A 264,182-nucleotide genomic window follows, 5' to 3' on the forward strand; every position below is an offset into this window, starting at 1 on the left:
TTTGCATAATGTAAACTGCTCAAAAATATTAAAGGAACACTTTTGAAAACATATCAAATCTCAATGGGAAAAAAATCCTGCTGGATATCTATACTGATATAGACTGGGTAATGTGTTAGGAACGAAAGGATGCCACATCGTTTGATGGAAATGAAAATGATCAAAATACAGAGGGCTGAATTCAAAGACACCCCGAAAACCAAACTGAAAAAATGATATTGCAGGCAAGTCCATTTTGCCGAAATTTCATTGCAGCAACTCAGAACCATACTCAGTAGTTTGTATGGCCCCCACATGCTTGTTTGCAAGCTCCTAATGAGAAGATGGATGGTGTCCTGGGGGATCTCCTTCTAGATCTGGACCAGGGCATCACTGAGCTCCTGGACAGTCTGAGGTGCAACCTGGTGGCATTGGATGGACCAAAACATAATGTCCCAGAGGTGTTCTATTGGATTTAGGTCAGGAAAGTGTGGTGGCCAGTCAATGGTATCAATTCCTTCATCCTCCAGGAACTGCCTGCATACTCTCACCATATGAGGCCAGGAATTGTCGTGCATCAGGAGTAACCCAGGACCCACTGCACCAGCATAGGTTCTGACAATGGGTCCAAGGATTTCATCCTGATACCTAATAGCAGTCAAGTTGCCAGTGTCTAGCCTGCAGAGGTCTGTGTGTCCCTCCATGGATATGCCTCCCCAAACCATCTCTGACCCACCACCAAACTGGTCATGCTGAAAGATGTTACAAGCAGCATAACATTCTCCACAGCTTCTCCAGACGTCTGTCACATGTGCTCAGGGTGAACCTGCTCTCATCTGTGAAAAGCACAGTGTGCCAGTGGTGGACCTGCCAATTCTGGTATTCTACGGCAAATGCCAATCTTGCTCCACAGTGCCGGGCATTGAGCACAGGGCCCACTAGAGGACATCAAGCCGTCAGGCCACCCTCATGAAGTCTGTTTCTGATTGTTTGGTCAGAGACATTCACAGCAGTGGCCTTCTGGAGGTCAATTTGTAAGGGTCTAACAGTGCTCATCCTGTTCCTCCTTGCCCAAAGGAACAGATACCGGTCCTGCTCTCCTAGAGTAACTGCCTGTCTCCTGGTATCTCCTCCATGCCCTTGAGACTGTGCAGGGAGACACAGCAAACCTTCTGGCAATGACACATATTGATGTGCCATCCTGGAGAAGTTGGACTACCCGTGCAACTCTGTAGGGTCCAGGTATCGCCTCATGCTACCAGTAGTGAGTGACACTGACTGTAGCCAAATGCAAAACTAGTGAAGAAACAGTCAGAAAAGATGAGGAGGGAAAAATGTCAGTGGCCTCCACCTGTTAAACAATTCCTGTTTTGGGGGTCATCTCATTGTTGCCCCTCTAGTGCATCTGTTGTTAATTTCATTAACACCACAGCAGCTGAAACTGATTAACAACCCCCTCTGCTACTTAACTGACCAGATTACTATCCCATAAGTTTCATTGACTTTATGCTATACTCTGATTAAAAAGTGTTCCTTTAATTCTTTTGAGCAGTATATACGTATATATATTTTTTTATTTTGATAAAATTCTCAATAATATGAAACGTCCCGTTCCTCCCATCATATTACTTTATGCAAATGTTTTTTTTTGCTTAATTGTATTTGGATAACATTGGTGTTCGCTTCCCATCTTCTTTAGATATTTTAGCACCATCACAACATCTTCTGAAGGGTGGGGTGGGCAGTATGGACAAAAATATATTTCACCACATAATTACAAATGCTCCCAGTTAATTTATGTATCTTTATATATAATATGCTACCGGGGCTGTTTGTCTGTCGAGGATTTTAAATCACCTGTAGCTCGCAAACCGTTTGACTTATTTACCTGAAATGTGGTACACATAGACTACGTGACGCCTACTATCTGCTTTTGTGGTGATGATTGACCTTCAAGGTTATTCCTCTTTTTATTTTTATTTTATTTTATTGTAGAATCAACTCTCGGCAGCGGCCAGCAGGGTGGCCGTGTGGCGCATGCTTAAGGGCGCTGTTCTCATCCCTACCACCTTCACCGTCACTTCCCCTACCTCTTCATAACTTAAATCATTCTTGAGGCAGATTGAAGACTTAAGTGGCAGCTTAAGTGAAAAATGAAAGAAAACGTACTTAGTAATTGCAACGCAAAGACTGACTTAATCAGTTTTAACGCGGAAAGATGTCGACGAAAGAAGAGAAGCAGTGGGCCACTAGGGTGGAGAAAAGAAGAGCTGCTCAGTAAGCAGCAAGCGCATCAGCCTCTGAGCAAACGAATGCTAAACGTACAGAGAAAGAGGATGAAAACTAGGAATGCTCACGTCAAGTGTATTCACGGCACGTAATTGTGCAGTACGCCGTTACTGGTCATGGTATAATCTATGTGCATATTGTTTTCAGGCTGAATCCAGTTTAGGTGCTTCTGTTGGCCCAGTTTCATAGGTTAACAGTGGGTAGTGCTGTGATGTTTCTTTTCATAAGGATCATTTTAATTGACTGAAGTATGTGACGATGCGGGTTTGGCTCCACACTCCCATCTACTGTTTGGGAGCCCTTGAACCCAACACCGTCGGTAATGTCACCGAGTGAGCTAAACAGTGAGACAACATTTGAGCAAGGGGATGGTTACAAAAAAAGTGCATAGTGCTTTTATTTAAAATCAGTCAACAAAAACAAAGTGTTCATAAAGGGCAGTGCTTCAAAAATCTTCATTAAATAAATAATCCATTAAAGGAAAACGTGGTGGTTAAAATCAATAAATAGAAAAATCCTCTAAAAACGACGAGGTAAAATAGTACAGGAAGTAATATGTTAAAACCAAAAGCCCGGTTTCTTCTGCTTCCATGGCGGCTCCCCTGCTACGCTCATCTGGTCTGCTCTACAGGAGAGTCGCCTACGTGCAGGATCAGCTGCCCTTCAATCAGTTCCGGTAGCCCTTCGACCCTTGGCTTCGTCAGGCTCCCAAGGCGCTCACGCCGGGACTACACCAGCCCAAAGCCTTCTCGACTCCCGCTCCTTCTACAGTCAAGTCGATTCCTCCGCTCGTCACTCCAGCTACTTAGTCGCTCAGCTGGAGCAACCGCTTTCTCAGCCCCACTGAATGTCGGCCAAACACTCTCCTCGTGGGCTCGCCTCCCAGCTGCCTGCTTTCTCCCTCGCTCGCTCTTCCGTACCGGCGCTCTCTCTCTTACTTCCTGCTTCCTGCTTTCTTCTCTGCAACCTCCGTCTTTCTTTTTCTTTTTTTTCGTCTTTTTCTTCTGATCTTTCTTTTTTCCATCCGACTCGCGCTTCTTTTTATATAGCAAGGGGCCATAGCAGCTGCAGCACATTAGCCACGGGAACAATCACGGATGTGAGCAGTTCCTCACCTGTGCACTCTGTGAGAAACGCCCACACCGCAGATCGCCCCGCGGCTTGCTACAACTACTATGCCCCCTCACGAAGCCGCCTCGAGTGCGGTGATTATTTATTTAAAAACTGGCCCTTACTGAGAGCGCTGTGGACCCGCTATACCATAAAGTAACTCCAAGTATCTGTATCGTGCAAAATAATAAAGAACTGAACAAGAAGTACACATGTATTGCACATGCATAGGCACTGTGCAGGAGGAACTGTAATCTGCTGACTTCTGTTAACCAGGTGTATGCTCATGTAAACCTCTTTTCTTTGGTTTCTTCTCTTTGTGTCCATTTCCCTTTTAAATAATTTCTATTACTTTTTCCATGCGTTTCTGCATTACCATGTGGCAGATCTCTGTGGGCACCATCTATCTCCTGGTTTGGCCTTTACTAGGCTTCAGCTTGAAATGCAACAAACAACCACCGGTCATCTTACTGCAGCACCAACAATGGCCTGGTGCTGTAATCTGGCCTCTGCCTCCTTGACTGCTGCGGCAGCTGCCCATTTCAGACATCGATCCCAGCTCTTCTCACTTTGTTATACTTGTAGGCATGCAGTAAACACACTTGTCTCTTCTTGGACGGTTCTGTAATACTATGAAGGATATATTCAACTCGCTTTTAAATACTGCATTCACTCCCATATACAAACCGGTGGAAGGTGCCCAAAGCACAGTACGGTCTTCGGGGGAATGGGAGGGGCGTTGGTGGCATTTTCCCGGGCATGTCAACAGGGGATATCTTTGATCAGCCTATAGGTAAGGCTTGAAATTCAGTGGGCTATTTCACTTTTTAAAACTCACGTGTCACTGACCCTTACACATTTCACATTCTTCCATAACCTTTCTCCTGAACACCATTCCACAATACACCCATTAGCCCTCATTAACCTTTCTGCATGTGTTACTAAAACCTTTCATTTGTCTTTTGAAGCTTCTTCATTTGCATTGCTTATGTTTATCTGCTTGTGGCCTCACTTAGCAAATCTAGACGTGAGCCAATGGACATGAGCTGTCAAAAATGAATTGCTGAATCTTAATGTCACTTGGCATGCCTAGCAACATTATAACATGCTAAAAGCATATTGTTTGTTCCAGTAGAGTTTTCTCCATAGATACAGTGGTTTGCTTGCTGGGATCGGCTCGATCTCCCCTGCAGCCCTGCCCTGGATAAGTGGGTTAGGGGATTGATAGATGTATGCCTCTAAAGTCTGTTCGGTTCTTGTCACGTGATTACATGCTTACGTATGTGCTCAATATTCTGTCTCAAAGAAGCACATGTGTGTATTGTCAATCCAGCGGCAGCAGGCAGTATGTTTGCACAAAAATTCAATCATTTCTGCATACTGAAAGAATATAAGAGATTGTAAATGTAACTTTTTCAGTTATCATTGTATAGTTGTCTAGAGGGTCCACATGGACCTGGCAGAAATGTTTTGTCAGAAAGGGCAGAAGGCGTTTGTGTGACTCTGTACACGTGTGAGCGAGAAAAAAAACGATGATCAAGCACTTAGGAGACCAGAAAAAACAAATCCTCTCATATAAAACAGCAATTCCCTCTTGCTCACCTCAAAAATGCTGTGCTAGAGAAGCAATAAACTTGTCCCAGCACTTCTTCCATTCCTGCACTCAGATTTTGTTTCTATGTCTGTAGCCTCCTGTGCTTTTTGGTTGTTTTCTTCCACAGTAGCACATTTTCTTCACTTCAGTATCAAGTTTAATTTCGGAAACAAGAGGAATCACACAGAGAGACATCTGGCGAATATGGAGGGGGTGTCGAGCAACAACCATATTATTTTTGGCCAAAACTCTGTGTGCAGGTGCCTTTTCATGGGGTAAAATGCAGTTTTACTGTACGTGTACCACTTGCAAGGAGATTTTATTTTTCCCTGATGCTTTCCCATAGACGCCTCAGCACTTCAGTGTAATGTCACCGATTAACAGTCTGTTCGCAGGGAACAAACACTTTATGAACAAGCCTGTCAGTATCGAAAAGCATGATCATCATTGTTGAAAATATGTCTGGTGGCTTGGAGAAAAATAATCACCCAAGTCACCTGCATGATTGTAGAATAAACAGCAGAAATTGACACTCGGTCAACTCGTCAGACTGATTACCAGATGTAGGCATAGGATACCCAGCAGCATCTTCAGTAGCTACACCCTCCTGCCATACTGTGCACCAACTCTGGGAATTTTTGGGTGTCCTCTCATATATATACCACAAACTTTAGGATTATGTTTAGGGCATGATTTGATGCGTTTATTTTAGTAAAAAAGAAAAAAAAACACTTTGAGGTGTGTTATTGGCTCATAGAACAGACCCATTTTTTACACTTGAAGACTCTCAGACTCCATAACCCATAAGAGTAACACATCGCCGAATTCTCATCACCATCTGCAGTGACACCCAAGCCATTCTAAAGTAGCCATGCTGGTTTTCTGGAACATGAGCGACTTTTTCACATGAAGGGCTGTAGAAAGGCTCTTCCTCCGTGTCATCCTCCGGGGCTGCAAACCCAGTGAAGCAGAGGACAGCCGAGATGGCCACAGTGGCCTGTGTAATGGTAACTGCAGTCCATTAAGGGCAGAAGGAGATGCCTTTGTGGAGTCTTCTAGTGGTGGTAAGCTGGGATGAAATAAAGGTTTGTAAGTAAGGACAGCCCCAGTCAGTGACAACCTGCTATAGAAGTCCCAAGGGTGTAACAGTTGCATAGCTGGTTTTCAAATTTCTTCCTATCCACCATCTATTTAAAACCAAAGAGTTTAATTGGTGCTTTTCAGAGGAGGTGTAAGCCATAGGTGATCTGATAACACGATTAAACATTACCTTGATACAATTTTAATAATACTCGGCCAAACATACATTTTATTAAGCAAGTCACTTGTGCCCCATTCTGCTGGGACAAGCTCTCTGAGATCCTTTATGGCAACAAGTGGGGTTAGCTGACTAAAAAACTGTAGCTAAGTAGGCTAAAGGCTGAATGACTGAACGTCTTACCTTTGAAGCAACAGACGAGTTAAACATTGGTAGAGGACGCACCTCGGACTCTCACCAGGATAGTTAAGAAGGTCAGACTGGACACAACTGCAATGCCGATGACACTTGAAAACTACAAATAACAAAGAAGTGTAGTGGGGTCAATCAGACAACACCATCATCGCTGTTATATTTTGTATTTGCACATCTAAAGTGTGTCCTACTGGATTATTCAGTGACAGGACATACAGTCTCACATCATGAATGAACATAAACCATTTGTAGGCCATTCAGTCCATCAGGCTTGTGAGGTTACAGGACGGTACTCCATTAAGATTATCTGATTATTGTAAAATGATAATTTAGTGATATGACTACCACAAACAGCGAGCATACACTTCTGTGCTCCGTCCAAAGAATCCGTCTGCCATCAGCCACTATTTCAGACACAGCCATACAGAATACGTAAAGTGTTAACGAGAAAAAGAGCAGTGATGGGGGGACTGGATGGATACACTGTTGACCAGTTGTTGACACCACGGAGAAACGAAATAAGAAGAATGGCTTAGCGGGGTTGTGGGCTGGTGGTGGATTGAGTAGGACTTCTCTTCAGCATTCTTATTCTGGTTTAACTTTGAGCTTGACTGTCATGTGTCTTCTTGTAGGCCACACATCATTCTGGTTGGGAAGCGGGGTTGTCTTTGAGATAAAAATGAGATGGATTCTAAATTATACTGCATTAGCACCTATCTTCAAGGAACACTTGAACCTTTAAAATCCTTCATTGACTCCACCACTGGATGGATGGAAAAAGTGACAGATGATATAGTGCCTTTAACAAATGTTAAATGTTAGTCCCTTGACCATTTCTCTGCATTTACTGAACAACAAATGTTGTACTGAAATGTCATATTTTTATTTCAAAACATTGACTCAGTTTCTTCAGTGCCTTAGATGGAACCTATTATATTGTGATAATTTTTATGTGATTATTTTTATGTGTTACTTGACATTACTTTTGTCTGACATGACAGCCTTCTCTATGAGATAATGAGATCCTGTTTGAGAAAAGATCTTTAAGTCTATGTTCTCCGTCACTGCCAGATCTCAGTAAAGACTGACTGGTTGTGCTGAGTCATGGACTATTAATTTGCCTCCACACTTCTATCAGTGTTCTTACAGCCAGTCACCACAGTATATGTCATTAGTCCCAGGATGAACTTTGGTTTGCTATTATGTCTTTTTACGTGCGTTTACACAAAATGCCAAAGCACCCAATGTTGTTGTCATGCCTGTCTGTCTGTCCATCCCCATGAAACAACTTGGCTCCCAGTGGACTCACCCCTACTCTTCAAGGAAATTTGTCAGGAAAGGTGCTTTTACTTAGAGGTGTCTGAAGACTAGTGATGGGAAGTTCGGATCATTTTACCGACTCGAACCTTTGAGTCTCGTTCAGCAAAATGAACAAATCTTTTTTTGAGTCATTTCGTTCATTTTAGCAAAATATAATTAAAATGTTACCTGTTACCTCCCTAACACATCTACCGCTTACACAAATGTTGATCACAATAATTAATCTATAATTTATTTGTAACAGGATTATTTATTTATAAAATAACACACCACAGATCCTGAAGAAACAGTAAGAAAATCACAGTGACAGAAATTGACAGACCTTTTTTATCTATAAGAAAATGCGTTTTAGATATTTTTGATAAGTTTGTGATAATTTCTAAATATGATCCAACATACAACAAATGGAATTTTAAGTTAGTATTTGACTGAGGTACTGAACAGGTAAGTGGTCACGTGACAAAAGAACGAATGAGTCGAAAGACTCGAGGAATGAACTAATCAATTCTCTTTCCGGCTCAGACTGCATAGGTTAAGCTTATGGGGCTGTCACGTGATGAACGAACGGCTCGAACCCGAAGACTCGAGAGATGAACTAATCAATTCTGTTTCCGGCTCAGACTGAGTTGGTTAAGCTTATTCCAATACAGAATCTATAGGAAGTTGCATAAATGCGCATGCGCAACTAAACGAATCACTCCCACAAGACGACTCGTTCTTCCCGAGTCACATTAAAGATTCGTTCAAAATGAATGAATCATTCAAGAACGACCCATCACTACTGAAGACAAGTGTGCTGCACAATTTTTAGATGTTTCAGAAACGCGTATTTATTTATTTATTGGAAATTAAGGTTAAAGCTGTCTCACTTCCAGTTAAGACTACAAAATAACATCAAAAATTCAGAATCAATGTCTCCATGATGGGACAGTTAACTTTGTGAGCTGGAATATTAAAGGCCTGAATCACAAATTAAAGACAAAGAAAGTATTCTCTCACCTAACAAGTCTAAACGCTAAGATAGTATTTTTATAGGAGACCAACTTACTAAGCAAGGATCAGTTCCAGCTGCAAAAAGACTGGACTGGCCAAATGTTCAATTCTAGTTTTACAAAGAAAACTAGAGGTGTGGGAATTCTCATACATTCTCATTTGTAGCATCAGATGTAGTATCTGATCCTGAAGGGGGATATGTGCTTGTCATGGGCAATTTATTTAACTGTAAAGTGATTTTGATAAATGTTTATGCATCCAATTTCGATGATAGGGAATTCATGCAAAATGTATTTGCATCTATTTCCAATGTGAACACTCAAAATTATAATGGCTGGGGACTTTAATTATGTTTTAAATCCACTCTTAGATAGGTCTCCTATCACAGGGGTGATGACAACTAACACTGCAAAGACAATTACACAGTTTTTAACTGACCACAACTTATCAGACTCCTGGAGGTTTCTAAACCCAAACTCAAGAACATATTCATTCTACTCATCAGTGTATCATTGTTGCTGTAGAATTGATTATTTCTTTATAGATAATAATTTCTTGCCTATGATTAAATCTTGCAAGTATGACGCTATTGTTATTTCTGACCATGCCCTTCTGATCTTGGAGCTAAAATCATTAGGCTCCACATACTCTTCTTGCAGATGGAGTCTTAACCCACTTCTATTAGCAGATAAGAACTTTACAGAATTTATATCAAAACAAATCAGTTTCTTCCTAGAGACAAATACATCCTCAGAGGTCTCTGCAGGAATACTCTGGGAAGCTCTAAAGGCCTTCTTAAGAGCACAGATTATTTTATATCTTTCCCACAGAAATAAATTATAAACCAAGAAGGTATCAGAGCTAACCAGCAAAATTACTAGAATTGATCAAGAGCATGCCAGGTGTCCAAGTGAGGCTCTCCATAGGAAAAGGCAGGCTCTGCATTCAGAACTCAACCTCTTAACAACCAAAGAATCTGAACAACTCATTTTTAAATTAAGACATCATTACTATGAACACAGAGAAAAAGCAAATAATCTCTTAGCTCAGCAAGTCCAGAAGCAAGAAGTTTGCAATGCAATCTCAGCAATCACCAACACGAACGGAGATAAAATCATTGACCATAAAAATATAATGCATACATTGAGAGACTACTATAAATCCTTATATTCTATTGAGTTTAAAGAAGACAAAACACAATCTAATGCATTTCTGGATACATTACAGATACCACAAATAGATATTTAGTGCAGAAAAAGCATTTGATATGATTGAATGGAACTACCTTTTCACTACATTAGAGAAATTTGGGTTTGGCCTGAATATTTGTGAATGGATCAAACTACTGTATACCAATCCAGAAGCTTCAGTTTGTATAAATAACATTTGCTGAGACTACTTTAAACTAGAACATGGTACCAGACAAGGATGCCCCCGTCACCACTACTTTTTGCAATCGCCATTGAACCACTGGCAGTCCACTGTCAAAATGCTTATCAGATAAAGGGAATTATCAGAGAAGAACATGAACAGAAACTTTCTCTATGTGCAGAAGGTACGGTACTGTATATATCAGATCCACAAAATACTGTGCCTGCAGTCCTAACAGCACTAACAGAATTCCAAAAGATCTCTGATCTCAGAATTAATTTGAATAAAAGTGTGCTCTTTCCAGTGAATTCTCAAGCATACAATATTAGATTGTACACCTTCCCTTTTATCATTGCAGGTCAGTTTAAATACCTAGGAGTAAACATAAAGCTCTTTATCAAAAAAAATTCACCATCTGTATGGAAAAAATTAAGCAAGACTTGCATAGATGGTCAACCCTTCATCTCACTCTAACTGGAAGAATTAACATTGCTAAGATGTATATCCTTCCTAAGCTTCTGTTTTTATTTCATAACATTCCAATATACATCAGTAAATTATTTTTTAAGCAATTAGATTCAACCATAACCTCATTTATTTGGAACTTAAAACATCCACGTATCCAAAGAGTGACCCTACGAAGACCTAAGGCAGAAGGTGGCATGGCTCTACCTAACTTTCAGTTTTATTACTGGGCAGCAAACATACAAGCTATAAAAACCTGGACACAAACAGGTGAACATACACAGGCTTGGTGGACAATACAAATAAAATCCTGCAGTACTTCTTTATTATTCCCTGCTTTGTGCCCCAATAAATGCAAGTTATCACCAATATACTAATAACCCAGTGGTGCTTCACTCACTTAGAATATGGAACCAATGTAGGAAGCATTTTAAGATGGAGAATATTTTATCTGTGGCACCTCTGCATGAGAACCACATTTTTTCAACCCTCGCAAACATATGCAGTTTTTAATATCTGGAAAACATTTGGGATTAAATTGCTTAGAGATCTTTATATAGACAACATCTTTGCATCCTATGAACAATTACATTCCAAATGTAACTTTCCAGCAACACATTTCTTTCACTATCTTCAAATCAGAAACTTTGTCAAACAGAACCTGCCCAATTTTCCTCATCTCGCACATTCCTCTATGTTGGAAAAAAATATTGCTCAGTCTCGAGAACTCAGACAGCATTTCTGCAATATATAAAAATATTTTACAGTCCCTCCCTTTCAAAGATCCAAGAGGACAGTGGGAAAAGGATCCCACTCAACATATCAGAAAAGTAGTGGAAGGTAGCAATGCAGAGAATTCACTCGAGCTCGATATGCGCAAAGCATACAATTATACAACTCAAAATTATATATCGAGCACATCTGTCTCGCTTAAAATTATCCAAAATGTTTCCAGGTCAAGATCCAACCTGCGAACACTGCAATCAAGTTCCAGCCTCACTGGGTCACATGTTTTGGGCCTGCACCAAATTAACATTATTCTGGACAAACATTTTTAAGTGCCTTTCAGACAGCCTTGGAGTCACAATCCCTCCTGTGTTTGGTGTTCTTCCAGAACTTAAGCGGAGAAGGACAAACAAACTGTGATTGCATTCACTACACTATTGGCACACAGACTTATTTTGCTAAACTGGAAGAATCCTAACTCTCCTCTTTTAAGTCAGTGGGTAACTGATGTTTTATATTATTTGAAATTGGAAAAAATCAAATTCTCACTTAAAGGATCTGTGCAGAACTTTTTCAAAACCTGGCAGGATCTAATCTATACTAATAAAAGGCAAAGCTGCCTTGCTGAACACTTACCGCGTTAATCAAGTCTAGCTTATGATGCTGCAAGTTATTGCGAAGCTAGCCCACACGATACCGAAAAGAAAAGTTGATTCTGAAAATAGAGCCTTTAAAAACCGATGGGAGGCTGAGTATATGTTTACTGAACCCGTGTGTCTCATTTGTGGAGCTAATGTGGCTGTAATTACAGAATTTAATCTAAGACGGCACTATGAGACAAAACATCACGATAACTTGAAAGACCTGAATGCAATGCAGAAGATATAGAAAGCAGAAGAGTTAAAGAAGAATCCAGCTAGGGTTACCACTTTTAATACAAAAAAATAAGGGACGCACACTTTGCAGACTCTACTTAAAAGACCCGCCCTCCTCACTGGACAGTTAAAAAGACCAATCAAACTAACAATGACATCAAGTATTACCCAATCAAAAGTAGGAAAGGAGGCATCTTCATAAAATGCGTGTGGGATGATTTGCATGAGACGCTGCTTTAAAAAAAATGATAAAAAAATACGGAACAAAACCCGTCCCGTATTGATTCAAAACGGACGCGCAATTTCATTCTCAAATACGGGACGATTCCGTATTTTAAAGGACGGGTGGCAACCCTAAATCCAGGAGACGTTTTTACCCGTGCAAAATCACAAAGTGATTTCAAGTGAAGCTGCTTTTATGGGAGACACAAATGCACCAGTGCAACTTGCCCCACTTTCCCTGTTGCCAAGTAATCTTGAACCAAGTCGGCACTACGGTGTTCTCAAATACACACTTTGCTGATAAACTGAGCGCACTGCGCACTGAGCTCGCACGGCGCTTTGGTGACTTTGAAGAACAAAAAAAGAATTTTGAGTTGTTTTCGCAACCCATTTGCCGTCGATGTGGAAACTGCACCTGTGCAGATTCAGATGGAGGTGATTGAGCTGCAGTGTAATGGCACACTGAAGGCAAAGTATGATACTGCAGGGCCCGCACAGTTTATTCACTCCATTCCCGCAGAAACGCTCCAGCTCCGTCTACATGCGGCTCGAACCTTGTGCATGTTTGGTAGCACATATCTGTGTGAGAAGCTCTTCTCAGTGATAAAGAATAACAAAACAGCACACAGGAGTCGCCTCACTGATGAGCACCTGCAATCCATCCTGAGAATCTCCACAACACAGAACCTCACACCAAACATAAACGAACTTCTTGCCAAAAAAAAATGCCAGGCGTCCAGCTCTAAAATGACATATGAGCAAAGACAACTGAATGATTTGATTTGTTATTGCTGAAAAGAACACATTTTATTTATATTTCTAGGTTTTGTTATGCAGCATGTTCATATTTGAATTTGTATAATTTTGACAGGATATATTTTTATGGAGAGCAAAATCTTTTGGGATATTTAAAAATTTAAGTTTATTTTTTATATAAAATTACATAAGAATAAAGAAATTTGAATGTTTGTTCGTTTAACATTTACTTTATTTCTAACTTGTATAATTTAGACAGGATATATTTTTATGGAGAGCAAAATATTATAAGTTATTTAAGGTTTGAGTTGATTTATTCCGGAATAATATTCTGTCAACTAAATAAAAATTCCTTCTATTTAAAATTTAAATAGAACTTGAACAAATACGATAGTTCATAATATCCACGCAGACTTGCACGTAAGAGCGGGAGTCATCCGTTTTAACAAGCAGCGTATTGCACTGATACGAAATAGCCTGCCCATTTAATTATTTAGGAATGGATAAATAAATTAAGATTTTGTTATATATGTTTGTATGTATATATATATGTATTTGTGTGTATATATGTGTGTGTATGTATATGTATGTGTGTATATGTAGATATGTATATATATACTCAGCAAAAAAAGAAACGTCCCTTTTTCAGGACTGTGTATTTCAACAATAATGTTTTAAAAATCCAAATAACTTTACAGATCTTCATTGTAAAGGGTTTAAACAACGTTTTCCGTGCATGTTCAATTAACCATAATCAATTAATTAACATGCACCTGTGGAATGGTCGTTATGTTCTCCACTCGGTTTTGTAAACTGGCGGCACCCAGCGTCAAAGCAGTGCTTTTGTTCCAGTGTGGTTTCCCTTTCTTTTTTAGATTCACATCCCTGACGCGGCTTTATCAAATACACTGACATTAACCGCATATCGTTTATTAGTTCAAGGCATCTGATTGTAATCAACCTGTAACAATATAATGGTCCACGTAATGGCCAAACTATTACAAATACCATCGCTGCTTTAGCGTTGTTACTCTCAGTGCACCACTGAATATTTTTAATCCACTGCATCTGAGTGAGGAATCACAGCTGTACAGCAGCTGATTGGATTACCGGCGTACAGCATCCAGCACACGCTGTCTCAGCCATGCACATGGTCTATTTGAACGTCTCCCATACAGTGCGGTAAATGCTTCAGAGTTTTTCCTGCGCAGACCTCGCTCTTCAGAAACAATTTTGCCCCAAGTGCTCTAAACGCACTCAATCAGTCCATCAAGTGTTCCTAGTAGAACTATTTGTACTTATAAGAACAATCACTTCACTGTAAACTTGCACTACATTTATATTATTGCCTGAGCCACTTTATAAAGCATGTATTTACATATGATGACGACTGGCTATCTTATTGGAGCTCTTGATATCATTTTTAAGACGAAATGTAGTAAAGCATGTTTATTACAATATACAGATAAGTTTTAAATTTCATTAAAATAATGTATATTGTTAACAATTAAACATGTGAAGACACAGTGGACAGCAGTATCGACAAGCTGGCGCCCCCTTCAGGGACTGTTCCTGCCTTGTGCTGTATTCTTGCTGAGACTGACGCGACCCTGGATGGATAGATGGATGGAATAATTAAACATGTGCTATGAAGCTATTTCAATGTTCCATAAACGTTTTGAAGAATCAGCATTCTAAGCTTACACATGGCTTTACATCTACTACAGAGCTGATTGTATGGCGATTAAAGTTACTTGAAGAAAGAAAAGTAAGGACAGGAATTGGGTGTTAGTATGTTTGAGAAAGACAGTACTGTTGCAATAAATTATTTCATCGAAGGTTGTGCAGCAAGCATCTTGCGGGAGGCAGGAACAATCTCTGGACGGGACGCCAGTTCCTCACTATCACTGCACCACTAATTCCCCATGTTTAATGCATGCTTTAATTCCTATCATCATGAAAATCAAATCACGTATACTTCTCAGTATTTAAATTATTCAGAGAGCTGTAATATCATGAATGTAATGGATTCTATGTCCTGTCGGAGGAAGAGAAACCCTTTTAAGAAGCACGTAGTAATTCACACACATAGAGCACATAGAAGAACACATACAATACAAAGCATTTAATGTGCTACTTTAGTTACGATGGTATTTGAAAAAATAGTAAATTAAACGATTTTAAGATGAATTTTATGATGTTCTACTTGAATGACAAAAACTACGTGATTAAAGTGGAAATTTCAAGATTAAAGTTGACATTTGGGCATTTTTTTTAACTGTGTTCCTATTTTTTTTTTTCTCGGTACCCTAATCCACTTCTATATGACACCCAGATTGTGGGCTACGACTCGCCTTTTCATGGCGACTTTGATATCTGTCCACTTCTTATTTATTCTGGGCACTTTGCGATTTTCTAAAATTTGTTACTCAATCAACTTCCTTTTGTTGTTTATATCACTGCTTAAACCAACAAATACTAGATTTATCCTTGTCTCTACTTGGTATTCGCTGAAATTCTTCTTTTACCCCAGTGCTTTCGCCATTGTCTTTTCACACAACGCAAAACATAAGGGGCTATTTATATTGATTTGCATATTCAAAGAGGTGTAATTCTGGGAGGACTTTGGGGAGTGGCAGCAGGCGCATGCACGTGCATTACTTTTCATGCTGACTGCGTGGAAAATTGGCGTATGCAAAGATTTATGCATCTGGAGTTTTTTTGTCCGTACACCATATTTTAGTGTGAATTCTACGCACGACGTTATGCATGAGGCCCCTGGTGTTCAACCAGCCAAGGTCAGCACTGCTTTTTTCAGATCACTATATTGGCTCCTTGTAGCAGCACATTTTAAGTTCATATCCTTGTTTCTTGCCTACAGAGTAGTAAATGTGTCAGCACTTATATAGATGGAGTAAGTCCCTATTCACACTCTTTTGTTATACTATATGTATATGTTGAAACTTGTTCAGTTATGTTGTGACCAGCATTCTCTCAAGTATCTTTTACAGTGTGAGTATATTGTCCTTTGAATTATATTCAGAACCATAACTAACATTTGATTTTGTTTTTACTTCAGCGCACTGCCTGGATGATGAGAACGTTGTATCAATGTAAACCCCAAATCCTTTTCTGAGGCTGCAGGAGTTACCTTGAGTGCAGTGCTGTGTTGACTCCAGAGAAGCTTCACCTGGTACTGTAGAAGAGCCAGGCTGCAGGGCAGATAGGACTCCTCACTCTCGTGGTCTCTACATCTAGGAGAAGATTGGTAAGAGGTGGGTGTCAAACAAAAATTAATCACAAATTCATCTCATTATCAGTCTGTGCCCACCGTCTTCTCAGTTATCAGATGATGATCCACTGCATTGTCTCTTTGAGTAGATCGGTGGATATGATACTGGGTTTCTGGAACCTCAACAGAGTTGTACTGTAGTTCTAGAAAAGTCATTCATTTTCTGTCAGACAGATTTAAAGTCAGCCAGTGACATCATTAAGTAGGAACTGCATGAAACAGGAAACAATATCCCTCATTTGAAAATAAAGAAAAAAATTCATTGGCCATCCATGAAAACTCCTACAGTGCCTCTGAACTTGAAAGAGAAAAATATATCATCGTTTGACCCTTTTAACTCAGCCTCATTTTTTCCAGTTTTCTGCTACTTTGATTTAACTGGCCATAACTTCATCGTCCTTCACTCAATATTCATGTCCTACCCTCAAAATAAAGGTCAGACATTTCTGTTTTAGATTTTTTTTTTACAGCCAGCACATTATCAGTAACTTTTGCCCAGTCCGTATGCAAACCTAATCAGCTGTCGTTCACTGACCACATTGCAGTTGTCTCTCAGTTTTGCACATTTACTCTATACAACATCTGCATGATCAGACTGTGTCATACAGGCATACAGCACAACTCCTGGTACAGAATTAGTCTTGTCACATCTGAACTACAGCTGCTCTTTGCTTTCAGGAGTACTAGCACCCTGCGGATGATTGAAAATGTTGCGTACTTCCGTTTCCATACTCATATCGCGATGTATAAAAACTAAACTTGGTGTAAAGCCACTCAGATTTTCACGCCAGCTTAATCCCTCACACACGCATGTTCTCCACTCGGTTTTTTAAACTGGCCGCATCCAGCGTCAAAGCAGTGCTTTTGTTCCAGTGTGGTTTCCCTTTCTTTTTTAGATTCACATCCCTGACGCGGCTTTATCAAATGCACTGACATTAACCGCATATCGTTTATTAGTTCAAGGCATCTGATTGTAACAATATAATGGTCCACGGAATGGCCAAACTATTCCAAATACCATCGCTGCTTTAGCATTGTTACTCTCAGTGCACCACTGAATATTTTAATCCACAACATCTGAGTGAGGAATCACAGCTGTACAGCAGCTGATTGGATTATTGGCGTACAGCATCAAGCACACGCTGTCTCAGCCATGCACACGGTCTATTTGAATGTCCTCTATACAGTGCGGCAAATGCTTTAGAGTTTCATTTTAAAATAAAGAAAAAAATTCATTGGCCATCCATGAAAACTCCTACAGTGCCTCTGAACTTGAAAGAGAAAAATATATCATCGTTTGACCCTTTTAACTCAGCCTCATTTTTTCCAGTTTTCTGCTACTTTGATTTAACTGGCCATAACTTAATCGTCCTTCACTCAATATTCATGTCCTACCCTTAAAATAAAGGTCAGACATTTCTGTTTCAGATTTCTTTTACAGCTGGAGAATTAATTATGCTGTACACATATTACAGCAGAATGCGTTACATAATTCAGTGACATTTTTACAAAAAAGCATTGCACTTTGAATGTTATTCTTTTTTTCTTATTTTGATACTTCACTCCCATTCAGCATTGGTAGCATCGGTGGGTAGGAAGTTCCCCACATTACAACAACAATATACAAATCATGCAACACAATACAAAGTACAAGAATTCTCAGTATACCCATCCAGACTGTGATGCCAGTCTATCACACCTGTGAAATAGGACTAGATGGAGAATGTGCAAATGCCACAGATGGTGCCCGGGCAAGAACTGAATCCAGGCCTGTGCCGGTGTAAGGCAGCATTGCTCACCCCACTGCCATTAGGTTCTTAAGCATCATATAATAAAGCCTGCTGCAATAATGTATTTATTAAGTGAACAACACAAAAAAGATGTACTCACCTCTGGTAGAGCTCAGTGAGAAGAGTGTGTCGGTCGTCTCTCAGGTGCTCTGCTAAACCCAGCTCGGTCAGGACAGTCTCAGAGAGAGAAACCCCCTCCTGGATCAGTAGGCCCAGACTGTACCAGCCCTTCAGATTTAATAAACACACAAACTTATAATATAGAGCATTCATTATAAGCATAATGTTAAAATCAAACATAACATTCTCCGACTCAGCTCATCTGAGGAACTCAAGCCTATTGCAACAGTACTGGGTAAGAGGCAGGAACCAATCCTGGACAAGATGGCAGTCTATCACAGGGCACACTCACACACGCAGCAACTTTACAGTCACCACTGTGAGAGGAAAACCCGCACAACATGGAGAGTGTGAGCAACGTCCACAGCTCCAACCAATGTGTCACCATGCTGGCCCAAACTCAAGCACAGAGATCCAATTTATTCTTTAGCCTTATTTAGTCATTCTAGTCATCGTTGTTTTGCTTTTTATTTTCAGGACTGGCTTTTCTTTTCTTGGTTGTCACGCCAGACTGCTCTAATATAACCAGATGAGACAACAAAATCTCTGACCTTCTTAGAGTTTCCAGACCTACCCTGAAAAATAAAGATCTGGAGCTACCTGACAGGGAGCGAGTGGTGGGTTTGGTGAGTACAATTTATTAGTGTTTAACAAAATGTCTGAGAGGTCGCTGTGGTTGTTATTTCTTTCAAGCAGAATTCTAATTCTCTGCAATTAACTATAAAACTTTATAGCCTAACATGTGCGGCGATTAAGGTGCAAATTAATCTATGATGTAATGAGCGTAAATTTATAATTTCACATTACGCATCAAACAACAGAGTCTTTCATCCACTTTCTGAAATGACTGTGAGGCAGGATCAAGCCGTGGATTTTGCCAGTCCATTGCAGAGCACATTCAGATTTACACCCACACTCACTTATGCAAAGCCAGTTAACCCAAACCTACTGACCTTTGGGAGAGAAAAAGAAGCACCAGGAATGAAGTCCAAGTAGGCGCTGGTAGATCATGCAAACTGTATACAGGCAGTGGTGGGTCTGGTGTTCAAACCTTGGAGCTTTGAGGTGCCAGTGCCAACCACTGTACTACCATAACTTTATCTAAGAAAATATATCATGTTAAGCACATATAGTGGTCCAGTGGCTAAGAAGCTTTATTATATATTTTTTTCACACGTAAGAAGTGCTTAAGGTCATCCAAGAAATTCATAGTTATTACCAGCAACTTCATCAACACGCCTCTACATAGAAAGGAACTTGCTGTTCCTGGAGAAATAAGAAGTCATCTGGACTTCACTCTTCATATGTCAGTATATTCAATATTCCAAATGTGAAGGTGGCTGGTGAAACTTTGTGACTAAGGTGTTGGGCTCTAAAGGTTTCCAGTTCAATCCCTAACTAGGGTGTTTATCCAGACAATTCTTATATGGTTGTATACTTTTCAAGAGTCTTGAGAGTGTTTTTTCATCAGAATATCATTTATCTTTTATTATATGTAAGAAATTAAAGTAAGGATATATGCTGTCTAATCCACATCTGTCGCAAATGTAATATAATTTCTCTTTCCTAAGTTTTTTTTTAACACTTTCTTGGCTATTTCATGCCGACTTACTCACGACTAGAAGAAGAGATCTCAGTGACATTTTCCAGTGGCTCGTTTGTTAGGAGCTTCAGTGATGAAGACTACAGTCATGCTCGGTTGTCTAATAAACTTGATTAATGTTGGCATGGTGGCATGGATGAAAAAGGCAAAGACAACATGTGCCAAGGGTCACACAAATAATGTTTTTTAGGAACTTGTTGAGTACTGTGATTTTATAAAAGATGTTTAAGTTAGATGAGTCTAAATTGGCCCAATGTGTGTGAGTGTGCCCTGTGACAGACTGGTGCTCCGTCCAGGATTTATGCCTTGTGTCCAAAGGTCCAGAGACAGGCATCAGATTCCCCAAGAACAAGAATTGGATAAGCAGGAACGAAACTGAATGGGTGCATTGATGGTTGTCTTGGTTTGGGTATTTACTCCGCTTTGCAGGGTCTTGAGATTTGCACCATAATGTCGTCAGCTTCCTTTGGTTCATAAGTAGGATCTCAATAAAACACATAAAGAATCTCACCTGAGGATCGTTCCTTAAAGCAGCCTCTTTATACATCTCTGCTGCAGCTCTTAAATCCTTCTTGAATGCACCATGACCAGCATATAACAAATCCCCCATTTTTATTAGTGCTGTAAAACATAGAAAATAACTATTGTGCCAGACAGAATGCATTTCATGGTATATTTTTGTCTGGCTCACCCTACTAAAGCTAACACAACAGACATCAGTCGAGCTCCTCCCCAGCCATATACACATACCCTGGATGCACACCAGTGCCTGAGCCACACAGAATGTCCACCTCCTTCATATTTATGCTCCTTATTCATGTACTTCAGTTCAGTATGGGTGGTCATTTATTTTTCCCAACATGAGAAAGGGATATTTTATTGTTGCAGTGGTGGGAACTGGCAGTCAGGAGCAGGCTAAAAATCAATTCCGTAAAGCCCTCTACCATGAGATTACTAATATCAAAGCCAGAGTACACATCAGTGCAGCCCTTTATGCAGAAGAATAATAAATTAAATAGAAAATGGAAACAATACATTGACTTTCTTACCATAAGGAACTGGATTCTCATTACTGATGGACAGGTTATAGTACCTCCAGATACACTCCGCATTGACGTCTGGATTCAGAAGGCCACCCTTATAAGACAAGGACACAACAGTAAGGAAGATATTTATTTATGACTAACTTTCCACATCTCAAAGACAGAAAGGGAGGTTTGTGTGTTTCTCAGGGTCGGTCCAATGCTGACTCAATAGGCTCAAGCCTACGGAGGGTCTGGAGTTGACTAGGAGGCCACTGGATGGATGGATGGATGGAGTGTTTAGATACAGTAGAATATGCAGATGGATTAATCCCATTTAACGAGTGCAGGAGAAGAGTACATGGATTTGGGGGTTAAGTGGATTCGGTGTAATTGCTTGGCCAAGCATAGTGTGACCTTAAGGACGTTTACTTTGAGCCAAGGTTTAGAGGTGGTTAAACATGATTTTCTCATCCTTTTTTTTGTATATTTTACTAACTCACTAATTTTGTTGACCAAAATTGTTATGCCATTGTCTGAGTTTGCCAGCAGTCTACATCAGTTTGATGTCACTAAAGTGTCCATCCAGTTTGCAGACACTGCGTGACACTAGCATGCTCAGCCTGCGTGTGCTGGTGGGTGAAGTTAAGGTGGTCTTTTTTAAAATGTTTCAGGTAAGCTGTCAACTTTTTCTGAGTTTAACTGAATAGGTGGATTGGTCTCATCCTTGCAGTGCTCTTCCAGTGATTCCCTAGGGATCTGCTTTATTTTCTTCTTGCCTATCGTGCTGATCTTGAGTTCTCCACTGCTATTCATTTTTTATCAAATTGATTTTTGTTCTGTTTTTTCAGCGTTGTAGTGTGTCTGTGGTGCCCACTTCAATCAACATGAATAGCTGACTGCTACAGTGTATGGGACTTGAAATAACTCCTCATCTTTGGGATGCCAGTTCATTTGTTTAAGTTGGTACCAGAGCTGTCAGGAACTTTAATATCACATGCTGTCAGGGTTCATTAATTTGTATCCCTGTCACATCTACATTAGGTGACCCAGTGGTACTGTTTGCTATAGCTTCATGCCTGCTGCAACATGACACCTTGATAAGCGACTTTTAATAAAATAAAAAGGAGTTGAGGTCCTGTGTTTGAATTCTGGGTCAAGGTACTGCCTTATTCGTTTTTTTGCATGAGTTTTCCTTCAAATGTGTGTGTGTGTGTGTTTGTGGATGTGTCAGATTAACTGATAATATTCAATCGACTCAGTTTTGGTTAACTCTGTGTGTGTCTGAGTGTGTCCTAAGATACACTGGCACTTTATCCAGGGTTGATACTTATGCCCAGTGCTGCTGGGATAAGACTCTCTAATGGATTCTGAATTGGATTAATAGCAGTAGAGTGTTGTACCGTGTTGGCCATAGATTGATACAGGAGAAAGTAGGGTGAAATGACACCTTTTATTGGCTAACTAAATAGATTACAAATGCAAGGCACGAGGCAGCAATGTGTAACAAAGAAATGTTGCTGTCCCAATATAAGCAAGAGTATTTTTCAGTTTCTTTGTTACACCTTGCCTGATGAAGGGGCCTTAGCTGCCTCAAAAGCTTGCATTTGTAATCTATTTAGTTAGCCAATAAAAGGTGTCATTTCACCCTACTTTCTCCTGAATTGGATTAAGTAAGTTAACACATCGTTCATCGCACGGTTCACTCGCACACAAATCCAGTCGCACAGGGTTAAGTTAGATTTGCTAGTTAAGCTAAAGGACCTGAGAGACCCACACATACTGTATTTATTTGTACTGCATGTATGTATGTATGTATGTCTGTCTATGTTGTCCTTTCACACCACTTTGTCGCACATGGTGTGTTCCAGTTTGAAGAGTAAAGCCTCAAGCTCAGTTTCTGGACAGCTTTTTATTTTCTTCATTAGTGTGCTATTGTAGCTTGCCTCTCATGTCAGGTTGAATCTGTATCTTTGTGTTTACCATAATCCAAAAGCCAGCTAAGAGTTATACTCATTTATAAAAATCCAGCTCTGTTAAAAGTGTCTCCACTTCTCTTTTTCATTTCTCTACTATGTTTCACTATTTTTTTTCTCAAATGATTCTATACCTCTGGCATTTGGATTCCTTTGTCCTGAGTATCTCTGTGCACAAATTATTTGGCATTGTGAACACTGTGGTGGACGGCTGAGGATCCTGCCTAGCTAGGACTCCTGGAAGGACCAGGAGAGGGACAATACCTCCCCGGGACCACAAGAGGGAGCCGCCCTGGTCTGCATCGGAGCCTCGGGATCAGAGCTTAGAAGCTCAGCCCTGTTGGGGCCGCCCGGAGGATTACAGAGCCTTGGACCCAGAAGTGCTGCCGGAAGATCATTAGGGAGCACCTGGAGCACATCCAGGGCAATATAAAAGAGGCCACCTCACTCCATTAGAAGAGCTGGAGTTGGGAGGAAGAGGACAGAGCCTGTGAGGAGAGGAGTAGAGGCGGCAGAAGAATCAGGAGAAGAGAGAAAAGAAGGGACTGTGAACGAATTGTGGCTGTCAGAGCATTGTGTGGTGTTGTAAATACGAAGAAGAATATTAAACGTGTCTGATTTTTGGACATCTGGTGTCTGTCTGTCTGTGTTTGGGGGCTGAACTTCCACAGCACCTTTATGAGCTTTACAAGAAGAGTCTTGGAGATGCCAATAGTACTGAAGTTCCTAAATCAGCTTCTCATCTAAAGGTGTGGCCTAGTGGTCCAGGTTTTGGACTTCACACCCAGAGATTGTGGGTTCAAATCCCATTACTGACACATGTTAGTGTGCATGTGTGTCATCTTCAGCACAATTACAATCGATACAGACATAAGACACACAAATCTGGAGGTGTGCAGACAGCAGCAGTCTGGACAAGTACAGATGAATAGATTTACATCAAAATAATAGACTTTTGTCTACATGAATAAGATGCAGGGGTAAACCAGAGAACACACCACATGGACATGTTAAATTGTTAAAAATGCTGATCTTGCTCACCAGATTCTGCTCACAGATGAAGGCCATGTTGAACTGGGCTGTTGCATAGCCTGTCTCAGCTGCCATTAAGTAAAAAATCAGTGCAGCTGACCTGAAATTACACCACTGACATTAGAAATTATTCAGTATTGTGTCTCAGTAAATGAAGCATAAAGATAATTAGGAGAAAACAGTATTGTGACATTGTGACAGTGAATGATGCTGTCATTATGAACTGAAAAGCAGAAATGCGTTAATCATCTAGGAACTATTTAATATACGTATTTGTACACTTTGAGGATCATTAGGCCCTATGAACTGGGGAGAAGTAGAGCCATGTGGCCCATGCTTCACCTCATCCAGGGATGCATGGCTCAAAAAAGTATTAGGAGTACAATTATGAGGAGATTCTTATATGAATCTATGACACAAATTCCAGAAATTGTTACACTAATACAAATAATACTTTGATACAAATTTTCAAGTTGGGATTAGTCCAAGTGTTTCCTGACATGACAACTGAGATACTAATGCCGATTGTTTGCCCACTTCTGCAGCATCAGGAAGGCACTCCTTAAGTGTAGCAAATCAAGTTACAAACTGTCATCAATCTACAATGGCTTAGCCATTCTCAGAATTAACTGCAGCATAGCAATGCCCAAATTGAAAACGATGTGGGGAAAAAAATCATAAAGTAATGATTTTAATAAACACTTTAGTATGAATTCTGCATGGCTTTACAGTATTATCCATCCATCCATTATCCAACCCGCTATTTCCTAACTACAGGGTCACGGGGGTCTGCTGGAGCCAATCCCAGCCAACACAGGGCGCAAGGCAGGAATAAACCCCAGGCAGGGTGCCAGCCCACCACAGTTTACAGTATTATATGTACTATAATTATATAAGTGAATTGAGACAGAATATATGGAGCTAAAATTAAATAAAATTATACTGTAATCCATTCTACAGATGTTTTGTAAATGCCATTTTAAATACCCTTTTCCACAAACAATAAGAGCACCTCACAATGTGAAATGGCACAGGCCTCCTCTTAGAATCACCTTATTATATTTTTTTTTAGTTTGCAAATCAGAACTCCCTCCTATAAATTATGTTTATATCTGAAAATGTTATTTTAATGGAAAAAAATAAAGTACTGTACACTTGTATATCGAGTCTGCAGTGGGCTGGCGCCCTGCCCGGGGTTTGTTTCCTGCCTAGCGCCCTGTGTTGACTGGGATTGGCTCCAGCAGACCCCCGTGACCCTGTAGTTAGAATATAGCGGTTTAGATGATGGATGGATGGATGGATATCTAGTATAAAATCAATTCATTACTTTGTGTTTGCACTGTTTTCATGTAAACTCACACTGAAATAGTGCAAACACAAAGAATGAAATCAGAGAAATATGGAAAGATAGGGCAGTTCTGGAATTTTGAATTGCTTTCCCATCAATTATGTTTGGTAATATATGAAATTATTGTAAACAACATTTTGAGATTGTTTTCTTCTTCTCTTCCTGTATTATTTACTTTATTGTCATGTTTTTCCTTCTTGTTATCAATTTCTACTTAAATTTTTTTTATATGCTAGTATGCTGTTTTTATTATGGGTGCCACCATTCTGTAGCTCTTTCTCATGCCAATAGCTAAGTTGATAGGTGACTTGTTTAGGCATCGCCATAATGTTTGATGTTATTGTGCTGAGCCTATTTAAGACGGCACCATGCAGTACTTGACATGCAAGATTTTAGATAAAATATAAGTAAAAAGAAAATTCTTTATGGTTAGCCGTTAGCTAAGTAAAGGATTTCTAGGGACAGTAAAGACTTTCAGCATTGATTTATCGACTTTGTGATTTGTTTTTCATCTGAATTTTAGTCAACAGGCAATTCCATTTCCTGTCTTGTTTTTGACCATTGTAACATGCCTCCATATCCCTTTTGTTTACTACCTGAATGTCTCTTTATCTTCAATCAGTGACACTAGCCATTTTTCTGTCTCAGCTGCAATAAAAGAATTAGGAACAAAAGACAAAATGCCAAGGCTGAATTCAGTGTCTTTCATCAATCAAGTTTAGTCTCCCATTTGAAAAGCTGGCTAACAGCAGCTGATATTGACATTACTCTATCCCTATAAACACTGCAGTTCTTTAGTTATCAAAATCATAAGTTTATATGGAGATACCTTTCATCTCAGTAATAATGCATTGCCTTATTTACTTAAAAATAATCACTCCATTACATCTCCAGTCATCTTAGATGTTCATTAAAGAAAGTCTCAGTTATTTTCAAAATTCAGTGAAGCAATGCGATATGGAAAAGCGAGGCCTAATTACCATTCCTGCCGAAGATAAGCATCAAGGGATTGACGTAGGAGAGCTCCCAGGTAACCATTCTGCTCCGACACCCACTTAGTCCACCTGAGAAATCCAGGAGATAAACAGTCTGAACAGGAGAGCACTCAACTGAAGACACAGTGTTGGTGATTTGTCCACAGGGTGCTGACTTAGCGCTGATGCTAATTAATTTGGAAAGTGTGACATTTTCAGAGAAATACAGTATCGTGTAACAGCCTGAGTACTCCAGCAGAAACCCACGGTTTAGGATATGCAGAATATGAAAACAATTACAGGCACTGCACAGTAAAGTGTACACTGCAGTAAATGTCCAGCACACTGAAGCACCACACTGAATTCAGACTTCAGCTCCATCTGACACGCTAAATCTGGGGGCTGTCAAGTTCAGTCCTGGGACCCCACAAGCAGCAAGTTTGCATAACAACCAGTTTCACAGTTGCGGAGACAATTTTACCTTTAATTAACCTATTTTTCTCTTTTTTTCTACATTTAGGTAAGTGTAGTATTATGAGATTTTTTTTTCCATAGCTTTAAATATTTGAACTTTGTTTTCTCATTTTCTTTGCATTAAAGTTTCCATCTGTGGAATTTGCTCTCCTAACTAACTATATCCAAAAACTGACAAGTAATAATCAGCGGAGCAGACTCAGAGGCAAATGACATGAATGTAAAAGGGCAGCAGCTACTTCAGTGTTATCCACTGGTGTTCTTGCTAGCAAATAATGGCTGAAATAACTTGAACATGAACAAAGAAGAAAACATAAAACAGCAAGATAAAAAAGTATGAATTCATCCCTATCTGACACACCTTAAATGTTTGCTTCATCCCAAAAATCTTTAAGGATGACCAGTTTGTAACTTTTGTAATAATACAAGAAATGACAGCTTGCTTAATTAACAAAGGAGTGCATTTAAAAGAAGAAATTGGTTTATGAAGAAAACCTGCAGCCACAGGGGCCACCAGGACAAAACCTGAAAATCCTTTTTTGAAAGATCTGCTGTAAACACACACTATTCCACTGTGTAGTAGTAGTAATATTATCATACTCTCTTATTTACTTATTTTACTTTTGCAGCACAAACCCATTAAATGAATACTCCACCCTAAAAGGATATTTTATTACTTACTCCATGTAGTTTGTAGTGATGGTTGAGCGAAAAATCTTTATCTCATGTTTTCTAGCAGAACAGAGAGATGACAAATTATCTGTAGTGAGCAACAAAAGTGAATAAAATTGGAACGCGCTCAGATGTGGTCAAGCATTTGAATTGAAGACCCACCTCCCCTCACATTCAATAGTCAGGAGTCTAGCTCAATATTTACTGGCCAACATTGCACTTCACATGATATCAACAAATAACATGAGCACATTGCATTTTCATTCACAAGAACATTTTCCGGAGTTGGTTTATTTAACTTTATTTTAGTAAAAGTACATGTGTTGGAGACTTTATGAGCAAACAACTGGACAACTTGACATGCATTATGCCTCATGAATAGCTCGAGGTTTCTTTGATGGAAAGTTTTGGTATTTCTTTTTGTTGTCCAGCACTGGTCACCATAGACAGCTATTATATCACAAACTTAGTTGTCTCTGTTTTGCATAAAAACTTGACAAATGTTTTTCTCAGCCATCACTACAAATTATGTAGGGTAAGTAATATTTAAAACTAATATAACTTTTGGGTTGAGTATTCCCATAATACTGTGCAGGTTGAATTAAAGACAGGACTCTTGACCAAAGAATAAGAGTGAGAGGTAGATCTCCATTTCAAATTCAGTCTTTCCCATTTATCTTGTACTAGCGACTGGTAGCCTGATCGAATCGGGCTACAAATTCTACGTTTGTGAAGTCCATACTTTCTCTGCAAAGAATTATTTGTTCTGTTAAGTCCTTGAAATGATTTTGTTATCATGGCACTGATTTGTGCTTAAAATAGACCTTTTCGGCCAATGTAATGAAGAGCTTCCTGTTTAAACGGGGTTGCGAGATGTGAACTCAGCCTTTCGGCGCACCTCATTTGACTTTTTCTGGCAAACAAATTTTCAAAACAAACTGTATTTTACGACTCTAATCAGAGTCAGAGTAATAATTATGTTGGCGTGGTCATTTTAGATCTGAGATCGGCTAAAATTTAAACAATGACCGTTGTCAATACCCAGCCGTCATTACTCAGTTTGCCAATAGATGTCAGAAGGACGGATGCCAAAACTGAACTGCCCAAAGATAGATTTCGATGTACCAAGCAAATGGTGATACGTTCTAAATTACTTATGGTTCCGGAGCTTTCGAAGGGTTTAAGTCAGTCGACAATGTTAGTCCTGGAAAGTACGCTCCACCAAACCAACGTTCCAACACTCAACCGAACTTACTGTTATCTGCTCAAACCAACACCGACTTACTATACTCGGCCGTCCAGCAGCATCACTGAAGCATTCGAACATTCTTAGCCAATCATGCAATACTGCGTCCGCGTTTGTCACATTATGTTCTAACTACAGAGACAGAGTCCCATTGCATGGTTCTAACTTTTATTGAGTCGAGGTATTGACGCGAACACCACACATACTGGGTATTGACGCGAACACCATACTTACAGATAGTATCTATACTAATAAAAGGCAAAGCCCTCACTGACTGACTGACTCACTCACTGACCCACTCATCACTAATTCTCCAACTTCCCGTGTAGGTGGAAGGCTGAAATTTGGCAGGCTCATTCCTTACAGCTTACTTACAAAAGTTAGGCAGGTTTCATTTTGAAATTCTACGTGTAACGGTCATAACTGGAACCTACTTTCGACCATATATACGGCCATAGCCTGCAACTCGGTCACGTGTGAGGTGGAGTCGCGTCCCGCATCATCACGCCTCCCACATAATTGAGTGCCTGCCCATATAAGGTAAATATTCGCGGGTGAAGGACTGTGCTTATGCAAATGAAGATGAGATGGTCTAGTGTTTGGCACAAACTCAGCGAAAGTGCGAAAGAAACTTTTAAGTGCCGGGTCTTAGCTTACATTAAATAAAGCCATGGACATCGCCAGATCACACAAGAGAGCGGCTCACGTGAACTGACTGTGAATGCAGTACATAGAGAACAAAGAATAGCTCCAAAGAGTGCTGAAAAAAACGCATTACACAATTGAGAAGGCAGCAAAAGAATATGAAGCAAGTGACGCATACAAGCATATTCATAAGTGCAGCTACTGTGGAAACAAAGCACAGTGTAAAACGTAAGTTTAAATTAAGTTCATAGACAGGCCGCCGCTGGTGTTTGTTATGCCTACGACGAATGCGAATACGATATTCGCGAGATACAAGTTTAATGAGAAGACACGAGGTATAAACGAGACTGTTATTTTTAAAATGTTACCTTTTCTTTTTCATAACTTCTTTAACACACTCCTCCGCTGTGGAGCGCGGGTATTTTGCTAGTCAAATTATGTTTTTCTGGAAGTAACTTTTAATAATATTTTAGCAGATTCATTTTGAGCAAACAAACAGAAAGCTGACATGTGGTTTATATAACACAAGTAAGATGAGAATGTATTCATTTTTTCCCACAGATGTCTTTAACATGGTTTGTCATTGGACAGAACAGGCCACCATTCTCTTCCATTATATCATAAACTGTTTTCTCCCGTTCTACATGAAAACAGGAGATTACAAATTTTTCTCAGCCACCACTACAAATTAAATGTGGTAAATAACATATAAAATGAGTATCATTTTTGGATGGAGTATTCCTTTAAGTGAGATCTTACTCAAAGTAACTCTATGAGTTGGAGTCAGGGGTTGAACTGGCAGCCTTGTGGGCTGTAGTCCAGTTCTTCTGTTACTAGGACCCACTATCTGCCTCTGCAGAATTAACAATGCAAATGCATAAATAAATTTAAAAAATGGAATCATTTTATAAGAAATAGTTAATAAAACATGCATATATACTGTATATAAAAAATGAAATAATGTACAATACTGCATCTTGAGGCGCTGTGGGCACCAGTCCTTGAATGCCCTGCATCCACAGGTCAGCAACTTTGATGGCTCCATCTATATGACCCCTTCTAGCAGACTTTAGGTAGTAAATGTAAGCCAAAAACTGAAAAAAAGAATAATACATAAACTGTTTATAATCTATCTGAGTATAACCAATACAGTTTTATTATTACATCACTTGATCTACAATATATAGATTATAAGGTTATTTTAAGGGCAATAAATAAAACAATCTGCCCATCCTCTGATTTTCAGGACTCACTTTTATAGCTTCACAAGGTGCCAGAGTCTATTCTGACAGGTCACCAGTCCATCGCAGATCAGACTCACTAACACTAGGACAGTTGAGCATCAGCTATCAGCCTAACCCTCATGTAGCTGGGAGGCAGACTCTCAGAGGAATCCCTTATGGACATGGAGAGAACTTACAACGGTTCACTGTCAATGACCTGGTGTTTGTAGCCAGTACTCCGGAACTATGAGGCAGTACTGCTACCCAGTATGTCACTATAAATTAATTATTAGATTATACACATCTTCGTTTGGGAATGTAGTCCTAATCGGAGCCAGCAGGAAGCAATAGCACCTGGGTGACGTGGGTGAGCAGTTGGTGATGACACCATGAGAGAAAAGTAAGTCAGGAGACATAAATTGGTGCGTATGTTTAGTAAACACTAACAGATCTTGTAACAGAGGCTTACTGGTGAGAGGAGCTGAACTAGAAGGGAAGGAATCTTGTAGGAGCACAAACAGAAAATTGAATCTGGAAATTGCTTGGAGGAGCAAAGCAGATGAGGTTCCGCCACCGACTGAAACATTGAAACCAGTTTTTGGTTTAGTTTGACACAGAATGGCAAGGTAGAGCTATTATTTAACTTAGATGGTGTATTTGTTGTTGACCATAGGGAGTGACAGATCATTTTTAACAGATTTGTTATACCGGTGTTTCCTTTTAAAACCAGAAGAATCAGAAGTATATACCCTTTACAAGGTAAAGACCTAAATAAAGACCAACAGATACACCCCACTACACACTAGTGCAGAAGCCATTTCTTATTCTTGCACCCTTCTAAGACGTACTCACCTGATCTGGGGGTTGGCCAGGGTACAATCCAAGTGAATACATAACTCCCAGGTTGAAAGGCGCCTCAGAGCATCCCATGGAGTCGGCTCGCTCCCAGAACTGCACGGCCTTTTCATAATTGTGCTCGTATCTCTCATAGTACCAGCCGAGGGCGTTGATTGCAGGGACAAATTCCTTGGTTTCAAGTTTGGAGAGAAACTCATGTAAACAGATAACTTGCTCAAGTGACATGCAACAAGAAATAACAGAGGTCGCTGAAAACTGATGTACATTATCGTGTACTTTTTTTTATTTTAGGCTACTTGACTTTATATTTTTTCATGTATATTACAGCTTCTAGCAATTCAATGACAAACTAGAGTCACATGAGTAAGAAGCAGACAGACCCTGCTGGTCAGACACCCTGAATAAATAGAGAATTGAACGTTCCTTTCTTGCGTATTCTTATTCTTCACATTAGTTTAATTGAATTCCAAAAATATGGCAGTTTAAACAGCCTTACTAAATAAAGTAATAGAAAGCAAAATCAAAATATTAATTTACAGACAATTACCAGATTTGCAGCTTTATTCAGGAAATGTACAGCTTTTGGTATGTCCTGTGTGACTCCTTGGCCCTAAGAAAAGAAGAAAAGGTGAGCAGCTGGCTTAAAACTGTAAGGAGTCTCTCTATTTAGGAGCGTCTTTATCCTATGATACTTGCACAGAGTTAAAGACCTACAAAAGATGGCTCTCAAATGAATTATTTTAGTGGATTAGACTACAACCAGATGCCATCCGGGATGAGACTTAAAAACTGAAAGCTTTGATTAAAGAGAAGGTTGACAGATGAATAAACCCCCAAAATGGAACACGACACCCTAGTTTGAGTTTTCCACCTTAATAAAAGGATTAGTGTCTGTGTGTCTCTGTCATTCCAAAGATGGCGCATCACAAATGTTTTCAGTAATCAAATGCATTGCATTTGTTATTCCAATATATGCTGACTCTGCTTGTACAAATTCCATACCAAATGGCATATAACAGAGACACGTGCATTGCATGGTGTGCTGAAAACATTAACACTGAGGTGAATGTTGATTGCTTAGATTTCAACCCTCTTAGACACATAGAACAGCAAATAAAATAAAAAATGTATTTAAGAAGATGGTCTGCTTGCCTGTTTTCAATTTCTGACCACCTTTCCTTAGTGTCTCTCTCACATCAACAATGAATTTTAACATCTCTCATTTCACAGCTTTTGATTGCTTTAACATTCACATGCAACACTGAATCCAAAATGCTAACAGCAGTTCAGAAATTCGGTCGCCAGTGGCCCAGTGATGCACTGCTTCTCTAATCCCTCTCACTAGGGTTAACCTTTCTCTTTTATATCCAGCGTATGTGGGGAGGATGGAATTAGAGGGATAATAACTTCATGTTGCGAAGCATCAAGTAAAGTAAGCAATGAGAGCCTTTAATCAGACCTCACTTACAGTAGTGGTAACAGATGTATTCAGAATACTATACACTTTCTAAAGTAAAAAAGCAAGAAAGGAAGGTACAAAAAAGTCTACATAGGCAAAACACAACCAAGTGAATCCCTGGACACAACAAAAAGGTGCAGGCAGGAGGGACTGGTCCCTGGGCAGGCACCGGATGGCCATGCAGCACTGGGTGCTGTCCAGTACCACCCATGTCTGCACCCACCGAGTCAAAGTTCCCTAATTATTGTTCAAAAAAAGGCAAATAAAATTGAGCTAAATTAAAGAATGAAACTAGCTCAGATACCACTATGTCACAATACACTAATTTAAAAAATAAAGGACCTGTGTACATTAACAACATTAAGACATACTTTTTTCAGTGGTCATGTGAACCGTGAACCATCACTGATGGTCACTGAACCATCCATCCATGTTCTACACCCACTCTGTCTAATTCATTGATACTAGGCACAAGGCAGACGCAACTATGGAAGGGGAGGGTTGGGGGGCACCAGAGCCATCAACAAAACACATGCCTCCAGGTGAGGAACACCAGATTCCCCTGAGAAAAAACACCATGCACTGTGCCTGAGTCTAAACAAGGCTGCAGACACTTTATCAGGTTGCAGGGAGTTGAAGCCTATCATAGTAGCAGGAGGAGCACGACTGGAATGAACCGTGATAGGTGTATCAGTCCACTGGAAGACACACTCGCCCACATGCACTTATTCACACAGGAACGATACACAGCCGGTGAAGGTGGTCTACAGATCCTCTCCACAACCCTGTACTGGAATAATCAGGGTAACAAAATCAATGAATGTAATGGTTTCTACACTGGTTTAACAATATTATATTACTTATGGTTCTTACCTGAACTAGGCATGGATAGATAGATAGATAGATAGATAGATAGATAGATAGATAGATAGATAGATAGATAGATAGATAGATAGACTTCACACTGAATGGGATGTGCACCAACTGTACATCACAGGATTATACAACAGTGCCCCCTTCAGGCCAGTTTCAGAGGTTCAGTCTTGCCTGACTAAGAGGTAGTTTATAATTGAGAGCTCCTTTAAAATGTTCCTCCATTCACCAGGCTGGTCACTGAGGACCTTCCTTCCCTGGAATGGCATTAATATCAAACTTAGTCACTTGCTCTATCACTCTGTTTTGACTGTCAGCTTTCTAGGCAGAGGTCCTTTATCCCATATTGGCAGGGAAGCTGTTGACAAATATAAAGTAAATAAATAATTCTACAGTAAATATTGAAGATTTAAAGGATGAACTAAAAATGTAATTTCTAACTTTTTATTAGTGTAAGTACACAAGTTTTACAGTTAACAGCAGATGTTTTGGACTTTAAATATCAGCCCTTCCACTATCAAGTAAAACTTTCTTCAGCCCTTCACTTTCCAGATGTCTCCATAATATACTATCTATCTATCTATCTATCTATCTATCTATCTATCTATCTATCTGAAATTAATTCTAAGTCTGTATTAATTAGTACTTTTATAGTACCTTTCATATATGTTTATTTATATATAAGTCAAATTATCTCTGAATCTACTGCATCATGTATGGTGCCTTTTCTATATACAGTGGAACCTCGGCTCACGAACGTCTCAGACCACAGACCACGTACAAATCGGGTTACGACCAAAACGTTTGCCAAACTTTTGCAACTGTTCACGACCTCACACTCGGGTGACAAACAAGCCAGTTTCAATTCCAGTTCAAATGCGCTGATGATTTCTGCACGTGCTCAGTCTCACCCTGTGCAGAGAGCGAGAGAGAGAGAGCGAGAGAGAGAGAGAGCGAGAGAGAAGACAGTTAAAGAATGCACCGGGCTTGTTTTTAAAGAGACTGCAAGGTTAGTTTTCTCTGTTCAAGGTTTTCTCATTGTTATTCAATGTTTTTACATTTAGTTTACTATTACACTGTGCATTCTATGGTATAATTAACTATTTCTGTGCTTAAAAATCTTTAAAAAAATATATTTGCATACAGCTCGTACGGTCCAGAACGGATTAATTGTATTTACATACAATCCTATGGGGGAAATTACTTTGGGTCACGACCAAATCGGGTTGCGAGCAGAGTTTTGGAACGAATTACGGTCGTGACTTGAGGTTCCACTGTATGCCTATTTACAGTATATAGTGACTTTTCTAACTCTATTCACCTATTATTTAACATTGTTCACTTATATCTGTCTAATGCATTTTCATGTCTATAATACATAGTATGCCCTGTGGTGGGCTGGCGCCTTGCCAGGGGTTTGTTTCCTGCCTTGCCCCCTCTGTTGGCTGGGATTGGCTCCAGCAGACCCCCATGACCCTGTAGTTAGGATATAGCAGGTTGGATAATGGATGGGATAATACATAGTATATTTATCTGTAGCATTCTTTTTCTATTAACTGTATCTAGCGCATTATAACACACCTTTCCCATAAATCTATCTACAGTATCTAACATTGAGGCTTTCCTTTTTATATACCTAATATAATTCTCAGTTTGGAAAAAAAAACCATAATTAAAGATATCCACCAAATACAAAATAGTAAAGGCAGCCACCTTTAGAAGGATGATGCCGTAGTCATACATGGACACTGGGTTTTCCAGCTTTGTTGCTCCACTTTCATAATACTTGGCAGCTGCTTGAAGATTTGTTGAAATTCCCTGCTGGCCCCAAAACAACATCCTTCCTAGTGTTTGCTAAAAAAAAAAAAAATTAAAAACAAGATCACAAACATTGATTTTTTTAAAATAAAAAACTCCATATGAGCTATGCATTAACATTCAGACTCAAAGTCAAAGTCTTGTTGACATTTGTGTTTCATAAACTCCTTCAGTTTCTGTGGTGGACCAGCTACTGTCACCAAATGGTGCTCTGGTGTGGATGACGTGTTGATCAGCTTCTTTACCACGTATGAAATTTGCCTTGAGTTCATTTTGGTCCATATTTTATTATGCCCCAATGGATTTCCTTTAGGTAGCTGCTATCCTTAGAAGGACAACTCATTTACCTCATGTGACTGAGGCTGCCCCATCTTTTCATGGACACCTAAGGTACTCATTTGAGTAATGGAATACCAATCCATTACTGCTGCTGATTCAGAACTGATGTCATCTCTGACTTCCATTAATATTTAATATTTTTTACTTTGCCTGCTGTCTGACTCTTCGGCACTGTTGTTAGATTAAGACGAGTTACATATACACTACACTTTGATACCAAAATCTAAACATACTTCATTTCCCCATTTTGTTTCTTTCAGGGCAGCGTGTTGGTTCAGGGCATAGCACTGCTGCCTCAGAAAATCCAAATCATTGGTTCACATTCCAGGCACTTCTGGTGTAGGACGTCAAGTTCTCCCCGTGGGTTTCCCTCGCGTAACCCTAAAGTGTGTGTGACTGTATAGCAGAAAAATATAATAAGTCAGTCTGTAAGCATAGAGTAAGTAAAGCACACTGTTGTTCCACAACATGACCAGCATGTTAAACAATGCCATCCATCTACTTGTAGAAATCAGGAAAATGAGCACCAGTACCATGTAGTGTGCATGTGCCACTTTGATTCTCAGATGCTCACAGTGCAGCAAGGCCTTGCAAGTTGCGTTGTATGAAATTTGAAACTCTTAAAAGGAAATTTTTTCTCACAATTGTATCTAGTTTGTTATAGAAAAACAAGTTACCTTCAGAGTCCCGAGCGTCGATCATATTATAACAGGCACCTTCTGAGCAACGGCAAGTTAATGTTTCTATCTGTTTTCAGATACCAGCAGAAACTTTTTTTTTTATTTTATTATCGGAGCAGCACAAACCATCTATACTCAGTAGCAACTCTTTGAGAGCTAATATTTTTTCCAAAAAAAGCACACAAAGCAATGGTTTCACATACAGATCAACATAAGACATCTGTTGCTGCCTGCTGTGTCTGCTGTCGGCACCTGTTTGCAGTTTGTGGCAGCAGCAGCTGTACAGGGGGCGGCACGACAGCCAGCAGGAATGCACGGTGGGCTGGCTGTCTTTGTGACACAGGTGAGCGGGGGTGACAGATGCAGTGAGACGTAATATGGTTTGTACCTCCTGTCATCGTAAGTGTCTGTCCTCCCAGGCGAACGTTGCCATAGGTGCATCAGCTACATGAACTGGTTCAGCACTACAATCAGCTGGGGACCAATCAGCTGATCCTGGTTACCTCACTTTTGTTTTCGATATACATCTTCAGATAATAATAATAATAATAATACATTTTCTTTATAATGCACTTTATATTTGAAAGAAATCTCAAAGTGCTACAAAATGAATTCGACCAGAAAGCTCTGATAAAAAGATAAGTTTTAAGACCAGATTTAAAAGCATCAAGCTAACTTTCCTTCTAGCAAAAGCGTATCAAAGAGGTGTAACAAGAAGATCACTGATCTCTATTGATCGCTAGCGAGACTGAGGCTTTTAAAATAATAAGAATAATAACAAGAACTATGTTAACGCACGATAAAATAATTGTTGCCGTTATAACGCATTAACTTGCCCAGCCCTAATATATATATATATATATTGTGATGGATGGCCGGCAGCTCATCCCAGCCGACACATCCAGGCCGCTAGAAGGCGTCATTCCCTGCAGCATGGAGGTGCCCCGGATTCCCGCAGGGCACAATGGGAGATGGAGTTCGGCTTCACAGCCCTGCTGGGTATCATGGGACACTGCAGGGAGACGCGGGGATTTTTATTTTTCCTGTAGCCCGAAGTACAGAAGTACTTCCGGTCTGAAGAAAAAATATGTCTTCATCTGACCCAGAAGTGCCATTGAATGACATGGACAGAAGGAGAAGAGCACTTCCGGGTCAAGGACTATTTAAAGGACTATGGGAAACCTAGCAAGCTGATCCAGAGTTGGGAGGTAGAGTGACAGAGCTGCTGGAAGGAGAGGATTATTGTTAATATTATTGATTTGTGTATTGTGGTGGTGGAGGTGCTTGAAAAGTACATTATATTCAAAAAGAAGAAATTCTAAATATTTTTAGTGCTTTTACTTGGCGTCTGGACGTTTTGTCTGTGGGGGTTTGAGGAGCGACAGCACCCTCTAGTCACTATATCTATATCTAGTCACTATATATATATATATATATATATATATATATATATATATATATATATATATATATATATATATATATATATATATACAGTGGTACCTTGGTATACATCCTTAATCCATTCCAGATCCTTGGACTTATACCAAACAGGACTTATACCAAACAAATTTTCCCAAAAGAAATAATGGGAAAATGATTAATTCGTTCCCATGAAAAAAAATCCTATTGTTATTGGCATATTATACATTGATGGGGTTGTATAAAATAATTTAAACACTGCTTAATACTAAAATACATAAATACAAAAGTAATTAGATGAAATAAATGAAAATGACTTGTCCGATAACAATGAGTTTAATTTTACTGCACAACAAAGGAGAGCGTTACAGCTCTTCCAAAGGAGCCACTTCAGGCAATTGTGTAGCACTGCCGTTGTTCTTCTTCTGGCAGACTTCAATCCAAATCCCTAAAGCGGATTCCATCCAGACTACTGCCTTATTACATCCACTTACAACTCATTTTGCACCCTGGTTAAAAGAACACTGCGGCTGTAGATCTTATATTCCTTTCCTACTTTTTAAATAAAAAGAATCGTAGCCTTCAACAAATCCAAAACGTTTACCTTTTCGCAATCGTTAACATCTTCCGTTTGAGCTTGGGCACGGCTCCGTTTTGGAGCCATAATGAAGGGCTTGACTATGCACAAAGATAAACACAAAAGAGCACAACTCTTTACACAGCGAAACACGTTGATGCTGAATGAGCAAAACGAGACTTCCTGGTTAACACTGAATTCAGCACGCAGGAACTTAACTGCGTGCTCTGATTGGTTAGCTTCTCAGTCATCCGCCAATAGCGTTCCTTGTATGAAATCAACTGGGCAAACCAACTGAGGAAGCATGTACAGGAAGTAAAACGACACATTGTCCGCAGAACCCGCAAAGCAGCGAAAAATCCGTGTTATATATTTAGTTATGCTTACATATAAAATCCACGATAGAGTGAAGCTGCGAAAGTCAAAGCGCGATATAGCGAGGGATTACTGTACAGGTTAAAACTTGGCCCTTTTTTTTTGAAGGCGTGCGCCCGGTATACCACACGTGTTGTTCTAGCACACGAGTCGTATTCCAAACAAAGGTTGTATACCAAGCAAAATATTTCGCCTCTAAGCAGGACGTATACCAAGCTGGACTTATTCTAAAGCAGACGTATACCGAGGTACCACTGTATATATATATATATATATATATATTTTTTTTTTTTTCTTTCTTTCTTAATATGTCAGTCTTACAAAGTGCTGCCTGGGGTGATCACCTCATCACGTCACCCATACACCAGCCCAGCTCTATGACATTAAGACTAATCCTCATCAAATAAAGTGTTTCTAATACAAAACCCATGAAGCACTTTTGCAGCTGAAGAGTTGTGGGAATTTGAAACCCACTACTGAGATACGTACTCTAGATACTTAGGACTGGATAAGACCTTGAGACCACCAAGTTTTTAGCTGACCAAATGAAGTGTATAGGCCTAATGGTCTCCCCTTGTTTGTCAACTTTGCCATGTTTGTATGTGGAAAACTGCTGGACATTGCCAGGCATACCTGAGCATCTGCAACACCCCTCTGAGCTTGGTATTTAAGCCACAGAAAAAGGTCATCATCTTCATGAGTCTGCTGTTTCAACACTTCCTCATCGTTGAGGTGAATGGACTCCACATAGACCTGCACATAAAGGCACAGGCAGAGAAAAAATGTCAGCATGTTCATATTTTTAACATCTGGTCACAGTTGTAAATAGCAGAGAAAGCATTATAGGAAGACTGACGGTGGAATTAAGTCAACCACACAACTGTGTGTAAAGCACTGATGAGCAAAACTGGCAAGTTTCAGTTTGTATGCAGTTTCATGAAAATTAAACTCATTTTACAGGCAATTTTGCACATGCAAAATGCAAAACTTACTAAAAAGTTTTTTGGGAACTTAAAGTTTCTTTCAGTGGAAAACAATGAATATTGTTCCCTTAAGTCTTGTTCACACTTATGTGTTTACTAAACATTAACATTAAAGGCAGAAGATTTTGGAAAATATGGCATACTGCATATTTTTCATGCAAAGCCACACTAACATGCTCATTGTGCACATTACTCTGTTTTCTGCACAGGAAAATTCAGGAAGGCGGAAAATATTTGCTGCCAAACACGCTCCCATCCCTGCTGTTGCCTAGCAACTGACTTCTTCTAGTTGAGGATATGCACACTTCTGGTGATTTTATTTTTCACTAGAGATCTTTATTTAAATACTCAATAACATTCAGATGGATGCAGAATTAATGTGTGTAAATGCTTTCAAGCAGGACTAAACACCTTTCTTCATATGTGAATGGCACAAATTTTGTTGGAAGTGAAATTCAGATTATTTTTGTGGAGTGAAACGCTGAGTTTTACTACAAATTCATGTGAGGATGTGACATGAAGAAGGATGGGGCTCTGATCATTTTCTCGCCAGTGACATTTGTAAAAACTGTTGGATATAACTTGATGGGTATTATTCTCATACTGGGTAATATGTTAGTTAGACCACTAAGTCCTGTGTACATTTCTGGTCACCACTCTACAAAAGATAGAAGCTGGTAGAGGATAGCACCAGAGAATAGTTTGTGATGACCTAATCCAGGCCTCCAAAATGATCAAACACCTCAATAAACTTGACCCACCTAAATACTTTTAGTTAACTAATGTACTGAAGAACACTGGCGCAACTTAAGGGGAAGTGAATATAAGAAGGAACAGGGGAAGCACTTCCAGGTCATGGTGCTTCCAAAACTACCAAAGTCATGGTGTTTAAGTGGAAACCTTGGCAACCTCTCAAAAGTATCTGGATGAGATGGTGGGACAACTTCACTAATTAAATAAGCTTGATAGACTGGATGGCCTTTTTCTGTTCATTAAAATTCCAGCTTTCTTAAGTCTGTGGGATATCATGGTTTAATTTACATCGTAAGAACCAAATGTAAGGAAAACCAGATTAAGTAGCAAAAAGAGCACACAGACTATGGGGAAAATGCCAACTGCACAGACGATGACTGGACCTTCATTTGAATTCCTTCTCCTAAGGATGTAAAGTTACTGTAATACCACCATAAATGAACTCATTATTAGCAGTCATGAAGGATTTGTTTTTTATGTACTGCTGAATGGCTATTAGCTTTGATAATACTGCCTTGCTGCTCAGGTTATTAATTTTTAATACATACAGTTGAAATACAGCTCAAGTTAGTAAATATCGCTATGAGAAACTCTAATTAAAAGAAAGCGCTAATGTCTCTTGTTAGATTAGCCGTGCACTGACACAGCCTCTAGAAATTGCAGGTTAGTTAGCCTCTTTGTCAGTTCTGTTCATGACGGTCAAAGAAACCAATCAGGCCAAAACTGACCACATTTGAAGTAAATTCAATATTCAGAAAAATCACAAATTGTATGAAGTACTAGGGGGCTCTTCCCCTGCTCGCTGCACTCACCAACCCCTGTGTGGGCCATACACGCTAGTCGTGATTTGATTTTGGATAAACATGAATATCGACTCTGTCTTTGATATCTCTATCTTTTGAAACTATTATCGCTTGTAATTCGTCACATGTTGGTTTATTATAAATGCGAACGTGATTGTTCGGATTCATATAGAAATCCAAGAAAACTTTTTTGTCCTCGTTTTTCAGATAAATCTTGTGTAAAGTGTGATACTTTTGGAAGTATGGATTTGTATCCATTATTGGCTGTAGAATATGTACAATTGTTTAACTCTTTTGATTCTATGTTGCATCGCTTCTCCGTGATCATAAATATAAATCTAACCGAATTGTGGTTTCTTTGAAATTAAACTTGTAGTAGCTTTAATTGTTGTGGGACCACAGATTCTCATAGCATATGGTCCTGAATCATGTAAATCTACGTTTTGAGCATTGAATCGCGCGAACACAAACAGATTATTGTAGATTTGGATATTTTGCTTGTAGTGTTTATGGATTTCACTTTCACCAAATAACAATTTTTTAAATTCTCGCAGAAACACCTCTTCTTTGGGAAGAAACACTGCTTTTGCCTGATGGCAACACGAATTAGATGATCTACAAGTTTCCGACTTGAACTTTAAAGCTGAACAGTATCTACATGCTTCTGTCATTTCACCTGTGTCCATATATTCAATCTCTTTTTGCTCTTCCGTTATTTCACCGAGTAATAATTTCTGTTTGTTTGCGCTAATGCAATCTTTACTATCAGTTTTTTGAGACTTTCAAATTTCAGTACTTTCATGATCTCTAACCTGTTCTGCATGTGTATCGCGCCAACGTTTTTGAACCTCTTTACGACATTCCACTTTGTTTTCTACTCTTTGTCTTTTATTTCCTGACTCGGGTGTGGTTAAATTTCTTGGCACAAAGTCTCACAGGACTTGAAATTATCTCTCTGAAAAAATCTCATCTCGTCCCAGGATTAAAGTCTCATCTCGTCCCAGGATAAAAAGTCTCATCTCGTCCCAGGATAAAAATTCTCATCTCGTCCCAGGATTAAAGTCTCATCTCGTCCCAGGATAAAAAGTCTCATTTCGTCCCAGGATTAAAGTCTCATCTCGTCCCAGGATTTTTTTTATATAATAGAAAGAAAATGGTTTGAGTGGATCACACCAAGTGCCATATTTTTCTGTTAAATGTTCATATGCTTCTCTGAAATACTCACTAGCGAGCAAACTGCATTCATGAACTTAAACTTTGTGTGTGTTGGTCAACTCTGCTATAGAGATGGTTTCTTCCTTTAACACAAATTCCTTAGTTTCAGGCACCATGAAAGACAAGCTTAAACATTGCTGTGACAAAAAATGTCATTGGACTGAAAATAAGTCTCCTAAAGGTGACTTGGTCATATTTAACTAACAAACCCTAGAATGGTGTTTCATTGCATCTGGACTTTTTATTATTAAATGACACTGTTTCAACTGTTTTGCAATGACATTCTCATTTTTGACTTTTTAAGATTTGCTTCATATAGGAAATGATATCGCTGATTTCTTTCATTATCTGAAATTTCTGTTTTTTTCTCAGATGGGGTGAGGAAACAGTTTGGCACCAATATGGTGTCCTCCACCTGCTCAGATAAAAGGAAGAATTAGGAATAGCCTCAAAGCTGTCCATCCACCTTACATCCATCCATTCCATACTGTGTAACTCTTAGTTCCAAGCTTCATAATTTCAGATGGCAAGAACCTAACATTGTCCCAACTTGGGTATCACTCATTTACAATGAGGTTTCCAATGTCTTGTTCGTAGCAAATCCCTCAATCCATGCCACCATGTCCCTGTTTAAAGAAGTAAGGCTGCATAACATTCCTGGTGTTAACAGTTGGATAAAAAACAGTTATTAATAACGAAATGACTAATCAACAGCCTCTCAATGCAGCTCCCTAGGTTCAAGTCGGGCTTTTCCTCCAGGTACTCTGGTTTTTCCACCCATCTCCACAAAGTCTTGCCAGTTATGTTAACTGGTGATTTGAAACTGGCTTTAGTATGGGGGTGAGTGGACCCTACAATAGACTGGTGCCCCATCCACTGCTGGTCCTTGTGCAACCTTGAACTAAATTAAGCAACTTTGAGAATGAGATATTAGAATTTGATCTTGGGACTTCGGTGCTGTGAGGCTCTATCCCTAACCAATGTGCTGTCTATTGCTTTACTGCTCACACTAATTATGATGGAAGAGATATGCAGTCTCCAATATAAAACTGTCCATCCATTGTTTTATATCCTAAATATGAGATCATTTTAATTTGCATTGAAAATTAGATGCAATAGGTTTGTTAACACAGACACTTAAATCTTTATTTTGCAGTGTAAGCTAACATGGCTGATTCTCAGTTTTATAGACATCTCATGTTCTGTCTTTTTGTCCTTAGCTGGACTTGCTCACCTGTGATGGACTTGGGTTCTGCCTGTCCAGTGATGTTTGTGCGGCTACATTGGAGTAGTAGGCATAGGCGAGTGCCTGGTCCAGAGGAACTCCAGAAACCCCCTGGTGGTGCCGATGTCCTTGGTGCAACAGAGCTAGTCGAGAGTCCATCTGAGCAGCCAAAAGAGACAGCAACGTAGCCTGGGTAATCAAAAAGGGTAACAGTGAAAAATTTGAAAAGGGTGAGAAGGGAATTAGAACACAAAATGTGAGAAACGTGGAAACTCAAAATGGTAAATGCCATAAATAAAGCCTTGTGTGTGTGTGTGTCCATTAAACAAATTCAACAACAACAACATTTATTTATATAGCACATTTTCATACAAAAAGTAGCTCAAAGTGCTTTACATAATGAAGAATAGAAAAATAAAAGACAGGGTAAGAAAATAAAATAAGTCAACATTAATTAACATAGAATAAGAGTAGGGTCCGATGGCCAGGGTGGACAAAAAAAAACAAAGAAAAACTCCAGACGGCTGCAGAAAAAAATAAAATCTGCAGGGATTCCAGACCATGAGACCGCCTAGCCCCCTCTGGGCAAATTCACACTGTCAAAGCTTTCTCCACCAGATGTTGTACAAACTCCCCATTTGTAAAAGGGAGGACCAAAGACTATGTTTTGTTCTGAAATTTAGTGGAACCTTATTTAGTGACCACAGCATCGGTTTACTGAAGAAGTATCCCATGGAGGAATTTTGGGACTTGGCACGGGTATGCAAAGTGGGTTTAGTCAGTGATATTTTGATTTGGAGCCAAGATTTTTCTACCCAGGAAATTTACTTAGTAACTGCACCTACAATTTATTCCAAAGTGGGTATTGTTAGGTACTCCTGCTAGAATGTCGTAAAAAAGCTTTGGTATATGATATGTTGTCAATGCTTAAATAGTCACAGGACAGAGAACTGTCCTGTAGAAAAGAGAGACAACCTTTCTGTCAATGAACGTTCACCTCCGCTTACAAATATGGGGAGAAGTGGAAAAATGAAGGGCAGTAGACTCAAACCGACAAAAAGAGAATGGCACCTGTGAGTGAAACCAGCAGAGATTTCATCAAGAAGCTTAAAGACTTACTGCCAAACCCTCTAACTACTGAAACAAGTAGACAGGAGTCAACACATTGGGTAAGGTGTGTCAAAGCTGTCACTTTAAGGGAGTAACCAGCTCTTTTCTTTCAAACCATTGGAAAACCAACGTTTAAAGGCTAGTCTGGGCTCAGGACAGCAAGAACTCCAGGGGGGAATTGGGATTCACTCTAACATGGTGTCAGTCTACTCTACAATGGACTGGTAGCCCCTACAAGTCTTATTCTCATATAGTGGTTCTATACAAATAATGGATGAATGGCTGTAAATATAAATATACTAGTAAAACACGCAGGACTGTGATCCTACAACAAAATACTGCAAAAGGTTCGATATAAACAACAGTAAACTCTACAAACAAATCAGTTTGCCTTTACTTTTGCAGTTATGCGCCATAAAAGTCTCAAGGAAACAAATTACCTTAAGTGGCCGCTTAGTGACCACCAGGCCTGTTTGGTAAAGAACAGATGAAAGATACAGGGCATTATGGTCACCCAGGCATCCAGCCTGTAAAAGCATGGGCATTAAGCCATTGGCCTTTGTCAAGTCTCCTTTTATCACTCGTTTAAGGTATTTTGAGTAGAGGATCTTTCCTACAATCTCAAAGTTAGCAGGAGAAGCACCTGTGTGGAAACAAAAACATGAATTAAAATAAGACCTTAAAATGAATTTGTATTATAAACGCATACATTTATTTTTATTAAAACTCTTACTAGTAAGCAGGTGGGTAGTAACGAGTTACATTTACTCCGTTACATTTACTTGAGTAACTTTTTTAAAAAATTGTACTTCTAAGAGTAGTTTTACTGCTCCATATTTTTTTACTTTTACTTGAATACATTTGTGAAGAAGAAACGCTACTCTTACACTTGGGCAACACTCGAATCTTTACTTTTTTTTATTTACGCTTTTATATACGCTATATTTTAGTTAAGCGGATCTACTGAATGACTGTTTCACCAATCAGATGTAGCAACAATAATCACAAGACTCCATTTCACTAATCACACGTAGCCATGCAGTCACATGACCACAGACAAACATCTTGCGTCTGCAGCCTGTGAGAGACTTTTTAGTCATACAGGGCTCCTGATCACTGCTAAACGGTCACAGCTTCACTGCAGGAACCTTGAGAGCCAACTCCTGCTGGAGCTTAAACATGACTTCACTGAATGAAGAACAAGCACGTTTTAACCAAACATGCACAGACACAGACAGTCAAGGTCAAGTAAGACTTCTTATACGTGCACAAGCTGCCATCTTCTAATGTTATTTTCGATCAGCTGTGCTATTTGGAGGGCAAGTGAATATGCAGTATTATACTGTCAGTGTACAGGATATCTCGTCACTGTAAGTAGTTTGCACTTTTCAAACATACGTCTTACCTACTGTAGGTATCGGCTTCAAAAGCTTTGTTGTGAAAAACTGAGATTTGGAACTTTGTGTTATTTGTGCATCTTTATTTTGTAAAGATGTCATTTATTTTTACTCATTTTTTATTTTGTTATTTGGAAATAGCAGAATTTGCACATTATTTTATATTTTTGTCTGTCTTATTACATTTCTAAAAAAATAAATCATTTATTGTGATCAAACAGTTACTGAGTACTTGTGTAGTCTTTTCACCAAATACTTTTTTACTCTTACTTGAGTAAAATTTTTGGCTGCTCTACCCTCCTCTGCTAGTAAGTAAAGCATAATTTATTTATATTTTTATATATATGTCAATATATATATATATATATATATTGTAAGATATGGCCGCCATGTACCCCGCCAATACCCCAAGCGCCAGGTGGAGCCCTCCTTGCAGCATGGAGGTCCCAGAAGACCAGCAGGGCATTATGGACCATGTAGTTTTATGCACCTCCTGCTGGATGCCATGGGGCCACGAGAGGGAGCTGCAGGGAGGACCAAGAGTTCTTCATGCCTATGACCCGGAAGTTCGTCACAGGAAGAGCGACGGGCTTCCGGGTGAGAAAAACATTATTTACCCTGACCCGAAGGAATAAGGACTTGTGGACTGTTGGGAAGGAACACCTCGGTCAGGGAATATAAAAGGACTGTGGGAGCTCCCAGACGATGAGCTGAGTTGGGAGGCAGGGTGGCTAAGCGTCTGGGAGTGGAGGATTGTTTATTATTGTGGTTTATTGTTATTGTGAATTGTGGAGAGGAGCGTGCTTTGTGCACTTATTATTATAATAAATATCATCTTTGGACTTTTACCTGGTGTCTGACGATATAGTCTGAGGGTACAAGGTGCGAGAAGCATCATATTCTGTTACATCTGGCGAAGTCGGCAGGATGCTCCGCCTGTTTCAAGGCGGAGACCTAATCAACAAAATATTGTTGTGGACGGCCCGTGCAGCAGGGGACCCCACCCGTACGCTGGTGCTGCGTGCACACAGCCCCGCTGGTAAGGAACCCCACGGACCGCCAGGGGTCCGCAGGAGGGCCGTTATTCCCTGATGCGGGAGGGCGGCATGCCTACAATGAGTGCAGCGGTCTCCAACGAGCGCGCCGTTGCTGGAGGCGCCCGGGACGGCATGGCGTCAAGAAAGGCCACGCCGAGGAGGTGTCCTCGGTTTGACGAGTCCGGGGAGGTGAGTTCCCTGCCTAGCGGCAGCCGCCCCATGGGGGCCGGGGGGGGTTTTCTTTGTTGCAGACAGGGGCTTCCCGGATCCACGCCAGTGGCAGGCGATGCCGGTCTGCGGGCTCCGCAGCACAGCGGCAGCCGCGAGGGCTGCGGAGGAGGAGACGCTGCAGCTCAAAAGGTGCCGGCAACAACAAGGCTGCCGGCAAGCACGCCGCCGCAGAAGGGGAGCCAAGATGGCCGCGGACCAGAAGTCCCTCCCCCTGACAGGCACGCGATTGGGCGGTGTGTCTTGTGTACCCGCCGATGACTGCAGAGAGGCGGACCAACGAATGTCCATCACGGGCAGGGGAAGACCCGATTGGGCGGAGGAAAGGCCCACAGGAAGTGGCGGCGCCGGAGGCTGACAGACAGGTAGGCTCCGCGTCGGTTAACTTCCTGTCTTTGCCGGCTGCTTTGGCGGAGCTGGGGTTGTCCCTTCAGCCCACAGAGCAGCGTGTGTTACAGATGCTATGTGCCCTCCGGGCTGAGGTGCTGGAACTGGAGAGGAAGGCGCTCGCGGCGCTGAGAACGTTTCAATCAACAACGGGACGGCGCGACGCTGGAATCTCCAGCCGGAGAGGTACAGCGGAGACGGTGAGTACAGCCGACTCCGTACAGCATGCAGGAGGGTCTGTTGAAAAAGGCTGTGATGTTAACGATCAGTTCCGAGTAAGCAGCCCTCCGACAGGAGGTGCGGCGCCGCTGCTGTATGCGCGGCGAGGGGGGAGTCCGAGAGGACGCTGAATGGACACGGGCTGCTAAGTGCCCCGGGTCCTAGCGCCCTCCGCCCGAGTCGACTGCGGTCTTGCGCCGCACTATAGGGACGCAGACGGGACAGAGGCGCTTTTATTCCATAAGGAGTCTCAAACCGTCATGGCGTCCCAGAGTGAAGGGAGGAATAAGAGGCTGGGTGCCGATTCCTCCGATATGTTACGGACGCAGACGGGAAAGGGGCTCGTGTTGATTAATACGGAGCCCCATATCGTCAAGGCGTCCGAAAGTAAAGGGAGGATTAAGAGGCTGGGTGCCGATTCCTCCAATAAGGTGAGACGCTTGCTGGGTGCAGCGGCGGCTGGCTGCCCTCTGGGAGAGCAGAGGGAATCCCTGAGGCCGGCGGAGAGAGAGCGGGCGGTGCCGACGATTCCATCATCGAGAGGGACACGGAAGCGCGGAGAGGGTGCCGATCAGGCAAGTGCCGGGTGCCGTTGGAGGAACGCTGCCCGTGCGGGCACGAGCTGGGTGCTTTGGCAGCGGTTCTGCCCCTGTGTTCTCTTTGTAGGGACGGACCCCGGGCGAGTTGAAGGAGCCCTTGGCGGAACAGCCCTCTGATGTCGGGCCGTCTGCAGAAGGATCTTTCTGTCGGTGCGCAGGTGCGCCCACAGCTGGAGGAGCCAACGGGGGAACGAGTGGCTCAGAACAAAGGGGCGTGGAGGTCCCGGAGGGGGTGCCTACCGAGGAGGCCCGGGGTGCCGGTAAAAGGGGGGAGCACAACCTGTGCGAGGCACAGGGATGCACCATGGGTTGGTGCGCAGATTGTGTCTCCGCCCTGTCCCTGCTAGGAGTGCGGGCCGGACCCGGCTATCCTCGAGTGGGACCCGCTTGGGCTCTGCTGCCCTCGCGGTCGCTCTTACCCACGAGTGGTCTTCGCTGGCTGTGGGGCACTGTCAGGGATGCCAGGGGCTATGACCCGCCGGGGCGCCAGGAGGGACCGGAAGAGGGTCAGAGCCCGCCTGGACCACGGGGGTTCGCCTTCCGGGTTGCTTTGGGAGCCACGGGTCAAGGGCTTGGAAGCTCTTCCCTGTAGGGGCCCGTGGCCACCGCCAGGAGGCGCCCCAATGCCTTGGGGATTTGTTTCCCCAGCACTCCTGCCACACCAGGAAGTGCTGGGGAAGACTTTGACGGTGCCCGGGAGCAGCGGGAGGACAGCCGACACTTCCGCCACGCTGGGCGTGGCCAGAAGATTGCCGGAACACCTGGGGCTCATCCGGGTCCTCCATAAAGGGCCGCCTCCGTCATTCAGGGCTGGAGTCGGGTGGAGGTAGGACAAGCATTGGAGGAGTGTGGAGGCGTCCAAGAAAGGCATTGTGGCCAGGACTTTTGAGTGTTTGGGGTTTTGTGCACGTGACTGGGTCTTTGTGACCAATGGACTGGGGTCTTGGTGACCATAATAATTGTAAATATTTTGTAAATAAACGTGTGGTGGTGTGATAACAACATGTCCGCCTGTCTGTGCCCGGTGCCGTTCACAATATATACAGTGGGATGCAAAAGTTTGGGCAACCTTGTTAATAGTCATTATTTTCCTGTATAAATCGTTGGTTGTTACGATAAAAATGTCAGTTAAATATATCATATAGGAGACACACACAGTGATATTTGAGAAGTGAAATGAAGTTTATTGGATTTACAGAAAGTGTGCAATAATTGTTCAAACAAAATCAGGCAGGTGCATAAATTTGGGCACCGTTGTCATTTTATTGATTCCAAAACTTTTAGAACTAATTATTGGAACTCAAATTGGCTTGGTAAGCTCAGTGACCCCTGACCTACATACACAGGTGAATCCTATAATGAGAAAGAGTATTTAAGGGGTCAATTGTAAGTTTCCCTCCTCCTTTAATTTTCTCTGAAGAGTAGCAACATGGGGTCACAAAACAACTCTCAAATGACCTGAAGACAAAGATTGTTCACCATCATGGTTTAGGGAAGGATACAGAAAGCTGTCCCAGAGATTTAAGCTGTCTGTTTCCACAGTTAGGAACATATTGAGGAAATGGAAGACCACAGGCTCAGTTCAAGTTAAGGCTCAAGTGGCAGACCAAGAAAGATTTCGGATAGACAGAAGCGGCGAATGGTGAGAACAGTCAGAGTCAACCCACAGACCAGCACCAAAGACCTACAACATCATCTTGCAGCAGATGGAGTCACTGTGCATCGTTCAACCATTCGCACTTTACACAAGGAGATGCTGTATGCGAGAGTGATGCAGAGGAAGCCTTTTCTCCCCCACAGCACAAACAGAGCCGCTTGAGGTATGCTCAAGCACATTTGGACAAGCCAGCTTCATTTTGGAATAAGGTGCTGTGGACTGATGAAACTAAAATTGAGTTATTTGGGCATAACAAGGGCGTTATGCATGGAGGAAAAAGAACACAGCATTCCAAGAAAAACACCTGCTACCTACAATAAAATATGGTGGTGGTTCCATCATGCTGTGGGGCTGTGTGGCTAGTGCAGGGACTGGGAATCTTGTCAAAGTTGAGGGACGCATGGATTCCACTCAGTATCAGCAGATTCTGGAGACCAATGTCCAGGAATCAGTGACAAAGCTGAAGCTGCGCGGGCTGGATCTTTCAACAAGACAACGACCCAAACACTGCTCAAAATCCACTAAGGCATTCATGCAGAGGAACAAGTACAACGTTCTGGAATGGCCATCTCAGTCCCCAGACCTGAATATAATTGAAAAACTGTGGTGTGAGTTAAAGAGAGCTGTCCATGCTCGGAAGCCATCAAACCTGAATGAACTAGAGATGTTTTGTAAAGAGGAATGGTCCAAAATACCTTCAACCACAATCCAGACTCTCATTGGAACCTACAGGAAGCGTTTGGAGGCTGTAATTTCTGCAAAAGGCGGATCTACTAAATATTGATTTCATTTCTTTTTTGTGGTGCCCAAACTTATGCACCTGCCTGATTTTGTTTGAACAATTATTACACAATTTTTTGTAAATCCAATAAACTTCATTTCACTTCTCAAATATCACTGTGTGTGTCTCCTATATGATATATTTAACTGACATTTTTTATCGTAACAACCAACGATTTATACAGGAAAATAATGACTATTAACAAGGTTGCCCAAACTTTTGCATCCCACTGTATATAGTCAAACAGGTCTGATTGGGAAACAGCTTGAGGGCTCAGCTAGTTGTAATTCCACTCTGAGCAGAGGGTTGGCACTGTTGCTCCTTCTCTTGTTTCTACAGACCAGACCACCGCCAGTCCCTGTGACTCCATTTCTAGGCTGTCGCTCCTTATTTATAGTCTGGCATCCTCTTAAGGGGCAGCGCTACCTTCTTCCAGTCAGTGTCTTGACTACCATCTGAAAAGACCTGCAATACCTTTTGCCTTTTTTCTATTTTTCTTTTGGACACCAAATATAAGGGGTTTGCCTCCAAGGTGAGACTCTTTCTGGGAGTGTCCTGCTTTTATAACCTGTCAACCAGAAGGGGCAGAGTCTGCTACCCTCAATGGCTCTCTTCTTGGAGCTGTGGGTAAAACAAGAGACAGAAGAGATAGCAATCACACCCATGCTGTCCTGGGGTGGTATTGCTTACCCCTGACAAGCCCAGAAGTTGACCCTATATATGAAGAAAAAAAAATTCCACAGGAGCTTACAATGACAGTCAATGTTGTAAGTTGGAAGTAAAATGTTGGAAGTCCATCCATCTATCTCCCAAGCCCACTTTATCCTGAGCAGGGTCACAGGAAAGTTGGAGCCTATCGCAGCAAGCACAGGGCACAAGGCAGGAACAATCCCTGGATAGGGTGCCATATGCACACACTAGGGACAAAGTTCTGTCTGCCTATTTAGTTTTTATAACAAATTCTGTCCACTATCCCTCTTGAAAAATTCAAGAACAATCAAAAAACTATTTGGTCCTGACTGCTTTCATCCCTTCCTCCAGTTTAATTTTGCAAAGAAGAAAAAAAAAACACATCAAGAACTCCCTGAATGATAATGATGGGTAAATCTTCCTCATCAGTAACATAAAAGGCAACCTCATGTGTCAAAGTGGGCTTGCTGCCATTTATCCAGCAGTCAGTCCACATTTTGATTTCCCACATGTGCACAACCAACCTCCTGAGCCCCTCTGTCTCTCTGATGTTGTTTCTCTCTTTTGTTTTTTGATTTTAATCTGTTGAAGCTCCTCGGTGAAATATTCTAGCCCATACATATAAGGTTCGGAAACAAAAACTATTTATTCAACTTATTATTAAAATTTGAGCTTCTTTGTCTAAATCATTCAAATCTTTAAAATTAACATTTTACCAGAAGGAAAAAAAAATCTAGAATGTTCCAATCACAATGAACCTACGTCTGTATCCGCAGCAAGTACCAACTCTCTGGGGTGAAAGGTGTATGTACAGTATGTACAGTTTATGGGAAAGTAGTGAAGTGAATTAGGCAGCTGGGTTTCTGTAAAAATGGCACAATCTCTCTATTATAAAAAAAAAATAATCTTGGGAAGAGAGACAAGACGTGATTTCATTAGAGAGATGTCCTGCAAGACGAGACTTTGTGCCAAGAGATTTAACCACTCCTGGGGCCGGAAATAAAAGACAAAGAGTAGATGACCAAGTAGAACGTCGTAAAGAATTCAAAAACGTTGCCGCAGTACACACGCAGAGCAGGTTAGAGATAATGGAAGTACGAAAATTCAAAAGTCTCAAAAAAATGATAGTAAAGATCGCAATATTGGAAATAAACGGAAATTATTACTCGGTGAATAACAGAACATTGAAAAGAGATCAAATATTTTGTTTGGATTTAAACTTTAAGTCGGAGACTTGTAGATCATCTAAGTAATGTTGCAATCAGGGAAAAATAGTGGTTCTTCCCAATGAAGAGACGTATCCGTGAGAATTAAAAGATTTGTTGTTTGGTGAAAGTGAAATCCTGTGAGAGAAAACTTCAAGCCCCGCAAGGCAAGAGCTTATGAAAGAGATTTGGAAAAGTCCTGCCCACATAACCACGCACACGGTTCAATCATTTCTCATTTGTGTGAATGCTATCGTCAGACACATTTCTTGTAGAGAGTAAGAAATGATATTCATTCACAGGCAGTTATACGTTGTGTTGTCACAACATAATTCCAAACACGGAATCAAAATTCAATACGGTGGTATGACAGAAGTATGTAGATATTGTCTGGCTTTAAACTTTAAGTCGGAGACTTGTAGATCGTCTAATTCGTGTTTCCATCAGGGAAAAGTAATGTATCTTCCCAACGAAGAGGCCTATCCGTGAGAATTAAAGGCTTTGTTGTTTGGTGAAAGTGAAATCCACATACGTGAGTGGCAGAGACGCGAAGTTGCTGGCGCGTAGTGAAGCCGGGGGGGTTGGCAAGCAAAGCGAGCAGGGGGTGAAGCCCCCTAGTTTTACAAAAATAAAATCAATTATTGACAAAACAACATGGATACACGCTTCTCAGATATGTATGCACACTTAGTAATCAGGAACCTTTTCCACTTCACAATAATGTGCTCTGTAAGACTTCCATTTATCATTTCTCCTGGTGACTAATTTTCTGCCACATGGTGAAGTAGGCAGAATTTATAAATAATGATTCATTTAACAAAGCAAGCTTCCTGGCCAAATTAATCATGACACAATGGTAAAAAATATCTGCCTTATTCTGTAATACGATTATAAATGTTGCAGTAGTTCACATAAGCTTCAAGTCCCAGCCCAGTCTCCATTTGTGTGTTAGGTGGAGTACTGACAAGTTACAGGCTGTGCACACATCGTTCATAAGCAGTGCTGAAGTGGACAGGGTTTGTGTACGTGTACATGTGCGACTGTGTGTGTTAGTTTAGGGTGCAAGAGTAGGTCAACCCATAATGAATTTGGGAAGCAGCACTAGGTTAGGATAGCACACCTAGGCACCCCTGCAAGAGAACCACCTCTTTCAACCTTCACAAACATATGCAGTTTTTAATATCTGAAAAAAATTTGCAATTAACTTGCTTAGAGATCTTTATATAGGCAATGTCTTTGCATCCTATGAACAATTATATTTCAAATTTAACATTCCAGCTACACATTTCTTTCACTATCTTCAAATCAGGAACTTTGTTAAACAGAACCTTCCAGATTTTCCTCATCTTGCACCCTCATCCATGCTGGAAAAAATATTGCTCAATCTCAAGGACTTAGACTCCATCTCTACAATATATAAAATCATTTTACAATCCCTCCCTTTCAAAGATCCAAGAGGAGACTGGGAAAAAGATCTCTCAATTAAAATATCAGAAAAGGAGTGGAAAGTAGCAATGCAGAGAATTCACTCGAGCTCCATATGCGCAAAGCATACAATTATACAACTCAAAATTATGTATCGAGCACATCTGTCTCGACTAAAACTCTCCAAAATGTTTCCAGGACATGATCCAACGTTGCAACCAAGTCCCAGCCTCACTGGGTCACATGTTCTGGGCCTGCTCCAAATTAACATTATTCTGGACAAAAATTTTTAATTACCTCTCAGACAGCCTTGGACTCACAATCCCTCCTAACCCATTAACAGCTGTGTTTGGGGTTCTTCCAGAGGGGCTTAAAGTGGAGAAGGACAAACAAATTGTGATTGCATTCACTACACTGTTGGCACGCAGACTTATTCTGATAAACTGAAGGAACCCAAACTCTCCTCTTTTAAGTCAGTGGGAAACTGATGTGTTATACTGTTTGAAATTGGAAAAAATCAAATACTCAGTTAGAGGATCCGTACAGACTTTTTTCAAAACATGGCAGGATCTAATCAGTAATATTTTAAAATAAGTTTATAAAGCACAGAGAATTTATTAATTTAGGTATGTTTACAAGCCTTAAATTTTACACCGTTTGGCTTGCTCTCTCTCTCAGGGGTGGGGATCGCTCTGTTCTTTAACTCAATTTTTCTTTTTGTAAAAACTTGATTGCTTTGTATGGATTGTAATAAAATTAATGAAAAAAAAAAGGATAGCACACCCAGGAATGTCTAACTACTGTACATATACAGTAAAAGTCAGCCATCTTCCTACAGAGTGGCAGGTGCAAGCAGGTTAAAGCCTGGGAAGTTTTTTTCTCCTGCCTGATGTGGTACTCAATGTCTTGTTGCCTGAGATCATAGATATTAACTGTAGTGTAACATACTGTAAGATGGCTATATAATATGATATTTGGAGGCATTTTAGTCAGATCTACATAATAAAGAGTATAAAGGGGAATAAGGTCACCCTAGGACCCTACCATGGCAAAACATATGTTACAGTCAGAGAGACATACAAGGTAAAATAATAAAAAGTGAAAAATGAAAAGATAGATAAAAAACATTCATTTTTGTCTTAATCGACTCATAAAACCACATATTGGAGCAGTTCATCTTTGAATCTTTGCCTGACTTCTTGATCTCTCATCAATTCCAAATATCTCCTTCTCTCCTGCCTGAACATAAATAGGTGGCGTGCAGAATCCATGACTTCAATGTACAGGGGATGCTGATATTCATTTAGGTTCGCCCCTCAAAAGAACAGAAGGACCGAGAAAAAAACAAAAAACAAAAAAACGATATTACCATTTCTGGCAATCAGCTTCTGGAATATTCTAGCAGCAGTGCCTCTTCGGGAATGAACAGGTGCCTCCCATGGCTGACACAAAGGCTGCAATGAGGGTGAGACCCTTCTAGAAAGCCAGCTACTGTACACATCAGAGCAGCTATCTGAAATCAAAAACAATTTTCAATTTCATTTTCAACAATCACCATCTACTCAAGGGCGTTTGTGTGAATCTGAATAGATGGCCATTGGTAACTCAAGTGAATGTTTAGGTCAGGTGTGCCACCTCGTACCAGCTTGAGCTTTATTCTTCAGCTTCTTTGCAATTCTTTCCATCACTGTAGATAGCTGGTTTCTGAATCCATGGCAGGAGGAAAACCAGGCAGTAAAATTCAAATCCTGGATGGTTTGGGGCAAAGTGGAATTCTGGAGAGAAAAGAACAAAGTTTCAAGAAATATTATATGGGACAACATAAAATAACATTCTCAGATTCACTTAATAAAATTCATGGTCATATGGTGACAAAGTCTATTTAAGTAGCAAATGGCAGAAACCAGCATTGGGCATGGTGCCAGTCCTTTGAAGGGTCTACTCATGGACACATCCGCACTTGGGTCAGTTTAGAAGTCACCAATTAACCAAACCTAAACATCTTTTGGGGATGGGGACGAAGACCAGAGCACCTGGTGGAAAACCTACGTAGATGGGAGATGTGCAAACTCCAAACTGAAAAGAACCAGGCACAGGATTCAAACCTGTACACCGTCATGTTACTATGAAATGTTTGTTACGTTTAGAATTTTTTTATACAAAACCAAGAAGTAAAGTCTACATACTGTAACTGGTGCTTACTGCTGCTTTGAATATGCTGGTAAATCCTGCACAATGTCCACTTGATACAATTTGTGGCTTGGCTTTCATTCACTCAGTCGTCAGAGAAGAGATTTGACAAGCAGATGTGGATAAGAATAATTTCATATTTCATGTCTTAGCATATTGTCATACCAATTTTTCCTACCCATAGCGTTGCATAATAAAACAGCACTGTGGCAAAGTAGTTAGCAGTGCTGAGTAGTTAGCAGTGCTGCCTTATAGCACTAGAGACATGGAGTCTGCATATTCAGTCATATTCTGTTATGTTGACCGAATTTGAGTGAGTGTGAAAAGGTTGGTGAGTGTGCCTGAGTGGACACTGTAAAGAACTGCTGACCTTCAGACTGATGCTCTTTGGCCTTAATATAGTATACAGCCATTTGAAATTATGAAGTGGACTCCAGTTCAACTGTTTTTTTTATATCTGGACATAACTAGCTGTACATTTTGTTTGTTTTTTTTTTTTTGGTGATCAAATACTATAATCTTAACACCAGCAAGACCAAGGAGCTGGTGGTGGATTTTAGGAGGCCCAGGCCCCTCATGGACCCTGTGATCATCAGAGGTGACTGTGTGCAGAGAGTGCAGGCCTATAAATACCTGGGAGTTCAGCTGGATGATAAATTGGACTGGACTGACAATACTGATGCTCTATGTAAGAAAGGTCAGAGCAGACTATACTTTCTGAGAAGGTTGGCATCCTTCAACATCTGCAGTAAGATGCTGCAGATGTTCTACCAGACGGTTGTGGCGAGTGCCCTCTTCTACGCAGTGGTGTGCTGGGGTGGCAGCATAAAGAAGAGGGACGTCTCACGCCTGGAAAAACTTGTTAAGAAGGCAGGCTCTATTGTTGGAGTTGGACAGTTTAACATCTGTGGCAGAGCGACAGGCACTAAGCAAACTCCTGTCAGTCATGAAGAATCAACTACATCCACTGAACAGGATCATCTCCAGACAGAGGAGCAGCTTCAGCGACACACTTTTGTCACCGTCCTGCTCCACTGACAGACTGAGGAGACCCCACACTATGCGACTTTTCAATTCCACCCAGGGGAGTAAATGCTAACATTAATTTTATTTAAATTTTTTTCATTTTTATTACTATTTAATTTAATATTGTTTCTTTGTATCAGTATACTGCTGCTGGATTATGTGAATTTCCCCTTGGGATTAATAAAGTATCTATCTCTCTATCTATCTATTAGAATCAAGAGGATTCCAGAACTCCCAAAAGGCTAAAAAGAAAATTTGAAAAGATTAATAGATGTTAATGTCAATTTTCACAAGTTTATAGGGATAGTCTAACCTGTCCAGCTGATAGATCTCAGGGGGAAAGGCCTTAAGGATGAAATCTTAGGTCAAGCCGAACTGTAATGCACTGTGCCCTCAGTCACGTGGAAGGCAAAGCAGGACTTTTTTGTTCAGTTAGAAGTACAGCTTTTGAATTCCAAGGGAAAATATCCCTGAACTTGAATGATAGTGATGTCTGTGTGTTTTAAGAAGCTGTAAAAATATTGGCATGCTGTGTTAACAAAGATGGAAACAACTTAGCCAGGCGTTTCCTGCATGTGCAAGAAGAGAAGAGGAGAGATGCTGCCTTTTATGACACATTTTTCTGTTCTCCCTCTCAGCTGCTGCTTGAAAATGGACTCATGTAGTACAGTTGCTGCTTTCCTGAAACATTTCTAAAGAGCTCAGCTGGGTTGTAACAATGGACATTTGCAAGAAGCCTTTCTCTCTTTCTCTGCTTTATAAAAACTGAAACAGACACTTAAACAGAGCCCTGTCTTCACTACTGGAACTTGAAAAAGAGCTCTGACTTGAGGGAGAAATCTTTTTCTTTTCATACAATTTGCAGCTAAAGTGCAGAAGCCATCTGGGAATTGTCATTTGAGACAGAATAAAGACTGCACGAATACTCCCAGGTCATATGATTCTTGGTATTGCTTTTTGCTGATTTGTTTTATGTAAATACACATAATTAGTAAGTGAAATGTAAAAATGTATTACTAGAAACAAGTAGCTAAGTCTGTCCAAACTGTTAGAGTCTGAGCCTTGTTAGGTAGGCTTATTTTTGGTTAAAAAAATGTCAAAGTAAATTTTTTTTTTTTTTTGTCATTTCAGCTTAGATTTATCACATTTTATGCCAGGGTAGGACTAGATGACTGTAAACCTATAGAACTTTATTTATTTATTTTATCACAGGGCTGCCCTTTGTCACCGATTCTGTTCATAACTTTTATGGACAGAATTTCTAGGCGCATCCAGGGTGTTGAGGGGGTCTGATTTGGTGGACTCAGGATTGGGTCACTGCTTTTTGCAGATGATGTTGTCGTGTTTGCTTCATCAGGCCGTGATCTTCAGCTCTCTCTGGATTGGTTCGCAGCTGAGTGTGAAGCGGCTGGGATGAGAATCAGCACCTCCAAATCCGAGACCATGGTCCTCAGCCGGGTGGAGTGCCCTCTCAGGGTTAGGAGTGAGATCCTGCCCCAAATGGAGGAGTTCATGTATCTCGGGGTCTCCTGGCTGGCCTGGGAACGCCTTGGGATTCCCCCGGAAGAGCTAGAAGAAGTGGCTGGGGAGAGGGAAGTCTGGGCATCTCTGCTCAAGCTGCTGCCCCCATGACCCGACCTCGGGTAAGTGGAAGAGGATGGATGGATGGACATCTGTAAATAATACTATTACTAGTTATAGTACTTAAATATTTTGTTATGGAAAGCTTTAATGATTATTTTTTAGTTGATTTTAGGATTTTTGACACAAAAACATATATTTGTAGGGAAAATTCCTCAGAGACATGCTGAAATCAAGTAGACTCCACGCAGACAGTTGCTGTCATGGTATTTGACCCATAAATTCGTAACTGTGAGATCACAGAACCACCATTAAGACCCTATTTACAGATGGTTAACCGTACAGAATGCCACTCTGTAGATGTAAAAAATCTCACCTGTGCGACGTGAGAAATTCTGTTCCTGAAGTACACCGTGGGGCCATAAAAACCTTCGATTCCTTGGACAAACTTCCCTCCTCCAAGTACAAAGTATCCATGCGTGTCATCCATGAAGATCATGTGGTGGAACCTGTTGAACAGACAGCACTACTGAAACAGGCAGCTGTGGGAAGATAAAAGCTGAGAAGAATAAACCCTTCAGACTCCTTGTTTACAAGCAATCTGACATCTGTAAATAACTAGCAATTCTGATCATTTCTGAAGCTGTAAAGTGGCTCTAAATAAGAACTGCAGGCTTCAGCGAGTGTTCAAAACTTAAAAATACTACCTGCTCGCTTCACTCGCCCGCCCTCGGGTTTGGTTTACCAGACATACAAAAAGCCTGTACAGGAACTGTGCTTTTGCCACTTCACGTCTCTGCTGCTCACTTTGTGAAGGGTGTGGGTGTGTGTGTGTGGGGGGATTGGTGAACGCACGCTAAGGAGAAGCGGTCAGATCATCTGCTGGCTTGCTGCTGCTGGCGAGCTGTGTGTTCTGCTTGTCGCTTGTAGTTGTTTTAAGAGCTGGGAGCACACGAAGCGTGTCCGCCAACAGCAATCCAACAACTGCTAGGTTAGATGTCCGTGAACTTGTTTTAAATGTCTCACTGCCTTGTCTCGTGTGACGTTAAAGTCTTTTTTGCGGAACGTTAAATTGTCTTCCGAGAAGATCACGTCTCATTTCCGTAGTCTCCCTCCCAAGATTTTTTTTTAACTCTTTCAGGGCTGAGGCAGAGGAAGGTAATCTGCCATAAACTACGACAAAACACACCATTATGTTTAAGTTAAACTCTCTTTGCTAGAAGGAAAGTTAGCTTCATCGATTTAACCTCGATTCCCTGTGCATGCATGAGTAGCGAAGAGCAAACCACCTCTAAAATGGCATTGACTTCTAACGAGAGACCAAAGCAAATGCACAAAGCAAAATAGTCCGTGGATGACGTTTTGCATATTATCACCAAATTGGACTCTGACTTGCCAGACTCCAGTTTTGATGCAAGTGATCTGAAGATGAAGATTGAAAACAAAAGTGAGGTAGTGGCCTCAGCTGATCGGTCCCCAGCTGATCGTGGTGCTGAACACGCTTATATAGCTGATGTGCCAATGGCAGCGTTCACCTGGGAGGACCGCCACTTATGGTGGCAAGAGGTACAAAACAGACTGCATAGCACTGCCATATGAAGACTGACCAGGCACCGGCCCGCCACACTTTCCTGCCGGCCATCATGCTGCCCCTACATAACCAGCTGAGACGCTGTACAGGAGCCGACAGCAGCCACAGCAACAGACGTTTTACGTTGATTTACATGCGAATACTTTGCTTTGTGTGCTTTTCAGAAAATGCAGTTGCCTGCAAAAAATATTTAGCCCTCAAAGAGTTAATAGAGAGATGAACACTGATATCAAACTATTGCTAGCCTGCACAGCCCATGCCTGTCTTCAAAGTCAAACTGTGGCCTTAACTTAGAGCATTTGTCAAAAGGATAGAAGCTGCCCTGTTTATTTATATGTGTGGAAGAGGCACATGACAGAGAGGCATGAGATTTGGTGATGTTAGCTTTGAAAAACTTATGTGTGGACAGATATCTGCGGTGATGTCATTATAAGAGGATGGATGCTGCTCAGAACAGTAGAGGGGAAAGTGAAAGTTTCAAGATAAAGGTGGAGCTGCACCAGAGATCCATCCTAAGGCCATTAGTTGTCATGACAGATGGAGGTTTTGACCAAAGAAGTGTGTGAAGGATTATGATTTCATCAAACTGGTGGTAATGAGCAGGGCCCAGCACAAGTAACTAGTCAGTGATCTGTAGAAACAAACACAGCAGGAAAGAGCATGCAAGGTTGTAAGCAGGAAGAATGAAGGGGGTCTATAGCATAATTAAGAATATATGATCATTTGACCAAGTCCACGGGAAATGACAGTAAAACATTTATTGAAGGAGATAATAGTGACAAGGAAATTGCTGAATTGGGTCATTTTCCCTTACAAAGTTGTGCATTTACTCTTCTCATCAGATGCAGGTGTGCCAGAGTCTGCCATTTCTTTGTCTTATAGAAATGTGCATCATCTGAAATCCATAAATCCACCCATTTTCTAAAACCACTTATCCTCAGCAAGGTCTCATAGAAGCTGTAGCTCCTTTCCAGAAAACATCAGATGCAAAGCCGGAATAATCCCTGGATGGGGTGCCAGTGGATCATAGGGTGAACAAACACCCACATGGGCCGATTTAGCACTGACAATCCAATTAACCTGCATAACTTTGGGCTGTGGGAGGAAACCCAGTTGGACTTGTGGAGAACATGCAAACTCCATTCTGGGAGGACCTGGGATTTGAACCCCGGAGTCCTTGTTGTGAGGAGACCATATAACATAAAATGGGGGCATCATTCATACAGGCACTAAGCAGCTACTTTTGGACACTGTCTCCCTGAAAACGCTAGATGGCAGCTCCCCTGGAGTGTAGTGCTGCTCTGGATTCCTGCAGGGTATCCTGGGACTTGGAGTTTGGTTTCTTAGCCCTTTTGGGTGCCGTGGGTGATGCCAGGAGGAGCTGTAAGAGGATTGAAAGAGCCATGCCTCTTCCATAGCCCGGACTTACTCCCAAGTCGCAAGGACGGAAACTCCAAAATACTTCATTAGACCCGGAAGTAATAGCAAGTCACGTGGTCGGAAGGACAGAAACACTTTTGGGTCAAGGACTATATAAAGGACTGCTGTGATCCTAGCAAGGGACAAAGAGTCAGGAGGAGGTGGACAATGCTTGCTGGGAGGTGTGAAGGAGAGATTTGTATTGTGTTTGTGCTTGACTTATTATTATTTACCTGTACTATTGTGGCTGTGGTGCTTTAAGAAGAAAAGGATATTAAAATACTTCTTGGGACTTTTACTTGGTGTCCAGAGTGTCTGTCTGTTGGGCTTAACATGGCAACAGCGACCTCTAGCGTCCACAGTATGATGCCGTCAGTAACTGAACTTTCTGGTACATTGGGAAGAGCAGATGAACGTAAAATGTGGTCTTATGTGTGCATATATTGAAGATGCTCTTAGAAAATATTACACACGAGGTGCTTCACTTCAGTACTTACACATGAACCATTCTATGTATCACTGTGTGCTCCAAGTTACATTTCATAGTAAGGTTCACCTGAAGGAGACAAAATGAAAAATGAAACAGTAATCCAAATCATCACTGGGAAGAGTCATCAGCTTTCACTCTGAAAAACACGAGACACAGAATGAGACACTAAAAGCTAAAATGTATGTTAATTTCTTCTTCGCCACGAATAAAGTTCTATCTATCTATCTATATATCTAAGTAGTACTGTGTTGTACTTTATTAGCCATTAGTTTCATTTTGCTTGACGTCTCATTCTATCTATCTAAAAAAACATATGAAAGCTTCCACCAGCCTGTTAGTGTGAGATGAATTGTGATCATTATTTACAGTAATTTTCCAAGAACTCACAGCCAATATAAGCATTGCTTCTGAGTCATGACCTCGGCATTGTATCTATTATATTGCACCAAGAAGCAACAGAGAAAGAGTTTTGTGGACAGAAGATGTAAAAGGAGCTTAAATTCACACCCATTTATTTAATCAATGCTGAAATATAGAGATAATATATAGAAGGGGGCAGAGATGTTCAAAAATGGTTGAACAAGAGTGACAGATTCAGAGCATTTGGGACAGCCATCAATATCTACAACTGATGTGATTCAGGGAGAAGTGTTGGGCTTAAAACCGGTGACACATAACATGACATTTACTCAGAGGGGAGGTCAAACTTGATGATTGCAGTTGCTGCTGTCATCCCCTGAATATTTTACGTAATACAAGTAGATATCACAGGCCATGACAAATTACACAACTCCACAATAACTCCACATTTCCAAAGAATATGAAGCTTGATCCTTTTCCTTTAAGCCAATAGAGTGCTGACTGATGAAGCTAATGACATACAAATGCAGTTTTACAGTTAGGGAGAGTTCAGTCGCAATTTCAGCCATTTGTTTTTTTCTATTTGCCAATCTGTCATGGTATAAAACAGATTGGTGAGCCTCACCTCTGTTTGCCAGGTCCAAGACACCCACATTCCTTTTCCTCAGAGCTGCATTTCCAGCTTTGTACGTCTGGCTGAGCACTCATTTTTCACAACTCTTGCACACAGAGAGTTTGCACCTGTGACTTTAGGCAAAATCAAACCTGCCACTACTACCTGTGAATCACCAAGTCTGCAAGTGCAAATCACTGGAGAAGTTGTGAAATGTGACCTGGCTCTAAGTTCTCCCCAACAGAAGAGTAATGTTACAGGAAATTGCATCACGACTGTGATGAAGAAGTGGTGCAGAACTTGCTTTGCACTCAGTTAAAAAGCTTTATTTCTGAAGTCATCCAAAAGTATGTAATACTTTGTTGTACATACTGTACAAATTATTTAGATCATTCTTTCACATTGGGTGGCACGGTGGCGCAGTGGGTAGCGCTGCTGCCTCGCAGTTAGGAGACACAGGTTTGCTTCCCGGGTTCTCCCTGCAAGGAGTTTGCATGTTCTCCCCGTGTCTGCGTGGGTTTCCTCCGAATGTTCCGGTTACCTCCTGTAGTCCAAAGACATGCCGGTTAGGTGGATTGGTGATCCTAAATTGTCCTTGGTGTGTGGGTGTGTATGTGTGTGTGTTTGTGCCCTCTGTTGGCTGGGATTGGCCCCAGCATACCCCCGTGACCCTGTGGTTAGGATATAGCAGGTTGGACAATGACTGACTGACTGGTTCTTTCACATTGGTTTCAGGCTAACAGTCTTCTAATGAATGTCAGCAAGGCAAAGGAGCTGCTTGAGGACTTTTGGAGGAAACAGCAGAGCTACTAGAACCTACTCAGTATTAACAGCACTCAGGTAGGAGGGTGGGCAGTTTCTGGGCAAGTACATCCGGGTGGGGATAAAAAGGAGCCTCCATTCGATGGCTGGAGTCGGGTGGAAAGGACGAAGTCTTGGAGGAGAGGAGCGGAGGCGGCCTGAAAAGAAGAGAAGGCCTGGACTTTGGGGGAGTTTTGGGGTTGTGTGCACCTTGTAAATAGAGTATATTGTAAAGAAAGCGTGTGTTGGGCAATTATAATGATGTCTGCCTGTCTGTGTCCAGGCCGCTTACCACAACCTATTCTGGTTAATTTCTAGTGCCATCTAGCAGATTAGCAGAATAAGCTTCATTATCTGCTAGGCCTAGCTTTGATCCCCAATTCAACAGAAGAAGACATTTTTGCTTAATTCTTAATCCATATGTAATTTCAAGCCCAGTAGACACTTTTTGTAATGATATAAGAATTCCTTAAACCAGATGGTTTTTGGCTTTTTTTTTTGTCCTTTTCAAATCATGAATGGCAATCTGGAGCTTTGCCAGGGGAATCTCCAATGTTAGCTAATAACCTTCAGAGTTGACTTTGTGCCTAACATAAACTCTGCCAAAGAAATGGCAGGAGTCTCACAGGTGCTTTTCTCTTCATGGTAGTTCAAGAAATATTAAAAACACAAGAGCAGCTCAGTGGAATACTTGAAACATACCTGCCTGCCTTGGACCTCCATGTTCAGGTGGCACCACTGCAGGAGGGGAAGATGAAATTCACTTAGAACAGCAGTGGATTCTCCAGCCTGACCGTGGACTTGGATGTGCAGAAGACCTGGTAACAAATTGACATTCAGATGTGTAAACCCTCTTTATAGTACTACTAAGCCAATCAGGAGCACTCTTTTGTTTTCTTCTATTTGCCCAACTCTTATTTGTTCTCAATTCCCAACACCCTCTCTAGATGGGTGACAAAAATCGAACAACCAGAGCCAAAGCATTCATCTGAAATCATAGTTAAAAATCAAAGGTGAAATTTGCAAACCTCCAGTTGGTCGCTATATCTTTGTACGGGTGATTCTAACAGGCGAGGCCTGAGTTATGATGTATTACTGTCTTAATAATGAAACGATCCAAATGAAATAATTAGTACCATGATATGACCATAGGGCGGCACGGTGGTGCAGTGGTAGCGCTGCTGCCTCGCAGTTAGGAGACCCGGGTTCGCTTCCCGGGTCCTCCCTGCGTGGAGTTTGCATGTTCTCCCGTGTCTGCGTGGGTTTCCTCCGGGCGCTCCGGTTTTCTCCCACAGTCCAAAGACATGCAGGTTAGGTGGATTTGCGATTCTAAATTGGCCCGTGGGTGTGTTTGTGTGTGTCCTGCGGTGGGTTGGCACCCTGCCCAGGATTGGTTCCTGCCTTGTGCCCTGTGTTGGCTGGGATTGGCTCCTGCAGACCCCCGTGACCCTGTATTCGGATTCAGCGGGTTAGAAAATGGATGGATGTATGGATATGACCATAAAGTGGTATAAACAAAAATTTCATGCTCATGACAAGTATTCCAGAATCCTTTGCGGTTGAAGGATCCACCTGTCTATTTATAAGTAGTTTTTGCCCTGTACTGAGCTCTTGACATACAGTCGGCAGCACTGAGACTACAACCTCTTGACACCTTCAAAGACTTAAATGTTTGAACCTTGAAACAACATCTTCAAGTGGAAATCAGAAAGGAGAGCCGATTATCATATATATGTGTTCGGAGAGGAATTATTATGAATAACTCCACTATTCCTTGACTGCTTTCCACCAGATCAATAGTTGGATATTATATGACATTTTTATGTTTTGTTGCAACCTATGTGTTCTTAATGAAAGTGTGGTATATTATAGTGAGCTGAACTGAATTAAAAGCTTGCTTGTGTGTCTTTATAGGATTACATATTACTGCGGGCAGCACGGTGGCGCAGTGGGTAGCACTGCTGCCTCGCTTTAAGGGTCCTCCCTGCATGGAGTTTGCATGTTCTCCCTGTGTCTGTGTGGGTTTCCTCCCACAGTCCAAAGACATGCAGGTTAGGTGGAATGGCCATCCTAAATTGTCCCTAGTGTGTGCTTGGAGTGTGGGTGTGTGTCCTGGGGTGGGCTGGCGCCCTGCCCAGGGTTCATTTCCTGCCTTGCGCCCTGTGCTGGCTGGAATTGGCTCCAGCAGACCCCCGTGACACTGTAGTTAGGATATAGTGGATTGGATAATGACTGACTGACATATTACTGCATGTTTTAAATATTTAATATTGTTTGTTCAGGGTATCAAAAGCAAATAATATGGAATTCATTGAACCACCGATATGTACCACTGTGTATCCATTGGCATTTACAGTATAAACATTATGCTCAACAATTTACATGGGCAGTCTAAACTGTAATAGGTTGCCATCTAATATAAACTACTAGAGAGATTTAGTTGACATCTGTGAATTGGAAGTCTATTGATTAATTGCCTATTTTTCAATACAAACCTCTATTGTTAAGGAAGAGGACAGGACTGGCATAATTCATTTTCCAGTCAATGTGATGAAGAATTGCACAGAGTCTCTCCTTGCAGGGCTTAATCAAAAATACCCAGGTGGAGAAGGTACACCTGCAAGAAATGAAGACAGATACTGACACAGAGATGGCTAGGATACTCCACAAGGATTTAGGCGTTCTGTCTTAGCAGGAGAGGACACTGGCTAAGGAGCTACAAGGCAACCTATTCAATTCCCCTTTTCTGACACTATAGATAGATAGATAGATAGATTGATAGATAGATAGATAGATAGATAGATAGATAGATAGATAGATAGATTAGATATTAATCCCAAGGGATAGTTTATTAATCCCAAGGGGAAATTCAAATAATGCAGCAGCAGTATATAGATACAAAAAAAATATATATTAAATTAAAGAGTACTAAAAATGCATGTAAAAAACAGACAATAACTGAATAATTTTAAAGTGCATATAATAGTGCATAGAAAAATGATTTACCATTTTGGAAAATTTCCTGTTTGTTATTATGCAACATTGAATCACAGTGAATTTAATTTGACGTTCTTGTCAAAAGTCAAAGGGGAAACAGATCTCTGCAAAGTGGTCTAAATTTATTACAAACATGAAAATTATTTAACCGGTCCGTACTCCATCTTTAAAATTACAGTATATTCAAACAGCTCTAGCCATCCATCAAATCTATGACATCATATCTTTCTTATCTGCAGAATATATTTCATATACTGCCCTACATATTGTATATAAAGTGCATCAACTATTAGGCGTTCTCAGTGACGACTTGCTGCAAGGGTCCCGTTTAAGTAGGACCACAAATCGTCCTCAAATGAGCTTCAGTGAGGCCGCACTTTACAAGCAAGGAAATTCTTGCAGATAAGTTAGTGCCTTTTCATCCATTCTAAATTCAGAAATGTAGCTGAATCTGCTTAGAATCTAAGATGTTTTTATGATAGCTAGTCTTCATGCAGTAAATACTTTATAGTTATGATGTTTCATAGAATTTAATGTGCTGAAGCTTGTACAAATACAACATCAGTACAACACAAAACAACAATAAATATCACTCCCAGTTCCATACAAACACACTAGACATTAAATTAAAGTTGAAGACTCTTAAGGTCTGCCTTGTGCCCTGTGTTGGCTGGGATTTGCTCCAGCAGACCCCCGTGACCCTGTAGTTAGGATATAGCGGGTTGAATAATGGATGGATGGACTCTTAAGGTAAAGATTTTAAACATGTGGAAGAGTGCTGTGATGGACGGCCGGCAGCTAAACCCGGGTGACACATCCAGGACACTAGACGGCGATTTCCCTGCAGCATAGCGGTGCATGCATGTCCTGAATAAAAACCAAGATCCAGGCCTTTAATGACCTCTTGGGCACAGCCGTCAGCAGTGTGTCTGTTTGCAGAGAGAGTGTCGACCTTGTTAAGAGGTTTACTTACCTTGAGAGTGACATTCATGTCTCTGGTGACTCTTCCTATGAAGTCAGTAGACGGATTGGGAGAGCATGGGGTGTGTGGCGCTCCCGATATCTATGCAAATGGACGAAGGTCCAAGTCTTTAGAGTCCTGGTGTTTCCTGTCTTGCTATATGGTTGCGAGACATGGACATTATCCAGCGACCTGAGACGAAGACTGGACTCCTTTGGTACAGTGTCTCTCTGGAAAATCCTTGGGTACCGTTGGTTTGACTTTGTGTCGAATGAGCAGTTGCTCATGGAGTCCCGAGTGAGGCACATTCATTGCAATGTGAGGGAGTGTCTGTTATGGCACTAAAACCATGTGTCGCATTTCCCCGAGGGTGATCCGGCTCGTAAGATCCTCATTGTTGGGGACCCGAGTGGTTGGACCAGGCCAAGGGGTCACCCACATAACACATGGCTGCAGCTGATGGAGGGTCATTTCCGGAGGGCGGGACTGGACTGTGTGTCTGCCTGGGGGGTTGCAATCTGGAATCCTGAGTTGTTTCATCGTGTAGTGGGTGCGCACTGTACATGCTCCCCAACCTGACTTGACTTGACTTGATAGCGGTGCCCCGGATTCCCTCAGGGCACCATGGGATATGGAGTTCGGCTTTGCAGCCCTGCTGGGTACTGTGGGTGCCACCAGGAGACATTACAGGGAGACACGGGCACGGACATTTCTGTTTCCCATATAGCCGGGAAGTACTCACAAGTCATGAGGATGGAAGCCCCGAAGTACTTCCGGGCTGAAGAAAAGCTAATTCCCCATCTGATCCGGAGTGCAAGCAAGTCACGTGGACAGAAGGACAGAAGCACTTCCAGGTCAAAGACTGTATAAAGGACTGATGGAAACCAAGCAAGCAAGCCGGAGTTGGGAGGGAGTGTGACAGAGCTTGCTGGGAGGAGTGGAGGAGAGAATTATTATATTGATTCATTGTGTTTATTGTAGATGTGGTGCTTTGAAGGAAAACATTAAAAAGTCTTCTTAGTGCTTTTAAACCTGCGTCCAGAGCATCTGCCTGTTGGGTCTGACGGGGCAACAAGTGCCCACAGTGCTTAAGTGGAATGAAGTTGGCCTGGCCTTGACAAACTGAAATTGTTAACCAGACTGAGGGAGAGTATTTGGAAATAAACGTGGATTGTGACTTTTTGGATAAGATCTTAATGACTTTACATTTCAGAGGCAAAGTGGCAGGCAACTATTTCCGAAGTGGTGTACGTCACTCTCTCCTGCTGATTCCTGTCCTGCCATTCTAAGTTATAATGGAGTAGGTCAGATCTGTGTGACATCTGCACATGTCGCAAAAAGAACAGCTTTTGCTGAGCCTTCTTAACTATAACTAAACTAGAAATCAAAAGTAATCAATGTCACAGCAGGTCAAAGACGAATGGTTCACTATTTTATTTTCATAGAGGTTTACTGTATGTGATGAAGTTCATAGCTAAAGAGGCAGAAATCCTAAAGGCTGTCATCCAGTTTAAGATGGATATCCCCGTGATGAGCCCTCACGGTGTGAAGCAAAACACAATTGGTTTGTCAGACTAACATGAGGGCTGATGAAGGCTTTCTTGCTATTTTGTCTTCATTGTACCTAAGTGTGCAGCTTGACCTCACCTGCTTTATTTATATTTTCCTCTCTTTTTCTACACCGACATAATAACTTGGAGTATATGATGTGTGTGTGATTATTGACATTGAATGACTGTCGATTAGTTTTTAGATTGGCTGGAAATTGTTTGCACAAAAAGGTTCACAGCTAATCAGATCCTACTTACTGTATACAGTAGTTAAGATTTAGTCACAAGAGAGAGTCACATTATGGATGAAATCTACCTTAATAATATTATTTCGTTTATTTTAAAGGGTATTTGAACTAATGGGTTGTCAAGCTCATAACACCACAGAAACATTCACACGACATTTGAGGGCTGATTGAGGTCATTTATGTTAGGTAGAATGCCTAGAGGGTTCTGGGTGGTCTCGTGGCCTCGGACCCCTGCAGATTTTATTTTTTCTCCAGCCGTCTGGAGTTTTTTTTTTTTGTTTTTTCTGCCCTCCCTGGCCATCGGACCTTACTTTTATTCTATGTTAATTAGTGTTCTCTGATTTTAATTCTTACTTTGTCTTTTATTTCTCTTTTCTTCATCATGTAAAGCACTTTGAGCTGCATTATTTATATGAAAATGTGTTATAGAAATAAATGTTGTTGTTGTATTTGTAGTGTAGCCTCTGGCAGATATTCTTCTTCAAGTACGCTTGCTGTGTTTCAATGATGATTTTGATTACAGTGGCACAGTGGCTCAGTGGTTAGGGCTGCTGCCTAACTGTGCCAGTGTCCAAAGTTCAGATGTCAGCCTGGTTCCTCTATGTGTGGGCTTTTCTGTTGTATGCATAGGTTTATTACTAGTTTCCTGGCATGTACGTAAAGATATGTATGTTAGGCTAATTGTCATTTTTAAATTGGCCCTGTGTGACTTTGAGAATAGGTACAGTATGTGCATCAATGGGCCTTGAGATGGTATGGCATCCTGAGATGACCTAAATTAAAACGGTAACTTATGTGCTTGACTGAAGAGAGAGGCAAAGCTGGTATTTTGACTAAAAGCCTCTGTCAGGAACCACAATATGAACGGAGACTCAAACTGATGCCAGGCTGTCTTTGAGCACATTTTTTACATCAGGGCTGTGAGGCACAACAAAGGCATCAAGTAGCATATCTGGGCTCATATGTGAACATGAGGAGGACATGCAAACTCAACATACACAGTAATGAGACCGGAATTTGAGCACAGGGTCATAAACAAGCAAGCCAGCAGTGCTAACTACTGTTCCACCCTTTTCTCAGTATACTTACTATATTTTACCTAAATATCAGATATTTGCTATGTATGACCTCCACATGGTATGTCGAATGTGTGTTGATGGATGGTAAGGCCAATATTTTTCTGACTCCCATTAACTTTTTACTGCCTAAAGTAAAGTCTGAAAGTAGATGGATAGACAGCTGGAATATTACCAGGTTTATTAGCTAGGCTGACCGGATGTCCATGGTTCCAAAACTCGTCAATGCAGTAATTGTCCTAGATGAAAGTTAAATCAAAAGCATGGATGGAACCGTGGATTTTCCCGTGCTTTGTGAAAATGCACATCAACTCGAAGGTGTGCATGAGGGAATTCCCCTTTGAATTTCAGGACATTTCAGGATGCTAAGAATTAAAAGAAACACACAATGTTAAAAAAAAAAAAACAGGACTGTCCAGGAAAAGATGGAACATCTGGTCAGCCTACTACCAGCAGTAGCTCTACGTATTATTGAAATATATGGGCTGGTTGTTCAATGACAACTCTACATTTTTCAGGTGTGAGGGATAATTTTAGAAATTTTACACTCAAAAACACATTACTACAATCAATGGCAGTCTGACAGCATATCTCTTAAATGTTCTCACTCCCTCCGTAGGATATATTTTTTATTTTGATTTTTGATTTGATATACTGTATTAATAATCCCCAAGGGGAAATTATATAGAGGAGAATGCACATTTCCAGCCAAATCCATCATACCAATTTAAATTAAACATTTGAGCCATGCAGAAACCACCAGAAAATTACTCATCTTCCATATACAGTAACTATTCTAGGTTTGAAATAAGATATTCTTAAAGTTGAGTATTTTTTCATAACAATATCATAGTTGGGCAGCACGGTGGCGCAGTGGTAGCGCTGCTGCCTCGCAGTTAGGAGACCCGGGTTCGCTTCCATGCATGTTTGCATGTTCTCCCCGTGTCTGCGTGGGTTTCCTCCCAGAGTCCAAAGACATGTTTATTAGGTGGATTGGCGATTCTAAATTGTCCCTAGTGTGTGCTTGGTGTGTTTGTGTGTGTCCTGTGGTGGGTTGGCACCCTGCCCAGGATTGGTTCCTGCCTTGTGCCCTGTGTTGGCTGGGATTGGCTCCAGCGGACCCCCGTGACGCTGTGTTAGGATTCAGCAGGTTAGCAGATGGATGGATGGAATATCATAGTTGCAGATTGTAAATTCATTTAAGAATAAACCAATTGGGGCAGCACAGTGGCACAGTGGGTAGCGCTGCTGCCTCGCAGTTAGGAGAACTTGGTTCGGTTCCCGAGTCCTCCCTGCGTGGAGTTTGCATGTTCTCCCAGTGTCTGCGTGGGTTTCCTCCTGGTGCTCCGGTTTCCTTCCACGGTCCAAAGACATGCAGGTTAGGTGCATTGGCGATCCTAAATAGTGCCAGTGTGTGCTTGGTGTGTGGGTGGGTGTGTGTGTGCCCTGCAGTGGGCTGGCGCCCTGTCCGGGGTTTGTTTCCTGCCTTGCGCCCTGTGTTGGCTGGGATTGGCTCCAGCAGACCCCCATGACCCTGTAGTTAGGATATAGTGGGTTGGATAAACCAATTGACATACAGGCAGTAGAGCTGTCCTGAGATCAACTCCAGGTTGACTCAATTATTGGCTTATCATTTTCAAAAGAAAAGCGTTGAAAAAGATATTAGTCAGTGTTTTACTTTTTGAACTAATGTACTCATGAAAATAAACTTGAACCCTTAATATAATAGTTATGCCATTAAAAATAGATTTACCTTGGTAGTATCAGTAACCTAGGACTCCTGGGTTGAATGCCAGAAAACTCTAAATATCTTTGAATAGAAATGGTGACATTTTCTGATTTACTTGATTCTCGTTGATATTGTTTAGGAAAAAAAATAACAGGGTGGCGCAGTGGTAGCGCCACTGCCTCGCAGTTAGAAGACCCGGGTTCGCTTCCTGGGTCCTCCCTGCGTGGAGTTTGCATGTTCTCCCCGTGTGTGCTCCGGTTTCCTCCCACAGTCCAAAGACATGCAGGTTTGGTGCATTGGCGATCCTAAATTGGCCCGCTTGGGGTGTGTGTGTGCGTGTGTGTTCTGCGGTGGGCTGGTGCCCTGCCCGGGGTTTGTTTCCTGCCTTGCACCCTGTGTTGACTGGGATTGGCTCCAGCAGACCCCCGTGACCCTGTAGTTAGGATATAGCAGGTTGGATAATGGATGGATGGATGGATGGACGGATGGAAAAAAATAACAGAATTCAGATAATAATAAAGAGCTTGTTCAGCTTCAAAAATGACATATTTCAGGGTTGTTATAGTTTCTAAGAAACACATTGTTAAAGGTTTCAGACACTGTATTTGGAAAACCTTTACCGGTCCATCCATCCATTTATTTTCTAAATCTGCTCATCCAGAGCAGCACCATCAGGCAGGATAGGCAGACAGCGTGGCATGGTGTTTAAGACTATGAACTTGAGACGTCAGACCCTGAGGATGTTGGTTTAAATCCTGCTACAGATAGTGTGTGACCAGGAGCAACTCACTTCAACTGTCTGTACAGCAATTTCAAAAACAAAAAAAGGTAACCAATCAAATGTCAAATGTTGTAAGTCACCTTTGGTGAAGGTATCAGCCAGATAACAATAATGAGGTGCAAAGCAGGAACAATCTCTGGCCAGGGTGCCAATCCTTTTGCAGGATGAAACACACACATCAGGGCTAGTTTAGCATTTCCACTCCATGTAACTGATATGTCTTTGATATCAAAGCAAAGTACTGAAAAACTGGAGGTATGAAGTTTATAAGTATTCTGACATTGCAGAAAATTCAAAATAGGCCCTGTTATGAGATTTTATGGAATATTAAAAAAACAGATTAAATAAGAAACCAAAAAAGGTAAATGCTTCTGAAATCCTATTTACTGTACTAATGGATACTTTTTAAGGGAAAGCATAATATATGAGGCAGAAGATCTCCATTCAACTTATAAGAGACGGCTGGCAGTTCAACCCGGCCAGGACACCCCTGCGATGGAAGGATGGAGGAAGGCAGCTTTTCAAGGACACTGTCTCCCCCAAAACGCTAGATGGCAGCTCCCCTGAACTGCAGTGGTGTCCCAGATTTACGCACGGCCCTATGGGACATGTAGTTTAATACTACAACCCTGCTGGGTACCGAGAGTGCCGCCAGGGGACGATGCAAGAGAACCGAAGGAGCCATGTCTCATCCATAGCCTGGAAGTATTCCCAAGTTACAATGACAGAAGCTCCAAAGTACTTCCGGGCTGAAGAAAAGTCAAGTTCTCCATCTGATCTGGAAGTGCTGGCAAGTCACGTGGACGGAAGGACAGAAGCACTTCGGGGTCAAGGACTATACAAAGGACTACTGTAAACCCTACAAGGTAGCCAGAGTCAGGTGGTTGATGGATGGAGCTTCCTGGGAGGTGTGGAGGAGAAGAGAATTGTGATCATTGTATTTACTTGATTGTGTTATTGTGGCTGTGGTGCTTAGAGGGCACTGTGCAAGAAGCAAACAATTTATAACAACTTCTTGGTGCTTTTAACCTGTGTCCTGCGTGTCTGTCTGTTGGGTTTAAGGGGCAACAGTGCCACCTAGCGTCCACAAACTCCAGGTAAGGTTGATTTCTGACATTAGAACCTAGCAATTATGTAGGCCTACTGTATATGCCAGGTATAGTAGCTGTGTATTTGTTCACATTATTTTGATGCTAGAAAATCCATAACATAGCTCCTTGTGGAAAGCATGAAAGAAATATGAAAATGAGAACATCACAATTACGATCTCAATATCAGTGTTCAAGCCGGTCTCAACATTTGCAGAATGCAACCATCAATAACTACAGAATAAGAAAATATTACAAATGATGCTCCACATTACCAAGGATATGCTGTAGACCTCTCTCTCATTTCCTCCAGAGACTCGTGGGTGAATGGATGAAACGTCCTGACAATCCCAAACTTTTCTCCAGTTGAGGCATACACAGTGCTCAGGAAATGTGATGTCTCTGTCAAAAAAGAATGCAATTCATACAAAGGACAGTGCTGTGCTCCCATAGTCTTGTCTTCAATGCCTAATAATTTGTGTTAAATGGACAGAAGGAAGTAATCGCTTTTGTCAATGCCAAGCCATGAAACCTAATGCTGCCTTCCTCACCTCAAATCAATTGTGGAAGCCGACCCGGACACAGATAGGCGGACATGTTAATGTCACCCAACACACGTTTATTTACATACTCCATTATGTACAAGTGCAGCACACAAACCCCCAAAGTCCCCAAAAGTCCTGGCCACAACACAGTGCCTTCTCCTCCAAGACCTTGTCTCCTTCTCTCCCGACTCCAGCCATTGTACGAAGGGAGGCGGCCCCTTTTATACAACCCCGGATGTGTTCCAGGTGCCTCCCGGCAATCTTCCGCCGGCACTCCTCAGTGTGGCGGAAGTGTCGACTGCGTACCTGGAAGCACCCTAGGTGTTCCCAGTCCTCTTCCCCCAAGCACTTCCAGGTGTGGCGGAAGTGCTGAGGTCCAGGGCTCCAAAGGCACAGGGGCACCCCCTGGCAGTGACCACGGGCCCCTACAGGGTAGAGCTTCAAAGCTCTGTACCCGTGGACCCTAAAGGAACCAGGGCAGTCGCCCCCACATGGTCTGGGGAATGCATAAGCCCTCCTCCAGTCCTCCAGGGCGTCCCGGCTGGGTCGCCACCCCAGCCATCTCTGACACAATAATCAAGTGTCATGAAGAATGGCTTAACTTTTCCTGTTTTATTCAAGATTAATAAAAAGGGGGACGAGGATATCATAAAAATATCAGCCTTGAATGGTGAAACAGAATCAGTGTATTACACATTACTGTACTCCATTCACCTCTTCATCTGTTTTCATAATCACCTGTAGGGCTGCAGGACATTATTCTACTATATACTATATATTTCATACACATAGTTTGTCAAGGTTGTGGCACAGTTTGAAGGGAAGTTATGGAGGAAAGGGTGAACTCTCAGTATCTTCCTTTCATCTCCAGAGAGAAAACGCCATTCCCTGACGACATACTCAGACTTCTAAACTCAGCATTATGTTTTGCCCTTAAGTCCAACCATAAAAGCTTTTTGTATGACGACTATAGCAGTCTGATGACCCAGGAGGCATTTGGGGTTGACACCCCATGAGACAGCTTGACAGAGAGTGGAAGCTATGTGGTGATTGTCCTTAATTAAATATTTTGAGATTTATATTCATGTTTTTGATCAGTTTGATAATAGATGGTGACACAGCTGGCATCACAGTTGTTTGGCTCTTACCAAGGATGTCATTAGGATTTGCAGAGATCAGGGTCTTCGCCCTCTCCTTGGCATATGGTCTTACTCTGATTATTAGTTACTCTCTCTGACACACTAACGCTGACTACTTTCAACCAATCAATCATTTAACAGAAGTGTGTGTGGAGCTGCTACTGGAGCTCCTGTACGCTCCATCTTTCTGTCCATCCATCTATCTGTCTGTCTGTGAGGTCTGTCCAGAAAAAATCCAGCCATTGTTAATATAACAAGAACAGTTTGGGTGGCATCAATGTAACCTGGCAGCCAAGGAGAGTGTGCTGGAATGCGCATGCGTGAACAATGATGACTTCACTGGGCTAGTCAGAGGGAGCGCTAGACGCCATTGAGTGAGCATTTGTGCTGTGTGGCCGTCGCATTCAAAATGACTGAGCGAATCGAGCAGCGAAGCGGCATCAGATTTTGCATTAAGCTTGAACTATTTGGATGATTCAGAAGGCTTTCGGGGGCAATGCAATGAGTGGCAAAACATCAAATCACTCCGGTGACTCAGCCCCCCTACAGCCCAGATTTGGTGCCCTGTGACTTCTGGCTTTTCCCAAAACTAAAATCACCTTTGAAAGGGAAGACATTTTAGACTGTCAGTGAGATTCAGGAAAATATGATGAGGCAGATGATTACGATTCCAGCAAAGGATTTTGCAAAGTGTTTTGAACAGTGGAAGAGACGCTGGGAAAACCGTGAGAGGTCCAAAGGTGCCTACTATGAAGGTGTCATTGCCCTATGTATAATGTATCTTCTTCAATAAATGTAACTATTTTTCATATTACATGGCTAGATACTTTCCAGACATATGTATGTATGTATTTAATAAGCTTCTGTATAAAGTCAAATTTCCCTCTGGACCCACCTATTACTTGGACGAAAGGTCAAGGGTTCCCCCTTGAAGTTGCACTATTGTCTATCACAGTGGTTCTCAAACTGTGGGGCGGGCCCCCCTAGGGTGGTGCAAAGTAACAAAAAGGGGGGCTCGAAGATGTGAAAAAAAGAAAACAAGAATCAAAAATATGAAAAATACATCTATTGAAAGCAAAACAAATTAACTTAAACTACATTCTGATACTAGAACAATAAATATAGAGTTAGATAAATGTTGATAAAAGTTAAGTAGGTATAATAAAATATGCATCTAAGATATATTATTAATTAAAAAAGAACAAATTGGTATTAGTGGGCTCCTTTCAAAAAAACGTTAGGGGGGTGCGATTAACACTGTTATGAAAACTCGGGCTGCAAATACTTAAAGGTTGAGAAACGCTGGTCTATCAAATATTTCATTACAAAGAAGTGTCGGTCAGGCACTAAAGTGGGGTGTCGAACTCCAGGCCTGGAGGGCTGTAGTGGCTGCAGGTTTTCATTCTAACCCTAATTTCCTAATCCGTTTTCACTGCTAATTAACTCCTTTTCCCTTTATTTTAATAGCTCTGTTTTTAAGGGTTCAGCCCTCTGAATTTATTCTTTTCTTCATTAAATGGCAGCCAAACAGAAATAAGATGTGAAACGAGCCAACAGATGACCAGCTAAACTGGGGCTTCAAACTCCAACCAGTCTCTTCATGAGAAGCTGATCCTTGCTGTTAATTAAACCCGTTATTTAATTCCATGGCTTGTTGCTGCTCTCATTTGGCCACAGCAGACATTCCCCAAACTGTTGGTTTTCTGTTTTTTTCTAAATGTTTTGGTGACCTGAGAGATCAACCTTACTGAAACCTCTCTCTATTCTCACATATTGTGTGGTGGCACAGGTGAGCTGGTCATGTGGCGGATCGTTTTTTGTGTCTTGTTATTGTTTGGCTACTAATTCAGGAAAACAAGGGGCCTGAGTCGAGTGAATTAACACTAAAGAAAAAAGAAGTGAATTGGCAGCAGAAACTGGTCACGTCTATGGTCAGAATGAAAACCTGCAGCCACTGCGGCCTTCCAGGACCAGAGTTCGACACCCGTGCTGTAGACAATCTAAAATCCAGTGCACCATGAGCGCCTCATCTAACAAACAGAAAGCGAGAAGGGAGAGGCAGACAGGCAGTCGGTCATACAGAGAAAGCACTCTGCACCACGGCAGCTTTATTCTTAACTGCCCATTTTCAATGATTTAGACCAGGGGTCCTCAGTCACAGTCCTGGAGGGCCGCAGTGGCTGCAGGTTTTTGTTCTAGCCCGGTTGCTTAATTAGAAAGTAATCCTTGCCAATAATTTAATTGCATGGCTTGTTAGTGCTTTAACTCTGCTATGTCAGGTCATTCTCATATCCTAGATTGTTTTTCCCCTTACTAATTATATCATCCAAATGATTTGAAGGCTGAAATGGACGAGTTATTCTCAGTCCTTCACTTTCCTTCCAAGTATTTAATTAAACCCAACAGTACATGATAAATGCACACAAGTGTAAATGGTAACAAGCTAAATGGAGAAATGCTGGTCTCTTTTGTCATTTGCATGTTATTGCTAGGGCGGCACAGTGGCGCAGTGGTAGCGCTGCTGCTTAGCAGTTAGGTGGCCCGGGTTTGCTTCCCGGGTCCTCCCTGCGTGGAGTTTGCATGTTCTCCCCGTGTCTGCGTGGGTTTCCTCCAACAGTCCAAAGACATGCTGGTTAGGTGGATTGGCGATCCTAAATTGGCCCGCGTGTGTGCTTGGTGTGTTTGTGTGTGTCCTGCGGTGGATTGGCGCACTGCCCCGGATTGGTTCCTGTGTTGGCTGGGATTGGCTCCAGCAGACCCCCGTGACCCTGTGTTCGGATTCAGCGGGTTGGAAAATGGATTGCTAATAAGGTGCAATTAAAACTAAGAATACAGCAGTAAGGGTTCAAAATCTTAACGAGCGAGACAACTAAAGTGAAGCAGAAGTGTTATTTGAGCAATAACTACTTCTTATTAAGCAAGTGGGTTGGAGCAAAAAACCTGCAGCCATTGTGGCCCTCCAGGACCGGAGTTTGACACCCCTGCACTATCCATCCATCCATCCATTATCCAACCCGCTCTATCCTAACTACAGGGTCATGGCACTAGACAATCAAATCCAGTGCACCATGAGCATCTCATCTAACAAACAGAAAGCGAGAAGGAGAGGCAGACAGACAGCCGGTCATACAGAGAAAGCATTCTGCACCACGGCAGCTGGATTCTTAACTGCCCATTTTCAATGATTTAAACCAAATGATTCTTTAACTCAAGGCTGTGTATCTGTTGTTGTGGTTACTTTGTTACTGTTGTGTCTTTGAGAAATGACCCATTTCAGTGTCACATCTCTGCATTGAACCTGGTCAATTTCTGGATATAACGCTCTCTTCTGTACACTCTAATAACAATGCTGTGCTCAAGTTCCTGGCAACACTGTCCATAAATACAAGTTCATGAATTAACAACTCTTTATGAGTGTCATATGTCTAGATTTCTAAATTAGAAATTAGTCTACCATACTAGCTTGGTATGTGACCTTTAGACAATACCTCACCTACTTGCCCTCCAGTTTAAAATGAAGAAACCTAGAAATCTAGAAGTTATTCTACTACTCTTATAAATTGCATTTTTAGGGGTGTTTACCGCAAAAGTGCATGAAAGTTGCATATTACCTTCTTCCACACTGCATTGAGGAATGGTGTCTTTCTTAAATTGCCACAGCAGATAAACATCCCAGCGGGGGCACAGGTTGTGTTGTTTGAAAGGTCGACTGAGTGGGGGAAGTGGCTGAAGCTCAACAGCCATTTTAGCACTGCCATTTTGATAGGGTCCAGGAGAAGTGCCTTTCGTGAGCCAGACTCGAAGCATGACGTTCAGTATTATCAAAGACTTGCGAATCAACCAGTCTTCTCGGAAGACAATGCTATCTGGAAGATCCAAGTGAATCCTCTTGATCTGTGGAGTGTCGGTGATGCAACTCCAATGTTTTACGAAAGTGCGGAGACCAATTTTGTTTTCTGAAGAAGCCAGTACTTCCAAGGAGGCAACAGAAGGGTGGATACAGGAGTACTGGACTTGAAGGAAGTATCTAAAGATGGGTTTCGAGGGTGGATTCAAAATTTTGATGGAATTTTTCATCTTGCTGAAGTTACAGCTTGAAGGCACAACCTACAAAAGCATTAAAGGAACAAAAGCTCAGGTCAATAGGTTGGTTTAGCTTGGACCGACAGAGAACTCATGCATCCATGGTGATAAAGTGAATACAGAATAATGGAAGAATAATAACAGAAACAAAGAAGCCATGGCATATGCGAGAAAAAATGCTTAATAAACCTGAAAGTCTAAGTTTTCCAGAAGAACCCAAACTTCCATTATAAGGCTTAACAAAGCTGTCAAAAGTCCTGATTGGTTAATATGAGGAGGACTCGATCACAGCAGATGTCTAATAAATCACTTTCAGGAGATCGCACAGTTGATGTGTTACCAAGCTGCAAAAATGAAAAAATCCACAACGAGAGCATAAAGTGAAATGGCGGTAAGGATAATTATAAAAGAGAAGTAAAAGACGCAGTTTTGTCGAAACAATATCCATCCATCCATCCATTCATTATCCAACCCGCTATATCCTAATTACAGGGTCACGGGGGTCTGCTGGAGCCAATCCCAGCCAACACGGGGCACAAGGCAGGAAACAAACCCCGGGCAGGGTGCCAGCCCACCACAGGGCACACACTAGGGACAATTTAGAATCACCAATGCATCTAACATGCATGTCTTTGGACTGTGGGAGGAAACCGGAGTACTCGGAGGAAACAACAATATCCAGCATTTTCAAAAAACATAAAAGTCTGAATTCGTTTAAGACGTCCTAATTCAAGGTGTTCATAAGAAATGTATTGATTAACTTCACGAGGTAGAAGTACACAATAAAGAAGAGATGTGTCAGATATTTGAAATATTAAATTATGTTCATCAATTTAAATGTTTAAATTCTATATTCTCGATTGTAATAGAAACTGGACATTTTCCAGTCTGATATGGGTCCGTTGAGGGCTAGATTTCTAGTGAATGATCTAATATCAAAAATAACCTCACATTCATAATAACTGACCTTGAAATAGTCGAAAATGAAACCCCACATGCTTATGTTTGAAATGTGTCATTTAACCTTTTGGGAGTGGCTCTTAGAGAGCTGAGACTACCGGTAAAGAATCAAACATCAAAAAGATTATATTAATGATCATCAACCTCCAAAAAGCATGAACTGACACCCCACGTGTCTACATTACGGGCACCTCGTGTCTCATTAGGGGTCTAAATCGCTGGGGTTGGCTGACTTGGAATGCACAGCTTCAACTCCATCAGATCAATTCTGCTGAAGACACCTAATGGTTTACGCTTTATAATAAGGTTGTCAAACATGCATGGTCTAGAAATTAGAGTTTTGTTTTTTGGGTAGTGTGGTCTGTCAAAAATGGGGCTACCTGAAAAAAGCTTGACGTCTTGCGTAACTTCACACCAAAACAAGTCGGACGATATCATAGTCAGTGACTCAGGAGGCGACACACAGAAATTTAAAAACTTAGATAGATAGATAGATACTTTATTAATCCCAAGGGGAAATTCACATAATCCAGCAGCAGTATACTAATAAAAACAATATTAAATTAAAGAGTGATAAAAATGCAGGCATAACAGACAATAACTTTGTATAATGTTAACGCTGATTCTCCGTGATTGACAGGAGCCTGCTCAGTGCCCATCGCTCTGCCACAGATGTTAAACTGTCCAGCTCCATTCCTACAATAGAGCCTGCCTTCCTCACCAGTTTGTCCAGGCGTGAGGTGTCCTTCACCTTTATGCTGCCTCCCCAGCACACCACCGCGTACAAGAGGACGCTCGCCACAACCGTCTTATAGAACATCTGCAGCATCTTATTGCAGATGTTGAAGGACGCCAGCCTTCTAAGGAAGTATAGTCGGCTCTGTCCTCTCTTACACAGAGCATCAGTATTGTCAGTCCAGTCCAATTTATCATCCTGCTGCACTCCCAGGTATTTATAGGTCTGTACCCTCAGCACAGTCACCTCTGATGATCACGGGGTCCATGAGGGGCCTGGTCCTCCTAAAATCCACCACCAGCTCCTTGGCTTTACTGGTGTTCAGTTGTAGGTGGTTTGAGTCACACGTAAGTGATTTCTAAACTTGACTAAGCTATTCTTACGAACATAACAATGATTTGAACAAGCACTTTGAGCAACCAGTAAATGCTGCACTTGAGCCAAATGAGAGCGGCCTTACAGATGGTCAGGAAAGGGCTGATATCGCCGCTTCTCTCCGCTTTAATGTGCCGGCAGTTCTGCGGAGTTCCCAAACACCGACATATATAGACGTGAACAGCAAGGTGGACTCCGAAGCCAGTGCCTCAGGTAAGACGCACCAAACCGAAACAAAAACTTCTCTTCCGGTCTTTACTTTTGTTTGGTGCAAATAAGAGACCCCAACACGCCCCGTTACGTGTTATCTTTTTGTTACAAAAGTGGTGCAGTCCTTTTAAAAATATTTAATTTTTGTTCGAAACCTGCGCTATTAGAATCAAGCTTGATTTCCCGCAGATGTGATGCTGCACTCGTTTGTCAAAATACATTAGATAAACGTTATTAATTCCAACGGGAAATTAGTATTAGTTTATTACATTCATCGTAATACACAAATGAATAAATAAAATAAAGTTTTCTTTTACTTTTTCCATGCACTTTAGTCCCAGTAGGCCTTTATTATTGACACATCAGTAATGTTCATAATGGATGGCGTAGTGGTTAAGGCTTTGGACTTTAAACCGTAAGGCTATGGATTTAACCCCCACTACTGACACGTGTGACCTTGAACAAGTCACTTCACCAGTTATTTAAAATGTTAATTGATTACAACATCCACACAATAAGTAAGTAATAATAATAGTCATGTGCCTGATGGAAGTAGTGAGGTGAGGAAGAGCATTCTGAGCTTGGCGGGACTCTTACACCGGTTTTGACGCACACACCAGAATGGCACCCGCGAGTGTTTCTAACGTGGCAGGAATTCTTGCTGTCATGGAGGCGATCAGGTTTCGACTCCTGCTTTGCTATTCAGCCTTTTCTCTCCAGTGCTCTTCCTAGTACTTCTGTCTTTTAGTGAGATAGATCTTCTTCTTCTTTCGGCTGCTCCCGTTAGGGGTCGCCACAGCGGATCACCTTCTTCCATATCTTTCTGCCCTCTGCATCTTGTTTTGTTACACCCATCACCTGCATGTCCTCTCTCACCACATCCATAAACCTTCTCTTAGGCCTTCCTCTTTTTCTCTTCCCTGGCAGCTCTATCCTTAACATCCTTCTCCCAATATACTCAGCATCTCTCCTCTGCGCATGTCCAAACCAACACAATCTCGCCTCTCTGACTTTGTCTCCCAACCGTCCAACTTGAGCACAGTAAGAAAAGTAAGAATCTAAACAACAAGGCCGACCGTTCAATTATTGCCTCTCACCGACCTTGTGAGCCTGAGTATGACACTTAACGTGCTTGTTCTAAAAATGCATGTAAATAGTTAGGTACCTACAGTATAAAGTGCCTTGTAACTGTGTTTGCTACAGAAGGATGCTATATAAAGTAAAAGTTGGTTATTTAAATTTAGTAAGGTGGAGACGGTCATTTACCCAGAAGGTGACAGCGAAGACAGAAAGTGTCACAAAGGTCTCAAAACTTCTGTGCAAGAGCATCTTCATCCTCGTACAGGCTGCAACAAAACAAAGAAAAAAAAAATACAAGAGAAAAAAAAAATACGAATCAATGTAAAGTCAGGGGGAACAAACAAAGACTGGATAAAAAGATCCAATATAACATAAGGAAACAACTACGCTATTGCTCCAAACAATACTATTTCCAAGGACCAAGGTCCTAATGAAAATGAAGCCAGTTTAATAGCGTTACAAGGATCAAGTATTTTGGAATAGTTCACGTTTCTAGAAAATGACTCAAAAAACGTTTTAAAAATTTGGAGGATCTGATCCCTTATAATAAGGTTACGTTTAAAGAAAGTCGTGGTAAGAAATACTCGTTCATAATAATGCAGCACTGCAATACACTGGAATTGAAGGTGCAGAGTTAACCCCTTGCTCCAGATATGGCCGAGATATTCTACAAGAGCATGTTTGGATTAAGTCACTTCTGAAAGTATAATCAGTGAAATGGAGATTTGTGCTGGTATCTCTCTCGCTGTTATAGAGAACTGGATTGAAGTCTCGGATGGTTACTATCGGTGTGGAGTTTGCATGTCCTACCTGTGTTTATAAGGGCTTCACTCTCACACCTCAAACACCTGCGAGGTAAGTCAGCTCTAAATTGTTGCCGGTTTGGATCTGTGAGTAGACCACGTGACTTACTATTACCCGGTCGAGGACGGCAGGTTATGATAAACCGCAAGATCCGTCACTTACCTAACATCGGATGATTAACCAGTAGTAAGTCATTACTAATTTGGAAATGTGCATATACCAGTTTGTAAAGTGTAGCGCACTGGATTGACTGGGTAGATGAATTAATGAATGAATGAAATAGGACCTGGTTGCGGTGTCGTCCATGACAGACATCAAACACGATTAAGGCTTATGTTTGATGAATAACATGCCCATCTGTAGAAATGCTACCTTCTGTTTGCGGATCCTGGATGATTATCGTATACAGAATGGTGACTGAAATGCGGCAAGTTTTTCTTTAGCTTGTGTATTCATTTACTAGGTTACGGTAAATCCGGGACTGGACGCTAGCCTACCACGGTTTACACTCACACATGCAGGTCGAGTTTATATTTTCCTTTCTTCCTAATTGCTCTTATTTGGAGGAATCCCACGCCTCCCGCTGCAGGGCTGATTGAACGTATAAAGCCATAAACCCGTGTCATCGCGGTGTCGCTCAATAAAGCTCCGAACTGCGTTCGTGCTGCTATGCGATCTCCTACCTTCTGATCGGTGTGCATCACTCCCGCTAAACTCTCCGATTCAATTTGAGCATTAAACAGGTTCTGCTGATAAAGCACCTCAAGATGTGAGCAACGGAGCCAGATTCAAAATTCTACGTGAAACCGATAAAGAAAAATGAATAGGAGAATTTGGTGACTCGCAAAGGTGTTTCTCAGATTAGTCCACTCGGTCCCTTTAAACGTCATGAGCACCCAGCCCGGGACAGGAGATCCGGGATTGAATAAAATCCCAACCCTTAGCAAACACATTGCGCTAACAGTCGACTTCAGCGCTGTAAACAGAGGGCAGTTTGGCTTTAGCGTTTGAAAGGGGGTCTCCGGATGATGCCATTTTGAGATGCGCGTTGAAGGTGGCAGTCGTCAGGTCCAGACCACCGATTGCTTTCATTTTTAAGATGCAGTGTTTATCCAATACCAGGTATGAAAATTGGGAAGGCTATTGTGTCCTGTCAAGCAGGAAGAATTTCCGCATGGGGAGGCACTGTGATGCAGTTATGGTTAGAGATGCTGCCTTGTAGATCCTGATATCGAAATCTGCACCTGAAAGCTTCACTTCTCCGCGTGTCCAATCAAACCGCAACAAAAATAATAGTGTTTGAAAAAAAAAATGTGGCCCACTACACAGTATAACTAGTGTTAGTAATGATTTGTTAAGAAAACACGAGCAATTGGGCTACATATCGGTTCAGAACGGCGTACAAGTCAGATTGATGGAATCACACCAAACCTTACTGATTGATGATGGAATTGGCTGTGTGACAACATGGAGTCATGACGAGGGGCAAACCAAGTCTTCACACTGCTTCTCAGGAATCGAGATACAGCGGGTTTGCCAAAATCACAAAACATTCCCAAGCCCTGTCAGCAGTGTGTGTGTGTAGGAATTAACACTTTGGGAGATGGGAGCAGGTAGGCAGTCGCAGCAGAAAAATCCTACAGGCAGGCCATATAACATGCTTTATATAAATATATATTGCTCATTGTTTTTTCACCAATCTGGCTCATTATAATTACAAGGCCTGTCTTGTTCCTATTTGTTCTGGTGGTGCACACCTTAAAAATGCAGTGCATGCGTTGCCCTGTCGTCTGTTTTATTTTCACACTAAAGCTCACCAGCACTGCATTGGAACAACTCACAAAATACCGGCATCCAGTGGTGGGATTCTTCTGGCCTGCCCAAAATGTTCAGACAGTCATAAAAAGGTTACTGCAATAATCTTTACCAGTTTTACAAACATACATACATACATACAGTTCAGTCTGTCAAAAAGCTGGTTCATTTTCCTAATAAAAAAAAAAAAAATTGTGACGTTGGCCACTAAAGAGATAGCAGATACTAAGGACGCAAAAAAACTTTCTGGAAGATCTGGCAAATCTTCAAAATGAACAATAATGTTGAATATTAAAAAGTGTGAAGTGTTGCATTTAGAATTTACATTTGTTTTACTGGTTTGTAAATGTTATGAAGCCAGAAGCTTTCAGACCTTATAATTTATATCATTGGGAGGTCCAGATTTCACACGGGAAGCACCAAAAAGAGACACATGCTTTTGACCATTAAACAAGAATTAAACAATTGGCAAAAGTGATTCCAAACACACGTTAATAGATCTGCTGCTGAGAGAGGACTTCAGCCGAGAGAAAACAAAACCAAAACCCCCTTCACGTGGACCAGCCAAAGGCCTGATTTCTCCTCCACAAAGCATAAAGAGAACTTCAGTAAAACTGCCAAGAAAAATGAAATGAAAAAATGAGCCACCATTTTGATTGATCTTTAACTTCTAGAGTCTTGCTTGGGAGAACCTGTCCAGGTGACCGTTAAGATGGACACGTTTAGGGTAGTAAGAAAGAGGATACCAGTCCAGAAAGGCAAAGTCAAACATGGGCGAAGTAAGAACTGCACGATGCCCAAGGTCATCTACTAAAATTAGAGAAGTCCAAACATTTTGTGGACCTTAGAGGATCGGAAAGTACAAGTTCTGTGTTCTACTGTTTTCATGCAGCACTTTCCCCAGATATAGTAATGGTTGAATTAATTACCCAAGCAATAAAAGCCCGATGCAAACCTTGACTAAAGGCACACTTTGAACGTGATGAGCTGTGTTGACAGTCTTCAACACTCACTTTCTTACTAGCAGTAGCACAGTATTCTCACACAGACCTTCGATTTTTAGGTCTTTTCTCAAGATCGGTCCTTTTCACATAAAATTCACCCTTTTCTATAAAATACACTTAGAATTACATTGATTCAAATAAATAGATGGTAGCTGTAATGAAATGCTATGCTACATATATTATTATACAAAAATGGGTTAAGGGAAGAACTTTCGTCCTTATCGCTAATTTAAACACAATACAATGGCTTCTTCTCTGTAGTCTAGGAAGTTTAACAAGCTCTTTTACTGCTGGTCACCGCACATAAATGTTTATGCCTAGGCTGTTCTGTACTCTCGGCCTCCAAACCCCCACACTAAACGGTACCCGACTGGCCTACTAGCACAGCTCCCCTTTATATCAGAGCCCCTCGATTTCAAATGCATTCCAGCGCAGTAGCTCAAAAAAAATACCTGAACGTCAAATAAACTTGTTTCCCTTTATCTTACAGTAAGATTTTAGGCATGTCAAAAGTGAATCTTCTCTGGCTATGTACAGTACACAGGTAGAACTAACAAGATGGTGTTCTCTTAAGTTTTGTAATTTCTAAGTAGGCTGAGCTTTTTCAAATTTTTCTTTTGGTGTCGGTGACCCATCCTTACTGCTGTCACTTATTCAGATGACAACTGGCTCCACCGCAGGATTGGTCAGGAGCCACGCTCTACACCACCTCTGTATTTACTGTATGGGACTCCTTGTTGCAGCAAACCAGAATTTCATTACCTAATAATCAACCCCAAACTAGAATGTCTTCACTTATTCTGAGTGCCTGTAAACGATTGGGACTCTACCTCTCAGTCCACTTGGAAGAAGAGACACAATTCATAAATTATAGTGACATCATACCAAATGGTTAACTGCAATGAAACTAATGTGATTACCATAACTAATTTGCATTAAAAAATAATATATAAAAAAAAAAGTGATCAGGTTTGAATGATGTGGTAATAACTGCAGTTCTTATTTAGGGCTACAATAAAAATCAATTTAAACAAAACTCTAAGGCAGGTTCATGAAGCTACTTGGCCACTGAAAACCTCGACTAGTCTGATAAACCGCCATTTTGACTACAATAATGCAGCACTAAAAGCTAAACTTTACATAAAAGATTTCACCAATGGATTTTAAATTTCTTTTTTTATAATACAGAATAAACCAATTCATAATGCAGTGTTTACAGAAATATTTAATCTGTTTATGAAACAGCCTTCTAGTTGCACCTTAAACTGGTATATAATTGCCAGATTATATACATTTTAATGACTGCTTAGTTACATATTTATAGAAAACTTATGTACACATAAAAGTGATCTTGTAATCAGTCAGGCAGACAGGAGTCCATGCTGGTGGCACTGCGTAGTCCTAACCTGTCGTCTATTAGCGATGGCAGGAAAAGCCTGACAACACAAACGCGACTGTCTGTAGCTCTGGGATGATGCACACTCAAGATGAAATGGCTGGATTGAGTGGCAAGTAAAGAGCAAGGATACTTAAACTCTCAAAATGTAAACTCTGTTGGTATGCAACTGCAAAAAGGCAGCGCGTTTACACTTTGACTAGGGTTTGGAATTAAGCAATTGCCTCATCTTGAACTGGGACATACAGTAAAATAGTTTTTCCTCTTAGAGGCTGCTTCTTGAGTTGGGCCTTTTGAACTTCTGCAAGGAGCTTAACACAGCGGGTATAATTAATTACGCACAGACATTTCAGTACCAAAAATGTAACACTGTAGTCACCCCAAAAATTCTGCATTTTGAAAACAAACATGTTAAGTGCATGAACATAAAGACACAAGTCCCCCTTCCAATATCAGTCCTGCAAAAGTGTGAATTTGTAGCACTCTCTTCAAACTTTGTGCTGAAAATTAAGAGCCACACATCATGCATTCCTCCCTGTTCTCAAGGGAACACACCATAGCAGCTTTGTTTCTTTCCACAATCTCATCTTTCTTGGTGGATTCATTTTCTTTCAGCTTCTCTTTGTTAAGTGTGAACTGGATTGGGTTAGCAGCGGGCTTCGTTCGAAGATAATACATCCCAGTCTTTAAGCCCTGTAAAACAGGAGATTGAGAGGTAAATAAGTAAACTGCCAAATATATTACACACATTCTCACTTGCAGAAGTGAAAATCACCGCCTCAGTAAAAACCCTTTGCTCTTGAATAAAAGTATACTTGGCATATATATATACACACACACACACACACACACACACACACACACACACACACACACACACATATATAATGTTTTGTGTTAGCTAAGTCTGAACCAAGCCCCTTAATTTACTTGGGGAAAACAAAAAATCATGGTGTTTGGGCGGGAAGACAGACGACACATGGATTTCAAAGACAACACAAGAGGTCATGCACTGTTGTGTTCATGACAAGTGACTGGAGAAAAAGAAAAATAAAACAAACAGAGAAATGACACAAGTTAGGAATTTAAACTAATAGCAAATTTACAAATTTTGCTAAATTTTTTGTGAATTTAAAAAACAGACCAGCAAATTAAACAATTAAATCAACTGTAGGAAAAAAGGAGTGAGACTGTTTGAGACAAACCATAGGATTGAATAAGAGAATCACTGATGTAACCGTCCTAATTTCTAAATTGTGTGCTCATCGTATTTGGTTGAATAAAATATTTTTGGAGAGGAAGAAAAAAAAAAAAAAAAAAAAAAAAAGCTCCATTTAACAAATCATTTTCAAACTCCTAATATCTAAAAGCACAACACAAGAACAATTTGATGTAGACAGAATGGAAATATGTACTTGCCATATTTATCCTGAATTTAACCTATGGGTTATGCATTTTTTAACGGTAAATGTCGGAATATTTATTTGCCTTTACGTCTGAAGGACTGTAGGAGTGTTCCCGGAGCATTGCGTCCCCCGAACCTCTAGAAGGCAGCCCCCCAGGAGAGCGGAGGTAGCATGGAAGCTCAACTCTGTTAGGGCCTATGGCCACAGCAAGGGGGTGCCTTATGAAATGATGAGCCCTTTGATGCAGTGCTGCCGCTACACCCAGAGGTGCTGCCAGAAATGGGTCAAGTCGAGTTGAGAGAAAAGAGGGTTTTGCGTTGGCCTGTGCTTTGTGCACGTGACTTTGCTGTACCGGTGGGAAACAGGTGAATGTATTTCCCACAGGTAAGAAAAACAAAAATAAAAGTTTACACTTGTGTCATGCCTGTATGTGTTTTGGTTAGGGTGGCTGTACGCGCTTGGGTATTCTACAACTCAGTTTAAATTTTAAAAATAAACTTTAGTACAGGACACAAGGCGGTGACTGGTGTTGGCCATAAAATACCTGATTGGAGCTTTCCCTACTTTTTAGCCAAGTAAGTTAAAGTGTCTGTACAGCTTTAGCATTTTGTAATAATCAGGATAGAATTGAAGGTGTTGAGGTGATTGAACTGCTAGGGTCAAGTTTTTGTAACAGTGCAAATGCAAATACCAAAAATGTTAACTTTGGTAGGGAAAATTTTGACCAGATGTGGCAAAGTCTAAAGAGGATAGACTGAGATAAGCTTTTAAGTGTGGAAAGCTGAAAAAGAAGCTGCAAAAACAGGTTATACGGCTTAGAAGACAAATAATTCCAATGTGAATCATACGGCATGCGAGAGCATGAAGGCAAATACTAACTTAAAAATACTGAATTCATTAATAAACTATTGAGAAGGTTTACAGGAGACTTCACTGGTGTTCTTTTAAATGTGCGACAGTCTTGACAACAGCACTCCCTCAAGAAGAATGTAATCCTATTAAAACTATAAAGAATTTTAAAAAATAAAAAGAAATTATCTTCAATTTTGTGAGCTTCCTTTATTCTCCTTGTATCAAATATCAATATTATTCAAGGAATTTTACTTAAGTTGGGAATTTCAGCACTGTGACAAACCTTCTATATAATAAAAGAAAAAGTCAGACAATAGTTTAACAAATAACACATTTTCCCAGTGCTGCTCAAATCAAAGGCTTTACTCAAAAAAAAAAAAAAAGAGAGCAAGAGTCTCATGAAGCAGACATTTAGATAGTCATCATGGAGGGGGATAAATGGAACCAAGAACAACAATACACTGCTTCATCATGGGTTGCACATTTTTATAAAACTAGTGATGTACAGCTTGTTAATCAAAAATTGCCCTTTGATCAAAATGTTCCTACCAACTGTATAGCATTATAGTTTGTAAGAAGCAATGGCCTTTCCAAAACTGTTCAAGACTTAAATCTATATCCCATTCAAACACTACGGAGCTGAGCACTCAAGCCAAACTGAACACGACAAATTCCTCACCGGGCTGCTTTAATGTTGTAAAGATTTAAGGGCAAGATTGGTCCTACACAGTGTAATGAACAGACAATTACAAGAAATACGTTTCTGGTACCAAATGTAGTGTCATCCTTACTGGGAAGCTGCAGTTCTGTAGATTTTTTCCAAATTAAGTAATTGTAAAGTAGTATCTCTGAAGCTTTACTTAACAAATGACACTAGTTAACATAATGTGTTCTGTTCCACAATATACAGCTTTGTAAAAGTAATGTATAAATATAATTTCAATGACCAGCTAAATACCATACAGTTTCACCACACCTTTAGATCTTCACAGTTCTGATACAGGTAACAAGTAGTACAAATTAAAAATTCTTTAGTAGAAAGAATCTCCACAAAAGAGTGCTACAGAATAGATAATTATCCATGTCATGTTTTGCGTAAGCAATTGAAAAAGGACTTTAGGGTCTCACCTGTTTCCAGCCATAGAAATGCATACTGGTGAGCTTGCCATAGTTAGGTTCTGCAATGTGGATATTTAAAGACTGACTTTGGTCAATAAATGCACCTCTGTCTGCTGCCATCTTGAGAACCGTTTTCTGAGAGATCTCCCATACAGTTTTATAAAGTTGCTTCAGATCATCAGGGATTTCATCAATGTTCTGTAGGAAAACGTAAACACACTTATCTATAGTTTTTCATATGACAATAGAGCAAAGACATGGCATATTCAATATCTATACTACTTTGAAAATTTAAAGTTTTCCATTTTCTTTTCACCGGTACAAGATGCAAGCTAACCAAATAAACTGCAATTGATTTAACATTACATTTCTATTAGAATTGTATTACAGCCTAACCAGTTTAAGAAGAAACCAGTTACTATTTCTGTAGAATCCCACCTGGATAGAACCATTGTTGGCAATGATCTGATTTTTCATCGTTTCATTCCATAAGCCTCTTTCTGTGAGGTCCTTCAGCAAATGAGGGTTTACAATCTATAAAAAACAAAATAAGCACTTAAATCTTCATTTTTTATCTCTCTCTCTCTAATATATATATATATATATATATATATATATATATATATATATATATATATATATATATATATATATATATATAAACACAACACCTGACCAACTGTATAATTTGTGTTTTTAAAACACATTGCTTTGAGTCCATTGTTACTTTGTCATGTTAGTCACAGCTTATGGAACACCACAGAACTTGCATGACATCTGCACATGTTTTATAAAACAGGTTCAAGTGCACAGATAACACTACTATGGGGGGGGAAAAAAAACCAAAAAAAAAACACATTTATAGCAAACCCGTTGAAAAACAGGTAACTTACCTTTAACATTACTACTTCAAAATCATTTATGGTGACTATTTGGCCATAACGCACAACAGCAAAAATGAAAAAATAGTAAAGGATGGATAAAAATATTTAACATCTTCTTCACTGTCAATTAGAAAAACAGAATGACTAACAAATGCTAAAAATGCACCCTGAATATCAGATGCTACTTGAAATATTAGCAGGTAACAGCAAAAGAAAACATTTTTTTTGTTTTGTTTACAAGTTATCAAAGATTAACTTAAAGCAAAAGTCATACCTGGAATTCCCCAGAGAGAACTCGTCGAGTGTATATATTACTGGTGTAGGGCTCAATGGACTCGTTATTACCCAAGATCTGAGCTGTTGAAGCAGTAGGCATGGGGGCTAGAAGCAAACTGTTCCTTATACCATATCTAAAAGCAAAATAGCACATTAGTGATTCATAAAAGAGATGAAAACTACAACTACATTGAGGAAAAATTACAATTTCATTGGCACTTAGTTTTTAGTGTTTATGGATAAACAGCCAAGAGATTATTCGCTTAGAAAGCCTCAAAAGGTTTGTGTGTCTGAACTATATCTTAAGTACACAAACAAAAGAGGAAAAACATCTTGACCTACTTTGCAATCTTCTCCTTTAATGACTTCCAATCCCAGAGGTCAGTAGGCGTTTTCTGCCACATGTCATACTGCAAAATCTGTAATCATATCCAATGGAAATAAATAGAACTGGTTTAAGTCAAGTAGATCTTTCTCAACAAGAGAATTTTTAGCAAGATTTACAAATAAGTATCTGGAAAGGTTTGCTTTATATGAAAAGTAGTAAACTTGATGAGCATTTACCTTACAGTTATGATATAAAATATATAGTGCATATTTTTTTTTTTTTTTTTTTTTAAAAAAAAGGTCCAAAAATAAATGTTAAAGGGCATTAACATAACACCACTGAAAAAGTATAGACAAAGATGGCATCTGCATGCAGCAACAGTCAATGGAAAGGCATGTAGCTATTTGCTGTATATACAATTAAACAATACAAAGGGAGTATTTTAATACCATAGCATGTGGTGTTTGGGGACAAGTAGATAGAGGAGATTGGGACAAGATGCACCAGCTAACTGACTTACACCCTTGCTAACTGGGGATCCTTCATAGGTGTCGTAAGGTCCAATCTCTTGGGCCAAATCACAACTTGCTTCTAGTGCTGCATAATATATAGTCTCAAAGATCTGAGTGTTCAGTAATTGTGCTTCTTCACTCTCAAAGGGAAAGCGCATTAAAATGAATGCATCAGCCAGTCCTTGAACTCCAATCCCAATGGGTCGATGACGTTTGTTGGAATAGCTGGCCTGTCCCCAAATAAAAAAAAACAAAACACACACTTTGATCAGTTGTAGAAGATTAAAAGAATGAAATATGGCTCAACAAAACTAGACTTTAGTATATTATATATATATATATATATATATATATATATATATATATATATATATATATATATATATATATATATATATATATATATATATATATATATATATATATATATATATATATATATATATATATATATATAGCTAGCCTTCAAATGGCTTCCATCTTATTTTTTTTTTTTTATTAATGTTAAAAAAAAAAAAATCATCTCACCTCAGGAACTGGGTAAAAATTGATGTCAATAATTTTGTTCAGGTTTCTCACAATGACCTTTGTAACAGCAGCAAGCTTTTGGAAATCATAAGTGCGCTCACTTGTAACATACATGTTAAGGGCAATTGAGGCGAGATTGCAAACAGCAACCTAAAAATGAAGGAATATATAATCAATAGGATAATGACCAATGAGAGCCGTGTAATTATTTAAGAAAAAGAAAAAAAAAAAAAAAAAGGTTAAATTGCTGGTGAAAGCATACTTCATCTTTGCTTGTGTACTCCACAACTTCTGTGCACAGGTTACTGCATTTTATAGTGCCAAGATTCTGTTGGTTGCTTTTCCTATTACAAGCATCTTTGTACAACATATACGGTGTGCCAGTTTCTGTCTGAGACTCAATTATGGCGTACCAGAGCTGCTGAGCCTTCACAATCTTCCGTGCTCTGCCTTCTGATTCATACCTAGATCACACATATACAAAAATACCACCACTTAAGTTTTTTTTTTTTTTTTTTTATAGCAAATTGAACATATTTTGAAAGCAAAGCATATCTTCAACTTACTTTGTATAAAGTTTCTCAAACTCTTCACCCCAGCACTCATCTAAGCCTGGGCAATCACTGGGGCACATTAGAGACCAGTCCTAAATTGAAAGGGTAAACAAGAGCATATAAATTTGAAAACAATCTTGATTACAATCAATATGTGTGACCATTAATCAGATAACAGTAATGAAGTTAATTTGGGGGGATTGCCAAATTTTACTTCAAGTTGTTACACATGTAGCCTAACCCATCTAAAAAACAAAACTACCAGTCAATCCCCGAGGATGGTAATCTGCAACTCCTTCAATATGAGGAGTAACAGTCTTTTTGTCAAACACAAACCACACCAAAACAAAACTTTCCTGTCATCATCAAACTATAGATAAATAGCAAAAAGCAGACTGTTTATTATTTGGAACACTCATCCATTAACTATTCTGCAAAGCCTGGTGTGCAAAAATACTAAAAACCAAAAGGCAACTTTCATTAAGCCAGTTCCAAGATACCAACTAACCTAAGCAAGCCTTTATCCTACACAGAAAAAGTGAAACCACTCTTAAAAATAAATAAATCAATTCCATCAGGTCTCTATTGACAAACTGGAAAACAAACCAAAAAAATTGGGACATTATATAAATAGCTCTTACTTAAAATAAAGCAAACAGCAATTCACCTCATTATTTTCCACCCGCTTCATAAAAAGATCTGGGATCCACAATGCAAAGAAGAGATCCCGGGCACGTTGCTCTTCTTTACCAGTGTTCTTCTTTAACTCCAAAAAGTCAAAGATGTCAAAGTGCCAAGGTTCAAGATACATGGCAAATGCTCCAGGTCTCTAAGAAATGGGGGGGAAAAAAAAAAAAAAAAAAGTTAAAATGAAATACAATAAGGTTTAATAAATTTGTCTTCCTACCGTAAGGGTTCATACCTTGTTCCCACCCTGATCCACGTAGCGAGCAGTATTGTTATAAACTCTCAGCATTGGAACCAAGCCATTGGAGTTACCATTTGTCTGAAATTGAAAAGCACAAGATCACCAACACATGCAAATAATGCATGCCAAAACAAAAATATATAGCATGCAATAAAATGTTATACAGTATGCAACCTATTTAGAAAATTAACTTAATACAAGATAACTAAGTCATCTAATTTAAGGTTTTCAGCCTAACTTTTAGAATGTTTAACAGTTATCTTTATAGTCATTGCTAGCAGGAAAGGCCTTTAAACAAAAACTGTGAACTGTACTGGCCAATTTAAAAAACACACACCTCACACACTAATTTGAGAGAATGTTAAAATTTAACAGTCCTATGGATTTGTTTAAATGATGCTGCTTCATGTACTGCTGAGCTGCAGCTGTCAAACTAGGCTGTGTACAAACTAATTGGTGCATTCAGGAAGATTATCCTTCTAACATAAAAAGGTTTACAGTTTTAATTAATTTAAAAAAAACAATATAAATAAAATGTTACATTTTTCCTCCCCATGGCCCTACTCTGAACAAAATGTTTGATCTGATACTTACCCCAGCAATATAGCTTCCAGTGGCTCGAATGCAGCTTACAGCAACACCAATGCCCCCAGCAGATTTAGAGATTAAAGCACACTGCTTCAGTGTATCATAGATGCCCTCAATGCTGTCATCTCTCATAGCTAACAGAAAACAGCTGTCAAGAAACAGCAAAAAGAAAAACAATGATCAAATATAATGCACTTCTATTATTCCACCTCATTCTTTGCTTGGGCAAGCAGAAAGAGGTATGTGGCACTTTAAAAGCAGACTATGACTCCTCAGATAAAGATCTATTAGAGTTTTCATTTACATACCTAGAAAGCTGAGGTCTATTAGTGCCAGCATTGAAGAGAGTAGGAGAAGCATGTGTAAACCACTTCTCAGACAGAAGATTATAGGTTTCAATTGCTGCCTCTATGTCATCTTTGTGGATACCAACTGACACCCTCATTAACATGTGCTGGGGCCGCTCAGCAACTGCAAGGAGGCAATAATATCACGTAAGCAGCAAGTTGTATCAAAAGTAAAACACATAAAAAGCAGATTTTTACATTTATGCAAATTAACACTCAATTTTTATAAGATACTGCTGAACAAGGTTTTTTTTTTTTTTTAAATAAATAACTACTAAGCCAAGAAACGCACAGACAAATATTAGCTTACCCTTTCCGTTAATCTTCAAAAGATATGACCGTTCCAGTGTCTGGATAGAGGGAAAAAGGGAAAAAAAAAAAACTTTTGTTTTGCCTCAAAACAAATTGTATGCTACATTACACACAAATTGTTATCACATAAATCACCAAAAAAAAGAAAATTCTCAGGTCCAAAATTGGAAGAATGTACTAACCAATCTATGAGTCGGTTAAGAATTAAGTTAAGAACTTAAGTTTGTTGCACATGTAAGGGTTTTTAACAAACAAAACAAAATCAGCAATAGCTTTTTTCCATCCTACTATTTTTGACTATATATTTAAAAACCACTGCTAAGGTGAGCTAAAATGTTTTGGACAAAAATGCACTAGTGTCTAATATACCAATTAAAATCTGCCACCACAAGCAAAGTTGTTTACTCTGTATGTCAAAAAACAATGTGGTGACAATTTACAGTATCTTGGAATAAGGCTCACTACAGGAAATTTCCTACACAAGGTGGCTAATTTAAAAAAATAAAAATAAAAGCTTTGCTCTTTTGGATACTGAGCAATATCTTCTATCTTGCACATCCATAATGCTCCAAAGCAAAATAAATACTGTAACACTTACCTTAAACCCAAAGAAGTTGTATGAAAAGTCCCTGTCGTAAATGATAGCAGAGTTCAAGCGCTACAAAATAAAGTTATTTAGGTTAAGCAAGACAGACAAAGACAAAAAAAAAAAAAGAAAAAAAAAGAAAGAAAAGAAACTTGAAATCCACCGATTATTTCATTACATACATCCTTATTTGCCAAAACAATGTCAAGGGTTTCCTTTGAAACCATGGGAGAATGACGTTGATTCAGTGGGTTAATGTAGTTGTACAAATCCTCCATCACATCTGTAAGGACACATTAAAATAAATGAATGGGTTTGATTTTACTTTGAATACAACCAACAAAATTAAAGTAATTTCACTCTTCTAGCACTATCTATGCACAACAAACAGTACAAACATATTAGCAGCCAATTAAGTAATGGATAGCACAAGTTACATTACTCACCACTAAAAACCTTCTTTGTTTCCTTGTGAAGATTGGACACTGCAATCCTAGCGGCTAAAATAGCATAATCTGGATGTTTAGTGGTGAGTGTAGCTGCAGTTTCTGCTGCCAGAGTATCCAGCTCCACTGTTGTGACCCCACTGTACAATCCTTGAATTACCTTCATGGTAATCTGGGTCTTCCAAAAAAGAAAAGAAGGCAACATCATAAGTGATTATTAAAAATAAAAGAAATAAACCACCACAGTGCTCCACAAAAGCCAAGTAGACGGAGCCACCACTACTTACTGGGTCCACAAAATCGGCATTGAGCCCATAGCAAAGCTTCTGAATCCGAGACGTGATTTTATCAAACATAACCCGTTCTTGGCGTCTATCTAACGATTGAGGAATAAAGCAGAAAAGGAAAACGTGATCGTCAATACAACGAAAATAATTTAGTTTGCCATTATAAAACAGTACATTTAAACCATCAGAATTGTTCTTGTCTGTGCGGTTGTTACAGGTAACACCACAACATATAAAACAACGAAAATACTAAGAACCGTTGAATACGTGTCAAGTTTGCTTACAAGAGGAGGTGATGATTTAACAAGCCCATGTAAACATTAACAAAAAACGTAGTAATCAAGGGACAAACATAACGTTGTTCTCTTACTTAATTCTCCTTAACTGCTATCACGCCCTCAACCCCCCCACACCCCTGGCATCGACCGGCACACTGACTTGGCGCCATTTGACAACAAAAGGAAAAGATCGGCTTTTAGGGATTCTCTCATTATTACCAAATGCAACTCTTGAAGTAAATCGAAATACACAATAAAATACATAAAAACCCGTGCCATTCGCACTGAGTCACATGCTTAAAACAGTCACGCATTTCATCAGAGGTACGGGTTATATTACATTTACGTGGATCACAGACATACTTATAATATATTTTGAACATATTTTCGCTAACAATGTTAGAAAGAAAATGCGGTCTATTCCTATACGTTATGAGGAACCGAACGAGTGTAATTATATATAGGAAATATTTAAAATTGGTTTTAATTAGCGACATGCTCTAGTACAAGCTTTAGATATCACGTATATTAATAAAAAAAACTCTACTCACCTCTTTTAATTACGTACATCTTTAAACAACTAACGTAGAAACTCAAACAACAGAAATATCCCCAAAGTTTATAAAAACTACTATAGAAAAATATATGACTAAGAATAAGTTAAAATTAATTTATATGCAACTGCCCCACAACAGATGCACCCAGTAGAATTACACCACACTCTCCCGCGATCTCAAAAGGCGCCATCCGCTGAAGTACGAGGCGCTCAGCCAATGAGACGAGGACTGTCGCTTTCTGGCCAATAGGAGAAGTCAGCACAGGAAGGACTAGGTTAGTGCAACCTCGAGGTTTCTGTAACAACAGTTGCTGCTTAAAACAAAGTACCGGGGCGTCTTCGTCACCCAGTGCGCAAAACTTCAAGTTGACGAATGACCGAGCCAACATGAAGACGGTCACGTGAGGGCAGACCAATAAGAGCAGGCTTAGGATTCATGACGTAAGTGGCATCTGGCGGGAGATTTAAAATCTTCTTTTGTCAAAACAAAGAAAAGTGAAAAAAAAGTTTTGTCTGGATGGTAATTTTTGAAGTTCTTTTTATGCTCCTAGTTTTACGACAACTCACTTCAAATGTCTTTGTAGCAGTTGCGAGATTACTTCTCCGTAAACGTTTTGGCTGCTCAAAGAAAAACAAATTAGTACGTAGTCAGTTTATCACGTTCATATATTTTTACAGATATTATTATTATTATTATTATTACAGCTGTTCATACGCACTTTTTTTTAATTCATCTGTTCATAGCGTCGGTATTGTCGAATGTAAATAGTGTATACCAAAAGCGATTATTAAGTGCAGTGTAATCTGGGTTATAATTAAGATTGGACTATAAAATTATTTATCTTTAACTATCGCCTTATGCTGTATGTAAAGTTATTTCTCCTTGTCTATTGCTTGGGGCAATATCCCTTAAAATTTCCTTATATATTCTTTATGTAAAAATAAAACACATCTTTCAGAAGCAGTCATTTGTTTACCCGAGACTTGTTTAGTTTATAAAGTGGACTTATCATTTTCATAATTAGTTTTTTTCCGTCCTTGGGATGGCATAGAGGCCCAGTGGTACTACTGCTGCCTTGCAACAGAAAGACTGGGGTTCAAATCCCAAGTGCTTTGCTTTGCTTTGCATGTTGTCCCTGTGTCTGCTTGGGTTTTCTCAGGTTGCTCCAGTTTCCACCCACAACATTTATTTCTATAGCACGTTTTCACACTCAGGATGTTTGTGTTCATCTGGCAATGAGCTGGCACACTGTCCAGTGATGGCTCCTTACCCCTGATGCACGCTGACATAGGCTTAGATAGGCTTTAGCTTTCCAGTGACTCTGCTCCAGATAAGCAGATTTAGAAGATGGATTGGTGAATTTCTATTCTCTCTCTCCTTTTTTTTTAATGCACTGGCCATACTGGGTTCCAGGAAGGTGTCAGCTGTGGACAGGGTTGCAGTAGATCACTAGGTAGATTCATATTCTAACTTTAACAAATCAATGTACCTGTCGTTCTTGTCTGGAATTTACAGACAAAGGGTTTATGGTTGGAAGAATTTGGGTTAGTGGTTCTCAAGATACAGGCTGCATAAGATGGTTATGCATTGTACTGTCATGCCACTCTTCTTTCACTTCACAGAACTAACAAAAACTAGCAAGTCAGAGAGTATACTATGCCATATTATGTAGATTAACTACTGTAGTTCTTGTGTTCTGGTTATTTAGCTTGAATTCTGAAGCAGAATTGCCCAGTGGTACAGGAAACTGGAACTGATAATGTGTCATAGCTTATCTGGGAAAATACCATATGACTTTGCTATTTCAGGACTTTGGATGTTTTTACCAGCAATGAAAACAGCCCACTTGTTGGTGGATAAAAACAATTTATTTTCAGTCCTGATATATATATATATTTTTTTTCTAATAATCCTTTACTGAGTTTTTGGGAAGCAGTACATACAGCACACTTCAATAGTTAGACATGTCAACTGGACATATTTACACAATTAAAGGACAGATGCTATTAGTTTCTGTTTAATAAACAACTCTGCATTTTCATGTGCAGTATTTCTCTGTTTTTGTAATGTGTAAAATTTATACTTGCAGTTTACATCAGGGGTGTCAAACTCCAGGCCTGGAGGGCCGCAGTGGCTGCAGGTTTTCATTTTAACCCTTTTCCTAATCAGTGGCCAGTTTTCACTGCTAGTTAATTTCTTTTCTCTTCATTTTAGTAGCCCTCTTTCTAAGAATTCAGTCCTTTGAATTCTTTTCTTCATTAAATGACAGCCAAACAGAAATGAAATGTGAAATGAGCCAACAGATGACAAACTAAATTGGGGCTTCAAACTCCAACCAATTTCACTCTGACCAGTTTCTTAATGAGAAGCGTTTATTCTTGCTGTTAATTAAACCTATTATTTAATTCAGTGGCCTGTTGCTGCTCTCATTCTGCCACAGCAGACATTTCCAAAACTGTTAATTTTTCTGTTTTTTTTTTTGTTTTTTTTTAATAAAACCGTCAAAATGTTTTGGTGACCTGAGAGATCAGCTTTACCGACACCATCACCTTTCTTTATTTTCAGATATTGTGGGATGGGCACAGGTGAGCTGGTCACATGGTGGCTTGTTTGATGTGTCATTATTGTTTGACTGCTAATTAAGGAAGAAGAAACAACTAAGGGGCCTGAGGAAGTTTATTAAAACTAAAGATAAAGAAGTTAATTAGCAGCAAAAACTGGTCACTAATAAAGAAGATGGTTAGAACGAAAACCTGCTGCCACTGCGGCCCTCCAGGACTGGAGTTTGACATCCCTGGTGTACATAGAAACTTGTCACAGCATTGTGCACCAGAACGCTATACATAAATCAATCTGTTTTAACGGAACAGAGAGAAACCTGGGTAGATAGTACTTTATTTGTTCCAACAGGGACATTTTGTTTTTTCACAGAAGTTATATGATATATTATTTATGTTGAACAACAGCCCCTCCCCAAATACACACTAGAATTACTAAAAAGAAATAAAACTTCTGCGTTCGCTTACGATCAAAGGAGCAGCCACTTTCACAGCAAGTTATTATAAGGAGATATTGCTGTAAATATAAAGGAAGCCCAGCAGATTTTCTTGACACACATCTGCTGAATAATATGTTGGCTAAAAGTACTTAAAGCTTAATGATAATAATTATACAATATTTCCCTTTTACATATTATTCCTTCTCAGTTATTATATATCTTCCCTTTGAAGTTGAAAGCAAAAGAGAAAACTTTTGTTATTCTTGAGGCTGAAAGGCAACACCATCTCAGTGTTCTGAAAAATAAATGTAACGAGATATCAATATATGATGGAAGGGGCAGAAGTTAACAATTGGCCTGTTTTTTTGTTTTTATGTAATGTCTTTAATTAGTTGTACTGCCATCTAGGGGCTTTATGAATCGAATGACAAATCAATGCAAGATATCAATAAATGATCATTTAAATGCAGAATAAAACACAAGGAAAGAAAGAGCCTGAAAATATTCTGACTTAAAAGTTACTTCAGATAAAAAAAGATCCACTAAATAAATGTAAGTCAAAATACTATAATGAACTGTACTGCTGGTAAAGGAGGCATTTCACATCTGATAGATTGCTGATTAGCTGTCAGCCTGGCCGATTCTAAAAGGTCAGCTTTTAAAAAATAGATTTAAAACTGAAGATAGGCAAGCTTTTAGTTGATATCTGAACTCGATGATCAATGAAGCCTCAGGGTAAAAGAGTTCAAAGATTAAAAATCTCAAAGCTAAATGAGCATATCAGAATTGTGGTGTTGTTTTTTGGGTTAGTGAGTCAACTGACATCAAATGATCTTGGGTACTAACAGGGTCATATGGGTATGAAGCAACAATATACTGCATATTGCAGAGTGTTTCTAAGTTAATAATTGTGTTTTGAAGCAAAACGTTTCACCGTAGAAGTATTGCATGATGCATATCATCATAAATGTCTCCTACATAAAGTAGAATACAACTAAATTAGACATTTTTAAGTTATTTGATAGGCATTTCTATTTTGGCAGTTGCATATACTGTCAGATATGAAAGCTTAACATTAGTGGAGATTAATTAAACACTGAACACAAAGGATTTAATTCTAACAATATAATAATCCTTTTCATGTATATAGTGATTTTCTCACTATTCAAAGCGCTCAGCAATTGCAGGTTAAGGACCTTGCTCAAGGGGCCAACAGAGCAAAGTCCCTTTTGGCATTTACAGGATTCGAACCGGCAACCTTCTGATTGCCAGTGCAGATCCCTAGCCTCCGAGCCACCACTCCGCCTGGTTGATTAGATATGACACATTGAAAGCCTCGAAGTGTGTGCTAAACCATGCGCTGCAAAGAACTATCAGCATGCCCAGTGTGCATTCCTAACTTGTACCATGGCACTTGTACACTGTTTTCTGTTTTGATTTGCATTTTCCATGCCATCCCAGAGTTTTCTAAGTTGGGCTTGCATGTTCCTAAATGGCAAAAGCAAATAACAATACTATTTAGTAGTTAATAATTTTCTTGTTTTATGCACATTGTGCCATTTCTTTAGGTTAATGTATGAAGAATAAGTCAATAAAGGTGATTTATTTTCAGTACTTTATGCTTATTTATAAAATACACCTCCTTTAATAATGTAATGATGGGAAAGGCATCCTTCAATTAGCAGCTTAGAAAATGAGTGGAACTCCATCATATATCAAATACACTCTAGTTTTATATGTGGCATGCATTCAATAACTCAACTAAAAATCTTTCATTGATCACATTTATCTTGTCTAAAATGTTCCCAGGGCAAGATATCACATGTGAGCGCTACCATCTAGCTCCACCATCATTTTATTTTGGGAATGTACTAAATTAAAATAATTTTAAACAAAAACCTGTACATACTTCTCAAACAGCCTTGGTGTCACATTCACTCCTAATCCGTTAATGGTGATCCTTACTACTCCTGGATGGGATTAAAGTCCATTGGGATAAATCGATTGTTATATCTTATGCCACACTACTAGTACACAAACTTATTTTGCTTAAGTGGAAGAATCCCAATCCACCTTCTATAACTCGGTGGGTAAGCAACATTCCGTATTATCTTGAATTACAAAAAAAATCTCTTTAAGAGGATATGCTAAAAACATTTTTTTAAAAACGTAAGTTTAGAATAAGCATGCCAGGCTCATGCTTGACTCACTTCAGTTCAATGCTTTTAATTGTATCATATTTAAGAAATTATTTGGGGTTTCTCCGCTTGTATCTTCTTTTCTCTTGATGTAGGGAGGGGTTTGCATCTTGTTTTTTTTTTCCTTTTATATTTCTGTTCATTTTCTCTGGATAGATTTTGAAGTAAATTGTTGTATCTGTTATGTTTTTATTATTTTGAGTGGTATGCCATAGTATTTAATTTAATATTGTTTTTTTTTTTCTATCAGTATACTGCTGCTGGATTATGTGAATTTCCCCTTGGGATTAATAAAGTATCTATCTATCTAGTAATGGTCTGCTTTTTGAAAATACAATAAAAATTAAAAAGAACAAAAAACAACCAATGTAATCAAAGTAAAGTATTAAGACACATCAAATGGATGCTGTATTTTTTTTATTAAGAAACACACAGTTCTTAATAATAAAGTGTAAGAGCTCTCACTCTGGTATTTCTATGTTGAGAGAGGAAGGAAAAATGCAAATCGAGATACTAAGCATATGGTCTCAACGTAGGTCAATATATTCAACAGGCACAGACAAAATGGTAATCTTGTGCTTTCATTCATTCTTTTATGAATGTTGTCATTTTCATGTATATACAGTACCTCTCAGCATTTCTTTTATGAAATATCCAATCAATTTTAATTATTTCAGGCAAGCCTAACTGTTACAACCCTCCTAAATTCTGCAAGAGTTAGTCCCATTTAAAAAACATGTAAACTCATTCTTTAAGTTCAATTTGCTTTATGCCATAATGAAAATATACTTGTTTTGTGTAATAAGTTAAAACACACTGTTATGCCAGATAAAAACATCCATAAGTAGACTGGATACCCTTGGAGTACAATAGGCATAGTCATCCTGTCAAGAGAAGGAATAAAGTTAAGGAGACTTTACAGGATATCAATACATCTTGTTATCCATAGAGGGCAGTATGGGTCTTGACTTGAGTAGAAGCATGTTGCCCTTTAAAAGTTTAAATCTGTGAGGCTGGCTGTTTTGCTTCAGCATATTAAGCGACAGTACATGGTGAGTCTGAATATATGGGACTGTGTGGCTGCCATGAGACATTCCAGAAATGACATAAGAGATCTAGCCATTCATAGTTTGCAGAACCACATGGCACTGTTGGTTTAGTTGCCTCAAGGATTTATAGACGTACTTCTGAAGAAGCCATTCCAGGCTTAGCAGTAAATGGCCACAGAAGGAGGTTTAAAGCCGCCTCAGGCCAGAAGTAGGCTTAGTCCTTTGGGTTGGTGGTATTGGGTTTGCTGTGTTGAGCCAAAGGATTAACTGTGGGAGGAAGAGAGGCCTGGCTCTTATGTGTGGTGCTATAGTGGAAACACTTACTTGCCTAGCAGACACGTTTACTGTTTGATTATTTACCTTTATATTTTGCTTATTCTATTACCCATTCTTCTTTGTGTGTTATTTTGTAATAAACATGCCATTTTGGATACTTTGGTGTCTTTGGCATCATTTTAGGTTGGCAGGGCTTCCACAAAAGTGCCTTCTTCTGTTAGACATTACAATATCTATGCTAGAACATATAGAAACTAATACTCTATGATCTGTTTGTTAAGGTGATTGATGTTAAATGACTGATGAAGTATATCTTATGAATACAGTCTTGGCATATGACCCACAGGTTGGAAAAAGTGTTGCAAAGAAAGATGAGGTTTGGAACAATTTGATGGAGGTGATGTCCAGGGCGTCTCAGTAGAGGGTGATTGTAATGGTGTCTAGATGGCCACTTTAGAGCCATTGCTGATGGTTGAGGGAAGTCCATAGGGGCTTTAGCTTTGGTACCCAAGAATATTGAGGGTTCAGAGTTTAGTGAAACGTGGAACCCTCATTTTGACTTCTGAAAGAGTCCTTGGATAAAGTTTATAAAAGCCATGTGAGGTGGAGTAGTGGGAGTGAGACATGTCTGATGAAAGGAAAACACAGGGCAAAGCTGGAAAGAACACAAAAGAGAACGAGAAGGTGGGTGAATGGAGTGTCACAGAGTGAGAGAAAGATGATTATTGACTTAAGATAACAACTTGATTAGGTGTTGGTTTGGGCACATGGAGCAAAAAAACAAGAATGATTGTGTGAAGAGGTGCATCAAGATGAAAGTGGAGAGGAAAAAGCCGAAAGGGAGGCCAACAAAGACTTGTTTGGAGGTGACGTCAGGTGATATAAAAGGAATGGGTCTCACCTCAAATGATGCCTGGAACCACAGAGACTGAAGAGAAGATTTTCAGTGGTGGCTTGACTAGGTAACATTTGTAAATCCAGAAAATGGCAGATAAAGTGGTAATGATGATGACTCCTTGATGCACTCCTAATATTAATGGTGCCATTCATTTTAATGGTGTCTGAAAGCAGTTTAATATGTTCTTTCTTCTCTGATGTCTGCCACACAATACTTCATTTTCAATCCTGTTAACTTCCAGCGTGAATATTCTTCTAATACTGCCATTTTTTTGTTTGTTTTTTTAAATCCCGTTTGATAGGTTAATTGTAGGCAATACTGTCAAAAGTGTCTTCATCCACTTTATGTACTATCAAATTATTGGAGATACAGAATTGTATGTGAATGTTCATTTAATATTTCAGGAACCCTATTCTTATTAACAAAACAAACCTTTATTTATCTCCTGGACTCGCCAACATTCTCAGCTGAATCCACCCCTGATAATATTGTTAAATTACCTAAATCAATATTACCTTGGGGCTATGTTCCAAAATGTTTTTTTTCCTTGAGTATTTTTTTTTATCATTTTAATAATGGTGCAAAATAAATGCACCTACTGCTGAATAGTTTTCTTTGTGAATGATTTCATTTCCTGTGGTCGGCTAGCGTCCTGCCCAGGGTTTGTTCCTGCCTTGCGCCCTGTACTGGCTGGGATTGGCTACAGCAGACCCCCGTGACCCTGTGTTAGGATATTGCGGGTTGGAAAATGACTGACTGACTGATTTAATTTCTTACAGCCTAATCAAGAGAGGTGTTTCATTAGATTACTAAGTTTAAATAATGTTATGGCAGAGGGGTGGAATTTAATGAAAAGGCAGAGGTAAAGCACCAGGCTTATGCTGTGAAGTTGCACTAATAAAATATATATTTCCTTCTGGATTATATTTATACTTGTGAGTATTTTGTATTGGTTTGAGGAAGCAGTCACAAGAATTCAAAAGCAGGCTTGCAGGTAGTTGATTAAATCTGTAGGCCGTGGATGAGTAATCTGCTGTACACTTGTACACCATGAGCTGCTTCTTCAGCTTGTCAGGAGGTCCTTTAGCTTAGCATTCTGATATGTCATTGAGGTGTCAGTGAGGAATACATGAGTTCAAGAGCAGGCTACAAGACATAGTTCAGGAAATTCTCTGTATTTGTCCAAATAAGAATGTGACTCCTGTCTGGATCTCTTAGAACATTAGAACAATCGGCAACATTTTAAAGCAACATTTAATGGAGAATGAGTTACATTACATTTTTTTATTAATCACATGTTGGATTTTAACACTGGTGAGTAACACCCATTCATGTCTTTACAGGGCAACTCCCTTCCTTGCGGTTGAGAATATTAAATGTAATGATGAATGGAAAACCGCAATCCTTTCCAAATTTACAGGAACTGCTTTTACTTCATACACTGGCAGAGAACAAAGCATAAATTCACATAATCCATTTAGATGTTTTAATGTCTGCTTCCTTTTTTTTTGTTTGCATTGCCAGAGTCTTTGTTTCCAAATGTATCAAAAATAATATGGATTATAAATGCAATAGGAAAGCCAGCCCTTGTTAGAATTTCCTGTGGTTCAAAACCTTCTCAAGAGTCAATAAGATATTTCCTTCTAATTTTCGGCCTCCTGCAAGCTTAGGTTTTCTAAAAAAACAGCTTGATGCAGCAGCAGCCTGAAGTAGAGACCAGAAAGCACACACAGCACATACAAATCCTACCTCAATGAGAAATTTCTATATTCATAACACTGAAAAAAATCATTTTCTGGATCTTGTTTGATAGTGAGACATATTTTAAGTTGCTAATATGTCATGTTTGTTCATAAGGTTTTTGAACAAACATTTTTATTGAAAGTAGCTGAAGCCAATCCTGTCATCACTGTGCACCATGCAGAGAGTAACCTGGATAGGATGCCAGTCTCTTGCTGGGTTTCAGTCTCTTTAACGTGTTTCTGTTAAATCAATGGATCCTTGAATTCTTTGGTGCATTTCATGGCAACTCCATCCCAAACCACTTTGCTTAGTTTGGAAATGCAGTATTACACACGCCAAATGATAAAGGGTTATGTGTTCAGTATTACTTTCAAGCCGTCACACTGATTTTCCATTGCTTTTAATTTGATGCTCCCCTGAGAACTGAATTTATTCCATCGTAGCCTAGAAGAACACACACACACACACACAAATAAACACGTTTAAAATCATAGTTAGAAGGAGGAATAGGTCAAAAAACAGTGATGCTACTTACTCTATTGTGCAATGATGTGGACATCTTGCAGCAGCCTCCTGTAGGTCAGCAATGGAGAGGTCATTTAAGTAATTTTTAGACAGGTCCAGCAAGGTCAGATGGGAGTGATCACTGAGTGATTCCTTCAGATCTTTACAGCAGCTTCCTGTCAGACCATTATTCTGTAATCTGAAGAAGGAAGTGGACGTGTGAGATATTGGAGGAGGTTTTGAGAGAGATTTTTCAGAAAGGTCTGCCATAAAAGGTATTAATTTTTCTTTACTTTGGAATGTGAAATTTTTATTGACATCATTTTGAAATGCTATAGCTTAGAACTTTTAATTTTTTTTTACCTTTAAAACTATACTACTGAAAACTCTACAAAAATGTAATCTGGTGACTGATTGTAATGATTCAACATTGTAATGCTGAAAGCAGCTTACTCTACAACTAGAAGACAAGCTTTGAAGCACAGGCCTTCATATGTGGGTCTTTATTGCATTTGTTTCAACTGGAAACAAGCTCTCTAGAAACTTGGGAAGTTGTATGTGCTACAGAAGAATGTTGCAAAATAGATCGTGCTTCTATTGTGTGTGTATGGGGGTGTGCAGCTTTGATTTTTTAAGTCTGATCTTCACTGCAAGAGATAATATGCTCTGCAGTGTTTTACCTTTTACATAATATGTCTACTTACATCAGACGCTGCAATTGGCAGTTTGGATGTTTTAGGCCAGCACACAGAAGTGCCACTCCGTTGTCTTCCAGTTCATTCTCACTCAGGTTTAGTGACAGAAGTGATTTGTTCGATGACAGGGCCAATGCTAAATCATGGCAGCACTCTTCAGTTAGTCCACAACCTTCCAACCTGCAGTCAGATAAACTCAGTTATATTCTTAGTCTTACTGAAATGGGGAAAAAAGCTTAACTGTGAAACTAATGAGGAATGGAATATGTGGTAAGAAATGAAAAACATTCACAAACTTGTTGAAATACTATGACAAAATAAATTCATATTTGTTCACTGGGAGATCTAGTGTATATACAGTTGAATATGGGTGGTATACTGCACAGGCTAAATATATCAATGTCCGTAATTAACTTTTCAGGTAGCTTTTTTATTAAACTGTGTTATGCTGATGGAGTAGCAGGTCACGTTTCACTGTACCTAGAAACTCTTTGGGGAAAATGTTGCAGATAAAAGACAAGCTTTAGGAAGTACTGAATCAAACAATCTTTCATTTCATATTATGTAACAGCTCTTGAGAACTGGTTTAAAACAAAACCTAAAGAAACAGCAGAGAAATGACAAATATGTATATTCAATTGGCCCAGTCTGACTGAGTGAGGTTGTGTGCATTCATTTTTCTTCTGATCCCAGGTTTAGTTCCTGCCTTAACACCCAGTGCTACCAGGATGATATCTGGACCATCACTGGCCTGCAATTGAAATAATTTAGTTAAGAGCATGGATGGAATCTGGAAATAAGAACAGTTAATTAATAATTTGAAATATCTGTTCATTTCATTTGCACAAGACTTTACAGGTAAGCTTTACAATGCTTTATACACATGCACATTTATCACTGCATATCTGTTAACCCTTTGGACATATTTGAATTAAATAAATTGATGATTAGTTTCAGCAACCAATGCTGACATGCCAATTAAGTAAACTGAATGTTTCAGCCATTAAAGTCAATGACTATCTCTTCAAGCCATTTCTAACATGTCTGCACAGTACCTGTTATGAAACAGACTCTCTACAATAATATAAACAGTATATGTATTTAGCACTTAGAAATATAATTTCTTTTTTACTTTTGTTTCACCCATTCAATGATGTGCATTGCCTGTTGGTTTACATATTTATGACAGATTTTTAATTTACAGGGTTATTTTTGAGAAACATCAGCACTAAAAATTTTAACCTTGTTTTCTATATTCTCTTCAGCAACTCAGTCTCTACCTCTCACTTTTTGTCATCTTCTAAAGTTTGCCCATATTATGGCATAGAAATATGCAGGACTGCCTTTGCCACTTATGCTTTCTTGGCATGTTTTTATTAATATAACTCCATCCCAGACAAAAGGGCTTGAGGATATAGCATAATTACTGCTAGCCTGTCATTGACCAGATAGATAGATAGATAGATACTTTATTAATCCCAAGGGGAAATTCACATAATCCAGCAGCAGTATACTGATGCAAAGAAACAATATTAAATTAAATAGTAATAAAAATGAAAAAAATTAAAATAAAATTAATGTTAGCATTTACTCCCCCGGGTGGAATTGAAGAGTCGCATAGTGTGGGGGAGGAACGATCTCTTTAGTCTGTCAGTGAAGCTACTCCTCTGTCTGGAGATGACACTGTTAAGTGGATGCAGTGGATTATTCATGATTGACAGGAGTTTGCTTAATGCCCGTCGCTCTGCCACAGATGTTAAACTGTCCAACTTTAATCCTACAATAGAGCCTGCCTTCTTAACAAGTTTGTCCAGGCGTGAGGCGTCTTTCATCTTTATGCTGCCACCCCAGCACACCACCGCGTAGAAGAGGGCACTCACCACAACCGTCTGGTAGAACATCAGCTGGTGTTAAGGTGTAAGTGGTTTGAGTCGCACCATTTAACAAAGTCTTTGATTAACTTTCTGTACTCCTCCTCCTGCCCACTCCTGATGCAGCCCACAATAGCAGTGTCATCAGCGAACTTTTGCACGTGGCAGGACTCCGAGTCATATTGGAAGTCTGATGTATATAGATTGAACAGGACCGGAGAAAGTACAGTCCCCTGCGGTGCCCCTGTATTGCTGAACACAATGTCAGACCTGCAGTTCCCAAGATGCACATATTGAGGTCTGTCTGTAAGATAGTCCATGATCCATGCAACCAGGTGTGAGTCTACTCCCATCTCAGTCAGCTTGTCTCTAAGGAGCAGAGGTTGGATGGTGTTGAAGGTGCTAGAGAAGTCCAAAAACATAATTCTTACAGCACCACTGCCTCTGTCCAGGTGGGAGAGGGATCGGTGTAGCATATAGATGATGGCATCCTCCGCTCCCACCTTCTCCTGGTATGCAAACTGCAGAGGGTCGAGGGCGTGGCGGACCTGTGGCCTCAGGTGGTGAAGCAGCAGCCGCTCCATGGTCTTCATCAGATGTGACGTCAGAGCAACAGGCCGGAAGTCATTTAGCTCACTAGGGCGTGATACCTTTGGGACAGGGGTGATACAAGATGTTTTCCAAAGCCTTGGGACTCTCCCCTGTTCCAGGCTCAGGTTGAAGATGCGCTGTAGAGGACTCCCCAGTTCCAACGCACATGCCTTCATGCCATTGATATGCTTATAATTTAAAATGAATATAGAGTGTCTATTTTGTTACGCTTAATAGTTGTAGTTGCATCGTCTTTTTTGGAATTCACACCCTTGTTGGATGGGACAGAGCTATCATTCAACAGACAGAGTTTAACGGCTTAATGAGGAAAAAATAAAAAATCTGGTCATGATTGATTTTTTTATGATATTGAAGTTACTGATAAACTCAATAAAATGAAATTACCAGATAGATATGGCATCCTGGGTTCAAATCACATACTTCAGCCATTCTAGTTGTGGAGTCACCATGTTCTCCATCTGTCTAAGGGCATAACCTCCAATACCCTGCAACCATGTATTGCATTAAGCAGGCTTGTGAATGTTATTTTACATCTGAATCTAGAGAAATTATAACATAGTATTTAGCATTGTTGACTCAGAGTTGAGTTCCTTGGACCTGGTTCAGTTTATGGCCTTTTTATGTTCCCTCTGAGTCTGAATTGGTTTTGTAGCACAACTCAAAGGTTGAATTAAAGGGACTTCCCATAAAGGCAAAAGTGGGTTCATAATATAAATGAAAGTGTGACTTCTCTCACAAATTAAAAAAAAAATTGTTTTGAAAGTAATGTCTTTAAGTAAAAAGGTTGTAAATTATTACCCAAGTGGCTGTTAATCTTTATGTTATACAATATGTGTTACTTTTAAACACATAAATAGATAGATAGATATAATTTATTTCTCTTCAAGAGGCACACACTAAGGGAAAGTTTACAGATACAGAAATATTACCCAAATATTAATCAATCTTTTTTCTGTAACCTCCTTTTTCATGACTGCACTCATCAGAAGACTTGGGCTTAAATTAGAGACTACTTTTTATTCAATGTTACTACATTTACTGAGAGAAAAAGCATAAATAATTACACCAATGTACTTGTTGCTACATAATGTAAAAATCAAGTTTGACTATTCATGAGGAATCTTGTGCTCAAATACTCATAGTTTAAGTATAGACAAGGTAAAACATCTAACATTTTTGGACATTCAAGTTGTTAGTTTATGCTCTTGTTTCATGCCAATGCATACATTTTATGACCTCATGATTTAGAATCTTCACAAAGATGTTACTTAACTAATTGCTATAGTTACATCTGAACATTTTCAAGAAGTTTCTTTTATCTGCTTAATCTTTGCATGAATGCTTTGTTTGGCCAGGGACAAAGAAAAATAAAAGTGGGGACTCACTCTAGACTTTGTAATATGCAAGTGGGTGACAACAGCCCTCGACACAGAAGCCTTCCCCCAGTATCGCCCAGTTCATTCCAGTCCAAGCTCAGATTTTTCAAGGATTTGCTCATTTCCAAGACAGTAGCAAGATCTTCACAGCATTCATAGAACAGCCCACAGCCTTCTAGTCTAAATTAGATATAAAAAATAAGTAGAACCATAATGAGGGATAGGATATTGACATTTCTAATAATAGATGCCATCTTGTAAAAAAAGCAAATTGATGCTTTTGTGGAGATTAAAATCATTTTTTTTTAATCCAATGCATCTTTTATGAGACAGAATTAAGGGTATTAGTGTTCATCGTGCAAATCAAAAACCAAATTTACACACTGGTTAAGCATATAAAATTCAGTAACTAACAGAGTCACTTGCAGGAAATTCTCACTCACATCACTAAAATTTACATTTTTCCAGTTCAGCAGCCTTTGGTCTTTGAAGCCCCTTCAATCCTGGGGAGAACTTTTGAACTCCACACCAAAGGCTGACCAAGGTAAATTGAAACAGAGTACTGCAAGGGGTCAGTGCTGCAGTACCATTTTGCTCTTTTGTTCTTGATGTTATTCCATACTAACCCAATTTTAATTAAGTAAATTTAACACTTTTTTATATCCACAAAAATGCTACAAACATATTAAAGTGGTTATGTAAGCTCTGTGTCTTCTATAAAAGACAAACACTCAAGATGTTTCATGAGCAATTTTTTCATGTGATGGTATAGCTTTAGGCATTAGTTCAGCAAAAATAAATAAATAACCAACTAAAACTAAGATCATGTAAATAATGGGTTTTATTGTGCTTTTTGTCTGGTAGTGTACTATATTTGCTTGACTTGAACAAAACTAAAGAATACTTTAGAGTGCAACTTTTTTTCATAGATGTATCAGAACTGTCTATTGCCACAGAGTAGCCAGCAAGAAGGGAAGATCAATTCAGTGATGTAAAGGGGAAATAATCTTAGTTAAAATTGCTAATATTCTGTTTTTAGCGTTTGAAATCTGCACTTACTCCAGGTGCTGTATGGTGCAGTCCGGTCTCTGGAGTGGACCACACAGTTGCCTTACTCCATTATTTTGCAGTTTATTCCCACGAAGTGCCAGCTTCCTTAGATTGCGCATTGTGTACAAGGTTTCAGCAAGGTCAGCACAACAGTTGGAGGTCAGTCCACATTGGAAGAGACTGCAATTTTAAATCAAACCAACAAATTCACTTCCTGTTCTTACAGTGATTTTGTGATCATCTCTAAAATATCTCGAACTCTAGAACTATGTAAAGCAAAGGATTTTTGTCGTTTTTTAAGTAAGAAGGAACCTTTTTATGAAAAGTATATTACTTAGCATGCTTACATTGCAGTGCTTACTGAGATGTACAGTATAGATTTTTAGAACATTTGGATTAGCTCCACCTGTGGTGGTTCTGTTTTAAATGACCTGAACTGCAACTTGATACCACAATATAGTATATTTTCATTTTTTACCATTTCAGTATCTAACTTATGAAAATATTAATACTACAATCACTACTAACTTTTTAAAATGTAGTGTTCATAGGTAAGCCTACCTAAGTTTTTCTAATTGGCATTTGTCATTTCGTAGTCCAGTGCAGAGCAGTTTTATCCCAGAATCTCCCAGTTTGTTACCATGAAGATATAACTCTGCCAATGACTGACTGCTGTAAACAATTACTGCAAGATCTTGACAGCACTGATCAGTAAGACTATTTCTGTTGAACCTGTAAAACAAGAAGTGTTTATGTTCTTCTTTTCTTAGTAGTGAAAGCAATGCAAACATATATATTTGTCTTATTATCTTAGCAACTTAAAATTTAATGAACTACAGTGGTGTGAAAAACTATTTGCCCCCTTCCTGATTTCTTATTCTTTTGCATGTTTGTCACACAAAATGTTTCTGATCATCAAACACATTTAACCATTAGTCAAATATAACACAAGTAAACACAAAATGCAGTTTTAAATGATTATTTTTATTATTTAGGGAGAAAAAAATCCAAACCTACATGGCCCTGTGTGAAAACGTAATTGCCCCCTGAACCTAATAACTGTTGGGCCACCCTTAGCAGCAATAACTGCAATCAAGCGTTTGCAATAACTTGCAATGAGTCTTTTACAGCACTCTGGAGGAATTTTGGCCCACTCATCTTTGCAGAATTGTTGTAATTCAGCTTTATTTGAGGGTTTTCTAGCATGAACCGCCTTTTTAAGGTCATGCCATGGCATCTCAGTTGGATTCAGGTCAGGACTTTGACTAGGCCAATCCAAAGTCTTCATTTTGTTTTTCTTCAGCAATTTAGAGGTGGATTTGCTGGTGTGTTTTGGGTCATTGTCCTGTTGCAGCACCCAAGATCGCTTCAGCTTGAGTTGACGAACAGATGGCCGGACATTCTCCTTCAGGATTTTTTGGTAGACAGTAGAATTCATGGTTCCATCTATCACAGCAAGCCTTCCAGGTCCTGAAGCAGCAAAACAACCCCAGACCATCACACTACCACCACCATATTTTACTGTTGGTATGATGTTCTTTTTCTGAAATGCTGTGTTCCTTTTACGCCAGATGTAACGGGACATTTGCCTTCCAAAAAGTTCAACTTTTGCCTCATCAGTCCACAAGGTATTTTCCCAAAAGTCTTGGCAATCATTGAGATGTTTCTTAGCAAAATTGAGACGAGCCCTAATGTTCTTTTTGCTTAACAGTGGTTTGCGTCTTGGAAATCTGCCATGAAGGCCGTTTTTGCCCAGTCTCTTTCTTATGGTGGAGTCGTGAACACTGACCTTAATTGAGGCAAGTGAGGCCTGCAGTTCTTTAGACGTTGTCTTGGGGTCTTTTGTGACCTCTCGGATGAGTCGTCTCTGCGCTCTTGGGGTAATTTTGGTCGGCCGGCCACTCCTGGGAAGGTTCACCACTTTTCCATATTTTTGCCATTTGTGGATAATGGCTCTCCCTGTGGTTCGCTGGAGTCCCAAAGCTTTAGAAATGGCTTTATAACCTTTACCAGACTGATAGATCTCAATTACTTCTGTTCTCATTTGTTCCTGAATTTCTTTGGATCTTGGCATGATGTCTAGCTTTTGAGGTGCTTTTGGTCTACTTCTCTGTGTCAGGCAGCTCCTATTTAAGTGATTTCTTGATTGAAACAGGTGTGGCAGTAATCAGGCCTGGGGGTGGCTACAGAAATTGAACTCGGGTGTGATACACCACAGTTAGGTGATTTTTGAACAAGGGGGCAATTACTTTTTCACACAGGGCCATGTAGGTTTGGATTTTTTTTCTCCCTAAATAATAAAAACCATCATTTACAAACTGCATTTTGTGTTTACTTGTGTTATATTTGACTAATGGTTAAATGTGTTTGATGATCAGAAACATTTTGTGTGACAAACATGCAAAAGAATAAGAAATCTGGAAGGGGGCAAATAGTTTTTCACACCACTGTATATTGGAAATTTGGAGACGTATTTGCCAGGGGGTCCTTCATGAATTCAATCCACATTCACATAAGTCAATAGTCTAAATGGAAACTACTTGTAGGAAATGCTTAGGAATTTCATGCCTGAAAGCAAAGACATTTTATAATTTATCAAATACTAGGACCTTACCTACAAGTCTTGAGTATGACCTGACAAACCTATAAACAAAATGACCATTTGATCAGATGTCCTGAAAGATTTAATGATTCAACTGGAGAATACTAGAGAACTTTGGAAGGAAGCAGAAACTGTTAGAGGGTGGGGTTGCAAATAAAAACACATACCAAGCAATATGGTAGAACTCTGATATCTAAGGCTTCAACGACTCAAACACTAGAAATGTCTTGGTTATCTGACTAAGAACTCTGGATTCTTCATGTACAAATCCTTATATAAATACTTGGGTTTTGATATATCACCATTCAGCAAATTAAGAAATGACTATACTTGTGATATTTACTAGACAAGTTAGACATTTGGCTTAGTGAGCAAAAAAATCAAAAATGAATTCCTGGCAGTCAGTTTATTAATGCCAGTCCCCAAACAGAGCGAGTAGAAATCAGCTTGATTGCATGGGACCAAAGTCCATGAGGTGTAATTTGTACTCCTCATTTTCATTTGTGCTGCACTTGCAATCATTCTGACATTCTTCTATCACCTATCCATCCCAAAAGTTTTGGATCAAAAACAAGTGTTTTTCCCATTAGTTGTAATTTTAATAGCCAGAAGTACAGTATATACATTTTTAGAAGTTTCAACTGCGGAGTTACAGATTTTTATTTGAATTAGCCAAACATGAAAATGAATATATACTCTTTTGATTTAGCTCTGCAATCTGCTGCATAGTAGCCTAGTATTGCTTTTTAAAGCACTAAGCGCATTTGTCCCACTTAATATATCATTTACCAGTAAGATACTGTACAAGGGCCTATTTTGAATTAAATTTTGCTGTAGCAGCTAAGGATTAAATGTGTGATAGCCAGAACATGGCTCAGCTAGAAGAATAGTATAATAATTTGTGAGCATACTCCAATGTTTTAAATTTGGTTGTATTTCATTCAGTTCCAAAATAACAGGTGAGCATGAGGCACTGCATGCCAATATTATCTGTGAAAATGTACAAAGTTTGTTTGATTTATAGAATAATATTGATTAGAAATAGAAATGTGTGAATCATTCTGTATTCTGTTCCTGCTATGCATTGTCTTGAAAGCTTGACGTATAGCTTAACAAGGGAGTCGAGCATTGAAGCTAAATTAACAAATTTGACTTGAAATTCTGACTCTGTCCTTCATCATCCATATTGTGACACTGTACAAACATATAAAACAAAGAGTTTAAAATAAAATTAAAATGATCATGCTTCTTTAACCATTTGCATCATTTAGTGACATATGACATAAGTCACAATTTCTCTGTTCTATATTATTACAAAACCATGTAAAAAGACCTATGCACTGTATGTATATGTATCTATCCACTTTCACTCTTATATCTCAAGGAAGAGCGAGACTAACAGTAACCAGACTGGGATTCAAACTCATAACTTTGCAGCATGAGCTTGTAGGACTAATCCCTTTGTCACCATGTCACTCTAGTTATAACACAAAATAGTCTTATTTGGTTCAATGTAAACTTGTTTGTGAGTATCTACTGGTAATATTTTAAAGTTTTACAAAGTGACAGATGCTTAGGCACAACATATGTAACTTTCTAAAACCAACTTCATCCAGTTTTGGGTTGAAGGGGTCAGAGCCTATCGTGGTATTTTTAGATGTAAAACAGGAAATAACCCAGGTCAGGGCACCAGTTCTTTGTAAGGCCCGCACTTGCACACCCATGTGTGTTGATTTAGAGTCATCAGTTAACCTAAACTGCACACGTTTAAGTATTTCACAGGAAAACCCATGCAGGCACAAGCAAAATGTGGGAGATGAATCCATGCACATATGAGGCAACAGTTCTACCCTCTGTACCATCATGCTACCTGGTAAAATATATTTTATATTTCATTTCATTTTTGCATGCTAAGATTTACACCAGAATCACAGAGCTATTCATCATACTGTACCTCAATGTTCTGATGTTACAACTGTTACCAAGCAGCCCAATGGACAACAGTTTTACTCCTTCATCACCTCCGTCGTTGTAACACAAATCCAGTTCTGTTATATGATGGTTTTGAACAAGGATCTTGCCAAGTTCTTCATAGTGATGAGCCTTAAGACGACAGTTCCTTATCCTATGAGAAAAATGTTGTAATATAAAGTAGATTGACTGTTACCAGACAGCAGCATCATAGGATAAGCCTAAACCTTCATCCCTTGAGTAATTGTAGTATTGTAGTTTTAAGTCCTAAAACATAAAATGTTTTTTAAATGCACATTCTCATATAAAGAAAAACATTTGTATTTTTTCTCTTCCACAGTCCAAGCAACACTGTTGCATCTTTTTTTTCCTTCCTTAATGGATAATGCAATCGGCACAATAATACCAAACATTCATCTGTTTGGTAAGGCATTTAAACTTAAAATTTGCTAGGGGGTTTTGGACATAACCTGCTGACATATCAGCTTTATTATACCCTGTAAGCCAAAAGTACAATTTATGAAAACTGACCTTGGTTTATCCCCTAAAAGAACTGATTCTAAAGGAAAACAGAATCTGACTTTATATAAAGGAAGAGCCCATAAACCATCAGCAGTAGCCATATACCACCTGCACTTCAAAATAGGTAGTCTTGTATTTGGATGCCAGACTACCTACACTAACATTTTACATTTATTTGCTTTGATTACAAAGGAGTTCAACATAATCGAGTAACATTAGTCTGTTGTGAACAAGTGTTGCTTGACAGGTTACACAAATTGATTACTTAATTTAACAATAAGACCTATCCACAAAACAAAAAAAAAACATTCATTATCAATTTGACAGATAGTCACAAAACAATAGGGATTTGAATTGCTACATAAACACTTTGAGGGAGTCAACAGTTCAGATGGAGGTAGGCAGATCGTTTCACATACTAGGAGCTACAAAGAAAAAGAGGTTGGATTGAGATTTAACACCAAACAGAGGTGGTATTACTAAACTGTGTTCACAGGCAGACCTGAGCGGATGAGAAGGAGCATAGCACTTCATCAGTGTCTCCATATACATAGGGGTACTGACTCATAAACTAAACTATAGGCAAACACCAAGAACTTAAACTTATCCATAAGGAAGTGCTTATCTATAAGGAACCAATGTAGTGGCCTGAAGAGATGAGTGACATATGCTGTCTTGGGTAAAGCTTGGGTTGCTGCTGGACGTGGTATTGGTAAGGCCAAACAGGGGTGCTTACCCTGTGCTCTTTTTGTGGATCCTTATTACCCAGTGCAGTGACAGGGACAATGTGTTGTAAAAACTGGTGCCATCCCTGGATGAGACAAAAAAAAAAATAAGGTCCTGACTCTCTCGTCATATAGAGTGTTTCCTAACATCCTTGCTAAATTGCCCACCACACTCTGGTCATTCTGGCCCGATGATCATCCCCTTTCCCTTACTGGCTAACTATCTCTCTTACCCCTTCACCACCTAATAACTAATGTATGGTGATCATACTAGCACAAAAATGGCTGCCATTGCACCATCCAACTGGATGCTACACATTGGTGATGTACCATAAGTTACATATCCCCAATGGTCTTACCAACACTTTTTCAAGCAGCGACCCAAGGTTTTCTAGTGGACTGTGCCTTACACAATTCCCTTGGGAGTTACAAGGCGAGCATTCAATCTGCATGGCCAAGCTGTCTCAACTGCTTTCTCTTGATGCAGGAAAAGTAGTGGTTCTACTCCATGGTCTTCCTGTATTGCTGAACACCCAACTCTATCATAGACACTGAGCTTAACAACTCTGCCAGGAACCTCATTTTGGCTTCTTGTATTTACAGTCCCATTCTATTAGGCATTACCCACAGCTTTTGACCATAAGTAATGAGAGGGATATAGAGTGAACTAACTGTGCTACCTGTCTAAGATGGATTGAAGTCTAAGTAATTAATGCAGACCTCCATGTTAACATTTGCAGTGCACCATCTATTTCCCCTTGGGATCTATTGGAATGTATTTTGTAATGTGTATAGTAATAAAATCTATTGTATTTGTCATTCCAACAGATGGTACATCTCAAAGATTTTTGGTAATAAAATGCATTATTATAATTGTTTGTGATACACCATCTGTAGGTGTGTCAATTGCAAAGCATATGTCTATGTTATATTCCATTTGGTATGGAATCTGTAAAAACCGTGTTAATACTTATGATGCACTGTCTATTGGAATGACGGAGACACAGATAACTGTACACAAACACACAGACACTTGTCCTTAATTAAGGTGGGTGTGTGCGCTCTGAGGTGGGCTAGTACAGTTGGCAGTTGGCTGGGATTGGCTCCAGCAGACTCCTGTGACCCTGCAGTTAGGATATAGCGGGTTGGATGATGGATGGATGGATAAAACAAAAGCCTTATTTTAGGGCATAAATTCTGCTTTGCCACCAGTTAATGGTCACAAAACTGCTGCTGCCTCACCAGTTTGTCGGGCAATGTAATGATCATGTCTTGCACAACTCGTGAACAAAACTACAAGGTATTTTTAGCTCCTCCACTTGTGGACCAAGGCAGCACGGTGGCGCAGTGGTAGCGCAGCTGCCTCGTATTGACCTGGGTTTGCTTCCCGGGTCCTTCCTGCATAGAGTTTGCATGTTCTCCCCGTGTCTGTGTGGGTTTCCTCCGGGTGCTCCGGTTTCCTCCCACAGTCCAAAGACATGCAGGTTAGGTGCATTTGAAATCCTAAATTGTCCCTAGAGTGTGCTTGGTGTGTGTATGTGCCCTGCCCAAGGTTTGTTCCTGCCTTGTGCTCTGTGTTGGCTGGGATTGGCTCCAACAGACCCCCGTGACCCTGTGTTAGGATATAGCGGGTTGGACAATGAATGACTGACTGACTGCCATCCAGACCATCAGTGCAATCTGCATGTCATGAGGCACTGTTTCTATATTCCATGGTGTACTGAAGAGGTGTTTTAGCAAAAACTTGTGTATAATATTCAATACTCTCTGTATTTCTAGTCCATTTTCATGAAATGAGCAGAGTAACTAGGATTTAGATCACACATTACCATTTTAGCTTAAATACATATGAATTTCTCAGAATCAAACAAAACAAAAAGAACTGTAAAGCCTAACATGAAAATTCATACATGACAGTTTCCACTTTACAGTGAGGACTTGCCAGTGCTTCACACAACTTCATCCACCCTGAGTCTTTCACGTTCAGGATTCTGAACCTAAGGAAGAAAGACAGTGTAGCAGTGAATGAAATCTGATGGCAGCATACAGATATACTGTAGTCTCTCCTTAACTGTTAACAAAGACATGCACTATCTATTTCATACTCTTTTTTCACTGAATTTCCTTCATAGCTACAGTAAGCAGGAGTATAGGTCTTGAGATTGTAGGGTTTTCATCTTGTAAAGACTGACCACAGGTAAAGACTATATAAAATTGCCTGTTTTCAGTGCTCCCAGTATACCGAGTGTATGAAAAACTTAAAGAATAGTGTATGCTTGGTGTAATGACAAGGATAAAAATTATCATGGTTTTTAGAAGATTTTGAAAAGTGAATTGCTGACAGAGCCCAAATGGTAGGTACACTGGAAAATAGTGTTGTCTCCACCTTGTGAACAAATTCAGAACAGATTTATGATAGGTCTTAGAGTTTTTTGAATAGGTAAAGTAGGTTGTTGACAAATGCAAAGAATGCAACATAATTTATTCAGACATCAAATTGTCTTTTGTTGTGTTAATCATTATGGCTGTTATCTTAAAATGTCTTTATCAAGATCACAGGAACACTTGTTAAGGGTAAATTTCACACAAACATTAGGAAGTTTTTCTTTACACAGAGAACACGTGGAGTAAGCTACCAAGTAGTGTGGTGGACAGTAGGACTTTCAAAACTAGACGTGGTGTTATTTTGGAAGAATTAAGTGAATAGGAGTGGAAACCTTTGTTGGGCTGAATGGCCTGTTCTCGTCTAGATTGTTCTGATGTTCTAATGATGAATCCTGAATCTATAAAAAAATTAATGTGAAAACTGGCTGCAAGCTAGGTACTGGAAGGAAAAAAGACAAGGGGTAAAGTCATCCTCTGTAGCACATCAGTGACCTCCATTCGCCCTATGAGTTTTAAAAGTCTATATAAATGATACAGGCACGGAGCTGGACAGTTTGACATCTGTGGCAGAGCGACGGACGCTGAGCAGGCTCCTGTCAATCATGGAGAATTCACTGCATCCACTAAACAGTATCATCTCCAGACAGAGGAGCAGCTTCAGTGACAGCAGTCTGTCACTGTCCTGCTCGACTGACCGACTGAGGAGATCATTCCTCCCCCACACTATGCGACTCTTCAATTCCACCCAGGGGGGTAAACATTAACATTATACAAATTCATTGTCTGTTAAAACAGCATTTTTTTTTTTTTATCACTCTTTAATATTATTTTTTTTATCAGTATGCTTCTGCTGGAGTATGTGAATTTACCCTTGGGATTAATAAAGTATCTATCGATCGATCGATTCAGAAGGCAAAATTTAGCATAGCACCTAAAGAGGAGGAGTAACAAATACTGAGGGTACATTATATACAGTATGGTTAAAAAAGGATAATTAAACTTCAGTAAAGCAATTCAGAGTAAACAGGTGGAAAGTGACAGCTGTCAACAACACTACCAGCATAATGTTGGTGATCCTGCTAAAGTACACCTCAGAGTTATTAGATACTGAAGAGATTTCTTTATTAACTAATAGAAAAGGCCAGATTGCATGAACAACATTTTCCTCTCTGGAAATTCTAAGTGTTTTTACATGTTGCAGCCTAAAGATCAATATTTTGATTATAGCAGTTCTAAATCTGAGAGATTTGTTATAAAGTGCCATGCTTTTAAAAAAAAAATACCTTATTCAAACTACTTCTAGATACACCTTGTTTTGCTAAATGAATTTCTCAGCACTCTCTTTTCTAAACATACCACATTGATTTCAGAACAGGTAATCACCCTGAAGCTAAACATGTTTGGGCCGGCCAATAATTGAATGGCTGACCATCTAGGAAAAGCTTGGGTTGCTGCTGGAAGAAGTGTTGGAAAGGTCAACAGGGGATGCTTATATTACTGTCTATGAGTGGATCCCATTATCCAAGTGCAGTGACAGGAACTCTGTACTGTAAAAATGGTGCAATCCTTCTGAAGACATGTAAACCTGAGGTTCTGACTCTTGGTGCTCATTAAAGATTCCTGGAGATTTTTTGTAAAGTGTAGTTAGTGTGTATTTTGCTGTCCAGGTTAAATTGCTCTCCATGGCCCCTAATCACCCCCTTTTTCTAATTAGCTACTGTATCTCTCTCACCCTTTAACCACCTAATAGCTAAGGTGCAGTGAGCTTACTGGCACAAAATAACTGTCGTCACATCAACTAGGTTTGATACTGTAGATTGGTGGTGGTTGAAGTGGCTCCGTGCTATCGGTGCAAAGTGCTTTGAGTAGTGAGAAAAGCACTATATAAATGTAAAGTATTATTATTATTATTAAACAATGTGTAAACATTTCTAACACACTTTCTTTCTATAACATTCTCAATCTGCCTAATCTAGTTCAGACCAGTGGAGAGCCATTGACATCAGATGCTAGGCAAAAACCAGCCTGGAAAAGATGCCAGTTTATTATGGGGCCCACTCACACTCTCATTTATTTTTGAACTTCCAACTAACTTAACATGCATGCGTTTGGAATATAGTACAAAAACCTAAACAAATGTCCACACACACAGATGAGAATGACATGCCATTTCACATCCATAGGGACTTGGCACAGGATTTGAACTCCAGACATCCTGTAAAGTATCTTTTAGATATGTTTTTGTCTGAGTTTTTGATGCAAAGCTCAGGGTGACGGCATTGACTACTGCTTTTGCACTGTGTTAGGGTGAAAACTGCAAGGCAGACAACCTTTGTGTAGGGAATTAGAACATCTAAAAGCCAAGCGATAACACAAAGATAGCTACACTTTTTACATTGGAAAATCTCAGAATAGAATTATATGTGTGTAGACTGAGAATAAAAATGTAAACCATGTGAAATTATACATTGTGATTTATGAAGTGCAGATTCTAGTATGAACATGTTGTGGTACCCATCATTGATGGGTTAAAATCTAAGTAATCAACATAGAACGTAGCATTAATGTTTTCAGTGCACCATGTAATGCATATGTCTATGTTATATGCCATTTGGTATGGTATGTGTAAAAACAGTCTTTGTGATATACCATATAACTAAATTATTATTATTATAATCAGTTAGAATGACAAATGCAATACATTTTATTACTAAAAGTGTTTGTGCTGCACTATCTTGACAGAGACATAACAACTGAATAAGTGCACAGAGACTTATCCTTTTATTAAGGTGGATTAATTTAAAATAGATCTGCTTATGTTTTCATTCCACTATTACAAATGGATTTTGATTTCAGCACAACTGGATTTTATTTGATGTGATCAGCATTGTGGCTGAAGACAACCTAATTGGTTTGATGCATCTTTTCCCAATCAACAATCTTTGCAATATCAAAACCAAACGTTTTATTTTGAGACAAATAAAGTGTGGCAAAATCATTTGAACTTGTTTACATTAGCCACATATCTTCTTTTGCCTCTTTTGAATTTGTGATGATGGATTTTAGTTTTTATAGTTTTTTTTTGCTATTATTTGTACATGGAGAGGCTGTATATAGATACCATACACTGCGAAAATCGAATTGATTATTAGTAGTGTAATTCATGAATTTAATTTAGCCCTTTTATTTTATGAGAGCGTAATGGAGTTCATGATTACCATGAGTTTTTTCTAAAATATACCTTTGTTCATGGCACAATAACTACCTGCTTCAATAATTCAACATTATTATAACTTCATTAATTAAAAATAATGTAAGGCAAGGATCAAGATTCAGTTATTCATTTGAATCACTTTTTAAATAATATTTCTAAAATTACCTTATTTCTTTAACTTGACTTTTGTAAGAGCTCAGAATATACTTCACACAATTGCCCGTTTCTTCATTTAGGATGCTTTTTTCAAACCTGCTAAAACATGGACACTTTAGTCTTAAACAACATTAAATCATTCATTCTAGTCCATTTTTTTTTGTATGATGTTTTTTCTCTATTCCCATATAGCTTTGGGAAATCCGCTCTGAGCACTTTGTGCTATTCCTTCTGTGGAAAAAAAAGCAAGCATACAAAACGTCATGCAAATGGGAGCAGAAACACTTAAAAGCAATATGTAAGGACTTGTGTTTTGCCATTGTGCATTCATTTTGATATAATTTATTATAATAATAATCAAAGCAAATACATAATGATGATAATAATAATAATAACAGAAAGAACAGTACTTTTTAAATGACTCTCTTAGATGTAATCAAGTTAAAAAATTGGTACAGTATACCAAGATTAAGTAAAAGGTTTGTTTTTTTTCAATAAACTAAAACCGTTGAAAACGTATTGTAAAACATAATGCATATTGATTGAAAGCAGACATTAATGCAACCTAGCATATGGCAATAATAGGATACATGCAGTGTACTGTATAACTACTGTAAATCAAGCTGTTAAATGGAAAAAAATCTAAACAGTGAAAACTCTAAACCCATGTCAACTTGCTTATGCAGTTTTTTCTGAACAGTTGTTTTGACCTGTAATATTTATGCATAAATATAACATATTCTTTAAATGACACCATTTAAAATAAATGATAATGGTTCATTTTTACTGGAAAAGGTTTATTCAAATCAAATGAAAATTACTTATCTAAAATGACCAGAAATGTATTCAGCTTCTTAAATATACTCCATATGTTTCTTTGTATTTTTTCTGCTCACACAAGCATAATTCCATGAATCCATATGTCTTAAGCAAATGTTTAGAAATATAATCTACTATATAATAAAACACTAAGGTCTGTGTGTGTGTCCAGTTCTTTGGAGCAATCTGATTGGTCAGTTTGGTTTTACTGTGATTGCTCAGTTTGGCTTTGGTAACATGATTGAAAGAGGAAGTGCTGGTAATGAGATGCCTTAGCTGAAGAAATGTCATAGCAGGCCTGCTGTAAGAGTCTCCTTCAGAGGCCCAAAGTATAACGCTGGACACAAGGTGAAAAAACTGCCTCTAAAATAATGACAGAGTCGGAGAAGCAGCTGTTACAGAAACATACACGAGAGAAGGAGCACCAGTTAAGGGAGGCACCAGTTAATATTATAATTGGTTAATTAAGTAACCTAACATTGTTATATTTTCATTTTGTCATATTCTTTTATAATGCAGGCATGTTGAGTGAGAGTTCTCAGGGTCCCTTGCTGAGTCATGGACAGGACAAATCTGTTAGCCTAATATTTAAGTTCCACTGTATAAACATTAAGGCCATATTGCTTAGTGAATGGTGTTGTTCTTTTTCAGCCAGGGTTCCAAAGGCTGGGGTTGAGATGCCCAATTTTTATCTATTTTGTTTAATGTTTCTGTTAGCAGTGTGGATCATTGCTTACTCTATAACTGTATATTCCCTGTGTTTTGTGAGTGGCTTCCCAAGAGGGTTGAGTGGGGTTTGGCACCTGTACGTCACTGCAGGGGATTGCCCAGAGCTCTGTTAAGGTTAAGGAAAACCCAAAATCCCTTGCAGATTAATGAACTGATGGGAGTTGGGTCTCCTTTTTGTTTACTCTGATTTTCTGTCTTTTTGTGACCCTTTTGCTGTATTTTTTTTACTTTGCCTCGGGAAATGTATATTGGGATCGTGATTGCTTTGGACTGCCTATTCTAACGGCGTTGATTCTCTGTTTTTTGTGCTCTTCTGAGCTTTTTGTTTAACAGAGCCTTTTTTAAACAATAAAACATTTTCTTTACAAAGATTATTTGTTGCATTTTGTGTGACTAGACAGGTTTTGATGGTTTTAATGCCTCTAGTGTGCATATTTGGTATTTTCAAGACCCTAGTTCATGAGAGGTGTGTGATAGTGATGATGGAAATGTGATTGCCTGTTATGTAGAGAATAGACAATATTATGATATTTAGTCATATGCTTAACTTACCATAATTTTCTGTGAAGCTTAGCAACTGGAGAAAGTCTTTTAACACCATCAGGTGCAGAGATGTATTGATTAAGTACAAACTTATCCAGACTACCTCCGGATGTCTGTAGAACAAAAGCAAGAGCCGAATACTCAGCCAAGGATAGTGTGCCAAAGGACAAAGCACCAGTGCCCATGGAATTCTTGATCTCTTCTGCTAGAGAGTTAGCCTTCAGTTCACTCAGACAATGCAGCAGATTTAGACATCGCTCAGGAGACACATTTTTCTTCAGGAGTTTTCCAATGTAGTCTGCCATCAAATAAGCAACTTCAGAGTTGTCTTCTGGGGTTTCTATAAGCCCTTGAACCAAATCATAATTGATTTCTCTTCCAAGGCCACAGAGAAAGCGAAGGAAAAAATCAAGATGGCCATTAGGACTTTTGATTGCCTCTTGACAGAACTCTTTAAAAGCTACAAATAAACTTGGGGAATTAGAATTACCGAAACAATAATTTGGCTGGAGAACCAATGTAATAGCCTGCTTGGGACTAGAACAAGAGATAATGACAAATAAGGCAGCCAAATATTCTTGAATAGTCAAGTGAACAAATGCATAGGCTTTTTTACAGAAAGGGCCATAGTCTTCAACTACGAACTCCCTGATCAGTCCTTCATAAATTTCTGGGATGTTTAAGTGGTAGTTTTTCAAGTCCTGTTCAAAAAATACCAACTTTTGAGACTTCAACCCATAGTATGCCATCCTGGCCAGATTTGTGATGACTCCCTTGTTGACTCGTAACAAAGCATTTGCATCATTCATTGAACGTCTTTTTCCATTACTACGATGATGCTGGTAGGCCACAGCAACTAAGAGAAAGTTTGTGTAAATTTCAGTTAGGCTTTGAGGCATATATTTTTCTTGCATAAGCAATGGTGAACGCTCATAAATGGTGGCCAGAAGCCAGCAGAAAGCAGGAATATAACACATGGCATAAAGTACTGTATATTTTTTCAGATGGGAAATAACTTGAAGCCCATTTTTCCCAAGTCTTTTACAGAAATACGTTTCTTTGTGACAGTCTAGAAACCCCTGGATTTCAGTGACAATATCCACATGAGACAGCGGAATACAGTTTACAGCCACTGGCCTACTGGTTATCCATACGGAAGCAGTTGGCAGGAGATTTCCTCGAACAAGATTGATAATGTGACTAGTGGGTGTTATTGGTTCTGAAACTGATCTGCATTCGGAGCAAGATGAGAAATTCAACATCAGCTGACATTCATCTAGCCCATCAAAAATTAAGAGAAGTTTGGGTGAAGAAGATAAAAGCTTTTCAAAATTCAGGTGGGGGTAATAGTGGTTAAGCAGATCTATCAAGGTATATTTCTGACCATCTGGTAACAAGCTGAGCTCCCGGAAGGGAAGAGGAAATACAAAGTCATACTGGGATAAGCAGTTGCCTGTGGCCCAGTTGTAAAGTAACCACTGGATGCATGCAGTTTTCCCAATTCCTGCAATGCCTTTGGTAACAATTACCCGTGGAGCATAGCTCTCCTGAGGAAAAGTCTGGAAAATGCTTGTCAGCTGAACTGTCTTACATTTATACACCTCATCCCATTGTCGAGCTGCTGACTCTGCCTCTATCATATCATGTTCATGTACAGCTGGCCCCATTTCTCCTTTTGTCATCCATGGTTCTGTAAAGTGGGTACTGGTAGAAGGCTTAATAGCCTCAGGGTGAGATCCATAGTCATGTAAATGAGAACATGATTTCAGTAGCATTTTTTGATGAAGAGACTTCAGCTGGTAAATGGATTCCTCTAAGGGAAAAAAAGACAAAAACAAATAAATAGCAGTATTTTGTGCAGTCACATATCTCATTATAACATTGCAAGGATCTGAGACTGCAGTGGCAACATTTGGTGCAAACCATGAGTCAAGAGTCACTGGCCTCACCAGATCAATTCAAAATTGCCAAATGCACTATTAAAGATTAGTGGCTGGAGATATGGGAGAAAGTCATGCGGAGACCAAGAGGGAACTGGGAGAAGAGAATCGCACAATGAACAATGAATGCATTGATCCAGAAAGTAACCAATATTCACAGATAGTAAATGGAATAACAGTAATTTAGAATGGCTAACTAGGAATCTGAAAAATTTACATAGGCAGGGGTCAATATGATTGGTTGAAATTGACATACATAGAACAAACCAAAACTCAAAGTCATCAAGAACTTGTAGAGTCAAAAGCCTGAAATTCTTTATTTGAATTAAACATTTATTTTAGGAAATGGGAAGAGTCTTTTCTCTATTGGTCTTAAAAATCAAACAAATTCTAATGGAGGCCATGTGTTCTTAAATAACCTTGCATCTGACTACAGTAAAAATTGACTCATATGCACTGGCAACACTGCAAAGGAAAGCACCCCTAGAATGCGCTAACAACGTTGTTAATGACACAATGAAAAGGAAATAGATTAATATAAATTAAATCCACAGAAACAAGCAAGGAGCAGATATTCAAAACAAATGAAAATAAACAGCTGTAAATCCTGACTCAAACACTGCTTATTGGATCTGTACAGCAAAAACTCTAACCAGCATTCTCACCATGCTTCCCAAAAGAACAGTCAGATTGAAAAATATGCATACTTTACAGGGTATGCAGTTTCATATGGCTGCTTTTACTTCTTTTAGTCCAGGAATGAGAGCTTGATAGCTTGCATTGACTAACTATATGTGTATTGGCCATTCATCTATCACAAGCTTTAGTGCAAGTCTGCTTAGGGGGGGACTTGGCTAATAAAGGTTATGGTGCACTTTTCAGACTAATTAGCACTACCTGTGTGTTTCTTTTTTAATCATCTCCATCTTCACTAATCAGTTTTTTTTTTCTTTTTCTTTAGTCATGTATTGATCTATTTTTGCACCTATCAAATCCTCTTAAGCAATCTTTAGTTTCAGTTCTTATTTGAACTAATATATTTTTTGTATGTTTTTTTATTATGACTCATTGGCTTGTGTGTTATTGTTTAGTGATTTTGTAAGATATGCATTTTGTTCTCAAATTTTTGCAATAAAAATCTGAAACTGATTAGCAAATGCAGCAATATTGAATAACACAATTTAAATCGACAAACACAGAGGACAAGATTTTGTTCTATCTCTTTCTAATTGTTACTTCTAATCTTGCATATCCTCTCAAATATTTGTCACAAATCTTCACAAAGATATGGAAACTATTTTGGTTACAATTTAAACAACTGATGTTAATTTTTAACTGAAAGCTAGATAAATAGCTAAATAAATGGTACTTTTTATGGGAGACAAGAAACTGGTTAGCTGAACCATCTTACATTTTGATCTGGCTCTGTCTGTAACTTTTCCTATTGTTGACACAGTTGTTCTTTATTTAAGTCAGATACTTCTAGTATATAAACTGCATATTATAACTAGGGATGGGATGTGTAACACAAAGGCACCAAAGCTCATGTCAGCTTGTATCGTTGTTCCATTACAACAAGACATATAATGTCTAAAGCTTTCTGACTGTTTTGAAGTTTTTTACTAACCCAAATGCTGTGAAAGGAGATGTTAACTACCCATCTTATTTTATATAGAAACAATATCGAATTAAATATGGAGGCCCAAAGTAGAAAAAAAGCAAACAAATGTTGTGGAGCCATCTCAAACTGTTATCTGACAATAAGGTAAATGCTAAACAATGGAATTCTGTTGTGGAACTTATAATATGTCATTAATAAAGTAGGCTACTGCAGGCTCATTCCCAAACCCATTTATATGTGCCCTGTTCCACAAGCACACTCCTCTTTGATTCTCATTTTTGACCCTTAGTACTATCTATTATTTCCCAAACACTGTTTGCAAAATTATTAATCTTTCAATGGCCTCACAAAAAAAAATCATCTGATATAAAAAAAGTTGTTCAATAATTACAAATCAATGGTGGCTTATAATGTATTGATAATGGTTGATACTACTGTATGGCAATATGTTTCATCTTTAGAACAAGAAATTTAAGCAATCGTCATACATGATAACATATAGATCCAGTGCAGTATTTTAATGACAACATTGTTATAAGATAAAAATGACACGCAGCCTTCTTAGCTCCTTACAGCACTTGTCGGATTGAAAGTCTGCAATCAACAAGGGCTTGTTATATGTGCGCCGTCCGCGGTCTCGCACGCGGCTACTATGCCCTCTACAAACCACCAGATGTCACTCTTCTCAAAGGTCTGAAACTATTTTTTTGTTGTTGTTTTTAAAGACACAGTTTTAAGCCTGAAAAGCTTAACGGGGATCTGTCCGCCCATCACTATCAATCTATATTCTATACCAATATGTAATCACAGGTGAGGTTGTAAAAGCCTTTCTTCCAGGATTTGGCCAGAGTTTCCGAGGGGGTGGATTTGAGAGAGGCACAACAAACTAAAAATTATCTACTTCCGACTTCAGCAAAGAAGATGCAAATTAAACCGGGGAGCCATGGCAACCATACCCCACCCCCCTTTCGTGACTCATTACTAGAATAAGGATTCTTTTCTTGAGATGGATGGAATCCTTTTTAGGAACAAATAGAACTGGAGACAGATTTCTGTTTCGCAAAAAATAAAAAAATGCTGTATTCTCTGCAGCTGCAAAACAAAAACAATGTTGCTTCCTCTCACATAGCCTCCAGATCTTGAATGCTTAGCTTTATAAACACTACTTTCTAACATATTACAGCTTAACAGGGAAATAAATATTAAAAGTCTAAATGTAAGTATATTCCTATCCCCATTTTAATATAATGAACATTTACCCCTCTAATTTACTCCTTAAGTGACATATCTTTACACTACCGCTGCTGCCTAATAAACAGAGAGAATCAGACACTCGGACCAGCAGGGAATCGGGACCCACTCGGGTCAGTGGGAGACTAATAAACTTTATGAACAGGACGGTTTTATCCATTTACATTTTAATGCAATAAAACGAGTACCCCCCACTCTCCTTTACGTTACGTTATGACGTCAAACGCGTTTTGTTTTACGTCCACCAACTAACCACTAAAATGTAGATTAATAGCTGTATCAATTTAATAACGATTGAATACAAATGCTTAACATAGCTTAATTTTAAAATTAGTAGCAAACAACCTGAAACTACCGCCTCTCTACTTCGGGTTCAATTCTTAGTCATGTCAGTACGTAGTATTGAGAGTAACCATCTGCACGTGTGCAAAGTTAACAGGCAACATATCCGCATCCCTAGGGTTGCCAGACGTCCGTTATATACGGGACATGTCCCATATGTCATAATTTTGTCCCCTGTCCCGTACTGACCTTTCAGGGACACCCAAATGTTCCGTGTTTTAGTTCATTTTTAAATTTCATAGTAAAATTATAGTTTTACTACCTTCTTACGGTACTTAGTTGTAACTTTATAAGTAATTATACTTTCTTTTCTCAGATTCTCTAGATGAAAATAACCCAAATGTAACGAGGAAACTAGTGTTTGCTGCCTGTTCGTAATTTGTTCAGTTTCCAGGGCTACACTCTTACAGTTTTGCTCTCCAGCCGCTCTGCTGTGCAGTTCTGGATCAGCATTGCAACACACAGTGACTGTCTACAAAGTGTGGTGTTACTACTTGCCATGGCCCACTTTTTTCTAATTGGCTGTATTAAATAATAATATTTCTGCGTTGTCTGTATTAAATATTTTCAAATGATTTCACTTTTACAGATTTTTTTTAGCTTGTATTAAATCATTTTCAAATGATTTTACTTTTGTTTTCCTCATAACCCATTAAAATCCTTGCTTTATGTTTTTAACCTCTGTCTCTACTTTTGTATAATACTGTATATTGGTCTGGGTGTGTAGGGGGCATGTATAAATTTATATAGATAGATACTTTATTAATTCCAAGGGGAAATTCATATAATCCAGCAGCATCATACTGAGATATATATATATATATATATATAATATATACATGCATACAGTAATATTTAGAGAGGTTTTAAGAGTGTCCCATATTTCTAATTTTCTAATCTGGCAACACTACATATCCCTGATAATAGTGGGTGTGTACTACGTGTGTGTGTCCTGTGATGGACTGGCTTGTTGTCCAGACTTTTTCAAGCTTTGTGCCCAGTGCTTTATTTGGCCATTTAATTGATAAAGCAGGTTTGCGAAACGGTTGGATGAATTGATTAAATTTACAGTAAAGCTTAAGAAACATGACACTTTTTAATTTTCAAATCATGTTTGATGCACTGAAAATTGGAAGATTGTAATCCTTCCAACCATTCTCTGAACTGTCTTCATCACAGATAAGATGGAGCCTGTGTATGGGTGCAAGGTAGCAATCAGCCCTGCGTGGAAAGCCAGTCTGTTGCACGGTTTACTTTCACCCACACCAGGCTAGTTTGTTGTCTCCAGTCAATCTAACACCATATCTTTGGACTGTGGGCAAAAACTAGAGAGCAACACTCATTACAACCCTCTGCTAAAAATAAGCAGAGATGGAAAATGAATGACTAATACAACCATACAAAAGTTATTCAAACATATTTATTATATTACTACAATATACAATGAATTCAGAAGGCAGTCCGACCATTTCACTTCCTGCACAGTTCATTGTGTTGTACATTTAATTTTTAATGGAAACATTTGCCATTTTTTCCCCTCAATCTACACTCAATAACCCATAATGACAAAGTGAAAGCATGTTTTTGTAGAACGTTTTTCACATTTATTAAAAGTCAAAACTGAAATCTCATATAAATGATCAGACCCTTAATTCAATACATTGTAGAAGCCCCTTTAGGGGTAGTTATAGTTTCTAACCTGCCTTTCTTAAGTAAAATTCTAGAAAAAGCAGTAAATAAGCAGATAAATGATTACTTGATTCAACGTTCTTTTCTTGACGAGTTTCAGTCAGTCAAATCATAGTACCAAAACTGCACTGGTTAAAGTAGTTAAGTTTTGGGTTAATGTGGACAGAAACTGTATATCTGTTCTTTTTCTCTTAGACTTGAGTGCAGCATTTGACACAATAGACTAAAGTACTCATAAATCGCCTTAGACAATGGGTGGGACTCACTGGAAACGTCTTAAATTGGTTTCAGTCTTACTTAACAGGTAGAAAATTATTTGTTAGTTGTGTTGATTGTACTTTGGAGACCCATGATGTTGTATATGGTATACCACAAGGATCTATTCTGGGTCTGCTGCTGTTTTCAATCTACATGCTTCCATTAGATCAGATTTTCTTAAAGAATGAGGTGAACTACCACAGTTATGCACATGACACACAGCTTTATTTGTCAATAGTACTTGATGACCTTGATGCTCGTGACTGTCTGATCCAATGTCTTACTTGTATTTCTGACTTGAGTACTAACTTTGTCAAACTAAATAAGGAGAAAACAGAAATCTTAGTGATTGGCAAACACGGATATAGTGAGGGTATTAGAAATAGGTTTAGGCTTAAATGTCAAGATAGGGGTAATTATTGATTCTGACCTAAACTTTAAATCACATGTTAACCAGATTACTTGGTCTTAAGGAATATAGTAAAAGTTAGACCTCTTATAACTTTACAAGACACCTAGAAATTGGTGCATGCTTTTGTTTTTAATTGACTAGATTTCTGTAATGCACTCCTAACAGGACTACCTAAGAAAGACGTCAATTAGCTGCAATTAGTGCAGTATGCAGCAGCCAGACTCTTAATTAGGAAAAGAACATTTGAGCACACCACATCATTTTTTAGCGTCATTACATTGGTTACCTGTGTCACTCATAATTGACTTTAAAATAGTACTAATGGTTTATGGTTTACTAAGCCTTAAGCAATTTTGCTCCATCTTATATTTTGGGAATCCTGTCCTCCTACACACCCAGATGCTCCAAGAAATCTTTAAAAAAGCAAAATGGGTTATGTTTTCAAAGTTGTAGGTGGAATCGGAAGACCTCTGGAATAATGTACTCTGGGCAAACAAAATAAAAGTGGAGCTGTTTTGTTGTTATGCATTAAGCTACCCAACATACCACCATAAGAGCATCATTCTAAATGTCAAGAAAGGTGGGGGTGAGTTGATTATTTGGGTCGTGTTGCTGCCACATCTCATAATCATGGAAGTCAACATTGTGCCATCTTTATAATTTAGAGGACAATGTGAGGCTGTCTAACCGACTGCTAAAGTGTAGTCAACAATCATAAATACAATTTTTCTTTGTTCCCCCAAGAATAGATTTATCTAATTTTAGACTTAACAACAATCATCAAATTTCTATTATGTCTTGGTATTTACATTTAAAATGACAGTGAAAAAGAATTTATTAAACCTTCACACAACTGTAAATTAATAACAAAACACAAATAAATAAAGTGGATAATGTACTAAAAAAAATTCTTTTCCCAGTTGTTTTGCTTTTGTACCTAACTCTTATATAAATGTACTTTTATTTATTATTATTATTATCAATAACTAGAACTAAATATTTAATAACACCTTTCCCATGCTAAAACATATGCAAGCATCTCTCTATATCTTTACAGCTTTTAACTTACATTTTTGTCAGTGGTCATTTCTTTCCATTCAGTGGATATATAGTTTATTATATTTGTAAAAGAAGCAGGCTTTACTTGTTCTTTATTGGAGAAAATCCCAAGCCTTTTTATTTAAAAAAATGCAAGATGATTCAAACAGTATAAAAGAGTGAATTCCAGCCCAGCGTTTGCACAGGAGAGAATGTAGGAATAGCTTGGACTGCTACTGGAAAAGGTTTAGTTGAAGCCATTAAGGGCATTAACCCTGTGGTCTATGTGTACATTTCAGTACCCCAGTGCAGTGACGAGGACACTGTGCTACAAAAATGGCGCTGTCCTTCAGATGAGATGTAAAGCCAAAGTCCTGACTCTGTTTGGCCATAAAAGATCACTGGGCATCTTTCAAAAGCAGTAGGGTGTACCTCAATGTCCTGACTAAACTCCCCATCATAGACTCGTCCATTCTGTCCCCCTAATCATCTCCTATCCCTAACTGTCTGATTTATCTCTCTGTCTCCTGAACCCCCATATAGCTAATGTATGGTGAATGTTCTGGTGCAAAAATGACTGCCATTGCATCACTCATGTGGTTGCTCCACATTGGTGGTGGTTGAAGTGGTTCCCCACTGTTAATGGAAAGCCTTTTGAGTAGGTTAGAAAGCACTGTATCATTAATTTATGAATTCTTCTGATTATCATCATTATTATTATGATGATGATGATGATGAGATAATAACATTACTGGGGCTCTTTTATACTGCAACCTAATTTGGCCCACGATAGGTCATGCATGTATAGCCCTTTAGTCAAAATGGCAGTATTACAATTTGATCCTTTTAATTTCATAACATGTACCACATCTGGAAAAAGGAGATTTTGTTAACAAGCTTACAAGATGTGTCTTGAAAAATAGAGAGCAATAAAAGATGATGACCTCAAAGTTTGCCTTGGTGAGTAGAACAAAGAGGAGGGTTATTCAAGTAAAAGTAGTCCTCTGTGAACAGGCTATCTGCCTGGAGTTTGATAAGGTTTTATTTCATCTTCCACATATTGCAAAGCACTGCTTCCATCAGTGATCAGCACATTATTAAAATTATCAAAATAATCTGACCCACTAATTCTTGCTTATTTTTAAACTGCAATGAAAAGGTAATTAAAATTCAAAACCTCTTTGTAAAGTCACATCCGTCTGGGATACATTAATGGTGACTGGGATTTGGATGGTGTTGCCAGATCCCACAATTACTGGGAGGACTTGGTTGGATGCAGATTCCGCATTGGCTGAGACCTGAACTGGAGCAGTCAGGCTTCTCATTCTGTGTTCTCCTGGTTAAAGTAAAAAATAAAAAAAGATTACAACAATGCAAAAATGATTAAAAGAAATTCTGTCTTACCTCCACGTGTCAAGCCAGAAACAGACTAATTTCTTTAACAAATTTATTTTATAAAATGGGAAACAAATGAGGGTAACAGAAGACTGAGGACAAAGGACATATGCAGCAATTAACCCACATAAAAATTCTGTATGGGCTGCCATAAATAGAAAATGAGTTTTAGTTTAAATTTTAGGTTATAGGTAATGCAAAAATACATGTATTAGTCATTTAGTATTATGTAAACCTTAACATAGACTTCTTTGGGTCTTTGTAACACTTATAAATCATCAGTAAAGTGTTCATTCATCTCTGCAAAACTTCACTTTGGAGTGATCTGAGGTGGCTTAAGTGAGACACATTTCTCTTGATATTACATATTTAGTATAAGCCCTGTGAATTATTTAACAAGTAATTTTATCATCATATCAATATGCCGCACTGCACAAAGATGAAATACCAATCTACTGATGTTTTGTGTTATGAAGACCAAAAGAAGCCTTTGTTAAGGTCTTGTTACGTAAGCGTAAATGAGTAATAGAAGTGTTTTTACAGTACTTAATTACCTATGAACTGATTGAATCGACAGTTTACATAGGCCAATATATAGATTTTTTTTTTTAAACTTATGGATGCATTTGAAACCGAAGCATTCCAGATACCAAAAAAGCTGTTGGAAAGAGCCAGTAAATCTATAGCAACAATGTAGGAAGTTAATAAAAGTAAAGTAAAGCTAATATTGGGACCTCTTAGCTAGTAGCTAAATTAACAAGCCCTATGGACTCGATGGCCTCCACTCATTTGTCAGATTTATTAGCATCTTTTCTTTAAATCCAAGCAGAAAGCTGTTGAATTATACAAGAAAGAGAGGTATGTAAATCCTGCCATTGAGGATTTGCAACAAGTTTGTATATTTCATTTGAAAATTAGTGATTGTTGTTCATCAGAGCTATGTCCTTTGCTTAACGAGACTGGAGTTATGCCTCATCAGCAAAGCTCTGTAGAGTAATAATGACATTGATAGACCAGAGCAAGTGATTACAGTATTGGCTAAGTATGTTTTAACGTTCAGAGAACACTCTCGATCACAAAGTAAGATAATGTCTGTGGATGGTTTGCTTACTATTTGAACAAGCACCATAGGATGTTATTGCTGCCTTTTTTTTCGACTTTGTCATCACCGACATCAGCTACAGACACTATGTGACCATGAGCAAGTCATTCATCTGCCAGTTCTCCAATTGGAAAAACAAAAGAAATGTAACCAATTGTATTTGAAATACTTTAAGTCACTTTGGATATAGGGCGGCACGGTGGCGCAGTGGTAGCGCTGCTGCCTCGCAGTTAGGAGACCCGGGTTCGCTTCCCGGGTCCTCCCTGCGTGGAGTTTGCATGTTCTCCCGTGTCTGCGTGGGTTTCCTCCGGGCGCTCCGGTTTCCTCCCACAATCCATAGACATGCAGGTTAGGTGGATTGGCGATTCTAAATTGGCCCTAGTGTGTGGGTATGTTTGTGTGTGTCCTGTGGTGGGTTGGCACCCTGCCCAGGATTGGTTCCTGCCTTGTGCCCTGTGTTGGCTGGGATTGGCTCCAGCAGACCCCCGTGACCCTGTTTTCGGATTCAGCGGGTTAGGAAATGGATGGATGGATGGACTTTGGATATACACGTCCACCTAATAAGTAAATGTAAATGCATGCAAGTTCTGGATCAGGATATTACAACAGCAATGTTAATAAAGTGTACTTGAAACTTTACATTGAAGTACATGCATTTTTTTTCTTAGTATGACCTTTCTTTACACATGGAATGAATATATTAACATGAGAGAAATATAACTCAAACAATTAAAAATAAGTACATCGATTTAGGAAATTGTAGAAATTCTGCAGAACATTTACAGATTGAGTGCCTGTAAAATTGATATGATGTTTGGTGTGCTATGGGAAAACTTAGAAAAGTAAAAGACACTAATTACAGAACTTCCTTAATGAAAATCCAGGGATGTGAAAAGCTTAAAACTTTGCCAGCAGCACTGAGTGCAAGACAAGTTCCATCCTTGATTAGAAGGGGCCAAACCATTACTGCACACAATCACATTTACAGAGCAAATCTATTGTTGCATGTTAAGTATGTCTTTTGGATGTCAAAGAAAAATGTCATGTACAAAGATTGCACAGTACACACATACAGGGTCTCGATTCAAACCCATCTTCTGGAACTGTGTGACAGTACCCCTGCATCCTTTTATTAGAAAAATGAAATAGACCCTCCATGCACAATCTTTTTTTTTTTAACAGTATTTAGGGATAGAGTGTGAGTAAGAATAAATCATAGTAGATGAAGGAGACATGTCAAGCAGAAAAGTTCAAAAGATATCAAGAATAGGATCACTCTACCTAATGAAACTGGAGATAAAAGGTAGTGTATTATGCTAATAGCCTGATGTTATCAGGCCTAAAAGGGCTTTAATTAACAGTAATACTGTAGAATTCATCACTGACTGATAGTGCTGTAAATGCTCTGGGTTTGTGTGAACAGATGGGACACAGCTGCATATTGAAATAAAACTTGCTTTGAAAGAAGAAAAGTTTACTCCGACAGAAAGATAAATACACAATGCTTTGTTTGTTAAGGATTTGAGATTTGCAGTAGTATGATCTATTTATTTTTAAATCATGTGATGACAGGCATTATCCCATAAAACTGCCCCACATCTGAGACGGAATGATACCCTAACCAGGGCTGCTTTCCACTCTGCACCCGATGCTGCCAAGATAGGCACAACGAATGGTATAAAGTGGGTACTTGAACATGGATATACAAAGAAATACAACCAGTCAGCTGTCTTTTGTTTATCAGCAGTCCTTATTATCGATGCATTAGGGCAGAACACTGGTTGCTTTTCTTTGTTTTTTTTTTTGTTTGCAAGAAGTAAAATTAGGTTTCTCTAAAATGTTGCATCACTTAATGTTTAAATTAGATTCTTGTTTGCTTAAAAACAGCTGAAACTATGCTGATAACAGAAACATGATGGCTAAATCCTAAATTTATGTAATGTATGTTTTGGTGTTTCAGCACCTGCAAAGCATACATATAACAATATAGCAAATTCTTACTTACCTAATTCCATCTTGAATTATCTGGCTTTAGTACCAAAAAAGCTGCTTTCCTCCTCCTACTGTTGTGAATTTTTGGCAGTTAATAAACGCCACAGGAAAGGCAGCCTACTGAATTAGAAGGTAAAAGAAACAACACTTGAAGTAATAAAATTAATAAAAAATTGCCTTTTTTTAATGCAGCATTATCCATCCATCTGGTTATTTTCCAAACAAACTTTTTACATTTTAGTATTCTGAAGAGCTCCCAGGCAGCCTTAAGCACAACATCTACAGCAGTCCAGGGTAGGAAGGACATGCCATGATAGATGCACACACTCATACAGGAACATTTTAAGCCAGCAGTTAATTAAATCTGCACATCATCAGGGACATGAGAGCAAACAATACGCATGGGAGAACATGCAAGCATACAGACACTGACTCAAGATTGTGGAGCTGTGAGACAGCAGTATTAACTACTATGTTGCCCAATAATAGCATGATTTCAGTAAATTAGATTCCAGAAATATATGTACTTCAGATATCCTAAAACCCTTTAATAAATGTAACTTTTATAAATATGAGATAAATGAATGTGAAGAGTTGTTTACAATGTCTTAGTATTGTTTAAAACGTAGCAGAGCTAAAACTATTCATATTTCAATTAGCAAAATGTAGGCGAAAAGTAATACCTGGTTTGCCACTCAAACATATACTGTAAATCTGCATTACTAATACATATATATCTGCATTACCAAGGAGCTGGTGGTGGATTTTAGGAGGCCCAGGCCCCTCATGGACCCCGTGATCATCAGAGGTGACTGTACTGAGGGTACAGATCTATAAATACCTGGGAGTGCAGCTGGATGATGAATTGGACTGGACTGCCAATACTGATGCTCTGTGCAAGAGAGGACAGAGCTGACTATACTTCCTTAGAAGGCTGGCGTCCTTCAACATCTGCAATAAGATGCTGCAGATGTTCTATCAGACAGTTGTGGCGAGCGCCCTCTTCTATGCGGCGGTGTGCTGGGGAGGCAGCATAAAAACGAAGGACACTTCACGCCTGGACAAACTGGTGAGGAAGGCAGGCTGTATTGTAGGCATAGAGCTGGACAGTTTGACATCCGTGGCAGAGCGATGGGCGCTGAACAGGCTCCTGTCAGTCATGGAGAATCCATTGCATCCACTGAACAGGATCATCTCCAGACAGAGGAGCAGCTTCAGCAACAAACTGCTGTCCCTGTCCTCCTCCACTGACAGACTGAGGAGATTGTTCCTCCCCCACACTATGCGACTCTTCAATTCCACGTTAGGGGTAAACGTTAATATTTTGCAAAATTATTGTCTGTCTGTTATACCTTCATTGTTATCACTCTTTAATATTGTTCTTTATCAGTATGCTGCTGTTGGAGAATGTGAATTTCCTCTTGGTATTAATAAAGTATCTATCTATCTATCTATCTATCTATCTATCTATCTATCTATCTATCTATCTATCTATCTATCTATCTATCTATCTATCTATCTATCCATCTATCTCTATGACTTGTTTCGTGTTAACACTTGCAAGTAAGAAATTGTCCGATCTCTCTACATATCACAATAATCCATCCATCCATCCATCCATTGACCTATCTTCCAGACTAGGGTGGCAGGAAAGCTGGAGGCTACCCCAGCAAATAAGTGGCTCAAGTAAGGAACAATCCAAGGACGTGGCACCAGCCTATTGCTGAGTGAACACACAAATGCACAGACTCATGTGCACACACACACGTGCAGATACCTCAGAGGGTGGTATAACATTTTTAATCCACTTAACCTGCATACTTTTTGACTGGGAAAGAAAACTCGAGCACCCACAACACATGACAAGAATGATCTTTTAAATCCATAATGGCCCTATAAAATCACTTAATTTAAACAGTTGCTCCTTGAGGAACATTATATCTGTGACCCAGAATACCAAATATTTGGAAATTAGCGGGTTTATGTATTATAAAACTTTATATATGTTAGAGAAAGTTTACTCTTAGTTTTTGACTGCACATTTAAAATGAACGCAGCAGTGTACTGTATAATAAATAGCAAGCTTCACACTAACATCAGGTATTTTAAGCTGTATTGTTCCTGGGTCCTCCCTGCGTGGAGTTTGCATGTTCTCCCCGTGACTGCGTGGGTTTCCTCCTGGTGCTCCGGTTTCCTCCCACAGTTCAAAAACATGCAGGTTAGGTGTATTGGCGATCCTAAATTGTTCCTAGTGTTTGCTTGGTGTGTGGGTGTGTGTGCAGCCTGCCATGGGCTGGCACCCTGCCCAGGGTTTGTTTCCTGCCTTGCACCCTGTGTTGGCTGGGACTGGCTCCAGCCGACCCCCGTGACCCTGTAGTTAGGATATAGCGGGTTGGATAATGGATGGATGGATGTTCCTGGCATTAGGCAAGTTTCTACATAATCTGTTACGATTTGTATTTATTATATGCAATAATGACTGGACACATTCATTTGTGTGACAGCACAATACTATAAGAGCATGATATGACCCTTTATGCTTATTTTTCTAATCTTATTCAGACTAACAAGCGTAATCGCAAAGTGCTATTTGATACTATTCACAATATTATTTCTCCATCTCAATCTATTACTCAGGTTTTTTCTGTGATTTATGATAGTGATTTATTGGCAAGGTAAATGTTGTTTGGGCTAATATTGTTCCAGCTGTCTTACCTAGTGCTCTCATTCACTCATTTTCTGAGTCTTTAGTGTTCTCAGAAGTTTCACTTTCAGGTCTTTCTGACTTGCTCAGGAAGATGAAACCTTCATCATGTCCTACTGACCTGTTGCCAACATCATTAATGTTAAAATCTTCGAGTTTTATAGGTCCGTGCCTTTTGAATATCATAAATTGCTCCTTGAGATCTGGTGTGGTTCCATCGTGTTTTAAACATTTCAACCATTGTTGAAAAAATCTAATTCTGATCCCTCTATTTTGAGTAATTACAGGCCCATTTCAAAACTGCCTTTTATTGCCAAAGTTTTGGAAAAGGTGATTGAACAGCAACTTTGTGCCTTCTTAGAAAAGCAGGGGTTCTTTGATTCTTTTCAATCTGGTTTTCGGAGGCAACATTCTACAGAAACAGCTCTTCTAAAAGTTTTTAATGATCTTTTAATTGCTGCCGATGCAGGCAGGTGCTCTGTGCTTATACTGTTAGATCTTCATGCAGCTTTTGATACGGTTGACCATCGGATCTTAATTAATAGATCAGAGCTGTTAGGTGTCTCTGGCTCTGTTTTGGACTGGTTTTCCTCTTATTTATCAAATAGGAGTTTCTCAGTCAGTGTGGCTGTCTTTTCATCTGACTCTGCTCCTTTGACACGTGGAGTGCCACAGGGCTCGGTTCTTGGACCTGTACTCTTCTCTTTATATATTCTTCCCCTATCACAGATTCTTAACTCTTTCAAGGACATCTTGTATCATCTACATAGATAGATAGATAGATAGATAGATAGATAGATAGATAGATAGATAGATAGATAGATAGATAGATAGATAGATAGATAGATACTTTATTAATCCCAAGGGGAAATTCACATAATCCAGCAGCAGTATACTGATACAAAGAAACAATATTAAATTAAATAGTAATAAAAATGAAAAAAATTAAAATAAAATTAATGTTCGCATTTACTCCCCCGGGTGGAATTGAAGAGTCGCATAGTGTGGGGGAGGAATGATCTCCTCAGTCTGTCAGTGAAACAGGACAGTGACAAAAGTCTGTCACCGAAGCTACTCCTCTGTTTGGAGATGACACTGTTCAGTGGATGCAGTGGATTCTTCATGATTGACAGGAGTTTGCTTAGTGCCCATCGCTCTGCCACAGATGTTAAACTGTCCAACTTTAATCCTACAATACAGCCTGCCTTCTTAACAAGTTTGTCCAGGCGTGAGGTGTCTTTCATCTTTATGCTGCCACCCCAGCACACCACCGCGTAGAAGAGGGCACTCGCCACAACCGTCTGGTAGAACATCTGCAGCATCTTACTGCAGATGTTGAAGGATGCCAACCTTCTCAGGAAGTATAGTCTGCTCTGACCTTTCTTACATAGAGCATCAGTATTGGCAGTCCAGTCCAATTTGTCATCCAGCTGCACTCCCAGATATTTATAGGTATGCACCCTCTGCACAGTCACCTCTGATGATCACAGGGTCCATGAGGGGCCTGGGCCTCCTAAAATCCACCACCAGCTCCTTGGTCTTGCTGGTGTTAAGGTGTAAGTGGTTTGAGTCGCACCATTTATGCAGATGATATACAGCTTTATTTTTCATTTAAGCCTAACCAAATTAATACTTTGGTTGATTGTCTGTCTCAGGTTAACGACTGGCTCAGTATTAATTGCCTGCAGTTGAATTCAGGAAAAACTGAGGTACTAATTGTTGCTCATCCTTTTCTTCATTCTGAGATCAGTTTAAAATTATCTTCTGTCTCTCCTGTTATTATGTTGAGTCTACGTAACCTTAGGGTTATTTTTGACCAGTCCCTGACACTTGATGAATATGTAAGGTCAGTCAGCCGCTCATGTTTCTTTCATTTAAGAAATCTTTCAGAACTAAGAAACGTTGTTTCAAAATCGGAATTGGAGATGCTTGTTCATTCTGTTATTTCCTCATGGCTTGATTACTGTAATGCTCTCAGGTTTGAGCAAGTTTTCTCTCTCACGCCTTCAGGTAATTCAAAATGCAGCTGCCAGGCTCCTAACTCGTGCTAGCTGGAATGATCATATTACTCCCAATTTGTACACACTGCACTGGTTCCCAGTGTTTTATAGAATTCATTTGAAAGTTTTGGTACTTACTTTCAGAGCTTTGCATGGACAAGCTCCTGCGTACCTAACCAGCCTGCTCCAACGCCATACAGCTTGCCGGACTCTAAGATCTGGGCAACAGGGCCTTCTTGTTGTCCCACGCACTCTGCTAAAAACCCGTGGGGATCATGCCTTTCAGTCTGTGGCACCAAGACTATGGAACAGCCTGCCTTGTGGTCTGCGTGGAGTCGAGTCTGTTGATTCTTTTAAAAAACAACTAAAAACATTTCTTTTTACGCAAGATTTTAATCAGTGCTGAATAGATCCAGTTTGTTTATTTATTGTTTTTATTCGTTTTGTTTGTGTATTGTTTTTAACTGTTTGTATTTGTTCTGTATTTGCTGTTCAGCGCTCTGTGACCTTTTGTCTGTGAAGGGCGCTATATAAATAAACTACTACTACTAGTCCACGGGTGTCAAACTCCGGACCTGGAGGGCCGCAGTGGCTGTAGGTTTTCATTCTAACCATCTTCATTAGTGACCAGTTTTTTCTGCTAATTAACTTCTTTTGCTTTAATTTTAATTAACTCGACTCAGGCCCCTTGTTTGTCTCTTTTTCCTTAATTAGCAGCCAAACAATAATGAAACACAAAACAAGCCGCCACATGAAAAGCTCACCTGTGCCCATCACACAATATCTGAAAATAAGGAAAGGTGATGGTCTTGGTAAGTGTGATCTCTCAGGTCACCAAAACATCTTGACGGTGTTCTTAGAAAAAACAAAAAAAAATCAACAGTTTGGGAAATGTCTGCTGTGGCAGAATGAGAGCAGGAACAAGCCACGGAATTAAATAACGAGTTTAATTAACAGCAAGAATCAGCTTCTCATTAAGAGATTGGTTGGAGTTTGAAATTCCAGTTTAGCTGCTCAACTGTTGGCTCATTTTACATCTCATTTCTGTTTGGCTGACATTTAATGAAGACAGGAATAAATTCAGGGGACTTAATCCTTAAAAACAGGGCTATTAAAATGAATGGAAAAGAAGTTAATTAGCAGTGAATACTGGTCACTGATTAGGAAAAGGGTTAGAATGGAAACCTGCAGCCACTGCGGCCCTCCAGGCCCGGAGTTCGACACCCCTGCTTTAGTCTATCTAGCTTGTTTGGTTGGTCAATAGCCTATTCTAGGTCTTTCTTATAAAATACAGAATATCTTTTAAAAATACAAAACAGAACAAAAAAAATGCCATTTTGCTTTTTACTTCCAATATCTACCTGTTTTCTGTTTTCAAAGACGTTCATATAAACCTTTTGGATGTTCTTTATCATGGTAGAAGAAATCCAGTGGTTTCTCTATATTGTTGCTTTTTAATTTTTTAGACACACTTGGATAATGTCCTGTGAAGTTTGCAGATTATTATCCATCCATCTATTTTCTATCCCGCTGAATCCGAATACAGGGTCACGGGGGTCTGCTGGAGCCAATCCCAGCCAACACAGGGCACAAGGCAGGAACCAATCCTGGGCAGGGTGCCAACCCACCGCAGGACACACACAAACACACCCACACACCAAGCACACACTAGGGCCAATTTAGAATCACCAATCCACCTAACCAGCATGTCTTTGGATTGTGGGAGGAAACCGAGCGCCCGGAGGGAAACCCACGCAGACACGGGAGAACATGCAAACTCCACGCAGGGAGGACCCGGGAAGCGAACCCTGGTCTCCTAACTGCGAGGCAGCAGCGCTACCACTGCGCCACCGTGCCGCCGCAGATTATTATGTCCAAAAGAAAATGATAGTGATTATCAGCATAAATGAATGCCTTCTGAAGAACCAAAATGAATGTGACGCACGTAGCCAAACAAGTGACTACACAAAGCTAAGTAGTACTAGATTTCCTAACAGCCAACATACCCACATCCTTATTATTGAAGTAAAAAGATTGTGCCATCATGGCTTAGAAACTTGACAGTCAGTTTCATAATAGAGTAAAGGCACTCAGCAGTTGTTAAGTGTTGCTATGATATTATAATACTTCCTGCTTGACTCTCACTAAACAGACAGAACTTTTCTTAGCTTGTGGGATGTTTCTTTAGCTGAATGTTACACCTCACATTTGTCAAGTATCTGTTCCAAGCCTCTTGTTACTATTGCTAGTTATCTGCCTGTCTGATTAGACCACTTGTAGTCTGCTTATATTGATAAACAAGCTCCTAGTATTCTTTAGGCACTCCATACCTAAGTGAACCTGATGGCCTCTTACTTTTTGCTCTTCAGAAGTCTCAAAATAAATGTATTTTTTTTTATGTTTGCTTTGATTGTTTTTTCCTTTTCGTTTTGCCTATCTGAATTGTTTTCTCTAGTTTTATGGTGCATACTTTTGATTTCTGTTTATGTCTTACTGGTTTGCTTACCTTTGTTTATCAGAATACTACTTTATTAATAACTGAAACCCATCCCTACCTAAAACATTAGGGTGGGCACTTGCAATATGTGGCTACAAGTATAGTTTGCCATGATTGATCAGCAGCAGTTCTGTCTCTTTAGGTACTATCACCTGTCAGGTACCCCCACTAAGTCAGAAATAGCTTTGGGGAAGTGAAGATCCAAAGGGGAAAGTGAAAATGAGAAATTTATTCAAATGGACACATGGAGGTAACAAAGCCTTGAAAGAGCTATCCAGAAATGTTATGTTTTTGATACATATCTGAAAAGACTCAGTGCAATTGAGAAGAGTGCTGTAAGCAAAATAAGCAGGACATGGGAATGTAGAAATGACAGACGTACACCTGGGCATTGGTATGAGATGGAATTTGTGTAGGCCATTCATACTTGCCATTGTTACTAGATCTCAACACTGGATTTTTAAAAATTAGACCATGTCCTATTTTTCTCATCCAATTACATAATCTTTTTGTACCACGTTAACACATTTGGCATCCCATCAAATGTCTATATGGCTCTTAATGAAACATTTTGAACATTTTCCTTGCGAACAGTGACTAAAATGTTACATATAAGTATACTCTTCTGCTATAACTAGAAAAGGCACATTTTGAATAGTATCTACAGTATTGAACTGCACCTGTGTAACTCACAATTCTTGTCTGTCTGTTTTCTAGTATTCCCAAATTCACCAAAGCAATCCATTTATTACAGAGTTGCCTTTTGTACAAAAGCAAAAAATAAAAATGTGCTGGCTCAGAACAGGAAACCCCCAATGTTAACCACAAGCTGCTGACAAAAAGCAAGACGGAAGTGGCCTGGTTGTCCCACACAAACAGGAACAGAGTTCAAAAGTACTAAAATAAGCCGAGACGATTGAAAGCACACTTATACTTTTAACTTTCTATTAAGATTAAATAGTGAAGAGCAATCATGTTACAGTACCCTCAATTTTCTAACATTTGCTTAAAAGGTTGTGACATATTCAGTTCAATATGCTTATAGTTTCTGTTTCCTACAGGTTAAGTGTGGTATTTTTTTTTTCTTCACAAACTTTGACTTGTGTTGTTATATAAATGAAAAAAAGGGTCTCCCAAAAGGCTTTTAATATTGGTCTAAGGGTTTACCTGTGTCTGGATAATCACAACCCATTTGCATATTGTATTTACTACTTTAGGTCTACTACTATTTTATTGCACAAACACAAAGCTTAAAGACCTATTATATAACTAGGATTAAAGCCAAATACAAACTCTGCAGTTACAGTACAAACTTTCTGTAACCAGATAAATACAATAGCTTTAGTTCGAGCTATAGCACTAAAATTGAAGGAATGACAGACACTGAGGAGCAGCAAAAACAATTCGAAAGACTTGAAAAAGCTTCCAAACTGGGCAAAGACTTAGAAAGTGCAGTTCAATGTAGAAAAATTCAAAGGGCTACACATGGGCAAAAGGAATGGCAGTTATAAATACTAGATGAGAAACACTGCTCTACTTTAGAGGGTTATGTTGACACAATATTTTCATCATCTAAGCAAGGTGCAGAAGCCATTAAAACAGAAATTTTAGCTTTTATCGTAAAAACTATTCTACAGTATATAAATCTAGGGATCTTGGGAGGTGAGTGACGCGGCTTGAAATGAGAGAGTGAGAAGCAGACTTCAATCAAGACAATAAGTGTGGCCAGGACAGGTTGAGATGCACAAGAATTACAAATAAAGCCTTAGGACAAACACTGATGGTACACATAAGAAATACGAAATATTTTAAAATGTATTCTATTCCCTGCCTTTGGCATGTGATATAAATAGTAATATATAATGCACAAAAAGAAATCTATAAAAAAAAAAAAAAGTCCAAGAATGGATCAAGGAAGCTGAAGGATGTGAACAACAATATGCAACTACCTTAACAAAAAGATAAGTGTTTGTGTATCTGTGTGACGATCCAGGGCTATGTCTCTGGTATATGCCATTTGGTAACCTATTTGTAAAAGCAGTGCTAATGTTTATGATGCTCCATCTGTTGGAATTAAAAATGCCACGTATTTTATTATTACATACATTTCAAAATACATTGCAATAGATGGTACTCTATAAAAATTAACTCTAACATGCTGAGGTCCACTTTGATTACTTAGATTTCAACCCATCACAGACAGTTAGCACAACTAGTATGTAATAAGCTGTCATGCAATCCTATAAAAATCTGTGGCAGTTGCAATCCTCCATGAGTCTCATTTGGCCTCTACTGTTTTCTAAATGGTGTTGTGTTTTTTCTACTTGTTGTGCAAGCTCTCTTATAAACCAATATCATCTGTCATATCTTTATTAAAAAGCAAATGGACAGAAGTAAGTTATCTATGATAAAATAGCCATTCAGGTCCTCACCAACTCAGTTAATTTTCAATAGGCTTTCTTCTTCATTGCCTGGCATAAAATAAGGCTCCATAAACACTAATAACACGTGCCTATTTTTGAAGAATCTGGATGCTGCAAACTTCACAATAGGAGAAAGTCATTTACTTTCAGAGGCAGTGAAATAAATTCAAATTTAGGTGTATCCAACTCTGATAAAATGCTAGATCCTATACCCCGACACCCCAGCACAAGCAAAATGGCAGAAGGTGTGGAACTGGATTGGTGACCCAGAAAGTGACTCAGTCCTAACAAATGAAAGTACTTGGCTCATGTCTGGCAGCTGTGACATGCTTCACACATTGTATCAAACTGATGAAACTACTCTGAAATACGTTAAGCATTATAGGGTAGCATAGTGTCATAATGGTTTGTGCATTTGCTTCACAATTCCAGGAGCTTCAGTTGAATTCTCCATCCTGCTAGTATCTTTTTTACACTGTATTCTGTTATCACTGATATTTTTGGATATGGCTTATTGTTGCAAAATTAATCTCTGTCTCTTAGGTAAGTAAAGAAACACAAACTGAAATTGCTCCAACTTTCAAAACTAAAAACTAAATAAGTCCCTGAGCACACCTTACTGTTAAACTATGTTGTTATCTCATGTTTATGTAATAAGCTTTCTCGTAGTGTATAGAGGATTAATAACTCCTCTCTTCTCAAGAAGGAAAAGTTTAAAATACATGCAGGAATCTACTTCTGCTTTTGAAAACAAAACCATTCTAAATGGAAATGATCAAAAAGCACACGTTTTGACAAATATTAAGAATTTTACATAAAATTAATTTCAATCCTCTTCCTTTAGATGACAGCATGTTATAATAATTTTTCGATTTTGTCTATTGTCTTCCATTACAATGATCTCAAAGCCATTCACTCATTACTCAGATTAAGAGAATATAAAATACTGACACACCCAGCAGTGATGAATTTGTGATACAGAATTTTATTAGCAAATAAAAATCAAGCAGTAATTATTTAGGGAACCTCTGATTTTGAGCATTTGACAGGATAATGAACACTATTACTACTGAGGTAGTGTAAAAGAATTGTGATTGTATTAGTAAATACGTTATAGCATTTGACATTCCATTGTAAGTTTACACATTTAGTTAGCTACATCTTATTGAGCAAATACAATTTACCATTTAATAATCTTAAATTGTATGCCTCAGAAATTATTTGTAGATAAGGTTTTAATACAATGCAATTTGAGGAACAAATTTATTCACATGACACATACCTGTTACCATTATCACAGTGCTTTTGAAATGGAGGGTGCATGCCAAAGTATTTCCATGTTCATTACTTCATTAAATGCTTCTGTCTTTGTTGTGCTGCTGCTTGCGTCGTAAAGTTTTTATCAGAATATAGTGATATATCTCAGCTTTGGGGAACATCTGACTTCCTCTTTCCTATAGCCAATCCGTTTTTGGGAAATCCTTTCTTTTCTTTTCTAAACAACATTCAGATAGTGGTGATCAATGAAAATCCCCCTGTTTGAGTACTGTATATGCACTAGTCCTGTCTAGGGCTTGTCCTTCCCTTGCACCTCACTTTACCAGGATCTCCAAAACCTTGAATTTTATTAAGCTGGTTTGAGATTCTTGTTTTATTTAAAATATAAAGGTGGTTTTTCACATTTGTTGTCTTACAGTTCCAAGGACTTTGGGTTGTAGTGTGCACATTTTCCTTAATTGTATCTGGCTTTTCACCGGGTACTTTGGCTTTCACTCACTTCCCAAAGATGTACTTGTTACCCAGATTATCATCATGTGAGTGAGTGAATGTGTGTGTATTTGTGAGTTTGCCCTGCAATGTACAGTATTTGCCATACTTGAGTCCACTCTGGCTCTCAGTGACAATATCATGAAAAAAGTGGGAAACACAATGATCTTACGTGAATGTGAGCCTAAATAGAATTCTTGTTCTTATTTATTTCCTTCTGCACTGGATATTCAGAATTAACACATCTTCTGTTAGAGATGGTTTAAAGTCCCCAAAATCTCCTACGAGATTCACAGGCCATCACTAGATATCATTTCAAAAGCTTTCAAGCTAGTAAAAATACAAACTTTGAAGCTAACAGTTTAAGTTGGGAGCCATAAAATAAGCTATCTCCTAACTCACTGTTCACCCGAACAGCCTGCTATTCCACTTATGAGTCCGAGTTCCAACTTCAGAAGTGTTCGGTACATGCACTAAATATAATGAATATTATCTTAATGATGTGCTGTTGTGGCAGGGATCAATATTAACAAACTTTAATCCTATTTAAAAAATACTTACCCATCAATTTCTAAGCTGTTTACACAGTTAAGGGAGCACAGGGAGCAGTGGGTTCAAAGGAAGTCAATCCTGTATGAGGCGCCGGTTGATAGCAGTATTTTCTCATAAACATGGCCAAATTCAGTAATGTGAGGCCAATTTAGAGTCACCAGTTAACCTAATAACACATCTTTTTGATGTGTGAGAAAATTCCGAGTGCCAAGAAAAATTCCATTCAGAGAATGTGCATATTCCATAAGCAGCACTTTGGTCCAACATCTAAACCAGGATCTTGGAAGCGTGAGGCTGTAGTGCTGACCAATATGTCACCCCTGTATTAAAAGTATGTTAATTATAAAAAGAATAATATACTTATTATTGTGTAATGAAACTTGGGGACAAATTAATGTCTATCTGTCTATCTAATTGGTGAACAAGTAAAAAGGCTTTAAGCTCTTATATGCATACATGACTCTGAGCATCAGTTTTTGTTGTTTTGCATATATGCAAATTACAAAAGGCTCTACATAAAGGATGGCAAGTATAGTAGGATAGCAGGTCAAATCCAGAGGAATCAGCAATGGGGCATATTGCAGGGCAGGGCAGGGTCAGGGTCTCACAACACCCTGGCCAGACACAGGAAAATAAATCTTCATTTGGGTATAATTTGGCCTCCTTGGCATTACAGTATTCTAGGCTTTGCAAGTGCCACCTATCTTCAACACAAGATAAATTAACGTATGCCAGTTTAGAGGAGAGAAATATTATTATGACTATGGAATTGAATAAGCCTCCCACTTTCATCAGGTAGACATCGTCCATTGTTTTGATAACACAAACTGGCATTTAGGTTTTGCTTATACATTCTTATGATTTCTATATAGGAGTACCGGAATCAGGTGGAGAACTTTGTTTCTTGGTGCAAAGAGAATTATCTACACCTTATATCAGCAAAACCAAGAAACGGCTTATTGATTTTCACTCTACCAAATGGCAACTATGTCCGGTCAGTATTCAGTGGGTGGCTGTAGTGGCAGTGCACTATTACAAGTACTTGGGGCGGTCCACATTAATAAAAGGTTGGACTGGTCTCAGTACACAGAGAAACTATATAAGAAAGGGCAGAGCAGATTCTTCTTCCTTAGGAGACTGTGTTCCTTGAATGTGAGTAGTGACATCCTTCACAACTTCTATAATTCTGTGATGTCATGGGCAGTTTTCTACTCTGTGGGGGTGCTGAGCTGATAACATCATTTCAAGAGAGGCTAACTGAATTAACAAGCAATTAAAAGGACAAGCTCAGTTATAGGATTCACCCTGGACCCCCTGGAGGCAGTAGCAAAGGATAGAATTAAACCATTATGAACAGTACTGCACATCCTCTCTCTGACACAATAACACAGAGGGTTTTCAGCCAACAAATTATTCAGGAGACTTGTGTCAAGAAACCTTTCAAGAGCTTCTTTATATCAACAGTGAAATGTCCGTATAATGCCTCACTGTAATTGTGACAGTCAAGATGGAAGTTTTCTTTCTTTTTAATTTTCTTCCTTTTTAGTCATTCTGGTGTGTGTTCAAACTATTGTGTCTGTGTGTGTGTGTGTGTATGTATTTATTTATCTATTTATGTATTTTTTTTATTTAAAGAGCTTCTATTATAAGCCAAATTTCCCCCTTTGGACAAATAAAGATCTATCTAATCTACACTCACCTAAAGGATTATTAGGTACACCTGTTCAATTTCTCATTAATGCAATTATCTAATCAACCAATCACATGGCAGTTGCTTCAATGCATTTAGGGGTGTGGTCCTGGTCAAGACAATCTCCTGAACTCCAAACTGAATGTCAGAATGGGAAAGAAAGGTGATTTAAGCAATTTTGAGCGTGGCATGGTTGTTGGTGCCAGACGGGCCGGTCTGAGTATTTCACAATCTGCTCAGTTACTGGGATTTTCACGCACAACCATTTCTAGGGTTTACAAAGAATGGTGTGAAAAGGGAAAAACATCCAGTATGCGGCAGTCCTGTGGGCGAAAATGCCTTGTTGATGCTGGAGGTCAGAGGAGAATGGGCCGACTGATTCAAGCTGATAGAAGAGCAACTTTGACTGAAATAACCACTCGTTACAACCGAGGTATGCAGCAAAGCATTTGTGAAGCCACAACACGCACAACCTTGAGGCGGATGGGCTACAACAGCAGAAGACCCCACCGGGTACCACTCATCTCCACTACAAATAGGAAAAAGAGGCTACAATTTGCACAAGCTCACCAAAATTGGACAGTTGAAGACTGGAAAAATGTTGCCTGGTTTGATGAGTCTCGATTTCTGTTGAGACATTCAAATGGTAGAGTCAGAATTTGGCGTAAACAGAATGAGAACATGGATCCATCATGCCTTGTTACCACTGTGGAGGCTGGTGGTGGTGGTGTAATGGTGTGGGGGATGTTTTCTTGGCACACTTTAGGCCCCTTAGTGCCAATTGGGCATCGTTTAAATGCCACAGGCTACCTGAGCATTGTTTCTGACCATGTCCATCCCTTCATGACCATCGTGTACCCATCCTCTGATGGCTACTTCCAGCAGTATAATGCACCATGTCACAAAGCTCGAATCATTTCAAATTGGTTTCTTCAACATGACAATGAGTTCACTGTACTAAAATGGCCCCCACAGTCACCAGATCTCAACCCAATAGAGCATCTTTGGGATGTGGTGGAACGGGAGCTTCGTGCCCTGGATGTGCATCCCACAAATCTCCATCAACTGCAAGATGCTATCCTATCAATATGAGCCAACATTTCTAAAGAATGCTTTCAGCACCTTGTTGAATCAATGCCACGTAGAATTAAGGCAGTTCTGAAGGCAAAAGGGGGTCAAACACCGTATTAGTATGGCGTCCCTAATAATCCTTTAGGTGAGTGTATCTATCTCTTCATGTATTGATGCATGCATGCATGCTGTGTCCTAAACACATCTCATTGGGTTATACATGCTAACAGTGTAAATTTGCACTTTTTTGTTTGGATTGTTTTTATGGAGGTGTGCCATGACTGCTCAGGAATCGATCCACTGCAGTTTGGCTAAGGCATCTTCAGTTGAGGTCTTTTGCGTTATAGTGTAGCTCATTTTATAATGTCCTTTAAGGCACTGTATATACTACACGCCACAAAACTTATGTACAATTGCAGAAAAGAAATGTAGGTAAATGCGGATGTGCATTGATACAGAAAGCAGAAATGAAATAAAAGGACAGAAACACAAATCAAGAACATGAAATAATTAAATTCTGTAAAGCAGCTGCCCACAGATATGGGAGCAACATTCAGACAGTGTAGCAAATTAGAATCCACTTATGCAGGGTAGAAATTTCACTTCTGACAAGAATCAATTTCACACTAGGAGTAATGGAATTTATTGTAGAGATGAAAACTATTTAGCTGGTGACAGTAATGTTCCTTTGGTGCTGCCGAGCCCTCCACAGCATTGCTCAGTTACATTGCCTTCTACTGTTAATACAATCAATGTAACTGAAAATTTGGCAGTAGAAGGTATCTGCAAGTTCATGAGAAGTTGAGAGCTTATCAACCATCGACATGTAAGTGCCAGAGCTTTTTAATTTGTTTAGCGTAAGTGGGAAGGTTGAAAGTACGGCTTTCTTGCTAAACTATTTATTGATAAGTGTTGATTTTTATTTGAAACTAAGGGTATAGCTACTGCCTGCTGATGAAGGAATGTAACTATGTAAAGACCAGAAAAAAGTTCTTGGCTAAGCCCAGTGCAGATTGTGCTTTATGGTAAAACTCAGAATAAGAGAGATGGCTTCTGCTACCAAATTTAAGCATTGCATTGGGGTGTAAAATGTTTTACCAGTGTCGGCAGACTGTAGCACGGCCTAACATTTGACACTTTATTTCTAAATCAAAGGTGCTTCAGTCATTCTTCCAGGATATTACAGTATTTTTTTTTTTAATGATTTTTCCATTCCTCACACTCGAACTTTCATTAACTAGCTCTAGGACTTTCAGACTTGTCTGCTATCTTTTTCCATTTGTGTTCTGGAAATACTGTTGTGAGAACCGTATTTAATGATACTCTGTGCCCAATGCAGTTTTAACTGCACTGTAATTTATTTAGGTCTTCCTATCATTATTCAAATGCAATGCAGTTCTTATTTAGCATTTATCTATTATCCGTAAAAGATTCCATGAAGTCACGAGGAATCCTAGAACAATTTGTAGAAATTCGGAGGCCCCTCTTCCTATGACAACTGTTAATCACTCTGCTGGACAAAAATTCCACACCCACAGAAACTAACATGATGGCAAATAAAGACATGAAATAATGACACACTCAGAAGAATTTTAAAAAGACCAGGTAATAAAGGAAATAGATTCTTACCATTCAAAACCCCAAATTTGAAGAAACATCTACAGAAATATGCCCAGTTGAACCATAGAGAAATTTAAAAAGGCGAAACATCATAACAGTCTTTTCATGATAAAAAGAGCAAATTGCTAACAAAATGTTTCTCTTGTGGCAGAGAATGAAATTCTTTAAAAACGTGTAAAAGAGACAAATGGTTGAAGAGTATATTACATGCAAAATGTAGGGAAAGTTTATCTCAATAATTAGAGGCATTAGGATAATCTGCAATGGATGAATAAGGAGATAAGAAAGGAATTGCAAAAGAAAAAGCAGACGTATAAAGCATTTAAGACAGTTATCACCAGGATTAACCAGAAAGTTTCTGAGCACATGAAGGCAACATGTAATTAAAATAATGAATCAATAATATTAATTATAATTAAATAACTAATAATTAAAAAATACTAAAATGAAGTTCAAGAGAAATATTGCAGAAAATACAGAATTTGATCCAGAAAGGTCCTTCAGTGTTTTAGAAGTAAAAAGAACAAGGAGAGGATGATGTGTATTAAGAACAGTAAATAGGAAATGAAATACAAAGAAACAGCACATATTCTTCTAAATGAATGTTTTTTTGTTTTTTTTTTTTACATTTCCACATGTGAAGAACCCAGTAGCTACACAGAATATTAAAGAGTGCTCAAGATAATGAGTGACTGCATATAAACCCGGGTTACAGTACAAACCCGAAGCTACTGAATGCTGATCCATTGATTGGGCTGATAGTACAAACTATAGGCCATTAAGCTTAACATGTATCACAAGTAAATTATTGAATGCATAGTAATAAAAAGAAGAAAAAACAACATCATGATGAATCATCATTTTTACAGTTCTGGATTCTATTTATTCAATTTTTGTAAATTTATTTCAACTAGTTGGTTAATCTAATCATTATGGCATTGATGCCATTGTGTATTCTGCTTTTTCTGTAATCACTGCCATTTCATGAGTGGCAGTGGCCGTATTGTTTATGATTGCTATTCCCACTGCCAGTAATGTGATATGGAGATTATGTGACATAATTGTCATCATGCTCCTCCTATTTAAAATGATGCCATATCTGTTTTGGTCTTGTCATGATCTGGCTCTTTTTTGATAGTTTTCATAAATTCTTGACCTCTAAAAATTATTTAGATCTAGTTTTAGGGGTTTTAGATGTTAAGGATTCTATAGTCATGTCTGTTTTTGTTCTTGATACATTTATAAAAATGTTGAAAACAGGTATCATGCTCCCTCGACACCATTGTGTTTTTGTTATGGCTGTTGCCAGTTTGAGGAGTATTTATGGGTGGTCGCTGTGTCGTTCCTCAGCAAGGTCAACCAGAGGTGTTTGGGTCAAAAGTACATAGAGATAAAGGTTGGACCATGCACTTCCTGGTTATTCTTGATTAGTTTCATCTCAAACCTTAAAATTATAATTCCTGTTATTTCTGCTTTTTGACTCGATTTATGTTTTGGCTTTGGTTATATGTGTGTGTTTATTGGTTTTCTAATTCCTGCCCTCTCTATTTGACTGTAATTTTTGCGGCATGTATTGAGTCTTGATTTGTTGTTTTTTGACTCCCCATCAGTTAATTATGATTCCTCTCTAATTTCTTTTCTAAATAAATTCTGCATGCTGTCCTGTGCAGTCCGCACAGGTATCTCCTCGAAAACAACCTACATACACTACCGCTAGATAATGGAAATAAACAGTGTTGATGTGTGAAGACCTGTTTGCAGTGGACTTTTGACTCTGAGTTTGTTCTGCATTGTGTTTTTAACAGTAGTTTACATTTTTTGCCCCAAGTGTTTCCCCGATCCCAGGCTTAGACGGTTTTTGTCTGTCCCTTTTGATCTCACCAATTCTTGGTTGCTCTTTTGTAAAAATGTCTTCTTTGATCATTTTTCTTATCCTAGTGATAACAACACAACACATGTCAAGGATAGATATATTGGGCAATATGCGTTAAGAGTTGACATGGGTTTGGACAGGGAGATCATGTTTAACTAATATTCTAGAATTCTATGAGGAAGCAACAAAAGCATTTGAATAGAGAGATGTATGCAATATTATTAATTTTCAGAAATTTTTGATAAGGTATTGCATACGAGACTAATGATCAAACTAAGCAAAGTGAGAGTTCAAAGTTTATTGCATGTGAATAATTAAGATGGATAATGGGGTGTTAGTGTACATAGCACAATGTGTCAAATGCAAATTAAGACAGACTGATAATTGTTATAATCTGTTATTTTTAGTAATATTTTGGCTTCCCCAGAACTTTTTTAAGTAAAGAATATGCCTACTTGGGAGTTGGAACCTAAGTATTACGAAAATAACATTTATCTCTTCCTACAAGACATTTTCAGAAGGTAATCATTTACTGTATAGACATTTACCACAATACAGTTTTGCTTTTATATGAGGCTACTATTTTGTGAGTCCTGTTGCCGAGATTCAGCTCTCAGTTGTCAGGGGCATAGTAGGCACTGGCAGTCACTGACCTATCTGAGTTTGTGGATAGTCCCTGTGTTAGTCTGCGATTCCTTTGGTGAAAATGATCTTATTGGCTTTAGGACTCTGCTCTTGATTTTGGTACCTCCTGTTTTTGGCTAACGATTTAAACTTGATGACTGATCAGCTTGACGTTTGGTTTTGAGTTCATCTTGCTCCATGATTGTGTTTCATTTCCTTATCGTTATCATTAAAAACCTTTACAGTCTCACTCCGAGTCCATTTAAACCATAAGCTGTATAATGACTAGTGAATATTGTGTGTGCTTCTGGCATTTGTATTAAAAAAGATGTAACAGCACTAGAGAAGGTCCAGAGAAGAGCACAAAACTAATTCCAGGACTGAAGTGTACTATAAGAGTTTTGTGAATATGTTGTGTGCAGGGTTGGCTTCTGCATTGCCTTGCTGGGATAAGCTCTGGATTTCTGGTTTATCAAATAAATAAATGAATGGTAGTATTGCAGTTAAATATTATTGCAATGACAACCACATCTTAGAAATGTCAAGCACTAAAGTTTTAGAAGCCTGCTAAAAGTACATGTATTTGTGGTTATGCCTTAGCATTTTTATATATCATACCAGTAAGACGATTACACATAATAGGAATAAATGACTCCACATAATGCCTCAAAGCTTCATATTGTGTCTCTGGATTTTCTTCCTCCTCAAGATGTACAGCATTGCTCAAAAAAGTTATGAATATGGAAATCTTCTGCTTACTCACTTACTAAAATCAGCCTACACTGATTCTAGGGAGGCTGAACTTCTTATGAGCTTATGCCTATGTACTTGATTTTCCTTATTGTTAATTCTTTTCCTTTGAAGTTCAGGAGGGTTAAGTGATGATATAAAATGATTTGATACAAACCCACACTAAATAAGCAAAAACTGGAAATATAGTGTTTCAAGGAGACAAGCAAACTGAAGAACAGGAAACAAAATCCTGCCCCAGCAACTAGAGACCTAAAGTAGAAACTGGCCCTGGTGGTAATGTCAGTCTGTGATTGGGCACGCTAATCATTTACAGTCAGGTTCACAAGTATTTGGACAGTGACACAACTTTCAGAATTTAGCCTCTATATACCACCACAATGGATCTGAAATCAAATCAATCACGATGTGATTGAAGTGTAGACTTTTGGCATTAATTCAAGGAGTTTAACAAAAATATTGTTTGAGCTGTTTAGAAACGACAGACATTTTTATACATGGTCTCCCCATATTTTCAGGGGATCAAATGAATTTGGACAAACTAACATAATCATAAATATAATGATAATATTCAATATTTGGCTGAAAATCCTTTACAGTCTGTGACTGCCTGAAGTCTGGACCCCATGGCCATCTCCAAGTGGTGGGTTTCCACTCTAGTGATATTTGCCCGGCCTTTACTGTAGTTGTCTTCAGTTGCTGCTTGTTCGTTGGACTTTCTGCCATCAGTTTTGTCTTGAGCAAGTGAATTGCATGTCCAATTGGGTTGAGGTCATTTGTTTGACTTGGCCATTGAAGAAAATTCCACCACTATGTATTAAAAGGCATGTGGTTTGCTTTCCCAGTATGTTTTGGCTCATTGTCCATCCGTACTGTGAAGTGTTGTTGTTTCAGTTTTGCAGCATTTGGCTGATTCTGAGCAGACAGTATAGCCCTATAAACTTCAGAATTCATCCTGCTACTTCTCTTAGCAATCATATCATCAATAAACACCAGTGACTGACTTCCATTCACAGTCATGCATGATCAGGCCATAACACTGCCTGCACCATGTTTCACAGATGATGTGGTATTCATCGGATCATAGACATTTCTTCTCTTCTCCATACTCTTCTCTTTCCATCATTCTGATACATATTGAGCTTTGTTTCCTTTGTCCAAAGAAGATTGTTTCAAATCTGGACATGCTTTTAAAAATGTCTAATCTGTACCTCCTATGTTTGACATTTACCAGTGGTTTGCGTCTTGTAGTAAACCCTCTGTATTTACTTTCTTCAAGTCTTCTTTTGATTGTAGACCTTGGCAATGACAGTGTTCTTGGTTTAGCTAAATGTTGTGAGGTGGTTTGTCTTAACCATTCTGCAGTCATTCAGCACAGTTGTCTTCTGTGGTTTTCCAGACCTGCTGGTGTTGCTGAGTTCAGCAGTGTGCTCCTTCTTTTTAAGAATGTACCAAATGGTTGATTTCACTACCCCTGGTGTTTCTGCTATCCCTCTAAAAGGTTTGTTTTGTTTTCTCAGTCAGCCTAAAGATGGACTGTTTTTACTTGCATGGCCAACTCTTTGGACCTCATATTGAGATTTCACAGTGACAATTTCCAAATGCAAATTCCACTCTTGGACTCAATTCCAGACCTTTTACTTGCTTAATAGTTAACGAAATAATGAGGGACCTGCTCCCACATGGCTATGGAACAGCTTGTCAGTCAAATGTCCACATAGTTTTGAGCCCCTGGAAATGGGGTATGGGGTCAATCGAGAAAATGGCTGTCATTCCTAACTGCCTCATATGATGTTTCTAGTAAATCCCTTAAATTAAAGCTGAAAGTCTAAATTTTAATCACATAGTAATTACTTTATTTCAAATCCATTGTAGTGGTGTACAGAGCCAAAATTATGAAAATTGTGTTGCTGTCTAAATACTTATGGACCTGACTGTATGCTCATAAAAGAGTTAAAATCATTCTAAACGCATGCCATTAGACTAGGGGGTGAAGCTAAGGTCCATGAGGATACTGATGTGATTGAGGGATGAACATACCCTTTCTACACAGAGAGCTCACAAGCTGGAAATCAGAATGCATAAATGAGACAGCAGTATTTAAAGACTGCACCACTACTAGGAGACTATCATAACAAAAATGACAGATGCTACAAGGTTTAAGTGAAAGGATGGAGACTAAAAGATACTTGATTGTCAATTTAACAATGCTGATATACAGTGCACAGATCTGGCTATTTTTAAATAACCATTGAAAAATAAGATGCACTCAGGGGCAAATGATTAGAGCATCATTCTAGAATACCTGGGTATGGGGTAGGCTTGGGGCAGAGTTGCTTATATAAACTGATTTGCTCATAGCAACCAGGATGTGTCACTATAACATGTCAAGATCAAAAGAGGTCTCTGGGGCCGTTAGAAGAGTCTATGGAAGAGTCTATTTAAAGTTAATTACAAGCAATTTGTAGTCATTCACTATCCATCTAAATTTGGAGAAACAATTAAGCCATTGGTAATCCATTTAGGCCAGGAGACCTTAACAATTTCAACCTAAGAGATGATCAAAACATGGGGGAAGTCTTCATGAACCCCAGGATAGCATCAATGTATTTGCCATTAAATGCATGAGCATTCACAAAATACTGCACAGCTTTTCTCTATATTCACGAATAGATAGATAGATAGATAGATAGATAGATAGATAGATAGATAGATAGATAGGAAGTTAAAAAGAACATAGATGCACTAGTGACATTTGTCAAACAATACCAAGATGATTAATGTGACTATAAGAACAAAGTGCTCTGGACAGATGGGGCACGAGCTGTTTAGCAGCAATGTCAGACATTATGTTTGTTGAAAACCAGAAGCTGCCTTTGAACCTCATTCTTGCTATAAAGCATGGCAGTGGATTCACTATTCTGCCTTGCAGGAACAACCAGCTTGCTATCATAGAGCAAATAATTAATTGCATATTGTGCCAGAGAGTACTTGATGAGAATATAGTCTTCATAGAGCAAATAATTAATTGCATATTGTGCCAGAGAGTACTTGATGAGAATATAGTCTATCTGTCAAAAAGATGTAGCTGAACCAAAGCCTGACCCTGAAACAAAATAATGACCCAAAATACTCAAGAAAATCCATAGAAGACGCTCAGTAAGAATAGATGAAGGGTTATGTCATTCCTAAGTCCAAGCCTTGATCTCAACCTCATAGAAATAATGTTGTGCTCCTTGAAGTGAGCAGTGTATATACAGGAAAACCCTAAAACATCATGCGGTTGGAGTTCTGTGAGGAGGAGAGAGCCAAAATGTCTCCAAATCAATGTAGGAGGCTGATAGATTACTTCAGGAAACACCTACAATAAGTTATTTCTGATAAAGAGGCAACACCATCCACTGACGCTAAGGATGTGCTTTTTATTCCCTCAGTAGCCAATTGTATTTTTGAATTTTTTGGCGAAGAAGTCATTGCAGATAATAATTTTTCTTGTTATTTGCTAAATTAGAAGTTTGCACTTAAGCTCCGGAATGAAGATCAAGTATCCACACATGCAATGATGTGGAAGAATACAGACAGCTTCCATGTAGTGTACTTACTTCTTCACTGGACACTCCGTCTGTCTAACTATAATGAAATGCATTTATTTTTTAATTCATTCAGCTACACTGAAGTGCTTGCAGTAAAAGCACAATAGAATGTGATAATAAAGTTATTTTGTTCTTGTGGTTTTTCTAAGTGTGTTGCTACTACAGTAGTTGCACAAGGCTGTGGTGCTGCTGTAATGTGAAAGGCAGCAGTTAGTGACAGCATTGGAAATGGCCTTATAGCAGCCTGAACAGGAAGAGCCTGTCAGCAGGTTGAATCATTCTGTTATTTGCTATGTGAGAGAGAGAGAGAGAGAGAGACACCAACTGCCATACCCTGAGGGTCTGCGGAGGAGTAGGTAGTGTTAAATGAAACAATTGAAATAAGCAATGAGCGATAGTATATGTATGAACATTTGTACAGAGTTAAGCTTGCATCTTTTTGGGGTAAGGTTTTGACTTCTTTTACAACTGTGTATTCATTAGCAGGCATCCTGAAAAAAGAATTAAGCAATACAGAGTGGTGTTGCAGAGGCAGAGGAGGGGGAAGGAGAGGGCGGTTCAGCAGTGCGTCAGGTACCTTTCTGAAGAGGGTGTGGCCAGCCGGCTTCCAGGTGAGTCGCATTCCCTCTTTAGAAGCCACAGAAGCATGCCCTCCCTCTCCTTCTCTCTTTCTCGGTCTCTCTTCTGGTGTCAGTTCCTGTTTGCCGGCAGACGGTCTCTGGTTACCTGTTGTGTTGTTTTTTTTTCTTCTGCTTCTTCCGTTTAGCCTGTTCATATTTATTTTTCGAGGTCACATCAGCAAAAGACCTCTGTCTACCTGTCATATCCTTATCCTTTTTTACTCCATTTTATTCCTGAAATGTTTAATTAAACAATGGAGTGATTATTTAAACAGAGGAAGAAGACACACTTCCAAACTGCTGAGCTGAAGAAATGACAAACACCCCTGGACCTAATTTCAATGGAGTGACAACAACAACAGCACAGCCAGAGAGCCAGGTAACCAGTGAAGGCCTTTCCACTCTCTTGTTTGACTACCTCTTCTTGTGAAAGGAAAGATATTAAACTTAAAGTAATGCAAATAAGTGCCAAACTACAATATGGTTTCATTATTTATTTTCCTAATTACAGTTTCTTACTTGCGTTTGGCTTTTTTCTGACCTACTTTTCTTTCATTTCGGTGTAATAGCAATGAATATGTCACTAAGGCTGTTAACTAATGACTCTAAACCTGCAAAGTGATCTTATGATTAAGCCGCTCTCATTTTGTTATAAAGCTCAAAATATTCTTGTTACAAGCTGTAATTTGGTCAAGATTTTTGGACAACACACATATAGGATAAAACACTATGAGCACTGATAGGTCACACAGCAAGACAGCACTCTATTAACCTTTTGTTAATCTGTTCACAGTTTCTATGTCTGTAGGATCTTGCAGACAATACTGTGGTTTTTAAAGTTAAATGTAAAAGTTTTTTTTTGTTTGTTTTTTATATAAATCTGCCATCTGTTCTATTGTGTTGGCATAAAGAATGGCAGATATGCTATGTCCCTGATTTGGCAATCTCTGTCTGAACTTCTTAAACTTTCAGTCTGACAGTTTGGGTATTCAGTGGAATACTGCAGATTGCTTTTCTGCTCAGAAAATGCAGCTGGATTAAAACTGAAATCAACATTAAGCCTATTTACATTTTGGTTGAATTCGGGTATAATAGTACAATAAAGCAAGGTGGTCTCAATTTAAGACAGATACAGCAAGTAGATTATTTCTAGATCAGTGTTTCCCAAACTCGGTCCTGGGGACCCCTGTGGCTGCAGGTTTTTGATCCAACCAGCTTCTTTTTTTAATTGAACTCCTGGGCTAATTAAGTGAACTGATATTTCCCAAGTTCTGTGTTTAGGGAACTAATATAGAAATTAGAAAACTAAGTTTGCGAAAAAAAAATATTAATGTACCAAGTAGTTATATAGGAATGTTTTTTGTTTTCTTTTTAACAGTATTTTCATCTTGATTTTCATTCTACTTTTCTAGGTGTTCTAATTGTTTAATTAATCCATTATTTACTAATTAGTGGGTCTGACTCTAAAGTAGTTGTAGCCTTTGATTATTCAGTGTTGTTTGCCTGGGTGTCTGATCTGCTTGTTTTAAATTGTCATTATTAAGATACAACGAATGGAGAAAAACTGCACAGAGAAAGGGCAAAGTATAATGAAATCAACAAAAGAGAGTTAAGCATTTAAATCTATAGCAAAAGCACAAATATTTATAAATGTCTTATAAATGTAAATATCATGCTGCTGTGCTTTTCTCAATGTCGAATAAAAGAAAAAAATACCAGCTAATTAAATGAAATCAGTGTTATCAGGTGTTGTCACTGATTAAGAATCCGGTTGGAACAAAAACCTGCAGCCACAGGGGGTCCCCAGGACCGAGTTTGGGAAACACTGTTCTAGATATAAAAAGTGAAGAGGGAGGTGACAGTCTTTACTATGAATATAATTGATGGAGATTCTCAAGACAAATATGAGGAGAGAGTTACACTGAACCAAGTGAATGTTCACAAACATTTCTATAACAAGGCAATGGGATAACACGAAAAGTGCATTGGAATACTTTAGTTGCTCAACACATTTAGTATATATGGGGTGCTGTAGTTGTGCAGACAAGCACTTTTGGGTATTGGTGTTGACACAACAATACTCATTTAAGTCTGAACAGAACTGGATTAACTGCTGTCTTAACTTTTTTTCTGATCAGGATCATTGAGGCCAAACATAACCCAGCAGCAACAGGCACAAGGCAGATACATGGCCCTGGAAAAGCTAATCATTCACAGACCATTAACTTCAAAAAGTAAAAATAAGTCTGCTTCGACTCAAATAAGATTGAGTGTACAACAGTCCATCTTCAGCTACATAATATAACATTCTCGGACCTTATTCCAATTCAGGTCTCAGGGTTCTCTGTTACAGAAAAGAGAAAATCAAAACATCTTTAAAAAGCATATTTATGTGCAGCATTAATTGTGAAACATTTAAGTAGAGGCTTGCCCCATATTTTTAATTTTGTCTATTATACTTTTTTTCTTAGAGCAATATATAGTATTTTTATAACTTTTGTTACTCTCGCTATGTCTTTTCACTTAAAAAATCTGCAAAGTTTAGTGACAGTTTGTGGTCAATTTGGACATTTCCACCATTAGCTGAGTTTTATTAGTTGTGTGAGGGAGAAAAGCATTGTGGTGTCTGTCATTGATGAGTTTAGGCATAAGCCATTACCAAGGGTGATAAAACACACTTGTGTGAATGTTGTGTGTGGCTGCACTATGAGCTATGCAGTGGGGCTGGACACGAATACCAGTTCAATCTCTAAATCCATCTCTGTATGTGACCTTGTGTGAGTTATAATGTTGTACTAAAGGTAAATAGTGTAATTGTTTACTTGTACCATGCTTTGAAATTTAGATTTTTATAGAAAACATTATATAAATAAAGATTAACTTTTGTTAGGATTCCTGATTAGATTTACTGTATTTGCATTCTGTGTTTCTTTAGCTCGCCATACACATACACATTTGGTTACATTATGTACTCTGTGCCTGTGTGTATATAGATAGTGTGTTTTATTTATTTCTCTTTCTCTCTCTGTGTGTGTGTGTGTGTGTGTGTATATATATATATATGCCTTGCTGGAATGGAATAAGATTTGGATTTCCACAACTCTTGTTAAGTAAATGAAATAACAAATGGTAGTATTGTAGCTAAGCACTTCACTTCTAAGATCTAGTTGTCATAATTTACAAAAAAATATTTTGAGAACCCTGCTCAAAGTGCATGTATCTGTGCTTATGGCGTAGCATTTTGATACATCATACCAGTAAGACAATTACACACAATAGGAATAAATGACTGACTCCAGACAATGCCTCAAAGTTTCGTATTGTGTCTCTAGATTTTCATGCACCTCCGAGATGTACAGCTCTACTCAAAAATATATGGATATGGAACTCACTGGAATCCGCCTACACTGATTCTGGCTATTATGAGCTTATGCCTGTGTTCTCTGTTTTCCTTATTGTTTATTATTTATTTCCCTTTTGAAGTTTAGGAGGGTTAAGTGATGTTATAAAATGATGTGACACAAATCCACACCCCCCAATAAGCAAAAATCATAAATCATTTTTCGCAGAAAGAAGGAAGCATGACCACAAGGAGAAGAGAGAAAAAGTTGTTAAACTATGCAAGTTAAAATCACAGCTGTAATTGAGCAATGAGTCAGAGATTCCTTCTTTGAGCACAGCAGCAATCGAGTTGCACAGAATTATGGCAGACAGACTGCAAATGAGATGTTTAACTTTCCATATCCTTTTCTGTTTCTATCCTTTTTCTTTATTTTTATTCCTCGTCCTCCTTCATGTCCGTTTGTGGTCTAACTTCCATCATGGTTCTTCCAGCCAAAAATGGAGTTGTGGGCTTCTGTTATAATTATTCAAGGAAAAAATATGCAGAGAAGTTCCAGTCAATTTACCTTTCAGACAGTCAGAATTTCCAGTTCCTTGCCAGAAAAAATTTTGGCTACCCAAAACCCTCTCCCAAAAATGTATGGAAAGATACAGTATGTAATTTAGATTCATGGATGAAAGGTATAAACCAACCCTGTTGTAGTTGCCAGGTTGTTCCTATGTAAAATTGACATATTAAATTGTAGCAATGTAAAATCCAGACTGCCTTTCTCACATTTTAAAATGAAGCTATTGAAATTTAAAATGTAAAGTCCATTCATTCATTCTCTAAGCCTACTTTTTACTGCTGTAAAGGTTTCCCAAAAGGAATGGAACCAAGGCAGAAGCCACTTCCAAATGAAATGCTTGTCATCAATTTTCCGAAAACTAGTTTATCCTGTCCAAGGTGACATGGGCTTGGGCACTAGGCCAGTGTAGCTTGGGCACTAGGCCAGTGTAGGACACATTTACCGAACCAAAGAGATCTTGCCTGAAGAAGGGGCCTGAGTTACTTTGAAAGCTTGCATATTGTAATCTTTTTAGTTAACCAATAAAAGGTATCATTTTGCTTGACTTCTCACTGCAATAAGAGAAAAATACATAGAGAAGAGACAAACACCATGGCCCTTCCCATCTGAGAATAGAACTGAGGTCTAAGTGCTGTGAAGTAGCAATAATATCCACTACATCACTGTGCCACCAAAATATGTTTAAACATATAAAAAAAATAATTCTAATATGTGAGAGTCTTTGCACTTTACAGTAAAAAATTATTCTAATATAGCATTGGTGTCAGAACACTAACACAGATTTACAAACATGACACAGAAAAAGAGCCAGGGCTCTGCATCGGTCTGTCGTGGTGAAAAAGGAGCTGAGCCGTAAGGCAAAGCTCTCAATTTACCAGTCGATCTACGCTCCTACCCTCACCTATGGTCAAGAGCTATGGGTAGTGACCGAAAGAACGAGATCGCGAATACAAGCGGCTGAAATGAGTTTCCTCCGCAGGGTGTCTGGGCTTTCCCTTAAAGATAGGGTGAGAAGGTCAGAGTAGAGTCGCTGCTCCTCCGAATCGAGAGGAGTCAGATGAGGTGGCTCGGACATCTGATCAGGATGCCTCCTGGACGCCTCCCTGGTGAGGTGTTCCGGGCACGTCCAACCGGGAGGAGGCCCCGGGGAAGACCCAGGACACGCTGGAGGGACTATGTCTCCCGGCTGGCCTGGGAAGCATGGGATTCTCCCGGAAGAGCTGGAAGAAGTGGCCGGGGAGAGGGAAGTCTGGGCCTCTCTGCTCAAGCTTCTGCCCCCGCGACCCAACCTCGGATAAGCGGAAGAGGATGGATGGATGGATGGATGTGACACAGAAAAAGAAAAGTTCCTAAGCACACATTTAAATTTATTGGACAACATAGTATATTGACTTAAATAACCAGTGATGCATAGATCTCCTGCTTTATAGGTGTGTTATTACATAAAACTGAATATCTCTAAATCACAGCTATGCAAACGCCAATATCGTTTTTCTGCATTTCACATGTGGCCAGGACTAAAAAGGTGAAACACAGATACCAGAGAAGTCCGTTATAATCACCCTGACATATCATTGATTTTTAGCTTGTGGCATTTCAGATATAACATTGAATATCATATCTGCCTAATAAAGATAATGACATATTGGCCTGATGGACATGTGCCTTCAGTTTCCTGCAAAAATTACAAGAATAATCCAAATATGTCTACTAAATGTCCTGGATGGATATAATCCCGGAAGTATGTGCCCCAAACCTGAGTCTGTAGATTGCCTTGTCATTTATGCGATGAGCATTAACAAAGTGGACGCTTCATGAGGTCATCTGGAGCTCCAGTGGTACCTAACTAAGCCCTGGTTTTAATGTGGACAGTAATGCTTCTTGATCTGTTCAAAGCTTCGTTAATAAAGCCAGTTGCATAACAGTGTCATGTAAACAGTACACCCTGTCATTTGGCAATACTGCCATAAAAATTCTTGGAACATTGTATGTGACACACAACACATGGTTGGCATCTGCAGGATGCTTTTTGGTGTTAGAATTAACTGCATTTTTTACACTACCATGAATTGGATGAGCAGGTCAGAAAATAGACAAATGGATGTTTGAATAGATGAATGAATGGGTGAGGGCATAAATGTATGAACTGGGCAAACAGGTAAATGGATGGGTAGTTCAATAAAAAGATGAATGAGAATATGGGTAATTGCTTTCTTCATTCTTAGTACTACGTTTTCGATTAAAGGTTTTTTTGCTAACTGCGTTTAAATGTTTTCATAATTACTTGATCAACATTTTTCTTTTGTTTCTTTGCTGTGTAATGGCCAACTACCTTTGAAAAATGGAAATTGCAGAATTCATTCTTGAACTATCTTTGTCTTTTCTTAAACACACAGAATCCAGTTCAATTGAATGGAGTCATACAGCAATATAATGCCTTCAATCCATCTGCCCAGCACCAGTCACCAGTTCAGCATCCCAATAGCAGCTGCACTCCCAGTCCTCCAGCCTCCCAACCTGCACGGGAAAAGTGGGCAGGGAAATATGAGTTTTTGCTTTCCTGTATTGGATATTGTGTTGGACTTGGAAATGTATGGAGGTTCCCTTATCTCTGCTACCGTAATGGTGGAGGTAAGTTCTCACTTTCATTGTCATGAAATGCATCTCCCAGAAGTTCTCGGCTGATGTTGGAATAGTCAAGGAAAAGACACACTTGATAATTCTGATTCTGTTTGTAAACTAGGAAAACGGTGCATACTGTAGTTGACTGTATAATAATTAATGGTGGCTTTCATAAAAATGCATTGTACAATCAGAGTTCCAAGTATCAGGGAAGATGGCAGGAATGAAGAGTGGGGAAATACAGTAATATATTCTTTTAATCTTTAAACATTTTATGTTTGCTGGTCACTATACAAACACGTTACCTCAGAGCTCATATTCAGTACTTCCTCCATGTTATGCTGTAGTCCCGTGAAGTAAAGATGATACAGGTAGCTTAGAAACCTTTCATAAAGAAAATTTATGTCCCCAGTGTTTTAGATCACAAAAGATAAACATTGAAATCTAATGTTAGAAATTGCTGTTTTACTTTGAACGTTTTGGCATTAGCTTTTCCGCTTAGTTTTTTCTCTGTGATTTTCATAGTTTTTTCTTTACTCTCACTATAGTCCTTTGCTTTTCTTCACTTCCACCTTGCATTAATTTTTTTTTTTGAGACACAGAGTGCTGTCTGGACTGCATTACTAAACGTTCTGTTAAAATATGAAAACATATGATGCTTCGCTTCAGAAGTGAGAGAAGTTCATGTTGTTAGCAACTAGATAAATTGCTAGCTAAGCTGTCCCAGTGTTTCATCAAGATACTTATTAAAAGTTGCCAAGTTTCAGCTTGAGAGTTCCACAGTACTTTTGAGACAGACACTCAGGACTGATCATATGCAGCCTCTTTCGTCAATAATGTAAATGTAGATACTATGTCTTCATATAAAAAATGTATTTTTAAACTAAATTGTTTTTGTATCATTTACAAAATTATATCTGCCATACTAAAATGACTGAAAACTCATATGACGTAGGCCTTTGCCCACACTGGGCATGCGTGCGTCTGCAGAAACAAGAAGAGGAAGTGTCTTCTACTCTAGACATTCATTTACAGCTTGTGTGTAAACACAGTGAACAGCAACTGTGAAACCACAAAACAAAAAAAAATATTGCTTTATTTGGACTAAACATGAGATGAAATTGTTATCAAGAGTAACACATGAGTATAAAGCGAACAAAATGGCTCAGAACCAGTGACGGGCCACGTAATGAGCAGGAATGAAACAGAGCACATGTGTTTTTAAAACTCTCTTCATTTTCACTCATCCACACTATAATGCTAAGCTAGCGTTTTCAGAAATATACTCTACAGCCCAAGGACAGCATTTTCAGAAGTCTGTTTTTGGAAGTTAAAAACTCCAGAGTAGTGTGGATGGAAGGTGAAAAACAGAGACAAATGTCTGCATTTTTAAATAAAAACATAGTAGTGTGGACCTAACGTAAGAGATGTGAAGCGCACGTTTACACTCTTAACACCACTAGTTAGGATTTCATGGACTCCCTACTGAAGTTGAAGAAGAACAAAATGCCTGGGCAGATAGAATGACCTAGTGGCAGAGATATTGTAACTGTAAGCCTTAAGATGGCCAGCTCGTGTCTGGCCTAAGGGAATCATTTAAAGTGCCTATACGTATATCTTATACTGTATGTACACATTTTGAATTGTGAGGTGCCTTAAGATGTTGTTCATTATAGGAAGTTTTATATCAATTATACATTCTTAGCATCATGTGTTAATAATGATAATAATAATTCTTATTCTTTTTAATTTGGGTGACATAACAGACATGGGAAATATTTCACCTTATCCCAGACAATCTGCCAAAGGGGAAAATCTCAATGTAGCTCACGTATTGTGGATTAAATAAAAAACAATACTGATAAATAAAAAAGGCAGATTTTCAAATGACCTGTAGATTCTTATACAAAAAAAGTATGTTGTGGTAGGCAATATGTAATATGAATAAAAAAGATTAATACCATTCATTATAAGCTTTACTACTAGAAAAGATTTTAGTGGTGCTCATTTTAAAAGACACTATAAAAGAGAAAGAAAGCTCATTGATTCCTATTCACTTAGTCTCTCCAGCAACTAGTGAAGACCAGACAGCAGACCCTCCCTCCATATCCTTCCTCCACAGTTTTCCTTAAAAGGCCCCGAGAGCCAGGCCGAGCATCATTTTTCATTTCTGAGATGTGGCTGGTCACTCCACTCAGTGTAAGCGCACAAATGCAGCATGACAAGCTGGTATGCTTAGCTAATCCCTCCATAGGCGCGGTCACATCTTGGCTAGGAGAGCACACAGTTTGGATAGTGTTTAGTAGGCAACTGGTAAACAGAGACTGGCAGGAGTTCAGTTCTGCTTCCTAGTCATGATACAGCTCAACATTTCAACCATTTTCTGAAACGTTTTTCTTTAGATTACCATGGTTGGAACACTTTGCTCCTAAATTATCAGTTAGCTTGCTTTGATTTACATTGAGATTTGAATGCACATTATTCTAGCACTGGTTAATAATAATCTTTTGAAGCAGCACGTTATTGTTTTGCATAATCATACAGAAAGCAGAAGTGCAGCAGTATTTCCAGTTATGATCTTTTGTATTTGTGTGGAACATGGCAGCACTGAGTTCAAACAGGGAAGTGCCTTTCATTCCTGAGACAGTTCACAACCTGCATGTACCCTAATCATGAGGTACAAATTGTAACGGGCAGGGTGATGGAATAGAGGGGGGAATTATCGAGACAAGTAACAGCAGGTGAGCTAAATTATTAATCACAAATGTCTTTGTGGCAACATTAACACTATGCACAAACTTACCTTAGCTTTTACTCCTCTGCATCGGTATGATGGCTGGTGTGGAAACAAAGGATTATCCCAAATTGGCAAATGAAACATTTTTTGAAGCAATATTGTTCCTTTTTTTATTTAAGCTCTCTAATTGGTACAAACAAGTAAACACAGGTAAGTTTAGCTGAAAAGCATTTTTAGGGAGAAGGTCCAGGGGTGAACATCTGGTTCATGGAAAAGCAGCAGTTGTTCTACTGAGGGACTGAGGGGCTGTTGTCACCTTTAGGAATGTAAATGTCAGCAGTGCATTTGAATAAGACATTGAAGATATCCACATCTACTGGGTACTTAAAACGTATCTTATGATAAGTACTTGCAAAGAGGCCATTAGGAGCATTCTGAACCACCCTCTATTATAATGATTATGTCTCCAGAATCTAGTTGCATTGAAACTAAGACTATGGATCAAGCATTGGGAGGTAAGCTCCTCTGAAATTGTAAATTATTTTGTCTTTCACAAGTGAAGATAAGGGATGTGATGGGGATTGTGCCAATATTCCACATCTTATTTACACAGTTTACAGATATCGCCTCCTAGGATTGTGACCTTGACATGGTTAAAGGGCCTGTGTGCTTTATTGATCCTTTGGGCTACCCCTAATGTGAATACTCATGGAAAAAATTGATGAGTGTATTAAGTGTGATGTAGTTGGGATAAAAATAAGCATCTCTCAATCTGAGGTCATGGTTCTCCTCAAGAAAACAGGGGCTTTTTCCCTTCATGTCGCTGGTGAACAACTGTCCCAGATGGAAGATCTCCTGTATCTCGGGGGCTTGTTCATGAGTGTGGGCAGAAGATGATTCTGAGATTGACAGATGAATTGGTGCAGCAGCATTAGTTTTACAAATGTTGCACTGAACTGTCATGGTGAAGCAGAAACTAAATCATCAGACAAAATGTGTATTTACCTGTCAGTCTACAGCACCTTACTCACTTCTAATCACTAGCGCAGTGTAATGAGTGAAAGAATCAGACCATAAGCGACTGAAAAAAGTTTTTTGCTTAGGAATGTTGGGTACACGTCTCCATCACAGGGTGAACAATTCAGTACGACAAGAAGACCACAGAGTAGAAAAACTGCTTCTCCACATTTCCAGTTGAGGTGGTGTGGGCATTTAGTTAGGCTGTCCACTCCTTGTGTGGTGGGGTGTGCCAGGTTCAATCCAGTAGAAAAATCCAGGTGCACACCCAGGATATGCTGCCGAGCTTAGCCTTGGAGCACTCGGGAATTCTCGGGAGAAGCTACTGTACAGAAAATTGCAAGGAATAGGTTGTCTTGGTCAGTCCAACTTGGTTTGTTGCCACCACAATCCTCATCCGGGAAAAAAAGTGAAAATGATAAGGATAGCTTAGCAATGGGAACCAAATAGACAACTGTACAGGGCCCACGTTTTTGTTACTTTCCATCTGTATAACATAGTATAGCAATCTCAAACATGCTTAATTCAGTTTAGGGGTGGGGAAGCCTGGGCAACACTGGACACAATGCTGGAACCAACCATGGACTGAAGGCCAGTACATCGCAGGACACATCCACGGGTGTGCCCACGTTCACTCACACAGGACCAGATGAGAGTATCCACCTAACCAAACAAGTAAGTCTTTTGGATATAAGAAGAAAACCTGCAGGAAATCCACAAGGACACTGGGTGAATGTGCAGACTCCACAAACACAATGACTAAATTCAAGATTCATTCTGAAGATACTGGATTTGCGTCTTAGTACTATATTAAGTACTGTGTCAGTATGACTAATTATAATATTACTTTTATTCTATCACATTATAATACATTTCTGGCAGACACAGAGGGTGATTTACCATACATTTTTATACTTTGCCCTACTACAATAATGTGTATTAAATTGGTAATTGCAGGACACTAGACCTTTAAACCCATCCCAGGCTCTGTATCAGTGTGCTGCACATGATCTCCCCAAGTCAAAGTGATTTTTTTTTTTTCCTTAATTTTCTTCAGTTTTCCTTCCACAATCCCCCGTGCGGGATAACTGGCAACACGAAACTGTCTAATTGTGAGCAAGTTCAACAAGTGAACCACCTTGTGAAACAAGTTCACTAAACAGACGAATGAGTGGGTGGGTTCAGTTAGTGTACAGATGAATATATTTTTATAAGAAATATTATAAACGTCACACTATCAACAAGTGATTTTTTTTTTTGCATTTCCTAATTCGCTGCAAATTTAGCTTTCCAGTTTTTCCAACATCAGATATGAACTGTACTGAGTAAACAGACAGAAGAAGAAAGCACACACAAACACATTAATGCAGGAATTTAAATAGCTTTATACCAGAAACTGAAATATAATAAGTCAAGTTTTAAAACAAATGCGGCTCCAATCTGTGCACGATCAATTGGTGAATCCATTTCAGAGGCAGGTGGATCTTATACCCTGAGTATTTTGCATAAAGCAGGAATCGGCTCTGAATAATTCATCCCGTGGTCCGCTCATGTGCATAAGGCCAGTTTAGAGTCAGCAGTTATCCCAAAGACATGTAGGTTAGGTTTAGCAGAACACCCCACACAGATCCAGGGAGAATTTGGAATCTCCACAAAGATAAGGACTGGGTATGGGATTTGAGGCCGAGATGCTGTGCTCTGATTCATCAGCGCTAACCACTGTACCACTGTGCCAATGTTCTGCCCCAGATAAGATTGCCTTAGAAGAGGGATCTTCACTCATGGTCCTGGTGGCTGCAGGTTTTTCTTCCAACCAGTTTCCTAATTAGAAGTTTGTCTTTGCTAATAAATAAACTCTGCGTTTAACAGTTTGGCTTGTTAGTACTTCCCTTCGTCTGGGACCAATTTTAATTACAGTGTAGAGTTTCTTTTCTGAGAACCTTATTCATATGTTAAAGCAGAACAGATGTGCACTTTTTCTCTCCTATTTACTTCTAAACATCTAACTAACGCAGATTCTTCATGACACACATTCACGACTGAACCTGGAAACAAGTTAGCTGGAGAGCTGGTGTTTTCTTGGTTATTTGCATTTCATTATTAATCTTGGCTGGTCAAGAAAACAGGAAACAATTCAAACTTAAACAAAGCCGTGAAAAAAACTAAAATTGGCAAGTAGGGGTTCCAAATTGTAACAAGTGAGCAGACTAAACATAAGCCCAAAAAATATATTGCTTTAGCAGCAAATAAATGAAGCAATTGGTTAAAGCAAAAACCTGAGCCACTGCTGCCCTTCAGGACTGTAAGTGAAGATCCCCACTTTAGAAGATAAAATAAATAGAAGAATGGGCAAATTAATTTGGAAATAGTTTTTACTTCTACATTTTGAATGTGAATTACAAAAAAAAGGTTTGCCTTGTTTTATGTAGTAACTTTCTGCACTGGCACGTTTTAAAATCCCAAACTTTTACCACAATATTTGTCTAAAGTGAGCAGTAAAGATAGAAGATGAGTCCTTGTTGATAATAACAGCATAAAACCATAGCCCCTCCGCCTCACTGAAAGAGTCTTAATCCCCCATTACACTACATGACATTTAAAACAGTTTCTAGTCACAGACTTCACTTACCTAACATTTGCGGTGCGCTGTTGTTCCTGCTAGCTGTGTAGCCTGAAATCTCCAGTGACTCGGCCACCGGTCTGCGATTTGCCCCAACTAAATCAAACAGGTTTTACTTTGTCTTCGGTCACAGGGATGGGGCTCTGTGTGTGTACAAGAGCTGACAATCAATGAGCACTCACCCAGAAGTACAAAGCATTAAATGTTTTACAGAGGAAAGGAGGAACATGAGGTGTTTGTCTTACGTCCGTCTTAAGTCTTGTATTTGTCAGAATAAAATAACATTGAAAAAGGAAAATTTTAAAGGGTCAAGATTGTGGCCAAACTCGTCATGCTTGAAAAGCCTTCACACTGCTGGTTTAGGCAGTACGGTATTGGCTTTCAGAGTATTTTAAATTTGCAATAATTTGGAAATGTGAAACTGTGCTAAGGAGTCATGTAATTTGCGATCCTCTATGATTCGTAGTCTGACATCCACAAGGCGATGAAATCCAGCAACTGCCCTTCTTATGTTTGTTCTCGCCTCCGTCTAGAAGTTGTGTAATGTGCTACTAGTTTAAGTTAAAGAGATCTAAGGAGACCTGAAATAGCGATAAAACCTCAATTAATATGGGCACCATATTGAAGGCAAGTAATCAGTGGGTGGTGTGTTTTATATGTTTGGAAGTCATTAACAGAGGTTTGAAGATGGTTTGCTATTAGGCAGAAAACCATCATACTAAAGCCTACTGGAAGGTATGAAGATAATATCCCAAATTCAGAATTGCAAATATTTTGAATTCAGCCTCAACTATGCAGGCAGACATTTGCCTGGATCCTAGCTAAAGCGAGCAGCAAAGAGCCGAAAGCTGTTCTGCCTCTTAAAGTATGTTTGTATACACTACTCATTACTCACACACTCATAACAAGTAAACGCTCTCAAGCAGAGTCCGATGTATTGCACCTGCTATAAACTGTAGCCACAGAATAAAGTGCTGTAAACACTAAGAGCTCCCACTGTATGGAAGAAGGTCAAGCCTTTAACATTTGTCAGTGGAGCTGCTTCCTTTTACAGAGTAGACAGTTTACATTGCTTTTTCTAAAACTTCTTATCAGCTTCTTTGAGGAGGTTTTAAAATAACACTTTCCTTAAAGCTAAAGACAGGTGACATTGGAAAAGTTTGAAATATGGAATATGGAAGGGCAAATGTTTACTTTCAATGTGATGCTAAAATATATGCAAATGTGGCTGTACTCTGTCACTGAGCAGACAAGGCCAAGGTCAAGGGAAAAATAAAAAAGAAAGCTTGGCTGAAGTTACTTGTGCATATCATTTAATATCCACCTGAAGTGGTGGCACAGAGTTTAAAGTTAATGTTTTAAAAAACATTTGTTTGATTCTTGTCTGCGCTCTGTCTTTGTGGAGTTTACATGTTCTCATTTGCTCTTGTGGCTGTTTGTCAGGGTAATCCATTTTTCTCTCATGTCAAAAAGACTTGCAGATTATGACTCTAAATCAACTGTAAAAGGCGCTATATAGACTTACGCAGAGGCACGTGTAAAATAAACAGGCTTTTATTTTTTCTTCACTCGTGGGCGCACGTCTTCCCCGTGTCCCACAGGCCCAACACTGTCCCAAAAGCACACAATCACTGTCTTAACAACCCTTCCTGGCACCACCACTCCTCCCAGGCAACCTCGTCCTCTTCCTCCCGATTCTGGCCTCGAATGAAGGAAGGCTGGCCCGTTTTATAGCCCACCCGGAACTGTTCCAGGTGCTTGACCAGCTGGTCCTGATTGTACCTCCGGGTGGGGCTGATAACTCGTCCAACCGGGTTGTTGGCTCTCGGCAGCACCCCCTAGCGGCCACCCCATCTCCCAACCAGGCTGTGGAGGACTCCATGTCCCATAGAGCCACGTGGGAGACGGGGAAACAAATAACGGCCGGGGAGGCTGCCACCAAGCGTCCCGGGGGAGGTATTGAGCTGTCCATGGTGGCTCCCCCGGAACATATGCAGCAGGGGCGTCCCAGCCGGGCATGGGACCCGGCTGACCGTCACACAACACTTTATAATTCAGAAGCATTATAACTCAATCATGTCAGCTTTTAGATCCTTCCTAGCAGACCTGGCATAGGTCAGGTAGCTCCAGAGGTGGCTTCACAAGTATGTCCTACAGTGTAATCTCTCTTCACTTCTTTTGTTCTTCATTGACTATCCATTGTCTTTAGTTTAAGGCAGCATTTTCATATTTTCTTTGTCTCTGTTTTTTCCTTTATACCTTTCCAGCAATTTCTTCCTGACTGCTTCCATGTTTCTCCCATAACTTTGTCATGATATCAGCACTGTGCTCTTGCATTCCATTACTTGTCCCAGCTTGTGCCTGACTATCTCCCTAAAAGACGAGGCGTGCCTGGTATTACCTCACTATTGCAAAGCTTTTTTTGTAACTTTTATGTATTCCCTTCCTAGAAATGTTTTAAACCTAAGGCTTAATTTACTTTAAGTGCATATATCATACCACATACAATCTGTATACTGTTTTTGTGAGTGTATTGAAAGTGTTATTTTTGTTGTTAGAAAGAGTTTGCATGTTTAAAGACAGCCTGGAGCCAATTCAGTACACCATTAATTGTTGTACTGACTGTACTTGTCCATGTTCACTTTTTGACAATTATAGTTAGCCATCAGTCATCTAATACCCATCTATTCTTTTTAAGTCCTACTTATAGAGCTTGGTGCCTATCATGGCAGCACTTGGCACAGGCCAAAAACCAACCCTGAGCTGTACACAAGTCCATTACAGGGCACAGACACACACAGACATTTATCGTGTGATGCCTTGAAGTGCATTCAGTTCAACTGTGACTTCATATACCTCCCCAAGTGCCTATTACATTGAGTTTTAGTATTTTTTTTTTACAATGATTTTGCAAACGCCATTAATCAATACTTTAACTTGACCTATATTTTCACTTACTTGCCTGCATGTAGCTCTCCATTTCCTTTTTGTTTTTCTGAGCTATTGCCTGTTGACATTGCTTACTCTATACAAGGGACACTTCCCCTATCCATAGCACATTTTTGTAGCAGCCTTTAGTGTATTAACACTTGAGTCTCAGGTCTCCTCACATGGGAACACATTCTCCACATTCTCCAACACGCAGACGACCACTGAAAGGGTGACATGAGCACCCAGATGTTCAGCCTGCGCCAGATGAACATACAGTAGCCTGGCAGTGACTCGGAGAAGGTGCAGGTACAGGTCAGAGACCAAATCAGGCAAAGCTTGCTCAGTTGTAAGAACAAATATTCAATTCTTTAGAAGGAATGACATTTTTGGTTACTGATAGAGAAATATAACGAAACTAGGGGGCTCCACCCCCTGCTCGCTTCGCTTGCCAACCCCTGGGTTTGGTCCTGTGGAAATACAATTTAAAGTGTTTTTTTTTTTTTTTCCATGGGAATTGTTACATATGCATTATGTTCACTTTTCATTTTAAAACTTTAGCAAAAACAATATTTGGAATGAACTTTTCTTCAAGATCTCATTGAATTTTAATTCTTTGTTTGGTCTTACAGCGTGATAATGCAACGTATAACTGGCTGTGAGTGAATCTTGTTTCTTCGCCTCTTACAAATAAAACGACTTTTTCAAATCTTTGTCCTTGGGATTTCTTATTTGTCATTGCAAAAGCTATTCTCACGGGAAACTAAACGTTTTAATACGAATGGCATTTCAAGATCTCATTTTTGCCCGAATACCGTTTAGAGTTCATTTCATAACAATAAGAGTTTCTGATAAAAAAAATCTACTTATGGAAGTGGGAATATCCAGAGCCGATGTAGCCGGTGGCAATGTTCTCAAGAAGCTGCGGATTTCTGGCCATTATGGATTGCACATCATTGTAAGAAATAAATCTGGCCAGCTGATAGTTCTGGATATTGCGATTGCATCATGATATAACTGTTGCAATGCTCTTGGACTACCTTGATATGATGATGGTAATATTACTGCTTTACCTATTTTAAATTTGTCTGAACTATTGATATTTGAATTTTAAACGTGATCAATGAGACCCTGCATATGTTCCGTTCTAAGTTTAGCTTGATTCAATTTAGTAAAGAAGAGACAATTAGCTCCGACTTTTACATACGCATTAATAATACAATGTTGCGATAGGCGTGAGATGACAGAAATGGGTTAAATACATTGGAACGTATCGCTAGTTTTGACCCGAAATATTGTGTGGGCGTTGTTCATTTTTCTGAATGCATTTGTTTCATATTGTACGACCATCCTGTTTCGCCATCTGAGAAAAGCAAAGGAAAGAGTAAAGGGTCGGCATATGGCGATGTATTTGACATAAATGACGAATCATGCTTTTCCTTTGGATATACACGAATATCTACTCTGTCTTTGATATTTCCGTCTTTCGCAATTATTATCGTTGACAAATCGTCACATGTGGGTTTATTATAAATGCGACTGTGATCTTTCGGATTCATATAGAAATCCAAGAAAATTTCTTTGTCCTTATTTTGCTGATAACTTTTGTGTAAAGTGTAATACTTTTGGACATATGGATGTGTACCCATTATTGTGTGTATAATTTCTATTACATCGGTTAGTTTAACTCTTTCGATTGTATGTTGCATCGCTTCTCCGTGATCATAAAGATACACAATTTGGTCAAGTGTTTTTTTTTTTCTAAAATTAAACTTGTCGTGGCCATAATTGTTGTGGGAACACAGATTCTTATAGCGGATGGTCCATTATTGTGTAAATCAACGTTTTGTGCATAGAATGATGCTAACACAAAAAGATTATTGTAGATATTTTGCCTGTAGTGTTCGTGGATTTCACTTTCATCAAGCAACAAATCTTTGAATTCTTGCGGAAACGCCTCTTCATTGCAAAGCAGCAGTACTTTTCCCTGATAGCAACACGAATTAGACGATCTACAAGTCTCCGACTTAAACTTTAAAGCCTTACAATATCTAGAAACCTCCGACATATCACCTATGTCCATATATTCCGTCTCTTATTGCTGTTCCGTTATTTCACATGGTAATAATTTCCGTTTGCATGAATGCGATCTGTACTTTTTTTTTTTTGACACTTTCAAATTTTAGTACTGTCCTATTTTTGAACTTGCACTGCGTGTGTATCGCGCCAAGGTTTTTTTTGAGCCTTTCGAATTCCACTGCTTTCATAATCTGTAATCTGCTCTGCATATGTGTCATGGCAACATTTTTGAACGTCTTTATCAAGTTCTACGGTCTTTTACTCTTTGTCTTTTATTTCTGACCCCGTTTGGACCTGCAAGGTTTTCAATTCCACTTGTTCTGGACTGATTGTTACTTTCCTTGCCATCTCACGGGAACATGCTTCCAATGGATGTGACTTGACCGTGTCGCGGGAAGTGAAAGTGTCTCTGCCTCTCTGAAGTGTCTCTCTTCAGAACATCATGTCTTGTCACAAGATTTTCTTTTATAATAGGGAGAAATGATCATAGTAGTATCATCAGCAGATAATTCTTCGATTCTAAATAACAGCATGTTATTAAATACAATTATATGTGTAGACATAAATATAAAACTTAAAAAAAAAATAAAAGTACATAGACATGTTGTGTTAGCCTGCATAGGGGATGTGAGTGAGGTTTTATAATATATTTAATTATCAGCTGCACTGTTGGAATAATCAGCACTTAATGAAACTTTTCAGTAAGGTTTCTACGTTAACTTTCTCAGTGACGTTTCTGTCTATTAGGCTTACATCAATAATACAGGACAAATCTTGTTATAGCAAATACCAAAATAATGAAATTTTCAGAATAACAAATATTTTTTGTTGGACCAAACAAACATTCATACAACATCATGTTTAATGAAATTTGTTTTAACGAAATGTAAATTTCAGTATAACAATTGCTTTTTTTTGACCAAAAATGGCCACCGAAGATGATAATGCGATGCAAAAAATATTTAATGCCACACTTGCACTTTTGCTGTGTCTTGGGAACCCTTAAACAGGCTGTCTCTCTTGCTAGACCAAAAGAAAGAGACGGCTATTTGCGAAATTTCCAGTCTTGGGCGGTCTCAGTGATGCATGGCAAGAGTGTAGGCGTGACATCATATAGCCGAATTCGGAGTCAGTGCTCCACCGAACGTCCATGTGAGTAGTTGTCATGTGCGTTACTGTGTGGTAATAAAAAACTGTTCATGTTTCATAGTGTTTCTCAATGTTTTATTTGCAATGAACAAAAAAATATGAGAAACTGCACCAGTTTACACTGAAAGGAAAATTAACAATCCCGGAAAAAGTTGATTCCGGAATGAAGAAAATTGATGTGGTGAAAACATTTGGAATTGCACCTTCAACGCTGTCAACAATTCTGAACGATTCAATAAAAGTAGAAGATAAAGTTAAAGTGTGGGTATTGGGAGCTCAACAAAAAACATGACAACATAGACAAAGCTACATTTTCATGGCTGCAGGATTTGATACCACAGAATGTCCCAACTAAATTAAGAGGTGACATGATTGAAGTGCTTAAAATTATAAAGGGAATTAGCACAGTGGATCAAGACTGTTATTTTAAAATGAGTTCATCAAGAACACGGAGACGCAGTTGGAAACTTGTTAAGAGTAAATTTTTCTTTACACAAAGAACAATAGAATAAGCTACCAGGTAGTGTGGTAGACAGTAAAATTTTAGAGACTTTCAAAACTCGACTTGATGTTTTTTTGGAAGAAATACAGTGGTGTGAAAAACTATTTGCCCCCTTCCTGATTTCTTATTCTTTTGCATGTTTGTCACACAAAATGTTTCTGATCATCAAACACATTTAACCATTAGTCAAATATAACACAAGTAAACACAAAATGCAGTTTTTAAATGATGGTTTTATTATTTAGGGAGAAAAAAATCCAAACCTACATGGCCCTGTGTGAAAAAGTAATTGCCCCCTGAACCTAATAACTGTTGGGCCACCCTTAGCAGCAATAACTGCAATCAAGCGTTTGCAATAACTTGCAATGAGTCTTTTACAGCGCTCTGGAGGAATTTTGGCCCACTCATCTTTGAAGAATTGTTGTAATTCAGCTTTATTTGAGGGTTTTCTAGCATGAACCGCCTTTTTAAGGTCATGCCATAGCATCTCAGTTGGATTCAGGTCAGGACTTTGACTAGGCCACTCCAAAGTCTTCATTTTGTTTTTCTTCAGCAATTTAGAGGTGGATTTGCTGGTGTGTTTTGGGTCATTGTCCTGTTGCAGCACCCAAGATCGCTTCAGCTTGAGTTGACGAACAGATGGCCGGACATTCTCCTTCAGGATTTTTTGGTAGACAGTAGAATTCATGGTTCCATCTATCACAGCAAGCCTTCCAGGTCCTGAAGCAGCAAAACAACCCCAGACCATCACACTACCACCACCATATTTTACAGTTGGTATGATGTTCTTTTTCTGAAATGCTGTGTTCCTTTTACGCCAGATGTAACGGGACATTTGCCTTCAAAAAAGTTCAACTTTTGCCTCATCAGTCCACAAGGTATTTTCCCAAAAGTCTTGGCAATCATTGAGATGTTTCTTAGCAAAATTGAGACGAGCCCTAATGTTCTTTTTGCTTAACAGTGGTTTGCGTCTTGGAAATCTGCCATGCAGGCCGTTTTTGCCCAGTCTGTTTCTTATGGTGGAGTCGTGAACACTGACCTTAATTGAGGCAAGTGAGGCCTGCAGTTCTTTAGACGTTGTCTTGGGGTCTTTTGTGACCTCTCGGATGAGTCGTCTCTGCGCTCTTGGGGTAATTTTGGTCGGCCAGCCACTCCTGGGAAGGTTCACCACTGTTCCATATTTTTGCCATTTGTGGATAATGGCTCTCACTGTGGTTCGCTGGAGTCCCAAAGCTTTAGAAATGGCTTTATAACCTTTACCAGACTGATAGATCTCAATTACTTCTGTTCTCATTTGTTCCTGAATGTCTTTGGATCTTGGCATGATGTCTAGCTATTGAGGTGCTTTTGGTCTACTTCTCTGTGTCAGGCAGCTCCTATTTAAGTGATTTCTTGATTGAAACAGGTGTGGCAGTAATCAGGCCTGGGGGTGGCTACGGAAATTGAACTCAGGTGTGATACACCACAGTTAGGTTAGTTTTTAACAAGGGGGCAATTACTTTTTCACACAGGGCCATGTAGGTTTGGATTTTTTTTCTCCCTAAATAATAAAACCATCATTTAAAAACTGCATTTTGTATTTACTTGTGTTATATTTGACTAATGGTTAAATGTGTTTGATGATCAGAAACATTTTGTGTGACAAACATGCAAAAGAATAATTAATCAGGAAGGGGGCAAATAGTTTTTCACACCACTGTAAGTGGATAGGACTGGTGAACTTTGTTAGGCTGAATGGCCTGTTCTTGTCTAGAGTGCTCTAATGTTCTAACTAGCGGACCAATAATATGGGAAAAGGCTTTAGAATTTGCAAAACTGTTGAAAATTGATACATTTCAAGTGAATGTCAGATGGCTTGACAGGTTTAAAGAACGTTCAGGAATAAGAAGCGCTGTTTTTTTATATATTTTGCCCATATTCATTATAACATAATTTTTTTTATGGTCCAATGAATTTTGTTAAAACGAGATTTGAGATATATATATATATATATACTAAGCCCTGGCCACAGACAGACAGACATGTTGTAAAACACCACCACACATTTATTTACACAATATTTACAAAAGTCAAGTGCACACAAACCCCGAGACTTCCCCAAAAGTCCAGGCCTCTCACACTGCTGTGCCTCTTCTTCAGTCAGCCTCCATTCTCTCTTCTCCTGCTTTGTCCACTCCTCATCCGACTCCAGCCTTGAATGAAGGGAGGTGGCCCCTTTTATCCCCACCCGGATGTGCTCCAGGTGTCTCCCAGCAATCTCCCACCGACACGCCTCAGTGTGGCAGAAGTGCCGGCTGTATCCCCGGAAGTGCTGGGGGGGAAAGTGCTGAGGTTCAGGGCTCCAAAGGTACAGGGGCACCCACTGGCGGTGACCACGGGCCCCTACAGGGTTGAGCTTCAAAGCAACCAGGGCGGTCACCCCCACATGGTCTGGGGAAGGCGCAAGCCCTCCTCCAGTCCTCCTGGGTGTCCCCGCCGGGTCACCTTCCCAGCCGTCTCTGACAATGTGTGTGTGTGTATATATATATATATATATATTTTTATATATATATATACAATATATATATTATATTATATATATATATATTATAATTTTATATATATATATAAAATTTAAATAAATAATAGTGGAAGATGCCAGACAATACCACAGCCACACTTTAATTTTTGATTTTCCACAGCACACATTGCGCAATCACAAACAAAGCAATAGCTCAATTCTTTTTACTTTTCTTTTCTTTTCTTCTCCTTCCTTTACTCTCCCACTGCCTCCTCCCCTAGCAAGCTCTGTCCTCTGGCTCCCAGTATGGAGTGAGGCAGCCCCTTTTATGTCGTACCTGGATGTGCTCCAGGTGCGCTCTGCCGATTTTCCATGACTCCGGAACCATCCAGGCGCCCCCTGGCGGTGGCCATGGGCCCCAACAAGGTTGAGCTTGCAAGCTCCAATCCTGTGACCCCAATGTAATCCGGGGGGCTGCCCTCTTACGTTCCAGGGCAGATATTGTCTTTCTCCTGGTCCTTCCATTATCCAGGCATCCCAGCCAGGCAAGGGTCCCAGCAGTCTGCTACAATATATATATTTTTATATATTATATCATCTATCCATTTTCTATTTTATCAATTTCAGAGTTGTTCAGGGAACAAGAAAGGAAACCACCCTAGGTGGTTACATTCACTCACACACACAAGGCCATTTTAAAGTCACCAGTTAAACCAGTCTGGATTTTATTGGTGTAAGAAAAAAACAAATGAAGACAGGTCTTCCTAAATATTTATTAAATCAGACAATAATTATACAAAGAGAGAGTAAAACTCACATTGTCTAAAGGAATGTTCCTCTGCATGCCAGTATGGACAGATGGAGAATGCAAGTGAGTATTCTGCCTGAAGGCTGGAAGACCAGGAGATGAATTGTATTCAAAACCAGAAACAAGTCGGAATAAATCAAGTGAAACATACAGTATTGCACCAAAGCCTAATCAATAATCAGAAAGCAAAGTCAGAGGGAACACCAAAAGTTCAGAAACCAGAAATCTGAGAGAAACATTTGCACTATGTTTCAGTTTTTTTTTTTTGTTTGTTTTATCCAGATCATGTATACAAATAAATCTTCATGCCTGTATTTAAGGGCTCACTCTAATAAAGTAAGACGCAGTGCCATCTGCAGTCACAGTCCTTGGAAACCAGGAGCAACATGCCAGTAATCGGAATCGTAACATGGCAGCACCCATATGCAAAACAAAATAACATTGCAGCACCGTGAAATAATCACTATGATCGGGAAACATTATCATGCAATATAACTGCACATAAACGTCCCAGAAATAAAGAAGCCTATGTTCCTATGTATACATTTACTTGGAAAATTTTATATATCAGAAAAAAATTTTTTTTAAAGTAAACCTTTCATAACAGAGGGTGGCACATCTTGCTTTTATAGTGTTTGTACCAGAGGTAAATCCATCAGGAACACCCTCGCAAGACAGAAGTCATGGTGACATGGCCAGAGGCCAGCAATACTCCTTTTGAAAGCTATAGGGCAGACAACCTGTCTTACTGTAAGTATTGCAGTCAATTCAGAGCAAGAAATTGAGACCATCAAGGTCTGGTGGTGCTCACTAGGTGTCGCTGTGACTCGGCACCTCTGGTGTTTTAGAGAGTAAACCTGACCTTGAAAGTAGTTCCAGGTCTTAGCCCAGAAGTATCCTTACTAATGTTTTTGTTTAAAAACCTCACAATACCCCAGAGCTTTAAACTCCTGAAAATGGAGACTTTTGAAAACATCGTCCAGGGCTTTATACTTCTGAAAACACAGCCTCAGCGTTGTGGTGTGGACAGGTGAAAACACAGACTCTTAAACACACTTTGAATTGTTTGTGTTTATTATGCAGCCCTCCCCTAATTGGCTCCTGCTCATTGCAGCATCTTCTCTTATTGGTCACCTATGGAAGAAAAACATATTCCAGCACAGCAGACATAGAGGAGTTACTTTTCACTTGTGCTGCTTTCATATGTGCATCAAAACTTCATTATAAATAGTTTGAAACATGAACACCTATGCAAAAGGCAAATAATTTATCAGTCACTACAATTTTGCAATAAATCCTGTGGCTAGCAGTGTTATTGTCACTTCAAGAATTTTTCCATCAATGCATGCACAGCCCAGTGTAGACAAGCGTCTATGTCATAAGCACTTTCGGTCGTTTAAGTGTGGATGGAGATATTTTTGTAAGTGATGTGAAAGCACTAGTGAGGACCATTTTAAAATGAAAACCAGCAATGTGGATGTAACCTTAGATTGGCTTTTCAAGGCTGTCCCGTGAGCATGGAGTTGGCAGGTGTGCTGGGTAAACTTTCACAGGTAGCAAGAAAGGTGGGGACAGATCACGATAGATGAGAAAGGATGTGGTGTTTGGGGTGGGTGGTGGTATGATTAAGCTTCTCCACCAGTCAAATGTTACAAGGGAATCTTATTTACTAAGGCCAGCTATGGCATTGGTTTGTTTCCTCCCTGCAATCATTCTCACTTTTGTGTAGTATTTTTCAAGATATTGAGAAAGATGAGTGATACTCTCCTGGTGCCCATAGTTCAACAGTTTTAATAATTTCTGTGATAATATAAGGTGAATGATCAACAGAAACTCAAAAATCTATTTGTTTTCTGTAGACCCTCTATGTTTCAGCAGCGCAAAACGTTTGCCTGTAACAAAAATTATGCAAGTGTTATGAACTTGAGAGGTCTGAAGCACAAACATCCCAATAATCACTCAAAATTCACATTACAGAGGGAATCCATCATACCACAGCTAGTTACCAAAAAAGGGCAATGAAGGAGCATAAGGCACTGAACACCGTCTCAACAAACAAATCCAAGAGTAGTCAAAAGTAATTTACAATAAGCAGAAGAGCAATAAACGCAGGAACTCGCCACCACGAGTATATTCATAATGAACTGCAAAGGACTAAGAGTTCTTTTCTGCCTTTATAGGGCCGAGGGCAGACCCCCGATGGTGATGGGCAGTTTGCCCCACCTTTTGGGAGACCTCCCTAAAAAATGCATGGAATCTTAATACTTACAGTATGTACACAAAGCTAAAAATTTGCAAAAAAGACATTTGAACCCTAGTTGGGGGAGAACCCCAGCTAAACTATAACAGCAAGGTCTGTGTTTATTTTTTTTTTGTTTGATTTTTGGTTCCTTTTTAATCTTTTTGCTGTTGGAACTCAGAAATCTGTAGGTTTCCCCTTATGGAGTAGTTTTAAATGTTCTTTACTTTCAACGTAACATTCACAAACTACATCACCACCCAACGTTTGGTAGATGGGGTATATAAAAGTTCCTGTTGTAGTCTATTATTCCATTCCTGGTTTCAGATCAAAGGAGACGCTTCGTAGAAGTTAGGCCTTTCTGGAGAAGTGCAACATTTCTAAAATTTATGGCAGATTTGTTTGTCACATCAGTCTGTTTATATTCTTTGTTCATCATTCTTTTGTAAAGGAATACCAAAAATATCTATGGAATTAACAACAAACAAGAAAAATCAATATTTAAAGTGAAAACAAATTGCAATGACACGGTCAGGTATTCATTTTATGAATCATCTTATTGAATGAGTGGATCACAGGTAGCTGGTGTGCTCACTTTTAGAGACGGGCCAGGTTCAATGTTAGGAAATGCAAATAATGGAAGCTCCTTCTGCCTGCCTCTGAGTCACAGTAGCAACAAAATTACCACAACAAAAATGAAAAACAATCAAAACACAAATGTAATCATTTTTTGCTTAGCTTGAATTGAAGAATTGTTCAGTGTACTGTTCACAATTGGCTCTGCTGGGAGACCTTCATTAAATAACAGTGGGGCTCTATCCAACAGGGGGCGCTAGCTCCCTGGTTGGAATAAGTTCTTTTTAATTGCGGCATGTTACATAACCCGAAACTATATACCGTAGATATAATATAAAAAGGCGATACCCTTCCCTTAGTGATACGCCGATAAGAAACCACATGGAAGAAATAACTTAGCTTTCTTTAATGACGATTTATGCTGCAGGCGAGGAAGCCATGACAAGACTTTTCACCAAAGTGGGAGCTCAATGTATGCAGTCCGCCATTTTCGTCGCTGCACTGGAAGAATTTTCAGGATCGGATTGCCTTCCATCCATCCATCGGCTTTAAAGGTGTGCCGGGCAATGTTCCGAGGCTTTATACTCTTTCTCCATGTGAAGGCCCCACTTAGGTAAATCCTGCCATTCCAAACAAGGAAAAGAAGATCCAATGTCATGCTGACTCTGTCACACAGAAATAGTACAATCCCCATTTTCTTAGTTGTCCCTTTCTTGTCTTCTAATGCTTGCCCAGCAGTTCTAAACGATGAGCCCCTGTGTGCTAAATCTGGCCTTGTGTTAGCTGTACATCTGAGTGGATTTATAAAATATTTTTTGTACAGAGCACAATGATATATTCAATTTATGTACTTATTGCAGGGGGTGAATGCTGATGTAGCAGTCTGGATACTCGATCGCTCACTCTGTTAACTGAGATGCCCTTGGTGTACTGCCTGTGGTCTTGTCTGGAGTCATAAAACTGTTTTGGTACAATAAATCAAACCGTGTTTAACTAGGAGCCCCACCTCATGATGGAAATATCCAAAAACAAGGACTTCCTAAGTGCTTCTCCTGGCATTACCAAAGGGGACTGTACTCTCATGGATAAAGTTTAATAATGACAAAAAAGGCAAGACTGTATAATAAAAAGGAATAACAAGAAATGCAGCATGATAAAAATACTGAGTAGAAATATAATATATATGGTATGCAATATTATTCTTTCCTGTGCAATAAGTAGTTTATATAAATTCAAAACATATTGGATAGGTGTTATGAAACGCATCTGGCCATAAAAACCATGCTGAACCCACTATTGGAGAAGTCTAGCAACCCCATATATAAATGGAAAATGAGAGACAGTAGATTGAGACAAACCTGGAGTGGTGGAGGTAAACACTGGAATGAAGAGGAATGAACGTCAGTAGGAGTAGAAGGAGTAAATCTGCAAGAATGACAAGGAAGTTGGTGTGATTGCAAGAAGCAGAGGTGGTGAAGTTAGATTGTAGCGGGGCTACATGGTAATAGTGTTGAATGTTTGTTCTGAGTGCGTCTTGTTTCCATCGTCCCGTTTGCTGTTTGTGTGCGTCAGTAAATGTTGTCCCCGTAAATACAAAGGGGGACGGATGATGGAAGGAAACCGCAGCTCCAAACCTGGAAAACATCTGTTATCTATCAATCAATTACATCCAGCACAGGACTATTTAAGCAATCAGGAGGAAACAAAGGGGAGAGAGGAGAGGAGAAAGAAGGAGACCATTTTTTCAGAACCACGAATCAACTTACCTGCTGTTTTTCACATCGCGCTTTTACCCTAGATTGTTTTTCATTCTGCCAGACTGTCTTCCATTTCCCCCATTTGCTGGGAAATTCAAACAACTCACTTATCTCTCGTGCAGTCATCCGTCTGTAGGACAGTTTTTATAACCGGATTATAATTCACGACCATTCATTCCGTTTATCATTCATTGTTGTTATTTGTTGTTTGTTATATGTTACAGTGGCAAGGGAGGTTTTGTTGTATTTATATATGGTGGTGTCATGTTGTTGCTGTGGTGGAGTGTTTTATATATATATATACTAGCAAAATACCCGCGCTTCGCAGCGGCGAAGTACTGCCTTAATATTTTTATTAAGAAGAAAATGTAACCTTTTTAAACTGAGGGAAAATATACCAATAATTATTTGTTAAGGATCTCTTTGTATGCCACGTTGTCAGGTCAGCCCTCCGGTTGTAATATGACCAAGCTGTGCGCTGAGCTTACTCTTAAGCATGCAACGTACAGTTGGCCATGTGAAAAGTAATCTTGTTTCAAATCTCACAGCTTGGATTGCTGCTGTCATAATCAGTTTGAGTTTCATGGTTTGTTTCAATTACGACAGTGTTTGTAGGACTTGTGCTGAAGAGACATTCGGCATCTGTCAAGCGTTGTAAGTATACAACCAGTTTCATCAATAACTTCACATCCAGCTTTTGAGAGTTTAAACATTCATAAACATCAAAGTGTCCACTACTGAAATCGTCACCTGTAAATCTAAGATGTTTAAGAGGCATTGGCGGTTGTCGAAAGGTGTAAAATATTTGGCCATTTCGGTACACTTGAAAGCGACAACCGAACAATTCAGCGGCAGCCATCAACTCACATGCAGAACCATAGGTGAGGTTAAGCATTTCACTCTTCTAGTGCTCCTGTGTAGTATAATTATCTCCTGTACCGTCATCAGTCCACACCTTGAACCTGTCCCAGTCATTCAATACATAAGACAGAATGTTCCTCCGGATATCAAGAGTGAGCCTGATATGGCTGTGTAATATGTAACAGAGAATGGAAAAGGCAGGTGCCATCTCCGGGCATGGAAACCACTCAGTAAATGACAGTTCTTTGATTGATGGTGATCACCTCGATAGACATGTTAATGGGGTACGGTTGGAACTATAAAGGAAATGAGTACCTGAACAATGTAAAGTAAGTCTAAAATACCTATACAATAACTATAATCGTAATAAACAAACAATAAAACAGCCATGGATTAAACAAAAAGGCTGTAGTTATCAGCAGGGAGACGTGAATCCCGTGGCGAAGCAAGGAAGGGAATGTAGAGACTGGAGCGACAGACGGCCTTATATAGGCAGGCAGCCAACAACGTGGGAGGTGTTGGGATGGGGGACCCAACGCCACCTCACACGATGACCAAGCTGCAGGCTATGGACGTATATATGTACTTAAGTAGGATTCAGTTAGCGTTGGGAACCCGTGTACCAAATTTCTTGAAGATGGGCCTATAAGTAACAAAGACCGCTGGAAAGTTCAATATGGAGGCCGACAGTGGCATCATACCACCGAAATAAGTACGTACATTGGTTTCGGTTAGCGCAGGGAAGCCGCCTACCAAATTTCGTGAAGATGGGGCCATGAATAGGAAAGTTCAACATGGCGGACATTGTCGACCGTTATGACCGTTACACGTAGAATTTTGAAATGAAACCTGCTTAACTTTTGTAAGTAAGCTGTAAGGAATTAGCCTGCCAAATTTCAGCCTTCTACCTACACGGGAAGTTGGAGAATTAGTGACATTGGAAAGTTCAATATGGTGGCCGATAGTGGCATCATACCACCGAAATAAGTACGTACATCAGTTTCAATTAGCACAGGGAAGCCGCCTACCAAATTTGGTGAAGATGGGGTCAGCCTTCTACCTACACGGGAAGTTGGAGAATTAGTGACGTTGGAAAGTTCAATTTTTTGGCGGCCGACAGTGGCATCATACCACCGAAATAAGTACATACCTAATTTCATGAAGATGGGGCCATAAATAAGAAAGTTCAACATGGTGGACGTTGTCGACCGTTATTGACCGTTATGAGCGTTACGTGTAGAATTTCGAAATGAAACCTGCCCAACTTTTGTAAGTAAGCTGTAAGGAATGAGCCTGCCAAATTTCAGCCTTCTACCTACACGGGAAGTTGGAGAATTAGTGATGAGTCAGTGAGTCAGTGAGTGAGTGAGTGAGTGAGTGAGGGCTTTGCCTTTTATTAGTATAGATATATATATATATATATATATATATATATATATATATATATATATATATATATATTTATATATTTTTTTTTATTTATTTATTTTGCATATTTCTTGTTGTTTCATTTAAATACAATTAATCAGTTTAATTTTACATATCTGCTTTTCTGTTGTGATTATATTTACTCCGTCGATTGTGGGGAAAAGTTTAATTTGTTAGAGGTACGGCTTGATACTTAGATTCAACCTCAGTAAATTATCCAGGCCACGGGTCTTTGAGGTGTAGCTGCCGACTGGGAAAGGGGTTGGCCATTACAAGATGAATTTAAATACTTGGGTTTACCAGTCCAAAGTGACGGATAGTGCAGCATAGAGGTGAAGAAGAGAGTGCAGGAAGGATGGACTGGGTGGAGAAGATTTGTGATAGAAGAACACCTGCAAAAATGTGAAAGGGAAGGTCCATAAAATGGTAGTGAGACCAGCTATTGTATGGCTTGGAGATGGCAGCACTGACAAAAGGGCAGGAAGCAATGCAGAGTTGAAGATGCTACAAGTAACGAGGGTAGACAGGGATAGGAATGACTGTATTAGAGGGACAACACAGATATGACAGTTTGGTGACCAAGTGACAGAGGCTAGATTGAGATGATTTGTGCACATGCAAAGGGGAGATGAGGTGTACATCAGGAAAAGAATGTTGAGGATGGAACCGCCAGGCAAAAGGAAATGGTGAAGGCCACAGAGGAGGTTTATGGAAGCGTTGAGGGAGGACATTAAGGCAGTCAGTGTGGCAGAAAATTATGTAAAAGACAGGGATAAATGGTGACAGATGATCCGCTGTGGCAACTCTTAAATGGGAGCAGCTGAAAGAAGAAGAAGATATCTGAGAATGAGAATAGCTATTTAGGAAGTAGAACAAGTGTGACCTATTGAATACTAGTTGGACATCATGGCTGCCTGCTGCTGGAGAATTTCCCATCAGCCAGGCTGGACAGATTCATTGTAGGTCACAGAACCACACACACTCTCATACATGGCCAGTGCAGGAACAGGAATGCCTTTTTAATGTGAGAGGGCGTGGAAAGAACTTGTTTGGGCACAGAGTGAAACACAAGCAACTTTTGTTTATATGAATATGAAGGTGAAGATGTACTAAGAATAGTCTACAAAAACTTGTATGTGTTGTAAATACCAGTGTTTAAAATGAAAACGGTGAGCTGCTGAGGTTTACCAACGGTGTGCGGGAAGTCTATGATTTTTTTTTTTTTAGAAGTTCTATTGAATCGAACAAATTCATTAATTTGAATATTAATTTGAATCAAATCAATTAAAAAAAATCTCACCTCCCAAGAAATGAAGTCTTTAAAAGACTCTCGGGTAATGCCTGTGCATGAAGTTCCAGTATGAGGAGCTTAGTAAAGTTACTGTATCTGACAGCTGACTCTGCAATTCCAATCACAAGAAAGAGGATACGGAAAAAATGTTTGGACAGTAGTCTGCGTGGAAAGACTGATGGGCACTGAGGTGGCAAAGTGGTCAACACTGCTGCCTCATAACTTCAGAAATGTCGGTTTGATCCTCAGTGCAGCACAATTTGCATGTTATTTATGGCGTTATTTCAGTGCCACTATTCTGAGCGCACGTAAAAAAATATTGAGCGCACGTAAAAAAAGATTGCAAGTGCAAGTGTTGCATTTTGAAGAGAAATTTATTTTGAGCGTACAAAAGCTGAATTTGAGTGAACAAAATTCATTGCTGCGTGCAAAAAATGTATTTCAGTGTTTGCGCTTATCCATATACACACACACAATAGCACCCCCTCTCGCTCAGTTTTTCATTTGCGCTTGCTCGCAATGTGTTGCTTGCGCTCACAACATTCTCTGCTGCGAGCGCTCAACTCTCTGTACACCGTTATAAGTGTGCCACAAAACCAACCAATCACAGACTTGGTTTCAAAAATTCTGATTGGCTCTTACGGTCTCCAATCAGCTCGCTAGCTGCTGCATTCCGGAAACCGGAAACACTGTCCACTCAGCCTCGCTTCTTGCAGATAGAGGGAGTTTTGATTTACTCTGCAGCCAAAGAAGAGATGGCAGAATCAAATAATGGCTCCAATAATACTACACCACAGTATCAGGTGAGTTTAATTTTTTTTGTGTGAATTTAGTAATTTGCTGTCCTTTCTGTTTAATATGCCGTGAAATTGTAGTTACAGATGCAGCTGTAGAGTTTAAGCTAGCCTAATGGGTAATTACCAGCGTAGTTGTCTTACTGAGGCAGTGTATCCCAATCATGCTTTTTAGGGTAATGGTGCAGTTGAGTCAGCAGTAAGAAATCTGGTGTCTTTGCTGCTTAACAACATATCCACAAATCCTTCACGGAGGCCAACAGAGAGTGGGCAGCCGGAGCCTAGAACTCTGACTATCCAGCAAGAGATGACAAGGTGTTAGCTTTTTTTGTGTGTGTTTTTTTCTAAATGTTTTGCAATCTTTTCTGTTACAGTTATTTGTTTTATCGATTTATCAACATTGATTTCTAAATTAAAATGTGCTATTAAGGACTGGTGTCATATTTAATAACTTTATTAAACAATAACCCTTATGTTATGCAACACTGCATTTTTTTAAACTCATGCATTTTCATCACACAGATCATTTCCAGGACATTTCAAATCAAACTTGAGCCGTGGTAAAAAGAGATGTTTTACATCTACTAAACAGCTTGTAAAGGCAGGCAGTAAGACCACAGGCCTCAGTTTTTATTTGCTGTCAAAAAACACATCCTACACTCCTTTGCCAGCTGAGGAGCTTGAACTCCTACAAGCTGGCATGGGGAGACAAACCGTGTCTCTTCCAGAAGATGGTGACCATGCAGAGGTAAGGTTGTATAGTCAGTATTAAAATAAGTCATTGGCAGACGCATTTAGCCTGAATCATATGCCACAGTCCATTTAGTGTTCCATTCTGCTTAACTGTGTTTTTAACTAAGATTTCAAGACTTCTGGAAGAAACCTTTCCAAAAATGGAATATCTTTGTGGAGGATGGCTCTTGCATAAGGCAACAGGTTTGTTGTAAATTCAGTTTTTATGTGTGTTTTTGGCATTCTTGCGTGCTCATACTGCATTAGAATTATGTAGTTGATACTTTTGCTGCTTGATTGTATGTGCTATCTTTCTGTCAATAAAGGTGGCAGTGGTCGACGAAAGCTCACTGTAATTCCACCTGAAACAGAAGGATATTCTGTCAAAACACTGAAAGCTGTGTCAGGAGGTGGCAAATCCACTTTTTACATTGTACCTCTTCAGGAAACATTAGACACATCTCCTCTACCTCCCGACTCACAGCACTTTTCAAAGATGCCAAAGAAGTTATGTTACCAGTGTAATGAAGTTATGCCTCTGCAGATGCTTGCAGTACACATTAATACGTGCAAAGGAAAATTCTCTCCTGATGAGACTGATGATGAGGTGAGACAATTTTGATGAAGTCAAAATGAGCAATTTTAATTAAATAATATAGTATCACAATTACTGTTTTTTAATTCTGCAGGAATCTGAGTTATGCATTGTGAAAAGCAAATGCAAGGTAAACCTAGCAAATTACTAAAAACCATAGTAACTACAATAAATTTTGTATCAGTAATGATCTTTTTCCCACTATACATAACATGTACCCCCTTTTTGAAATTGTAGGTTATTTGTCCAATATGCACTAAGGACTTTCCTGAAGATGAGATCACAGTCCACGCAAGTCTGTGTGGGGATAGGTAATCTTTTTTCAGCCATTTATGAAAAAATGTTATTCAGTAACAGTCCACGCAAACATATGTATTTTTTTTTTACTTTGTTTCACAACAGCTTTCAATGCATGGTGCCTGAAGAAAATGACCAAACTACATGCACACCAACTCAAACTTCAGTATGCACAACAGACAGGTAATCTTTGCTCTATTATAGTTCATATACACACTATTATGCAGAACCATTTGTTAAAATTATGTGTAAGATCTTTTAAACAATAGCTGGGTTTTAATTTGATATAAAACATTTTATGATCACACTACTTTAAATTATGGTTAAAGATTGTTGCACAGAACATGCTGCGATAAGTTCTAATCAAGTTTAATGTGGTAGCCTCTTTTAATCTAAAGATGATTATTTTTCTTTGAGAACTTAGGATGTTTTCTACCCTGTTTTTGTTAAGCGTGGAAGATGTATTGCGTTGCCTTGAACAACAAGTCGACACCACAACAGAATTTAAGTTGTGTGTGGACAGAGAAGACCTTCCAGACAGAGGCATTCTCCAGTGGCAGAGAAAAAAATCTGCATCTCCCACCAGTGTTCTTAGGGTGGTTTTCATTGGAGAGGCAGGCGTGGATACAGGAGCACTTAGGAAAGAGTTTTGAGTGGTGAGTTGCCTATTACCTGTTTTGTCCTAGTGTCAAAAATAATGGATAACTTAAAAATGCGGATATTTTTTGTATGAAAGACATGATTTCAGGTATTGAAAGCAGATTCTTTGAAGGACCTGAGAACAAGGGCAAAAACCCCAAGTATTCTCTGACCGATCTTGATAATGAAAACTTCAGGTTGGTTACATACGAGCTTTGTGTATTACATTTAATACGCATCCGATATTTTTGTAAATGTTACCTGAAAATGAATTATAATCATTTGTCTTCACAGAACTGTTGGTGAAATAATTGCAGTCAGCCTCGCCCAAGGAGGCCCATCTCCTGCCTTTTTCAAAGAATGGTGCTACAATTTCCTCTGCTCAGGAGAGGTTGATTTCAGCTGTCTGTCTAAGGAGGATGTTGCAGATGTGGAATCTTCCCTGCTCATCAGCAAAGTGAGCACCTGGTTTAGCTCTGGCACATGATATATTATGAGTATGGTGTTTTAAACACTTTTAACCTTCTGTATTTCCTCTTTCACATTATACATTTCCAGGTTGAAGATGCAGCAGACATACAGTCTCTGATGTTGTGGGCTGATGAAATTGTCACCTGTGGATACACAAACCAGATAAAGATGGATAGTAAGGAAAGCATGATACGGTGCGAGAAAAGTCAGAGAGATCATTAACCCATCCCCAACTAGTTTTTCATTTTGTTTTGTTTTCTTTAAGTGCCATTGTCTTACACTCTACAACAAGACTGATTCCAATGCTACAGCAGCTCAGAAAGGGCATGGAACTGTATGGTCTTGTGAACCTGATGGCTGTAAATCCTGAAGCTTGCCACAGTTTGTTTGTGCCTGGGAAAATCCTCAAAGTAAGTATTAACATAGCAGCTTCAGTCTGATCCGAAGACAGTCCACTTATCTGTACTGTAGTTATCCTGTATTTATTTATTAGTTTTGAATGAACAATATATCTATAATATAATCTACTTTATTTCCTTATTTACAGCCAGACGCTGATTTCATTATGATGAGCTGCCAACCACATTTCAGTGAAAAGGGGACATCTAGGGAGAGAACTGAGAGGAAGATCATAAATTTTTGCAAGATTTCTTGCAGGAGATTGAAGCATCAGGTACTATATAGTATTAGCTGTATATACCTATAGTATTGTGTATATATACCGTATGCATCTGTTAAATATTTTTGCTTTAACATACAGGGCACTAGGAAGTATTCTTAGTTGTTAATTTAAAACATTGTAATCCAGATTGCTTTTTATTTAGAAAAGACTTCAGAAACATTTTCAAACATTACAGATGGAAACACAGGCGGTGCAGGTGGTGAAAAATCAGAGTCTCTTGCTGTCCAGCATGTGCTCCAGTGGATGACCGGCCAGTCCCATGTTCCCATCCTTCCTGATGAAAAGAGACATTTCAAAATAACATGCAAGTTTGACCACGAATGTAAGGAGCGGCTGGGAGATCACTCAATTTGTTACCCAGTTGTGAGCGCATGCACTTGTACTGTGACTTTTCCAGTGCAGCATCTGGACACGTACACAATGTTTAAAACCATAATGAGTGCAGCAGTTAGATATGGTGGTGGATTCCACAGAGTTTAACACATTGTTGTCTTGTAATTTGGAAACTAAATGAGTAAAAATGTTTCTAAACATTAGCTGTTAAGATGTTCGTAGCTGTTTCATGAAAATGATAAGACTTCAAAACTTTGTGTAGGGTCCTACGTTGATAGATATTAAGCAAGTGCTTTGTTTGATTGTCTACTTGTAATCTGAATTGTAATCTGTAATCTTTCAGCAAAGAAATCCAGTATTTGAGAACAAAAGAGCGTTGACTTTCACGTCCATCTTAAGTGTCACTGTTGGTTTGACACCAGTAGCAAGAATTGTATATACAGGTCACGACCGTAAGATTCTGAATGTTCCAAGGGATTAATTGTTCTCTGAAGTCCCTCCAGGGTTTCCTCATCCAGTGGGCATTCAATTTCAGGAACCACAACTGTGCTGTTAGATTCTTCTTGCAGTACAGCACTCTCCCAGTCAATGCCTGGATCCTGAAGCTCCTTCAAATCCACAAACATATATAATAGTCATTATTCCAGAATAGGTACTTTTGGGAGTAATGTTATTTTGTGTAAGCGTTTTTCCAATAAATACAACAATTTAAAAAGAATGCCTTTGTTTTCATGTTCTTCTTACTGTGATTTACATTAGTGGTAATTGATAGGCAAGAATGTATAAAATCACCAGAAGCATCTCGCAGATGTGCCACAAGTGTTTAATATGTTAATTTCAGAAGAGCAAAAAATTATGATCTGGTACCTCAAGTCTCTCGCCCTCATCCAGCTCTTGTAGATGTCCCATACACCAGAGCTGTTCAGGAGTGAAACCACCTTCTGTCCTGAGGGGATGATTATTCCATCCTCCAACAAAGGTGACAAGATCTGCTCGGAGTCGAGGGACAAAGATGTAGTGGACACAAAGAGATGAATGACATCTGAAATGTCAAGCAGGCCATCCTCCTCAAGTGAGTGAAGAACATCATGGTACTTGCTAGTGACTGCAATCCAGACATCACGCCAAAGTCGTTCTACTCTGTAAATACATTTGAATTTGGATTTATGGTATTATATGCTTTAAATCAATATCAGAACTGCTACAACAATCTACCCATGCAGTCAATAATAATATAAAAAAAACATCAAAAGACTAACCTCTGATTGTGGACACTCTTTCCAGATATGAAACTCGCTCTCCCTGTTCCTCTTGTGGCAAACATGAAATGTGCAATGTCCAGGTTTTCTACTCCTTGATCTGCCCTAACCCTATGATAAAAATACATTTTTAAGGAAGTTGTCTTTAATGAAACTTGTTGCTAGCATATAAATTTGATCAGGGCATTAAACCTTGATGGCAAGCCGTGAAGCTGGGCTGATCTCAGGAAAAATGAGAATGCAGTTTTTGCCCTGTTGTTAGTTGCTGCATCCAAGTACAGGACCTGCAGTAAAAACAAATGGAAAATTAAAGATCTGGTTTCAGATCATGTATAGTTTTTCAGTTAATAATGCAGTTCCATAATAAGTGTTCAAGGAACATTGTACGGTTCTATGTTCAAAACCATAATTCAAAGCTTGAGTAGTCTATACATCAATATTGGTAGTACTTATCAAAAATAAAAATGGTCTTTTAGTTGAACCTTTTTTGTAAAGAACTGATTATAATTTTTTTTTTAAATTGCAAATCGTCCACTATGTTGGCTTGCTGAATAATTGATGTTCATAAAGAAATAACCTAATACAGCTCTCATTTCAAAACTACCAAATATTCTACATAACAGTTTAAATTTTACCTTCCTTGAGTAGCCATCCACTCCACCAAAGATCACAACATTGTACCTGTTTCAGAGGGAAAACAATCTCACTAAGGCTTGATTTGCAGAACATGTAAGACATTGAAAATACATTTTTCAGTATGCAAACTTGCCACTGATTTAAACTGGACACTTGTCAGGTGTGCTGAAAATAATACCAACATTTTTATATGTGAAAGTGGATAAGTTCAATGAGACTTAATATTTTAGTTCCCTTGTCATGATTTTTTTTTTAAGTTTTCAGGAGCACTTACCATATTATGTGTTGATAGGCTTGTTATCATGGAAAATATCGATATACAAAGTGTAAATAATTGCTCAAGAAAATTTACAATTAACAATATTACTGCTTTTGTTACACATCCTGTAATCCTTTTACTTAATATTACTCTATGAAGTGCTTTTAAAATATTATAAACACACTGAAAGACCTATCAGATAAGGTTGATTAAAACAGATTTAAAGTATAACGTGCATCTTTCTGCCCAACTTTTATTAGAGCTATATAAGTGGGTATTTTACCTTATTAGCTTGTGATTTGTGTCTATGTGGACAAGGGAGAGAGGGCCTCGCACCGAGTAGCTTCTTCGCACAACACAGCCTAGTTCTGTAATCCGTGTGAAGATCCCAACAGCATCAACTCGATGCATGGAGGCCATCATTCTCCACCACTGAACACGGAGACCCATAGAAACCAAATGTCCTTGAACCATTCGATAGCCAGCATTTGGCATCTGATTTTTGATAGCCGATATGATGTTGTCCAGCTCTTGGTCATTCATTGTGCTGTATGTTCCTCTCACAGACAAGTCAAATTCTTGCATCCTCCTGAAGATTGTTCTTCTTGAAACACCAAGACATTTAGCGATGCAGCTGACTGGCAGCTGAGTGTCCAACAAGTTCTTCAGTTTTTCTCTCTCTAGTACGATTTTGGGGTGGCCAGGTCCCAGACCAACTTCTGTTTCCAGTTCAATAATTCCCACAGAGGTGATGTTAATTTCACACTGAACCAGATGATGAACATTTTGTAGAGCCTCTGTAACCTCTGACAGACCACCTATTTGCTGAGAGAAAGATTCAAACAGAACAAGCTCATGACGAGTCAAGAACTCCAAATAATCCAGATTTAGTGGTTGTTGGTTTAAAGCAGCTTCCAGTTTAGAGAGGAGTCTATGCATCATTTGCTGTCTCAGTATGTCCTGTTAAAAGCAGCAAACATGGACAAGTAGTTAGAAAAATACAATGAAATGACGTATCTCAGACAAAAATAAACAACCCATAAAACGAACTACATGAGGTACATCATTTTGCAAGTTTGCATAGTTTGAAAATTAGCTAACGTCAGTTATCAAGCGAATAATAATGTACAAAATGATTTTATATTACTTACATGTGGCCGGGACATGTTGTTTTCGTGCTGCTGTTCAGTATTCGACGACATAAAAGAGAGCTACTCAAATATAATTTGGAGAGTCAGTTGGCATGGTTGTATAATGCAACTACATTATACTACACCAACGATAGTCTTAACAAATAATATATTTTAAAATAAAATAATTAAAGATATTATCCGCAAATTGGGGTTTAATTGAGTTTAGCTGGATTTAGCTACATTTCGGACTGTTTCCGGAATGCAGCAGCTAGCGAGCTGATTGGAGACCGTAAGAGCCAATCAGAATTTTTGAAACCAAGTCTGTGATTGGTTGGTTTTGTGGCACACTTATAACAGTGTACAGAGAGTTGAGCGCTCGCAGCAGAGAATGTTGTGAGCGCAAGCAACACATTGCGAGCAAGCGCAAATGAAAAACTGAGCGAGAGGGGGTGCTATTGTGTGTGTGTATATGGATAAGCGCAAACACTGAAATACATTTTTTGCACGCAGCAATGCATTTTGTTCACTCAAATTCAGCTTTTGTACGCTCAAAATAAATTTCTCCTCAAAATGCAACACTTGCACTTGCAATATTTTTTTACGTGCGCTCAGAATAGTGGCACTGAAATAACGCCATAGTTATTCTCCTGTGCATTTCGATTTCACAGAGTATTCTGCTTTCCCCCAATGCTGTGAATTGATTATGGATTATAAAGTGTGGCGATATGAATGTAAAGCACCATAGACACGTGGAGTAAATAACCAAGGAGCAGGACTTTTATGGACCTTCCAATCTCAAATCTTGGATAATCGAGGTGAATAGGATGGATGAGCATGTTGGGCTGAATGGCCTGTTCTTGTCACAGGTTTCCTAATGACTGGTGCCAAGTCTGTGATACAGTAAGCAGCCCACACTCCCCGTCACCTTATTTATACTGGAAAGAAAAGGTAGAAATTATAGAGAGAAAGCAAATATTTTCTACTTGTTTCCTATTAATTATTCTATTTTACTTTTTAATGTTCAAGCTAAAAGTATCTACCCAGGAGTTAATAAAAGCAACAGACCACCCCAGGTTGAAACTTCACTTTAAAACAAAAATCAGATCACAGTTTCATATATTGCATTGGTCACGTGTCCAGGCGTTTGTCTCAAGGTATGCTTCTCTGCTGCTTTTTTGATCAAATTCTCAAATTCACTTTTGCTGCACTATCAATTATTTTTCCCCATAATAAGATTACATTGTTCTCCATTTGTATTCTGCATTAATGATCTAAATATGAACCCACAAGCATTTGCATGTTTTCCATAAAAACACTTCTGACAGTTTTTTTTTTTCTTCCCTTTGATTGGTTTGTTGCCACATTCAGCCATGCCATACAGGAAACTGGTGGAGCCACTCGCTTAATTGGCATGTTAAGCTGGCAGCAGCACAAAAGAAGGAACAAAAACTTAAGTCATTTATTTAACCCTTTCAGACATAAAAATTTTTGAAGGTTAACAAAAATATATGTCCACATCTGTGAGGGACAAAGTTGAGAAAAATAAACGAATAAAGAGAAAACAAATCCCGTTTTTGTCTATTCTAATGAGATCAGTTCACAACATTTTTAAAAAGCTTACAGTTGTAAATCAGATGGTCTTGCAGGTGAATCCATGTTGTTATACAATGGCAAGAAACCTGAAATTTCATTGTATTCTATTAACCTAATTCCAATTTAGTCAAGGGGAGACTGATCTTATCCCAAAAGCAAGGTGGAAGCGTTGATGATGGGATGCTCACTCTGAGTGCAACATTATAGATCAGTACAACAAACAGAATGACATTTTATTCAGAATAACGTACATTGTTGAAAATGCGAAAGAAAACCTGACCTAGTGACTTCTCTGCTGTCATTGCAGGCGTCTTCTTGATCCCTTATACTATTATGCTGCTGTTCACCGGGCTGCCTCTCTTTCTTATGGAGCTCAGCCTTGGACAGTATGGATCTGCTGGCCCCATCATGGTGTGGAAGTGCTGTCCTCTCCTGAAAGGTAGGTTTCTTCTCTTCCTTCATCTCATGTTCTTCTCATTTGGGCAAATGTAGAGCACATACGGGCATATAAGTACTTGGGGGTCCACATTACTGACTGTTGGACTGGTCTTGGAACTCGCAGGCTCTTTTTCCTGAGGAAACTCTATTCCTTTATTCCTTTAATGTGGGGAGTGACATCCTTCACATCTTCTATCACTCTGAGATGGCCGGTGTGATTATGCTGTGGTGTGCTGGGCTGGGCCTACCGAATCAACAAGGTAATTTAAAAGGGCCAACTCAGTTATAGGACACAACCTGGACCCCTGCAGGTAGTTGCAAAGGAGAGAATTAAAAGACAACTGAGTGCCATTATGAACAGGGATGCTCATCCTCCCTCTGCACACTGACACTGAGGACTTTCAGGCAGCACATTATTTGGTAGACGTGTGTCAAGAAATACTACTGGGGCTCCTTTATACCAACAGCAATATGTCTGCGTAATGTCTCACTGGGACTGTAACTGCCAAGTCTGAACTTTTCTTGCTTTATTGTAACTCCATTTCAGACCAAATTGTGTATATATTTATTTATTTAAAACATAGAGAACCACCAACTGCTTTTAGTTGCAACAAACGTTTATCAGATTTAACCCAAATGATCAAATCAGTGATTATATATATTTATAAAAGTAACTAGCCATGTGCTCCTAACTACGTTGCGCGTGTTAAAGTTGTCTGTGAAGGGCTCCCTGTGTGTCGTGAACTGGGCCCTTCGTCGCACAGCATTATGATTTTTTATAAGGGAAACAAAATTACAAAAGAAAACCCTTGGATATTGATTCGATAGGAACGGCCTACTCGGAATCACTGTCCGAATCGTAATTATGTGGTGGTGTAGGAGCATTTCTGCTTCTGTCCGTTCACAGTCCGTCTCGTTTTCACGACACTGTCATTTCCTCTCACGATCTTTTCTCAACCTTTCTCCAATCTCGCAGGTTGCTTTGTGGCAATCGAAAGAGTAAGGCAATATACACGGAGCAATGGTTATAAAAGGGGGACACATAGGTATCCAGGCTTTTTAAAGCATAAATAGGGATCACTTCACTGACATGTGAGCAAGCCACGGTACAACTGTGAGATGCTCAGCACTCGCTGGCTACAACGTAACTATATTTATTGCCATTACGCTGTCATTCATTTTATCCACTGTCTTTCTTTCAATCATATGTTACGTAGGCACGTACCTTTTATTTTTGGCAATCTCATTCTCTAACCAGGCCTCAGGAGCTAACCAGTGTAACATTGTCCACCACCCCTTTCGTTATTCCGGCACATTGTTGACATCTATGAGTAACAACAACGTACTAAACAGGAAGGTGGTCTACGCATACGTGGAATTCGCGGACAAAGATCTAGATCTAAATGAAGATCTCTTTAGTTAATTTAAAGCACAACAATTTGTTTAGTTGGAATGTCTGCGTTTTGAGGTGTGACTGGAGTACTACAGTCTTCAGTAGTATAAGCCTGGCGGAGATTCTTAATGCAATGCCTATGTTTTAGCCGTCTCTCTACTGCCATCTAGTGTTTCTTCTAATTCATTCACGGACAAACAAAGATCAAGATCCAAATGAAGATTATATATAGAGATATGATGGTACCAGCAAATGTACAAACGTAGTTTAAAACTTGTCATTGTCCGGTTACCCCAGGACAGAGATGGTTTCATTTTTAAATAACTGGATAATACGGTACTGGTCTCATTTTCCAAAGCTGGTTGGACTGATTCCACCATTAAGGGTTTGACTAACGTTTACAGCTGATTGCCCTTTCTGACACTTGCCCTCTCTATATATATATCCATTCTTGGGACCAGCACCAAGTTGGTCTGATTTGCTCCCTTGGTGGCTAGAGTACCCCATAATGGCTAGATTCTTTAAGTCTGTACCTCTTTGATCTGGTTTTGGATGTGTTGGCTCATGCGATACAAGACCAGTCCTCCAAGTACAGGCTGTTTGCTGAGGGCATTGTGTGGTACAGCACCAAAAAGGAGAATGTGGAAAGAAGCTTCTAGAATGGAGAAGGGCTTTGTTAGTTAGAGGGTTGAAAATAAATAGGAAGAAGTGAGAATATATGAGCTTAAATGATGGTCAGGATTCAGAAGTATTGAAGAGTGGATACATTTAAATATCTAGGATCAGTTGTAGCCTGAGATGGAAAATTAGATGCAGACATAACCCATAGAGTGTGGTGTGGATGGAAAAACTGGAAGACGGGATCAGGAGTATTTGTGTAATTATAGAATTCAGGTGAAAGGGAAATGTGAAGTTTTGAAAAGAGTAGTAAGACCAGCAATGATGTATGGGACTGAGACATGCACAGTAAAGGGAGGGTAGGAGAAGAAGTTAGATGTGGCAGAAAGAAGAATGTTGAGTTAGATGTATAGAGTGGCAAAAAAAGATAGAATAAGAAATGAGACAATCAGAGGTTCAACAAAAGTGGGAGAGAAATCTAAGAAAGTACAGGAAAGTATGGCTGAAATTGTAAGGACATATGATGAGGAGAGACAATATGTGGGCAAAAGAGTGACGGGAATGGAAGTAGAGGGGAAGAGAAAACAAGTAAAACCAAAGTGGAGGTGGAAGGATAAAGTAAAGTAAAGGAAGATCTGAAGGAAAAGGGCTTGAATGGCGAGGAGGTGCAGGACCAAACTGTATGGAAAAGGCTGATCAAGCACATCAACCCCAGATGGAAGTGGAAAATGATGATGAAGAAGAAGAAGATGATACTGGATTGGTCTCACTGATGACCACAGATGTCATGTAGGCCTGATGATGACCTGAAGGTCAAAACAATTATCCACCGAAATATTTCTAAAGTCTCAGCGTACAAGATAATAGAACTGTGATATCACAGGGACAGGATTTGTTGGATCTTAGCCTGTCTGCCTTTTTCATTTTATGATGGACTTTCTGTAACACACACTTTACACACTTGTTCATAATTTATTTGGTGAGTAAGATCTGTTATTGTGATAAAGTGAGGCAGAAATTCAGCAGGAGCAGAACAGAACTGAGCTAAGGTTAGGAAGCTTATTCTGTTCTCTTCCCATGATTTCTATTCATTTTTGTGACGTCTCACGTTCAACTCTCTTAACATTTGTTTTGACTTCATTTTTGTTTTATATTGCGCCAAAACTAAATGTCATTTTTTATTTTTATTTTTTTATGTGACATGCTAAATGCCTCACATTCCACTCTCTCGTGCCTTATTTTATTTTATATACTGTGCTAATCTGACATGCTGACATATTGCATTCCACTCTCGTGTGAAATCTGCAGGCCGATGAGGAAGGCTTTGTGCAGTCTCTCTAATCCTGCCCACTTGCAGAAACAATTCTGCCTGCATGTTTCCAAAGCAGGAACTTTTTTGAGCCTTGGAGGTAAGTCACATACCAGGAAGGAGGACCGTGTGGTAAAAATCAGAACAAAGTCACGTACTTGTTGGCACTGCTGAAATGTCAGTGAAGATTATGTTTAGTTGCTTTGGGTCCTGCAGCTCTGACTTGGGCTACGTCCACACTGCTATGTTTTCATTTTAAAATGCAGACATTAATCTCCATTTTCGCCTTTCATCCACACTACCCCTATATTTTTAACAACCCTCTCCAGAGCCTCTGAAAATGCCAGCTCAGCATTCTAGTGTGGATGGATGAAAACGTAGAACTTTGACAAGAATGCCTTTAGAGTCGGAGTTTTCAGTTACTGCTTGTTGTGTGGCCCTTCCCTGATTGGGTCCTACTCATTATATCGTCTCATCCCTGACTGGTCACCCTTCACAGAAGAAAACCATATTCCAACATAGTGGATACTGACGAGCTGCTTCCCATGATGCTTGTTGTGTTGCTTACCTGCATGTATCTAAATTTCATAATTGTACAGTTTAAATGCTGTATATATGAACAAAAGGCAAATCATTTACCATTCACTATAGAGTAGAGTAGAGAGGTTAGGCGCATACGCTGATACAGTGCGTTGCCGCACCCACCACATGACAAATCACCTCAGGATCCCATAGTTTTCTATATAATAAATCCCATTTGTAACCATCGCTTCATGCACGACACCTCCTTCTCCTATTATCGCCAATGCCCAGTGTAGGAGGACCCAGAATGCCTATGACATTGACGTTATTTTAGTGTGGACAGGCAATGCCGCCATGTAGTAGTGTGAAAGTAGCCCTAGACTCAAAACAAAATGAACGATGCATCTTTGTGCCATGTCCGCTGAATACACACAACTTAGATTTGGTATTCCATACTGTCTGTAATGTTGATTTTCTGTGTTAAATGTTATATTGCATCTGTGCTGCTTTTTTATTAAATGCTGTCATTGTAGGTGCCTTTCAGGTTTTGTTTTTCAACAGTGCAAAAAAGAAGTTCTTACTACTTATTACCTGTAACTCTTTTGTATGAGCTGTTTGTAGAATGACATTTATTTAATTGATTAATAAGCAGCTATGTAGTGAACTGCATTGCATATAAATACACATCTGTCGCCTTGACTGGTGTTTTTCGTTTCATTTTAGGTTGACCTTTCAACTCCTTTGCTTTCTCTCCTTAGGTATTGGCATTGGGATGCTGCTGGTTTCCACTTTTGTCTGCCTCTACTACAATGTCATTATTGCCTGGACTTTCTATTACCTTGGCATGTCCTTTCAGAACCCTCTGCCCTGGTCGTGTCAGGCCATTGCAAATGCTGGCCTCTGTAAGGTAAGGCACTGCTACACGCAGCACTTGTCACCAGCTTAGCTGTGTCACTCGGTCTGACCCACTATGCTGGCATCGACAAACCGCGTAAGACCCTGATCTAGAAGTACAACTGCAAATAAATCATACGGAGAACAATGATCTGATTTCCTCTCTTCCTCCAGCCCAATGGAACAAACGCATCTCTCCTGAGTGCCAGTGAAATCTTTTGGAAGTAAGTGTCATGTTTTGTGTTCACATCAGTCAGATGGATGATTTATTTTCCTATCCTCAGTAATTATCATTTTTCAATTGCAACTTACAACACTACCTAATTAGTGGCCCCAGAAATAGGGGGGCATCCTGAACAGGCCCAATGATCTACCTTCGAGTCTACCTCCTAAATAACACTAGGCAGTGAAGAATTTGCTTCATGAATACTTTATGGATTTTGGCCTGCTGATCATGTCAACTACCTTTAGATAGATAGATAGATAGATAGATAGATAGATAGATAGATAGATAGATACTTTATTAATCCCAAGGGGAAATTCACAAATTTACATTTTCCTATCACGTTATCATTTTATTGATGTCCCCTATTTTTATGATTTCCTCTCATATTATAACTATACCTATATAGTACAAGAGCTACAGCTGGAACATCTGCGGTGATCTAAGCGTAGTGGCAGTTTGGCCGAGAATGCAGCACTGATGTACCAAGTCCGGTTGTGTTAACTGCAAACGGGACAGCCGAGCTAAAGAGTCTCATTACATTAAAAAGAACAGGCCCCTCTGTAAGGGCAGAAAATTGTGGTACATAAGCCACTTGGTGACGCAGCAAGGAGATTTTTGCCTCCTCTTCATATAAATCTGGGACTGATGAAACATTTTGTGAACAAGGAAGGTGAAAGATGTCAATATTTGAGACAGATATTTCCACAAATGGCAAGATTAATGAAAGCGTTTTTGTGGTCCACAAATTAGATACTGTAGGTCATCAATGACAGGCGGTTCAAAGATCTGCTAGTAAGTTCACAGGAAGTCATTCAACGATGATGCTGAGAATTTTCTTGACAACTACAGAGCAACCAGTTATGTCCAACGGGTAGACAAATGCGTCAAGCGTACAAAACAGTGAAGTTCTATGTGTCACTCAAGATTCATTTTCTGCGTTCACGTTTTGCTAATTTTATTGCCGTCGGTGATGAATGTGGTCACAGGTTTCAACAGTACATGGCAGAGATGGAAGCATGGTATCAGGACAAGTGGAATCCATCAAGGCTGGCCAACTATTGTTAGACACTGAAGTGAGAAGCATCCAATGCAACAGCAAAACATTTTTAGCTCAATTGAACTAACGCAGAGTGTCGGCATCATTAAGCGATTAAACACACTAAATTTAATAAAAGTGAATTTCACATTTCTCCAATTTCCAACCCACTATATCCTAACTATAGGGTTACCTGAGTAATAGATTGAGATGGAGAAATAATATTGTGAATAGTATCAAATAACACTTTGCGATTACGCTTGTTAGTCTGAATAAGATTAGAAAAATAAGCATAAAGGGTCATATCATGCTCTTATAGTATTGTGCTGTCACAGAAATGAATGTGTCCAGTCATTATTGCATATAATAAATACAAATCGTAACAGATTATGTAGATACTTGCCTAATGCCAGAAACATCCATCCATCCATTATCCAACCCGCTATATCCTAACTACAGGGTCACGGGGGTCGGCTGGAGCCAATCCCAACCAACACAGGGCGCAAGGCAGGAAACAAACCCCGGGCAGGGTGCCAGCCCACCACAGGGCACACACACACTTACACACCAACCACACACTAGAGACAATTTAGGATTGCCAATAAACCTAACCTGCATGTCTTTGGATTGTGGGAGGAAACCGGAGCGCCCGGAGGAAACCCACGCAAACACGGGAGAACATGCAAACTCCACGCAGGGAGGACCCGGGAAGCGAACCTGAGCCTCCTAACTGCGCCACCGTGCTGCACTTCTTGATAGCTTCAGTCTGAAATTATATTGGTGTTTAGCTTGATGCTGTCTATCATAACCATCAAACATTTTTCAGGAAGCAAAACTTTTGAGCGAAAAAAAAACTACAATGAATTAAAATGATGGCATTCCCTTTTCGGTTTTCTGTTATTCATTACCATACCAATTTTTATAGGGTGAGGCACCTTGTTGTATTACTGTACTTTACGCTCATTAGGTTTCTAAAGGATGTTCTGGTGCTCTTCTCTTCACAGCACTCGTGTTCTGGGTGTAGTCAAGAGCAAAGGCCTAAGTGACCCTGGACCAGTGAAATGGGAGTTGGCCATTTGTCTACTAGTAGCCTGGATTGTAATCTACCTTTGTATGCTAAAGGGCATTCGCAGCTCAGGCAAGGTAAGTCGAACTGCCCTCTGAACGACATGATCTAGAGTCTCACAGCATATCTCTTAAACAGTTTGTCGAATTACATTTCTGACAGAAGACTTCATGAAGATATGCCATTGTACAATGGAGGTTGAATACCTGAAAACAGATCTAGAAAGTAAATCTCATACTGAGGTAGGCGTGTGTTCCAGAGAATGACCATCCAGCTGCTTTCTTTCTTCTCGTTCCAATAGTGGCTGTTGCTGAACTAAGAATCATAGAGGATGGACTTCAGTAATGGCCAATTCAGTTAGCTATGTCTACAAGTTGGCTGACAACCGATCACCAAGATGTTCTGTCACACTAGACAGCCATTGCTTAGAGTTACAATACAATACAACATATTTTTTTGTACCATGCTCTGCACTGAGTGTTGGCACAAAGTGTGGTGAACAAATGCTCCGGTAAACTGCAGGTCTAGATTACATTGATTACTAAACACGGAATCTTCTTCTACTTCTTTTTCTTTCGGCTGCTCCTGTTAGGGCTCGCCACAGCGGATCATCTTCTTCCATATCTTCCTGCCCTCTGCATCTTATTTTACACCCATCACCTGCATGTCCTCTCTCACCACATCCATAAACCTTCTCTTAGGCCTTCCTCTTTTCCTCTTCCCTGGCAGTTCTGTCCTTAACATCCTTTCTTTTCCCAATATACTCGGCATCTCTCCTCTGCACACGTCCAAACCAACGTAATCTCGCCTCTCTACATATAAAGATTTTGGAACAGAGGGACTTGCGGAGCCCCAAAAGTAGTTGGGGTGCCAGCCAGGCCACCCCATGTAATTGCAATGCAACAGGAATAATCAAAGATCAAGGAAGTAAATGAGCACACTGGGGTGCTAGAACATAAAGTATCACCTACAGCGTTTAAGTGATCTGAATCGGAGCTCCATAATGGTCAAAGTCTGGGTCACAAGTGAGATGCCAGGGATGGCCATTTTTTATATGCTCAAGACCAGAAGGGGTGGGGCTTGCAGAGATGATGGGGGTGTGGTCAGTCAGTCACCTAGGATGTCTTCCTCTGAGCTGTGGAGGAAAGAGACAGGACAGTTAGCGACAGTGCCCCCTCTCACCCTGGGGTGGTACAGCATACCTGGGCAGAGCAGGCAAGGTGGTCCTCAGATGTGCACCCATGACAAGATACAGCTTTGTGTAACCACACTGAAAACAAAGTAGAAGCTGAACATTAATGGAAACCCCCAATTTCTGTCCATTAATTAACTGATGCACTATGGCCAGTTGACAATGGTGGGGGCGTTGGTTTGGGGGGAATTGTAAAAGAGAAAGTTAAAGGCAACTGAAAGCATCTCCAGCTTTGACACATCAGAGATTCCTCACATGTGGGCCTTGCACTGCCAGCATATCCTGAAGTTGAAAAATAAATCCATAAAAAGGAGTTTGTCACGTGTGTGGGGCTCTGGGCACTGGTCATTGGCCGCACTCTCCTGCTCCTGCTGCATGCTGTGCTCCATTTCAGCCAGGTCACCCTCGCTCACGTCCCTTCCATTATTGTCTCTTGATCTCTGCTCGGCTGCTTATTGATGCTTTTTAATTTTTTGAGACTAGGGTGCCTGTGTGCACGCTTGCTGATAACTGGAGTGCCACTGATCACTGACTGTATAACCTGCTGCCATCTGTTCCTAGAGGAACCGTTCATAAGTTGTTCTTAAAGCACGTTGTGCCAAGCCAGGCACTGTGTTGGATGGACTCACTTTGCTTTGGGAAGCCCATCCACTCCAAACAAGCAGTGCCTGAAGTTAAACTCCTTTAACATTTTCAGAATCGGAGGTCACAGCTCTTTCGGCACATCCCCTAAAGACCAGGGGCCTCATGTATAACGCCGTGCGTAGAACTCGCACTATAACATGGCGTAAGCACAAAAGCCGAAATGTGTTTACGCACAGAAAAACCCAGATGCGGGAATCTGTGCGTACTCCAACTTCCACGTCCTTCCGTTACATAAATCCCGATCAGCGTGAAAACTAACACTCGTGCACGCGCATTATGTAACGCCCAAAATCCTCCCAGAATTACGCCTATTTGAATATGCAAATCAATATAAATCGCCCTTAAGCGCAGCCTTCTGTGAAAAGACAATGGGAAAAGCACGGGGAAAATATAAGAATTTCAGCGAAAACCAAGTGGAGGCAAAGGAAAAGCATACTATTTGTTCAAATAAACCGTGGTATAATCAACAAAATGAAGTTGATCGAGTGACATAGCGTGTTGGAGAAACTTGAAAGCTCACGTTCACAAAATCGCACAGTGCCGGAAATAAAAAAGAAGTCACATATCAAAGTCGCCGTGAAAAGGCGAGTTGTAAGCCCACTGTCTGAGTGTCATATGAAAGCTTATTAGGGTACAGAGAAAAAAGGCACACAGTGAGGAAAAAGCACGAAATGTCAACTTTAATCTCGACATTTCCACCTTAATCACGTAGTTTATTTTGTCATTAAAGTCGAACATCATAAACTTCATCTTAAAATCGTTTAATTAACCCGTTTCTCAAATCACATCGTAATTAAAGTAGCACGTTAAATGCTTTGTTTTGTATTTGATCTTCTATGTGCCTATGTGTGTGAATCACTACTTGCTTCTTAAACCGGCTCTCTTCCTCCAACTGGACACAGAGTCCATTACATTTGTGATATTACAGCTCTCTGAATAACTAAAATACTGAGATGTATATGTGATGTCATTTTTAAGATGATAGGAGTTAAAGCACATTATTAAACATGGGTTTCACTTCGATTAAATAATTTATTGCAGCAGTACTCAGGGGCGGCTCTAAGCTTGTGGTGGCACTGGGCAGAGGAAGAATTGGTGGCTTCTTCGCCCGCCCGTCAGTAAGGTAGCTTATCACGGTGGATGGCTACGTCTGTTGCAAACACTGCATGGCCGCCTCGTGCTCATGACAAGCATTTATCTTTTGCCGAAATTTGTCGCTGCGTTTTTAGCTGTGTTGTTATTTTCTCTTTCTGTGTTATATTAAATATACATTGGCATGGCCGCCCCAAGAGTCCTTGCTTTTCTTTCCCCAAGTAACCGATCGCCATACAATCAGCTCTGTAATAGACGTTAAGCCATCTGTAAGCTTAGCGCCGATTCTTCAATACGTTTAAGGAACATTGAAATATCTTCGTAGTACATGTTTAATTATTCTATCCTTAACGACACTCCCAGTGAAGAATATAGATTATTTAAATGAAGTTAAAGTTTTATGTGTATAATTTAACAAACATATTTTGCTGCATTTCACCTTAAAAATGATATCGTCATCATATGTAAATACGCGCTTTATAAAGTGGCCCAGGTTGTGAGATATTATAACTGTATTGCAAGTTTACATTGAGGTGATTGTACTTATAAGTACAAACCGTTCTACAAGGAGCAATTGATTGAGTGCATTTAAAGTTCTTGGGATTAAACTGTTTCTGAACCGCGAGGTCTGTACAGGAAAGTCTTTAAAACGTTTTGCCGTGGCTGAGACAGCGTGTCATTAAAGCTGTATACTGATAATTCTCTTTCTGATCAGCTGCTGCTGTGATTCACACTCAGATACAGTGATATAAATACTCCGAGTGGTGCAGTGAGAGTAATATGGAAAAGATGATCCGCTGTGGCAACTCCTAACGGGAGGAGCTGAAAGAAGAAGAAGAAGAAGGAGAAGTGAGAGTAACAACGCTAAAGCAGTTATGGTATTTGGAATACTATGGCTGTTCCCTGGACCATTATATTGTTACGAGTTAATTACAATCAGATGCATTACACTAATAAACAATATGCGGTTAGTTTCTGTGTATGTATAAAGCCGCGTCATGAAAATAATGAGTAATCACACAAGAACAGTAGCACTGCTTTGACGCTGGGTGCCGCCAGTCTGCAAAACAGAGCGGAGAACTTGCGTACGACAAGGCATGAGGTACCGTGGAAAAGTGCGTGGCTTTACGCCAAGTGTAGGTTTTATACATCACGATTTGAACGTGAAAAAGTTCTTACGCAACATTTCTGTGCGTACACACCGTTTATACATGAGGCCCCTGGTAATCATCTAGCACCTTTTCAGAAAGCCAAAGTAAACCTCATTCTAGTAATGACTAATGCAGTTGCTGCAGAGGACCCTCTTTGGGGTGAATTGATGAGATGAAGGCTGTTGAGGGGTTCAAGACAAACAGACGTCTACGGAGAGGCTTGCCCAGGGATGTCCCTTTCCAGTTGTCATAAGTGCAGACTGGACTGCCTTGGTGATAAATGGATGGCAGCTCTGACCCTGTCAGAGTCCTCTCTCCCTGTACTCACCTCTCTCTTTTGCTCCCCCTACAGGTCGTCTATGTGACAGCCACCTTTCCCTACTTTGTGTTATTTGTGCTGATTATTCGAGGTGCTACATTACACGGATCCTTGCAGGGGGTCAAATTCTACTTGACTCCTGACTGGAAGCGTCTTCTGAGTGCACAGGTAAAGTAACCTACAGTTCTGTGCCCATTTCGACAAATGGCAACACTCGCCAGGCTCTTTTCTAGTGACCTGATAATGTGTTTCCCAGCTTCTGTTTAATAAAAAAGAAAGAAACAATGCAAAATATGATGACTTTACATTTTCTGTGCCTTATACTCTTAACAGGCAGAAATGAAATAAACTGGAGCAGCATACTTTCTCACTGCAACTCCTGCCTCACTGGGGCACTGGGCAAATGCAAAGTGAGGACTCGGGAGGATTAGTCCTAAAGTCCAAATGCTGGGCTTAGAATGACCAGACAGAAAGCCAAAGCAAATCACAAAGCCCAGTGATTACCGTCCGCACTCCTTGGTATTTACTGTATCGGCCCCTCCAAAGAGGTGTCCTCCCACAGTCCAAAGACATGCAGGTTCAGTGCATTGGCGATTCTAAATTGTCCCTAGTATGTCTGTGTATGTCTGTGTGTGTGTGAGTGTGCGGGCCCTGTGGTGGGCTGGCACCCTGCCCGGCATTCGTTTCCTGCCTTGCGCCCTGTGTTGGCTGGGATTGGCTCCAGCAGACCCCCTTGACCCTGTAATTAGGATATAGCAGGTTAGATAATGGATGGATCGATGCCACTTCAAAGACACACAAGAATTTAAAACAGATAAGAGAGGGAGAAGAAGGAGTCCCAGTCCCAGTGAGGCATTATGCAGTATAAAGTTAGTTCCATAGTGTTTTGTAACACACTTTAAAGCAAGAAAAATTCAAAAGAAAGAAAAGGTCAGACTTGACAGTTACAGTCCCAGGGAGACGTTACACAGACGTATTGTATTGTTGCTGGTATAGAGGAGCCCCAGTGGTGTTTCTTGACACACGTCTACTAAATAATTTGTTGTCTGAAAGTCCTCGGTGTTAGTGCGTCAGAGAGAGAGGATGTGCAGCTTTGTTCATAATGTCACTCAGTTTTGTTTTAAATTCTCTCCTTTGCTACAACCTCCAGGGGGTCCAGGGTGTAACCCTTAATTGAGCTCGCCCCTTTAATTAGCCTGTTGATTTGGTGGGCCTCTCTTGAAGTGATGTTACCAGCCCACCACACCACACTGGTGAACACAGAGTGATAGAAGATGTGAAGGATGTGGCTTCCCACATTAAAGCAGCACAGTCTCCTAAGGAAAAAAGAGAGCCTGCTGTGCCCTTTCTTGTGAAGTTCCTCCGAGTTCTGAGGCCAGTCCAGCCTGTCCTTGATGCTGAAACTGAGACTCGCCGTTAAATGTGAGAATGTGGAGTCAAGAATAGCAGTGGCTGTAGAGACAGCACCAGTGTTGGGCTTTTCATTTGATATGACTGAGAATAAAAATATGCCAAAGACAATCGATGGTGAAGTACGACACTTACTGTCTATACTCGAGTGTAAGTCGGGTCTTGAAACCTGAAAAATCGATCAGAAAATCAGACCCTGACTTAAAATGCGACACTTAAATTGTTTTTTTTTTTCACATCTTCTTGCTTCCTCCAATCTCGCACCAGTTTCTCAGACACATCAAATTTTGTTGCAGCAGAGCAGTTATCCAGTTTCTTTCGCCACTTCAATGACTTTTCATTTAAAATCAGCTTCATATTTTCTTCTTATCGGACGCCGTAGATAAGGGATGCTCTTACAGTAATGGTGTATGAGGGTGTGAGATACAAAAAAACACAAAACAGTGCAAACGTCACTTCAGAATAGTTCGGGTATTACTGTGAGGTCACATAGGCACGATAGTGTGCTCCGTGGTGACTCTCACGTGGGCGTTAGCATATCAGAATCTACTGGACCAATAGCGTGAGTTTTCGATTTTTACGACCGACATTATAAAATATCAGAAATTATACAGTAAAATCAAACCCCGACTTATCCGCAGGAGAACTTAAATGTGAGTATACAGTGGTGTGAAAAACTATTTGCCCCCTTCCTGATTTCTTATTCTTTTGCATGTTTGTCACACAAAATGTTTCTGATCATCAAACTCATTTAACCATTAGTCAAATATAACACAAAATGCAGTTTTCTAAATGATGGTTTTTATTAATTAGGGAGAAAAAAAAATCCAAACCTACATGGCCCTGTGTGAAAAAGTAATTGCCCCCTGAACATAATAACTGGTTGGGCCACCCTTAGCAGCAATAACTGCAATCAAGCGTTTGCGATAACTTGCAATGAGTCTTTTACAGCGCTCTGGAGGATTTTGGCCCACTCATCTTTGCAGAATTGTTGTAATTCAGCTTTATTTGAGGGTTTTCTAGCATGAACCGCCTTTTTAAGGTCATGCCATAGCATCTCAATTGGATTCAGGTCAGGACTTTGACTAGGCCACTCCAAAGTCTTCATTTTGTTTTTCTTCAGCCATTCAGAGGTGGATTTGCTGGTGTGTTTTGGGTCATTGTCCTGTTGCAGCACCCAAGATCGCTTCAGCTTGAGTTGACAAACAGATGGCCGGACATTCTCCTTCAGGATTTTTTGGTAGACAGTAGAATTCATGGTTCCATCTATCACAGCAAGCCTTCCAGGTCCTGAAGCAGCAAAACAACCCCAAACCATCACACTACCACCACCATATTTTACTGTTGGTATGATGTTCTTTTCTGAAATGCTGTGTTCCTTTTACGCCAGATGTAACGGGACATTTGCCTTCCAAAAAGTTCAACTTTTGTCTCATCAGTCCACAAGGTATTTTCCCAAAAGTCTTGGTAATCATTGAGATGTTTCTTAGCAAAACTGAGACGAGCCCTAATGTTCTGTTTGCTTAACAGTGGTTTGCGTCTTGGAAATCTGCCATGCAGGCCGTTTTTGCCCAGTCTCTTTCTTATGGTGGAGTAGTGAACACTGACCTTAATTGAGGCAAGTGAGGCCTGCAGTTCTTTAGACGTTGTCCTGGGGTCTTTTGTGACCTCTCGGATGAGTCGTCTCTGCGCTCTTGGGGTAATTTTGGTCGGCCGGCCACTCCTGGGAAGGTTCACCACTGTTCCATGTTTTTGCAATTTGTGGATAATGGCTCTCACTGTGGTTCGCTGGAGTCCCAAAGCTTTAGAAATGGCTTTATAACCTTTACCAGACTGATAGATCTCAATTACTTCTGTTCTCATTTGTTCCTGAATTTCTTTGGATCTTGGCATGATGTCTAGCTTTTGAGGTGCTTTTGGTCTACTTCTCTGTGTCAGGCAGCTCCTGTTTAAGTGATTTCTTGATTGAAACAGGTGTGGCAGTAATCAGGCCTGGGGGTGGCTACGGAAATTGAACTCTGGTGTGATACACCACAGTTAGGTTATTTTTTAACAAGGGGAATTACTTTTTCACACAGGGCCATGTAGGTTTGGATTTTTTTTTTCTCCCTAAATAATAAAAACCATCATTTAAAAACTGCAGTTTGTGTTTACTTGTGTTATATTTGACTAATGGTTAAATGTGTTTGATGATCAGAAACATTTTGTGTGACAAACATGCAAAAGAATAAGAAATCAGGAAGGGGGCAAATAGTTTTTCACACCACTGTATACGGTAATCATGAGCTGCCAAGACCTTCACGATTTGTAAAGTCACGTCAAGGAGTTGCTGGTTTGTGTTATCATCTCTCCATGTTGTTTATGTAGACAAATCTGATCGGTCATCCATATGCAAGAGTGAATGGTGTCAGGACTCCGACATGATAGACTTAAATGATCCAGACTGTTTTTAGTTGTTCTGTCTAACCTTTATTTGTACCTAATACAGTAAAAAAAAGTATGTTCCCATATTTAAAAATAGATTTTTTTTTTTTATTGTCAAATTCTTTTTTAGTTTTTTTTTGGTCAAACGTCTAGTGACCCACATTTAAGTTGTAACAAACACAGGCCTAAAATCTGCACAGGCAGGCATTTCTGATGGAGCAGAATACGCCTCCACACTAACGCCGTGAGTCACTGCCAGTAACAATCGACCTCTTTGTATAAGACGAGCCTGATTGTTGCAGCTATTCGGTTTGTACAATGTGAGCACAGGCAGGTGAAGGACAAAGCGGTGCAGCAGCCTCACGCTTTACACGTCTGCCCAGGCCACACTGCCTAAACAAGACAACGGTTTGCAGTGTCAGGACTGGGCTGGAGAGAGTCTGACAGAGTCTGAACGTGGAGGACATGATCAGGGGTGGAAGTTGTCGTGTAGCTCATACACTTCGGATTCTGTGCTCACTAAGTTTGGTTCAGTTTTGTCAAGAACCTGGTGATTGATTTAATGACTTTGGGGACTCCCTGTTCTGCCTAAAAGTAAATGTCATACCCTACTGGAGGACAAGAACATGAAGAACAACATGTAGATAGAAAGTGTGGGACTTGTGGGTCTCGCTTTATTTAATTGTATTAACTGGTGGTGAGTTTCAGTAGGTAGCGTAGCTTTGTTATATAGTGCCTTTCATATTCAGGAGTAATACAGTAACTCCTCCAGTGTAAAACCCACGCACTGCACAAGATGCCCACCCGCGCTTTGATTGAGTCAGATTGCGCTTCATTGCCTGACGGTTTTCCTTTACCCTTTGGACAGGTGTGGAATGATGCAGCATCCCAAATCTTCTACTCACTTGGCATTGGCTTCGGTGGGCTTCTGTCAATGGCGTCCTATAATAAATTTGACAACAACGTAATCAGGTATTTTTCTCTCTTTTCCTTTTCTTTTTATTTTTGCCCTTGATGGACTCACACTGCCTGCAATTTCGGTTTCTGCTACTTGCGTGTCCAGTATGGCTGTCTGAAATCGTTACCCTTTATTTATTTATAGTGTATTAGCGAAATACCCGCGCTTCGCAGCGGAGAAGTAGTGTGTTAAAGAAGTTATGAAAAAGAAAAGGAAACATTTTAAAAATAACGTAACATGATTGTCAATGTAATTGTTTTGTGACTGTTATGAGTGTTGCTGTCATCAAGGATTTGATTATCCTTATTTCTTTCAATGAGGTTCATATTTGGAGGATGTGTTGTGTTCAAGTTATATTCCGTGTTTGTCAACCGCTATAAAGATACCAGGTTTCATTCATCGAAGTGTTCACTACCCAAATCGGTACTCGTGAATCTAAGATGTTTAACAGGCATTCCCGGTATTAAGTTGTGGATTTGCCTGTGAATATTTAGCGGCAGCATGTCTATGAACTTAATTTAAACTTAAGCTTTACACCTTGCTTTCCTATTGATATGTCTACAAAGGCTTGTTCAGATTCAGAGGGTTGTTCCTTTCTTACTGCATCAATAAACAGCTCATCTTCCTCTTTATCTGAGACATCACACACTGCATGCACGGGTTTACCTTTCCCTGTCCTGCAAACTTTAGCGAAGTGGTTCAATCTACCACATTTTTTTACACTGTCTTCCTTTAGCTGGACATTGACTTTTTCCACCGTGTGCTTTGTTTCCGCAGTAGCTGCATTTATGAATATGCTTGTATGCGTCACTCACTTCATATTCTTTTGCTGCCTTCTCAATTGTGTAATGCGTTTTTTTGTTCAGCGCTCTTTGGAGCTTTTGCTTGTTGTCTGCATACTGCGTTCACAGGCAGTTCACGTGAGCCGTTCGGAGTACATGCATCGAAAGTTTGCTATCTAGTGCGATTTTGCAATGTCCACGGCTTTATTTAATGTTAGCTCAGACCCGGCACTTAAAAGTTTCTCTCGTACTTTCGCTGAGTTTGTGCCAAACACTATTCTACCCCTGACCATCTCATCTTCATTTGCATAAGCACAGTCCTTCACCCGCGAATATTTCGCAGCAGTGTGTCTATTGGACAGCTACTGACGGACAGCCTTATATGGGCAGGCAATTATGTGGGAGGCGTGACGATGAGGGATGCAACTCCGCCTCACACGGCGACCGAGCTGCAGGCTATGGCCGTATATATGTATGTAAGTAGGCTCCAGTTATGACCCTTATGCGTAGAATTTCGAAATGAAACCTGCCCAACTTTTGTAAGTAAGCTGTAAGGAATGAGCCTGCCAAATTTCAGCCTTCTACCTACACAGGAAGTTGGAGAATTAGTGAGGAGTCAGTCAGTGAGGGCTTTGCCTTTTATTAGTATAGATTCTAGGGCTTTCTACACTGGGTGTTTAATTCTAAGTGATCACCAAAGTACAGAAACATGTTCTTAACTGATAACAGCTATTGTTTTGACTATTTGTGTGGACTTTGAATATCACAAAGGTTTTCTTTGGTGATGTTCGTTTTCATATAAGGAATGCCAGCCCAGTGATGGTAATGCCAGGTAAGACCCCATGCCCTTGCCTTTGTAATCGAATGGCAATCCTGAAACAGAACTGAGTTTTTGGTCATGACTACTATGTGTTCCCACAAGCCTCTTTGTTGCAGAGTTACAGTCAATGCAGCACACTTGTCGGAGGTTCTTCCTAAAGGAGTAACAGGAGTTGTAAAGTACGACGGGGAACCTAAAACTTCCTGGAATCTGTCATTAACATAGGAGTGTGGCGTGGTTATCAAATGTGCTGCCAGTTACTGCACATCTACAGTCGGGTTTAACTGTCCTCCAAATTGCACCGTGCTGAGCTGATCGAGGCCGTGTTTATCTATAATGGTGCACGTGACTTGGTGGATTTTATGTGTCAGGTCAAACCGAACATTAAGACCATGATGATTGTGTTTCTCGACATTGACGGACTTTTTCACTGAGTTTCCCCATTAGACTGTTAATCTTTATACTGAACTGCCAAGGCGTCTGTGGGAAAGCGTTAGGAAAGATCTCCGGATCATCGATGCACCCAAGACCTGATTTTTGCACCATGACGGCGCACCTTCTCTCCAACACCTTGTCAGTCAAAGAGCTTTAGACCAAATACAATGTGGTTGTTGTTTCACATACCCTCATTCACCAGAATGTACCCCAAGTGACCTCTTTTTGTTCCTGAAATTTAAAATTGAGATGGAAGGGAAAAAGATTTGATACTGTAGATGAAATCCAGGAAAAATGTAAGAGGGTTTAGACACGATGACAAAACACGAGCACGGGAAATGTTAACAGGAACGGGAGAAGCGCTGGGTCACGAGTATAGCATCTCAAGGGGAGCATTTAAAGGTGACTAAAAGTTTTATAATAAAGGGCTTTTCAAAGAACATCATGGCCACCACCACACAATAGTACAGGCCTCCTCTTATTTCTGTACATTCTGCTGACATCTTGCTCATTTTTCACTTTTTGAATCATTTCTGACTCTTTTCTCCTCCAATTGCTGGTCTTCTCCCTCTCCTTCTCCTCCTTTTGTGTAATATCCTCAGCTCTTGCCAAGTCCCAAATTCACTTTTATTCATTTACAGACCTCAATCTCTCTCAAGTACTGTAGATTTGAACATTAGAATGATTGTGACAAGAACAGGCCATTCAGCTCAACCAGCTTCTCCAAACAATTCATTTAAATTCTCCCCAAATAGCATCAAGTTGAGATTTTTGAAGGTCCCCAATGTCCTACACTCTACCATACATCTTGATAATTGTAATCCATGTGTGTTGTGAGACACGTTAAGTGTGAAAGTATTGTAGTGAGATCATAAAAAATCCAGGAGATGGAATCACAGGGAACCAAACCTAAGAGACCCTGAGTAGAAACAAGAATCGTAAGTGAGAGCCAAAAAGAAAGTTGAATCCAAAAAATCCAAATCCTATCACCAGGTAATAATGTGAAGCACCCTGGGATTTTCAAGGCTTTATCCACTGAGAGACAGCGTATACCAAAACCCCTGGCATATTTAGATCGTCACTTAGGTGACATCATCAAAGTGATGATTGCGGTCACATGATGCATCGAAAAGATATGGTATAAACAAAGGAAATTAAGAAGATAATAAAACAGAACTTTGTCAACACAAGCTGAAATTAAAAATAAACCTCAATTTAAATTCTGGGTATAAAAATCATATTTGGGGGAAAATACGCAAAAAATGAACATGGCAGTTAATTATCATAGTGTGTCTGAGGTTCTTTGTGTGAAGTAAAGTTTTCCAACATTTGTGTGAAATCCGCCCCTTAACACACTTCCGGCAGTGTCCCGGTGTTCTTGTCCCCCAGCTGCCTTTCTTCCAACTCTCAGACTCGCATGCAGGTGTGCTGCAGACGCTGTTGACGGGCACGTCATACTGTAGGATCCAACATCAGTGGGGGAAACTGGAGACCCAAATTAAAGGTGAAATGAGAGAAGTATGGGATGAAGACTCCATCCCTGGCGAAGAAAATGGCTAATGGGGTTTAAGAAGACGGGGCACAGCTAATCTCAGGTGGAAAATGAATGCTTCAGTATACTATGAGCTACGAAGTTCCCAGCACTTCATCAGTCACACTGTGTCACTTGTATTTACTGTCATCATCACCATCATCAGCTCATTTATAGGTCCACCAATGGGAATGTCCAGTTAAAAATTCCTTTCTTTTCATTTTATGTGCTTGTTTCTCAGGGATACTCTAGTTATTGCCATTGGAAACTGCTGCACCAGTTTTTTTGCTGGATTTGCCATTTTCTCTATTCTGGGACACATGGCCTGGAAGAAGAACGTCCCAGTTGGAAAAGTAGCTGACACAGGTAAGATGTAATATGGCAGCAGTTGTGTCTTGTCTCTGTGGTTGTGATATCCAAATGGAGCGTAATAAAGTGGGCCTGCTTGTCTTTGTGAGAACATTGCCCACCAACGATCACACATGAATAGTCAGACATGTCTTTAAAATCAATGCCAAGCTGAAAGTTCTTTCATTGTCGCCTTTCCTTGTCCCGTTCTGTGCAGTGATGTACTTCAGACAGGGAGATAAGGATTCACTTCATGTTTACACTGTGGGCCTGACAGCTTTAGAGACCTGCGTTGAAGTTTAAGCCCAGTGCAGAGTCTGCACATCTCTCCATGTTGGTGGCTTTCTCCAAATACTTGGGTTTCTTTCCTCATCCTAAAGATGTGCAGGTTTGGTTAACTGGCATGAGTGTGGCCTGGTGCCCTGGCCAGTGTTGCTTCCTCTTTTGGATTTGATGCTACCATGTTGGCTTCCTACAGCCCTGAATTACACTAAACAGTCCGTAAGGATTTCTAAAAGTGAAGTGCAGTTCTGCTGGTTGATGGTGTGATGTGCGGGTCATGTCTGGTCAGAAGGCCTTTAAGGGTCTCTTGCCAATTATACCCCTTTAGTTTCATTTTGCAATGTAAGAGGAGAATAACAGCCTGGGATTTCAATGAGAACTCCTCCAGTAATGATTGTCTCAGCATGTTGTTATTTATTTATTTCCAGGTCCTGGACTGGCATTTGTGGCCTACCCAGAAGCCCTGGCTCTCCTTCCTGGTTCCGTTTTTTGGTCCATTTTGTTTTTCTTGATGCTCTTCATGCTTGGAGTGGATACGCTGGTAATTGCAAACTTTTTCAATCTTGATCACGTAACCCATTTCACATTTCATGTAGACCATCAAATGAACAGTAAAACACAATGTACACCTCCCTCTTTGAGGCTGGAGGTGATGTTATACACCTAGTGCCTGATGCTAGTGGGATGGGTAGACCTTGGCCTCCTGTGGCCCTGTATTAGAAAAAAAACTGGGTTTGGAAAATGAGAAACAAGTCAAATGAAACGTCTGAAAAATTACAGCTTACTGGAAACCTGCAGTCATTACTAGCAGGCTTTGATTAGAACATTAGAAAAGCTTCTGACAAAAACAGGCCATTCAGCCCAACAAAGCTCGCCAATTCTATTCACTTAATTCCTCCAAAATAACATCAAGTCAGGTTCTGAAATCCCTAAATCCCCACACTACTTGGTAGCTTATTCGAAGTGTCTGGTTCTTCCTAATATTGGTGTGAAATTTACCCTTAACAACTCTATCATCACAGTGTTCTTAATGAACTCATTTTAAAGTCACCGTCTCGATCCACTAGACTATGGGGGAATAGTTCGGACAAAATTAAATAAATAAATAAATAAAAGTTCAGTGAAATGTGAGCATGAATAAATAAATGTGTCATGAAATGAGAGGATAAATAAATAAATGTGTCACGAAATATGTTTTTCGTTGCTTATTTATTTATTTCATTTTGTCCGTAACATTCCTCCAAACCATCATGAAATACGAGTTGAAATAAAACTGTCACTTTCACTCGTCAAAGTTGAGAGGGTGGGCTCTAACACGCCCTCTAGTTACTGATTGGTGAAACGATAGCACAAGAATTAATTAGAAAAATGCTTACTACTGCCGATGAAATGGATTCTGCCGAAGATATTACGTATTTCAGAGAGAGAGAACTGAAGATTTATCAGAAGAACTTACAATGTTGGCGGCCCTTTAAGACTCCGATATAGATGAAACTATTTTTGAAAATATCGAAGAACAGGTGGAACGGAATCTACTACACTCTACCACTGATCAGAGCTGTAAAGTTGTTTGAAAAAGTAGCTGCGAATATGCACCTGACTTTAAAGTCGTAAAACAAGGGTCAAATGCTCAGTTCAAAATATTAGTTGGAGCTACTTTGGGCATTCCATGTCAAAGTACCTAAACTAATACACCAATTGCAGTTTACCGTATATCAAACTGGCTCAATCGCCTTGTGATCGTCTTCTCCGATACACCATATAGATCTGCAATCTGTCGTACTTTTAAACCGCATAACAGAAGGTGTTCTATTGACTCAGCTGGAATGTCAAAGGATGGACGTCCAGAGCAGGGAACTGCGTCACCTGAACTGGAGTGTAGTAGAGTCCGTTCCACCAGTTCTTCGATAATTTCAAAAATAGTTTCATTTATATCGGAGTCTAAAAGGGCCGCCGACATTGTAATTTCTTCTGATAAATCTTCTGAAATACAAATATCTTCGGCAGAATCCATTTCATCGGCAGCAGTAAGCATTTTTCTAATTAATTCTTGTGCTATCGATTCACCAATCAGTAACTAGAGGGCGTGTTAGAGCCCACCCTCTCAACTTTGACGAGTGAAAGTGACAGTTTTATTTCAAGCCGTATTTCATGACGGTTTGCAGGAATGTTACGGACAAAATGAAATAAATAAATAAGCAACGAAAAACATATTTCATGACACATTTATTTATTTATGCTCACATTTCACAGTACTTTTATTTATATGCGCATTTATTTATTTATTTATTTAATTTTATCCGAAATATTCCTCCATACTGTACTGATTCCCTTCATAATTTTAAACACTTCAATCATGTCACCTCTTAATCTTCTTTTGCTTAAACTGTAAAGGCCCAGCTCTTTTAATCTTTCCTCATAATTCAACCCCTGTAGACCTGGAATCAGCCTAGTCGCTCTTCTCTGGACCTTTTCTAGTGCTGCTATGTCCTTTTTGTAGCCTGGAGACCAAAACTGCACACAGTACTCGAGATGAGGCCTCACCAGTGCATTATGAAGGTTGAGCATAACCTCCTTGGACTTGTACTCCACAGATCGTGCTATATAACCTAACATTCTGTTAGCCTTCTTAATGGCTTCTGAACACTGTTTGGAAGTTGATAGCTTGGAGTCCACTATGACTCCTAAATCCTTCTCATAAGGTGTACTCTCGATTTTTCGACCGCCCATTGTGTATTCAAACCTAATATTTTTACTTCCTATGTGTAATACTTTACATTTACTGACATTAAATTTCATCTGCCAAAAATCTGCCCAAGCCTGTATGCTATCCAAGTCCTTCTGTAATGATATAACAGATTCCAAATTATCTGCTAATCCATCCTATCTTGGTATCATCTGCAAACTTAACCAGCTTGTTACTTATATTCCTAACTAAATCATTTATATATATTAAAAAAAGCAGCGGCCCTAGCACTGACCCCTGTGGAACACCACTCTTAACATCGGCCAGTTCTGATGAGGTTCCTCGCACCATCACCCTCTGCTTCCTGTGTCTGAGCCAATTCTGCACCCATCACCCTGAACTCCCACTTCTTTTAACTTGATGGCCAACCTGTCATGTGGCACCTTATCAAATTCTTCCTGAAAGTCCAGATAAATAATATCATAAGCTATACTTTGATCATATGCTTTTGTTGCCTCCTCATAGAATTCCAACATGTTAGTAAAACACGACCTCCCTCTTCTAAACCCATGCTGACTGTTCAGAATAACTCCTGTCCTTTCCATGTGCTGCTCAATCTTATCCTTAATAATTCCATCCACTATTTTGCCTGTGATGCACATCAAGTTAAACTTTAACAATACCCGAGTCTGTTCTTGCACCTTACAATGAGGCTTATTGAAACCTGGGTCCAAACATGAAATACGTCCTCTTTGAAGCAGCAAAGGTTTTGATTTAAGAAAATGTGCCTTCCACATTTATGAGGCATCCTTGTCATAACAAAAGAAAACTGGAAACATTTATTTTATCACGGACTCCTAGAACCATTCCTGTTCACGTCAGGTTACGGCCTCCATCTTGGGTGGAGATTACGCATAAATAAGGAAGCTGATCATCACAAAAACAAACACCTGTCTGAAGTGCTGTGAGCAATTTTGTCTTTCAAAAAAATTCTTTGAAAACACGCATATCCAGGATATGAACATCAATTACAAAATACAGTATTGACACTTTTCATCAGCTGCCTCATGGTAACCACGCAAGCTTAAAGTTATGGCTTGTAGCGCTTCTGTTGGATCTGAGCACTCAAATGGAGGACCTGTCAAAAATGGGCCTGTGAGTGTGCAGCAGTCATTTCTCGGTGGTCCTGATCGGCCAGTAGTGACGCCAACTGCAGTTCCTAACACATTACAGGGGAATCATTTCTATTGTAACGGCCTGAAGTGTAGAGCCATAGAATAAGAACAATGGCAAAGCTTTCACTAGCAAACTGAATACTGCATGGAGGAGGAGCTGAGATAGACAGACAGATGGATAAATAGACAGATAATGCACCATATAATAAGACAGACAGATAGACAGACAGATAACGCACTACACTATATAATAAGACAGACAGATAGACAGACAGATAATGCACTATATAATAAGACAGACAGATAGGACAGACAGATAACGCACTATATAATAAGACAGACAGATAGACAGACAGATAATGCACTATATAATAAGACAGACAGATAGACAGATAGATAACTTAGATATTTTAATTGATCCTGAGGGAAATTTATGTTACGTAGGCAGCAAAGTAGGACCATCATGAATCTGGCATCATGGTTTGAATTGTGTGCCTGATTGTTGTCTGTGTAAATACTGTAATAATAATGATAGCTGAAAATGTTATCCTTATCTTTGGCACATACTGCACCCTGTCCGATCCCCGACACAGCGGTGGAAATGCCACGTCCCATTCCTTCCAGTGGTCATAACTTCACGTTTCCGCATGCCAGTCGCTACTCGCCCCTTGCCTATTTGTACGTTCCAGTCGCACATTTTGCTCTTTTTGTCTCTGGAGTTCTGCTATCCTTTCTGTTCTTTCCTCTTTCAAGTGTCGCAGCTCCTCGGTCTATTTTGACTCCTACAAATACGATGGATGGCACGGTGGCGCAGTGGGTAGCGCTGCTTGTATTAGGATATAGCAGGTTGGAAATGACTGACTGACTGACTGACAAATGCGATTCAGCGATAACAGGAAACGTATCCTCATCTTCACAGCCTGACATTTTACTGATCTTGAACGATAGCTTATTCATCTAAATACTGTGAGGACGTGTACCCAAAAGTAGCCGGAGTGAAAGGTCATCATGGACGGAGAGAATCAGCAAGAAGAGGTGCACAGCAGCAGGCCGAGTCTCTTTTAAATGCCATTGTAAAGTGACGTGGATGCCCAGTTTTACAGTATTTGTGTAATCTCAAGCTGCTGATTAATATCCAAAAACATCCATCCATTTTCTAACCCGCTGAATCCAAATACAGGGTCACGGGGGTCTGCTGGAGCCAATCCCAGCCAACACTGGGCACAAGGCAGGAACAAATCCTGGGCAGGGTGCCAACCTACCGCAGATCCAATAAGATGCTTGCCTTAAAAAAAAACAAAAATCATCAAATTTGATAAATGTAACTCATTTTTTTTAATGGTTATTGTAAGATGCAAGAACAGACAAAAGTATTTGGTATTTGAGTTCAGCTTGAAGCCGTCTATCAAAATCAACAGGAAGCAAAACCTTTGGAAAAAATGCGTCCTTCAGGATTAGGAAACTCGTCAGCTCTCCGTTCGTTTTCTAGCCCTGCCTTAATCCACACGTCTTACTTTAAAATATTTCAGAAGTAAAACTCGGCCATCCCATGAAATGCCTTCCTGCTTTGTCACCTACCTGCCTCATCAGTGACACAAACAGCAGTGGTGTTGTCCTGAATGCCAGTCAGCCTGTCACATGTAAACGAGAGCTGTAGGGGGCAAAGACGGCAGCTGACCTCGGGCCTCCATTGTGCGTCAGAACCCACGTCAGATGCTGAATGCAGAATTGATAAACTGACCAAAGGGGGGCCGCTCTTCTGCCTGCACTCTGGCACCTTTGAGGGACAGTCGTCCTTTACATTTAGGAATCAATTAGAACTGCAGATGGAAAATGAAAGGCTTTGTAGAGATTCCATCCATTATCTCCTAACACAGGGGTCTGCCAGAGCCAATCCCAGCCAACACAGGGCGCAAGGCAGGAAACAAACCCTGGGCAGTGTGCCAGCCCACCGCAGGGCGCACACACATAGTAGAGACAATTTAGAATCGCCAATCCACCTAACCTGCATGTCTTTGGACTGTGGGAGGAAACCCACGCAGACATGGGGAGAACATGCAGACTGCATGCAGGGAGGTCCTGGGAAGTGAACCCGGGTCTCCTAACTGCGAGGCAGCAGCGCTACCCACTGCGCCACCATGCTGCCCTGCTTTATAGAGATGTGTTGTCCTTATTCTTTCCAGTTCAAATTTTTGTGTTGCTCTCTGGTCATGAAAGCATTGTCAGAAGGCACAATCCTTCAGACTCTAATCCTTTGTCTCTCCTTTCCTTCAGTTTGGGAATATGGAGGCAATCACGACCGCAGTCCTGGACGAGTTCCCAGTGTTGCGGGGAAACTTCAAAAAGAAATGTCTCTTCTTGGCCTTACTCTGCTTTGGCTTTTACCTCATGGGATTGCTGCTCATCACAGATGTAAGTGGCCGGCATCTCGCCCGCGATGCTCCTTCATGTCACCAGGGTTCATGTTGATGGTGTTTTAGGACTACTAGGTGGTACACAGACGAGTGAGCCCACCCTGTTCTTAGCAGCAGTGAACGTACTCAAGTGAAGATAGCCAGAAGAACAGTCTAAAAGTCCTCCTGAATGTCGCCTGAAGCTCCTCAGGTAGCGATTGCCGCGACTCAACCACTTATGAAATCCAACGGGTTTTTCACACCACACTGTGAATGGTCGATGGGTCTTGAAAGATTCTAACAATGGTGCGTTATTAGCTTAAGCAGGTTGGGCTTCTCCATACTCTTGACTTCGATGAAGACCACACAACCAGGGAAAGCCAAAGGGTCCACATAACGTTTTCTTGCCACTGAATGTTTAATTTTGCTCTTAAGGCTTCATGTTCACCCAATTCTGCTGTCGCCCTTCCTGCCGTTTCACTTGAAGCTTCCACCATGGCACCTACACCTTCTGCTTTTCAGCGTCACATTCAGAGCTGCAACGTGTTTTACGGTTGCTGCTTCCTTTGAGTATGAGAACCCAGAGGATGCTGCGTCCCCCTCAAGTCGTTACGGCACAAAGGACTGAGCTTTAGCAATGACACTCGTGTCCATGATGCTCTGCTTCACCGATTTCAGTTCCTTCCCAGAGTGCAAAAGCATTCAGCTGTAAGTAACGCCGGTTGTGTCTGGGTTTGGGAAAAATGGACACGGTGGTCTCACTGCAGTGGGCTTTAATGGGTTGTGTCTAATCCTTCTTTATCCATTGTTATCCATTGCGTATTTAATGGAATCTTTTGGTATTTTATGTTTATTTTCTAGAAGGTCTGAGTGGCGTGGAAAAGTATTAAATCCTCTTGAACGTCATCCTAATTTCCTGCACGGCCAAAGGTTTCTACACGTATTGATCCATTCGGGATTTTTCACGTGAACTCTTACGCTTTAACAATGGACTTGCAAAATCAAAATAAAGCAGATATATAATCTGTAGATAGTTAACTGAAGAAGATAATGTCAGAGGTTAGTGTTTGCGCCAGTGTTTAAATCATACTTGAGGTTTACACAAATCATAAATGAATCATCCACGACACAAAGCTGACTGACCACAATTAAACATACGTGGGTCCTACAGACGTCTCTAGACAGTAAAAAGCCCCCTTTGTAAGGGGCACGGCCTTAGTTGGACAATCACTGCAAAAATGAGGACAAAGGAACATCCAGCTGATGTGAGAAATGAGGCAGGACATGGCTACAAAAATATCAAAGAGTCTGAACGTCCCGTTAAGCACTGCAGGATCCACCATCAGAAAGTGATTTTCAAGGGGATTAAATACTTTAACACGCCACTGTGCAGACCACCAGAAAATCGACACAACACAGCTACGGTGTACCTGCTGACGCGAGGCGTTAAGTGGCACTCGCCGTTTCACCGTCTTGTCCTTATTGACAGTGACGGAGTGTCGAGGCGTCACAGTCCAAGTCTTTTCCTTTCTTTTTCCACAGGGAGGAATCTACTGGTTCACGCTGATCGACTTCTACAGCACCAGCTTCGGCCTAATCATCATCGCCCTCTTCATGTGCATTGGCATGACCTTCTTCTATGGTGAGGCTCGCATTGTCTTCTCTCTCTCATCTGCCGATACCTCAGCGTTTCTCTGTAATTCACAGCACGTCATGTCCGCTCTGCCCCTTCTACTGTTTTACTGTTCATATTTTCGTAAAAAGAAATTCAGAATTTTGTAAAACTGCACAGTCAGCTCAACTACCAGGGCAGGGTTGGCAGTGGAAACGGAAATCCAAAAATCTCAATTGACGGGGAACAAGCACTTTAAAAACCGACATCAACACAGAAGAAACGGAATATCCAGCATTTAGGACGACCTAATGTTGTGGCAGAGGTTAGGAAGACACAACGTGATGCTCTTCTGTGCAAAGCTGAGCCGATCAGGGTGGCGGCTGCCCCTCCGGCTCGTGCGAATACCAGCTTGAAGGGGGTCTATAAAGCAGAGTGGTGGCTCTGCGCTGGTATCCCAAAGGTTGCCGGTTCGATTCCCGGTCACTGCTGGGCCCCTAACCCATAATTGCTCCAGGAGCTCTTACAATGGCTGACCCTGCGCTCTGAGCCCAAGGGGTATGCGAAATCTAACAAATTCCTAATACAAGAAATCATGTGCTGTACAGAAAGAGGAGACGGGCATAGGGAAAGAAATCAGTCAAGTGTGAGAATATTGCCCATATAAACTGGCTACTACCACAATGATTCACCACAGTCAGGACCCTGGGGATGAACTCTTCACGTGACGCTCCATCTCCCAGCAAGCCTGATCAGGTGCCATCGGTGGAGCATAGGGGGCCTTATGGAAGTACTCGGGGTGGTCGGGGGGAAAGGAAATCACTGGTGGCATGAAGTGCTCGTCCCTGTGATGGCAGTTTCTGGCCATTCGTCGATGTCACAGCATTACAAGCCCTCCAGGCCTTTGACTGGACCATTTTAGCCTTGTGTTTGGGGTCATCGTCCCTCGGAAAGATGAAACTTTCACCCAAACTTTTTTTTAGCAAGTTGAAGGTTCTCTTTCTGCATTTCCCTTTATTTACCACCATGAATTCTTTGCTCTCTTTAACCAGATGCCCAGCCCGTGCTGATTAAAAAAAAAAAATTAAAGTCTCACAGCAGGATGCCACCACCACCCTACTTCACTGCTGGTCTGTGTCCATGGAGCACAGGGCTACTTCATGAGTATTGTATCCATGAGAATTACCTCCGTTTATTTGGGTTCCAGTGCCCCCCGACTTACTAGTATGAGAAACCCCCACATATGATACACCATTTGACTCGTCTCAATGTCTAAGGTGTCAAGACATCAAACACTTTGGGAATCGACCCCAATTTTGACCCTCCAAACCTGAAAACCCCTCCTTTTTGGATCAAATGGTGCATGAAATGGCAGCCTTACGATCATAAAAAAATAGGCGTCTTCACGTCTTTCTGGTCGTTTTTGCTGAAGTTGTACAGGCTACATCAATCAGGGCCAGGGCTTGACCCTAATGGGACAAGACGGCTCAAAGTTACTTCTTTTCACAATACACGCTGGTAATGAAGGAATGTGGAGTGTTGCTTTTAACTTGTTCGAGGTTGCTGATCATGAATGTGACGTTATTTTTCATATTTGATTCTTTACCGGTGGTCTCAGCCCTCCTCTGACTATTTCAGGTCAGTCATTAAGAATAGGACGTGATTTTCCAAGACTCTAGCCCTCTATGGACCTCAATGAGAGGGTGAAATATAATGAATTTTTATTGAAATCGAGAAGATTTAGACTTTAAACATTTACACTGAAGCATACATTTAATATTTCAAATATGTTACAAGCTGCGGTGGGCTGGCGTCCTGCCCGGGGTTTGTTTCCTGCCTTGCGCCCTGTGTTGGCTGGGATTGGCTCCAGCAGACCCCCGTGACCCTGTGGTAGGATATAGCAGGTAAGATAATGGATGGAATCTCTTACAAGTATCTACTGTATTCTTGTTTATTATTATTAATACTAGCAAAATACCCGCGCTTCGCAGCGGAGAAGTAGTGTGTTGAAGAAGCAATGAAAAAGAAAAGGAAACATTTTGAAAATAACGTAACATGATTGTCAATGTAATTGTTTTGTCACTGTTGTGAGTGATGAGTGTTGCTGTCACTGTATTTACACACACACACACATAAACATATATATATACATATCTATACATATACACATATATACACATACACACATATATAAACATATATATACATATACATACATATCTACATATATACACACACAGCTATTTCGTATCAGTGCAATACGCTGCTTGTTAAAACGGATGACACCCGCTCTTACGTGCAAGTCTGCGTGGATATTATGAACTATCGTATTTGTTCAAGTTCTATTTAAATTTTAAATAGAAGGAATTTTTATTTAGTCGACAGAAATATCTTTGGTAGGAATGGTAAAACAGACAGGAATATTATTCGTGAATAAATCAACTCAAACCTTAAATAACTTAAAAGAACAAACATTCAAATTTCTTTACTCTTATGTAAATTTATATAAAAAATAAACTTAGATTTTAAATATCCCAAAAGATTTTGCTCTCCATAAAAATATATCCTTTCAAAATTATACAAATTCAAATATGAACATGCTGCATAACAAAACCTAGAAATATAAATAAAATGTGTTCCTTTCAGCAATAACAAATCAAATCATTCAGTTGTCTTTGCTCATATGTCATTTTAGAGCTGGACGCCTGGCATCTTTTTGGCAACAGGTTCGTTTATGTTTGGTGTGAGGTTCTGTGTTGTGGAGATTCTCAGGATGGATTGCAGGTGCTCATCAGTGAGGCGACTCCTGTGTGCTGTTTTGTTAGTCTTTATCACTGAGAAGAGCTTCTCACACAGATATGTGCTACCAAACATGCACAAGGTTCGAGCCGCATGTAGACGGACTTTTTTTGTTCTTCAAAGTCACCAAAGCGCCGCAAACTCAGTGCGCCAGTTTATCAGCAAAGTGCGTATTTTGGGAACACCGTAGTGACGACTTGGTTCAACATTACTTGGCAACAGGGAAAGTTGCACTGGTGCATTTGTGTCTCCCATAAAAGCAACTTCACTTGAAATCACTTTGTGATTGTGCACGGGTAAAACGTCCGCTGAAGTGTCAGATTCTTATTTAATTCTTCTGCTTTCTGTATCTTCTGCATTGCATTCAGGTCTTTCAGCCTCACTGATGAGCACCTGCAATCCATCCTGAGAATCTCCACAACACAGAACTCCCTGATGTTTTGTCTCATAGTGCCGTCTTAGATTAAATTCTGTAATTACAGCCACATTAGCTCCACAAATGAGACACACGGGTTCAGTAAACATATACTCAGCCTCCCATCGGTTTTAAAGGCTCTATTTTCAGAATCAACTTTTCTCTTCAGCATCGTGTGAGCTAGCTTCTAACTTGCAGCATCATAAGCTAGACTTGATTAACGCGGTAAGTGTTCGCAAGGCAGCTGAAGCGCTGCATTATGGGATCTGTAGTTTATTGTGTTACCAGCGCTTCATATACCCGGCCATTAATAACAATAATACAGTATATAAAATGATCTCGGGCGGATATAATTACACGCCGGCCGGATGTGGCCCGCGGCCCTTGAGTTTGACACATATGGACTAAATAGAACTTGAAAAGATATATTTTTTCAAATGTGATCGCGCAATTCAGATAGAGTTGACGCGACTACAGCCTGCATGCCTCAATAAGTCATCCTCCCTCGCTCTTACTTTTTACCGCTCATCTAATGAATACACTGAGTATGGCTTTACCAAAACAATCATTGATGGCGAATAAAGTATCCATTATTCGAGTATGTAGATCGGGATATATATATACATATATATATATATATATATATATATATATATATATATATATACGCGCAGCGAGAAGTAGTGTGTTAAAAAGCTAGAAAAGAAAAGGGAACATTTTAAAAATAACGTAACATGACTGTCAATATACAGTATTTGTTTTGTGAGTGTTACTGAGTGTTGCTGTCATCAAGGATTTGATTATCATTATTTCTTTCAATCAGGTTCGTATTTGTAGGATGTGTTGTGTTCAAGTTACATTCCGTGTTTGTCAATCTTTGTAAAGATGACAGGTTTCATTCATCGATTCGTTTCTTACTGCATCAATAAACAGCTCGCCTTCTTCTTTATCCGAGACCTGACACACTGCATGCACGGGTTTTTTTTTTACACTGTCTTCCTTTAGCGGGACATTGACTTTTTCCACCGTGTGCTTTGTTTCCACAGTAGCAGCATTTATGAATATGCTTGTATGTATCAGACGCTTCATATTTTTTGCTGCCTTTTCAATTGTGTAATTCGGTTTTGTTCAGCTCTTTGGAACTGTTGCTTTTATCTGTGCACTGCGCCAGTTCACGGAGCCGCCGGTGTACATGCATCGGGTTCCCAGTTGTGCTGGTGCCATCTCGCTATGTCCATGGCTGTATTTAATGTTACCTTAGTCCTGGCACTTAAAACTTTCTCTCGCAGTTTCGCTGAGTTTGTGTCAAACACCACCCTGACCATCTCATCTTCCTCTCCATAAGCACAGTCCTTCACCCGTGAATATTTAGTGGCAGTTTGCTATTGGATTGCCGCTGACGGACGGCCTTATATGGGCAGGCACTAAATTACAAACGCCAGCGGCAGCCTGTCTATGAACTTAATTTAAAGTGTAGGTTTACATCGTGCTTTGTTTCTGAAGTAGCAGCACTCATGAATATGGTTGTATATGTCACTCGCCGCTTCTTATTGTTTCGCTGCCTTCTCAATTATATAATGCATGTTTTCTTCAGCGCTTTTTGGAGGTCTTCCTGATTTTCTATGTACTGCGTGATTACGTGAGGCGTGATGATGTCACACGAAACTCCGCCCCCACGGCGTTGAAGCTCATCTCCATTACAGTAAATGGAGAAAAACAGCTTCCAGTTATGACCATTACGCGTAGAATTTCGAAATAAAACCTGCCCAACTTTTGTAAGGAAGCTGTAAGGAATGAACCTGCCAAATTTCAGCCTTCCACCCACACGGGAAGTTGGAGAATTAGTGATGAGTCAGTGAGTGAGTGAGTCAGTGAGTGAGTGAGTGAGTGAGGGCTTTGCCTTTTATTAGTATAGATTATGTACTTCTACCTCCTGAAGTAAATTATTACATTTCTTATGAATGCCCCAAATTTGGGGATCTTGTGTTAATTCAGACTTTCTTCCTTTTATTTTGCACCCTCCATTCTTCCTTCTGTTTTAAGCAGATGCCCAGCCCGTGCCCATGGCATGATACCACCACTCTGCTCCCCTCCCCTCCACAACTTGTAATTGCACCACACTTTTCTCTTTGAACTCTGGCCATAGAAAGTCTCTCTTGGATTCATCTAAAAAACCAAACCTTCTTCTACATCCCAACTGGCCACTCTCATGACTTTTGACAAACTCCAGCCGTGTCTCCATGGCTTTTTGGAGTGATGGCGCCTTTGAGCACCCCGTCCATGTAAGCTCGGTGCTATTCTGCACTCTTGATCTGTTTGACTGGTGGTTCCTCTCTAAAGCCCTGGTGGTGTCTGGGGGGGCTTGATGAGTGAACCAACAGTGCCCACTGCTACAGCCAGACACTTGGGTATGATTGTGTAGTGTTTTCGTGATTTATGCAGTTCAATTATTTGATCTCTTTCCTCATATAAATGTTCTTTAATCTTCATTTTCAGATTGACAACCAGATGAATGGGGTTAGTTATGCTAGTGACTCAGTAATGGACGTGGAGTCCACGTTCACCAGTTGTTTCTCACCCGTCTAAACCCAGCGTCTCCACCACACTGGGTGCCAGGCCATGGCAGGGCCTACTCACACCTGGCCAGTTCGGTCAACAACTGACCTGATCTTCATGGGTTTGGGCCCGAGGGAGGAAAGCCGGAACCCTTCCAGCGTACGTGGAGCGCAGAACTCCTTCCTGGACATTAAAAAAATAACGTATGCAGTAGTAGCAGAAATGTCACACATGCATGTCCAAGCAACACGACGCCATGATGAACACGGTCAGACAGACTCATTACAAGCTTCACGACGAGTTCAACTGGAGGATACTCAGCAGGAGAGCCTGAGCCTCTGACCGGATCGCTGTGAGCGGATCCTGCTGATTACGCTAACCTGCCCCAAACTACTGCTGTAGACACACTGAGCGTTCTGCTGCACCACAAACCAATACTACACAATTAAAGAAGAGGCGGCTTTTAGTGATCGACGTTCTGTGGTTTTTCAATTCTCCTCACACACAAAGTCTTCAACAAGTAACGGCAGCAGACCTGACAAGTTCACATTTGGTGCTTTTAGCCGGAGTGACTTCACTGGGTCTGCCTATAAAGATTACGAGTTATCCATCTTTTCTTTTTTTCCCCCCCAATAACAGGTGTAAACCAGTTCTGCCAGGACATTGTTGATATGGTCTGCAGGTGCCCACCGTGGTGCACTAAACTGCTGATGTACTTCAAAGCGTGTTGGGTTTTCTTCACTCCTGTACTTTTACTGGTAAGCAGGCAATGGCCCTTCATCGATGTCGTCTCTCTATGTTCCTGTTTTGGTGAATTTATAATTACCATAGAAATAGCAAACTTTGTGAAATATTCAATTCAAAAGAAAAGTTGTTTGAACAGGCTGGACCTAATATTTACTCCAAGCAAGCCTGTCTGCAGAATCACGCCAACTACGCCATTTCTGACTTCAATCTGCCCCTCATTCGTACCTTATTCTGTGTACAGTGTCTGCTATCCACGGCAGAGATGAGCACCAAACAATAAGTAACAGCTTCCAATTTCCATTTCAGTTCATCCTAAGCTACATTTTTGTCGATTTGTACAACACGCCTCTGCGCTACGGCTCCTACATCTACCCTCGCTGGGGAAGGGCACTGGGCGTGTGCATGGGCACCTTGTGCTGCATTCAGATTCCATTCTGGGGCACCATGGCTATCTGGAGAGAGTCTGGAACGCTGAAGGACGTGAGTATGAAGTTCATTTAAGTTTGCTTCAGATGTCGCCCTGTTGTTTACTCGAGGGTATGGCTCACTACTCTCTTAACCCTTAACTACTTGCTCTGGTGTGTTTGGCACACCACTCTCGGTTCTTTTCGTCCAGTGCCCTTTTACTTGAACCTACTGGCAGCCTCCGCCATCTCTCCTCAGCTTCAATTAAATACAAGTACGGTGGCACAATGGTTTCCCTCCTGTGTACCCCCAACCGGTTTTGTGAATCGATGCACAGCCACAAGTTCAACATGGTGCTTTTGGAACACCGCACAGGTAACTTACACGTGTATATGACAACGATGGGATGTTCTTCTTGCGATGACTTTATCTGCAAAGAACATTCAACAACTCAAATGAAATATGGACGAAAGTGTGAGCGGTGAGAAATGAGGACTGGAGAAGTGGATCAGGTTTATTTTCAGATAGTCCAAGACTGTGTCATACTATTCAATAATATGGAATTACAAACATGTAGAACTTAATTATTGAAATATTTTATATTATAACCTCACAGCGTGCCCAGAAATAGCCATTTTAACAATGGTGCATCAAGTACTTCTGAGATGAGAAAGGGTGCGAGTAGTTAAGGGTTAAATCTACTGTAAGGTCAGCACTTGCTTCCCAACAATGTTATGCGTCAGATCAATTGTTGCCCTTCTATCTTCCATTTTTCATTTTTCACATTAAATCTTTCCCTGGATACTTCTGGCTGCAGCCTACTGGTTTCCAGCTTGTTTTTGAAGTTTGAAGCGATGCCAGTCTGCACCATCAGTGAGCAGCAAGTGATAAATCAATTGGGCACTAAACGCCACCGAGTGTCCACAAAATCATTTAGGTTTTCAGGAACCTCTCGGATTGCCGAGTTGTGAATTTGGTTCAAGACAACACAAGTGGTGTCCCATTCTTGGTGTGCGCCTTCCTACAGAGACGCTTACGTGTTGCCGTTTCCGGTCTTTCTTTAGTGTTGCATACTGTTGACCGCAGTGCCGTTGTGCTGTTATATAAGATGGTATTTGTCTTGTTCTGTTCTCCACACAGAGATTCCAGAAGGCTATCCAGCCACTGAATTCATGGCGTGCAGCCAGCAGACAACATGAAGCTCCTCCAGAAATGGTCGATGTCCCATACTCGGTGAACCTCACCGATGCCGACTTCACTACTCAAGAGTGGGAAAGCAACGCTAGTGAGGCTTGACACTCACGCTGGGCTGCTTCTCTTTTTTATTTGACCAACAATGGACAACAGCTGCTTCCGTGTAAAGAAGGAATGGCAAATGGAAACAAGGGTGCAGGGACCTTGTGCCCCATGAAGTCCCAGTTTTGACTACATCTCCTTGTATCTCCTCGTGGTTTATCACCACTCATGATTTATTTGTCTTACTCCATTTCAAACACTCCACAAGAGATGAATTTTAGAACCAATTTTCTTTCACTCCTTCTTTGCTGCAAAAAAACAAAACCCAGGTATGAACATCTCAGCCCATCCATTGTTGCAGGTTTTGCTGGTGTATGTTAGGTGCTGTGCCACGTTTACCTCAAACTTTAAAGAAACTGGCATTCACCCCAGGGCCCATGGAAATGGAGGGCTGACAAAAATGAGATCATTGCCCCCGCCATTCAGTGCTCGTCGCCCCGCTGTAAGTCACTGTTATGCGACTGCAGGTTTATCTCCTCGTTCCTGCAATAATCACAAGGAACAGTCAAGTTGTTTCTTCAGCAGGTGTGATCAGTTATAGATGTTGAACACGTGACCAGATAGAAAGCACAGTCAGCGATGAAATGCCCCACTACTGTACAATAAGCCAGGAACTTGCAGCACAAGAGCGGCAGAGTCAGCTGGTGAGAATAGGGATGGACAAACAGGGAAGATGTTAAGGATTTGCCATCTCCACGAGCCTCTGAGGAAGACTGATGATGGACGGAGGGACGGGTGCGCTGAACTAAACAGTTAAAAGTCGTCACTGTCACTAGAAAGAAGAAGAGCACTTCATGATCGTGCCATCCCTGAACAGAACTCCATCATCATGACTGTACTCACACTTGAAATTTGTACAAATTAAGAAGAAAGATTGAGAGCTGATGAGTAAAATTGACAGACAAAACAAAACCTAATTATGTCAACAGAGGACAGACTAACCCACTGACATGATGGACAAACCATTAACATTGTAGTCAAAGAAAATCAGGTTTATATTTGTACTTCATTACGTGATGTGCAACACTAATTTGTCCTGCTGTGACTCTTTCTGATGTGGACTTCAGCATTTATGTGCAAGGAATTTAACTCAACCAAAAATATGTTGTGTCATATGTATGTAATGTACAGTACATATTTTAATAAAGGATATATATATATTCACACTATAATTTGGGAATCTGTAAGTTTAACTAGAACCTGAACTAAAGTACGAGACTCAAATTGTGTGCAGCAAGCACAGCAGGCACTTTGGTGTACGCTTGTCCAAGACCAGGGGTTTCAAATGCAGACCCTGGAGGGTCACAGTGGCTGCGGGGTTCCATCCCAGGCCCTTTCGTAACGTCCTTCGCATCAGACTCCCGTGTTACTTGAGTAACTGGATAGACACATCTCACGTAAGCATTGGACCAGAGGATCACCCGGGCTGTAAAAGTGCCAGCAGAGCGAGTCCTGAGCGTTACCTGGGCAACGACATGGGCATATCTTACCTAAGCATCAGGTCAGAGCGTTACCATGGCAACGCTGTAGACTCCTCTTCTCCTAGGCTCACAATGGCGTCTCGTAAGAAGCGTTTCTCAGCACACTCTTGATACGAGCGGTGATGTTGAGGAGCCTCCCTGCAGCAGCAAGGATGAAGTGAATCTGCCATCAGGCGGTGAAACTGAAACGGACTGTGATTCAGACAATCAGAAAAATGATTATTCATCATCGTTATTATACTTTTTACACTTCTGAATTTGTACTTTGTGTTTTGCATGTTTTACAGTAGAAAGAAGAGATTGAATAAAAATGTAAGTTTCCAAGCTAAAAAATGCAACGCTTTTTACATGCTTTTTTGAGACAAACTGTAACGCTAAGGAGGTGAAGTTGTAACCAAATACTCCTGCCAAAGATAAGCAGCCAACTCAATCCCATTTGTGCCTGCGAGTCCTGCACAAATATTTCTTTCAATAAAATATTTCAAAAGAACCAAGTGAAGGTCTCGGACGTTTTGATCTGCTCTACACAATGGTGCTTCCAGAAAAACAGAAATCAAAATGGACAGACTTACAGCATTGTGAAGTGGCCTCCTTAGTAATATATTCACCCTCGAAAAATAATTACATGTTAACAACCATGTAAATACAGCAGGAGGAGTATGTCGAGTGTCCACTGCTGTACTGATGCAAGTGTAGTACACACAACGACACAGCAATCAGGACAGGCAGTGTGTTTCTTTGCACTTTTCTTGTATTTTTTTTCCTGTTGTGTGCAATGTCAGTGCTTGATCCACACGACTGAGACAGCCATTGGGTTATTACCATTTTAGTGACTTCCATTTTCCCAGCATGAACATTGACAGCTGCTGCACTGTGAGATGTGCTTAGAGGGCTAATGTTTTGCACGTCCTGGCACTTGACTACAATCATTTTGGCTTTTTACCAATCAGGTACTGTTGCCCTGTAGTGAAGCTTCATGTGACCAAATTCAACAGGCATATCACGGCAGTTTGGTCATACAGTGCCATATGCCTTGGTTTCACTGAACCTGTCTGATGATCAAATACAATACAATACAGTTTATTTTTGTATGGCCCAAAATCACACAGGAAGTGCCGCAATGGGCTTTAACAGGCCCTGCCTCTTGACAGCCCCCCAGCCTTGACTCTCTGAGAAGACAAGGAAAAACTCCAAAAAAAAAAAAAAATCCTTGTAGGGGAAAAATGGAAGAAACCTTGGGAAAGGCAGTTCAAAGAGAGACCCCTTTCCATGTAGGTTGGGAGTGCAGTGGGTGTCAAAAGAAGGGGGTCAAATCACATCACTGTCACTATCACTTGATTGAGCAATGGGGTTCATTTTCAGTTTATTCTAAAAATGCATTTACAGCTTTTACTTTGTCATGCCCATGAAGAGTTATCATAAAGTTACAGAAAGCTCAGAAACATTCAACATTTTGTCATTTCATCCACTAGATGCCAGCAGAATACTGGCCCAGGTATTATCTGGGCTAAACACTATAAAAGCAGATCATTACATATCACCTCAAGTCAGTTACTCATATCACACTGAATTCAAAACTCCAGTCACTCTCAGGGTTAACACCAGGGAGGTTAAATAACTCATTTAATTAACTGCAAGAAATGGCTTCTGATTAAGAAACTGGTAGGAGTGAAAATACAGGCACCCTCTAACGCAACTCTAAGAGGTCGAGGCCCGAAGATGGCTGCTCACTTGCTGGCTTGCTTTGCATGTCTTTAGTGGCCATTTATCTTCTGGTTAAAGAAAATGAAATAATCCATTGTTCTGAAAATTAAAAAGAAATTCATTGAAAGTAGTAATTGGGTACTAATTTTTTAAAAAGAGGTATGAGCAAAAACCTAAAGTCACTGCAGCCCTCCATGATCCGAGTTTGACAGCCCTGATCTACACAACCAGTCATTTAATAACCCTGAAAAAATGTTAATCAGTAGGAGATGATCATACTTGCCCTTGTGGACGTACCACTGGGCAGTAGAGAGTGTCTGCCAACAAACAGGTCCTGTAACGCCCATTGAGGCATTCCTTGGGTGATTTTGGGCTATACAAGAAATAAACTGTCTTCTTGTTGTTTTGAAAAGTCAGGCCTACGGTAAGGCTTGTTTTACCACCATTTACTTTACAGTCATGGCAGTGGAGACCTCCATCAGGAAACATTAAATATTACAGATAACATGACAGGAGACTTCAGTGACACAATTAACTGTGGCTGAAAAGGACCTGAGACTAACTGTTGTATCGGTTTAGATCACCCAAAATATATAGATAAAAAATTTTAAAATAGTACACCGAAAATGAAAAAACACCCCAAAAAATATTTGAGCTTGTTATTGTCATTGCTGTGTGTGCCATTTGAGGGTCCAAGAACTGAAACTACTTTTAGACACCTAAATATCGTGATGTCTCCAGCTACTTGTATTATTTCTCAGTTCTATCCTAAAAGGCTCTTAAATGAAAGGCTGACCAACCACAGCTCCTCGGAAATGCTTCCATGTACCGATAAGTTTCAAGAGATGGCCTGATTAGTGTGTTAGTGTGAGAGAGGCTTAGAAAGAGAGAAAAGAATTCTCCAAGGAAATCAACTGTGGTAGCATATGGGCTGGAATAAGCAATTATATCTTAGAATATAAAAGCTGGAATAAATTGACCAAAATTGCTCATTTTTACAGCTCTGCAAGTTCAGCATGACCATTCTGAAAGAACTGACCAGAAAGCGGAGTTCAAACAGCACATTAAAGCAAAGAGAGTAGCCAAGAGTTCACCTTGAAATGTATCCTGCTCTGCTCACCACGGAGACTGACTGCACTGGTCCATAGTGTGCACTAGGGGGCGCCTGCAGCTCTGGGCTTGCATACTGACAAGAAGGAAGCTGCTCTAGGCAGTGCAAGAGTCTGATCATTGCTATTATGAATTTTTTTTTTCTTCTGTTGTATTAATTTACAGCATCCGGTCCATTATGAATGTAGTTTTTTGGTTGATTTAGTGCATGAGGATACAATACAGTTCAAAGGACTTCAGACGTGTGCTCGCTGATGTAGTATGTAAAAGAAGAATTCTTCATTTTTATTTTCCTTAAAAGTATATTGTCAGACTTGTTGTAGTATTTCAACATTTGCCTACTAAGTTTTGCAGTTTTAGTGGAACTGAACAGTTAGCATATTTGTGTCATCAGGTTCTTTTAAGGAGGTCATGGTTTGTGGTTAATAAATTCAATCTGTCTGTCAGAACAGCCAATCTAGATTCAGCTCCAGCTGCAGTGCTGTAGTGATCGGTGTTCACGGTGGACTTAGTCAGGTCAAGCAGTGAAGCTTTCATCTGACAGACCACTGCACTCAACCGGTAAACATGTTGTACAACAGGAAGAAATATGCAAAGCACACTTCCTGATATGATGGCTTGGCAGAAGGCTCCTTGAGACAATTATAACTAAAGATTTAATAGTATGCACTGGCGGTAGTGCTTTAAATAAAACAGACCAACAGCTAATTACAGAAAACAAAATGGTCAGTGCTGCTGCCTCGCAGTTGCACAACTCCAGGTTCAAATGTGGGTCTGGGCAATGTCTGAAATAATGTGTGCATTGGGTATACTGTGATGAACTGGTGATTTACCCAGACTTAATTCCAGCTTTGAGCCCGACACTGCTCGGATCGCCTTGAACTCCAACAACCCTGAACTGGCTTAAAGACGTGTGAATTTGGCTGGAGGAAGAGATGCATGTGTTCATAATAATATTACCACATCATTTATACATACTGTATATATGAATTACCTGACATGGACTGGCATCACATATGTACATAAGTACTGCCAGGACAGCCTCTGAGCTCCACAACCCTGAACAAAGCAAGTTAGCAAGTGAATGATACCAAATAAGAAATTTTTTTTTTTTTTTTACAAAATCTCAAACAACTTTGGGGAAACGTTTCTGCGGATATCAAACTGCTCTTTGAAGATACACGAGTTTGAAAATGTTGGTCCCATTTGACACACTGAAATCAAGGGCCCTATATTTTCATTGATTAAAGCACTACTTAAGACAGTTTCTTACTAAATCAGCACATTTAATATGATCATTCAAAATAGTTTATTGCTTTCATGCAGGAGTGCCATAAATTTTGCTTGAGTCAAGGTCCCAAAAAGTTACAGAGGATGCAAAACCCATTATTAAAAAAGAAATATATATATATATATATATAAATAAATATACAAATGTGTATGTGTGTATATATAGAATGTGTACAGTACAGTACATATACACACAACCTTTTAGAAGAGGAGGGACAACAGCAATTTTGGGAGGGAGGAAAACAGGAAGAAAAAAAACCAAACACTTGTCACCCTCAACAAGATATGCTAAGACAGAAGAAGACATGCGGTAAAATATCAGAAATATAACAATTTACCTGAAAGGAAGAGGATGAACAGATATCACCTAAGTCACATGCTTGAAACTGCTGCATCTTGTGCAGATGGGAATACTTGAATTTTCCAGGACCACAGTGCATGCTCCATTTTCATTGCTTGACTATTTCACACAAACAAAAATTTAGCACTAATATGTTTTGCTGAATAATCACAATGTGATGCAGCTTCATTTTATTACAGTTACATATTCAGAACAGAAAAAAAGAACAACAGGTGTAAAAATTTAGGAAAGGGTGGGAAATTGACAAGGAGTTGGGGGTCTGTCTTTAACAAAACAAGGGTGAAGTTCAACATACACATTAGTAACTGACCAAATTAGCCCAGAATGCAGCATTCATTTGCATTTTTGCTAACAGATTTTCCTGACAGCTTGTAAGCGGTGAAGACAACACTAAAGTGCCAAAGGTTCCGGTTTCGCTTACTTGGGTGTTTTTTTTTATCGACTTACAGTAAAAGGCACAAAGGAACTGCATTTCAGTTTCATATTTTTAGTTAACTTTCAACACATTTCATGTTATGCAGCTTTTTTTTTTTTTTAATATAAAAAGAACACAAAATATTGATGCATGCTTGAAAACAACTATAGCACAATGTACACTATCCTGACAGCCATCATTTGTGCAAGATCCACACTAGGATTATGAAGTGTGGAAAACAATGGTAAACCTTTACTCACAGAAGAGACAATCATTTGCCGTGCTGAAATTTGCACTTTTATTTTATCAAGTATATAGTCTGACTACCATGTGCTTTTTAGCCAGGAGCTGTATTTTTAACACTTGGCTCTATAGATGTATACCCAAACTAATGTTGGAAGCAAGCCTACTGAATGGCGGTAAATAAGCAAATATTTATAAAAATATATAATTTTTTAAAAATCTATTGATTAGACATATGAAGCTAGTACTGTACTACAGTTGTCATGCATCTGAAGTCAGTCTGCACACACTCATATTTACAAGGAAAAGGAAAGTGGATTTCAAAAACCAACTAATTTTCGTACAAATTATGTAACTATCTCTGCTAAGTGTACCTGCCTAAACAATACCTAGGATATAGCGAAACACCTCTCACAATGCAGATCGGATTTTGACATTTTATATCCCACAAGAATGACATTATAGGCTTTTTCACAAAGTGCATTTGAATTCCAAGCAATGGGCCGAAACAAACTTATCTCAATATCGCCATTAAGGCTACATTATGCAACTGTTCCAGTGTTTCCCAGTTATAGCGTTCATTTTCTTAATGTTAGCAAGTCAGAGGCAGCCACTGTGTGCTCACGCCATTCGCATAATGTGACATACCCAGCGAGTCACTAACTAGTCCACAACTCACTCAAACAGGTTAGATTGTCTCTTTAGTTGTACATGTGACTCTGTGTGCATGTCAGCTGACAGTCAATGAATGCTCATCCTGAAGTACAGTGCACAAAATGCAGCAATGTGGAATAGGGGACATGCTTGTTTTGGATCTCAAAAACAGAAGAAAAGTCAATCTGTATGATGTCTTGAGTTTAATAGACCATGGCAGAATGAGAAAAAGAAAGATGGGACAGAGACTGCAGCTGAGCTCAGAGTTGATGTTAACCTTTAGTACAGCGCTGGCTTCATCAGGCAGCATGCTATTGGCTGCCACAAAATGGGGCAAGCATGACTGCGCTAAACGTTCAGCACACAGTCTGTAAATTAGACATACCCTGCAATTTGCAGTTATTTAGATCAGCAACTACAGTTGGCAGGTCAGACATAACCGATGACTAAAAGCTGTTTAATGTGACATTAATTTCAGCCACAGTAATGCAGTATATCTTTTAAAGCCTGTTCTTCTGAAACTACCTATTAAGGAAATATAAAACAGATGGAACCTACAAATGCTGAAACATTACATTATGCTATTTCAGAAATTAAAACACACACTATAAAATGAAGGGAAATTATTTAAAACCAACAGTGCCCTGATACTCTAGTTTCAGAAATGTTATACACAATAACTAAGTCAATATATAAAGAACTACAATCCATTCCAACATATGCAATGGTGTCATAGCCCATATAAAGTCAAAGAAATGTTTCTGTATATTGTAACATTGCCAGACTTTTCTATCACTGTCCTGTTTTTAACACAAATGATCAATTAGAAGGCAGGCTAAATATTGTAGCAGGTATGTTAATAACCTGGCAGCCTTCTTGTTCTTGTACAAACCACTCCAGGTGTGCAACGTTTGCTTCTTTGAATACACTGTGCTGTTTGCAATGAAGTTTTAGGTTTTCTAAAGGTACAGTACAAAATGTCAACACACTGATCTAATTATGGCAAGCGAATGTAGTTAGGATATAGCGGGTTGGATAATGGATGGAAATTACAAGTGTCCTACTTGAACTACGTTTAAGGGTGGAATGAGAGCTTCAGAAAAGAAAACAGAGTGCACTCATACACATTTAACCAAAAATAAACCAATTTTGCATATTGCCATGTCAATAAACAAACACTCCTGAAGAACCCATACAATATACAGCATATGTGTTTGAACTTAGTAATTAATTTGCTTTTGACTTGTAGCTTTTCTTGCAGTTTAAAAAATGAAAAACAAACATGTACATGCTTGTACAAGTAATGAAAACCTCACTGAAAAAAATTGCAATTTTTTATTTCTACGTTTGACTTTTTATATAAGGTTTTCGATCATAACATTTCTAGTGTAATTTTTTAATTTTCTCTCCTTCCTACATACACACTCTTTGAATTTTCAACTGCCATGATTTAATGAGTGGGGGAGTATATAGAACACTATTTTTAAATTCACAGGTCCTTGCACTGTGTGTCTTTTTAATCAATTATTGGTAGAAATTGACTGACATCAGAATTTATGCTACTTCCTCAGTTTGGATATAAAATGTAGCACTGATGATGATTTAAAAACACTTTTTAGATATACTAATTCAGTTTAACATTATCCTTCTTACTTTTTATTACTAAAGATATTTGAGAGACCTTCTGTATTCTGTAGCAATTTTAAGAGAATGTCAAGATAGTCGTATTTTAATTGGCAGTGAAGCCATTTAGTAATTATTTTATTACTATTAGGCAAGTGTTATTATGAAAGGACTTCACTTTAAAATTTGAATGAATGTGTGATTCTTAGCAAATCATTATGTTATAATACTGGCTCTAGTAAAAATATTGATTGAAATTGTTAACAAAATACAACATTATAGTGTATGACATAGCTATCATAATTTGGACATGTATGAAATTTTTTTCCACAAAATAAAAAGATTTTAAAAAATGGTTGAATTATAATATAAAATGAATTAAAATTACATATTTCCTTTGAGGAAACACAATTTAACCATTTTAACATATATTAATCTTTTATGGAGAAAGTAGCACTAATATTTCTATTCAATTACTGCTCTGACAAATCAATTACAACCTTTTTGTACAATATGAATATTTCATTATTATTTAATTATATTTTAAACACTTAAAAAAACGAAAATGTGTAAAGACCAAAAAAGCTTTATTAAAATATATTTATTTCCTTTCTGCTTTTATTTTACAATGTGTGAGTATACACACGAAAGAAAGGAAGAAAACAAGGAGAGATATTCTAAGAAGGCAATACTGTTCAGTAAAATCTTAAAGAAGCTTGACAGTGGTGGTGCCCTGACACATCCACCAAGAAATCAAAACATATTATTCATTTTACTAAAAGATATGCATAACATTTAATGAAGAACTGCACTTAGTTTACCCTTTGTTCTTGTTTTTACTCTGAAAGCTGATCCTCATTAGTGATGAAAAAAAAGTTGAAAACCATTTTAAATCACTTGTTGAAGATGCTTCAGTTTAAGTATTTCATAGACACATTAAAATGTGGATTTTTTATTTTTGGAATTTTATTTTATAAAATACTGCTGAACTGTGAGCTCAGAAATAATTACGTTAAGGCAATCAAACCATCTGTCAATGCTGCATTGCAAAAGTCAGCAAGACAGCCATTAGGAAAAGCCAAGTTAGTTTTGATCAAAATAAATATTTTCATTACATTTGTAAAAAGGAATGCACATACTCCTAATGTCACATGTTAATATCTGAATGCAAATTATCTATTATCTTAACTTTAAATATCACTGAAAATCATTCTAGTGAATGACTGTTTTACAAGCAGCAGTAAAACAAAGACTAAAATGTATAAAAATACGAAGACTCCAATCTTACTAGTATGATAATTGTTGTAATAGCTATGTACACTAGTACTGTATTTCCTAAATAAAAGATTTGTTATAACCGTGTGAATCAAAAATCTTTGGCAAAACAATTTCCATTTTGAAAATACAGCAATTGGTGTGAAAAAAACTTTTCTTAAGTTGGTTTAAATGTATGCATACTATTACAAACATCAAATCTTTGCAGACTTTTAACCATGTGTGAAATGTAGTTGCTGCTCTTATGGAACTATGCATGCCTGAGACAACCAATATTTTGAAGAACATTTAAAAATGAAAAAGTAGCATATTGGTAATATAAAGCAAAAAAGAATCTGACATTTGAAAATAACCCCTAAAATTTCAATGTAATAATTATTGAACACAGAGAAAGAAGCTAATCAGTATTCTATTTGCTGACATATCTTAAATCCCCCAGGTTACATCTATTTCACATACAACTAGAATATTTTATGTGTATTAAACAGTTACATGAAAAATTACCACAGTCAAAGAGTAACTGTAATTTTTTTTCCCCATTAATACCCAGTGCATCTAAACTATACGAAAATAAATCAATGAAAGCATGCAAACAAACAAAAAATCCATATGAACATATATTATTTGGAGATACATTTCCCTTAGAAGCTTGTAAAATACCTGGCACTTCTTCCTGCAGAATACACAGCACTTTACATTCATACATGTCCCATTTCATAGGTGCAATTAATAATAATCTGAAAATGTAAAAGAAATGTTGATTGCTCCCACAATTTTTTAGCTATCTTAAACTTCAATTGCAGCACATAGTTCAAAGCAATTGTAATCCAGTGCTTTCTTGTTCTACTGATGTTTTTTAACATATAAAACACCTTTAAATTTTATATTTATTTTCCCCATACCCAAACATAAACAAATTATTCCAATTCCATAAAAAACAACAGCCATATAACGCCTAAACAGATTACTTTTTCTGTTTCTTAAAGATTTTGAAATTGGGGAGTTTCTTTCGACTGACATTACTGTCAGTGTCCTCTCCTGTGGAGCCGCTGTCTTCTTCAATGGGGCTCTTCTTAGATGAAAGCTGAGGGATGCGACTGGATTTACTACCTGTTCCTACTTTGGGATCCCCAGTTGGAGATGGTGTGTCTGGCTCTGTGGAAGTGGGGCTCAAGGACCGAGATGACTCAGACTGTGAAAGCCCTGCCATTATGCTGTTGATCTCACCCAGACTAGCTGATTTTTCCATTCCATGAGAGTAGATCTTCTTCATCACTAAAGGGCTGTCACACAGACTCTCTGTCAATCCTCCTCCTCCTTCATGGAGTCGATTCCCACCATTGGGAGTGTGGCTTTGAATTATTGGTATCTCCTCCAATCTGGCAGAAGGATTGTGAAGGAAAGATGCAGGTTTAATGGGTGGCGACTTTGAGCTAGACCCAAAAGAGCTGGATAGCCGAGGATGCTCACTAAGCTGGGAGAGGGAAGAATCAGAATCCGAACGATTCAGATCCCTGATATGGAAAAAGAAAGGAAGAATAAAAACATTAAGGTTAAAGTTTAGTGTAGGCAATCCTGAACATCACATCTGTATGTAGCTGATTTTTTTCTGAGTAATTCTATGTATACTACTGAACACACTGAACTTTACCTGCATAATAAAGTAATTTGCCCCAGAGTCAGAAATAATAATTACTATTATATATAAACTTCATAATTATCAGTAATGTATTATTAAGTCCTACAAAGCACACTTACTGTAAGAATTATACATTTGGAAGTACACTGTTAATTGTATTTGTATACTTTTAAATAAACATAAAATACATTTTTTGGAGTGTTACATTAATTAAAACATGCACTAACATTAAAATTATACTGCTGTTGTGTACATTACTGCTCAAAAGATTTAGAAGTTCACTTGTTCTTCAAATTTAATGAATGACCTAAAATAGTGAGAAGGTAAGCAGTAAACTGCCAGAGGTTTTAATTTAATGGTTAAGCTAGCAAAAACCGAAAAAAAGGAAATGTCAGAATATTACAAATAGGCCTTCTTCAGGGAACAACTAATAGGTTAGAACATACAGATGTTCTACAGCAAGTAAAGTAAGTTAAGCCTTTAAAGTTAACCAAACCAAAGAATTTGCACAAGTATCCAAACTTCCAATGATTACTTAAAAACCCTCTGACTGCCTTAAAGCAGAGTTGGAACATAATTGTGTTACTACACCCTCTGAAGTTCAACTTGGACAATATCAATCAGTACAAAGTTGTAAATTCTAGTGACAAAGGCAGGAAAACATCAATTAACAAATCAAAAGAAACAGTGCATTACTACCCTTCATCAATTTACAAATCAAAAGAAACAGAGCATTACTACCCTTAGACGTTAGGCCTTTCACTTTGAGAAATTGCAGTAAAAATCAAAGTGTCATTAAGTACAGTGTCATACATAATCCAAAGGTAATTGGAAACAGGAAAAAAACTCTACTAGGTAAAGATGAGGCAGACCCAAAGTCACCATCCAATCAGAAGACATGCACAACAGCTTCAAGCACAGCTTAACCAGTGGACAAAAAAAGTAACTTTGTGCTGCAGGTTTGACAGGGCAAGTGGCAGTAAGAAAGCCTTTCAATAAAGGACAAAATAGGGCCTAGGGCTGTGGACTACTGCAGACTGGAAGAAAGCCTCATCATCTAATGAATCAAAATTTGAAATTGTTGATTCATCACACAGAGTGTTTGTACACTGCCAAGTTGGTGAAAGGATGGTTCCTCAGTGTGTGACACTAACTGTCAAACATGGAGGAGAAAGTGAGATCAACTGGAGTTCTTTTGCTGGAAGAAGAGTTGGTGACTGGCATTCTGAATCAAAAAGGCTACCACAGGTTGCCTGTTATATCAGCAAAATGTGGCTACTTGGATGAATCAAAAACATGAATAAAATTTTGTACACTTAATGATTCCTCGACTTATTTTTTTGGATTTTGTATTTGCCATTGTTTGTTTTATGTCTTGATTTCATGAAACAGTAAATTGTGCACATTTCCATAAAAACTGAGGTGTTCTAAAATTTTTGACCAGTAGTGTATAATTTTCATATACATGTTTAAAATAAATAAATAAAATGGACAAGCAAAGCCCAAATGTATCTATGATGTAAAAAAGAAACTTGATAGTAAATTAACATATACATAAATCACCATAAATAACTGATTTTGTTCAGTTATTTTTTTCAGATTGCACTCCATCCAACATAAATTGGTAAAATCAAAGTCTCAATTAAAAAATAAATGAAAGAAAAATAATTCTGTGCATATATTACATTATTGAATGTTTTATTGTTATTATATCATATGATCAATAAGATGAATACTAAAAGAATCATGAACCACCAACATAATGCACTTGAAATAAAGTAATTTATTATCTTGTGTATAATATGCTTCAATGTATACAAGTACAGAATATCAGTGTATATGCAAATAGATCCGTCTTGCAAATAGTGTACTTTGTAAGATTCCTGTAATACATTACTGATAATAATGAGGTGAATACTCAAAAAACTTTGATTTACTTAATTTACAAATGATTAACGTTTGACACAAAAAACAAAACTAAATAAAATTTCTTCACATGTGATAAAGCTGCAGCTGTGAAGACAACTGCAGAAATGGTATTTAAAAAAAGAATGACAAGTATGGGAGCTGTTTTTCTTACATTTTAGGCATTGTAATGAAAAAAGTGATATGAAAGGAAATTCAGTAGTGAAAGAGCTGAGAGAAAGAAAAAGTATGTTAAAAACTCTTGCTCATTTGAAATAAAAAGTCTATAATCATATGTTCTTTCATAATAAAATAAACAAAATCTTGCACTTTGCCGTTAGACGGTCACGGCAATGACTGGTTAATCAGCTTTCTCAGAGGCCCTCACATAAAGAAAGAATAGTAAATTAGCCTTGAATAACACACTATGGAAGTATACTACAGTGGTAAACACGATTTGCACAATTTTCTGTGATCTGTTTTTTACACTAAAGAATAACACCTTTCTAAATTTTTTATAGAAAATTATACTTTCAAAACTGGATAGCACATTATACCGGTCTTAAAACATTTTCAATTCTGACAACAAAATTTTAGCACAAACATTTATATATCCATGTTTTCTAGTAGAGTATATTCCTGTTTTCAGTGAAGACTGTAGTACTTGCCAAAGCAAGTCATTGTCTTAACATGTCTATTGTAATCCTTCATAAAAATGTTCTTTGTTGGGAGCTGCTATGAACCCAGCCAAAAAGGATAGATTTGGAAGAGGGTGGCAAGCAGATACTTAAAAAAAAAAAAAGCTAAAAACAAAAAATAACAAATATACACTTTAGTTTGACTTAAATTAGATGTCATATATGTTTCTGGTCGGAAGAGAGAAAAAATTGCAATACTGCATTCCGTTTTACTTAAATCACATGAATACTCTTGCCTTTGAATTCCAATTAAGTTCCCTATTCATATTTAAATTTATAGAAATGTGTGCATCTTCAATGGTAATGACCATCCATTTAAGTACTGCTAAAATAACTGATCTAAAAATGACAAAAAATTGTCAAATTAATTAATTTGGGAAGGTGTGAATTATTAAAAAAAAAAAAAAAAGCAAAGTAATTTAGATAAAAATTCCACGCATCCAAGATACAGTATATAGGCCTAAGAAAAACAGATATCAAACCAGTCATGCAAAATGTGGAGAGTAAAATGATACCCAAAGCTTTCCGTTCGCTGAAGCACTCCATAGGTGATGTCCGGAAGGGGAAGGTCAGGAATAGTGTCCATTGGCTGAAAATGGGGGGAGTAATGGTGGAATACAGGGTGAGCAGGGGAAGAGCTACAGGAAGAAGAGGGTGAACAAGATGAGGAAGATGCACAGATCACAGAGGGATGAGTGGAAGCCGAAGATCCAAAGGTTTCATACTGTCCCAAAGAAAGACTGCGTGCTTGTCGCAGAGACACCCTAGCTCTTGCTTGATAAGGTGTTCCCTCACCCTGCTGCCCTGGGCCAAAACAACTCTCTACCAACCTCTGGGAGCCCATGGCCATCTGTGGGTCTATGTGCCGCTGCCTCAAGGAAAGCATGCTAGGAGCTGTAAAAGGGGGAAGAAATATAAAAAAACATGTTAGTATGGAGAAATATTTAAACAAATCCAGTAATTCTTCAGCTTGAAAAAAAAGGCAATATAGAAGTGAGCAAAAGGTTATGGTGGCACAAAACATTTGCTTTTGTGTAAGCAATTATTTGCAAAGGAACAAACAAGCAGTTTTACGTCAAAATCACTTTAACCAAAGTCTGAATTTAATCCTGATGCTGATGAAAAATATCACTGAAAGCTAAACTTGACAAAAATCAGACCATGAAATGGATGGAGCTTACCAATAAGCACCAAATATAAATGCACAGGACAGTTCATCAATACATATTGTGTCTTTCATAATTAAATTTATTATACAAGTTAGTGGAAAGGTGGCAAAATGTACTAATGCTGTCTCACAGCTTGAATAAACTGACTTCCTATACAAGCCCATCTAATGCCTGTGTTCTCTATAAGTTTGTGCAAGTTTTTTTTCCTTCTCGTCACCCTAGGTCCCGTCCCCAATCCTAGAAACTTGTGTTGACACCAAAACTAATTAAGTGTGACTGTGTGGGTATAAAAGTGCACTCTACAAAAGAACTGTCACTTCATTCTGGACTTATTCCTACCTTACATTTGATGCAACTAACTCTCTATAGCCCATGATTGGGTTAAGTAGGTACACTGAATGGATGGATGGACGGAGTTAATAAAAAATTAACTTGTTCACTATGTCTAACATTTTCAAGAAATAGTTTACTGTATAAAAAATACCACATTATTATTTTTCATCACATAATGCAACTTTGAATTTTCTCAGCCTTGGGTTTGTATCATGAAGTCTGTATCGGACAATGCCATTATAGAAGGTAAATACTCAGAAGAACCTGTATAGCTTAAGTTCTCAAAGTACATGTTCAACAAGAAAAACACACTCTGCTTTGCAAATTTCTGTTTTTCTTCATAAAAACACTTAATAAACCACAGTAAATTTCAATATGACAGTAATCCAGTTACTGGAACTATTACATGTTTGGCCGCTTTCATTCAAGCACTCTTAAAAGTATGGACTTTTTCAAAGTGCTTTCAAAGTTATTTTCCCCCCAAATTTTGTTCTAAAGTAAAAAAAATATATTGCTTTTGTCATACCTTTTAAAAATCAATAACCCCTCACAAAACAGAGGTGGAGGCCTTAGGCATAACCTGTCTTCAATTTATCCTGCTGCCATTTCATCCATGCCCAGGAAAATCAGGCCCAATTCACACCTCCTCCAGGTGGACCACTCTTAACGACCCACTCTATGGGGGTAGGAGGGGCTATTAAAATGTGTGACTATTACATCTACCCACACCTTCCCCTTCCTTTGTTTTACTCAATGAGCCTATTCAGGGCAGCTGTGAAGTGAAAGTAACCTAAATTTGTGGTCTCTAACAACATCCCTCGGACTGAAGAAGTTGCTTGGATGAGCAGTGCAATGTATCTATCTAACAAGACAGAAGTCCAGTTGCCATGACTCAACTGCCAGATAATTTCACCTGGATGACTGAGAGCCTTCACAGACATATACATACATATATACACACACATATACAGTACATACAGTGTATCCGGAAAGTATTCACAACGCATCACTTTTTCCACATTTTATGTTACAGCCTTATTCCAAAATGGATTAAATTCATTTTTTTCCTCAGAATTCCACACACAACACCCCATAATGACAACGTGAAAAAAGTTTACTTGAGGTTTTTGCAAATTTATTAAAAATAAAAAAAAACTGAGAAATCACATGTACATAAGTATTCACAGCCTTTGCTCAATACTTTGTCGATGCACCTTTGGCAGCAATTACAGCCTCAAGTCTTTTTGAATATGATCCCACAAGCTTGGCACACCTATCGTTGGCCAGTTTCGCCCATTCCTCTTTGCAGCACCTCTCAAGCTCCATCAGGTTGGATGGGAAACGTCGGTGCACAGCCATTTTAAGATCTTTCCAGAGATGTTCAAACGGATTCAAGTCTGGGCTCTGGCTGGGCCACTCAAGGACATTCACAGAGTTGTCCTGAAGCCATTCTTTTGATATCTTGCCTGTGTGCTTAGGGTTGTTGTCCTGCTGAAAGATGAACCGTCGCCCCAGTCTGAGGTCAAGAGCGCTCTGGAGCAGGTTTTCATCCAGGATGTCTGTGTACATTGCTACAGTCATCTTTCCCTTGATCCTTACTAGTCTCCCAGTTCCTGCCGCTGAAAAACATCCCCACAGCATGATGCTGCCACCACCATGCTTCACTGTAGGGATGGTAATAATCTGGTCATGAGCAGTGCCTGGTTTCCTCCAAACGTAACAGCTGACATTCACACCAAAGAGTTCAATCTTTGTCTCATCAGACTAGAGAATTTTGTTTCTCATGGTCTGAGAGTCCTTCAGGTGCCTTTTGGCAAACTCCAGGCGGGCTGCCATGTGCCTTTTACTAAGGAGTGGCTTCCGTCTGGTCACTCTATCATACAGGCCTGATTGGTGGATTGCTGCAGAGATGGTTGGTCTTCTGGAAGGTTCTCTTCTCTCCACAGTGGACCTCTGGAGTTCTGACAGAGTGACCATCGGGTTCTTGGTCACCTCCTTGACTAAAGCCCTTCTCCCCCGATTGCTCAGTTTAGATGGCCGGCCAGCTCTAGGAAGAGTCCTGGTGGTTTTGAACTTCTTCCACTTACGGATGATGGAGGCCACTGTGCTCATTGGGACCTTCAAAGCAGCAGAAATTTTTCTGTAACCTTCCCCAGATTTGTGACTCGAGACAATCCTGTCTCAGAGGTCTACAGAAAATTCCTTTAACTTCATGCTTGGTTTGTGCTCTGACATGAACTGTCAACTGTGGGACCTTATATAGACAGGTGTGTGCCTTTCCAAATCATGTCCAATCAACTGAATTTACCACAGATGGACTCCAGTTAAGCTGCAGAAACATCTCAAGGATGATCAATTCTTGAGCTTCATGGCAAAGGCTGTGTATACTTATGTACATGTGCTTTCTCAATTTTTTTATTTTTAATAAATTTGCAAAAACCTCAAGTAAACTTTTTTCACGTTGTCATTATGGGGTGTTGTGTGTAGAATTCTGAGGGGAAAAAAAAGAATTTAATGCATTTTGAAATAAGGCTGTAACATAAAATGTGGAAAAAGTGATGCGCTGTGAATACTTTTCGGATGCACTGTAAATACAAATGTCGTTCAAGCTTTTGACTGATGTTTACTGGGATAGGCCCCAGCTTTCTTGTGACCCTGCTCTAGATAAGCAGCTTTGGAAAATGGATGAATACATAATATACACATACTGCATATGTAATTATGACTGGCTGTTGGTAACCTTATGATTTGAAGATGGAAACCATCTCTTTAACTACTGTTTTAAATGGTATTAGATCACCTATAAAAAAAGGAAGTGTGAGTAAAGCAATGATATCTTTAATAATCCTGAGAATGTGTTATTGATGTCCTCAACAGAAGGTAACTTGGCGTTGTAAATTGTCTGTGTCACCCTACACTTTTAAGCTGAGCAAGTGCAATATACAGGAATGCCTCAAATAAGGATGGCTGGGAACTTATAAAAGTTAGTAACAAAGGATCTAGAAATCTGAGTTTTAGACGTCTGAGGAAGTAAAGGTATTAGTTAGCCTTCTTTTCTAATGCCAAAAAGTGAGGCATTGTCATTTTATACCAGCATAAATCCAATCATGAATTTTGATGCAGCAAGTGCATTATATGTTAAATCAGGAAACAAAAAAAAAATGTCTTTTGTAGTTTAGTTAACGGAAATCAAATCTAGACAACACAAGGACCTTTTTTGTTTGCTCTCTTTAAACTTCTGTGCATTGTGTTTTTGACAATTGGTCCCTTCAACTTCTCTCTGGTATTTTGACTTTTTTTTTGCCTTTCCCTGACCTTGTCTCTGCTCTGCTCTGCTCTATTGCACATTTTGGTACCTCCCTTGGTGTTAGATTAACTTTAAAGATGCTTCCAGTAAGACTTTAGTGCTAGGAAGTGTAAATGTTCAGTTCATCAAGATTACTAACTGCTTCAGTCACATTTGGTGCTGTCTCACGAACACACTGCCTCTTTCTGTCTCCCCAAGATAATAGCTTGCATCTGAATGAACAAGAATAAACCAATAAGAAGCTGCAACAGATTCAAATATGGCAGAGAAAAAAGAGAGAGAGTGAAAATTTGAATATAAAAAGGACAAAAATATGTGTAGTCTGATGCTACAGAGAAACTTCAGACAACAGGTGAGGTAAGCTCAATTTATTGAGATTACCATAAAGAAGTCAATGGAAATTGCAACAACTTTTTTATTTTAATTTCTCCTCCTGGATATACATGTTGACAAAGTACTTTGGTGGAAATATAATTTTACGATAAGCAGTTTGACTCGCATAATGTTACTTCCCTGTTTTCATGAAAACTCCATCCACGACAGTCAGTTGTCTTTAAATAGTAAAATGGACAGAGTGTTTATATTTACCTCATGAAAAATAACACCAAGAATCTGTGACAAAACATTTTTCCCCAATATCTTTTTGTTGTTATAAACAAATCTCAGAAATACAGGAGGCATGTTTTATGATATCAAAATTTTTGCCACCTTAGAATGCAAGCATTTTGTAAATTTTTTTCTACATTTGGACGCATGCTATTCAGACACTAAAATCTGAACTGCAAACATAGACACTATTCTTTTTTTTATTATTAAAAAAAGATTAAATTTAGAATACAATTTGGCATGTCAATTTAAATTTATACCTTTATTATGAAAAAATAACTGGCTTAAAAAATACCAAACTTAATTTTAACAACAAAGCAATCTTACGTAATTGAGAGGAGTTTAAGAAGTATAACGTGTAGCTATTTCATATTCTTTACTTAAATTTATTTGTGTTGATTATTAAACATTGATTAATGTAGTACATTGCAGTATAGGACAATTCTTAATACAACTACTGGACTATTCCAAAAGATGCTCAAATTGAATTCAGTTGGCTGAACCCAGTATTTTTCACTGTTTTTAAATTCTTACAATGAGAACTGCTTTTATGTAAAACTATACAATTCACACTCATAGTATATGTTGAATAACACTGTATACACCTAATACTGAACAGGTCATACCCACACGGTCTAGAATTCACACCTGCTGGAATCTAAGGTTTGCATTACCTAAATGATGGCAAGTCGGCACTTTTTGTAGCAAGATCATATATTGCCTGTTACAATAGGATTTATCTGAATATATGCATTTTGGTGAAACATTGTATAAGACATAAAATTTCAATATATTTACTTCTTCCAACCAAGCATGCATTTATAATGCCTTATAGACTTGAAGCAGTTACCAGGTAGTTTGACAGGAGGACTCAAATGTGGTTGCTGTATTTTTAACAACTTTAACAGTTTACTAATTAAAATAAGAATACAAACGAAAAATATTTTAGTAATTTCATGTGAATTAGTTGAATGAAATGTTTACTTTTACCACTAATTTTTAGGAATGAATTCAGTAATATGGTACAAACATAATACATCAATAAAATGAATGTCATTTCTTAAT

General features: G+C 39.4%; 5 protein-coding genes across 15 annotated transcripts in view; 1 reads left to right on the top strand and 4 right to left on the bottom strand.

The window, feature by feature from the left end:
- Positions 1–5,648: 5,648 nt before the first annotated feature.
- Positions 5,649–86,709, bottom strand: LOC120523950 (protein sel-1 homolog 3). 3 transcript variants are annotated; one of them, XM_039745687.1, is made up of 25 exons: positions 86,555–86,709; positions 84,501–84,580; positions 80,482–80,977; positions 75,462–75,588; positions 67,252–67,373; positions 65,459–65,574; positions 62,990–63,048; positions 59,859–59,991; positions 56,328–56,460; positions 56,055–56,198; positions 45,501–45,703; positions 43,960–44,139; positions 39,605–39,724; positions 35,474–35,614; positions 31,976–32,038; positions 31,423–31,596; positions 30,314–30,441; positions 26,317–26,400; positions 23,998–24,088; positions 21,008–21,095; positions 20,470–20,579; positions 18,336–18,463; positions 16,305–16,407; positions 6,414–6,525; positions 5,649–6,041 (listed from the first exon to the last, which is right to left on the bottom strand). In XM_039745687.1, the coding sequence occupies exons 2-24, from the start codon at positions 84,567–84,569 to the stop codon at positions 6,433–6,435; spliced, it is 3,105 nt and encodes a 1,034-aa protein (XP_039601621.1). In that variant the 5' UTR covers positions 84,570–84,580; positions 86,555–86,709; the 3' UTR covers positions 5,649–6,041; positions 6,414–6,432. The 3 variants fall into 3 exon arrangements, with proteins under 3 accessions (XP_039601621.1, XP_039601619.1, XP_039601620.1); XM_039745685.1 differs by lacking the exon at positions 86,555–86,709 and adding an exon at positions 85,802–86,404; XM_039745686.1 differs by lacking the exon at positions 86,555–86,709 and adding an exon at positions 85,125–85,275.
- A 2,385-nt stretch (positions 86,710–89,094) lies between these two features.
- On the bottom strand, positions 89,095–100,326 carry rrm1 (ribonucleotide reductase M1 polypeptide). Of its 2 annotated transcripts, none has more exons than XM_039745688.1 (19): positions 100,116–100,326; positions 99,287–99,375; positions 99,000–99,177; positions 98,736–98,836; positions 98,566–98,625; positions 97,966–98,005; positions 97,617–97,779; positions 97,315–97,456; positions 96,715–96,798; positions 96,460–96,621; positions 95,805–95,884; positions 95,501–95,702; positions 95,239–95,388; positions 94,719–94,940; positions 94,213–94,289; positions 93,869–94,004; positions 93,149–93,244; positions 92,720–92,908; positions 89,095–90,026 (listed from the first exon to the last, which is right to left on the bottom strand). In XM_039745688.1, exons 1-19 carry the CDS (start codon positions 100,132–100,134, stop codon positions 89,841–89,843), a joined length of 2,376 nt encoding a protein of 791 aa, XP_039601622.1. In that variant the 5' UTR covers positions 100,135–100,326; the 3' UTR covers positions 89,095–89,840. The 2 variants fall into 2 exon arrangements, with proteins under 2 accessions (XP_039601622.1, XP_039601623.1); XM_039745689.1 differs by having other exon boundaries at positions 99,287–99,371; positions 100,116–100,324.
- Positions 100,327–105,726: 5,400 nt separating this feature from the next.
- On the bottom strand, positions 105,727–153,094 carry LOC120523952 (NACHT, LRR and PYD domains-containing protein 3-like). Of its 3 annotated transcripts, none has more exons than XM_039745691.1 (14): positions 153,004–153,094; positions 142,111–142,217; positions 138,786–138,944; positions 129,067–130,870; positions 126,976–127,062; positions 123,122–123,208; positions 121,223–121,297; positions 119,948–120,118; positions 115,953–116,123; positions 115,401–115,571; positions 114,351–114,521; positions 110,492–110,662; positions 109,819–109,986; positions 105,727–109,727 (listed from the first exon to the last, which is right to left on the bottom strand). In XM_039745691.1, exons 2-14 carry the CDS (start codon positions 142,118–142,120, stop codon positions 109,634–109,636), a joined length of 3,339 nt encoding a protein of 1,112 aa, XP_039601625.1. In that variant the 5' UTR covers positions 142,121–142,217; positions 153,004–153,094; the 3' UTR covers positions 105,727–109,633. The 3 variants fall into 3 exon arrangements, with proteins under 3 accessions (XP_039601625.1, XP_039601624.1, XP_039601627.1); XM_039745690.1 differs by having other exon boundaries at positions 126,976–127,065; XM_039745693.1 differs by lacking the exon at positions 121,223–121,297 and having other exon boundaries at positions 126,976–127,065.
- Positions 111,318–243,580, top strand: slc6a7 (solute carrier family 6 member 7). 5 transcript variants are annotated; one of them, XM_039745694.1, is made up of 17 exons: positions 165,564–165,617; positions 165,745–165,872; positions 166,157–166,260; positions 172,189–172,423; positions 206,637–206,768; positions 211,368–211,516; positions 211,678–211,727; positions 213,770–213,908; positions 218,264–218,398; positions 222,933–223,036; positions 226,832–226,956; positions 227,649–227,761; positions 233,356–233,493; positions 235,017–235,116; positions 241,496–241,614; positions 241,910–242,083; positions 243,149–243,580. In XM_039745694.1, the coding sequence occupies exons 3-17, from the start codon at positions 166,195–166,197 to the stop codon at positions 243,302–243,304; spliced, it is 1,935 nt and encodes a 644-aa protein (XP_039601628.1). In that variant the 5' UTR covers positions 165,564–165,617; positions 165,745–165,872; positions 166,157–166,194; the 3' UTR covers positions 243,305–243,580. The 5 variants fall into 5 exon arrangements, with proteins under 5 accessions (XP_039601630.1, XP_039601631.1, XP_039601628.1 ...); XM_039745696.1 differs by lacking the exons at positions 165,564–165,617; positions 165,745–165,872 and adding an exon at positions 111,318–111,340; XM_039745697.1 differs by lacking the exons at positions 165,564–165,617; positions 165,745–165,872 and adding an exon at positions 157,486–157,627.
- Positions 243,581–248,864: 5,284 nt separating this feature from the next.
- Positions 248,865–264,182, bottom strand: part of LOC120523954 (stromal interaction molecule 1-like) — a 124,819-nt gene continuing 109,501 nt past the window's right edge. Inside the window, exons 8-9 of one of the 2 annotated variants that reach the window (XM_039745700.1) lie at positions 258,533–258,596; positions 248,865–254,974 (exon numbers count right to left, since the gene is read on the bottom strand). In XM_039745700.1, coding sequence (XP_039601634.1) covers positions 254,425–254,974; positions 258,533–258,596 — 614 coding nt within the window. In that variant the 3' untranslated portion in view covers positions 248,865–254,424. Of the gene's footprint in view, positions 254,975–258,217; positions 258,597–264,182 lie in introns of both variants that reach the window. The other variant, XM_039745699.1, reaches the window with a different exon arrangement.

The sequence above is a fragment of the Polypterus senegalus genome, chromosome 2 (assembly GCF_016835505.1).
Source record: "Polypterus senegalus isolate Bchr_013 chromosome 2, ASM1683550v1, whole genome shotgun sequence".
Taxonomy (NCBI): Eukaryota; Metazoa; Chordata; class Cladistia; order Polypteriformes; family Polypteridae; genus Polypterus; species Polypterus senegalus.

What these genes read in the sequence shown, in the direction of transcription:
- rrm1 (XM_039745688.1), bottom strand. An exon ending in TTGTTTTGGCAAATAAGGAT is followed by an intron (nt 98,626 to 98,735) that starts GTATGTAATGAA and finishes TTTATTTTGTAG; the next exon opens with CGCTTGAACTCTGCTATCAT. An exon ending in CCAACAATGGTTCTATCCAG is followed by an intron (nt 92,909 to 93,148) that starts GTGGGATTCTAC and finishes GTTTTCCTACAG; the next exon opens with AACATTGATGAAATCCCTGA.
- LOC120523952 (XM_039745690.1), bottom strand. An exon ending in TGTAAAGTGGAAACTGTCAT is followed by an intron (nt 121,298 to 123,121) that starts GTATGAATTTTC and finishes TGTCTCATCCAG; the next exon opens with GGATGGCACCAGTTTTTACA. An exon ending in CCACATCATTGCACAATAGA is followed by an intron (nt 109,728 to 109,818) that starts GTAAGTAGCATC and finishes GTGTTCTTCTAG; the next exon opens with GCTACGATGGAATAAATTCA.
- LOC120523950 (XM_039745687.1), bottom strand. Translation starts at nt 84,569, where the DNA reads ATGAAGATGCTCTTGCACAGAAGTTTTGAGACCTTTGTGACACTTTCT. An exon ending in TCTTCGCTGTCACCTTCTGG is followed by an intron (nt 80,978 to 84,500) that starts GTAAATGACCGT and finishes ATGCTTTTGTAG; the next exon opens with GTTGTGCCTTCAAGCTGTAA. An exon ending in ATACATAGAATGGTTCATGT is followed by an intron (nt 59,992 to 62,989) that starts GTAAGTACTGAA and finishes TCTGTTCAACAG; the next exon opens with GTTCCACCACATGATCTTCA.
- slc6a7 (XM_039745696.1), top strand. Translation starts at nt 166,195, where the DNA reads ATGACAAACACCCCTGGACCTAATTTCAATGGAGTGACAACAACAACA. An exon ending in CAAATGCTGGCCTCTGTAAG is followed by an intron (nt 211,517 to 211,677) that starts GTAAGGCACTGC and finishes CTCTTCCTCCAG; the next exon opens with CCCAATGGAACAAACGCATC. An exon ending in GCATTCGCAGCTCAGGCAAG is followed by an intron (nt 213,909 to 218,263) that starts GTAAGTCGAACT and finishes CTCCCCCTACAG; the next exon opens with GTCGTCTATGTGACAGCCAC.